The sequence below is a fragment of the Sphaeramia orbicularis genome, chromosome 14, assembly GCF_902148855.1.
Source record: "Sphaeramia orbicularis chromosome 14, fSphaOr1.1, whole genome shotgun sequence".
Lineage (NCBI taxonomy): Eukaryota > Metazoa > Chordata > Actinopteri > Kurtiformes > Apogonidae > Sphaeramia > Sphaeramia orbicularis.
In genome coordinates, this window is record NC_043970.1 from 22,851,808 (window position 1) to 23,132,494 (window position 280,687).

The 280,687-nt window shown below is 37.6% G+C and overlaps 4 protein-coding genes across 10 annotated transcripts; 1 reads left to right on the forward strand and 3 right to left on the reverse strand.

Moving 5' to 3' along the window:
• Nucleotides 1–1,049: 1,049 nt before the first annotated feature.
• Nucleotides 1,050–16,421, reverse strand: kif4 (kinesin family member 4). 3 transcript variants are annotated; one of them, XM_030155102.1, is made up of 31 exons: nt 16,376–16,421; nt 14,989–15,126; nt 14,739–14,853; nt 13,762–13,952; nt 13,574–13,663; nt 13,307–13,473; nt 12,166–12,260; nt 11,880–11,999; nt 11,392–11,567; nt 10,956–11,017; nt 10,733–10,865; nt 10,480–10,538; nt 10,291–10,396; nt 10,017–10,124; nt 8,948–9,130; nt 8,659–8,762; nt 8,373–8,517; nt 8,076–8,186; nt 7,871–7,954; nt 7,518–7,631; nt 7,100–7,255; nt 6,889–6,986; nt 6,428–6,557; nt 6,131–6,301; nt 5,907–6,026; nt 5,759–5,827; nt 5,407–5,508; nt 4,374–4,541; nt 4,166–4,291; nt 3,578–3,688; nt 1,050–1,785 (listed from the first exon to the last, which is right to left on the reverse strand). In XM_030155102.1, exons 2-31 carry the CDS (start codon nt 15,109–15,111, stop codon nt 1,600–1,602), a joined length of 3,723 nt encoding a protein of 1,240 aa, XP_030010962.1. In that variant the 5' UTR covers nt 15,112–15,126; nt 16,376–16,421; the 3' UTR covers nt 1,050–1,599. The 3 variants fall into 3 exon arrangements, with proteins under 3 accessions (XP_030010962.1, XP_030010961.1, XP_030010963.1); XM_030155101.1 differs by having other exon boundaries at nt 16,245–16,391; XM_030155103.1 differs by lacking the exons at nt 14,739–14,853; nt 14,989–15,126; nt 16,376–16,421 and having other exon boundaries at nt 13,574–13,666; nt 13,762–13,876.
• Nucleotides 16,422–21,498: 5,077 nt separating this feature from the next.
• Nucleotides 21,499–35,043, forward strand: ammecr1 (AMMECR nuclear protein 1). Its single transcript, XM_030153818.1, has 6 exons — nt 21,499–23,006; nt 27,432–27,542; nt 27,861–27,975; nt 28,106–28,196; nt 28,307–28,403; nt 30,178–35,043. Exons 1-6 carry the CDS (start codon nt 22,531–22,533, stop codon nt 30,290–30,292), a joined length of 1,005 nt encoding a protein of 334 aa, XP_030009678.1. The 5' UTR covers nt 21,499–22,530; the 3' UTR covers nt 30,293–35,043.
• Nucleotides 35,044–47,475: 12,432 nt separating this feature from the next.
• Nucleotides 47,476–79,358, reverse strand: tmem164 (transmembrane protein 164). Its single transcript, XM_030154479.1, has 6 exons — nt 78,512–79,358; nt 66,504–66,553; nt 53,560–53,626; nt 52,623–52,701; nt 50,387–50,487; nt 47,476–48,983 (listed from the first exon to the last, which is right to left on the reverse strand). The coding sequence occupies exons 1-6, from the start codon at nt 78,947–78,949 to the stop codon at nt 48,777–48,779; spliced, it is 942 nt and encodes a 313-aa protein (XP_030010339.1). The 5' UTR covers nt 78,950–79,358; the 3' UTR covers nt 47,476–48,776.
• A 19,077-nt stretch (nt 79,359–98,435) lies between these two features.
• On the reverse strand, nt 98,436–235,765 carry gabra3 (gamma-aminobutyric acid type A receptor subunit alpha3). 5 transcript variants are annotated; one of them, XM_030154005.1, is made up of 12 exons: nt 235,178–235,765; nt 210,658–210,756; nt 193,295–193,401; nt 155,604–155,737; nt 150,721–150,788; nt 124,891–125,111; nt 121,313–121,395; nt 118,509–118,652; nt 114,242–114,394; nt 111,476–111,681; nt 104,815–104,853; nt 98,436–104,671 (listed from the first exon to the last, which is right to left on the reverse strand). In XM_030154005.1, exons 3-12 carry the CDS (start codon nt 193,378–193,380, stop codon nt 104,351–104,353), a joined length of 1,455 nt encoding a protein of 484 aa, XP_030009865.1. In that variant the 5' UTR covers nt 193,381–193,401; nt 210,658–210,756; nt 235,178–235,765; the 3' UTR covers nt 98,436–104,350. The 5 variants fall into 5 exon arrangements, with proteins under 5 accessions (XP_030009865.1, XP_030009864.1, XP_030009866.1 ...); XM_030154004.1 differs by lacking the exon at nt 210,658–210,756; XM_030154006.1 differs by lacking the exon at nt 210,658–210,756 and having other exon boundaries at nt 155,616–155,737; nt 235,178–235,763.
• Between the last annotated feature and the right edge of the window lie 44,922 nt (nt 235,766–280,687).

Below are 280,687 nucleotides of genomic sequence, written 5' to 3' on the forward strand. Positions count from 1 at the left end.
TTATTAGTAAGTTTTTTATTTTTTTTAATCAATTACTAGACATTTCAGGCAACCCCATGTGGGGTCCCAAACCCAAGGTTGAAAAAACACTGCATTAACCCATAAAGCCCCAGTCATACTTTTGTGGCAGTTCCCAAGCTTGTTTTTCACCCTTTTTAATTTTTACTTTAGTCATTTATCATTTATTTTAATATTACCCTCTGTATTTTGTATTTTCCACCTGTAAATCATGCATTTCCCTGTATTAAATTTCCTATACTTAATTTAGATGTCAGAGTAAATTGAAAGGTTATTACATTAAAACAGAGAAAAATGAAGAAAAAGGGACTTTTTCAGCAAAAATATCAATAACTTGAACATAAAACAAGTGTCTCCATCCACTGTCACCAATCAGACTCCATGGGTTTTACTGGTGAAACAATGTTGTAGAATATGATGGTGTTTCCACAGCTTCTTGAACTGATTTTGTGAACGTATCTACCAGGTTTTAGACTAGTTAAGGTAATGTAACACTATGGACTAGTCTGCCCAGCCTATTTTACTCCTGTTGGTCCTTTAGTTAATTTTTCTTTCTTGGATGTCGTCACTAAATGACCGTTAACATGATAAAGATCTTTCATTTAGATATAATTTGCCAATTGGATAGTTTTCAAGTGTCACCACTCTGTTACAAGTTATCCTGGGGTTTAAAGAAAGTAGAAAAACAGTTCCAGCCTTATGTTTGCTACAAAAGTTTGGGGGGAAAAAAAGGAGTTTGTCTTTAACTGCTCCTCCACAAATTAGAGCAAAATATTTTTTACATAATCCTGAGTGACAGACAGGTAAGTAGAGATGATAAACCAAGAGCAAAACTACAAATCACTAGTGATATAAGCTGTGGTTGTTGAATTTCTAATCAGCTCTGTTGTGGTTTAGTGTTTGTGCTTCTTGTTACTTTGGGATTTTATAAAATGAAAGAGCTGCACAAAAAAATTCCTCATATTTTAAACATTTGGCTCTGGTTTGGCTTGTAAGAGAAATTTAACAGGATAGAAGCATGTTTTTCAGATTTCTTTTAATGTCATGTCCTTTAATCTTCTGCTACACATTAACAGCTGTAAACACGAGCACAAATTAAAATGTTAATCAGAACAGACTAATGAATAAAATAAATATGGAGATATGCTTTTGACTGGTTCTGCATCAGAAAAACAACTCATCAATTCCCTTAGCATTTGACTAAGACTTTATTAAACTCTAATGTTAAAAGCAGTGAAAACCCTAAAGGCTGCTCCTTTAAGCGTTACAGGTAATGATGTGTTTAAAAGTACTTTGTACTGTCATTTGTGAGTTCATTTGTAAGTAAATTTAGTCTTACCCTACCAGGAATAGTAACACATTAAACTAATACATTACATATAGACTTGTTGATCATCTCATTGTGGATTCCAGTCAACGATTCGATGCTATCAACAGGTCCTCGTTTCACTCTACAGGAAATCATCAGCTACATTCAGATTACAGTAGACAACAGTTTAGTCACATTTAAAGAAGACATGGACAAAACATGAGGGAAACGAGGACAGATGATGGAAAAGGCTCTGCTGTTCACTGTCCTGGTTATGATTCTTCCCTAACAGGAGTGCATCCGGAGAAAAAACTGTTCTGAAAACTCGTCAGGATCCTTTTCTTCTTTTTGAGGAAGCTGACAGTTGCCCTCTCGCCCTCCTCTTCATCATCGTCCTCTTCCTCTGGCATGTTCACGTCTGCTGTGACGTGTCCCATGTCGCCGATTTCTTTGAGCACCTGAAATAACACATTAGTTTCAACTTCAGAAGGCAGTGTTTTCAGTATTACAGGTGAAATGAGGTCGTCTTCTATGTTTGCAAACCCCACAATTGCAGCACAAATCCTGTCCAGAGTAAATTTAGGTGTATTACTCTCATCAGGCACCGAACCACGTCCGAGTATGGAACAGCCCATTAGGTGTACAGTGTTGTAATGAATTAACTCCATTAATTCTGGCGCTAACTAGTAATGCAATTGATAACGTTTTCAAATTAGCAGCTATAATTACTAATGTTAAAAATGGGCTCATTAACTGGTGAAAATAGGCTATTAGTGGCTTTGTTGCAGAGAACAGCAGAGAAAAGTAGACAAAGAGTTTGTTTCAATGACTTCCTGTTTGGGGCGCAAGTGAAACAAGAATTAATCAGTCTTGGCTGAAAGCGCAGAGGATAAGACTGACTACTGAAAGGAAATATGGACATGAAATGAACTTCTACTGTGCTACTTCCATTGACAGAGAAAGAACTGGCAGAACTAACCGCACTGATGACAGGAATGTTGAAGACATGAAAGAACTGTCAACAAGTGAGTCTGTTACATTCGGACAGAAGAGGATTACGGCCGCTGGAAATATATATTTAAAAAAAAAAAAATTAAGGTCCAATATATTTCTTTTACTATTATTCTGAGATTAAAGTCAGAATTCTGAGAGGAAAAAAAATTCAGACTTTAATGTCAGAATTCAGACTTTTTCCTCGGAATAATAATCCAAAAATATATACTGAACTTTAACTTTAATTTTTTTCCACTGGCTCTAATCCTCTTCTGTACCTTCATAATGCTAATTAGACTAAACAACAAAAAGTAGTGACGGTTCACCAACATGCAAGATGTTTTCCAGCTACATGTACCACTATTTGCTTTTCATCACAAAATGGTTAAGAATTGTGGTACCAGTTCCTCACTACGCTATTGAAACGCTGAAATAACATAACCATATGTTAATTAGTAAATGAAAGTGGAGTTGGGCCTATTTCCGGTGATACCAGTCTGGTATAGAAGCTTATATTGATTTGATTTTGTTTGTCATAACATGTGGCAACTTAAAATGTCAACAAAAGCAACACAAAATACGATGAACAGTTTTATTATAAATGTATTATTTCTCTGTGAACAGAAACAGAGCCACAAGTGAACAGTAAATGATATACTGACTTCAGAATTCTAACACACAGCATCACATTTCAGCAAAGGGAGAGGGAAGATCTACATGGAGCACACTGCTTTTGTTCACTAGAAAGTTCATGTGCTTTTCAGGTCGACATAAAAGTAGACACCAGAGACAACTTTCACTCCACTCAGGCTTTGGTAGTCTCATTTCTTCCCTTCGGACTGGTAAAGCAACAACTAATAGTTAAATCCACCATTTGTCTGCCCTGCTGTTCAGCTTCATATCAACCCATTCTGAAATATTTTACATCTAAAATCCTTACAGGAGTAGTTTTTTATTTATTGCATACTTTTACAATAAAGCAATCCTTAACTACTTTTGTGACACATGACTAGTAAAGGTAACTACAAACACAACAATGGGATGTCAGAGGGCTGTGTTTTAGTGGAGCCAAATACTTAATAAAGTGATGATGTAAACATGTTCAGGTCTAGAAAATAAAGCAGTGTGAATGCAGACACGCAAAAAGAAGAGGCAACTGTACCGCCCAACAAGTGTGAGTAAAGTCTAAAAGTTGATGAATCACTCAAATGTCAAATGTTTTGAGTTCTAAGGCTTAGTTTTAGAGGCTTAGTTTACCTTCTTGGTGGGTGTACAGGTCGGCGGCTTGAAAAAAGTGGCATTTTCAGGGCTTGCAGATGGAGGATCCTGTAGGGAGTCCCTTGACACATCATCTGTTTGACTTAAATCCTGAAACCAAAAGAAAAAGGTCACACTAGAACCAATGCTATTTGTCTTAGTGATAATGTACAGAAATCACTGACAAATGCTGTTATTACAGAAGTGTTTCTAAACTAATGCGTAATAAATTGTCTTTGTCTTGTAATATCTGTACTGTTGAGTGTAAGGTGCAGAGTTATCATAACAGAAATTCATTTTGGAATCATTCATAGTGTACAGCAGATATTGCTTTATTTGTTATTAAATAAATCGGATGCACAGAACTTGTTTTATTTTATCTCAAGTGGTTCAGAGTGAGACTTTTTATTATTTCCCTTTGGATTCTATAAAAATCTCAGCCCCAGTTGGTGAGTTTGCCCAATTAAGTATCAAGTATGTAGGAACAGAGCACTTCTTAAAAAAAAATTTGAGGAACCAGATATTTTCTGTTGTCAAGTATGAGAGGGTTTCTTTTCCCCAGGATGCCTGTGCACAGATGATACTCACCTTAGCAGACACTTTGTCGTCCATATTTCGACATTTCTCGTGATCACACTGGCAGTTCTCCCCGCATGTCAACTTTCCTTTGCGGCATCTGCACAGCTTGTTGCTGCAGCGACCTTTACATGCGCACTAAGGGAAAAGATGCTACATGTCATGCCTCTGACAGGGTTTGACAAGTACTGGATCAAAACATCACTGGTCCTAGTCTTACCCCGTTTGTTTTAGTTTTCCTTGAAGCTCTGCGTCCCCTCTCGGGCTTCTGAGGACACCACTCATCCCCCTCCTCCTCGATCTCATCCTCACTGGGAGACATCAGCTCGTCGACATTGATGGTCATGTTCAGCGGTGCTTTAGCTGTGGTAAAGCGCTTTCCTTTAGGCTTTTAATGGTAGAGAACAAACGTTAGAGAATATCCCTGAAGCATTTATTCAGCAGAGAACAGCCGACTGGTTTCAGTGCAAGAAATGATGGCGGGAATATAAATCTGCTTTTCATTTCATGTAAAATGTGACTTTCACTTTACCTTAGATAAAGTTACTTTAATGCACTGACTAATTCTGAAAACAGGGTTCCTACACATTTAAAACTTCAAAATTCCATACTTTTTCCAGACCCTAATTTCTAGGTGTCTTGGTAAAAAAATTCCAACCAGTCTTTATATTTGAGATTTATGAGCCAGTCATCAGAGAATTTACATCTACCCATTATGAGTTCTGCCAACAATCATACAAGGCATGTTGAATAGCTCATTCACAAACAGTGTGTGGACATCACCTGTTTGTCAAAGCAGCAGTGAAACGGGACAACACCTGGGCGGGCCTTAAAATGGGTTGAAAGAGGATAAGAGCAGAAGGATGGGCATTCAACTTGTCAATCTGCCCAAATGAATTCTGGGACGGTAGCGTACTGTATGTGCTCTCACAAACATTTTAGCTGCACTAGCAAGCACCTTAAAAAAACAGATTAATCCATTTCTTTTTTTAGATATTCATAATTTTATGTTTTAGAAAATAGAACAGTGGTAACAGTCTTGGAAACATGAATATTTTGCCATACATTTGTTTCCATTTTCCATACTTAGCCAGACCTGGAAATTTATAAAATCTAATTCCATACTTTTCCATACTTGCATAGGAACCCTGTGAAAACTATTCTGTAAGATTTTATTCATTGCTACTGGGTGACACAAGAGATCCACAGTGGAGTCCCTGAACAGAGAATGTAAACCATCTACAGTAATGTACCTTTGGGGGGACATAATCAAAAGAGTCGTCTGGAGTCTGTTCTTTACTCAGTGTAGGCGCAAGGATTTTCTTTCCGCTAGCCAGATGGAGAAGTGCAAATTTCTGTGAAAGAAAAAGTGAGATACAGGATTTTAAGCTTTCATATTATAAATGCAACATTCATGTTAAGCCATATAGACCCTTGAGTCATTCTAAAAGATTTACCTGGAAAGTGTGCTGTGACAAAATATTCACATATCCCCTTTCAACAAAAAGCATTCCTTTCAGAAGCTTGTTAGACCCCTTTATATCTCCCAAATTCAACTAAATGGAAGCCAATACTGTTATATGAACAGGTAAGCTGTGGAGTTACCTGTTTGTATTGTTCATTCTGCTCCATCAATGTCTGGTTCCGTTCATGAAGCTTTTCAATTTCTTCTTCCTAAAATTACATGCAAAATGCAGGTCTGCACACTTCTTCTGAGAACACGGTTAAATGTGGAGAATATTCTGAGACAAACCTGTACTTGGAGGCGCTGCAGAAGCTCCTTCTCTTTCGAAGTCTCTTCATTTGTTGAACTTGTTTCATCTGAATCAAGACATATGGTTTTGTTCTGTAGCTGCTTAAGGAGATAAAGCACCTGTACAAAACAAAAAACAAACATTAAATACATGGAACAAAGCATCAAATGAACATAAGCCTTTCACTGACAAGAAGTTAAACTTATAAACTATTAAAAAGTACCTTCTCCTGATGCCTCTCCTCTAGCTCAACTAACTGCTGCTGGTGCTCCATGTCCATGGTGGACATCACATTTCTCTCATCAGCCAGCGTCTTCTTTAAATCTTGTATATTTGCTTTCTCCTGTTTGACTTCACTGTCCAGCTTTGCGCTCACTATTTTAGCATCTACCAGCTAAAAGAGAGCAATTTAATGTTTTTTTAGTAGTGAAAATTAACACCACAATTTACCACAAATAACACAGAATGTCAACCAAACATTTTTGCAGGAGTGGATTTCTAAATAGAACAGTGTGTTCACCTCAGATATGAGGACCTTCAGGGCACACTTTGCCTCTACAATGCTTGTGATGCCATCTATGCGCTGCTTCCAACGTCTATCACTGTCTGCGACAAGAACCTTCTGCTGGAGGTCAGCGATCTGAGCATTCCTGTTAAAATACAAGTCACTTAGCAAATCTTAATGGGAAACACTTAGTCAGTGTTTCCTTTGTTTAGATGATTACATGCTTTTAGAATCTGCAGGTGGACTGAAATAAGGGTGAGCAAAAACCTGTTTTATGAGGTGGTGTTGATACGACTGACAAAACAGGAAGAAGCTAATTAACATCAATGATATGTTAAAAACATAGTCATTTGTTGTAGAGGAGAAAAATAAACTGAGAGCTTAGAAATTCCAGGAAGGTCAGTGCACTGACAGGGAATTAAAGTATGATACATGCAGAGTAGTATGATCAAAGACCAAAATCATGTCGGGCTCACCTGAGGCCCATTTCCCCCTCCAGGTTCTCCACCTGTTTGGTCAGAGGGGTTTCCAGAGCCCCCTGCGTCTCCAGCTCAGAGATGAGCAATGTCCGACGCTGAACAACAAACAAAAATAATTCATTTACTTCTACTTTGCCAGTTCTCTGGCTCTTTTACTTTATTCTATGCATATTTTCCTGTAACTGCACAAGCAGCTAAAACTTCTCACCCGTATTTTAGCAGCGGGGCGGTCCCCAGCCTCAATCTGCTGTTTGAGATGGTTGATCTCCTGAGCCAAGACCTTCCTGTCATCCAGCAGATCATTCAAATGGCGCCGGGCCTCCTCTGTGCTCACCATTAACTCGACTTCATTCAAAAGCCAAGCCTATAAAAATCCACACAAGGGAGTCAGCCGAACAGAAACAGAAAAACTAGCAACTTTGTGAAAGGAGCCAATTGCTTATTTTTGACTGGTTCACCTGCATTTAAAACAAAACCCAAATATGCGTGCAAACATTTGGTGTAAAAGGCTCAGAAATAAATTGTATTTTGTCTGTTAATACTCAAAACATTCAGTAGTTTCAACATTAAGGATTTGCACCTGTCAGTTTTAAAGGGCAGAAAAGCCCTAAATCAGTTTTTTCTACCTTTGTTCTTGCAGCAGCTCCCTCTGTTCCTCTATTCTGAAAATCTTTGCGTTTCTCTGCCACCTCACTTCTCTTCTGGAGGGCATCTTTCAACCGCTTATTTGCAGCTGCAGCCTGTAGGAAAAAAGAGAGATCCTGATAAACTACCAGGGCCATGTTTGTCTCATGAAAATTCACACTTTGAGCACCTCAAGACTGTGCAACAGTATTCCGATATTAGGGCTGAATTGGCAACATAATGCAAGTTACATTAGTGACACTTTGGAATATACACGATTTCTTCAATCTGTAGTAAGAAAAAGTGGGTTAACAAACAAATTTTCCTGAACAAACAATAGGTAAAGATGTTTTACCTCCTCAGTTTTCCGACGCAAGACATTGGCCTGTTTCTGGAAATCCCTCTCAAGTTTCAGCAGCTCATACTGACGTTTGCGATCCTGTCAAGAACAGGTAAAATAAATAAATAAAACGACTTGACTTTCAATAAGAAAAAATGCTGGTGAATAAAACATTAAGCAATATTGGGAATAATAATAATAAAAAAAAATCTATACATGCCTTCTCCTTAAGCTGAATCACTTCTCTGTCTTTCTTGCTCTTCCAGAGTCTGAATTTCTCAGAGTCGTCTCTCATCTGCCTCATCAGCTGTGTACGCTGTGTCTTCATAGCCTGGAAGGACAGATCATTACTGCGACTTGAGATGACAATGGAGACAAATATCACCAAGACTCAAAGAAAAGATAACAGATATGACATGACAATGACAGTATTAAAAAAAAAAAAAAAAAAAAAAAAGGCATTCTTTTGAGAAATGAACATTTCAACTTGGAAGAGATAATCAAAAGCACTCTGTACCTGTATCTCCTGCATGAGCTTGCTCACTTTCTGAACAGAGGATTCTTTTAGTTTCAGAAGTTTAGACTGATCAAGAAGCTTCTTCTTCATGTCACCAAGCTGACCCTCAAGCTCCTGTAACCTCTTCCTCCGCTGCTCACTGAGTCTACACAAAGATCAGGTGAAGAGGAAAGCCAAGGTAAGAGAAGAAATGACATGATTGCCTCAAGATGAAAGGTCAAAAACCAATTAACTTTTAAAAGACCAAAGGCACGGTCTAGCCATGAATCATAAAAGGTCATCTTACTTTGCCTGGTTGGTGTCTTTCTTGGCAGATTGGAGTGCCAAAACGAGCTCCACTTTCTCCTTTTGCAAAGAATCCACTGCTGCCTGTAGATCCTGGATGTTTTTCTGTAAATATTACACAGAAAGCTACAAAGATGTACTCCATTTTATTTTACTGAAAATAATAAATCTCATAATTGAAAACATCATCCAGATGAGTTCCAGATCCTCCCTTTATATTATGATTAAAAACCGTAACTTGAGGGGCAGAAAAAAAAAAAAAAAAACAGAATCATGGGAGTAATAAAAACCTGGTGTTCAGACTGCATGGGCTCCAGCTGGCTGTCATTCTGGCACATTTTCTTCACAAAAGCTTCCTTTAAACTCAACACTTTGTTGAGCTCAATCAGTTCCTTAGAGAGTTGGGCCTGACGCAGTGCATGATGGGCTGTAAAGGCCTCTGGTGAGTGCTTACCAGCTAAGGCAGTGGAATCCTGTTTAATGAGAGGTGGGAAACATCTGTTGTCAAAAACACAATAAAACCTCAGCACAAAAAGGACAAAACATGAAATATGTGGTCAGAAGGGTTGAGAACGTCATACATTTATACTATACAAGTGGGTTAAAAAAGTCTGAATATAACAATAATAAACTAATGTTCTTTATTATTACGTTATCATGAGCATGGACAATTTCACGTTACTGCTTTAAGTTCAACTCCAGCCGAGCTTTGTGTTGTAAGATCTTGCAGGAGTTCATTGCTTGTTCAGAAAATACGTAGCCTAAAGAAAAGGGATCTAATATTTACTTGTGCAAAAAGGGTCAAAATCTGTAAATTATATTCACTTATACTGCAGTGAATGACATGGGATCTGCCCCAAGTTTTTAAAGGGGTGGAACCGGGGAACGCATGTTCTAAAACACTACTACACTATTGTCTGTCATAACAATCTGGAAATGTTCTACAGAGCATCCAGCAAAGAAAACGCTTCCTTCTTTATGTCATGTCAGAAATCCAAAGTAAGAATGTCTGCAGATTAATACACCACAATGTATTTTTTAATTTGATAATAATAATAATAATAATAATAATAATAATGATAATAATAATAATAATGGATTAGATTTCTATAGTGCATTTCAAGGCACTGAAAGCACTTTACATTATTGATCCATTATTCATTCGCTCTCACATTCACACACTGGTTAGGGTTAGGCCCTTGACTTTTCCTTTAACGAAGCTGGCAACATCCTCCTTGTTCTCAAACACAGACAGAGTGAAGCAGGTTGTGGACCAGCCAGACACAGTGCTTCTTCACTTTAGGAAAACATTACATATTTTGGCTTTTATGGAACAAAGACAAAAATTGGCCAACGTACTGATGTCGACTCATCTGCTTCATTCTTGCTGCCATTCCCAGACTCATCCTGTACGTCCTCTTCTCCAGTCATAGAATCAATGGATGCAGCAATGCCTGCGCTTTCATTCTTGGAAAAGAACCAACAAACCACTGTTATAGAATAATAAATACAGAATATATAAAATTTCTATTTCATATTCTCTGTAATACAGAAATCTTTATTTAGTGCAGGGACTCACAACTATTTACACCTTTATTAACCTACATTTAATGACAATAATGCATGTATGTACCTTGAGCTCCAAAATGAGGTCTTGCAGGTTTTTCATCACCTCTATGTTATCCTTCAACTCCTGGTCCTCCAGAGCCACCAGCAGCTTCTCAAGATCCACAGTGCATCTGAAACAAAGAAAGAGGCCATTAAAATGGATGAAATGCTCTTTTTAAGACTTCTCTTGCTCATTCTGCTTTTATAAACTTACGCTTGATGGTGTCGCAGTTGCTCCAGTTTGCTTTGCAGCCTCTCATTTGTTTGTTCTGACTAAAAGAAGTAAATACAATAAACCGTGATGGTGGAAATACAATGAGAAAAAAAGAGACAAATCACACAGTGAACCCTATTCATACCCTCTACTTTCATTATTATTCGAGTTATTACTTTTTATCTTCATCTGCGGCTACAAACTGGAACCGGTTTAATTTTGGAGGCAGATTTGTAACGGTTGCTAAGGTTACCATAATGATCTTCTCAAACATGAGGGCGGTTTGTCCAGCTGCTTCACTCAGCTCTCTGCTCAGCTTATTGTTCTCGTCCTGCAGAGCGCGATTCCTATCCAAGAGCTTCGTCACATTCTCAGCTGACTCTGCCCTGTGAAGGAGGAACAGAGTAACGGACGTGACCTTTTGTTACAGTGCTATGTAGGGGAAAATTGGATTGCAGGGAAGTTGAGAGTTTTACCCGGAAAGAACTGGCGCCACTCCTCCACGGGCATGAAGTAGCATCACTTGCAGCTCTTGAACCTGGACATACATATGCACGAATCCACTTATTGGATATTAAAGGGAGGCAATGACATTTATCGAATTGAATTCTATAATTTTTCTCTTAACATATCCTGATCTTTTATCAACATTAAAAAGATTTTTTTTCCTTTTTTGTCAGACAGATTAAAAAAAGTTGTTTTTTTTACCTTTACATGTTTCTTCTGAGGAGGGCTACAGGTGTAGCCAAAACATGTAAGGAAAAAAAAAAAAAAAAAAAAAAATCAACTTTTTTTTTTAATCTGCCTGACAAAAAAGAAAATTAATCCTTATATTTTCAGTAGACAGTATGAACCTGATCGGATTTTTATCAACATTGCCTACAGGAAGAAACATTTTTTCTCCCTTTGTACCTGTTTCTTCAGACGGCTCATTTCTGCCACTCTGGGGTCAATGTTGACAATAGGTTTGTTTTTAATCTTGCGAGCTCTGTCGGCGTATCGCAGTGTATTAATGGTCTCCTCCATGTTTGAGTCTGCAGGACTGACGCAAGCAATCATCAAAGTGTGACTATTTCCTCCCAGAGAATCTGAAGCAACACAAAAAAGGGAAACTAATGAGACATGCACAATATATTAACAAACCACAGCAGTACTTAGTGTTCTTTGATTAACCCTGGCAATTATATGTCTAATGTTAATTAAATTGAGCCATTTTTTTCCACATATAACAATTCAGTGTGTGCATATATCCCAGTAGAAATAATACTTAAAAAGACAAATACAGACTTTTAAAGGTAAATATGGATTTCTAGTACACTTAAGAGTCATTAAAGTTAAAATATTATCCGACACAGACCCAACGACCTATGTAACTTTCGAGCTCTTAAAACAAAGCTTACCTTGAAGTAGGCGAGTGAGCTTCGAATCCCTGTAAGGAACAAAGGTATTTTTCTTGCTTTCATCACCCAAGGCACTGATCACATTACCCAAAGCCAAAAGGCCTCGATTGATGTTGATGCCTGCAGATGAAAATGAGTAGCATCAAAACAAAAAGGCTTTTATTACAGACATCGTTATGGGACAAAGATAGAACAAAGGAAACTGAGCATATCATGGTGTGCGGATCCTGAAATTAGGGGTGACAGCTTTCAACTATGTTTTTCTAAACAAAAATATACAAGTTACCTTCCTTTAAGCGATCTCCTTCTGCTTTGGTTTTCTTTTGCCTCTCTGAACCAGCCAGATCCACAAGGTGCAATTTTGAAACAACTGAGTCAACTCTGCAACAAAAGATTAAAACAAAGCTTAAATGATAGTGCTCTGAAAAGGCTTACAGTGCACATTCAAACATGCTCATTTTCAGCAGTAATATTAAGTAGCATTTTAATAAAACAGAAATTCAGCTGAAATCAGGGTCCATCAGCAGACAATTTTTAAGACCTAGGAAATATTTAGAACCAAATGTCAGAAGTTTTAGACAAATCATCTTCTACATAAAGGTAAATATAAAGTGGTCCTGGGAAGAAACAGGTTTTGTGCCAGAATGTTTAATTATTGTGAGTTAGGTTGTCTACATTTTGCTCGACTAATAGTGCATTTCAATTCTGCATTTTATTTTATTTACACACAAAAAAAAAAACCATGAATGAAAAATGTTTTTACTCTTGAAAGAGATGACGTTATTACACTGATAAAATGGGAAATGCAAATAACTGAAATGGAAAGAAGCGTGTATGCATGCATGTGTGAACCAATAAGGAGACAAGAAGCAAATATAAATGCCATATTAGATGGAAATGAAAGTGAGACACCACCATGTTCAAAGCTGCAAAAACAAACAGTGGCTGATTCTGAGAAGCAGGAGGAAGCATATGAAACAATATAACAAATCAGGAGTAAAACACTGCATCCACAAACTCTTCAAAACACACCACAGGCAGTAAATAATGTACAATGTATGAAGCATTCCATCTAACTGTCAACATGTTGCGATGTTGAACCACCTCATAATAATGTAGTTGGAAACACATGCGCACGATTTTGCATTTTGTCTAATGATTTTCATAAAATTCTATTCAACTTTGCATTACATTTGGATGGAGGCCTTCCTACTGACAAAAAGAAATTAGAAAATGGACAAATGAAATTAGAGGAAATGTTTTTGGCAATTAAGACCACACAAATTACAATTTAAGACTTTTTAATGACATTTTAGAGCATTTTAAAGACACCCTGAATATACTGAAGAATATCCAAACATTACAAACAGATAATAATTGAATCTGTCATTCTATTATGTTGTGGTACACCGTAAGTGGAAACTCACCTATCTGCCCCCCTGCGCTGCTCCAGTGTGATGGTAAAGATAGCATGTGAGCGTGATGAAGCAGCATTCATAGCTGTAGAGCCCACAGTACGAGCAGAGTTTCCCAGTTCAAGACAGCCCACCATCTCCTGAGCAGAGGACACGTGTCGCTCAGTTAAACCCACAATCTGCAAAACAGATATAAAGCACACAGTGAATTACATGTGTACTGTAATTAGAAATAACAGACAAAGAGGCAGTTAAGGGAAGAAATGTTGTCTCACTGACCTTAATCCCCTCTTTGGGGTCTTCACGAATGCTGATGGCTGGTTTGTCTTTAGACGTACACAACAAGTCCAATATCTCTTCATTGTAGATCTACTGTCAGAAAACACAAGGACTTAATAGCTTGTTAGAAGCAAACATCAATACAAGTTATGCGAAAGGAATAATATTCATAAAGTAATGTTTCAGACCTCCAGATAAGACACTGCCATGCAGAATTCACAGTCTGTCTTCTTCTCCCTCTCCTCAAAGATTCTTCTGATAACCCGTGGAATAACTCCAACAGAAGGGTCATCTTCTTGAGCTGAAGTGTATGCTCCCCCCATGGAGAAGGTCTTACCCGATCCTGTCTGACCATAGGCAAGAACTGTGGCATGGTATCCTACAAAGAAGCAGTGTTGGGACATGAATTGACATAATATCCTCAGGGTTTGTACAAATTTTTCAAGGTCAAATTCAAGCACTTCTAAGGATCATTTTCAAATTTTTCCAACACACCACCTTATCACTGGGGTAAAATATATATCTAAAGGAAAGCATATACTCATGATTATGGTTTTCACTTCTTACCACAATGATGTGCATTGTATTATGTTATAACTAGCTAAAATAATGTTTCATAAGAGCAAAAAGTTTACAAATTAAAGAAGAACACTAAGTTTTATCCAAAAAAAGGGAAGTCACTTGGCGTCCTTCAGGCACGCTCGCACCAAGCCAAAGATCAAGATAAAAATTTACTTTGAGTCGACCTAAGAGCACCCACTAATTTCTGTTTTTTGACATAAAGTTTTATTTTTCAAAATGTATCACCTCTCTGTAAGTAGCTTTGGCTTGCCATCTAACCTGGTAGAGTTAAAATTAGAAATAAATAAATCGCATCTCAGAGTTAGAATTGCAAGCACTTTCAAGCACTTAAACTAAAATGCAAGCACTTTTCAGACCTTGAAAACACATTGATATTCAAGAATTTTCAAGGATTTCAAGCACCCATACGAACCCTGTATCCTTAAAGTAGATAATAAAAAAATAAAAACCCATTATTACTATAAGCAAAGGCTCCTTTTAAGTGATTTAAAATAAAGCAATTAACTCAACTTGTTTCAAACTGTGCACTGCCACAACCATGACACTCAGAGATTTCAACCAGACATACATCCATATTCCATACCTTTAAAAATGCCACACAGTAAAGAGGACACTGCAGTACTGAAGACTTCCTCTTGTTCAGCAGTGGGATCGAATACATAATCATAGGTGAAGGCCTTCTCTGTACCAACAATTACCTAAAACAAAATCCTTCATCAGTATATGGTATAATTGCTTAAGGAACATACAGCATCCACTTAGGCAGGCTTAAAATAATGCAGTATTTTAAGACTGCATGAAAAGCCCATTGTCAGCTATATTAAAGCACAGACCTGTGGTTCCCCAGGTACAAAGGTGAGGCAGCACTGACATCCCTCGTTGACTTCTTTTGCTACTAAAGGGCGACAGCGCAAGGCAACCCGCACAGGGATGACCTTATCATCCTCACCAGTCATGATCTTTGTGAACACCTGTTAATAAAGGAATAAGGGGAATATGAAAATTAACTGATATCACTCCTGTGCTGTGCACAACAGAGATAAATAATCAGGCTTATTGAGGGCGAGTAAAATGCCAATTTGAGTCAGTAAGTCTAGAAACTAACTTTTCTGATAGGCCACATGGTTAATGAATCAAATAATTTGTTTTTTCCTAGAGCTGATACTTGGAAAAGCTGAAGAATTAGCTATTTCACTTCTTTCTGATCTCCATCAAACAAGCAGATTAAGAATGACAATTTAAGTCTTTGATGTTACTGATGTACAGGAAAACAACGTGATGTGGCTGACTATTAACAAAAACCTAATTCAAATACACTTTAATAATGATGGACTCTTCTGTACACATTGTGGCATGTGCACCACTAAGAACATTGCATCAAAAGACAAACTGCCCCAAGCCCACGCTTAATGAGGGATGGTCCAATGTTTTGTGTCTGTGGTTATGGAAAAAAAATACACAGTTCGAACAGACCTGAAGAACAGCCTCGAAATGAAAGACAACTACCAGTGAGTTTATAAAATCATTTAAGTAAAGTAAGTATGCGCACATGTAGGCACCTTTCTCGACATGTATAAACATTAGAAGGCTGACACATTACCTCTGAACACTAGTTTTTCATTTTAGTACGAGTTTTCCAGAAAACATCCCCGTGTATCAGTAAAGTCACCAGGGGTATTGCGTTATATCCATTATTCATTCACCATCCACTGGGCTGCTTTGGATCAGACTATAGATGGCAAAATGAACGTGTTGGGAACTAAACTGAAGTGTGCGATCAAAAGTTAGCACTGAAATCTAAAAATAGCACAGTATTTAGTACAAGTATGTCATTTAAACGTGCTCAGACGACTTTTCTCCTGCTTGAGACTAGATTTACCAACGTAACTTCACATTTATTTCGATGACAACGCACTTGCACAAAGCAAACTTTAGCTTTAAAATGTAAATTTCACTTGCATCTATCTAGATACTAATAAATACTTTATAACCGAGCTGACATGGTAGCAGTGGGGTCCGCACAACTTGCCACTAACGTTAATACAAAATGTTAGCTACAGCTCTAAACTTAGCGAGACGTTAACGTTACCTCTCTCCGTTTTTTCCGGTCCCGACGTTAATTAATTTGTAGTCAGCGATTGGGAATGTTCGTTGGGACTACTATAACCGAAAACAATTTATATTATATTGTAACTTTAAATAACTTGACCGTTTACTTACGTTTACAAAACTACAACAAAACCCTTCCTGCCCGCCAGTTTCAAACACAAGCTCCGCCTCCTTTTTTCTTCTTCGGTGAGTCACATTTAGCACGGTTTTATTCTTCTTCGTTGGTAGTTCATATCCACGGTGGTGCACTACTGCCACCCTCAGGTTTACTCCTCCACCAGCATCCAGTCCTCTGCCATGTCCAACCCTTGTTACAGACGTAACAGTTCACCCCATCGAGCCCTTTCTCTACGTTCTAATATACTTTAACCCATAAAGACCCAGTGCTACTTTTGTGTCAGTTCCCAAATAATTTTTTTTCTCCGTTTATTGCTTCTTAAGTGATTTACCACCATTTATTGTAATATTATATTCTTTATTTTGTGTTTTTTCATGAAAATCATTTAGTTTCCTACATTTAATTTGCTGATCATGTAGATGTTCATAAAAGCTCAGATTAAAGTTGAAGGTTGTTATATCAGAAATAGAGAAAACTGAAGAAAAAGTGACTTTTTCAGTTAAATCTGTCATTAACTGAACATAAACCCAGTGTGTCCATCCACTGTCATCCATCCACCACCATGGGTTTTACTGGTGAATCAGCGTTGTAGAAGATGGTCACCGGGGGATGTTTGGGTCTCTATGGGTTAAATGCAGTCAGCTATTTTCCCATGATTACCCTCACTCAACACAAAACCTTGTTTTGAATGTGCATAAAGTTTTGAACATGATCTTGCCTAAGACTTATATTCTCTTTCTTTCTTTCTTTCTTTCTTTCTTTCTTTCTTTCTTTCTTTCTTTCTTTCTTTCTTTCTTTCTTTCTTTCTTTTATCACATTTACCTCATGTTGTTGCCGCCCATACTCCTAAAGGATAAAGAAAAAAAAGGGAGTTGAAAAGACAGCTAACTCTTCAGCTTCCTTGTCCTGAGTAGTTTTAACCAAAATGACTGTAGTGATGAAATTAAAACATCTTCATGAGATGCCTTAATGATTATTACATGTATAATTTACCAGCTCTTTGAAAGACCACCATATTTTTATTAACCATGCCTAAAATGAGACTGAAACATGTCAGTTTTGTGTGCCAATCTCTAGCTTGTATTTAACTAAATTCATCACAGTGCTTGGATGCTTAGTAAGCTGTGTCCTCCAATTAAACAAATAACAACAAAATTAACTTGGTTAAGGTTTTTATTACCAATTCCTTACCTACCAGTGATGGAAACTTAATTTCCAACTACAGTATGCATTTCTTCTTTGTGAGGTAAACATGACAACAGAAATGAAAAGCACAGGAAAATATAATGTATTCTTCATTTCAAGATAAGGAAGAAGGAAAAGAAACATGACAAGAGCATCTGAGAGATGAACCTTCAGTCTACAATAGCAGATGTGGAGTGAGTGGCTGTTCTGTTTTGTCTGTAGAAAGGTCATCACACTGGGAGCCAGAAGGGAAAACAGCTGAGTCCAGATAAAGTGATGACAAGGTTTCTGCAGGGGAGAGAGAGCTAAGCTGGCAGAAGTGTCAGAAGTCAGAGCATGGACTGGCTTCTAATAGGCTGAATTAAAAATTTCCAGAAACTCATCCAAAAGATAATTTCCACAAGGCTTGGGATTAGCATCATCAAAATGGTTTTCCTGCATCCGATCTTTGTCTTTCCAATGTGTCATAGACAGAGAATTTATTGAATATAAAAGCCAAACAAGCTCCTCCTTGCACTGTAATTTGCTCTATGTAATCAGTGACCTTTATCTGCCTTGTGACTAGTGGAAACTGCAACAACACTGATGGAGTTTATCCCAATGATGCAGATGTCTGCAGCCAACTCCCCTCCTGTGGCAGTTTACATTTTCACAGTTTGAAAACATAAGCTAAAGGGAACGTAAAACAAATAATACATGGATCATAATGAATATTGACAATAATAGCCATTGTTTATCTTAACTGGGCTTTTTTAGTATTATATTTGGATATTATACAGCTCTGACAGACTCCAGAATCATCACACTGATGATTTAAGATCCTGTACGGAGCACTTTTTATAGATGATGTAATACACTAAAACTGTAAACTTCACTAAGGCAAGGAACTTGTTGCAAATCATTTAATTGGCCAGTAAATGATGTTGAAATTCAAACATCTCAGCGGGAGCCTGGAGAAGCATTAAGTCACTGATATTGATTGACAATCCAAACAACCCCCTGCTGATACATATTGGCCATTTTCTACTACGGGAGGGTAAATACTTGTTTTTCTCAGCCCTGTACATTCACACATTTCGCACATTTCACACTGCAGCACGTGCCGTGTTTGTGTGGCTTCCTCCCTGTATTTTTTCTCAGAGGTGAGAGAGTTCTGCTCCTGCGGGAAATTCCACCACAGGGCCTTATAACAACATGCCAGATTGTCTCTGCCTCCAAGAATAGAACTGCCTGTAGATGAATGGAACAAGCCAGTTAATTCTATCCATGTTCATCAACTGGTAATGGAACATGTCAAAATTGTTATACATAAAACATCTGTAGCCTACATTGCATTTCAAACCACCTTGACCTTGAACAACAGCCCACACTTTTATACTGTAGCTGGACTGGGAGGAAATTCAGCCCGCTTCCCCCCTTCCTGTGTAGTTTGAAAAGATAATCTGGATGGGGTGGATTGCATTGCAATGACATCACCCATGCCTAAAATCCACTGGTTGCATGAATGGGGTTTTGACAAGAATACTGTCTGTTCAACTGCACTAAGCCATGTGTTTGGCAGCTTCATGCTCTGCTAACCTTATAGTTCTATTGTGGAGTTCTCCCTTTTACTGTGAAATTTACTATCTGAAATATCTCAGATGTAATGAAAACTAAATAAAGTTGCTAAAAATTACATAATAAAACAGGAGATAACCCTAACACTCCAGAATTTGCTCACCCATTGTTCAAATATCACATCAGCCCTGACCTCAGAACATGCAGTGACATGTGTATTAGTATTTTGTCTGTTTCATCAGTCGCCTTCTTGATGTACTGCACATTATATTATTGTCAGTGATTGACTGTGATTCACTCATACAAAATAATGCAGACCTACACAAGTGTTGTAAATTTGAGTCATAATTCTAAACTAGTGTCTTTATTTTCACATTACTGTATATAAATAAATGGATGCTCACTTGAGTGGAATGTGATTTTGTGATGTTTTGACTACACAGTGGTTGTCTGATTAACTGTACAGCATATAGTGCTTGCAACCACATTAAGTCAACATCTGCAAAGGTCAAAGTCATTCAAGCCTGTCAGGAATATGATGGAATTATGTCACATGACACACACTTCATGCTGCCTGAGGGTACACTTTACAGCACTGTTATAAGGCAAATGCAGTGTTGTAGCTCAAACTACAGTCACAGAAAAAATTATTAGACCATCGAAAGTCATCAAAAACAATGGTTATGCAATCAAATACTAACTCCAGTGTGTATCATGTAACTAAAACAGACAGGAAAGAAAACATGGAATGCCTAAAAGCACTGTTTATGTCAATACCATGCCATATTGATGTAAGAACGTAAGTGATTTTGGTTATTATCAAGAAAACATGGTTAGATATCAGCTCTTAAATTAAACTCTTATGAGCTATTTTTGTTGATATCATTATATTTGTCCAAACAAATGTACCTTTTGTTGTACCAGGCATTAAAATGACCAAGAAATCGAAGAAAACAAGGGGTGGTCTAATAATTTTTTTTCCCACGACTGTATATGTGAAATCAACAGGAGCCTAACTATTTTGCTGTAAACTTGCAATAAAATCAGCACTCACTACCCCCATGCCACCCATCAAAGCAATCCCCCACTGGAGCTGGTGTACAGTGTATTCATTTTGCAGCAGCCTCAGCCTAGCATCATGAGTCAGGGGATGGTCATCATCAGCTGGTCCTATGACAAGTATTATTAACAGTGGCATTCAAACAAATACTTTGAACTTCTTCCAGACTGATGTCCATTAAGAGAGCATGGATGGAGACCGTGGATGGAAGGAGAGAGTAGGGGGACTGTTGACAATACAGTGTTCAGTGTTTGGGGGTCACAGAGGAGTTATTATTGTCAAGAAGTGTAGACTTTGTACCATGCACAGTATGTACAAAACTTCATTAGTGTATTATAATAAATCAGGGGTGTCAAACTGATTTTAGTTCAAGGGCCACACTCAGCTGAATTTGATCTGAAGTGGGCCAAACCAGTAAAATAATAACATAATAATATATAAATAATGTCAACTCCAAATTTTTCTCTATGTTTTAGAGCAAAAAAGTAAAATTACATTATGAAAAGGTTTACAAACTATCCTTTCAAAAGATGTAAATAACATGAACAAACTGAAAAAATAAGTGTAATTTTGACAATATTCTGCCTCAGTTTATCATTTACACATGTACATTATAACTTACAGATCACAGTGGATCTACAAACACACAAAACATTTAATAACAGGCAGAATATTGTTAAAATTGTACTTATTTCTCTTAAGACATTTCAGGTTTGTTCATATTTGTTCAGGTAATTCACTTTTTTTTTTTTTTTTTTTTTTTTACAAAATTATGCTTTGTTTAAGTGTAATTACATGAAAATATTTACGTTTACAAAAAGAACAGTTTAGAGTTGTCATTATTTTTATGTTATTATGATAGTATTTTACTGAATCCTGCCCACTTTACACTGAATTGGTCTGAATGTGGAACCTGAACTAAAAGGATTGTTAATATCTTAGTGTAATTTTTTGCATTTCACAAATTCATCCCAAGGGCCAGACTGGACCCTTTGGCGAGCCGGATTTGGCCCCCGGGCCACATGTTTGACACCTGTGTAATAAATGGTTCAGTACTTTACCAGGAACTCATCTGGTGTTGATTTAGTCATAAATGAGTCTAAAAGTAGCAGACGGTTCTGAATGACCGGTGTAAGGCCATGATCCCCTGTGCCTTTTATAACTTATTGGGATACTTTTTTATAAATGCACGTACACACGCGTATGAACGTCATGGGCGCGCATGCTTCCAGAGCAGCGTACATTTATTCTGATTGCAAATTTGATACCCCGAGAAGCTACGTATTATGTGCAAAAACTGGGCGCAACCCATTTTCTGAATCCGGATCGGCGTGCCGACGACACCGATGCCTGTGCCCACAGACTGATCACAGGGCTTTTACCCGAACAGCACTGAATGGTAGCAGCTGAGACACGGGTGCGGAACGAGGGTTGCCAAAACCCGGAGGATTTCTCACGGCTCACGGACTAGAATGCTCTTCTTTCCGTATCCCCCATACACGGATGACGAGCTCCAAACAGACCTACAGTGAAAACTTTCAGCTCTACATCTGACGTGGGGGTGTTATTGAGATTTTCTGACCAAGTCCAAGAACAGACATCATGCAGGTGCAAACTGTGGGCTAACGTTACTGAAATGACTTGGTCGGCGCTGACGCGTTTCATTGTGCCATGCCAACCCCGCATTGTCAGATGCCATTTTACTCTGCGTTATCCCAGCGTCTGGAATTCCAACATACTGGGCCTGTCGTGTAATTAGAAGTTCGCAAGGCAGTAGCAAACAAGCTGGTGCAATGAGAGGCTACGCTGTCCAAGTAATTGTGCGCAATTTGTGCTGAAGCTTATGGGTCCTGCGTACTCAAGCTCCCGGCTTCCACTTGGAGAGGTGTGCTGCGGGGCTACGGCGCACTGGCTGTCGGCTTCACATCTGGACCGCCTGCCTACTGTCATCTGCGGCCTGTTCGGACTGTGCGCTCCCTGAACTTGTGTGTTTAAGGGGAACTGGTCGAGCTCGCCTCGGATGGTGTCGTGTTAGGGAGAAGGGCTGCATATTTGGCTAGGGCTTGACGTTATCGGTGATCCACTGGAACACCGTGGTCCAAAGCTGGACTGGCTGACTACTATAGGAAAAAACGGTTGACAAGCTATGGATTTTGCGTAGCGAAGTCACGCATTTTTAAAGGCAACGCTAGGGTGACATTGCAGTCTTCTCACCACATCGGTTATTTCGTCGTCCGACAAAAAAATAAAAGAGTGAAAGTGGAGTATTGTCCGTCATACGTATCAACGCAGTGGGATTTCTACGTCTGGTCGGCGTCCCCCCCCACCCTTCCCGCGGTGACGGTTATGGGTCGGAAGCGGTGTGTCGGTGCAGATTGTTCCAAGATGGCGGCCGGGTGCTGCGGGGTGAAGAAGCAGAAACTGTCGGGCTCGCCCGGGTCGGGGGGTCCCGGCGGGGTGGGGGCGGGAAGCGGGGTGGCAGGAACCGGACATTGTGGATCAGATTTGGGGATTGGCTCCTCCGCGACCGTTGCAGCAGCGGCGAACGTGAGCAGAGCCAACGGCCTGGGGGGACCCGGGGGTAACGTTAGCGGCAGCAGTAGTAGTAGTGGTAGCAGCAGCACAAACGCTCTGTCCCCAGCCCCGGCCGGTTACTCTTCATCCGGTCTCTCCCCGAATCTCAGCCCGGGACCTGGTTCGGGAAGTGGAGGCAGAAAAATGGTTGTCTCAGCGGAGATGTGCTGCTTCTGTTTTGACGTGCTTTATTGCCATCTGTACGGATACCAACCTCCGAGAACACCCAGGTTTACAAATGATCCCTAGTGAGTATTTTTGTCTTTTGTTGTGGCTGCATGTCAAAGCTGAATGGTATATTCTCTCAACAAATGTCTACTGCGGTCCATTCGATGGCTCTAGCTCCGGACTGGACCCCTGCGTTAAGGGCACGAACTGTCACACCGAAACAACATTTTACTTCAAATTAATTTAACACCAAAAACTCGCGATCACAGCTTAATATGACCAAGTTGAAATTCGGGCCTTGTAGAAAAGATTGACTGCATTGGCCTGCAGCTACACTAGCCGTAAGTCTGTCGCTATTGTTACAATGAATCGTTATCTTAGATGTCATTCTAATCAGCCTGTCATGCATCTCACTTAATAATGTACCTCCTTGCTTTAGGATTCAGTGCGGGACTTGGACGAAAAATAAATTACCACAGTGTTTTCAAACTCAAGTTAACATCGGCTAAGGTTAGCAAAAGCTGTTCGCTGCTAGCTAACACGAGCTAGCCCGAAGACTTGAAAGAAAGGGTGGAACGAGCAAGATAACATCGCTTAAAAATGTCAGTTTAACCGGCTTGACGCTGCTGTATTAGATAAACAAATCAAACGGTTAAGACATTTACCAGAATAGTTATCACTGACAGTTTGTAATCTTATTGCTAGTCTTCAATGAACTTTGGATTGCCACACACTAGTCTTAGCCTTGTTAGCGTTAGCTATAGGCTACATTAGCAAGGTACCGTAGCATTAGCACAAACGAGCTTTTAGTAATTAACTTATTTATAATTAATTGTACATGTATCAAAAACTGCATCTGATAGCACAGCCAGGTAGCCGGTCACACGGCATGTTGTACTATGGGATATAGGATGTTGTGCAGGATATAGGTGAGTATTATATCGAAATGTGTGAAAATACCAAATGGTTTTATCGTTAGCATCAATCAACAAAGAAAACGTTCTTGCTAAGACTTGACATAGGCTGTCTGAATAGGGACATTTAACTAAAACAGGGGAGTGACACTGATAAACAAGTACATGAACAGACACTTGGAACGTTTTGCTATTTGTAGTATCCAGGAAAACGTGTTTTATTTCCGAGTTTTTCGATATCATTGGCGATAATATGCGTTTTTGGCTATAGACACACGCCGCGATCACTGTAACATTATACCTTCTTTACGACCATTGTAATGTGATGCCATGTGACGAGTGGAAGTTTTACCAAGATTTTGATGTTGTAAAAGCACTGTTTACATTTTAACTGACTATTATCTTAAAATGAATGAATATACTTGTGGGTGACTGACTGACACGACTCCAGTATCAAAATAATTGTAGTGGTTACTTTATTGTGTTTTGACAGTTGTTTTTCTCCATAAATGTGAATAATTACTAATGTGTACAATTTAATGTTGAAGGTTTTGTGTACTCCATTGTACAGACACGAAAATATATATCAAACATTACACACATTAGCCTATGTCCTGTAGATGATCAAATACAGTTAATATGAAGTTGCATTCTAATCGGTTTGATTAAATTACCTAATTAGTGGATCAGTCCAGTTTGTTCCTTATAACTCAGGAAGATGATAATGTTGTTGAGGTCTTTAAATGCAATTAAAGCAGAACAAAATTGATGTTATACATATATGGAGCCCTGCATTATCTCACAAATCTCCTTGCAAATGTAGAAAAACTAAGCACACTAGTCTTATAAACAATTGATGTAACCTGTGTGATCGACACAACTGCCCAGTTGCAAGGAAGTCAAGTTATTTCTATTTTTTCTATGCTCGAGTGTCATATTTTGTGTAGAATAGTGTTACTCTCTATCTGAACAATTTTGAACCCAAGTGTTACCTGTGTTGTTTATGTGCATTTGATGTAAATGTCAACATAATCATTGCAGAAGTAAGCCATGCCAGCTATTCTCTGTATGTATGAATGTTTTATTTGATTTCCCTGACCATACCCCTTTTTAACACTACAGTATCATATTTCCTCCAGCTAAGACTGCACTTATAAAGGACTGCCCCACCATATGCTTTACGTACCAGTAGTATGCATCCCATTGAGAAATGATTAATATGTGCTTGTGATTACCCTTAAAAGACCAGAAACACTACCCCTTTCCCATTGGAATGAGGCAGAGGTCTGTCATTTTTAAATGTTAAACTGAGAAATGTATTTACCTGTTGAAAAATGCTTAATCCAACAAGCTAGCCCTGTTGTCTGTTGGAATGTAAGAGACTTTTGCCCAGAGGTGTGAAAACTCCCTAAAACAGGTTTCAGAAACCCGTACTTCAAACTGCACGGGTCTGTGGTGTCCTTTACATGTCCTTCTCTTGGAGGCATTGTCACAATGAATTATTGACACACTCAAAACAGCTACAACACTTGATGCACGTAAACAGTGTTTTTCTAAATTAGCCAGTAAACAGTACAAGTCTTTGACCATTGACCAATTTGACCAGTTTGAAGATGACAAAGACCTCAGAAAAATGTTGAAAAACAACCATCAGTGCTCCTTGGAAATGTACCATTATGATTGAAAATAATGGGGTACAATGGATGGAGTTACAGCAATAGTAGGTTTTCAAAGACTGATATATTAACAATTTGTAACAGGAAAAAGATGATCAGTTGGCCAATATCGTCCTGTCTCACCTTCAAACATTTTGATATTGAAAAAACATTGCAAGTCAATATTTCCAATTCAGAAGTGTTATGTTCAATGTCTGCTAGTTTCAGCCCCAACATCGGGTGATATGGATAGTTTGGGAAAATATAATAACATTTTTGCAGGCTACTTAACTAATTATCTACCTCTACACCCTAATTGCTTCTGTGTAATAAAGTGCATGGGGGACAACCGTGCTTAAAGGTTGTAGGAAGGGAGGTACAAGAAGTCCCAAGACTTATGAAGATCACAGCTAGTGAGTTTATGTGTGAGGCGCTAATGCAGCTTAAGTTAACTTGTCATGGGATGTAAACTAAAATGTACATTTGTTTAATGTTTCTGTAGAATTTTGAATCTACAAGTAAAAGCTGGAATTTATTCTAAGAGAAAACATCTCATGTACGTTTGATAAAATTAGATTTTAAAAAGCCTTTTTAAAGCACTTTTAGGCAATATAGCTCAAGGCTTTTTGCATTAAACATGAGTGTACCTAGAGAGTTCACACATCATGTGGGTGATCATAAAACAAGATTACGAGCCCACAGTCACGCTAACTCGGGCTGAAATTACATGTAGACACAAGAGCAGTTCTTTGACCTTAAAGCTATTATGTTAGCACGTTAGTTAAGCCTTTTAACTTGCTTGTGCTGTGTAGCCAAGGCTGGGATTGGCATTAGATTTGTAGGACTGTTGTCACAAATCTTTGTATTGAACAAAGTCAAATTAAAATGAATGAAAGCGAACAGCAGTAGATTAAAGCATGAAATTGCGATGCAGTTATGTAGGTGAAATCACACTTATTCAGAAGACGTTGTCACATTCGTGAAATGGATGACTGGGAGTCAACACTGAAATGTGACAGTTGTAGGAAGTGTGCGTCATCATGGCACTGATAGCCTTGTTTTGCATGCATTTGGATATATTCCACCATGATGCTTACCAACAAAGTCACAACAATACTGTTCTCTGAGGTGGTTGTTGTTGTAAACATTACATATGCAAGCCTAGAAAAGATGCCATATAACTGAACATGCACACAGTCTGAAGCTGGACAGTGTCAAAGTGGTTATTTCACTGTTCAAATAAGCCATTCATGCATCTCATACACCTCTGTCTCATGCCTCACTCCATTATAAGATGCAGTACCTAAATGTGTTTTAGTTTCCTAAAAGAAGTAAACCTTTTTTAAATGAAGTACTGTAAATAATGCAGTATTACAAATAATAATATCTTGGGCAAATGCAAAGTATCTTTTTCTAAATAACATCAACCTGTCCAGGGACTACAGGTGGAAATTAGCTCCAGCTATAACCTGGCACCAACATCTTCCTTTTGGCTCTGTGTATAGGTCAGTGTATTGTCATGCACTATCCCTGTTCAAACTAAATCATACCATACCAGTTCATTTGTTCTCAACTAGTTCCTAGACTAATGTTCTCTGTTTGATATGAACATCTGTCTAGTTAAAATGAATTGTTTCAAATGTATTGTGTCCTCACTTTTTACTAATAGCTGCTCCATTATTATGTAGAGGACAGCAGTTTTACCTAATGTGAAGAACAGCTGATGGATCTCATAGCAGAATTGAGTAGGTAACGGTTGCCAAATTTTATACACTGCGGAAACACTCCCTTCTGTGAATTATATAATAATCTAAAAGCCAAGAATTTTAACAGTATTATCCACATTGAGTCATCACCTGCACACTCATCTGGTTTGCACACTATTAAAGTTGAATTGCTTTAACATGGTCTCCTCTTGTCCTTTCTTGTCTTTCAGCCCGCTGTTTGTCACATGGAAAATAGGCAGAGACAAGCGGTTGAGGGGTTGTATAGGTACATTTTCTGCCATGAATCTGCACTCAGGACTCAGGGAGTACACCCTTACCAGGTAAACAACAAAACAGTGCTGTGATGGCTTTGTCAAAAGCTAAAATCAGTCAAATTAAGTGAGGAAAAATGGGATGACAGCAGGAAGAATCCCACTATGTATGATGTACAGAAATCGAAGCTGCCTCTAGAATTCTGTTGCTCTGTGCATGTTTAGTATTTCAGTTGCCACCTTTAGAATATGTATCTCTTGACTTAAGAGTTATGTGTTCAGTTTTTATTAAAACAAATGCACACTCTTAAGATCCTATAAACCCTAACTACTTTCTGCATCATCTTTTTGCAAGGATGTAATGATCCTCTGCTGTTCCATCCACAGTGCCCTTAAAGACAGCCGCTTTCCCCCAATGACAAGGGATGAGCTGCCTCGCCTCTTCTGCTCAGTGTCTCTTCTCACCAACTTTGAAGACGTCGGTGATTACCTTGACTGGGAGGTAAGTAAATTACCTGCTTCTGCCAGAATAACTGCTAGGTGTTGGCGTTTTTTTTCCCCTCCTGTTTTTATAACTTCACTAGACCGTATGCTCTAGGGGATTAAAATATTGTAACTGTTTTCACTTCTAGGTGGGTGTTCACGGTATTAGGATAGAGTTTTTCAATGAAAAAGGATCAAAGCGCACCGCCACCTACCTACCAGAGGTTGCAAAGGAGCAAGGTGAGATCTTTGTATACCGCAGTAGTTTTTTTTTTTCCACTTCTCATGGCATTGTTTTTACAAAGACTACATATAGTGCTCTGACTTTTATACCTCCTTTTTTTCTTTAGGTTGGGACCACATTCAAACCATAGATTCCTTACTACGAAAGGGAGGTTACAAAGCTCCCATCACAAATGAATTCAGGAAGACCATTAAGTTAACCAGGTAAGATTACATGTTCTTATTGTGTTTTTACCTGTACAGAGAAATGACCGTACATTGCTGCTACTGACTCATTTAAAGCTTAGTGCGCAAAGAAGCTACCCCTACTACATACTACATGGCCTCCTCTTGCAGCTTTCTCCACTCTGCTGTTACTGTTATATCTGCTGCTGTTTTGATCCATTATCCACCTCATAAGTTACTGTATTGCACTACTGCTCCCATTGTAAATAGATTTATATATACACTTTATACTCTATTATAGTTTATTTTTTATACCTCCTATTTATTCTTATTCTATTTTTACATCTTTTAAAAAATTGCATGGCTTTTAATAACAAAGTGAGAGCAAAACGGTATCTCAATCATCAGTATGTTGTGAGCATCTAATGAATTGATAATAAAAAATCAAGAATGTTTGAATCTTTAGCACAACCTTTCTACAAGATAACCAATGCAATACTGCTTCATGCCACACGGAAAAGTGAAGCTAAAATATTACAGGTCTGTCATGAGAGGTTTGGATTGGTCGTTACAGTTGTCAGTTATCTGCTTTCATCCTTTCTCTGGAAAGACCTGTGATTGGCCACAAGATCGCAAGATCCTCTAAAGCCTCAAAACGGAGCCAGTAGGTTTCTCACAGACAACTTGAATTACACTATGTTGAAAGGTTATTATGGAAGTTTCATTAAAAGATGCCAAAAAGCCCTTTTTACACAGAGAGCATGCTATGGTACCATTCAGAGGACCTCAGTGTGCTGCCATTGTTTGTTTGTACTGGCCTAAATGAAGCCAGGATAATGCCACTCTGGTATGTCATGTTTAGGCAACGTCCCCACTAATGTTTTCATTTCAAAATGAAAAGAATGCGCCACCACCACACCAGCATTTTGGCCATGTTTCAGAAGTAATTTTGGTGCACAATAATACACCTGAAATTTGTATGACATGACATGGGGTGCAGATAACACAGATGGACATGGGATTTATTGCAGATTGCTCATATAGAGGCTCACCTGCTGTGGAATTGGTCAGTATCGTGACTAAAAGCAGAATTCAGCCAGTCCTGTCTTCTGTTAGGATAGGTAGTGTCTGGTTAGAGCTAGTCAGGCAGTGGATGCATCTGTCCCATTGTTTTTTAAAGTCTTTTTTTTTTTTTTTTTTTTTTTTGCTGAACCAGCTGTCAACTGGAGTATGATCTATTACGTGCATGTTAGAAATACAGGCTTTCTGCTGTATTCAAAACAATAACAGCATGTAATTTAATCCTCTGTTGGGTCAGTCAGTCTCTAGTTCAGACATTTTCAACAGTATTATCCCGGTTGCTTTTATTTAGATGTTAACTCTGTGGGTGTGTGGGGTGGTGGGGATAAAACATTACAGTTGTGGATTGTATGCATGTATACATGCATAACCTGTCATCCGTCTTCTACAATGATGGGTCTCTTTAACACAGATGTCAATTCAGCTATGTGACTGCATCCACTGGTGTAGATGTGGAATGTCACCATTCTGTTCTTTTGTTTTTTTTGGTTTAATAGAGAACAGCAAGGCGTCAAATTGTCACCTTGAGAAGGCTGTGTAAAATGGACTTTAGGTACATGTGAAAAAAGCGACAAATATTGTTTTGTCAGAGAGAATCAGACTTGGTAGAAATGATCATTTATGTGTCACCTGATGTAACGTGCTGATTGCTGCTATTAATTGTAAGGTGAATTATCTCAAGTGGAATTACCTTTTCTGCCTCACATTCAACCCACTTTTATCTAATTCTTAGGTACCGTAGCGAGAAGATGACAATGGGTTATGCAGAGTACATCGCCCACCGCCAGCACCATCACTACCAGAACGGCATTGGGCACCCTCTACCACCCTACAACCATTATTCCTGACAGCGAGCCGCATGACCAATCATTGGACCTCTCCGCGGACCTTTTCCCAGGAGAGCCTGCCCCCTCCTGGTCTAGCTATTTTTACTACTGTACCATTTTATGATGATAGTTTCCGTTGCCATGCTGGCCGTCTTCTAGACGTTGACATGGCAACGGGTGGCAACAGAGCATCATTTGATCAGGCAAGAAAATCCACATTTTTCTTTTTATTTGCCTGTGGTTAATTTTTGCAGCATATGTATACCTATATCTATAACCCCCTTCATTCATATTTTTGAAAATTAAACAAATACTAGATTTTATTAATCTTAAGTCTTTTGAGCAAACCTAATCAGGTGTTTGATTCTGTGGATGGAAGGAAGTCTCTTTACGGTGGATTAGCACTTATATTGTTTAGGCTTTGCTACAATTTAACATTTACTAAGAAACATCTTTTTTTTTTTCTTTCTTATCTTCCTATCAGACATGTATACCATGTAGCAAGGCAACTGCAGTTCCCAAAGGCTGTGTCGTCTCTATTACGATTCCTCTCAAAAAAAAAAAAAAAATAGATTGTTAAGGTTGGTTTAGCCTTGTAAACTCTTGTAGTGTTGTAGTTGGATCTATATAATGGGATTGTATACTCCAAAGTTTAGATTGTAGGATTGTGATGCCACTTCATCAGCATATGCTGGTAACGTTTATTGTTTGAGCTCACAATTGTGTGTGTATTTCTGTGTGTGGATAAAGACATTGGTCTGCCAGAAGATGAAAACCAGTACAGTAAACTAGAAATTGGATATTACCAAAAAAAAAAAAATTCCTTAGGGAGATTTTTGGACCTCCCACCTGCCCACTCGGAGTAATTTTAGTGTTTTGTGGTGGAACCTGTAAACCTTGAACTGCGTAGGTTTGGCTATGTTCCTTTTTTTGTTGATCTTTTCATATATAAGGTGAACTGCGGAGAAAGCCATTTTGTCTGAGGATAATCATGTCTGCACAAGTGATTTAATTATCAATGTAAAAATGCTACAGGTGGGTCTGAACCCCCTCCGTTAAGGGATGCATACCCTTTGTTTAAAAAAGGGGGAGAAGGCGTAACTGCAGCTTCTGTAAGAAAAAAAAAATGCATGAACAATGCTTTCAATTAAATTTACTGCGTCTGTTGGTTTCTCAGTTTACTGGCAGGGAGTCACTTGACAGGGAGACGCTATAACTACTTAAAGCCATATTCTCTTCTTATTCCACACTTTATAAAAGTAGTCGGTTGTTTGGCTTGAAGTATTTGCATTCAGTGCCACGTAACTGGTAACCTCTGATGTATTAGGTATTCGATGTTTGAATGCAAACTGACACCAGCCAGCCTCATACTCGTCGAACCCAGTGTTTCGGTCATTCGTCAGACATCCTGTAACATTGCTTGTGTCATAGTGGAAACATTGTCTTGCCTTTTCAGACTCTAGCTAACCATCGTCACTAGTCCACAAAATATGATGTACTGAAATTGTCCTTTTTGAATGAAAACCCACCACCTGACGCACAAAGGAAGTGATCTAATTAACATGTTTGTGTCATTTAGTTGTGCATGTCATTGTGCTTGTTAGATTGAGAGACTGAAGCGGTCGCAGTATCGCGGCTGTGGATTTTGTTGTCGAAACTGCACTACTTCCCTCCCTATCTAAATGTTCTGCTGTTCAGTGAGACCCTGATGATGTGCGTGTCCACAGCACGGGGAAAATGTAGATCTGTGGTTTGTTTTGTCAGCTGTTTGGCAGTAGGTTAGAGCAAACACAATTCAATTAGTCTGAGCAGAATCTCTGCATGGAGCCCAGTGGCATGCAGTCGAGGTCTACAAATCAAAAGCCAGACTTAAGAAGCCATTTCCCATCCAGACGTTGCTTGTTGTGAGTCACATCCACACACACTAGGCTAGTGGGACTTACTGTCGAGGGTCATCATGTGACCCTCCCTCACTTCGGGTTTTGGTTTTAGTTCTGCTAACTGGAATTTTTGAGAGGTTCTTGTTACTTGACCAACATCTTCCTTTGTAACAGCCTTTACTAACTGACAGGTTATTTTTCTTTATGCAAAATGTCAAGGGCTTTTGGCACTCCATCCACAGTAACCCGAAATGACCCAGATTTAAGTTGTGTTGCCTTAAATGAATGATTTAATATGATGGACCAGTAGATGATACTGAGTGTTCCTCTGTCCCATGGTGGGCACTTTCCCTATCTTTACACCACAGGATAGCAAAGAGATGAAGTTTTCCTCACTTTGATGCTAGTGCTAATACTTCTCTAGGGCTCCTGAATGCCTGCAGTCTCCTGTTCGCTTCCATCTTACTCTACTGCTGGTCCTTCATACATTTAATTTTTGTAGAGCCACAGACAGACTTCAGAAACACACATTGTGTGAAGATTCTGTCGCACATTGTGTGTCATTGCCCTAAATGCCCAAACCATGGGACGAGGGTTTCATAGCTCCAGTAAAACGTACGCTCTATGACAAATACACTACATGAGTTTCCAAGAGGAACAGTCAGACATTCATCTCCCGGTCCATTTAATACAGCACAACCTGAATTTTTCTGCTGCAAAACCAAATTGACCATGCTCTTTTACATAAATGTCTTTGTATAAACATGCAATGTATTTTGTTGCATGTATGTATGAGTATGAGACCTATGGTTTTATCCATGATATGCTTGATCTATGGCTTAGACACTCTTATTAACCATTAAGAGATTTAAAAGACAAATATGGTGCTATCGGACCTCATATTGGGGTGGTCACAGCTCGTGACTGGTCATGCGGACTCATTGATCATATCATACTTAAAGATGCTACATGTAAGATTTTCTCTTTGGTATATTACTGTGAAATTAGCTATGACGGCGCATTTTTATTACCGAAGGACGTGACTGTCACCAATACAAACAGTAGCCCTGAGAATCTCTGCTTTCATTTCTGTGCACTGTGGGATTTGGGATCAGTTCCCTATGGGAAAAACAGACACGCCAAATGAAGAAGGAAAAGTCCCAGCAGCAAACAAGTCCAGGGGGCTATGGAATGTACTGTTAGCGGTCGTCATAATGATTTAACGGGGGTATATTAAGAGAAAATCCTACATGTGTTACCTTTAATATCCTTGATATATGCAGATCTGTTCAACAGGTGTTTTTTGTTTTCCTACCAGTGCAAGTCAACACCCCTGCAGGTTTGAAAGGACAAGAAGTCACATGTTAACCCTCTTCCCTGTTTACTCCCTACACTGTGGCCCAACTTTATGGCCTAGTATGTTAAGGTGTGACATGTGTTGTTCAGTAGATAGTGGCGGCCATCCTCCTCTGGAAGATTGGCTGCAGCCTGTGTTTTTCCTCTAGCTGCTGAATTGTTTGACCTCCTCTAAAAAGGTTTCTTATTCAGTGGATGGTCCTGTAATCACTGAAGGAAGCATCTCTTAAGATGGGACGCAGAGTTATTGTTTTACATAGAACATGCAGAAAACTAGTCCTACTTCTGTACTGATTAACTGTTTAAAGCATTGATACCTCATGGGATATTATGGAACGGCATTTGTAGTTTGTTGTAGCAGATTGTGTTTTGGTTCCATACCAGGGTTAGAGTTCAGCCTCAGCATTCCTTGTGTGGTCATTCTCATATGTCGTGGAATGCTCAAGCTCGTGTTACCTTCGTATGTTTGACTGAACCAAAGATGCCAGCGGCCATGCCCAAATGCTGCTCTTCAGGCCTGGCTTCCTGTCCTTCCAAAAAACACCCCTGCATATGACAAAATGTTCTTTATGTCTTTTTTTTTTTTTTTTTTGTGCGATTTCTCAACTGTCTAGACTTATGAAGCAACCTGATGTTTCAATGAATTTTCATTGAGTCTATCTCTGAAGCTGTTTATAAGCTTCACGGATGGTTAAAATGGTTGCAAATCGTTGTTACTTGTTTTGTTTATTATTATTATTATTATTATTATTATTATTTAGTATTATTGCTATAATTTACAAAAATGAAAATCCCATGGTGTGCCTCCTAGCTTTATGGGTTTATAAATGTTTTTTTCCCTAAAGACCAGCAGTTATACTTTGTATAAAAGATGGATTTTCCTTATTTTTTATGCCATTAAAGATGAAAAAGCCTGTTTTCTTTACTCTGGACCCAGTAGCTGCACTGGTATACAATCGCACTGATAGATGAATTAAAAAAAAAAAAAGGAATAAATGAATCAATAATAATAATGATAATGACAAATGAAATAAGAACTACAATAAACTTGTGTTTGAGACTTTTATTAAAAAACACTTTAAAACCCTAAAAAAAAGAAATGACTGTTTTTGTACATCAAAATAAATTCTTTTCAAAAGAATATTTTGGATCTAGTTTCAAAATTATTTTAGTGGTTTTCTATGTTCTGAATTTTTGAGACACTGACTTCTAAGATGTGTCACTGTACAAAATGAATTTTTTCTGTTGCAGTGGCCTGATGGGCTGGGAGGGTTACCTGGTGTAACTCCTCATACCAACTTTTTATTTCTTTTCCTTTTGACTTTTTTTTTTTTTTTGGGGGGGGGGGGGGGGGATCTTTGTTTCTCTGATTTAGTAACTTGAAAATGTTGACGGAATAATACGAACTGGGAATTTAAAACTCATCCCCTGTAGAGCTAGACCCTTCCTCCTTTCCTATTGAATTGCTGTTAGTGTGACAAGACTTGAAATGGGCATTTATTATGATAGTATGACTCCAAAAGAAAAACAAACACAAAAAAACACACAAAAAGACAAAAAATAATTTAGCAAAAAAATTGCAAAAGAAAAGAGTGGGGCGGGTGGAAAGAAAATATATATAGATGGGTTATCTGAGTATGTAAGCAATGGCTGTGAAGATATGTAGTTTTAAACATTGTTATTACCTTTTAAAATCATTTATTCAATAAAAAACACAAAATCAATTGAAAAGAGAGAATGTGTATGTCTATTTTCTTTCAGCGCATGCATTTGCAGATACAGTATCACATTTAATGACTGAGTATTTGTAGGTAAGAAAATGCTGTTAAGTGAGATTCACATCGATTTGCTCCACTATATTCACGCTGACTGTGTCTTAATATCTCATACAGGGAAATGGAGAGTAAACTGAAAGTGTAAAGGACACTGTGACATTAATTGTGAATAGCTGGCAAAAAGCGTTTTCTGTGTCTGCATTGCATCATATCATGATTCAGGAGAAGAATCGGGGTTTTCATTCATAAACCACCAAGTCCATGGTTTAACTCAGTCCTGTGTTGCATTTCTCTGCTCCCATGTTAAAGGCTTTCTTTTATTTTTAACAAAACTGTAAAGTCCTGCTTGGTTTATGAGAATCATCCCCTTGAATCACAGTCTTCATGTTTGGAGGGTTGGAGGCCATGTGCTGTGGTAGTTAATGACCTCAAACTAAAAGCAATATGTGAAATATTCCATATTTCCTCACACTTATAGACGTATACCAGCACAGTTCATTACACAGGGATTTCATCATTTGTGCTTAACATAGACAAACAAAAGTCCTTTTCAGTGTTCATTCCCTGTCTCTTCTATTTTTTTCTCTCTCTTCCTGTAGCCAGCGGGTATAAGTTGTCGCATACGATTGTCAATTCTCATAAAAAGGTCCACAGTAGGAGGTTTTATTAAGGCAGGATTTGATGACAGGAAAATGTTCAGCAGGTTTTGACACAATTTGAAGCTACTATAGAATAAAATGAACAGAAAAAGACCTAAAGGAATGTCTTATATCCTAAGGCAGGTGCTATTTATGTGTTACTTTTTAAAGACTGTGTCTGAAAAAATATTTGCTTGAGGTTAGATTCCACCCGCAGAAAATTAATGTTGTCAAAGGGACTCTTTTTTTTTTTTTTTTTTTTTTTTTTTTTTTTTAACACAAACCCTAATGTTTTTTTTTTTCTTCCAACTTTATTCAAAACATTTCTGTATACAGTACAAAAATATGAACAAACAAGAAGATGTAAAAAAGGAAAAAGCAATTGAACATATAAGTTTAAGAAAATAATGCATAGATTTAAAGATACAAAGCATAATATACACATAATAGTGTAAAAAAGTAAATAAATAAAAATAACAAATCTAACAAATATAAATAAATGCAACAGAGAGTTCAGTCAATATTAAATAATTGTTTATAAATAGCCAGGGTGTTTTTTTTTTTATTATAGACAAATTCTAAAGATTTAATATCATTTTCAAATTCCAATAGGAAGATTATAAAATTTGGGTGTGTTTTAGCATATTTATTTCTATGTATATGAAATTTTGAAAATAACATGAACAAATTTACAACAAATTCTAAATTGTGAATATTATGTTTAAAGCATGTAATTACATTTTGGGATGTTATAGTTATTACCTCCGCCAAGGAGGTTATGTTTTTGCCAGGGTTTGTTTGTCTGTCTGTTTGTCTGTCCGTTAGTGTGCAACATAACTCAAAAAGTTATGGACAGATTTTGATGAAATTTTCAGGGTTTGTTGGAAATGGGATAAGGAAGAAACGATTAAATTTTGGTGGTGATCGGGGGTGGGGGGGCCCATGGGGGGGGGGGGCGCAGACCAGAAAATTCCATCAAAATCTGTCCATAACTTTTTGAGTTATGTTGCACACTAACGGACAGACAAACAGACAGACAAACAGACAGACAAACAAACCCTGGCAAAAACATAACCTCCTTGGCGTGGGGGGGCCCACGGGGGGGGCCACTGATCAGCCTTGGCGGAGGTCTGCGCTCTCTGAGTGCTTCTAGTCTTATTATTACTTTAGTTATGATATATTTTTCAATTCTGGACCAGAAATTATAAAATGTTCACATAGAAAGAATAAGTGCAGAGTAGTTTCAGAGTAAGAATGACAAAAGCTACATATTTCTTCCACATCAGAGAAGCGAGACAAAATAGCGTTGGAGGTATATACGTTATGTGAAATTTTGAGATGTAAAATTCTGATTTTGTTATTAATACAATATTTATACAGTAATGTCCATGCTTTTGACCACTCAATTTTAGAGAAAGTTGAATTCCATAATGCTTTACCTCTGACAAACCCTAATGTTTTTCTAATCCTAGTAGTAGTTATTTACCTAAACCTAACAAAACTGACTGAAAAACAGACAATTTAGTATATGAGAATAAAACTATTGTGTCAGATTCTTGTGCCCACTCTGTCTGTTGCAGAGATTTACATTATATATTATTCCATACTGTGTGCATGTACTTTAAGGTTTAAATGAGCAAACTTAAAGGCTCTTCTACAGTTATGTGGGTTTGCCTCCGTTATAATATTCTCTGAATTTTGCATTTTTCAGTGAAAATCAAGTATTTTCCTGTATTTAATTTACTGGTCACATAGACATTCATAAAAGAGTAAATTCAAAGGTTACTACATGGAAAAGTTAGTTTTGCAGCTAAATATATCATTAACTGAACATAAAAAGTAACTATTGTTAATTTGTCAAACTACATGAGGAGAAGATGAGTGTTTTCACGTTAACTACAGTGCCATTGAACGTCCAAATGGGTCATATTTGATGCTGCTGAGAAGCTAAGGAACTGCATCTTGCCTGGATTATTTCAATATATTGATAGGGTTAGTGGTAAAAAAAAAAGTTTTGAACCTTTTCAGATCAGTTGATACTTTTGGTCACCAGTAGCTGTTTAGGTCTTTGAGGGTTAAAGGGCTAATATTAAGTAACATAAACAGGTAAACTTAAGTGATTCATAGGTAGAAATTCAGTTTTCCTAGCCTGAAGAAAAACACAGAAAGTTGGATGGCAGTGGGGATGAAGGATCCTCTGTCTCGATGATGATTCATTGTGTAATAGTGTAATGCAATGACTGTAGCATCAAAATCACTTGTAACATGAAAATGAAGATTAAGGGGGTCCCAACTGCAAAAGCTTTTAACATTAACCCATAAAGACCCAAACAGCATCTGGTGATCAAAACTGTCAACTGATGTAAACGTTTAATACCTGCTGATCCACTAATTTTATCAATACATGTAAATACTTGGTGTAAAATACAGTTTGTCATCTTTTCATGGTCATTAGATATGACCCATTTGGACGTTCAGAGGCTCCGTAGTGAACGTGGAAACACCGTCATCTTCTACAACATTGATTCACTAGTAAAACCCATGGAGTTGGATCAATGACAGCGGATGGACACACTTGATTTATCTTCACTTAATGATATATTTTACTAGAAAAGTCACTTTTGCAGTTTTCTCTGTTCTGATATGATATGAATTTACTCTGAGCTTTTATGAACATCTACATAATCATTAAATTGAATATAGGAAAATACCTGATTTTCACTGAAAAAAATATAAATTTTTGTATTTGTTTCTATTTCATTTATTTATCTAGACAGGGACAATGCACAATATACATTAACCTTAAACAGGACAGATGTAGTGTACCAGGTTTTAGCACTAGTGCCAATTTTCACCTGTTGTCCTTGGGCAGGCTGATGTTATCATTAAAAAAGCAGACATTAATACAAACTAAAACATACAAAGAGCAGTATAACTCCATCTATATATATATGTAAAAAATAAATAAATAAAATCATTCACATAAAGCACAGGTGTCAAACATGCGGCCTGGGGGCCAAATCCGGCCCGCCAAAGGGTCCAGTCTGGCCCTTGGGATGAATTTATGAAATGCAAAAATTATACTAAGATATTAACAATCCTTTTAGTTCAGGTTCCACATTCAGACCAATTCAATCTCAAGTGGGTCAGACCAGTAAAATACTATCATAATAACATAAAAATAATGACAACTCCAAATTTTTCTCTTTGTGAATGTAAATATTTTCATGTGTTTACACTAAAACAAAGTATAATTGTAAAAATGTAAATAATCTTAACAAATATGAACAACCTGAAATGTCTTAAGAGAAGTAAGTGTAATTTTAACAATATTCTGCCTGTTACTAAATGTTTTGTGTATTTTTTATATTATAATGTACATGTGTAAATGATAAACTGAGGCAGAATATTGTTAAAATTACACTTATTTTTTCAGTTTGTTCATGTTATTCACATTGTTTGAAAGGACAGTTTGTAGATGTAAACCTTTTAATAGTGTAAATCAGGGGTGTCAAACTCATTTTAGTTCAGGGGCCACATTCAGCCCAAATTGATCTCAAGTGGGCCGGACCAGTAAAACAATAGTATAATAGCCTGTAAATAATGATGACTCCACAATTTTCTCTTTTTTTTAGTGCAATCAAAATTAAATTATAAAAATATGTACATTTGCAAACTATCCAAACAAAAATGATGTGAACAACCTGGAAAAAAAAACTGAAATTTCTTGAGAAAAATAAGTGCAATTTTAACAATACTACACCTCAACTTACCATTTATACATGCATATTACGGATTGGATCTACAAAGGCACAAAATATTTAATAACAGGAAGAATAATTAAAATTTCACTTTCAAAATTTCAGGTTTTTTGCATTTTATTGTTAAAGGATATTTTGTAAATGTTAATATTTTCATCATTTAATGTAAGTTTTTACACTAAAACAAAGAGAAAAATTTGGAGTTGGAGAAAAATTTGGAGCTTTTTTACAGATGTAATGTAATATTATGTTTTCACATTAAACTAAGAAAATTTGGAGTCATTATTTCTAGGTTATTATACTATTATTTTAGTTGAAATCACATTGGTCTGTATGTGGAACCTAAACAAAAACAACTACGACATCCTTGATTGTTAATATCTTAAGTGTAATTTTTGCTGATTCATCCTGCGGGCCAGATTGGATCCTTTGGCGGGCCGGTTTTGGCCCCTGGGCCGCATGTTTGACACCCCTGGTGTAAATTAACTTTTTTCGCTCTTAAACATAGAGAAAAGTTTGGAGTTGACATTATTTCTATATTATTGTTATTATTTTACTGGTTCGGCCCATGTTAAATCTAATTTAGCTGAATGTGGCCCCTGAACTAAAATGAGTTTGACACCCCTGACATAAAGGATAATATTACAATAAATTGTGATAAATCACTTAAGAAAGGTTAAATATATACTGAAAAATCATTTGGGAACCACCACAGATTTAGCACTGGGTCTTTATGGGTTAAGACTGCAGCTAATGAGAACATTTCCAAAGTTTTTTATTTTAATTTTATCGTTCACTACTAATACAACCCCTGCATGCATAAACAGACTTTAATAATGAGAAAGGCCTGGATGTTTGCTGCAGCTCCTCATCTGAAACGACTCTGCACCGAGTCAGGAGAAGTCTGGGCAGGTGTGGCTGAAAATACTGCAGTGGTTACATGATATTCATGGCTAAGTGCTCAGAGAGAGTGGAGTGGTTAAGTCTGCTGGCTGCATGGAACCACACATGAATTCACGCTGGCCTCAGATCAAATCGAACCAGTGCTTCACTTTCTCCCTCTCTGTCTCTCTCTCTTTCTGTCGAGCCTCTGGCACTCCATCTGTCTGAATATTAATGGCAGTGAATGGGCTCCCCGCTCTAAAATAACACATTCACTGAGGATTCCCACACACTCCCAGGGCTGCTAATACTGTTTTGACTCACTCACAGTCAATCATTTTCAACCGTGTGTAGTGAATAGTAGGCAGTAATCAGTCTACGGTGACAAAATGACACATTTTGTTTTACGCTTCCTCTTCTCTCAAGTGATTAATTCAAGTTTAACCCATGGAGACCCAGAGTTACTTGTGCAGCAGTTCTCAAATTAGTTTTTCTCTACATTTAACTTTTCTTAAGTGATTTATGACTATTTATTATAATATTATCCTCTGTATTTTGTTTTTTTTTTTCCAGTGACAATCAGGTATTTTCCCGATTTAACCCTTTCATGCATAGTGGTCACTACAGTGGACAGTTATTCTACAGCTGTTTTCTTGTATATTCAGGTGTTTTGTTGTTTTAGTCCCATATCAGTCAACACAGTGGACGCTTATGCATCATCCCATACACTGACATTCATACCATTACTGTAACTTTCCTGTTCTTTTATCTAAATTAATTGTTAATTATTAGACTGTAATTAACTGTTTTTTGGGGTTTTTTTTTTAACAAAAATGTTTTTTTTTCTTTTTTTGCATATTATCTGAGTAAGTAATAACTAGTATTATAGTTTGTTAAAATGTGACAAAACATCAGATTAGCAGCATTAACCTTCTGAGACCCAGGAAAGTGAAATTTTTAGCTTTTTTTCCATTAAACAATTGTCGTGATTGGAAACTACATAATACAACAGTTGTTTTTTTGTTTTGTTTTGTTTTTTCTGAGACATTTTAAAAAAATTATTTGTATTTAGTTATTTTTTTTAATGGAATGTCCTTTACAATAGTCAGCATTTTTTAAGTAAAACTGTCAAACTTTTGTCCCCTACAGAGGACAAAAATGCATTGCTGGGTCTCAGGTGGCTAAAAATGCTTTTATTTAATAGCTTTCACACAGTATGTCAGTAAATGCATGTTTCTGAGCTTCAAAAATTAAACGCATGGTGTCCAGTGGATTGGACATTTTTGTAACTCCATGAAAAGTAGGTTCATAAAGAAAAAAAAAAAAAGAAACATCAGTCACAGTTTTTTTTTTTCATGCCTAAAGAGGAATAAAAACACTCAGGAAAAAAATCTTGATTAAGGTTCTCAAAATTCATGCATGAAAGGGTTAATCTACTAATTATGCAGATTTTCATAAAAGCTCAGTTTAAGGCTCATTTCATTTCATTCATTCATTTATTTGTTCCAGTCAGAAGAAAAAACTAAACTTTTACATGTGCAAAGAACTAATAGCAGAGCAAATACATTAATAAATAGAGGTGCTCAAGACCATATAGAAATTGCTATGTACAGTAGTAATAACAAAATAAATTCAATAAGTACTGCTCAAAAAGGAGTGGGAAGAAGAAAATGTATTAAATCCCACCCCCACCTCTCATTTATACAACATAACACATTACCTTTGCTTCCTTAATGATAAAGTTACATTTGTTTAAAGTCCTAATAATGTAAATAATAGATTAGGAAAACTGATGTATATTACACATAACAACTATCTAAATGAGTCTGCATGACATATAATACAAATAATTCAACAATAATTACATACTAACAATAGGAATGGAAGTGATACATACCAACGTGGGAAACAACGACAAGCACACACCAACAAAGGCAGGAAAAAGCCAAAGATGAAATGACCCAGCAATTAACAATAAGCCCCGCCCTCCCTGTACTGTGACCAGACCATCTGTTTGTTAAGTGCATTAAAACTGTAACTGTAAGACTGAGGGATATTATATCAAAACCCAATAAAACTGAAGAAAAAGTGACTATTTTAGTAAAGATATCAATAACTGAATATAAAAACAAGCATCTCTGTCTGCTGTCATTGATCCAACTCCATGGGTTTTACTGGTAAATCAATGTTGTAGAAGATGACGGTGTTTCCACGTTCACTACGGAGCCTCTGAACATTCAAATGGGTCATATCTGATGACCATAAAAGGATGAATAACAGCATTTCACACCAATTATTTCCATGTGTTGATGGGTTTTCTTGGTTCAGAAGTTGCTAAGCATTTTAGATCAATAGATGATTTTGGTTGCCAGTGGATGTTTGGGTCTTTATGGGTTAATAAAGTTACAACAGGGTTCGTACAGGTGCTTGAAATCCTTGAAAATGCTTGAATATCATTGTTGTGTTTTCAAGGTCTGAAAAGTGTTTGAAGTTTTGTTCAAGTGCTTGTAATTCTAACTCTATGATGTGATTTATCTATTTATTTTTAATGTTAACTCTACCAGGTTATGACAAGCCAAAGCTACTTACAGAGAGGTGGTACATTTTGAAAAATAAAACTTAATGTCAAAAAAGAACATTAGTGGGTGTTCTCAGGTCGATTCCAGGTACATTTTTATCTTAATCTTTGTCTTAGTATGAGTGTGTCTAAAGAACGCCAAGTGGCTTCCCTTTTTTTGGATAAAACTTTGTATTCTTATTTAATTTCTAAACTTTTTGCTATTTTGAAACACAATTACCCCACCCCCTAAAGACGAGGCAAGGAGTATTGTTTTTGGTTCGGTTTGTTTGTTAACACTCTAGCAGTAAAACTATTGGTTGAATTCATACCATATTGGGTTTATAGATTGCCAGTGACCCAGAATAGATGTCATTACATTTTGGGAAAACTAGGTCAAAGTTAAATTTTTTTAATGAATTAAAAAAAAAAAAAAAAAAATTCTGCCATTTACTTATAATGGGTGAAATTTCAAATGTCTATAAAAACAATGATTTTGTTTCAATTTACTTCAAACGTGACACAGAGCAACATCAGCACACGCATAGATATGATGACATCAGTTGGATTCATGTCAAAATAAGCTACAATACATGTGAGGGGCGGAGTTTGTTGTGCCTGGCACCACTTGTTTTGGCATAATACTATGTACATCATTGTGATAAAAAGAGAAAAATAATAATCATGAGTATATGTTTTCCTGTAGATATGTATTTTACCCCAGTGATAAGGTGCTGTGCTGGAAAAAAAAAATGAAAATGACCCTTAAAAGTGTTTAAAAAGTGCTTGAATTTGACCTTGAAAAATGTGTAGGAACCCTATACAATAATGTCCATCATGTGAAAAGGATGCAGTGTAGGCCTTAATGTTCTAATTTGGTTTCAATATTGGTAAAATTTGTTCCTAATAATTAAATCATAGAATAAATATAATCCAAGCTGTTATGAATGTAAATGCACACACACAGTCTGTAGATAATTCCAGAGTATAGTCAAATAAGACGTTTGTGTAGATTCTCAGTCGTCCAGGTCATGGTAATCATCAACTGGTTAAATCAAAAGCAACTGGCAGTTTGGCAGTTGAGGATCAAATAATATATTACAGGCATAATTTAGGAGAAAATGTAGCAAAAAAGGAATGGTTCAGAGGGAATTTCTTATTTTCAGCAGTTAACAGTCATTCTAAATTACTCCAAAACAAGTGGATAAGCAGATAATATGTTACTCCTGTTAAGCTGCATCATTATAATCTTGGTCTGGACAAGATGCATTAAATGTAACCACCAAAAGGGGTCACTGTTTCACTGTATATGCTTTTGGGAGAACGTGTTAAATTTGCAAAGTCATGTTATTGGAAAAGTAATCCTAAATGATGCATACTGACGTCGTATTATTATTTTTTTTTTTTTTTTATTTCTAAAGATATGTTTTTTTTTTTTGCTCAATAGCTACAAAATCCTGGAAGATGAATGAACAGCTTGTTCACAGAAAAAAAAAAAAAAAACAGTCTGGAGAAACGCAACGGATGAAAGGACTGAAAAAAAAAAAGCCTACATGACACCACGAGAAACTAACTTGACATGTTCTGGGAGCATTTTCTACAACTGGTTTCATAACTATGAAGAAATGCCAGTATTTCCACTTCTTCTTTCAGTTTATAGTTATTTTTTTGTAAAATGCAATAGAGAAATGAATAAAGTTGTTGGTGAATGTTGAAAATGTTGGTGATTAGAGGAGTCACAGCAAAATATACTAATTTCAGCAAAAAGTTTATATAAAGGCAATATTTTTTGTGCGTTTTGGTGTTTGTGTTGGAAATTAAACCATTATATTGTCAATTAGAAAAGCAGAAAAGAAATAATCAATGTTCAGAATCAATGTTGTGGTTGTATTTTAGCAACATTAAAATACAACCACCAGAAACACAACCCAGGAACTCTGAAACAAAAATAAAAATCCTTTATTACTCACAGGGCCTCCATTACCAACATGTTTTTTTCTTCAACCTTTAATGCTATTTTGATGATAGTCACTAAGCTTAAAATGTTTTTCATCTTTCTTGTTCCATTTAAAACATGCTTTAGATGTACTTAAGTAGTAACTAGTGAGATTACATATTATATTTTAACAGGATAACTAGACACATGTACCAATTACATTTCAAAAGTAACCCTAGTTTATTGTATATTTCTACTTTTAAAAACACTCATCACTTTATGACCTCTTTGTAGCTGCTGCAGATATTTCCAGTTCAATATGTGCCAGTAAAGCTTTTACTCTAATTTTCTGACAAACATTCAGGTTAGAGGTATCTGCAGTGATGCTGCAGAGAGCAAATTGGTATCTTTTTGCGACACTGAGGCTGCATTAAGAGGCTGAGGCTCCAAGTAACTTCCAATTTACTCTTGAGAAGTCAAGGCTATTAGAGATAGAAACTGGTGCAGACAGGACATTTTACCAACTATTGGTACCTGTAATCCATGGCTCTGATAGCAGCCAGTGTCAGGCTTCTCAACTGGAATTACTGACTTTGAGGGAACAGAATAGCTCATAGATAAAAATCTCTGCCACTTTGCGAAAGGATTTTTTAGGTTGATGCTTTTATTAATAGGTATTTATTAGTCTGACTTAGATGTTCAGTTATCCAGTTTGTAATTAATTCAAGGACTGTCTACTTCCAACACTGTTCAATATATACATCGGCTAAAATTTACTTAGGGGGTCAAATGAGTGTCCATTTTTGTCAAAAAAAAAAAAGTTGTAAGAAATGCATTGAACTGTGTTGAAATAATGCTAATACATTTGTGCACAGACTACTGATATTATTTGACAGTGGAAGCTGTATTTTCAGAAATATTGGATTTGGAATAGCACGTGTATGTGAAAACTTTTGCTGGTGGACGGACGTGACATTACCCATGATGATCTGGTCAGTACCAGTACTTTATTAGGAATAAACTTATATACTTACTATTGCTAATTCTCCTCTTATTCATAAATGTTAGTATTGTGGATCTAAAACAATAACAGCTGACACAAAAACACAAAATGTGGCAGTGGACGGATGTGACATGGTTGTTACAGATCCCATCATACTGATGCTCAGCAGCCATGTCACCGTTTCCAGAAATGATCCCTGTGCAAAAACCAGTATCAGAATTATTTATTGTATAGTTTATCATCATACTAAAGAGTAAATAACAATATAGAATTGTTATTTCTTTATAAAAATGCTTATTATTAGAAAACTGTTGATTTAAAAAGTGACATGTGACATTCTTAATGTATGTATTGGCGTAACATAAGCAGGATGGATCAGCACCATACTCCATATTGCAACCTGTAAAAATAAAACGTGATATGTAGTATATAATCTTGTAAGAAAAATTGGGGAATCTAAAAGAATAAAATGTTAGTTTTTCAGGTAAATTCAGTTAAAATATAACTTGGCCATTTGTGACATGAAAATATAGCATTAATTGTGATGAAATTGGACATTTTTGACCTGAAAACATAGTTCATATGACCATCAACATGTTGCAACAGAACTGAAATCCTGTAAATTTGCATAACTTGCATTTACCAACACAAAGTTCCTTTGGGGATTCACTTATATTGATTTCTTATGCACAAAGACATAAATAAGAACTCTAAGAAAATTTTAGCCGACATTTATTTATTTATTTAGTTATTAATTAATTAATTAATTAATTAATTAATTAATTACCAGCTCCACAATTTTAATATTGTATCAGGCTTTAACCTATAAAGACCCAAACAGCCATGGGCAACCAAATCACCTACTGATGTAAAATGTTTAATAACTTCTCAACCACTAAACCTGTAATAGTTGAGGTAAAATAGTCATTCATCTTTTCATGGTCATTAGATATTACATTTGGATGTTCAAAGGCTCCATAGTTACCATGGAAACACCATCATCTTCTACTATATTGATTCACCAGTAAAACCTATGGAGTTTGATCAATAACAGTGGATGGAGACACTTGGTTTTGTGTTGTTGATATTTTTGTAGAGAAAAAAAGAGCACTTTTTCTTCAGTTTTCTGTTTCTGATATAACCACCTTTGGATTTACTCTGAGCTTTAATGAACATCTACATAATCAGTACATTAAATATAGAAAAATGTGATTTATACTGAAAGATGTACAATACAGAAGATAATATGAGAATAAATGATGATAAATCACTTGAGAAAGGTTAAATAGAGAGAAAAAATCATTTGGGAACTAACATAAAAGTAGCCCTGGGTCTTAAATACATTTGTGAAGAAAAGTATTCAAAGTAAAAGGTCCAGAGTGATAAACAAAGGAAAAGAAGACACATCTGATTGAATGAATGTGTAAATGACAGAGACTTTATTTGAATGACCAACTGGAATCACTTTTATTGTCAACAGTACATACACACAAACTGGAATACAAAAGTTTGTCCCTTCTTTACAGTGCAGTACAGTAAATGCTACAGTAATACACACCTCCCATACTTGAAATGAAATATGACCAATTATAGAGTTATAATACTTTCTTTTGGGTACTTAATAAATGACCCAAAGTGACTTCATGCAAATCCTCTTTTTTACTTGACTTATTTTTTATGTATTTATTTATTTTTACAAAACTTAAACTCGTTACAGTTGTTGAAGGGGAGTGAATTCAGCATACCCTGTTAAGATTATTCTTTTCAAGTGTTACAATGGATGACTTCCAAACCTAAATACACATTTTTCCAAGATCTTGCTGATCTTGACAAACATCGCATTCATCCCAAAAGCACATTTATGACGCTTACAACTCACTGAACATGGTCCAAGATCACAACAGGTCTTAAAAAACACAGCGCAAAGACGAACACGCATCCTCCTCAGCGGAGGTAATAATAACATCCCAGTGTAAATTCATACATCTTCACAAACCAAAACCCTCACGTCCCCTGATTATCGTAACTGGAATGATCTGAATGGGTTGGAGAGGGAGGCTTTTCAATGACGCCTCCAAAACCTGCATGTGTTTGTGGTAAAGTGGGATACATACGTTTTCACTCATGACAACACTGAGAGGTGATCATACATGTTTAACAAAAACGCTACTTCACCTGCAGATCGCAACTCCTCCAGCAATAAGCAAGCAAGAACTTCTACGACAGCTCACGTCCACGATCTGGTTCAAAATGCTTTTGAGAAAAATAAAATGGCAGCTTCACCCACTAACATATAATCTAGCAAAACTACCACATAAAGAATTGAAAGTGTAACAAACGTGGATCAGTAGTGACGTTTGCCGACTCCCATTTCAGTCCTTAAACACTGCAGTTACAAAAAGGCAGCTTGAGAAGAAAACATAATCCCTCATAAACTCAGTAACTGCTTCCTGGAATCCCAAAAAAGCCTCACCGACTTCACATTACAAAACTATTAGCCTTAAAATTCCAACTACATTTGTGCATGCAAGCATGTATGCAAGCCAACTACAACACTAAACGAAAAAAAAAAAAGACACATACTGACCCTGAAATGCTCACTTGTTTCAGTGAAACAGATGGAAGTTTTAAAAGACGCATTAAAATGATGATATAGAAAAAAAAAATCCCCACAGTACAAGCAGGCATTTTGAGTGAAAGGCTGTGTTTGTGGGTTCTTAGTCAACTTTCTTGCCGCGCAGTCGCATGGCATCCAGCATGGATCTGCACACGGAGCCGGTGTGCTGTGACAGAAACGTAAGCACCTTCCCGTGGATGAGGGTCAGCAGGGTCTGGTGTCCCGTCGCCCAGACCCGGTACCAGGGCCCGTAAAAAGGATCGGACACGGCCGGGCAGAGCATGTTGTTCAGGTTGACCTCGGTCACCTGAAAATCAAAAACAAAGGGGTTGAGTGAGCACAAAATGATTATAAAACCAATCAGAATAACAAGCAGCTGGATAATGAGGTTTTAAACGAAGGGCACGGCGCTCTTCACCGTACGCATCTTCATTATCATTCATTTCTGCTCCAAAAACCAGCAACGCAACGACTGAAAGATCTGAGTCTGTAAATCCTTGAACCATTTGTTCTAACTCACTAATTCCATCATTTTCTCATCAATGTTTGTTTTTGTGGCTGTATGAATGTTATTTACAATTTTCAACATTTACAGATTTTTTTGTAACTGCTTCATCCACTTTACATGTACAAACTGTGAGAATAAAATGTCATAAATACATTTTACAATAAGAGTTTTATGCTTATTAAACTCAGTTTCATGATTGTTGTTTAATGAGAAGAACTGAACTGTAACTGTGACTGATTCTCTATAAAAGGTCTTTGTTACCTGTAATGCGGAACTGTGAAATGTTTTTAACTGAGCAGCAGTAGTTACAGTTTTTTTTTTGTTTTTTTTTTATCCCAGTTAGCCTTAAAAAGTCACTCAAAATCTCAGCCTGAAATCCAGTCCCTAATTTACAGCGACTGAACCAAATAAACGTGTTACATCACAAAAAGCACATTAAATTTGATGTAATCAGCCACAAAAGGACAAAAATAGCAAGCAAACCTTAAACTTAAATAAACCTGTATAACACAGTCTTGACAAAATAACAACCTTTACAACTCATAATCTATCAAAGTACAATCTGCACTGGATTATTTCATTCTCATTAATCTTCCTTTGAGTAAAATCTTTGGCACAAGTAAAAGTGACGGCAACAAATGACCAACGCAGTCCCAATGTCCACCATGAACACAAATTAGGACATTTTGAGCCCTTAATGGCCACTATCCCTCTGTGACTTTATTGGAGGAAATCAGACAGATTTCACAGTGAGGAAGTTAAACATGGGATTCACCGTAAACGGCATTTGCACAGGTACAACAAAACACTACATTAACTAGAATTTAAGATGATTCATAGAAGACAAGCAGGGGAATTATGTGATCTAATTAAACAACATTTTTATTTTCTAATACTGTTAGCACTAAAATAAGTAAACTGATTAATCTGGTTATGAAACACTACTATCTGACTATTTTTGTCATGGTGAGCCATACGTCAACTGATTTTATTGTTCATGTGACATGCAGTCGAGTACTTTCCGGTTTCTTTTACACCATTTCAAGCCTTCGCAGCCTCTCCCACTCAGCCACTTAGCGGCTGACATCAGTAAAGCCTGTGTGGGTTTCATGATCAGGGTTTAGGGTGGAGTTTGGGAGCGGGCCACTGTGTTGTGCATTTGTTGCAGTATCGCATGAGCCCAGCAGAGGGTAGTATCTTACCAGGCCCAGAACCTGCAAGAAGAGGAAATGATAGAGGAAGAGGATGCCAGTGGAGAGCAGCGCCCACCACATGTCCCCCAGGGGCTCGGGCTTGTACACACCTGCAAAAAACACACACTCATTAAAAAAATATGTAACCGTCAGTAGGTTCAAGTGAGATCAAGTACTGAAATGTGCAAACTAAGGCCACCTGCTTTTCTCAGACAGAGAAAAACACAACTATTTCAGTTGACTTCCCTTTTCATGTGATTGTCATTGTAACTGACTGTGAAGACACAGAGAGGAAAGAGTGATGGTGAACCGGCTCTTCCTGTTTCCTCACTGTGGGCATCGCATGTGTCCTGACTGTATCAGTTAAACAAGAACAATGCATATTTCCTTTTGTGAGGCTCCAGTGTAACATTACTAACCAACAATGAGGTACTGTGGGGAGACTTCTCACTATTGTGCTTTGACACAGTATTAACCACATTTAGCTAGTTTCTATAGAGGCAGGGCACACTATATGTTTTCTGAGCTATAAATGAAATTATATAAATTATTATATAAACTCCTGAAGTGAAATACAATAATACTGGTGTTAATATTTATAAGAATGCTTAAACATGGCTCAGCGCAGCACTTATACTTTTTAATGATAACTAAAGTTGAGCATTAACTGTTTGGGTCTTTTATGTCGTAAAATTCGGATTTAAAAAAAAAAAAAAAAGAATGTTATCATCCCCCAATCAGAAGAGTTTGGCTCACCTACCAATCTGAAACCAGTCTATTCTGGATGGGGAAATTAAGCTAATTTGTTATTGAATTAAACTGAAATGCTCTGTTCATTTTGTGTGCACAAATGACACAAATACACCTTTGGCCTGCATATATATACATTAAAAAAAATAAAAATAAAATTATATATATATATATATATATATATATATATATATATACATACATATACACACACACACACACACACACACACATATATATATATATATACACACACACACACACACACACACACATATATATATATATATATATATATATATATATATATATATACACACACTTTTTTTTTTTTTTTTTTAAGTGCAGTGTTTCATCTACAAATTGGTCTGAGTCCTAGGACTCAGTTCCCTACAAAAGACTGAGTCCTGATTTTTTGTTGAGTCCCACTGCTAAACTATTGAGTCTCGAAATAAAACTTTAATTTTAAAAAGTACGCTGTTTCATCATCTTCATTTTCCCTATCAAATCATTCACAATATCACACATATACACCATTTTACACACACATAAACAGAAAGTCAAACACAATCATATTTTCCTGAACTGTTTAATGAACTGATGTAAATATTCTGAAAGAATGACGATTTTAAAACATGTTAGGGTAATATGATACAGACTGGTCAGCCCTTACTGATTGACTGTTTTTTTTTTTTTCTAACAGATGTTTCTATTCATATTTTATCTTTTGACCCTGAGATGGTTGTGGTAATTTAGGATGTTGAACTGCAAAAGTAACTCAATGACAAAAACAACTAACCGACCAAGGCAGCAAGTCTATGAGGTAAAATAGCTGTTTTTATAAAGGGAATCTGGTGGCTTTGAGGACAACATTAGAAACCCTTTCAATTCCCTCTGAGAAAGGCCTGTCTGAAGGCAAGTCTACATCATATGGACATTTTCAACATGAAGGAAATGCTCAAATGTTCGGGGTTAACCTTGTCACTTCCAAATATATCTTTACAGGGCCTTCCCTATCATTACAAGGTTCAGGTGCAGCCACCTAAGCCAAATTCATATCAAATCTAAGTAGAGCACTTAGTAAAATGACTTTTTGTTGGTCTAATGATTATAGTTAGGCACCTATACACCACAGCAAATTTTATTTTTAAGCTTTTTGGATGTTATCAATGCTTTTCTACATTTTGATGGAAATATGACAATAAAAAATAGTTAAATTATGATAAGTTATATATATTTTTCTATTGAAAATGTTTAATTTTCTTGTCAAAGGACCTCCAACCTCAACCATGCTAGAAACAAAACCAGAACCCAAAAACACCTTCTGAAAATGACGTGGATATCCTGCTTAATGCCTGCAGGTTGGATTGCATGACAATATTCTAACAACGTGTATTGAATTGATGTCATTATGATTAGCATTATTCACTTGTTTGTCTTGTTTCATCTTGGTGAATGCAGGTAACATGTGCAGTTACTGACGGTGAACACGTACCTCCTTTCCTGAACAGGTAGAGGGGCACCAGGTACAACATGGAGTGTTGGATGTAGTAAATCTCTTTCTCAAATGGCAGCTGAGGAGAGAATGAAGCGTTTAAATTCTTCACAACCTGCTTCAATGAGCTGCCAAAGCATCACAACATGATACTGGGCGTTCATATTGTCTTAAACCTGTGGGAGTAAGGACAATGTAAACAGATGGACTGGCTGTTATCAGCTTAGTGTCAGCACGCCGCTCTGATCTATTGATCTCAGGCCAAAACTGACAAGCGGAGCCGAGTGTAGTCTGAGGAAAGTCGTCTTCAGTCATTTTTCTACAGCTTGCGAATGTGTGATGGGATGCTGTGACTGATCTGCAGCCTCTCTGACATTTCAGAGGAAACTGCAAACTGTGCATGTGTGCTGGTGTTTATACTTTATACCTCAACTGAACTGTGAAGGAACACATTCTTTTACTGTGTTTTTTATGACGAGGGGAAGCACATTTTATGATCATAAATGCTCAGTAACAGAATACATGATCACATTAGCATAAAACAAACAATGTGCATGGATGGATTTTTGTTTTGTAAAAACTACGACCATGCACTGCAGCTGCTTTTGGCTGGTGGCCCTCAGTAAAAGCCTCTCAAGCATGTGGGGTTACAGGATCTGAACTAGCATCTTCACATCTGCCTCACTCATACAGCACCGCACACACAGCACAAGTCAACAACTGGAGTTTCTTCAACATTTGACACGAAGACTATAAAGTGTCATAAAGAAGTAATGTCTCCTGTGTAAAAGCTAGAGTGCGACATTTTCTCCCTTGTTAAGTTGTCATAAAAATGTAATATATGGGATCAGACTAAGGGACATGACACTCTAGTGTGTTAATGTCAGATGAGGAACAAGAGGCTTGAGGATGTGAACAGAAGACTGCGGTTACTTACCAATCTGGTGTTGACTACAGGAAACATTAAAGCCAGCAACGCGCCATTCAGCATGTGGACCTGCAGCCTGAAACACATGCAGGGAAAACAAAACAGGTCACCACACAGGTTATAACAACACACGGTAATGTCGGCATTCAGGTTTGTCTGACATAAACTGACATTTCTGAGGTGCCATTGTAAAAGGTTGATTTTTAACCCACACCGTGATCATTTCTTAAACCTAACCATGTAATTAGTAACTATGGGTATTTTCACACTGATCTCAACTTTTGAATGTGACCTGAATTTTTTGTATGTGTTGAAAGTTCCACTAGACTGTGTTATGGACCAAACAGTGTGAAAACAGTTACCAGATAGTTTGGACTTTTGGACCTAATGCAAGAAATCCTACAAGGCTAACACCCCCCAAAAAATAAAGAAAGAAATGTCTGCCACACATCCATCTATTCTATATATAACACAGATGTCTATATAGCAGTGCACTCCCACAACTGCGGTCAGAAAACAAAAATGGACCAAATATAGTCGCAGAAAAAATTAATAGACCATCAAAAATCATCAAAAACACTGGTTATGCAATCAAGTACCAACTCCTGTGTGTACCATGTGACTACAACAGACAGAAAAGAAAACACGGAATGCCTAAAAGCACTGTTTTTGGCAGTACAATGCCATAGCAATTGATATAAGAACTTAAGTGATTTTGGTTATTATCAAGTGAACATGGAAAATGGCTAGATATCAGCTCTGAAATTAAACTCTTATGAGCTATTTTTGTTGTTATCATTATATTTGTCCAAACAAATATACCTTTAGTTGTACCAGGCATTAAAATGAACAAGAAATTGAAGAAAACAAGGGTGGTCTAATAATTTTTTCTGCATATATGTAAAAAGAGTATTTTCAGGTGTGACAATACACTTAAGATAAGCAAATTACAGCAGAAAACAGAAAATAATATCAAGAAAGGTAAATATAACAGAAGAGTAAAAATCTGTTTCCCTCTGGATGTAAGTCAGTCTGCTGTTCAGCTCATTCAACCATGGCAATCTGCTCCACTTGTGAATCTTTTCACTGCCTCACTTCACTTCTTTAAGTTTTTCTACCAGAAAACCCTGAAGGTTCAGTTCTTCTGGTTCTACTGAGCACGGCACAGGGCCCTTTAAACGTACAACTGCCCCCCCACCCCCAATCCCCACCAGAGCCAGACTGTGATAGGTAGTTGTAGCTTGTTAGTGTGGATTATTAACAAACTAACAAATGACTAACAAAACCAGCATTTCACCCCCCCACTGCTTTAGAAATGATGATGGCTTAAAGCAAGGGTGTCAAAGTCATTTTAATTCAGGGGCCACATTCAGCTAAATTTGATCTGAAGTGGGCCGAACCAGTAAAATAATAACATAATAATATATAAATAATGTCAACTCCAAACTTTTCTTTATGTTTTAGAGCAAAAAACATAAATTTACATGATGAAAATATTTATATTTACAAACTATCCTTTCAAAAGATGTGAATAACATGAACAAACTAAAAAAATAAGTGTAATTTTATCAGTTTATCATTTCCACATGCACATTATAACTTACAGATGACAGTGGATCTACAAACACACAAAACACTTAATAACAGGCAGAATCTTGTTAAAATCGTACTTCTCTTAAGATATTTAAGGTTGTTCATATTTGTTCAGGTGATTCACTTTTTTTTGCGAAATTATACTTTGTTTCAGTGTAAATACATGAAAATATTTACATTTACAAAGAGAAAAATGTGGAGTTATCATTATTTATATCTTATTACCTCCGCCAAGGAGGTTATGTTTTTGTCAGGGTTGGTTTGTTTGTCTGTCTGTTTGTTTGTTTGTCTGTCCGTTAGTGTGCAACATAACTCAAAAAGTTATGGACAGATTTGGATGAAATTTTCAGGGTTTGTTGGAAATGGGATAAGGAAGAAATGATTAAATTTTGGTGGTGATCGGGGGTGGGGGGGCCCACGGGGGGGGCCACTGATCGTTAGTGTGCAACATAACTCAAAAACTTATGGACAGATTTGGATGAAATTTTCAGGGTTTGTTGGAAATGGGATGAGGAAGAAATGATTAAATTTTGGTGGTGATCGGGGGTGGGGGGGGCACTGATCAGCCTTGGCGGAGGTCTGCGCTCTCCGAGTGCTTCTAGTTTGTTTGTTTGTTTGTCTGTCCGTTAGTGTGCAACATAACTCAAAAAGTTATGGACAGATTTTGATGAAATTTTCAGGGTTTGTTGGAAATGGGATAAGGAAGAAATGATTAAATTTTGGTGGTGATCGGGGGTGGGGGGGCCCACGGGGGGGGCCACTGATCAGCCTTGGCGGAGGTCTGCGCTCTCCGAGTGCTTCTAGTTATGATAGTATTTTACTGGTCCTACCCACTTGAGATTGAATTGGTCTGAATGTGGAACCTGAACTAAAAGGATTGTTAATATCTTAGTATATTTTTTGCATTTCACAAATTCATCCCAGTGGCCGGACTGAACCCGTTGGAGGGCCGGATTTGGCCCCCAGGCTGCATGTTTGACACCTTTGGCTTAAAGGTAGGATATGAGATCTTAGAAAAACGGGTTGAGCAAGCTACATTTTGAAAATACTCAATTCAAAAGTCCAAACCCCTTTCTTCAGACGTACCCCCAAAGCCACACCTCCAGAGTACTGACACGCACAATGCTTGTTCTTGAGGGTTCACAAGTGTTGCACAGCAACAATTCACCTAGCTCCGGCAGCCCCGGCAGCCCTGGCTCCGGTGGCCCCGATCCATGCATACCCCATTCAGTCTCCTCCAACACCTCTGCTCTTACAGAACAGCCCCAATTCATACCTATCTGACAAACATTACATTTCCTAGTGATTTATGTTGGTGACAAAACAGTTTACCGGTGAACTTTCCATCCTAATATAACTAATATAGCCAAGCTCTGGCTCTGGCCTCATTTCCTGAACAAGTGCTCCAAGCCTCTGAGAATGCACGATTCATGCACGAAGAGGGGTACGCGCAGAAGGGGGAGGGACAAATGGCAGTTGAGTTTGATAGACATATCACCATTCAATCATTTCGATTGGGCGCTTAAAATGATTGGATGGTGTTTTTTCAGTCCTGTCCGTTCCACAGGTGACAATATCGTTTAATTTTTGTGTTAGAGTATTTAATTAATTGGTTGTAATCAGGGTGTGAGGGGGATTTTAAGCAATATAGTAAAAAATGCTCCAGGAAAACATCTTGCACCCCACCTTTAAGTATTACCAGACTGTGCAGGCTGACATCTGCAGTGTATCTGAGTGATGTCATTTTTAAGACATGACGTAATGCTCTACAATGGAGGACAACTGCAGCCTCACTATTAAGAGTAGTTCTAAATCATCACACTTATTACTCTCTTATTATTACAGTTTTAGAAAAAAATCATTATGGATGCATTCATCATGCTTCTTTTATTCTTCCTTTAAGCAGTTTTTGGCTAAAGATTGTTATCCGCAGTCTCTGTATTACCCGGCAACAACCACACCCACACGTTTCTGTTCTCAGTGAAATAATGGCAGAAGTTACAGCAGGAGATTAGCAGCTAGCTGCTCATATGACAACAGTGCAGTGAGCTCCGGCTGTGAACGCTGGTCTGAGGTTGAGGCATTTCAGAACTCCTCTGGTTGAAGGAATTTCTCAGCCTTCACTACACACAAATGTGTATTTCCTATCAATGTGTAAATGCTGGCACCAATGTGACTGTCTTAACAACTTAATTAGCAGGTTTAGTGACAAGTTGTACGTTATTCATGAGGCCTGATGTGAGACAAATAGTGGACATGGAAAAATCACAAGCGTTTTTATTTCAACTTAACACTGTGTATTTTAGTCAAAGATAAAAGTAATTAATGATGAACAGGAATTATATCAAGTAGCCAAAGAAACTTGGGACAACTGGTATTTTATATTTTCTTTAAAAATGCCAAGTTTAATCCTGGAATTATGGTCCTATTTGAGTTACTGTTACACTGTTATGCATTACATTATTTAGTGGCATGTGGGCTGTACTAACCATTATTATTAAACTGGCAAATGTGGTTGATACAAAATGGAACCTAGGACATTTTTACTGGTTATACACACAAACTGGATTTAAGTAAATGTGTAAGATCCCATTGGATAATTACTGCAGTGATTAAGGCCCTGTCCATACGAAAACAATGTTGGTCACATCCACAAAACTTTTGTATCGGATAGGCCTTTCGTCCACAGGAAACTGGTGTTTTCGGTCACTGAAACCACAACTTTTTGAAACCAGGTCCCAGAGTGGATACATGTGAAATCTCCAGTTTTGCATCTTCATCTTTATGACTGAACCGCAACTCTTCTAAAAGGATGATGTCATAGTCCCACCTCTCTAACCTTTCACTACAGAAGCAAGACGCCACTTCACAACAACAACAACGATGGACAACAGAGTAGTGCCTGTGCTACAGCAGCTATTGAACTTATTGGAAACCATAGCTAACAATATTCACTACATATGCCCTTGGATCTACCGCAGAGAGGAGCAACCCGAAGGGCAACCAGGAGGAAGTATTGGATCAGACCCAGTAGAACTAAAGCTTTATGCGCATGCTCCACGTCTTCTCCGTTTTTTTTTTTTGCGTGGGCACTACAACGCCACATACAGGTCTGGCCTTTGTACTAGCCTGGGTGACCGTGGCTCAGGAGGTAGAGCGGGTCGAATCCCACTCTGCCCTAGTCATGTGCTGTTGTGTCCTTGGGCAAGACACTTCACCCTCCTTGCCTCCAGTGCTGCTACTCACACTGGTGTATGAATGCATACGAATGTTTGGTGGTGGTCGGAGGGGCCGTAGGCACGAATTGGCAGCCACGGTTCTGTCAGCCTGCCCCATATGTAGTTTATCACCACCAGAGTGTGAGTGAATGAATAATGGATCCACTGCTTACGGAGCACTTTTTTGAAAACGATAAAGAAAAAGATTGGATAGGAAAAGATGCGGTTTCGTGTGGACGTGACCTAATATGTTTCAGCTGCACCCACTTCTCTTACTCTACCTGATGCAATAGCTTCTCATTTCTTAAACAACCATCAGTTTGATAGAGAGTCTGAAGATTAGACTGTGTTTCAATGGAAAAAAGGTCAAGTAGTCTGATGAGTCCAGACTGACCCTGTTCCAGAGTGATGTGATGAAGTGATTACCCATCATGCATAGTGTCTACAGTGCAAGCCTGTGTCATGATCTGGGGTTGATTCACTTGGTCAGGTCTGCATTCAGCTACATTGTGACACTGTGTGAGCCATAATCCAACTAAAGGTGGTCCAACTAAATTTTACAGCATGGCACATTTTTTGGCCAGGCCGTGTACAGTAAGGACACTGATAAGTGTTTTGCTAAGTTGTTAGGTAATGTAGGAGACAACAAGCAAATAAGATTCATAACATCATCACAAATAGGATGATATTGAACACAAATCTCTTTTTTAGTCATATGAAATCATGATTTTGGCTGTTTTTTTGTCAAATAAGACCAATAACAACAACTACCCCAGCACCTAAGCTCTCCATAAAACCAACAGAAAAAACCCTGAGTTGTATTAGTTTACATGTGGCTTTGACTCGCCAAGTTATTTTGTTAGCTTGTATTTTTTGTTTAATCTCATTTTACTTTGTTTTAGTTAAAGTTCAGTGGTTCCATTTATACTATGACTCAATGACTACTTTTACTGCAATTTAAGTGTTTCATGTTAAAAACAAAGTACTTTTGAGTAGCCTATATTTTTGTCTGGTCTACCTTCATCTGTACCACCCTTCCCAGACTGCCACCACTCACCCAGTGTTTTCTAAACCTGCCTCTGGATACTGTCTCTCCTCCACAACATTCAGCCTCATAATCTTTCAGTTGTCAGGTTATTGACACCTCAGGCTGCATATTGAAAACCTGTCATTTCAATGATCTGCTGTGAACTCACACAAATGTTATGATACTAATTAAATCAATCCCTTCTGTGATTCATTTGTAGTCAGAATGTTTTTCCAGCCCAGATTCTTGGGCTGCTTCCATCTCAGTCACCCTTCAGTACAAATACAGCCTGTCTACTCCTGCAGACAGAGGGAGTGTGACGCTTTGTCCTGTAAAACTTGCAGAGCTGCACTGTCACAACATTAGGATAAATGTTTCTTCTAACCAGCTATTATTCTAAAAGTCGCCAAGTATAAAAACCCAAGTGTGGACCTACATCTATCTCGTCTGACTACGCTTTTTGTCAGACGAGCCAAAATAACTGTTGTGACAACCAAGGTCACTGGGAAAACAGCAGTGCTGTAGGAATGTCAGTTTAAATAAACCCAGCTGTCAGCCGAGGGGCCGCCAGACCCTTATTCAGAAAAGCAGAACAGTTCATTCAAATCTGTATTAAAATGATCCCAGTTATCATAAATTACTGATCAGCATTTCCAGCTCACTGAATATGTTGAAGAATCTTACGGTGATGCTTCAGTATAACTTTGAGCTACTTTCAGCTTTAAACTGTCAAATCAATACTGAATGATAATAATCAGTAAGGATACTGGATCTCAAATACGCAAAGTGGATTCATGCATCATTCAAGATCTCATTACAGATACTGACTGGGATTAAAGCTAAGATGCACATAATATTGTAACATTTCATCACAAACTGACAATAAATATAGATGGTATTCACTTCTTTATGTTTTGCTCTGACAGACCATCTAAAGCACTGTTTCTCAAGGGGGCATTGGGAAAACATTACTACTTTAAAACATTGGTGGTGTTTTAAATGAAAAAGCTGAGAGGGGGCACTCAGACAGAAATGGGGGGCGTTAGTCACTGTTATTCATCACAATGTATAAGTATCAACATCAGAACAGGCGGTGCTTGTGCTGCTGTTTTTGTACAACCAGCATGTTATCTCAATGGCGAATTTACACAGAATTTATATTTTTTCCAAATGAACAAATCATGGATTTTGTTTTACAGCACAATAGAAAATGTCCAGTCTTTTCTGGAAATGAGGTTTACACATTGCAGGTCAACAACAGTAAATTTTAAAATCTGTCATAATATCATTTTGTCTTTTGAGAAAGTGTTCCTCCTGACATTCTCTTTTAACTCACAGCATATGAGTGGTCACATTTACATAAAAAACAATTACTGGCCTGCAGATGAAGTGGATATCTGTTGTGCATGTACATAAAATAACAGTGCAATTACATTACCTTGAAATATCAGCTGATATGATATTGCATTATGTAAACACACTGTATCACATTCTATGCAGTTTACTTTTCTCTAAATTGCCTTGCTGAGGTCCACTGAGAAATGAGGACACACCTGTCTGAAAGGTTCATAAAACTTGTCAAAGTCACAGTTGTGCTTTGGTTTGTTACTTTGTGATTAATTCAGGTAAGACTCGACTGAGGGGTGACTTGATAATGCTGCATTCAGCCTCCGCAGCTGCTCACCGTGTGACTCCCACGGGCGATGGGAGGGGAAAGTGACCCTGCTTACATTTATTTCTGAGTAAATCCCAGAGGCAAAAAAACATAATCATTTGTCCTGAATAATTAACTCCCCAGACCGGAGCTGTTGTGGAAGAAAAAAAACAGGCCTAATCCTCGACAAATTCATTAGAACAAAACTCTGTGGACACTCATTTACTAAGCAACTGCAATCAATGGGACAATAGATTGTAGATGAAAACAAAACCTGCTTATTTTTGTCTGTTGCATTGCATTTCATTTAAGATGTAAATTCATTGCTAGTGCCTCCTATAGCGAATTCACGTACAGAATAGATGATGCAAGAGACTGTCAATGTGATGTACACGGCCCTCTACATAATGAGCTGTATGTAATTTAGGAAATGCTGAATCGATTCTCCCATCAGGTCTTTAACCCTTGAAGACCGAGAGCTATTTTTGTGGCGACCTCTAGGAGGTTTATCACCATTCATTATAATATTATCTTCTGGATTTAGCATTTTTCACTAAAAATTAGGTACTTTCCTATATTTAATTTCCTGATAATGTAGATGTTCATAAAGATCAGGGTATTTCAAGGTTCTTTGTATCAAAACAGAGAAAAATGAAGAAATACTGAGTTATTTCAGCAAAATACATCAGCAAGAATCCACAACCAGTGTCATTTGTCAAACTACATGGGTTTCACTGGTGAATTAATGTTGCAGAAAATGACTTAAGGAGCCTCTGAACATCCAACTGGCTCATATCTGATGTCTCTGAAAAGCTGATAAACTGCGCTTTATCTGAATTTTTAAAAATGTATTAATAGGATTAGGGGTTCAGAAGTTATTAAACACTTAAAATCAGTGGATACATTTGATCACAGGGACCTGTTTAGACTTTAGTGGGTTAACTGATAATATTGCCTTGTTTGAAAAAGAATCCGTTGGCATATAGGCTATGTGTTCAGGCATCATTGGCCTTCCTGCACTCATACGATGAACAATAACCATTCTAATACATAGAAAAGATCAAACCGGCTATACAGACTTGTCAATAAAGAGGTTACCATGGCGTCTCCACACACATCCTTGTAGTACATTACTAAACCATGGTCTAGTGGATCAATATTTAGGGTTCTATTCAAATATTCAGAAACTCTTAACTGCATTTTCAGAATATCAGCTAACTCAAAGGTACATTTATGTGTTTCTATACACTACTATTAACCCTTTCATGAATGAATTATGAGAACCTTAATCAAGATTTTTTTCCCTAAGTGTTTTTATTCCTCTTTAGGCATGAAAAAAAAAAAAAAAACAGTGATTGAATTTTTTTTTTTTTTTTTTTTTATGAACCGATTTTACATGGAGTTACAAATCATGCATTTAATGTTAGAAGCAAAGAAACAGGTATCTACTGATATTCTGTGTGAAAACTATGAGATACATTTTAATGCTGCTAATTTGATGTTTTCTCACATTTTAACAATACCTGCATGGAGATAATATGCAAAAAAAAAAAAAAACCTGTCAATTACAGTTTAATAACTTTTTTTTTTTTTTAACAATCAAACATGTTACTATAAATAAGGTTTATGTAGAACAGCAAATTTACAGTAATGGTATGAATTAGAGCCCGACCGATTAATCCCCCCCCCCCCCCCCCCCCCCCGCGCTCTGACAAGGATGGACTGCTTATTCCCCCCCCCCCCGAAAATCACAGACACCCCCCCCCCCCATCTTGTCAAGTATTCACCCCCCCACACATACCCATGTCCGTGCACTTCCTGTCTACCTCACAGTTTCATTCTGCCAGCAGGCCTGGGTGTTAATAGTATAGGGGAGACTGGGGACAGTTGTAACACAGGTCAGTTGTAACTCTTGCAATTGCTCCAATCAGGAACAACTTAGGACTCACCTAATTTACTCTGCACATGCTCAGTTTAGTCCTTAGTCCACATAAGAAGTTGTAGTGCCATGAGGCAGACACATCCAAATTTGTGAGTGAAAACATAATTTTGTGGTAAGTAATATTTTTTGCTCTAATTATTTTTGTGATTGCATTGTTTGCATTTGAAAGTTGTGTAAATTATATTTGTGAGTTAAACAAAGATTTATGCAACTGTTAATCCACCTGTCCACAATTATCTAATATAACATTATTATATCCTGTGTAGGTCAGTGTTCTTATTTCATATGTCGGCCAATATATTGGTTATCGGCAATTATCAGATATTGGCTGTATATTGGATATCGGCTTTTTTTAGCCCCCAACATCGGTATCGGCATCGGCCCCAAAAATCCCATATCAGTCGGGCTCTAGTATGAATTACAGTGTATGGGATGATACATAAGCGTCCACTGTGTTGGCTAATATGGAACTAAAACAACAAAATCCATGAATATACAAGAGAACAGCTGTAGAATAGCTGTCCACTGTAGTGACCACTATGCATGAAAGGGTTAATGTGAATATCATGAGTTTGTTCACTGAGATAGGAAACTGTAGAATTTAACCTAAAAAAAAATCAGTGTTAATAGTTATATCATGACCTTAATAGGATGTAAAATAAGTAAATAACTTTCAGTGTTCAATATGCAATATTCATTTCTGTGTTCTGCTAGTTAGTAGATGGTCATTTGCTAGCAGACACTGTTGTAGTCTCATATATCAGACATTAGGGATGCACCGATACCACTTTTTCCAGACGTCCAGATGAAGAACTTATATTTGATTATTTGCTGATACAGAGTACCGATATGAGTACTTAATAATACCATTACAGTTCTTAGTTACTTTTGAAAATGTGCTTTATTGTCATTGTCATTAGTCTGACTGTAAAAAAGTGCTGCTACTGACATTTAATGCATTAGAATGAGCGTTTCTCAATCCACCAGAGGATGCCGCTCTTAATTAACCATACTTGCCAAATACCACAAAGAAGAGTAAACTTTTTTGAGAAGAAGAAGAAGAAAGTAAATATTAACAAACATGGTGACGACAGAGTAGATAATACTATTGTGGATACTAATATTGATATTGATGAGGGTAGTTGTCATAAATGTCAGTAGTTTTTCTCTAACTCACACAGTCGCTCTTTGAAGATATCCGCGACCTCCACGGTTCCCAGCAGTATTGCTTCTCTGTCTGGGTACGCACAGAGCCTTATATATAAGATAGTATGATGAGCTTTATATGGCTCTGGGTACGCATCTGCTAGCTCCTGGAAAATGGACAGAATTACACGTGGAATGTACGCAGAGGATGGACAATACGCTCCATCTGTATCTGTCTGTGTCTTTAACACAACTTGCAGTCACTGTTACTTTTGTCACCCTCGTTTATTTTAAAAAATCTCCACAATGCTGACATTACTCCTCTGCCACGTACCTGCTGCACTATGGGGTGAACGTCACGCTGCCGTTAAGTGGTATCGGTGTGTTTGTATCGGAGCACTTTTACGAGTACTACTCCACACACCCAGTATCGGTATTGGTGCATCCCTATCAGACGTGTGAACAAATCATTAGCCTTTTGCCAATGCAGGAAAAATAAACTAGCCCATAGGTTCGGCTTTTGTATTTCATTAAACAAATCACAATCTTCTCGGGTGATGTTAATTGCAGAGCAAAGTGACAGCGCCTTTAAAACTACATAAGGGAGAAGTTGTTTTGGTGAAACATTTGCATCAAGGAAAGTGAGCTAAGTATTAAAATGACTAAATCCCTGAAAAACAAAACTTGGCATTTGCAATGTGTAGTCGCAGTTCAATGTACAGACACTGAAAACTGTGGACAGATAGTGGATCAGAGGAGAAGGAGGATTGGAAGAGTCACCCAAAGGCAGGATTACGCCAATGAAAGTCTATCCTGCATTTGCACTATTGCTTTTTATACAGCACAATCGTCTTGATACTATTGTCTTTATTCTGTACAGTTTTGTGGAAAAAACAAACTTTTTTTTACTTCTATTCTATAGTACCTGAGAAGTAAGGATAAACTGGAGGAAAATTTCTTGTTCATGGGCACGAAGTTGGCCAATAAAACTGACTGAATATGGCAATGGTAGAGGAACAGATGAAGCATTAAAGAAAAATAGAGCAGTTAGGATTTTAATACAAAGGAAAAAAGGTTCTGATACTGGGGTCTTTACATAGAAATCTGTGCACATGGCGTTATCATGGATCTGGGAAGCAGACTGTTATTAGCTTGGAAAGTGAGCATCAAACAGACTCCAACACAAACTTCATGTAAACACACAGGCACACATGGATTTTACTTATTCAACTTTTAAAGTGATTTTGCCAGACAGATGTAGTATTTAACATAATATGAATGTTGTTACTTGAGGAACTAACACATACATTTTGTCAGAAAACCTCAAGCTGTACTCGACATCGACTATTTCAAACTCTACCGTTTTGTTCGAGAGTTTGTCTAACATTTGCTTCTGCTGCTCATCTCACAGTGGCATTTTGTTTGCTGTTTCTGTTTTCCACTTACTATGGCATTTATGTTTGTTTTCTGTATCAACGTTGCGATCTGTCTCATTGCTCTACACCATCATTTATTTACTATCCATCTTCACTGCATTTTATATTTACTTTTATCCTCACAACAACTTTCCCACTTCTGCCGAGTGTGATATTCAGAGATCTTTGACGTTTCCACTTGGGAGTTTTACACCCAAACTGAAAATCTGCTTAAAACACCACCTATTTTTCATTGTGTTGAAAGAGACATGAAGGATTATCTGGGATGTGATTTCAGCAGCGTCTTGGATATAAATAACAAAAGACAGAGACAAGACACAAAGTTGTATTGGCTGTTTTTGTCTGAGTCAAACCCTCAGAGATTCAAGGGTATTGTCTCCATTTTTAAACACTTGCTTTACTTGTAAATAACACAATATCCAAGTGTTTCATATCAAAATGTTCATGACAATCTCACCTTTTAACCAGTTATGCTGCACATGTTGAGGAACAAAGGACTGATCCACCTCTGTACAATAAGAGGTGAAAAAATGTGTGTATTGATCTGTGATTGGTCCTCAACTCCAGATGTCAACTACATGGGACACCAATGGAGTGTGTAATACCAGATTATCCGCTTGTGGAAGCATTTGAACCGCTTTTCTAGTGTGAAATGACAAAAGTATTAATAAAACATAGCGAAACAGTCACGAAAACATGCCGGTGCATGCGCCGCCCAAAGAAGGATTTTAAAACAATCATATCTGGGGTTTGGAAAATAGAAAAAATGTGTTTTGTAAAACCTGAGGATGTAACCTATAAACACTGCCCCCGGATATTCACATAATGAGTGGTATATTATTCCCAAGGCTATTTACCAACCACGAAACGGTGCCGCATTGAGTGGCAAGGGTTATGATAAAATAAAGAGGATTGAGGTTTTAACCACAGCACTCACCTGAATACAACCATTGCTGTTTTACACGGCGGGCATGCCAGCAGGAAGATCTGTTGAGGGAAAAAAAAAAAAAAATCACATTAAAATGGTCATTACTGAAAAGCACTTGAAGAGATTACAGTAAAGTGCTATAAGTAACAATCTGCTTTAACAAGTTTTAATGGAAGTGATTGACCCACAAGCAACTGTAAAGTGCTTCTTAGCCGGCTTGCTGTTCAAAGAATTACACTGAGAAAACAAAATATAGCATTAAGACGGGGGTACTGTGAGAGCAGCCAAGGAAAGCATTAAACTGGATGGTAGGAGTTCATGTACATGCCTTTCACTGACTGGTTTTCAACAGGAGAACTGACTGTGACAAGCTAAAGCCGGCGCTCATGGGAAACAGCTTCATGACTGAGTGGAATTACAAATGTTTCACCAAACTGAATTTAGTTTAATAACCCCTTTAAGACTGCCATTATAACAGGCCGCCTAGGTGTCTTCATGTTTTCGTTGCACTAAAAGTGTCAGAAAATGTCTTTTTTTGTCAAATCTTTTGCACCTTTGCTTTCAGGAGGAACTTCACTTTCAATATCTGGCCATTTATTATTAATATTATTATAAACAATAAATGTTTAAAACGGTGTGTTTTAATAAAACAAAAAAAAATGACTTGAAGTTTTTAGCACATGTATTATCAGAAACAACTGTAAATATCAATAACAAAACTTTTTGAGATTGCAAAAATAAACTTTCAACTATTTTACAGCTGCTCAAACTTGCTTTTTGGTCTTGATCATCACCATATTATGGTTTCATACTTTTTGTTATTTCCAGGTGTTTTTTTAGACTGTGTGGAGGTCTCTGAAACAGTTCCTTTCTACTTCTAATGGAGTCCAACACTGCTGCCGTAAAATGTTACAAAGTACAGCTGCACAATATATTGTTTGAGCATCGACATCGCGATGTACATGTGCGCAATAGTCACATTGCAGGTCCTGCAATGTAGGAGACAAATAAACTCACCATGTTCTCATCTAATTTTACCTGACACACACTATGCGCAGCAATCCACCAAACACAATTGTTCTTAATCAGTTTGCCAAAGCCGACCACGCCCCTGTAAATGGAGTGGGTCTCTGGTAACAACATTGAAAAATGAGCAAGGGACAACAAACAAGAGAAAATCACCGAAAACGAAGACTTGATGCCAAAAAGCAAACCAACGTCAGTTATGTGAATATTTTCGGCTACGAGAAGGATGACACTGAAACACGTGTTCTGCGTCGACAGTGTCTTGCACCTGTTGCTAAAAACTAATTTGTTTGATCATTTACATTGGCACCACACAACTGCTATATCCTCCTAAGTATATTTTCATTTTGCAATATATATATCGCAGGGTAAAAAAAAATTGCAATATCAGTTTTTTCCAATATCATACAGCCCTATTATATAGTGTCGGAAAGCTCAGGATATCACCTTTCCGATGCCATTTGAATTTTGTGGATAGCACAAATAGTTCAGGAGTTAGAGTAATTTGAATGCCGTAAAGTGCAAAATGCAGCGCTGGAGAGACTGTAGCGATTAAAGGGTAAATCAGGTCATTTTCGAACAGAAATGGCAGCTTTAGTTGCTTTATTTTCTGTGTGTGGGGGTAAAAACAACAACATAGGGTATTAATAGCTAGCTTGGTTACATTTTTTAATGATAATATAAGCTTCCAGCTAGAGTTGAGGCTTGGAATGTTGCTTGTAATTTCGCTTTGCACAGCCCCTACCCTACTCAAATATTGGGGCCTGCAGGGCACTGCAAACATAGATTGCTTTAACACATCATCTGACACAGAAAAGAGTTGCTTTTACCCAGAAGGCAAAGGCTGCGACCAGAATTAAGCACGAAGCAATTTACTTGAGATATGTTGTACAACTACCCACCGGCCTTGGATCATGGGGAAAATTTTCACTGAAGGATGTGCTGCTGTTTATCTGTCAGCTCAAACGGACCCGGTTGAGTAAAATGTGCACGTCTTAAGTTTTGTGTTTGACACTTATTTTTTGGGGTTTTGAAGAAATATATTCAAACTTAAGATTTTCTTATCCCAGCTGCCAGGCTCTATTGTATGATGTGTCTGTGATTGTGCTGCCTGTGATGAAACTTTGTCAAAAATATCAATGGACAAAAATGGAAAATGAACATTCACTGTTACATAATTTCATGTCAGTTGTAGACATGAGTCATGACAGGTACGTTGCATTTTCACAGTCAACTTGGAGGAAATCAATAATCCATGTCCTACTTTTAACAAACACTGGTCTGACTGGTCCTGTGAGTTGTCTTTATGGCATTGGTGGAAAGAAACGCGCAGAATAGGGCATTTTAATTACGTTTCTTAGTTGCACAGTAATGACTTTACCATCAACGTTTCCTCCTGATGTGATCATCATAGTACCAAATAAAAAACCAGACCAACCAAAGTGTTATACTTGTGATTCAACTATATTTAACTTTTAGATTTTCAAACTTTACTTAACATACAAAGGGGCTGGACCTCAGCTCTAAGATAAAGCTAATGCAGGATTATCTAAAAGCTGTAAAATTCACTCATGGCCGCTGGAGTCGGCTGCAAAAAGTCCTGGATCCCATAGATTTACACTGGACTCTCTTTAAAAACACCGTCTTTTTTTTCCCTAGGACTCATTCTGGTCTCATCTGGTTTATTTGAAAGCCCTAATAAGTGATGTAGTGCGTCATCTTCAGATTTGTCCTCTCAGGTCGAATACAAAGCTTTAATGTCTACTGTTTATTTAAAAAAAAAAAAAAAAACTTTTTCTTCAGAGCTCGACTCTAGTTGTGGTTAGCAGGTTCCACTAGTAAGTTACCTATGTTCCACCCCTTTTGTCCAAATATAGTCACTTATGGCTCAAAAAAGTCAATTCTTGTTCAGATGCTTACGGGGGACGTCACAGTTCCTCCGAGAACTAACTCTATACAGTCGATGAAAACACTTGAGTTATACACCTCTATCATGTCCTCTAACAACAAATAAAAATGAGGCTTTCATTGTCAGGGGCCAACAGCAAGGGTATATCCCTGAAATCCCCCCAGTCCTCTGCTATATATAAATCTAGCCAAGATAATTGTTAGACAATCAATATGAACTCAATTTGAGCTGCGTTGACATGGTTGTAGCAGAATAATGGTCTGAGAACCAATTTTTCCCCACAAAACTCCACCTAGTGAATGAAAATGACACCATATGAACTCTGGATGGTAGTCAGAAAATGGACATTTGTAAGATGATCAATATGAGCTGAATTTTATCTCAACTGGTCTACTGGGGGGCAGCCATGGCTCAGGAGGTAGAGTGGGTTGTCCGATAACTGAAGGGTTGGCAGTTCGAGTCCCGCTCTCCTAGTCTTGTGTCCTTGGGCAAGACACTTCACGCTTCACCTCCAGTGTAACTCACACTGGTGTGTGGTCGGAGGAGCTTTTTGGCGTGAATTGGCAGCCACGCTTTTGTCAGTAGTTTACCACCACCAGAGTGTGAATGAATAATGGCTCAATAATGTAAAGTGCTTTGGGTGCCTTGAAAAGCGCTATAGAAATCTGATCCATTGTTATTATTATTATTATTATTTATTTATGTCCAAAAAACTGATTTTCAACTAAAGCGCCCCCATTAGGATGACTTATAATACTCATAGAGAAGCTGAAATTGATAGGGTTCTTCACTAGGGGTCCCTTATGTTGATTATCAAGTGATAGGAAATCCAACTAAATCTGTCCAAGTTATCACTATTCACGCGAGGGATATCCAGTGGTGGCCAGGATAAAACCATCATATCCCTGAAACTCGATTTTGGAGATATAATAAGTGGACTCTTGAAAAAAAGATGTTGACTATGCTTATTGTTTTGAGGAAGTGGTAATTCCTGCATATCCCAAACAAGTTTCCTCTTAAACATGAATGATTCAGCTTTCAGTGACTCCTGGATGAGTCAGTTTACAGTGAATCAACATTACGTTATGATCCATTGTAATAAGTGCTTAAAACAGAACATCCTGTTGTTCACTTGAAAAGAATGTTCCACCAAAAAGCACATCCTGGCCTCTCATTAGACCGATAACATTTATATATCAGCACCAATAAGCCACTAACCTCTTTGCTCATCAGATATGTAAAGTGGGCTCAATGTGATCCATCCCATTAATATGAAAAACCTGACAGTGTCACCGTTCTACACTGTGGGTGTGGTTTGTGTGACAGAACCTAAACTTGTCTGACAATGCTGCTCACTGCATTAAAGTTAACTTTCATTCATGAACTTAAATAGCTCCTCAGTGGACTGTGACATAATGCTGTCATATTTCCTGCTTCCTGATGCAATCACAATGACAGTTTACTACGGAGACAAAGAGTAATCTCTTAAAATAAAACAGCAATGAACAAAGACACCTTGTAACTTCTTGTCTGTTCTTGCATGTTAGAGAGTGGCAATAATAGTGACAAGTAGCAAATGAATAAGTCAAATCCTGAGTTACACCCACAAACCCGCCCCAGAAAAACACTGTAAGACAAAAAAGATTAATAACAATACAGATCAGGTTAATTAAATATTGTCAAATTGGCAGAAAAATTGTCATCATGCAGAAATATCACATGCACCAATGTGACTGTAGAGTAATGACTTCTTTATAGATTGACTTAAGTCATTACTGATAAGACAGACTCGCTTTTTCACAAGAGTTGCCATAAAGTAATCCAGTCTAGTGCCTTGAATGTAACCTGAATGACTGAGTCAACAATCTTTTTTGTTGACGCTCATACTTCAGCTGATAAAATGTCTACACTTGACGACAGTGCTGATACTGAATGTCTTTTGTGCAAAGTTTTTTTTTTGGCTTCAACTTCTAAGCGTAATTTTAATTTATACAGCAAAGTCATTGGATTTTTTTCTTCTGTCAGGCTCCAGACTGTGTTAATCAACACACATCCTTATAAACCCATAAAAATGTTCACATATCTATTATTACCGGATGACCCCTTACAATGACTTCACGGCAAAAAAACAATCACTTGATAAGATTTAGTGAAGATCATACTTTAAAAGGTAACTCTTATCTCCTGGGACAAGACTTGAACTTAAACATTTTGAAACTTTTACTTATATTCAACTCATATTTTCCACAGCCTGCGGTAATGTTTTTGCATTAAAATATCTAGATATGACTGTGACTATATTAAATATTTCAGTATGTACTTAAATTGTACCAAATGTTATCAAATATCTTGACTCACATTCACTTCTAAAATTACTTGTGGTTTTTTATTAGAGTGAATATAATGTGAATAAAGCTTTAATACATAACCTCTGAGTCATATCAGAGAGATATTAATTATCAACCGTCAATATCTACACTACTTCAAGACATCATCCGCTATTACATATTTAAGATCGGTATGACTGACAAATCTATTTTAGCAGAAATGATATAGTGTGCATTTAAGATATTTGCATTAAATATTACAATCTTGGCATCAACTTTGTTCATAAAACCTTGTAGAAATACTTTTAAGCTGACTGTCAAATCAAACAAATCAAAAAGTATCACATTGTATTGATAAGGGATTAGAAACTAAACAAATTACAGATCTTTTCTCGATCCAGTGTCAACAGGTTAACAATAGGCAGGACATTATTAGAGTAATAATAATAAAAAGTGGTGACAGAGTTGTTAAAGTTGCTTATGTCCAACTGATTTGATTAGACACTAAATAAAAAGTATAGATACCTGTAAATGAAGAAAAAAAAAAAAAAAAAAAAAAACATGAATACTGGCTCATCTATGTCAACTATAATTAAACTGAATAAGTGCAGAGATGTAAATGTAGGACACATTCTGAAACCCTGGAGATGGAAAAGCTGTGCAATATGACCAAAACCTTAAATCTTGATTTTTCTAGTGTGATGGATGATTCGTGATTTCAGTCGACGGTTTTCGGCCGATAAGAACTGAGCACAAAACATGATTCAACCAATCTCTTTCTTTACTGAAACTATATGTCATATAGTACATGACAATACAATTATTAGTATTACAAAATGTGTTTTACAGGATGTAAATAGGCTGAATTTTAACTTTTTGCCAAATAACCCAGGTCTCCATGAAACTAATCTCAATTTTGTTAAACCATATTGGCTGCTTGCCAGAAAACAAAACCATGATTAATCAAATGAATTCGATACCTTGTCTACCCCTTGGAGATAGGTCACTTATTTATTACATAGCATCTTTGGTGATCAACTCATCCTCCTCATTCAACATGTCCCACACTCACTGAAGTCTGAAACTCGGTTATGTCAAACTTATAACCAGCTAGGAAATTATAAACAAGTATGAAATATAAGGCACCTGAGCTCCAGAGACACCCCCCCCCCTCCACACACACACACACACACACACACACACTAAAAGACATGTTAATATTTTAATGTTTCTACCAACAGCAAGTACATTGTGCGTGTTATTTTATCAGTTTTTGGTTGTTGTTTTTTTTTCAAAATAAAACTTGGTTAAATTATTTCAGTGTGTGTATAAGTACTTTGTTTTTTACATTTTGAGCACATTTCAACAATACTCTGTGATAGGGATGTAACAATTACCGATGTAATGATAAACCGTGGTAAAATTTCCAACGGTTAGTATTACCATTTAAATTCTAATTATTATGATAACCGTGTTTGATTACAGCACCTAGAAAACTCACGGTACTGTTCATTTCCTGAAGAAGCAGTGGCACTCCAGGCGTGTGTGCGCAGTTTGTAATGTTTGGCCTCTGAAAACATGGCGGAAGGCACCTGCATAGACAGAGCTCAGAGATTCGGGGATAGTGGCTCCACACGGACCCAGTCCGTCCAACTGCGGGTCGGTCCGAACAAGCACGTGTACGGACTCAGTCCGTCCTAGCAAGAGCACACAGACCCGGTCTGCGCTAGTGTTAACCCCTACCCGGACCCCACTGATTCAGTTCCTCACCCAACATTGAAACCATCTGAATATAGATACTCAGGACAAACTCATGTCAGTTCAAATTGGCCCAAATGAGTGAGGTTCAACTGTACAAAGACACATGATGTGTGTAAAAACCAAAGGAGAGGAGGCTTTATGAACTGAAGGACATTCAACAGGAAATCCACTGACTGACCTCCAGAGGAACTGGACCATATGACACTGTTGTGGTTGGTCTGTCTCTCACCAGGAGTGAACCACTGACCAGTCTGGATCAGATCAGCCTAACATATTTTAAAATCCTCATTCTTTCAGAATATTTACATTTGTTCATTAAACAGTTCAGGAAAATATGACGGTGTTTCACTTTCTGTTTGTGTGTGTACAATAGTGTATATGTGTGACACTGGGAATGATTTGATCTGGAAAATGGTCAAACAAACTCCACTATGACCTGTCCAACTACTTTTTTTTCCACACTCAAAAACACCTCAGGAATCAATAGGGGAATTGATAAGGAATTGGACTGATAAGCAGAACTGATAATGGCATTGATATTGATAAAATCCTATCAGTTCCCATCCCTGGTGCAGATACCTCTTGTGTCCATAAGGTGCCAACATTAATGCACATTTATATGTTTGTTGTTTACATGTTATTACTTGAATGTTTCTGCAACAGAAAGTACATTGTGCATGTTACTTTATTAGTTTTTTTTTCAAAATACAACTTGGTTATATTATTTCAGTGTGTGTATAAGTACTTGTTGAACATTTTGGGCACATTTCAACGGTACCGCGATAATAATGATAACTAGAAGCACTCGGAGAGCGCAGACCTCCGCCAAGGCTGATCAGTGGCCCCCCCCGTGGGCCCCCCCACGCCAAGGAGGTTATGTTTTTGCCAGGGTTTGTTTGTTTGTTTGTCTGTCCGTTAGTGTGCAACATAACTCAAAAAGTTATGGACAGATTTTGATGAAATTTTGTGGTCTGCGCCCCCCCCCCCGTGGGCCCCCCCACCCCCGATCACCACCAAAATTTAATCATTTCTTCCTTATCCCATTTCCAACAAACCCTGAAAATTTCATCCAAATCTGTCCATAACTTTTTGAGTTATGTTGCACACTAACGGACAGACAAACAGACAGACAGACAAACAAACAAACAAACCCTGGCAAAAACATAACCTCCTTGGCGGAGGTAACCATGATAATTTTGGTCATAATAACCGTGATATGAAATTTTCATATCGTTACATCCCTACTCTGTGATAATAACGATAACTGTGATATATATGTATATATATATATCTATATATGTATATAGATATATATAGACATAGATAGATAGATAGATAGATAGATAGATAGATAGATAGATAGATAGATAGATAGATAGATAGATAGATAGATAGATAGATAGATAGATAGATAGATAGATAGATAGATAGATAGATAGATGTCAGGGTAGAGACTGCGATCTGGTAGGATCGGCGATTCTACCAGTAGAAACTCTGATCGTAGTCTCTACTGGTAGAAACTCCGAGCCAAACCCTAACCCTAACCCTTCTACTGGCAGGATCGGAGTTTCTACCAGTAGAGACTACGATCGGAGTCTCTACTGGTAGAATCGCCGATCCTACCAGATCGCAGTCTCTACCCTTACATATATATTCTTTTATTTTTTGCATATTTTTTATTATTTTAACTCTAGTATAAACAAAACACATGAGCATATGACCAAAAAACAGTATCACAGTTTTGATGCATAAACAAGACAATAAAGGAATGGGAAAGAAGATAAAAAAAAAAGAAGGAGGAAACTGACATTTATAATACAGAGACAGTATAAGTGTACTCAGCTGCAGGAGTGGATCAATCTTCGGTATTTATGAACACTAATAACTGTGAATTTTTGGTCACAAAAACCGTGATGTGAAATTTTCATATCGTTACATCTCTATGCACCATATACAAATTTGTGCTCACATCCACATTGCTGCTATTTGACTGAAAGAGATTTTAGGGTTCATTGTGACCCAGTAACCACAGGATGCAAATGAAGATGTAAAGTTAGGCAAAGCTAGTTGACCAGTCAGTCAGTGATCTGACTGACAGCAGCGCCACTGAGATGGCTCTTGTTCTGTGGAGAAGAAAATAATGCAAACATCTGTGGTGTCACACGTATGAGCAATAACTCACCAGAAATCACACACTGAACTCTTCACCCCCGGTGTAACTCACTCACCTCACACAGACAGATACAGAAATCTGGTGATTTTGATGACAAGTGAAGTTCTTTATCACATTGGGGAATTCAGTGGCTCCACCTCAATGCTTTAAGCCTATAAACATTGGACCATGATATTGGGTGATGGATGATGGAGGCAGCTCACATGTTGCAACTCTTTGGGCTGCCTACATACAGAACCTGAAGAAGGTTGTAAAGACAGAAATGTAATAAAATTTTAAAGAAGCGAGGTAGTGTGTTGGAGCTTTTCTTACTTTTGTCACTATACCCGCTGACTATTTGGTGTGCAGTGCAGACATTCTTTAAATGAAGCTTAAAATCACCCTCAGACTTATTTTCTAGACACTGTGTCTTGATCCACTGCTGCTAGCTGACAAGCTTAAAAAAGAAACAAAGGATGAGTCATTTGATATTCCTTAATTGATGTTTGGAGGATTATCGTCTGCTCTAATGGATCAAACTGGTACCACACCCATGCACAGTGCCACCCATCTGCAGCCAACCACTTGCTGGGTGCAGTAAAACAGAAGGCCAAGCTGCACAGTCACGTCGGTTAACACCCTCACAGAGAACGATTATGATTATTCATTAATGTAAAATGAGATTCAGGGCATCTAGGGAAGAAGCCTTACACATGCCTCACTAAGCACAGAGACAATAAACACCTTTAACACAACAAGAATGCACAACACACCTCAGGCACTTCTTGTTTTTCTAAAGTCAGAGTCAGGCTCCAACAGGGCTGTGCTCATATTCCCAGACATGAATAAATTCCTTGGAGTCATTCCCAAGAATCCTGTTACCCTGTTTTGATAGGTACACAACATTCATATCCTTTCAGTGTGTCTTCTGATGTCTATTCATCATACTGTTATACCCATTTAAAGTTCTTCTACAATGACATCCACAAACATAAATAATGTCTATTGCAGATCATTTTAACATTGGTTACATTTCAGCGGTGACCTTTTACAACATCACAGCAACTACTCCATCAGGTTACCCAACTATCTCCACAGAAGCTCAAATGCATCATAAACTGCTTTCCATCTTTCATGTTTATGCCAAACACATTAAAACACTGTTAACAGTGACCTCTTACCATGACCTGTGTGTGCAATCATGCACCATGAAGGTCAGGAAACTAGGAGGCATAAAGAAAATAAACAGTCCCATGGGTCCACATAGGATGACGACAAGATCCTGTTGCTCAAGAGCTGAATATGAGACAACAGGTCTTACTGCACAGCAACACTGAGCAAGCCAACCTCAAAACAGATTCATGTCCAACCTGACTGTATTTGCTGTATGGAATAATGATTATTCACTTACAGACAGAATAAGTAAACCTTTATATTGAATTAAATGTGTTTGCCTCTACTTCCTGGTTTTACCACTTAGAACAGCATAATTAAAAGTCAAGTTTTGTCACCAAGACACATATTTAACGACAAAAGCCAAGTGTGTTTACTGTAGAAGTACTAAGTACAACTTTACACGCTTCAAGGTTCACATAAATCAAATAGAAGGCATGCGGTCTGTGAAGGAAGCAACTTGAGCAACAACTGAGACTGAGTAGTTCAGGTTTCCTGCACTTTGGGCTGCAACTTTGGATCAAACGTGTAGACAAATATGGAAAATGCCTGCTGTTTATAGGTATATCACCTTTTTCCATCCTTTTCTAAGTTTGATGGAGTTACTAGTTTTACAACACAAGCTGTGTTATTAAAGTACAGTTTTATGTGATTCATATGAAACAAGTGCAAGGAAGAAACTGAAGTGAAAACTATTTTAAGAATCTGTTTGTTAAGAACTTTGAGCTGCAACTTTGCATGAAAACCTTCCATATATGAAAAACACATGCTGGTAATTTTTTAGGTGTTCAATGAAATGAAATTAAACAAAAGATATGTCTCCTTCTTCCATCCTTATCTCACTTTGATAGAGTTATTACTTCCGCCAAGGAGGTTATGTTTTTGCTGGCGTTGGTTTGTCTGTCTGTCTAACCGTGTGCAAGATAACTCAAAAAGTTATGGACGGATTTAGATGAAAATTTCAGGAAATGTTGATACTGGCACAAGGAACAAACGATTAAATTTTGGTGGTGATGTGGGGGGGGGGGCACTGATCTGCCTTGGCGGAGGTCTGCGCTCTACGAGTGCTTTTCTAGTTTAACTTAGGTTTTGACTACATGGGGTGTGTTACTACAATACAATTTTAAATGATTCATAAAAACAAGTGCAAGGGAGAAACTTAAGTGAAAACTATTTTAAAAACCTGTTTGTTAAGAGATTTGAGCTGCAACTTTGTATGAAAACCTTCCATATATGAAAAACACCTGCTGGTATTTTTTAGGTGTTCAATGAAATGAAATGAAACTTAAGATATGTCTCCTTCTACCATCCTTATCTCACTTTGATAGAGTTATTAAAGTTAGATTTTAACTACATGCACAATACAGTTTTAAGTGGCTCATAAGAAACAAGAGAAAGGAAGAAACTTGTTTTGTTGAAAACTTTGGGCCGCACCTTTGCATGAAAGGTGGTACACAGATACAGTTTCATATGATTGCATTTGTGTTAGTTTTAGAGTTGTGTTTCACAGCAGTGTAAATGGGTTCTTAGTGAATATTTATCTTCAGATACACAGACAGGTCCTGTATTGACTTTAGATCCCACACACAGGAGTAGACATACAGTAAGTACACAACAGTAAGTACACAACAGACATCAACTGGCCACAGCCCTTGTGTGTCATCCTTACCTGAACCATGGTCACGACATGGCACGGATTCAACAGATATATCACAGTCTTAGTCGCAAATTTGAACCCAACTTCCACCCCAAAAGTCATGCAAAGGGCGACAAGCAACAGGTTCTTGCCCAGACTGTCCTCCTTTGCTCTGATGCAGTCTTTTCCGACCACTTTCAGATCTTTGGAGATGTTTATTTTCTTCAATGCCACACCAATCTCCAGGAGGGAGATGAGGACTATGATCAGACTCTCACTGATGCGCTGCTGGGGCGCGATGAAAGCGGCACACTCGGGGCCCCCGTTGCCCTCAAACTTCGGGTCCACCCCGCCATAGACCCAGTCCAACAGGCTGTATATATTATATCTGGACATATTCCTCTTCTCGTGTTGGAAAAGATACGAACAAGATGGAATAAAAGACGTCACACTGACTTCTTGGCGAAACATGAACTGCAAGATTTCCCTTTCGTAACTCGTCCTGTGGCAGAGAGGTAGACATGAAGGCTATCCACCGCCTTGGTGTGTTCAGCTAGCTAAAACTAAGCTACAACTAAGAGAGCTCCTCCACAGGCGGATGAGGAACTTCAGCTAGCAGCGGGAGGCGGCTATAGTCGGGACGACCCGTGGCTGCTGCTGCTGATGGAGGATTAGAATGCCAAGCCTCCCTTCTTTTAAACGTTTACACATGCATAAAGAGGGCTAACGTGTACAGTCGGCTCAGCATCAGGATTCTGCGCACTTGGTCACACCAGAAAGCACAACAGTTTGCGTGGGGTTAGCGTGTGTTAGCACAGCGAAGACACCGGATAGGTAGCTAGCTGTGTAACCCAGCCCACCTAGCTGAAGCACATTGGGTTATTTCACCCTGCGCGTGTCCCGTAAGGCCGAGTACGGGGATCGTCCTCGAATCAAGTGATATGATTGGTTTGTCATCACGGGGGGGCGGTACAAACACATGGTGCTGCTTTCACAACCCCTCGTAAAACCACGTGTTAAATAACCCAAATGAATTATTACAAGGAATTAAAATAAAACGGGGACCAGTTTGTGATTAACAAGTCTCATAATCTAGCGAGTACTTATTCACACACTCATCACAACATATATACGCATGAATAAAATGTGGTCTCATTTTCAGTATGCAGTGCAGTGTAGCCACTGTTCAAGTGCAATTTAACCTTTTCATGCATGAATTATGAGAACATTCATCAAGATTTTTTTTCTTTATTCCTCTTTGGGCATTAACCCTTTCATGCATACTGGTCACTACAGTGGACAGTTATTCTCCTGCTGTTCTCTTGTATATTCATGGATTTTGTTGTTTTAGTTCCAAATCAGCCAACACAGTGGACACTTAAGCACCATCTGATACACTGTAATTCAGACCATTACTGTAACTTTGTTGTTCTTCGTAAACCTGATCTGCACTAACATGTTTGAGTGTAAATCAATTGCTAATTGTTATTAGAGTGTAATTAACAGTTTTGTTTAGTTTTTTACAAAATGTCTTTTTTTTTTTTTTTTTTTTTGCACATTATCTTCATGAAGTGAGTAATAACTAATATTAGTGTATGTTAAAATATGGGAAAACATCAGATTAGCGGCATTAAAAATTTATTTCATAGTTTTCACACAGTATGTCAGTAAATACACATTTCTTTGCTTCAAAAATTAAATGCATGGTGTCCATCTGAGTGGACATTTTTGCAACTCCATGAAAAGTAGGTTCATAAAAAAAAAAATTTCAAACGCATTATTTTGTTCACGTCAAAAGAGGAATAAAAACAGGACAAAAAAAATCTTAAGGTTGTCATAATTCATGCATGAAAGGGTAAAAAAAAACAATGCGATTCATTTATTTATTTTTCTATTAAGCTATTTTTCATGGAGTTGCAAAAATGTCCACTGAGCTGGACACCATGTGTTTAATTTTTGAAGCAAAGACACATGTATTTACTGATATACTGTGTGAAAACTATGAAATAAAAACATTAAATGCTGCTAATTTGATGTTTTCTCACATTTTAACATACACTACAAACAAAAAGTTATGGATATTTTTAATTTTTGGGAATTTTTTTTTTCAGTTGGGATTCTTGCACAACACGTTTTACTTTTTTGTGTGTGAATTGAATTGAAACACTTTTTTTTTAATGACCAGACAGTTTTATTTACAAATGGCAAAAATGACAACAAAAAAAAAGACAAAAAAAAAAAAAAGAAATATCCTTAACTTTTTGTTTGTAGTGTACTCTAATACTAGTCATTACTCACTTCATGGACATAATATGCCAAAAAAAAAAAACCTTTTGTTGTTAATTACAGTCTAATAACAATAACAAGGACTTGATTTACTCTTGAACGTTAGATTGGGTTTATCAAGAACAGCAAAGCTATAGTAATGTTATCAATTGCAGTGTATGGGATGATGCATAAGCATCCAATGTGTTGGCTGATATGAAACTAAAACAACAAAATCCATGAATATACAAGAGAACAGCTGTAGAATAGCTGTCCACTGTAGTGACAACTATGCATGAAATGGTTAATAGTAACTTTAAAATTCATGTGTTCACAAAGACTGTTTAGCTTTATTTACACTGCCTGACAAACAAAATCTGTTAAAAGTACAGTGAAAGCGAGGCCCATCACACATGTTTAAACCAGTGATGCATTCTGGTACAACACGGATATCCTGTTTGCTAATCCAATGATTTGAATACCCTGCAAATCTACAAACAGAGAGTCATTCAAACTTAAATCTCAGGATGTTTACAGCCTTTACAGTGTAGCAGAGAAACAACAAGAAGCTATGGTAATATAATAATAGTGATAGGTGTAGTAGGAGTAAGTAATTGTCAGAACAATAGAAGTAAAAATCAAATGTGTTTAAAATACAGGAAAATGTTCAGCAAAAAGTAATACAACAAAAAATAAGAAAGAATTAAAAAATTACAACATAAGCATAAAATGAAAGCAATTTAAGCTTTTCTGTGTCTGAGGTTTCTAAACCTTCTGTAGTTCTTCACAGTATAGTTTACAAATTTACATTTTACATCATAGCACATTTTGCATACCAGTTCACATATTTAAATGCTAGTTTTAATAACTCAAGATGTTGTTATGTTGGTGGTAAACACCCAATCTTAACAATATAATGCATGCTTCGTCTCAAATAACCATGAGGATGATCTAGAGGTTTAGCAGATTGTGATTCCAGTCAAATATGTCCAGAAAAAGGCATCAAATCTTGACTGATGTGAATGACGGAACACACTAACATGACAGTTTCAAAGTCCACAGAGAACTCATTTGTAAGATGGTTTTCTGTGTTGTTGTTTGGCACCACGTTTCCATCGTAGTGGGGGGTAATGACGTACACATGATCCGCACTAATTGGTCTGGGATGAACTCAGTGAACACATTCTACAAACACATGATGGAAGCTGCTGTGTAATGAATGACAGAACATTTTACATACTGACATGCAATATATAGAGCATTATGTTGCTGCAGACTGTGCTATATAAATGACTGTTTGTTTTGTTTCTTTAAATATAATACTTTTTATAATGCTGCACTTTCCCCTCACCTTGTTTGCTTAATTTGTGATGGATAGTGATTGACTGGATATAGATTTTTATGATACATTTGTCTGTTTTGCTTGTGAGTTCTTAAGCACCACATGGAGAGCATCTGTAATTTCACTGAACTGAAAATAGAATGACAATAAAGTATAACAGGGAAAATGAAAAATGTGTTTTCTGATCTCCTAATCCTTTGGTTGTCAATGCTCATGTGTTAAAATAACTGCACAGTAACATATTTCTATTAGTGTGGTGGAGTGGGTAGCTTTCTGTCTACAGTTCAGGGCCTGAATGTAAATGGTTCCACCTTGAAATGATGCCATTGTGGCCAAAATCACTTTACCAGACACACTAGAGCAGAGTAAAGAGACTAAGCTGGAATTTATTAACAGCTTTTAGTCTTGTGCATAAGCAATTAATTTAATTACAAGAGATAATTTTTTAATGACATATTTCACTGGCAAGCTTTTGCTCCGCTTTGGATTAAGTGTTCACTGTAAAAGAAGCGATCATCAGTTACTTAACAATGAAGTTGTCATATACCTAAAATGGCCACACAGGTCAAATTTCCCCTTGTGCCATTAGTCTACAAAAGTGTCACATAGTTAAAGTATTCATTCCCTTGTATTTTGGGAAATTTTAGAGTTTATTTAACCATCTCCTGTGTTTTTGATTCCTGCCCAGATGGCAAATATTTTGGCAGTATTATGGCATATATTTGGCATTTTTGGCTTTCTTTTGGCATTATGAAAACCTTTAGGCTTAACTGTGGTATGATTAAGGTTATCTATAATAGATATGGAGGAATCAGCAATATATGACTGAGTTCTGGCATATGTCTGGTTAACCAAAAGGCTGGGCAAAGAGCGGGGTCAAGTATAGGGATGGTATGGCATGTTTTGGCTACTTTTTGGCTGGATTATGGTGATTTGGGGCTTTTCTGGGACAATTATGGCTATATTTTGGTTCTGGTTTGATTTTGGCTTGCCCATTTTGGGCCATTCAGGATCCATACATCCACCCAGAACTTGGCCAAATGGCACGCCAGTTTTGGGCCAGATTTAAGCCATAATGATTTTGCTATCTGGGTGGTATCCTTAACCCACAAAGACCCAAATATCTACCAGTGACCAAAAGCATCTTCTGATCTAAAGTGTTTAATACCTGTTGATCCATTAATCCTATCAATCCATGTAAATAATTGGTGTAAAATACAGTTTGTCATCTTTTCATGGTCATCAGATATGGCCCATCAGAAGCTCTGTAGTTACCGTGGAAACACCGTCATCTTCTACAACATTGATTCACCAGTAAAACCCATGGAGTTGGATCAATGACAGTGGATGGAGACACTTGGTTTATGTTCAGTTAATGATAGATTTAACTGAAAAAGTCACTTACTCTTCAGCTTTCTCTGTTTTTGGTATAATAACCCTCAAATGTAATCTCAGTGTAATGATTAAACGACATGATCTGTAAATTAAATATAGGAAAATACATAATTTTCGGTGAAAATAAAACGCAAAAGACAAAGGAAAATATAATAAATAGTGATAAATCATTTAAGAAAGGTTAAATATAGAGAAAACTAGAAAAACACTTGGAGAGCGCAGACCTATACCAACACAGATCAGTGCCCCCAGCCCCCCGATCGCCACCAAAATTTAATCATTTGTACCTTGTGCCAGTATCTACATTTCCTGAAAATTTCATCCAAATCCATCCATAACTTTTTGAGTTATCCTGTACATGGACTGACAGACAGACAGACAAACCAACGCCGGCAAAAACATAACCTCCTTGGCGGAGGTAATTAATTTGGGAACTGCCATAAAAGTAGCGCTGGGTCTGTATGGGTTAAAAAACTAATCACTTTGCATAAACAAATAGTCAATTGAATTCAGTCAAAAATGAGAGTGAAAATGGATTTAAGAACAAAGATATCTGTGTATTTGTTTTGGTCATAATTTTCTCTCTTTTTCATTGTAAACCGCATGAATGACTTGGCATGTCCTTCAGATCACACAAATAAATGCTGTTCTCTAAAAACGTAGAATAGTGCAAAAATCTATGCATTTCAAGATAAACATGACCCGTTGGCTGTTATAGGTATAAATATCCATGTTTTTAATCTGGAGCTTTCTGGACTACAGTTAAGAACAGGGGATGTAACAAAATACAATTTTAGGGGAAGTCAAAATTGAGGAGCTTCAACATTTTATTCTAACATAGTAATGTACGACTGAAAATCAGGGTAAAATTTCACCTGTTGGCAGTTCCAGTGTGAAAAAATATTGGCAACAAACAGGCATGTAATATTATTAGGCCACCATACAACTGTGCACTGTCAGTTATTATTAATTTATTTGGATTTTAGGTCTACTTTTTTTTTTTTTTTTTTAGTACTTTTTTTTATCCTTTATTTAACCAGGTAAAAAAAAAAAAAGCCTCACTGAGATTGCAAATCTCTTTTTCAAGAGTGACCTGGCCAAGAAAAGCAGCAGAACAGACAGTTTCTGACAAGACAAGACATAATCTACACATACTACAAAACCTTACAATAGATAGTTACAAAACAATCAATCTACTAATGCTCTATGTAACATTTATTTAAAATTTTGTAATAGTCTTGGAATATATTGATAATTGTTTTAAAGAAATGCATATGCATTCACTAATAATAAATGTATCTTTGTTTCCAAGGCATTTTTATTTTATTTTCAACTCAATGTGTGTTATTGGTCACAGTATTTACATAAACCATACAAAATGATCATAGCAAATGAACAATATTTATTAAATATTGTAGTAAAAAGTCAGGGAGAAATCCAAAAGTGACTTTAAAATGGTTTAATAAATCAGTTTCCTTTTATTATCAAAGTGTACTTGGTAGTCATAGATTTTTTTCCACTGGAATAGTTCAAATATATTTAATAAATCATTTGAAATATCTCTGAATCAACTTAAAATATCTTTGTTTGTACCTTTACTTTGTTATGAATTATTATTACAGTGTGTATTATATTATGTTTTTACTGTGCACAGATGCTACTCAGAAGAAGAACATTACATATGAAGCTGTTCAATCAGAAATGCCAAATTTGGTTGTTGATATTTGATAATTGATTGATGATTGATAACATGATGAGTATTTAAATCTTATATTTTCAAAGTTAGAGTGACTCATGTTTAGCGTTTTTCTTTTACATGCACATCATAATTGATTGATCTGATCAATCAGAATGAGGTTCTTCAATCACATTACAGTATATTTGTTGAAAATTAATATTAAAGCTATTAAAGATTACCTGCTTTGAGTTTAAGACTCAGAGAACACTATGTCACTAAGTCCAGTCTTCCTTATTTCTTGCTGCTAGAAAATAAAAGGGAGCTCATTTTCAGCAGTCTTATAAGGCCAAATACATTCCCTCAGTCCCATCAGGAGAAGAAGCTCAGCCTCAGTTTACAATCTAACGTTCGCAAAGTCCAGGCCTCGCTTCAGGATGTGGAGAAGAGCAGGATGGAGGCTAAAGATCAACCGGCCTCCCAGCTCTTGATCCTCAGGGATGAAATGCGAGCTGGTCTCTTGGCTCAAGATGCCGGACTCCTCAAGAAGAGCCGGTCAGACAGGGGGCAACTCTGTAAAATCAAGTCCCTTCAGGTCTGGTGGAGAGAGGCCAATTAGTTGAAGTTTGAAGAAAAGTGAGAGAGAACAGCTGGATGGGGAGAAAAAAGCAGCAGCACAGCTTTAGTAACAGACACAGAAGACATTTTCATGCTTACAGATATCATACTTCAAATATATATGAGTATTACTATGTCTATTTGTTCTTTGCCTTAATAAAGTCAAATATTTCCGCTGTTCTCCGTTCCTCCTCTGCTTCTATCAACAAAAATCAAGCAATGCTTTACCCTTTTCTCCACCAGGGAATGCATATATACATATTTTTTCTGTTTAACATGCAACTGACCTAAATATATCCCCAGGAAAGCATCAAAATATATTTAAAAAATACACATCAAAACTCTTCATAGTAACTGCTCTGGTAAAAATGACTGGAATCAACATGTACTTGTGTACTTCTGACATGTCTTTACATGTATTTATGTAGAAAGTAACATGACATCTTCCCCCCACAAGCCAGCCCCTATACACTCATGTTCTCATGCCATATTAATGCTGCTTTTGATAGGATTTTATATAAATAAAAATAACTAAATATTCCAGCAAAAAGGGTTTCACTGAGCTGCATGTCACTTTGAGCTCACAGAGAGCTGCATGTTGGGTTTTAAGCTCACAGTCAATCCAAAAGCATTAGGATTCGCAGCTGACTCTCCAGCTCTGCATCCTGAAAAAATTATGAGCCAAGTGTTGTCACAACTGAATCAACTCCTTGTTCAAATACAAAATGGATTATATTTGACCCAAACATACACAGAGAGATGCACAAAATCGTGTATCACACTTGTCAGGGTTGTTTGTAATGTCTGTACTTTTCTGTTTTGAACACTGGAAGCTCATGAGTGGATAAAACCCAACAACAAGCGACAATATCAGTCTCCATACAAAATGTGTTTTCATTTGGAAATGATACTGTAGCACATTTTTTATTCTTTTTTCTTTTTATAGAGAGGACAAGCCTTTTCTAATTGTTGTGTGAGTCACCAGGGGGCGATATTACCATTTTCCCTTCTTTTCAGCAGTCAAGTCACACAAGGTTTTTTCCTTTTTTTTCTGATGACTATTAAAAAAAGCCCAAATTCTAAGCTTTGTTAACACAAAATACAGGTCATTTCCTAACTTTTTAGTGTGTGATGAAAACACTGCAAGCAGCCCTTCAGTGTCAGTGTCAGCAGTATTTAACAGATGTGGAAAAAGGAATCAAATCAACAGTGTACGGCTGCAGGACCACATGTGAAAATCACTTTATGCATTAATCGATTCAAGTCACTATAGTCTTTGTTTATGATTTTTATAGTTTCACTTAATTTCATTATTATTGCTTCCATTGCTTTGATTACCTTTCTTCAGTTCTGGCGAGTTATAAATTGCTATAGCAAATATTGATTTAATCATTTTAAAGTGTGTAAAATGTAAGGTAGTAGCTGTTAAAAGTTATCTACTGCAGTGCCAAAGAAAAAAAAATCTGGAGCAGTCAGATTTACATTTGATTGAATCTTTGTTAAAAAATACACAAATGTTAAGAGCAGATCTAATTAACATATCTTGCAGCAAACTCATTTTTGCACAGACAGGAAAACAAAAGCAGCTGATTTCTGTAGACTGGTGCAGACTATCTGGTTTTAGGAATTGGCATCTAAATGAATCATTTTCTGAGTCTATAAGGTTGCTGTTTGTCGGAATGGTGTGAAAATCAATGGACTCCTAAGAGGGTAGCAAGGCTGTGATAGACCTACTCCTCTTCACCGCAAAGCAGGAATCAGTCAAGGATATTAATCTAAACATCAGTCATGCATGGGGAACACCCCACAAGGAGAATAAGCCTGCTCATCCATGCATCTCCTGGGGGACGTAAGGGGGCGGGGAGGGTTTGAGGGAGGGAGTTGAATGGGTAAGTATGTCAGAGTATCTTCTCCGGAGATGTAATGTGGGCTGACTTTAGGCACACAGACGATAAAACCCAAACTGAAGACGCTGGCACTATCAAAAGTGAAATTTCATGCATAGTTCACTGAACCACATTTTGATCTTTATTACAAAAAGATCCGATAGGTCTGAGAGAGCCTGAGTCCAGACAATTACCAGCAAGGAACAATATGTGTCTGTGTGTGTGCAGGGAAAGAGTAGAGCTATATTTCTGAGTAATATGTTAATGTGCTTCATCTTATTGCGATCTAATCCTCCAGCAATAATAGTAAGCCACACAAGTAGTATTGAAATTCAGGGCCACTCCATTTTCTTATTATTACAATATGGTGCATTTCATTTTCTCTCTCTCTCATCACCTTTGTAAAATGTCTGCTCTCCCTCTGTTTTTCTACTGCTCCTGCTTTATCTTCCCAAGGACAAGTACAGCTGTCGAGTTGCTTCCTCCGTGAGGATACCCCATAGTGACTGCAGGGCATCTGAGCTTTCCACTCCACAGCTAATCTAATGTACCACGACTGTCTGCGTGCTAACTGCCACGGAAACCTGTCAGCATAGTCAATTTCAACTTACTAATCAATGGAACAACCTAGGCTGAATTTTAGATTTGACTGCTGCTGTTATAGTCAGGCAGATTAGGAGGGGATCTTTAAAAATGCATAAACGCACACTATTGGGATGCAATTCAGCTTCTGTTATCTGCTAACAGAAAAGAAACCCCAGTACATGCAAATGCTAAATAACTGCGGTGGTTTCAGTGGAGTCTAATCCTCTTTCTGTCTTATATCTGTGCTTCACCGACAGGAAGTAAAACAGTGAGTAAACTTTCAAAGGTTTCTTCAGGTCATAGCATATTTATTTACAGATCCATTTGGTCATCATAGTCTGACGTCTGGGGCTCTTTGCTTGTCCCAGCGGCAGAGTGCAGCGTCAAAATCCAAAGGCATCTGAACTGCCTCGTCACAATGTTTGGACTAGTTTTACTCGTGCATGCTTGAGAAATCATCGGTGGTCACGGGGCAGCCTTCTCTCAGGCTTATAAAATGATACACCATCATACTAGTGATAATTAACATCTAAAGCAATTGTGTTTGGTATGGATTCCTTTTGGCGTTTTCCTTCTCACACGGAAACAAGAGCAACGACAAGCAGCTAAATCTCAGTTGAAGTTCCATTCCTTAATGCACCTGTTACAAAACTGCCACTTCGAGCCACTGTAACGCCCATGAACCTCAGCAGCTCAAGATCATCTATCAGTCAAGGTTGTACAGAACTAAATAATTACTCTCTGTGTAATAATGACAGGTATAATTATACATTTTTCTTACAAGGCTGTAACCCTGAAAGAAGCTACTGGAGTCATTAAAGGAGCAAATGATAAAATATGATCCTTAGTTAAACCAGAGGATTGCAATGTGCTTTTCTGTTTGTTGATTTGATTTTCATATTTTAAGGTTACCAAATAGAATGATCTCAATGTCAAACCATAAATGACACTATGTTTTTAAGTGTAAGAGGCTTATGTTGTATAATATTTCAACCTAAGAGAAAACTGTTCAAGTACATGTATTGGTTTGTTTTCCACATCCTGAACCCCAGCTGCATCTTGTTCTGCCATGATTTAGGCATTAAACTTTTAGACCAGACAGCACATTTGTTAGAGGTAGTGAAAGGTTCTGCTTATTGATTTAATACAGAAAAACTCCGCACAGACATATACAATGACTCACATTGTATTCATTTAGAGTTAAACAGAGACACACTCTTGTCCTAAACCTAGTCAATGTACATTTGTTTGCATAAGAAACTACCAATAGGATGTAAACTACAGCCTCCGACGTCAAAGTTCTGCATTTTAATGACCAAATTCTAACAACCTGATGCCTTGAATCAGAATCCAAACATTTTATCAAACCCAGAGGGACATTTGGAACATTGCTAATTCTTTAAGAACAGTAAAACTGAAATATACAATTATTGATACAAGAGCGATAGAGTGGTGCCCTAACAGCTCAGTCACATGTAAACTTATGTTGTTGGAAACCTTGACTGTAGTGATGTGATCTTCAAATACTTAATTATAAGTTACAGGGATAATCCATAACTTGTACTAAAATAACACATAAATGTACAAATGGTTGTGCTGTGTCTCGGCTGTTTCTACATATTTGCATATGGGTGCTTCTATGAAACTGGTCCCTAAAAACAGGACTTGGGGGCTAAAAATTCAAACCAGATGTAGACGAATGTTATGAAGGAGGTTTGGAAGGACTTTGGGTCTATTTTAAAAATAAATACTTACTGAGATAAAAGAGAAACAATTTTTCAGATAAAACACATTTTTATATTATTTCTATGTTATTTTTATACAAAAATCCACATGTAACACGGTAAAAAGGACACGAAAATTACACGCTACTATTTTTTCAAATATCTTTTTAATTCTCTCACAGGTACATTTTGTGAATCAAACTAATTCTGCAAGTCAGAACGTTTCACAAAAATGATCGCTGTTGAAAAATCACTTGTAATTTATTTGTGAATAAATGGGCAGGTTCCACGTGTAACGCAAGTGGACACAATGGCTTACACACAAAACCTAGAATGAGACTGCAGATTCTTGAAAAACCTACATGTCTGGATTAGAAAAACCACTAGGATCAACACATTTAACAAAGTGTCTTTATTTATAGAGATATATAAGACCATTTCAAGCCGTGTTTTCCAGATAAAATGCACTGACACCTAGGTTATGGTCCTATTTTTGGCCACAATATTTTATCAAAAATTCATTAATTTTGGGATGGTTCAGAGCAAGAGGATAATTTTTGTGCATTTATCTGAGGTCATCATTAGGTACATCCTGGGGGAAAATATGTCTAAATTTCTCTTTTATTATTGGGTCTAAAACACTGGCAAAGTGCCAGATACCAAAATAAACCCAGTTTCATAGAAGCACCCATATGCATAGTATGCATACTATTTTATGTGCATTTTTCTTGTCTTTAATGAAAGATGATAACTAAATAAAAAGAAACATATGTAAAGAGTAGAAAATGTCATATAACAGATGTCTCCAAAGCCCAGTGAGACTATAGATGGTGCTGTTTGTTTTTTTCTATTAAACACTCTCCTCTTTCTCCACTGAATTCACAATTTCTCTGCGTGTTGTAGTGTGTGAGTTTAAAAAAATAGAAATAATGGACACCCTACAAGTTGTATTTTCACAAAACAATCAACAAAGCTACACACACACACACACACACACACACACACACACACACTACTCACAACAAGCCTTCAGGCAGACCTGCAGGGATGCAGTACCTGAACTTCATACTGAACAGCAGCTCAAAATGAGTTCATAGTTTCTCTATGTTCTCTGCTATGAAAGTAATGCCACTCGTCCCAATGTCAAGTGGATGATTGAATAATGTCAAGTTGTGCTGGATATCATGGATGTAGTGACTGCTGAGCCAAGAACCCATGGTAAGTCCTCTTTGGTGTTTCATCTGTGCTCTGCTGGAACATTTGAGAAGTAGACTCCACAATTTAGTGAAACATTCTGGAGGACAATATTGGGATTATCTTGCATTGAGAGAAATGGTATTATGAGTTTTCTTGCTTGGTTACTGACATCACTCTCTCTGAATATTGCCATACAATAGAGGTTGTGTTTACTTTTTTGGCCACAGCTTTATCCTTGTAATCCATTTTACCTGCTTTAAATACTGGATCATACACTGCACGAGCTTCACTACCGTTACAGAAACTCTACATAACAAGCAGACTGTACTCAGGAAACAGGTTGTCATACTAACATATGCACATTTTTTATTCAAGACTTTTGTGATTGTATAATTGCAGGGGATGACATCAGGGTTGCAATTTGATTAATTGTGCAGCTCTACTAATAAGACAGTAAAGCATGAAGCATGAAGCACTGAGATGTAATGAACAGTCAGAAAACTGAGGAGAAAGACGTGAGGATGGCAAGTCGATGTGCTTCAACTAAAGATAATAATACTGTATCACTTGTGGATGTCAGAGACAACAGTGGCCATAAAGGTCAGGCTTTCAGATGAAACTGAGAGATGACTGACTCGGTGAATGTCAGTCCATTTGCATTGACTTCAAATCCATTAAGAAGACCATTCCTCCTACTCAAAAAGAAGTGCATTTACAGCCAATACTATCATTATAAAGAGGCAGAACACTGTACAGTTCATTTGGTTTGTTATATACAATTTTTGTTAAGTTTTGCTGAATGTGTCCCTGGTGTCTGCTATAATGAGATTCTCCATCTTGTCTGATGTTTGCGAATTCTAAATCTGCTTTTCCAAAACTTAAGATCAGGATCAATATGGGTCATGGAGCTGTTTTTTTTATCAAGTCACTAATTGTCGGAATATAAGACAGACCAATTGTATAACTTGTAAAATTAAAAATAGAAACCAAGCATTTATGAATTTAAGCCACTGCAAAGGTGTGGAAATAAAAGAAAGACATAAAAAACATAACAGATTAGAAAGATCTGTAAGATGTAAAATTTTGTTTACATTTGGAAGAAGATAACAATGCTGTAAAAATATAATGTGATAACAACGACCTCAAAGATGCAATGATGCAAACGATATAAGAGGCGTTGGAAGATAAAAATGTACAAATGAAACAAGACAAAAATAATCTAAAATACATGAAGGAAAGAAAAGGTTGTAAAAATTATAACTAAACAAAATAAAAAACAAACAAAAAAGACTAAACAGGCGTAAAAGATGTTACAAGACAAAAATGAGACGAAAACAGACATTGTAAAGGATGTAATAAGATAAAAAAAAAATTATGTAAGAGATGTAATAAGATGAAAACGATGACCTAATGATGCAAAAAATGTTGCAAAAGATTTAGCCAGATGAAAATAAGTGGCGCTGGAGATCACAGTGGTGAGAAGGAAGACGTGTGCGCATGATGGAATCATCTGGTGAACGGTGTTGCCAACTCCTGAGTAAGGAAAGTAGCTATTGGCTGTCCTGAAAGTCATTAGCATTTGCTAAATGATGTCATCACCTCATTTGCATAATTGAAACATCCATGTAATTGTAATGAACAATGTAAGAGAGAGGAATATCATTGTGACAGAGACAAAAAGTGAGTATAAAAACACCCTGAATATGTTTAGAATGACAAAAGAACTATACTATGTCAATTCTTGTGTCTTTAAATGTCACAGTTCTAACCCTCCTCCTTTACCTGGGCTTGGGAACCGGCTAAAGTGACCCAAAAAATGTTTGTTTGTTTAGTTGTTAGCTTCACTTTCCCAAGTTTGGTTTGGTGTTTAACCCTATGGTCCATGTAGGAGGCTACAGCAAGTTACGGCAAAACATGAACATTTCTAACCCTAATAATTCATAGGTTGTTCCACATTGGTGGAATGATCTACCAAGCACTACCAGAAAAGGGGCGTCCCTGCCTATCTTCAAGAAGCTCCTGAAGACCCAGCTCTTCTGAGAGCACCTCCTGTCCTAGCACTTTCAAACATTCCATTTTAAATGTATTATTATGGTTATTCTGTTGTTTTACTTGGTATTTTTATTTCACTGTTTTAATTGTACAGCTGTTTTTATGTCTTCTTAATCTATTTTATTATTTTTAGTCTATAATTTTGCTTTTTAGTCTTCTGTACGACACTGTTTTTAATTGTACAGCTGCTTTATGTCTTTAATCTATTCTTGTATTTTATTTTATCTTTATTATTTTAAATTTTGGTTTTCCCCTGTTAGTCGCTTTGGAAAAAAGCATCTGCCAAATGGATAAATGTATATGTAAATGTGTCGACGGCAATGGGAGTGATTTATATTCAGTACAGTGATTTGTTTTAGATAAAGAAAGACACGTGTTTTCACTTCAGAGTCTCCATAAGTCTCCTGTGACACTAGAAAAAGTTGCTAGATGTGTTGCTTGTCACTATTTTGATAAAGAGGGGTTTGAAAAATCGGTAAATATAGCTACAAAGCAAAGCTACAAAACATAGACACGCAGACAGAACGTATCATTTTGTGTGATTTAAAGAAAAAAATGTGTATGTTTTAGCATTTGAGTCACTTTTCAAAAGTTGCTTAAAGTTTCCAAACAAATTCTTAAAGAAGCTAAATTTGTTGTTGGGTGCTTCAAAAAAGTTGCTAGGGTAGTCTGAAAAGTTGCTAAATCTAGCAACAAAAGTGCTAACTTGGCATCAATGCTGGTGAAGTCGTCCTGGCAGAGGATGAAGATAATTGGATGCAGGTGTTGCTCGTTAGCCTTAGCCACGCCTCCTCACACACACCTGCAAGGGAGAGAAAACAGCCGACACAGAAAACAGCACACAGGCTTAAGTCCTGAAATGGAGGAGACAGTAAAATAGAAATATGATGATTCAGGATGTATTTTTGTAAATCTAACCCAAGACATGAAAAGACAAGTTTCTTAAGGGTCTCCAACTACAGCTGTAAGTGCCTGGGCTAAATTATTTTCAGCCACATTTTTGTTGAATTTTTAATTCAGTATTTATGGAAGTAAATCTGTCTCATCAGATATTGAATTATAAAAGCTATTGAGTTTGTAGCACTGGATTCTTTTTTTGGCACTGAAATTAAGTGTCTGAATTTTTTTTTTTTTTTTGGCACTGAAATTAAGTATCTGAATTTTTTGTCCCTGAATTCAACTATGTTCATAAATTTTGAATTAAAAAAATTCAGATACAAAAAATTCAGATGCAAAAAATTCAGATCACACATCCACGCTGACCTATCTTCCTGCATTGGTGTCACATGACCAACCTAACATAACTCGACTGGCTGTCAGCATGACTTGAAATAGAATCAGTTGCTTGTCCTTGGTGTCCCGGACATGTGATCTGAATTTTTTTGCATCTGAATTTTATTTATTTATTGTTTATTTTTATATATATTATGAACATAGTAAAATTGAAAGACTAAAAATTCAGATATTTAATTTCAGTGCAAAAAAAAATTCAGCACTAGAAATTCAATGGCTTTTATAATTCAAAATCTGATGAGACAAATTTACTTCCCTAAGTATTTAAATTAAAAGATTAAGAAGAAGAAGCAAAGTACACTAGTTTAGGATTAGAATGACAGAAACACATAGAAACATGGAAATTTCAGCTCTGACCTGGCATTTTTCTTATCTTCCTTTGCATTAACTCCCCCGTGGGCCTTGCTGGCCGTGTCTCCAGGATTCCTCCCCTTTGGATTTGACACATATTGTGAGTCAGTTAGCGTCATCCACTGTGAACCTTAAACACGCAAGGCTTGAATTCTGAGTGAAGATGACAGCAGGGTAAGTTAACTCTAAGCCACCTCTGTTCAGTGTACATTATTTTACTGGAACATGCTGTGGCTGAAGGCTTTTGCTGGTCTATTTTGACTACTTTCAATGTTTAGTGCACAATATTGGTTAGCATTGGTGTAACTACTCTTTCTCATGGCTGAGGTTGTTGTCTCTAAGTTTTTAAGCCTATGAAACATTTGGCTTTTCTCCATTATTGTTTGGGTTTTGTAGTTACTTTTAGTCATTGTTCATACTAAGTGAACTATATTAGTACTGTATTTGAAGTCTGTTTCCTTGTCTGAACAAAAGAAAAAGAAGTATAATGGATTCCAGTTATTTCTTTGAGTTGCAGCAATCCATCTGCTTCTTCTGTCTTTGGCTTTAGGTAGCCGCTAAAACGATAGCTCCGAGTGCTTTTTAAGTCTATTTGTGTAATCAGTGGCACAACAGCTCTTCCCCATTTTTTAGATTGTTCTGAAGTTTTCGCAGTATTCAAGCCAAAGCTGCTACTCATCTCCTCTTTCTGCCACTCAGTGGACGTAACCGCAGTGACTTCCGCTAGTGGTGACGTCATGTGCATACCCTCTATCCCATGTGCTTTTGTTGGTAAACATATGAAAAAAAATGTCCACAGCACATATTTCATACAATCCTGTCCCCAAGAACATGTTTTCTAAATGTACAGATTTAGGAAATTGATTAAACAACAATCTACTTGAAAAATATAAGTGATGATTATTCTATACTTCTGTGAATATCTCTATACATGAAGAGATTTATATATAAATTACAATGGTGGATTTACATACCGGCACCCCCCCATTTGAAAATGTATGAAAAAAATTAGCGCTTCAGCCGTGTCTTCTGCCTTGGAGTCCGATGCATTACCTACTGAGCTATACACCCACTGAGCTGCCAGGTGACCAATTAGCTATCTGGCTGTCATCATTCTTTTCGGGATGTGACATTTACTCCTGTATGTATGTATGTGTGTGTGTGTGTATATATATATATATATATATATATATATATATATATATATATATATATATATATATATATATATATATATATATGTATATATGTGTGTGTGTGTAGGTGTGTGTAACACCCCCCCCTACCATTTTTTTTCGGAATCTGCCACTGAATTCTATTAAGTTATGAACTTGTATATCAGAAACATCCAACAATATGGACTCGTGTTTGCTTCTTATGCAACTAAATTCATGTCCATACGGTTCCGTCCGTCTTCGGGTATTTCTGTACAGTTCCATACTCACTGGCCTCGGTTATTGTCCCTATGGTTCTGTACGCCTAGCTCGCTTTAAAATTTTATATGTAGCTTCCTTGGGACAGTGTCTACAAAGTTTCTCGACAGTTTTGAGAAATTTAGATTTTTGGATTTTAATGAATTTTTTAAATATTAAAAATGTGCCTTTACTCATAATGGACCATAATTTGATGGCTTATAACATGGGAATGGTTAGAGATATCAATATCGTTTCTATTGAGCACTGACAAGAAGTCATATATGGACTTTCATTTAATTAGATGAGTTCTCCTCCAGTCAAAGCACCATCCACTTCTGTTGGGAGATTGATCTCCTGCATCAAGACCACAGGACTCTAACATAGCGGCAGAACCAGACAATCTGGCAAATTCAAGTTGTTATTGATTCTTGATAGAACATGCCCTTTGAGCTACAGGGCTATTGGTCCTATATAGTTTTTATTTGGCATGTCTATGTTTGTTTGTTTTTATTTTATCTGATCTGATATGGAAATGTAAGTGTGTGTTTGAGCTCTATAAGGTGATATATCATTATCACATACATATGATGCACCCACTGGTTAGATTAATGTACATGTTTATAAGACATTTTTTTCCTTTAGAAGGGCTTAGATGATGTAGTTTTTATTACATTATTAGTTATTTGACTTAAAACTGAAGTATTTTTACATATTTTTGTACATTTAGTGGAACATAAGGCGATCCAATTACAGAAATGGAAATTAAAAATGTGATACAAAATGAAGGTCGAAACTTGTATATTTTTCAATAATAATAATAACGATAATAATGGATTAGTTTTCTACAGTGCTTTTCAAGGCACCCAAAGCACTTTACATTATTAATCCATTATTCATTTGCTCACACATTCTCACTCTGGTGGTGGTGAACTACATATGTATCCACAGCTGCCCTGGGGCAGCCTGACAGAAGTGTGGCTGCCAGTTCACACCAAACGGCCCCCCCAACCACCACCAAACATTCACACACATTCATACACCAGTGTGAGTGGCACTGGAGGCAAGAAGGGTGAAGTGTCTTGCCCAAGGACACAACGGCACATGACTGGGACAGAGAGGGATTCGAACCACCAACCCTTCGGTTATTGGATGACCCGCTCTACCTCCTGAGTCATTATGGTAAATTGAATTTGTTTTGACCTTTACAAGTTAATATTTTGTGTGATTTCTTAAGTAACTGTGTAGATTCTATTCACAGTCTTGCCCAAAATACTCACAATCTCCTTTTTCCCACAACCATGCAGCATTAGTTTCATACAATAACATACAGAATACCTACCTGCATGTCTTCACTTATGTACGTATATTTCTTGTAAAGAAGTGTGATGAAGGCACATGAACAAATATACCATTTGCATATTGTCATGTTCACATTTAACAAACCTGCTACATTTTAGATTTGATTGTCACATTGTCACATTATAATTCCAAAGAACAGCTGAACTCCCTTTTGCAGTCTGGTATGAGTTTATATTCATGTGAAGTACAGACTGTCACCTGCTGCTACTTGTCTTACCAAAGGATTTATTATTTATGATCATTATCTACTCCCTAAATGATGTCAAAGTTTCTGCCTGTAGATCGATGGGTTCAGACATTATTCGTCTTAGGTTGCTGTTTGATATATATTCCCACCATGGCCACATGTCCTCCTAATCTAATAGATTAGACATAATCCTGCGTTGACCTTTTCTAATGGAAATATGAGCTGTGGTTTATACGGTCACCTGTCAGTCTGTTCTGGAATGTACCTGGCACTTGTCAGGACTGCTACAGCTGGGTTCGACACGCAAACTTGGGGTCCTGTATTCTGTATTCATGACAGTCCCCTCCACAAGTTACTGGAATGTGAAGAAGTGTTTCTCCACCTTTAACTGCATTAGAAGTGCTCAGCAGCTGGCTGCAGTATCATAACGGTAATGGTGTCGTCCTCTGTGCACAACTGCATGTCTTTGAGATTGAAGGCTCCCCTGAGTGGTTTTTGGTCGACCAGTCTATTACGCAGACGTCTGTGGACCGCAGAATCTACTGTGATGTTTTTCTATTAACTGAAACCTACAGTGTATTTGACCAAACACTCAATCACACTAACAGACACATGAAAGCACTTTATCTTTATTCACTGTAAAGAACAGCAACTCCTGGATAAAAGGATGGAAACAATTTATCAGTAGCCCCACAAATAACCCGTAATAAAAGAAAGGTGGACACTTTGAACAGAGGTTAAAAACAAAGGGGGAACATCTTTTATGTCTGACAGGATTTTCCCTCATACCTTCACAAGAAGAGAGACGGTGGAGATAAGACATCAGCATTCTCCTCTCACACAGCGTCCTGGCTTTCAATCAATGGGGGGGGGGGTCACAGAGCTAAATTCGGGTCACATAGAGATGCGCATTAGCCCTGTTTGCATGTTTTGTCTTTGCATCTATTGGCTTACTGTAATCACTGAGGTCACCAGGTTTTACAATGGCTCTAACTTGGCATTTGAAGTAAAACAAAAGTGTGCATCATCATTTTAAGTAGGTGCTTAACCATTAACCCTTTTTGTGTAACTTTGGTGAATTACATCCTCTGCATCCTGTATGCACTTTTTTTGTATAAATTTACATACTTGCTCCTTTGGTGGTGCTTCCCATATTAGTCTTTACCTTTAATATCATGTGTGTTCCTGGTATTGCTTCAATTACATGATTTTCGCTGTAGATTGTAGCAGGTATACTCTCTCAATCTTATTAAATTGCCTCTATAGACCTATTGTCCCAGAAGACGGCTTTCACAATGGCTATTTATGACTCTACAGATCTTATTTTCACGTTTATTAACTTTTCAAATGTCTTTTCTATGTTTCAGATCAGGGAAATAAGCACAGCACTGGTGCAGCACACAAACACAAAGCGCTGTATACTATCCTAGAAAAAGTATGAACAATAGCCACTAAATTTATAATAGATTGTTTCATTTATCATAGCAAGCACAAGCAAGCAAACAACCTTATGCGTCCATGTGGGGGCTTTTTAGAGAGCTCATTTTCCCCCGGTGTGCTGAGAAAAATGGGGTGTTTTAGCTTTAAACATAATAGCGTTCCTGTGCAGTCGAAGGCACCTACAGGGCAGTTGGGATTGGACTGGAGCCAGACAGCAACAGTAACCTTTGGAGTCAGTAGACAACTGTGCAGCCTTACAGCCTTCTGTAATGTGCAGATTTTATGTCTTCTGCTTCTGTTTTCAGCCTGCTTTCATCCAGTTTGTAATTTGTAAGTTTAGACTGTGATACTTTTACATAAAACCACAGCTTCAAGGGTTTTCTTGGCAGTGTTAGAGAGTGTTTTTAAGATTTTTCTCATGACTGTAAATCATTTATTGGATCAGAAATGGCTGAATTTTTGCAGCACCCTCAGGCTGGAGTTCACCTGTGCAGCCATAAAGCATGTTAACATGTCAGCTTCCACAGTAATGACAAGGTTCTCTCTTTGTCAATGCATTACTTCAGATTTACACTATGTTTCTACCAGAGGAAAACTGAAGACTTGTGGTGTAATGTGACACCTGTTTTGGCAATGACTTTACTGATGGGCAGAATAAACTGTTGAATAGCACTGAAACCTATTAGTTACATAAATGATGAGCTTCTGACATAGTGTACATTTTAAGAAAGATGTTGTGTTTTAGCTATGGCACCAGTTTTGTTTCACTATGAGTGCACAAAAAATAGTGTATACGCCATAAAGAAAATGACTTGCATGCACAGTGCAGAGAACAAAAGCTAAAACAGAAGAAATAGCATATAAATGAGCCTCAAAAAGACCACCGTCAGATGATTCCGCCGGACTGAATAATTAAACTTTTGAGGCTTAAATGTGACCAAGAAGGGCCTTATAACTCCAAGACAAATACAACGTCCTTTTAATCCCCATTTCCATTTGCTACATCTCATACAGTAAGCACACAAACGAGAGAGGGCAACGTACAAAGTCCAGTCACTGAGCATGTAGAGAGCAACTTCCCAACAAAAACACAAAGTCCACAATGTTCCCGGAGCTGTGTTTGTGGAAGTCTTTGATCTCTCAATGCGTATGGACATGCAGTGAAATTGCTGGAGAGAGAAAACAGTGTGTACAACTCTGCTTGCAGACAGCTGCTAATTCACAGTTAGGTTTGAATAGTGCACAATGTACTGATCTTGTAAATAGCTTGATGTATATTATCTCTACTTTACGTTTAAAAATACCATAACACAAAGTGTTACAGAGCTTAATGTAAGACAGCAGTACTTATCTGATGTAAAAATAAATGACGTGACATATCAATATTCACAAAAACTATCGGAATTGATTTCACAATATCTACAAATTCACAACTTAGTTACACTATTCTGAGCAGTTTTTGCCATTTAGTTTAATAATTTGTTCATTTTATCTATTTGTCTACGGCTTTCTACCCATCAAGAGATTTGCATCGATGCTGTAGAGGTTATGTCGTAAAAAACATATAATATTTAATGCTGTACTAAATAGCATAAATATACTTATAGTAATATACTCTCAATATACTGTATCTTATAGGATGACATGTTTCTGCTGAAGCTAACTCTGGCCCCATGAGGAGAAAATGACTCGATGAATAACACCAACATAACCAGGGTAATTTGTAAAATACAGTGAAGTCGTGTTCATCTAAACTTCTTAGAAATTAAACTGTTATAATGGCTTCTAACCTACTCCAGTATGCCAACTGTGCATGGAAAATCCTTGGGACTGTTCCATGTCCATTCTCCTTTGCAAGTTCTGAATCTGCATTATTCTTTTTTGCATGACTTTGCTTGTTTTTATGACTGTTCAGTTGTCAGTCTGAGCAGTTTTGACGCCACAGACTCCACTGTATTTCCATTGCAGTGTGCAGAGGTGATGGTTGTGTGGCTCTGAAAGTGTTTTTCCCCCTCGTCTTGCTATCCACAGACGCACAAGATATGTTCATTAAAAAGGCAAACCTGCATATTGTGCTCTGCAAAAAAAGTTTAAATCATTTAGGCAATGTATTGAAGTTGTCATCTGATCGACTATGTTGTAGAATGTACAAATCATACAATTATATAGTTTGAATATTAGGTAAAGTCAGCGGGATCTTCTTGAGCCTAGATGAACCTCTGGGTAAACCATGTTAGATACTTTCCCACTGATGTGAAAGTAAAGAACTCATTCTGCTTTCAGCAGCTTTTGATACCTTCAGCAGACTTTTATTATGTATTATGTATTATGATTCACTTTGATACAAAATGATAAAAACAAGTCTACCAAAGAGATTACATCAAGTGCTCACATCAAAGTATTATTTTACTCTTACATTTTGGAGGATAATGAAAAATTCTCATGCAGCGTTCACAGTGCCCTGGTTAAATGTCATTTTAGCATTTATAAGTCAGATATGTGATTTACCAGGCTACAATCCCGCTGTTCTATTGTGTAGTAAGTCTCTGGATAGTTCAGCTTTTTCCTTATAATGTATAATTAACTGAGATGTCCAACACATTGAAACCAAAGTTAAGCGAGTGATACACTGGTCATTAGATTGGTTTCCTTTCAGGCTTTGTAGGATCATTAATTAAAACAGAGAACAATAATTGCGCTATTAATCATAACTTGTGGCATAAATCTCTAAAATTCTTTGCACACTAATTTCCCATGAAAATTCACTGTATGTGAATGTTTGAAACCAGGATATGGATGTAGAATCAGCTCAGTGTTTGTGTTAATACACTGGACAAAACCTTTGGTAAAAAAGTCTGTGCACAGCCAAAAGAGGGTAAAACACTTTCAGATCTTTGTGCCAGCCCTAAATTAGTAGCATCACATCAATATGCACAAATCATTGGAGTTTAGGTGTGTTTATGCAGATGTTGCTGACGTTAAGATCGAGTACTTGGTGAATAACAGGGGTGATCTACAGAAACATTGATACTAAGCCCTATTTCAGTGTGACAAACACCACTATTGGAGGTTGCAGACATACATGTGTACAGATTGTCATGCATTAACCTATGACTGATACATTGTACATGGTCTGGTTATTAATACACCATTAGAGAGGCCACAGCACAGTCCATTCATTCGTCTATGCTTACCATGGAACATACAGTTGAAGAGATCGATGGCATGTTGAGGGTCGAAAACATACACTGGTCTTCAAAGAGTCTACACTTAAACTGATGCAAAATATGTCTGACTGCATCCGTCAAAAAAAGCAACACAAATTGCTTCATAATCATAAAACGTGTAAACGCATACTGAAGTCAACACACAAAACATAACACAAGAAAAACACAGATGTCACTCAACAAAACAGAGACCGGAGACAGCGGCCACAGCTGGAGACATTCATTCATTTAAACCATCACATATTAGAAAATGCCCAATTTGACTAAAGGACAAATTTGACTCTTCTGTTTGACAGTGAGATTCTGCGTGTAGTCTCCAGCGATGGAACGTCTCCAGTATTTGATAAGACATGTGGAACGATGGGCTTATTGGCTTTTGCAGTCTACTTCAAAACACAAAAAAACAATACATTATATGTAGACAATAAACATCAAAATACTTTACACAATCAAGTATAAAATGGTAAAAGTACAACATGAATAGCAAGGCAGAAATGCAATAAATAGTAAAACAACCAATACCAGCTGCAGATACAGTGAAAACAAAGCAGTAAAGACACCAGGGTGCCTAACTAAAATATGCATGAAGAAAAAACACTTAATATATAAAACATCTGATGTTGCTGCTGTTTGCATTTCCACGGAAAACAAATTTCTTGCAATTCATTATTTGACTTTAGTCTGAGGTAACGGTGGTAGTTTGTTATGTTTGCTCATTTCAGAGATACCATGAGCCAAAACATAAACGCACATGTTAATTGTTCATGACTATGCTGGACCCTTTAATCTCATCGCTTCATCTTTTCACAGGCAGAGGTCTGTTAACCTTCCACACTAATGGGCAATTTTACTCTTGGTGCCCATGCCACATACTGTTGTAGAGCCTGTGGACACCAGTATATGTTTGCATGTAATTTACACACCGACCTTTGTGCATATGTGTACTGTAAAAATGCAAGTGTGAGTGTGTCAAAGCCATTCATTCTAATGTGTGTATTCACCAAGGCACATGGCTTCTCTGTCATTGAACATACTCAGCCTGTTAAAACAATAAGAGCCAGCGAACTAGAAAATGTACAGGCAGGCCCATGGGATGTGAAAGCAATTCCAGATGATACTGCGTTTGGTCTGTCGAGATTCAGCGCAAGCTGAAGGCCAGACACTGACGATTATTAATAATGTTCCTATGGAACCATACAGGCTGCCCCTGGCTATCAGTGCACAGTAACGTGACCAACAAATGGATGGCTCTGTTGGCATTTTCTGCTGCGTCGACGTGTGTTTTTTGTGTGCGTACGTGCATGCATGTTGTTAACTCGGTGGATGCGTCAACACCTTATCACTGGTAATGAGCTACAATGAAAACTCTGAATGCATGCTTGCTCAAACTTATAAACAAAGTGCAAACATGTCAAAACATAGTGAAAACACAATTTAACTACTCTACGAAACAGCAAGCAATCAAGATACAGCAAAGGAACACTTGGTTACTCACAACAGGGGACAGGGCCAGAGCTAAGGGCGGTGGTAGTGGGGTTGGGGTAGGGGGATGGGGGTGGGGTGAAAAGAAATGCTACACAAACACAGTCTGATGTGAGAATGTGCTCCCTTCGAGGTCCACAACTACATGTGAATCTACTGTATGTTAAAATTTGCCTTCCATCTACACGGACGTGCAAAATATCAAACTCTTAAGAAAAAAGACATATCAAACACACTCTCACACACATACACACTCAAACATACATACATACATACATACACACACATTTCCACACAATAAGATGTAATGGACTTGGCCTCCTGCAAAACTCGTCTACCCTCCAAACCAAACCAGATCTAGACTAGCATTTGGTCAAATTCAGTTTAGGTTGTTTGCTTTCATGATGGCGGGCTTTCTGTTGACGTATGTGGCCCAGTAGCCTAAGTTGAAGATGAAAAAGAGAACTGGGAAAATGATGCGTGAAATCTTGTCCACTTTGCTGACACGGTTGTAGGACTTCTTGGCCTCTGTGTAAGGATCATCCATTTTATGAAGATAGTGATGTTTGGACGATGCTCCGGTGCCGCTCTTGGAAATGGTTGTCAAACCTTGGTCTTTAGCTACGTTGATTGCGTAGGTCGTTCCCACAATGTTGAAGGTGTTGTTTGCCTTTTTGGACAAAGTGGCAGATTCTCTTCTCTGGAAAGAAACAACGCAGTACAGTAAAAAGGTGTCAGGAGAGAAGCACCAGACTCAACAATACTTCCATTTGAACTCATAAAGAGGAAATAGAAGCAACACCACGAGACACGACACACACAAGAACAAAACAAAAGCCTAACCATATCTTTAATCCTGGCCATGTTAGCCTGAAACGGTTCCTGAAAAGAAAAGTAGAAAAGAAAAAAAGTTTACCAATTATATTAAAATTACCCAAGTTACATACTCTATTCTGAACATTTTACACTGTCAATTCAAGTCTGCATCATACAAATATGGACTGCAGAAAAACGGTCATGACAAAAACTCATGACAAAAGTAAAATTTGTGGAAATAGAAGCAAGTATATTTTGCAGAACCAGGCTGGATTGGCATCTGATACCGCTAACAGTAGCAGTAGCAGAACAGAGCAGGATTAGAAACCAAGCAAAACAACACTGCCTGCAAACATGTCTGACAAACTGTATCACTGAGAGCAGCCAGGCTATTTAGACACACAGCGTGCGATTGATGAAACAAAACAAAGGCTGGGTGTGATAAAACTGGCTGGAGAAGCTGCCTTCCCCTTACTACTAGGGGGAAATAATTATACTGTCTTTCATATTGAAATCATACTGGCAGACAGTCATATTTGCTAAATTAGTAGACTCAGCTAAACTTGCTTCACCAGGGGAACCTGTCACCCTAAAACTGTGCAGGGCAGTGCACACGGTGTATGTGAGAGAACAAGTAGGGCACCAAGATTGATCACCAAGAAGAGTTTTAGTTTCCTGTGTGGCACGTAGCCTGTATTGGGGTAATTTTCTCCACACCATTTATCCCCTCTGTGGCCACTTTAAGATCTTCAGCAAAACTAAAATGCTGTGTGTCATGTTACAGAGTGTTTCACTTTCACTGCTCCCTGTTTCACTTTTGTTCTGAGCCCAGCTTTAATTTTTGCTCTACTTTTTCAGCTTCATTTAATTTTCCTTCCTTTTCCGTTCGCTCCATCTTTTTAATTAGCATAACTAATGTCCTCTATTCTCCTCCTCCAAATGCTTCATAGTGGATTTCTTATCGCACACAGCTCATCACCAAATGTTTAGTGTGGTTGACATCCTTAACACTTACATGCACTCACACAAAATATCACAAAAAAGAGGTGACAGTGCATGTGATCAGATCCTTTACTTAAGTAAAGCAGCATTCAGTAAAAACACTCCATTGCAACTTGAGCTTGAAAAATCCTAATTAAGTAGATGCACATGAAGTTCAGGAGTATGAATAATAAAATGTGGTCGAAGTTTGTTTTTGTTTTTGTTTGTTTTTTTTTTAAGAAAAAAAAAGAAACAGTACCAAATTGGTTGCTCCGGCTGATGTACAAAGTCTAGCCAGTTTCAGCATCAGTTGCAACAAGTTCTTTAACTGATGCAGTGAGTAGCTTTTCGTTTCATAATCTCTTAATCAGTTTGCTAGAGAACATAAAGACTGGACTGTTTCAATGGAAAAAGGTCACGTGGTCTGATGAGTCCAGATTGACCCTGTTCCAGAGTGATGGCAATGAAGTGATTACCCATCATGCCTAGTGCCCACAGTACAAGCCTGTGGGGGCAGTGTTATGATCTAGGGTTGGTTCAGTTGGTCAGGTCTAGGTTCAGCAATGTTATGTGTCCAAAACATGACAGAAATAAATGTGACATTTCCTTCGCTTATCGAAGCGATGCCACAGTGCATGTATTGTTAAAGCTGCTGGAGCTACTTTATGTCCAGTTTTAGAATCCAGATGACACCAGATGAAGCTGAGAACTTACCAAATGAGTAATGAGAAAAGTTATTTGACTTTATTCTTTAATCCTTGATTTTTAGTGAGACATTGGATGTCTTGAATATTTATTGAAATTAAATCATGTGAGAAGAAGAGAATTGGAGCTGTTACTGACTCAGACCACTGAAATGTGAGGTGAATACACAGGAAATAAGATGTGAGAAGACAAAAACGCTGGAAACCACTGGTTTGATCTTTAACAATGCATTGTGTTTCAATCTTTATCTGAAAATACAAGAAAGGGAGTATTAAGCATCCTAAAATGGAAATCTCAGTACTCAAGTAAAAGCAAGTACCTCAAATTTATACCTGAATATAGTACTTGAATACATGTACTTTGTTTCCACTGCTACATGTGGTTTTTGTTTCAAATAAAACCAGTGTTTCTTATACATAAAACACATGTAATCTGTAGTAGATATTGTTAGAAGCAGGCAACACAATGATGTTAGTAAGCTGTTCTTTAAGCTTTAAGGTGACAAAGCCTCCATAAGAGATGAGGAAAAATGATAATTTCACCCTAAGACAGGAGGTTACCAGGAGGAAGATGATCATTCATGCTTTTCTGCAAAAACACCAAGCTTGGGGTGAGCTAACAAAGCTCTTTTTTATATGATTATTATTAGAATTATTATTAAACAGAGGAATAAGGAGCCTCAGCCTGCCTGAAGGGGTCTATCTCCAGTCAATCAGTGTAGTGAGAGTCATACTGATAGCCCTCGGATAACCAGATACTTTCCCAGGATATCGATTCCTCCGCATCTCACACCATCACAAGCCTTCTCTGTCACACCAATGGCTTATGTCAGCAGGAACAGCGAATGACTATGATAATGTTTCATGTGACCTTAATTATAGCAACCTAAACTCTTCAGTCCCATGCATAAGTGATGCTCTTTGGCCACTAACCTGACAAACGAGCTGCTGAAAGTTATTTCCTGGTGCTATTTAGCCAGCCTGTCCTTTGCAGTCATTTGTAAAGTGTAATTATTAAGGAAACTGCATGTGGTGTGGGGCTGTGTGCATGTTTTTATGATGCGACACAGCACATAATTTACTTCCAGCCAAAGATTCCTGTGCAATATTCAAAGTCATTTGGCTAGCTAGAGGCACAAATACGGCTGATTACAATGCATCTATTGACCTTGTCTTTGGAACTTCTGCACATTGTTGCATCAGAATTTTGTTATGAGTGTGATTAACCATCCTGAGGGTATATGTGTATGGCTTTGTCCTACTGTTTAGAGCCTGTGTCGTGTGAATGTGTGTGTGTGTGTGTGTGTGTGTGACCGAACCTTGTGACAGTCTGTCCCTGTCCGAGCCTGACGATGAGGTGTTGGCATATTTAATAGCCTCAAGTGAGTGCACGTGTAGCTGTATGAGCACACAGTCAATCTCTGCTTGTGTCTTTGTGTTTTTTTTTTTTTTGTTTTTTTTTGTTTTTTTTTTGTTCTTTTGTTGAACCACGCACCTTTAGGGAAATCTTGTAGCTATAAAGGGTAGTGTGTACTGTGATCTCATCACGGCAGGTTGTGTGACAGGTTACCCTTCAGACAGTGTTAATTAAACAAGCTTTGTAATCTAAAATCTTCAGCTACTCTCTGACTTGCTCCTGTGTTTATCTCCTTTGTTTCCTCACACATAGCTCATGGCAAAAACAGCACACTAATGACAAAGCTGTTTTTCAGAAGTAGGAGAAAAAAATAAAAGTCAGATACGGTAACTGAACTGGTGAATCACTGCATGCAGCTATGATGGTGGTAATACTCTGATAAAAACACGGTTTAAGATGATTTGTCAGATAAGACCATATCATATCTCCTAATTATAAAGCTTATTTTTGGTAACAGCAGCCAGATGAACCTTTCCATTAGGACAGTGATTGTGTGTAACAACCCTGGTTTATAAAACAAAGGGTTGGAAAATTTCTCATCAGGAAAATAATAAGGTGTGACGCCCTTAGAAATAACAGCTCTGTTCTTTTCTGTCTGTAGAAACTTTGCTGTTCAAATAAAACTGAAGTTATGAAACATCGTTCAGACAAATGATAGCCCTGCCTTTATGCGTCTACCATTTTCACCACTGTGCAAAAAAAAAAGAAAAAAAGTCTCGGTACATGCAGTTGTTTGTGCTGCAGGTGTGTGGGTACATAAGATTATACATCTGAAACCCTGACGTTTTCTTGTTGGCTCCAGCGCAAATGCCCCCTGCACAATGAGCGAGGGCTGCTGCTGCTGAAACCAGCACATAATATCGAACACAGTAGTATCAAATCATGTGTCACGTAGTGCCAGAATGCACAGGCTTTCATTCCAACCAAACTCCCCACTGGCTAATTTCTGTAATAAGCACACCTTCAGTTGGAGAGGGGAGAGCTAATTAGGTAGATCACTTGTCAAACACAATGTTACGTGACCAAAAAGGAAAAAAAATGGCTCAGTCGCTCCATAACCACCAAAGTAGATGAGTGCACGTTGACTTTTCTGCTGCTCACCACTTTAGACCTAAAAAAGACAGAGCCTGGGGGCGCTGAAGTCATCGTTTGGTTTCGGTCAGACTGGCGGCTGAAACCCTGTCTCTGACGACTCTGGATGGCACTTGCAAAAGGATTTACTAGAAACTGCCGTGAAATGACTATGAATGTCTATTCTCCTTATAGATTTCTTTCTTATATGGTCCTTTTTCATTTTTAATATATTAAAGAAAAAGATGCTGCAGGTATAGTCTGATCCCTTTGCTTTCCAGTAGCTCACTCTGGCGGGGAGTATGATGGGAATGCCACGTCTCCCCCTGTGACCCCATTCTTTTTTATCTATCATGACAACTGCATGCTCAGCACAGCCCCCGAGAACGCAGCCCAGGCTGTTGCCATTAAGACGAGGCATCAAAAGGAAAAGAAAAAAGGAAAAAGGAAAAAAAAAATCCCTTCACTGTGGTGCTGTGTATCTCTGCAAATTATCCCCACCGACTGAAAAGTTTTGTGGCACCAGTATGCATTTCTGCCAATCACTCAGAGGACCAAATGTCAAACTATAGAAAAAAAAAAAAAAAAAACTGGAATGGCTGTACTGATTGTGTCAAGCTGTTTGTACATTAGTAGCAGAAAATAGATTTGTGGCATGGTCTGTCGCACTGAAAGGAATACGTTTCTCCTTATGTTGTGTATCTGGCTGATAGAAGTGTTCCACTGTTTTTATTTGTCGGCAGCAAAGTAACAGTAGCCGTCACTGAACCACCTTTCACATAAAAATGACTGGAGTTTAAAAGGTTATGAAGGAAAAATATGATTTTTCTACTTTTTCATAATACCAAACCCAGAGCCCTTTAAATCTGTTTAATCTATCAGAATTCACCACAAGGAAAAGTTCTACCAGTGTTTGCAGGATTAATAGTTCTCTTTTGCATGTCTTATATTGCTTGTGTTGCATTTATTATCCAAGTCAGATCTTGTCTGATTAAAGGGTGATTCCCATTAGACTTCTGTGTGGTTAAATGAAAGAAAATAAATTAAGGCTCATTCACTGTGCACAAAAGTAATCAAGGTATAACTCATTTTCTTGCCTGTATGGCTTAGTTTTAAGCAGCTGAAATGTGAATGCTATATGGTGTGCTTTCCAGCTGTCAGTAATCAGTGTGACTTTGGAGAACCCATAGGTGGTCCTGTAAATTGCACAGTTAGTCAAATGTGAAGCTGTTCTTCACCATATTTTCCAACACTTGCGTTGGATTTGTATCAAGAGCATTTGCAGATGAAAATGTTCTCAACGCATTAGATAAAATGATTAAATATAAATTAGTACATCCATATTAAAATACATTTTTCACGGAAAAAACGTGTTTTGTAGAGAGCATGTTAGTTCCGTCAGAGGGTTGTCAACTCCAGATGCTGTTTTCCATGAACCCACAAACAAATGGGAAAACTGTGTCTTTATTTCATTACAGGAATAACTGGTCCTCTTTAAAACATAAGCTACAGCTACATACCAGACCAACAGATTTAGTGATCCTTATTGAGTTTCTGTGTCTCCTTAGATGCCATCTCATCCCTGTAATCTGTTTCATTTGATGTGATTTGTCATAAAACATCATAGAAATCATGGCAAATTTAAGCGCTGAGACTTTCACAAGAACTTATCAGGTTTTATTTATGTGACTTCATCATAGCTTCAGTTTGAGGGACCAGAGACTTGTTTAGACCCCAAAATCCACATTTGGCAGTTCCGTCAAAACAAAAACACCGCCCTAATTTGGAGTTGAGCTAAAAACATGTACTCTGTGCTAAAATGCTCAGTACTCATTTCCATTTTTACGTCCTATGATAAACAACGCACAAATAGCACAGATGCCAGATATTTAAGAGACAACGTGACTGAGCATAGTTCTACATAAGTCAGAGTGAGGTGAGAGGTTTTCAATAATTTATGGACACTTCTTTAATCAGAGTGTCGATGTTTTTAGAAGAAAACACGCCTCCACACCTACGCCCCGAGATGAGATTTGAACATATACTGCCATCATAAATCAGGGCCAGTGTCTCTGGGAGTCTACCTCTGTTTCTGCTTGTACTGTTCCGCCTCACTGTCCCTGCTCCATTTGGCTGTTAATGAATAAATAAAAGCTCTCTTTATAGTCTTTATAGAGTACTCCAGTCTGCTTTAAGGAAGGAACGCTCTCTCTTCATTTCAAAACTTGAGTTGGCCTTCATCACTCCTCAAAAGAATGAGGACTTTCGGAACTTTTTTTCATAAGGTTATGAAAGCAAACATGAACGGTTAAACTCGGATTGCATTAGCAGGAAATAACTAACTTGAGTGATAACCCCCACCTCGAAAAAACATTCCCCTTTGAAGTATGTTGCATTTGGTTTGCCAATATTTCACTATTCATTTTTGATTCTTTATAATGAAATGAAAGCGCAACTGTGTGTGTCATATCCACGATTTTCTTAATTTTGAAAATTTCAGAACAGAATGACTTACCCTTATCTCCATGCCCTCTTTTTTCCCATCCCATGCCCAGCTGCGTTTGGTGAAGTAGTTGACTGTTGCAAACTCAATCAAGGCAGAGAAGACAAAGGCATAGCACACAGCCATGAACCAGTCCATGGCGGTGGCATAGGCCACCTTAGGGAGGGAGTTTCTAGCACTGATGCTCAGGGTGGTCATGGTTAGGACAGTGGTGACCCCTGAGGATAAAATCAAAACATCAGTACAGAGAACCTCTATGTGACAAATATGCAAAAGACAATGTTTGTGTTTCTCCTCTAAGCACTGTGCTTCATTGCAGAGATTTCAGACACTACTTTTTTTTGGTTTTTTAACTTAACTGCCTCTTTAGCTTCACAAATGAAAACTAACTTTTTAACTACTGCTTGCTGCATTGCAGAGCTTCACATTTGAAACTAATGATTAAAACAGGAAGGTAGGCCCCATACTGCTAACAAAATTGACTATTCCTGCACATTCACACAGATCGCTTCCCATAGCTACTGAGCATTGTAATGGATGTTAGTTTTGACTACTTCTGCATAAGTAATGACACTATGTTGTCCATGTAAAGCTACGCAGTGTTTAAACTCTCTGCAATGAAAAAAAAATGAACAGAAGAAAAGAAAATACAATTTGCTTTCAATTAATCTACAGACAGAGACAAAAAGACAAGTTGACAAGTTTCATGCAAAGGTTGGCTCGTGTGAACATCTTGAATTACAACACAGATGAAAGTGACAAGGCCCCAGTTGACTAAAATTAATTAATCTGGAAATGACTCCACTGGCAAATGAGAGAAACTTTCCTAGCTCATTATGCACCCTGGCTTTCATATTCAGTGTCATCAGGAATGAAACGTGGAGAGGACTGTGGCTACCCATCTGTCCAACCTGTCTCCTCTGGTGTAGACAGACTACAATAGGTTCCTAAAATGACTGTTCTGGTTGCAAAACAGGGAGGTCAACCCAGTACAGAAAGTCATAGATGAATAACTACAATTTGTGACAAAAAGATTGATGGGTATCAGTTTACTTTCTTTGAGACTGCTTTATTTTTAGGTGCTACATTTTGCATAATAAGGCCAAAATAAAGTTATTCACTCTTCACAGAAGAAAGAGCTTTGTGTATATTTTAAGGCTGGTGATAAATTGGTGTCAGACAATTTGAAAACTCAGAGCAGCTTGTAATTTCAATAAGGATATTCTGCTATAAATACACTTAAATCAGGCACTGAACTTAATTATGTGGGACTATAAACCCTTGAAGCCATATCTGTAAAATACAACCTAAAAGCCATTGTGAGGGAACCAAAAATAGACAAAATAATTAGTAGTACAGTTCTCATGGGCCAATAGAAAAAAAAACTGTTAAGATTTCACTAAAATATCTTTATTACAAATTTTTCTTCATTTCTGTGAGAACAAATGGTCAAAGGTGTGAAGGCTGCGGTGAACTGCACTGTTCAGGGAGTGTCTAAATCGTTCCACAGAGAAAATTATATTGATTACAGTCACTGTGCTCATGTGGAGGAAATTGTTTTCTAAAAATGGAGTTTCATGTGTGATAGAAACGATTGAGGGCGTTCAGTGTTTCTGTGCTGAAAGAACATGTGAATTCAGAGTGGACTGATAGGTTGCCGTCATTATTCCAGAACAATGTGATTAAAATGACCCCTAATCTAGCATTTCACTCAATGTCCTTTGTACTACGTATGGTACTCCATGTGCTGGATGCTTCATTTCCATTCTACATGTTAATTATTCCACAAACACAACTACACAGGGGTGAAGGGGTCCTTTTTGTACCTTGTGCAGCAAAACAATAACTAAAAGATGAACAGAAAGGGCACATCGTGTCTCATCTTTGGCTATTCTAAACAGACGCAATGTTCTTAACATGAAGTGTGCTGGGTGATTAAATCAAATGTGTATAATAATACTAATAATAATGTGTTTCCACATTATTATTCGCGGTACACAAGGAGACTAACACGGCTGAGTACAACAAGCGAACGCAACAAACAGTAAAATGGATATTGTACAGCCTTACCTGCATCTAAATATTATCCATTAGGATTTAGTTTTTGAAGTCAGAGTCTGGATAGGTTAAACTGTCTGCTGTAGTATTCACTGACTGGTGACAATAAGTGACGAGGATTAAACCTTGGAATGTTTCAAAACCTAGCTTAAAATATTAACATTAAAGGTGGAATGATTAGCTGATTCATCAAAGAAAAAAAACAAACAAAATGGAGCAAATATTTAGTGTAGAGTGATCTCTTTGGTTAGGATATCTTCTGTACCAAATGATGAATTGATTATGGAAGAAAAAGTTCTTGAAATTCCTTTACAGGGGGAAAAAAAGCAAAACAAAAAGCACTAATTGTGAACCTCAAACAACCAGAGACGCTGCAAGTTAAAGAGTTGAACACTTTGATATTCATCCACTCTGTTTCTACTTCAGTTTGAGAACTAAGTAGTTCACAGAAGCTGTAATTACATATGTACTCCTTTAGGATCTGTGTACAGCTTTTTGTTTCGACCTCATTATGATAATCGGAACATTTCACTTTTAAGCCTCTTCTCTTTATGTCATTTTCACATATGATAATACAAACAAATACACTTCTGAACATTTGTTTTTCCTATAACCACATACTCAGCAAGGTCTGTTTTGCTAGTCACCCAATTTGCCAGCCCTTCTCAATGAATTATTAAGTGGATTTTGGGTTGAATGAGAACATAATATGGCACTCACCGAATACAGTGCGCGCAGGAACCGATTCTCTGTTTAGCCAGAAGGAGACCTGAGACAGTATGACAGTCATGATGCAGGGGAGGTAGGTCTGAATCACAAAATAGCCAATTTTCCTTTTCAAATGGAAATATGTTGTCATCACTACATATTCTCCTGAGAGAGGGAGAGTGGAGAGATACATAGAAAGAAATGGAGAAACACACAGGATCATAATTATTAATAGAGGAATGGCCAGTTGGGAACAACATGAACTGAAATATTCAAAGTCATAATTATTAAAGCTACGACATTAGCATTAGTTGGTGCTCGGTGCGTCATCAGAGCTCTGTGGCTCACAGGATTGTTACCCTTAAATAAACCATGAAACCATCTGACATCAATGTGAGACCATATGACCATACAATATAAACATACCGAGCTACCATTCATTATGGTTGAGAGAGCTGTTTTTTGCCACGTTAATTGGAATAAAGGTCTTTAGACACCGGAGGCATGATGAATAAATGATTTTGCCTCCAAAAGTCTAGACTAGCTTTGTTTTTGTAGGGTTGAAATGAGCTTATGTAATTGTTCCGCATTCTCTTTTCTTCAAATACAACAAGAAAACACAAGAAATATGTACATGTTCTTAAAGCACACACACACAAAAACTGAAATAAATTAACTTGTAAAGGTTAAAGTAACTAATGTGATCCCTGACCCCATGACATGAAGCAGCACAAACAATTGGAAACATCTGACATGTGTTGAATGAAATCTGGGATAAAACATTAGAACATTAATGCAATACATCTATTTTCTGAGGAAATGGGTTAAAGACATGTTAAGTGCAGAGGGAGCTCACACTAAACACTAAAACTTTGGTTTATTGAAGCTGTTTTTCCCTGAAACTTGTTTTTAATGAGAAATACAAATGTGATCATTAAAATTTTACTAAACCAGCAGACCTAATGTTGGCCTAAGTACTGTATATTACATACACATTAATACAAAAGAATCACATAGACAACATACCACCAGTCTGTAAAGAGCTTTAGTCTCATTGAACTAGGGCTACCAGTCCATGTATCTGTAATGCTAATTATTGCAACATGATTACATCAAATGATTAATAGAATTAGCTTTGATAGGACCTGGAAGCCTCATTTGTTGCACATGTATGTCATAAGCCTGTAAAGGAGTAGTCTAGTTTGCTTGACTCCAACAATTTGTATGGTGACAATTGGCTTGTTCTATGGTGTATATATGAAATGTTCTGCTGGCTGGTAAGTGTTTGTGATAAATAAGAACACTTTAAAACCACAGCTAACCAACTTTCACAACATTTGTAGGAATTTCTTCAACATACATCGTGATCTGGATGTATTAAATGACAAGTGTAGTGAACACTCAGGAATCCTGTAATTTATGTTCGAATCTCAATTTAATCAAATTAAGAGGCGACTTTCACTCAGAAACACAAATCTGTAACTTAAAATAAATAGTGACTTTAGTATAGTTATATTTTTGGTAATATTGCTTTGCCCTAACTAAAATCAAATGTAGTTATAACTGCCACAGTCAAGTGCAACATACTGCCTCTACATTATGTGCATCTCTTTGCTGCTAATGTGAAAAATCTCTGCCTGCATCATTCCACCCCCTTCATATTGAATACTTCCTCCAGCACAGATTTGGTCACTGATGGCAGCAGAAAGACCAAATTCGCAGTTCCCTTAAGCACCAGCTCTCATTGCCATGCCTGTAATCTGTGTTGCAAAGATATGAGAAAAACAGCCCATCATTCCCTGAGGTATTTTTTCCAGAGCAGATTCTAACTAGAGCTGAACTGGCCCAAATCCTCCCGTTCCCTCTGCTCACTCTCTACACCATCAAGTTTTAAAGTCTTGGTAGAAATGAGATTTTCTAGCATTTGGAAGTTAAAGCATTTGATGAAAAGTAACATCTCGACTCCACCTTGAATTTTGGTACTTTTAGCCAGACTTTGAGTCGGTCTTGTTCTTCTGGAATACCTGAGTACTTCACTTAACTTTAGGAATTTATCCCACTGAGCACCACAACAATAAAAATGAGCTCAAGCAAAATGTTCTCTCTTGAGTTATACAAGTGCAATTATTTCAACAGCTGTTTTTGTCAGTTTTTGCTTCCTGAGGAAAAAAGGTAGAGGGCAGTCCAACAATGCTTGATGTCAGCTTGGTCTCCAAACACAGTCGACGCTTGACAGATCTCAGTGACTTTGTACCTCACCTCATGTGAGCAGCGTGAGCATAGAGCTTCACCGCAGAGGTTAATTCTCTCAAAATGGAAAGCAGTATTTCACTTATAAGCTATGCTCTCCTCCAGTAATTACCTACTGACCCTCTGAAGCAACCTCTTAGCTAGAGGTTTTCTGTAATCTCTACCTCAGCATTTTTTCCAGTCTTAAACTGTTACCTAATGCTTAGTGGGGCTATACAGAGTACCTCTGCTTTCAGATTTAAAAAAAAAAAAAGATCTAAAATTATCATTAATGAGCTCCAAAGCTGTGCCAAAGAAGTCAGTGTACTGGATTGTACAAAAATGAAATGATTTTTTTTTTTTTTTTACACTGATTGGCAGTTGAATTTATATGGCCACTAGAGGGAGTAGTGAGTCTGCCAGTTTCCCATAGCAAGAAAAACTAATGCCACAGGGCCTTTGACCAAAGCTTCAGAAAGTAATCAGATGGGACAAGAACCACTAAGAAACAAGTTTTAGATTCAAAGAGTGCAACAAAGTGATAAAAACTAGAAGTACTGTTGTTGTTTTCCCCATTGGATACAGCTATAAATGAAAAGGATAGAATTTGAGGATGAAATCACAGCATTTCTCTACAAATGAGTTTGATTATGAAGCTTATGAATGCATAAAGTTATTATGTGATGTTATTATCTTTGCTGTGTTGGCCATATGTTGGACGACTCCAAACAGATCTTTAATGTAGTTACTTACAACAAAAACCATAAAGAACACAGAGGTGATAAGTGGTTTTACTGTGGCTGTTTTCTGCAAAAAATCAGAGCTAATCTAACAGAGCTATAATGTAAACTATCAGCTTACATGGCATAGGAAGATTATAAGACAGTGTTATTTTGATTTTTGGTCTTTGAGTTTTAGTTTGAAGAAGACAACTTGATGATCCCATAATACAGATGTGTGTAAACAATGAGCTTTATACTTTATTCCATGACTGATACAGTCTGTGGATACATAGGGTTGATTCATTGGTGGTTTTTATCCTCAGTGTCTTCTGGTATGTGACTTCCCTCTGCCGCAGAGATATAATATCAATACTACATATAACCCCTTTAATGTAATTCACATCGGAAATGTTTTTTTTTTCCCGATGCATCTATGAAAATACCATGGTGTTTTATAAATCTTTTTAGTAATCCTAGTGACTTAATGTTTTATCAGTTGCAGCAGAACCATAAATTACCTTATTATTACTGGTTTGTTTTCAGTATCCAACCTTCATGTTTAAGTGCTACCTCAAGATGTAAGGCTCATGGGGGAAAAGTAAGACTAAAGCAAAGGCTTGACTGAATGTGACAGATAAAAGGTTGCTGCAGCAGTTTCACAGTGGAGTATTTAGGATCAAATACATTTCGAATCAAAAGTGTGGGCTGGCAGAATTTCCTGTAATTCAGTGTTTATTAAAGTTGACTGGACTATAGACCTAAACAAAACGGAGATAGTTTCACCTCTGGCACAACTCTTCGTATTGTCTTTGTAAACATGCTGAGTAGTTTCCCCAAAACTGTTAGCAGTCATCATTCTTGTGACAGACCTAAATAATGGAAGCTGACTCCAAATGACAGAAACTGCAAAACGTGCAGACTGTTTTGCAAAAAAAAGAGCAGGTACTGTATATGCCAAGAAAAAACAAAGGAGCAAGTTTAATTTAATACAAATTATGCAGAAAAACTACAGTAGAGGGAGTTGATATTTAAAAGACAGGTTTTTCATCTCACCAAACACTAATTTTGTTTTACTGTGCACCGATAAAATGGACTCAAGCTGGCAGGAAAAACATTTGGTGTGTCTGCAAGAGCTGTCAAACTGCTGCAAAAATCTGATTGTCTGACCTGCTGGTGCACTGCAGCAAACAAATCCCTGTACTGTATCTTGTTTTGGTGTAGATATAACCTTTTCCTTGTCCAAACACACCAAATCTGATTGTGTTTTTAGTGTACTGCATATTACCGTCTGGTATAAAGCAATAGTTTTACTGTGTGGTCTGCTGTACCTGTGCTGGAACTGATGGTTTCTTTGCCAGTAACGTGGCCCAGTAGGTCATACTGGTTCAGCCGGGAGCCGTCCTCGGCCACAGCCACAGACCGCTCATCCCCCTGGGTCCAAAGGTAGATCACCTCATTATTAGTGTAGGCATCTGGGAAACAAAACAGACAGAAATACATTAAAAAAGTTATATACCCAGTGGAGTCCAGAATGTTGCTTTGGCGTGTTCCTGCAAATCATGGGTTCACCACTGAAAGATCTGTGTCTTTGTTGCCACTTTTCAGTAGATAAGGTGCAGTGCAGAGGTGTCAAACATATGACCCTTGGATCAAAACAGCCCTGTGGGATGAATTTGTGAAATGCAAAAATTACACTAAAGATATTAACAATCAAGGTTGTCAGACTCACTTTAGTTCAGGGTCCACATACAGAACAAAATTATCTCAGGTGGGTCATACCATTAAAATAATAACAATAATGACCTATAAATAATGAGAATTTTCTTTTTGTTTTAATGGAAATAAGTAAAATTCAATCACTATGTTTAAATTTACAAACTATCTTTTAACAAAATGAACAATGAACAATCTGAAATGCCTTAAGAGAAGTAAGTCCAATTTTACCAATATTATGCCTGCTAGTGAGTGTTTTGTGCTTTTGTAAATCTACTGTGATCTTTAAGTGATTAGCTGAGACGTAATATTGTTAAACTGTACTTATTTGTCTTAAGAAAGTTCAGGTTGTTTGTGGTTGTTCATATTATTCAAATTTTTAAAGGATACTTTGTAGCTTTTCAGAATGTAATCTTGTATTTTTTTTTTTTTTTTCCTTTTTGAATATCATTTTACTAGTCTGGCCCCCTTGAGATCGTGTTGGGCTGTAAGTGGCCCCTGAACTAAAATAAGTTTGAGACCCCTGATGTAGTGGGTTTAAAAGTTTTTACATTTAGGCAATAAAAATGCTTCGCTCAGAGTTAGGACACCATCATGGTTTTGGTTTATATCAAATATTCTGTGAGGTCACATTTTTGCAGACTTTTTTTTGTATTAAATCAAGTGCAGGCATTTTCCTATCTTGAAACCAAGTGCTCCAGTGCTTAAACCTAACCGTAAACAGTTTATTTATGCTGCCATTAGCAACTACCTGGTACTGTAAATTAACTGCTGGTTCTTTTGACTTAAAACAAAGAACATGAGCAATTTACGGACATTTTTGCCACTAGGAATATATGTTAATATCATGAACATTAAAGTAAGTGGCTTTATCTCTATAACAAACCCTACTGTATTTGCAGCTGCAGTTTAGTTCCATATGGGGCTGTGTGAACATGTTTCAGTCAGCTCCTAACTGTGTGGCATCTTTCTATACTAAAGTTCTGCAAAGTGTACGAAAACTGTCATTTTGCGGCTGCTGAAGGAATATTGACAAAATGACACATTCAACCAGCTCTGAACTATAATATATGATGTGTTTCTGATTCACACAGAGGATTTAGAGTTATTTTAGTGCAAAACGTTTTTCATCTGGCCTGACAAATTATGCCACAGTAACCTAGGTAATTAAAACTATAGCTGTACAGTTCAGAAAATGTGGATGAATGTTTAGTTCAGGAGCTCATGTCAAAATATTGTAACAATAAGGTCCAAATGTTTCATCATGCACAGCCTAAGCCTCCAGAAACAAGGTAAAATTTGTTATAGTTTGGTTACAATTTGTAGTGAGTAACTTGTGATTCAGCTCATGGATTGTGAATCGACCTCAAAAAGTAGTCATAACATCTTTTGGTTTGATCACCCAGCCTAGCTTCTATACAAACATGATTTGTGTGAGACATGATTGTTGTTATTATGGCCTCAAAGCACCACCATGGGTTAACCCATAAAGACCCAGTGCTACTTATGTGGCAGTTCCAAAATAATTTTTTCTCTGTATTTAACTTTTCTTAAGTGATTTTTCACCATTTACTACAACAGTATCCTCTGTATTTTGTGTTTTTACTGTAAAAATCTGGTATTTTCCTCTATTTAATTGACTGATCATACAGATGTTCATAAAAGCTCAGATTAAAGGTGAGGGTTATTATATCAGAAACAGAGAAAACTGAAGAAATAGTGTCTTTTTCAGCTAAATATATCACTAACTTAACATATACCAAGTGTCTCCATCCACTGTCATTGAACAAACTCCATGTGTTTTACTGGTGAATCAATGTTGCAGAAAATGACAGCGTTTCCATGGTAACTACGGAGCCTCTGAACGTCCAAATAGGTCATATCTGATGACCATGAAAAAATGACAAACTGCATTTTACACCAATTATTTACATGTATTGATAGAATTAATGGATCAACAAGTAATAAACTTTTTAGATCAGTGGATAGTTTTGGTCGTCAACAGCTGTTTTGGTTTTTATGGGTTATACACTAAAATATATTGAAAATGTGTTCAGAAATATTAAGATTATACACATTAGTGCTTTGCAGAATAAAATAATGCCAGTTTATTTTGTTGACTGGGTTAGAATCCTTAAAAATGAATGCAGTCTTTTACAGGATATTCTACCCTAAACTTTCAACCCAGTTTGTTCTTCACGCTGACATCTAACTGATTTCAGAAACTTTTGAGCACGACAGGTATCCTTTAGTACCAAGTCTCTAGTGTGTAGTGCAGTTTGAGTTCTCTGAAGTTCTTCCATAACACAGGACAGGTGCCCGACACCTGCAGAGAACAATCGCCGCTCTCTTTCTGTGGTGGGACTTGTGTTAAAGTCTTTTTTTTTTTTTTTTTTTTTAACCATCTGGACTGACTTACAACTTCCAAACTTCAGAGGACAGGCGTGTGCATCCATCGGGAAATCCTCCAGGTGCATGGGGCACTCGGCATGGATGGTCAATCTGATATGGGGGGGTTAGACGAAGAGAGACAAGGAGAGAAAATATCTAATCAGTCAGGCTGCGGCATAGCGGAGGTGTACGTTATGAACTCATCATGACACATGTCAGGAATGAAAATATCCAGCGTGTGTTTTCATGAGGCCTGAGAAGATGTCTATTCTGCTCAGACTCAGTCATAACTCATATAAACATGGTATGAATTATAAATTTGATATATGTTCAAATAAAGCAGGAAAACATCAGAAGAAATAAGTCAGGTATCTGCAAGTGAGTTGTGTTCACGTGAAAGACTTCATACTTTAGAAAACGAGGGGATGCGTATTAAGTATAGCCCCTGGATGGTATGCAAATTTAAATAAAGAGTATGAAGAAAAATATTACTTTGTCTCCTCTTTCCAAAGTAAAAAAACAAAGAAAATCTACTGCACCAGATTTTATTTCATGGGGTCAGATGGCCCAGCAGTGAAACGCATTCAGTAAGTAAACAGAGAAATGGTGCATATTATCTCACTCATACATGTTTAATCGACATGGGGATTACATTTGCTGAGTTCAAACAAAGCAGCATCCCATAAAACCATTCTGCAGAGGACTAAGTGGACAACAAACTGGGTTACTGTGACTCACTGAAGACATTTGTAGTACATGCTTTAGTTCCAGAACTGGGTAATTTGACCAAAAGGAATGAGTAAATAAATAAATGTCCTCAATTCCTTGTCCTCTCATTTCTCAAACTATCCACTACGGGCAATGAAGCTGAACTGAAACTTTAATAACTATAATATACAGTGTTTATTTTATGCACCAGTACAAATTTTACAAGGCTTATAAACCTGTATAACCCTGTTAAAGTCATTACGAAATAACCACATTAAATTGTTCAGTTTTGAAACCCAATTTCAGGTTGCAGAATTTTTCACACGTTACTGTTCAATATGAACCAGACTCATAGTTGATAATTAACACCTTGTGAATGCCTGTATACACTGGGTTCATTTTTTCACTGTTTTGCCTCCTCTCTGCTGCTGCCTAATTACCGATAAAGAGCTCATATAAAGTATGAGTATTGCATGTCATAAATCAAATGTGTGCAAATGCATTGCCGCGTATCATACAGCGCTTAACTGCCAACTAATTGGCTAAATCCATCTCGTGTTTAAGCTGTGCTGACATTTTGACTGATACAAAGGCAAAATGTTAATAAATAGACATTAGAACAGTGAGATATGAAAATTAGACTAACTTTGATCATGATTACAGCAAAGGAAGCTGTTTTTGTACACTGACAGAAGATATCAAGGATAAAAGAATACCAATATCTGTAACATTATCCAATTTGATATTGCTACTTAAAAATAATTTGTTTAAAATACAACAGTATTTCTATTCAAGTAGAATACACAGCTTAAGAGGAGACTGTATTTTATATTTTACCTCTAAAGACCTAGAACTATTTTTGTGCCAACTTCTAAATTATTAATTTTTTCTATTTATTCATTTTTTATTTTAATATTGTCCTGCATTTTTTGTGAAAATAAAGTATTTTCCTATATTTAATTTACTGATAATGTAGATGTTAATTACAAACTCTGTAAATTCAAAGGTTATTGTATCAAAAAAGAGAAAATTGCTGAATAAGTGACTTTTTCAGCAAAATATATCAATAACTTAATGTAAATACAACTAGGCCTAACTACAACCATCAATCAAAAATCATTTGTAGTGAATCTTATAGAAAATGACTGTTTTCATGTTCCTTACTGAGTCTCTAAATGTTCAAATGGGTCATTTCTGATGCAAATGAAAAGCTTAGAAACTGAATTTTCCTGAATTATTTAAACGTATTGATAGGATTATGGCTTCAAAAGTTATTGAACATTTTAATGCTCTGAATCCCCAGCAGCTTCTTAGGTCTTTAAGGTTAATGCATCCCAAGGCTGTTGCTAATGTCACAATGAACATTATGCTTTTAAGGGTTTGTTCATAACAGCAATGAGTATGAATATGTGAACCTGAATTCATCTACTTGATACTACTTTGTGTCCTAATTAAGAAGAAATATCACTGCCTTTTATTTATTTAACCAGGAAGTCCCTTGAGATAAAATCTCTTTTTCGAGGGAGACCTGACCAAGACAAATGAACAAACAGAATATAAAACTTACATACAATCGATGATACAACAGACCTTGGATGAGGACGTTTCTGTTTTTAACTTTTCATAAATGGATAGTCTATAACTTGAGGCAAAGTGAGGGTGAATAATAAAAGAGCAGGTCTGCATCAGCTCTGTTAGTCAGTACCAGCTCCCTCATATCAAAAATAATGATGCAGTTCTGCAGAATGAAGGCCCTCGGAGCATTTGTCAGTTCAGATGCTGCAGACGTCCTGATTAAACGGATTTACATGTGTTCAGTGAGGACTGTCAGTCAAACTATGATACTAAGGAGACGCACCTCACACATCTTTAAAGTGGGGTGGATGTACTTTTTAAAGCCTAATACCTGCGCAGTGGGCTCAGGCAAAATGTAAAAGTTACCCATCTTATATTTTACAGAGCTAAGGCCTTAAATGAACACTTAAATATTCATTTTAGTAATCATCATTAAGTGTATTATTATATACTAGCTTTTACATTTCACAGAGCTTATTTAAATAAGAATATTAGTAGTTTTAATTCTTAATAAACCCCAGAATCTGAATCGAGCCCAGTACACAACAACTTCTGAAACTTTAATAAAAAATTGTACTTCCATGACTAATAAGCTGGTTCCACAATGCCTATTTGCCTCTATTTAAATGAGACTTTTCAGATTTTGCATTACCAAACTATCATTCATCCTCTGGTTACACATTTACTTGGTAATATAAACAAGACGATCCTTGTGATACTCCCATTCGAGCACAGATGCCTTTCTTGGCCTTGGTAGAATTGCCACTGCGTCGGATCTACTCATGTGGGACCACGAAATTGCATTCTTTCACCATTTCATGTTCACCCTTGAAAATCAATACTGACCTTGGGGATGAGCATCATATGAATTATTATTTTTTCTATTTCTAGGCGGCTTCAAGGCTGTGAAACAAAGCTGCAGAAAAGGGTTGTTTAACTTAAATGATGTATGTCTACATGGGCTTAAGCCATTACTTATTCCTGCTTAAAGTATCATTCCTTGTCAGTGATTGCTATCCTGAAGATAATTATACTTTCTGAGTGTGACTGCCTTGGCAGTCGACACTATTACCAGTGTTTTTAAGGCACAACAATAGCGATGCTTTAATCAAGTGACTGTGTGGCTGATTAAAAGTGGCTGCTTGTCAGTTCTGTGACACTCAGCGACAAAATGATTTACATAACTGCCATATCTGCTCACCAAACCTTCATGCTTAACTTCTTTCAACACTTAATGATCTGTTTGCTTCCCTTTGGTTGACTACCGTTGTGTGATACCAGTCTTTAAGTGAAAACATCCGCATAAGAGAAACATCAGCTAACCTCATTGTGTACAGAAGAGTGCCGTTGTCAACTAGCCGTAGCAGTTTGTTAGGAGTTGTCATGTTATGAGCCACGGATTTCTTTCCGTTGTGGAAAAATGTATCAGGAGTCCAGATCTTGCTGGCGAGCAGGTTGTTGAGCGGTAAAATCTGCATTGGCCCATCAAACTTCAGCCTCTCGTCCCTCCAACTCTGACGGAAGAAGACATCGATGGTGTATTCCTGAGGGAGACAGAAGGATTGGAGTGATAATGATAATGACACTGAACAGTTGTAAATATGAACCCTTATAGTGCACTACTTTGCACATACTATCAGTGTAAATCATTTCATTTGGACACCTTTTACGTATTCTTTGTGTTTTTCTTTTTTTCCCCCACACCTACAGTTTGTTTGTTCTGGTGTGAATTAGTTGAGTGTTGAGTGTTTTTCCCCTTGGTTTCATTTCTTTACACTTAGAGCTGCAGCTATTGATTATTTTCTTTGATTCAATTAAATGACTGTTTGTACGGGCGAAAAAAAAATTAACACGTGGAACCAGGTACAACAAACCCCGCCTTTCACACGTATTGTAGCGTATTTTGGCATCAATCCAGCTGATGTCATCATGTCTATGTGTGTGCTGATGTCAGCATATCAATTGCCTCTACATATGTGCCAGGTTTGAAGTAAATTGAAACAAAATTGATGTTTTTATAGACATTTGAAAAGTTGTCATTTATAAGTAAAATGGACAAAAAAGATTTTAAAAAATCATAAAAAATATTAACTTTGACCTACTTTTCCCAAAATATAATAACATCTATTCTGGGTCACTGACAATCTATAAACCCAATTTGGTATGAAGTCAACCAATAGTTTTGCTGCTAGAGTGCTAACAAACAAACAAAGAAACAAACTGAAACAAAAACAATACCCCTTACCTCCCCTTTGGGGGGCAGGGTAAAAATGTGAAACTGACATGTTTGCAGATGACAAACAACTTTTTTTTTTTTTTTTTTCAGAACCAGCTGAAACAGTAACCACAAAAAGTATAAAAGTAAAAGGAGATTGGAAACAAAATATCAATCTACAAATAATAATGGTACATATTGTATAGATCCTGGCCTCATGCGCCTCAGAATAAAGGTCTGTGTGAAGCACAACAGCGGAACCAATGTTTAGCGGCAGTGAAATTAAGGAAACAAAGCTTCGATTCAGGAAAATTGTAATCAAATTACTGTTTCAGCTCCAGTTTATGTACACTAATGACTAAATCGGAGTTAACCAAAATACATCACTGGAAATTTTGTTGCCTTGACTTCAAGTACTGCAAAAATAAAATGGCAGGAGTGTTGAACATAAAAGATTTTAAAAGAATGGACATACAAAAATAGAAAACACTATTTAGGGATACAAATCTAAATGAATTGCACATGTATGTTTCACATACTGTAGTATAGAGGCATCCCATAGTATTTCTGGTTATTTCCACGATGCAGTTCACTGAATATGCAGGATAGTCTTCCACAGACTCCACGTTATTAAAGTTTGACTTAACAGAGGACCTTTTTTCAGTTGTAGGGGTTCTGTTGGTTTTACAGACTCTTTGGTCACTGTGATTTAATAGTTAAATGATTTATGGGGCACTGCATTCCCACAAGTGGCCACTAGATGAACAGGCAGCAAAGATGAATTGGAGCACCATATTTATCTTTCTTATTACATCCATGATTAGTGCATAATTCTGTGAGAGAAACATGGATGTGAAATTGAACACAGAGCAGAAACCACACCTTGTTACTGGGCTGCAAAACTAATTGCCCCTCGAGGATAATAAAGATTTCCTTGTCCTTGTCCATTTAGCTCAAACTTATGAAGTACACTCTGTAGTTGGGTGTTTGTGTGGGTCAGAGATGACTTATTGTTTTGCTGTGATTACTGTGTCCACAGCTGCCAATAGGAAATATGCACTATAGTTTGATTCCAAGTGTGAAGACATTCATAAACCCTCTGCACATGGGACTAGCATAACCTGGTGCCTTGATTTAGTTTATTTTATTTAACAGCGACCTCATACAAAAAAAACACAAATCTCAGAGAAAAAAGGTGTGGTCCTCCAGATTTAGCTGCAAGCTAATTTCCATCTGTGGAAATCACCCATGTCTGTATTTTGTGTGGATAAGTGATGTGTGAGTTTACTGACATTGTCCTCCAGATACGAAGTCAAGGCTCACTGTTGATAAGATACCACATAATAACTGTTGAGCCTGTCAAAAGAGAGAATAATGTTCCTTACTGCATGCTGCCATGCATGTCATCCATCTGCAGGATTTGAGCTTGGTCTTTCTGTGAATTGTAGGTGTGTGAATTCTTAACAGGGACATAGGCAGAATAAATGTGTGGATGCATCTAAAAATGTTGCAACACACTCCAAGTCACAACTTGGACAGGACAAATATCATCCCTGGACATCTGTGTTTGTTCAATGTATTGTAGGTGGAATTTTTCCTTCATAAATTAGGGATATTGCAGATTGGCATCGGATTAAGATCACAGACGTCCTTTGCAATTATCACAGTATCAGAGGTCTGAAAGTAATACTAGCCATGTGTGAATAGGGCTTTCGATTCGCTCTGTTTTTGGCCAGTTCACACTATGCAAATGAGTATTTAATAATAACTGAGCAAAGTTGTTATCTAAATGATTACTTTTGGCAGCTGTAGAGATGTGACGCATGTTTTGCCTTTTGTTTTCTTAAAAAAAAAAAATCTCAGCAGCTAAAACACAAGAAGTGCCAGTCATCCTCTTTGTACCGGGTACAAATGACACACACATTAAGTATGTATTGCTTGCTTTGTAAAATATATTGTTTTTATATAAGAGGATCATTACAGCTATGTTCACAATATAGTATTAAAGCATAACAATCGTCTGAGACACAGATTAGCTTCAGTAAAGCTTGAATATATCTGTGTCATGTTGAATTACTAAGCTGCAGTGTCATTCTTGTGTTTTTACCAACGCATAAAAAAACAAAATTAAAGCTGCAAGCAGCATCGGTCGGGACCTAGCACTCTGGCCCGGTTCCACCTCCCATCCATGCTTTTTTTTAGCAGTTATAAATATACAGTTATTAATACACATTATTTAGCATTTTTAATGAGACTTTTATTTTGAAAAACCCTACTGTGTGCATGTGTGTGTGTGTGTGTGTGTGTGCATGTGCATGCACAGTGGGGGAAGTTAATAATACTCATTATTTAGCATTTTTAATAAGGCTTTTATTTTGAAAAAGCCTTCTGTGTGTGTGTGTGTGTGTGTGTGTGTGTGTGTGTGTCTGTGAGAGAGAGTCAGTTTGAATGAATTGAAATTGTACAAACACTTGAGTGTCATAAAAGTGGGGGAAAACTATTAATACTCATTATTTAGCCATTTTAATAAGGCTTTTATTTTGGAAAAACCGTAGTGTGTGTGTGTGTGTGAGAGAGAGAGAGAGAGAGAGAGAGAGAGAGAGAGAGAGAGAGTTTTTTCTATTGTGCAGGTTGGATTAGTAATAGTAGTAGTTGTGTCACACACACACACACACACAGTTGCTATGGGCTCTACAGGGTTGCTAGGGACTCTGTAGAATTGGAGAGAGGTCAATCACCCACTGAGTCTATCAGTATTTAAAATGGGAGTCAGTGGTCAGGATGGGGGGTGGGGCAAACTGAGGGGGGAGGGACAATCTCCTTTTAAAGACTTCAGCTGAGAAATTACAGCCAGGTGAGGAGAAACATGGCAGGTGCACCTGATAAGCACTAACGACCTGTGGACAAGATCCAATTAAGAATAGTGATGTGCAGAACAATAATGACATGTCGATGTCTCCAATACAGATCTTTACACTCTAGAGATTCACAAATCAAAATATTGATACTTTTGATACTTCGGTCATTTGAGGTAATGTATATCAGGAACGCAGTGGAAAGTAGCTCAACTATTGGGATTTTGCCCAAATTATATGTGAGTGGTGGGAACTACTTCTTCTGCCTGGGTATGTGTGTACTGCGTCACACTTCAGTCAGTCCTTCCCAGCCCTAAGATACCTGGGAATGACTGCCACTTCTGTACCAGCAGAGAGAGCCTTCTCAAAGGCAGGAGAGGTTCTGAGCAAAAGATGGAACAGACTAAAGGGGAATACAGTAAATATGCTGTTGTTCCTTAACAAAAACTTGTGAATAAGGGAAAGTGTCTTTGTTGGATCCTTTTGTTGAAGTGTTGCATGTTCAGTATTTTCATATTTTATGTTAACACGTTAATGTAACGTGGATTTACGGAAGCGTATTGCATTCACACACAAAAAAAATTGGCTATTTTTTTCCGAATTAATGAGATAATTATCTTGTTAATTCAGAAAAACTCAGTTTTCTTGTCTCTTATTTTTTTGTGTGAATGCAATCTGCTTCCGTATGGATTAACATGTAAGTTTTCATTTTTATAATCGTTCTGAATAATTAAACAATACTTACTCCCATGTCTTATATTCTTTATGAAACTATGATTTGAAACACACTTTTTTTTTTTTTTTTTTAAGATTTTCCAGACATTAAGTGTATTTGTACAAAGTATCAGATCAGTATCGCCAATACCAGCCTGAATTTCACTCTGGATCAGAAAGGAAATCCCTGGTATTGAACATCACTAGCAAGAAAGAAAAGAACTGTGGTTTCTGTGTCTGGAACAAATGACGCTGACAAGATGGGATTTCACTAAATCCATATATATATAAACTAGAAAAGCACTCGGAGAGCGCAGACCTCTGCCAAGGCAGATCAATCCCCCCCAACACCACCAAAATTTAATCATTTGTTCCTTGTGCCAGTATCAACATTTCCTGAAAATTTCATCAAAATCCGTCCTCAACTTTTTGAGTTATCTAGCTACCAGACAGACAAACAGACAGACAAACCCAGATGAAAACATAACCTCTGCTGTTACACTTGGAGGAGGTAATAATAATAGACAGTAAGCCTATCTCTTGTCCACCCCTCTACCATGTGTTGTTGTGGAATTTTCTGGAAAAGACAAAACACACAGTCAATGAAAACTTGACATTCCTACTTATGGAGGAGACATCGGAGTCCATGTTAAGTTAACTATGAAACCACCTCAAACAAACTGCTGTTAATCCATAACTGTACATCCTATCTCCAAATCTTGCATGTGAGACTTGTGGTGAGTCGTGTGAACATATCAATGTATAATATGTGGAAAAAAGTCAGAACTGAATAAGCAGTGATTGTGGGAATGTGGAGTTTGTCAAATATGTTAGTGAGAGAAATTTAACATGGGAGTGAATGAGAGGGGTGACATAGGCTTGGCAACTTTTAGGGCTCATAAAAAAAACAAAAAAAAAACAAACTAAGGCAGCAATGACAAAATTGCGAGGTCATTTTTTTTGACAAGGGTTTACTCTATCTTCGTTGCTATTTAGAAGGTGTTACAACAAAAGGCATCAGAGAAGATGTGTTTTTTTTTTTTGAAGAATGGGAGTTTTTGGGCAAGCATTTTACTTTGAAAGGCAAATTGCCAACTTCCTGTTGGAGTTAGCTCATGGGTGTCTGCATATGATTTGTAGGGCTTGATGAGACAAAACGCTTGGTGTTCGTTTCATGTCTCTACAACATTCCTACTGGCCACTAGGGCTGTTTTCATGTACCTAGGTGGCGCTAGAGAGCACATTACTCTTCTCTCTGTGAGTTAGTGGAAAGGGCCTCTCCCTTCAGGCTCAGTCTCTAATAATAAAAACTGAATGCAGGAAGTAAACAGTCAAAAGGAGTTTATTTGACATTATTCATTCATTAGGAGTCGGTGTCGTAGCAACAGTCTTCGTGCATCAGCTGCATATGGCGGCTGTGCAGAATGAGAGCGGCCTTCATCAGAGTGAGATGGAAGTGAGCTGTCTGTATCTCATGCAACAGTACACATTATTGGTAATCAATAAAAGGCTGCCAGACGTGTCTTCTGGCTTTGGCTTGCATAGTGACTTCTTTGCTGTACCTCACCAGTGAGCTGGAACTGACTGTTCTTAAGTGAACCCCCTCATCCCAACACAGAAAAATGATAAAGTAATTTCTCAGTGGCTTTAACAACAGGAAGCCAGGGGAGGTGTAAAGCTTCTGTTCAGCTCATCAGCAGGATGTCTGCTGATTGATGCCATTGACCTACTGATGGCCCACAAACATACATTACTGGAAAACAATTACACTGCATCTGTCCTTTTAATAAAGCCCACAGAGAGGTAGATGGACAGATAACAGCATAAATATGAGAAAAGTATTTCACTTCAAACACTGTCTGATTTTGTTTTTTAGTTAAGAGTGTATGTTCAGTATTCTGAGTTGTTGTCTAACCTCTCTTTGTGTCTTAGAAAAGACATGTTTCAAAGAATAATACTGTGTTCCCTTTTTAACTAAGATTGGCTGAATTACACGCTCAGAACAAGCAACAAACAATTCAAGGTCAGAAGAATGACGAATGAACACAGCAACGTGGACACTTGGACACACACCATATGGTGATTTATTGTTGTGTGTCCTGTGTGTCTTTGACTAAGTTTCTAGTTTGTTTCATCTTGGCCTAGAATGGCTCTGGAGCATTTAAAATTCATTTCCTCAATTGTGCCTATGTAATGTTTTTTTTTTTTTTTTTTTTTTCACAGTGCCTTTTCTTTATGTGATCCATTGCCAACATCTCAACCCAAGTCCACTAATGAATAAAACGACAACTGGATGTTTGGCTCAGCTGAGTGAGGCCATCATTTGTTTCTTTTGGACAGGAAGTCCTACAAAAACAGGGATTAATTTGAAGACTGAAAGACATGAATGCAGAAAAGTATAGTCAATCTCTCCACAAGGCCAAATGGCACAATCAGATCCAGTGCCAGCTGGTGTTCCTCCAGGGCTGACTGGGTGATTGATTTCTCCTTGACAGAGGGGATGGAGAGGAGCGTCTACCCACCAGTACTGTTTCAAATGACTTTTTTATAATGCTGAGGGTGATGAGTAGATTCACTGTACCAACTACTGTAATTAGCAGCAGCTGGGTTATAGGGGAAAAAAGTCGTTTTCCTTCACCACTTCTTCTAATCATATTATTTTTACATAATAGCAGTAAGGTATAGAAGAGCCCATGAGACAAATGAGACTTGATGGTTATTGAGCATATGCTTAAGATTAACTAGGCCACCAAGAAAATGTACAAGTACACCATGTTTATAATTGATCGTTTAAAGAAACAATATGCAATATTTATGCACGCTTGTGGGCTTCGGTGATGTTTGTGTGTTCAGCCGGTCATTTATTTCTAAGCTAATGGTAGCTCGTGTTGTCACTAGAGGAGCAGAAATGAGGCATTGAGGCACTCAGGAGAAAGCATAAGGATTTTCACATAAATCTGACTGGAGTCTTCTACATAGAAATCAATATACAGGCTGAGACAAATGCATCCACACATAAGAGGGTTTATTTCAGGAATAGTGTGACAGACTGTTTTAAAATTTGGTGCAAATGTTCTCTTGGACTCGAGAGATGAAGCGAGTGGAGTTACGTCGCCAAAAGTCACTGTTAGGTCCCAAACATGAGAGAACTGCATGTTTAGGATGCAGAGACAGTGGAGACATCTGATTGCAGCCCACTGACTCTTTAGAAAGAACAAAGGGATTAGTATATCTGTAATTCTTTGCATACATTATATATCACATCGTTATCTATTCAAAAGGTTTTAATGTAATAAACCTACATCAGACAAGCAGATGAAAACCATAAGAGCATGTCGTTTACTGGAGTTACAAGCATGATTTTCCATCACACTCATTCATTATCACTCATTACCGTTTGACCTGATCCACCCCTACACCCCCTGTCGTACTCTCAGTTGCAGCTTGTGGTCCCAAAAAACTAAAAAGAAGCTCCGTGGGGACTAGGGATGGGAATTGTTAAGAATTTAACGATTCCGAGTCAATTATCAGTATTGCTTATCGATCCGATTCCTTATCGATTGTCCTATCGATTCTCATTGGGTGAGGGAAATAAACAGTACAAACGGGTGTCTTTGGATTAACTGTCTTTTATATTTCCATCTCTGCACAGAAAATATAAGATATACAATGTGTACAAATAATAATAACAGATGATGCCGGGCCCGGTTTGGGGGGGTGGGGGGGCGTACAGTGAAAGTGAAACTAAAGACGTTTTACTAATTCGTCTATTGTCGCATTTCTACTACGTGGAACCAGTTCGACTCGGCTCGTCTCCCGTTGTTGTGTACCTCATTTCCTTTCCCTTCTTACCTTCGGAAACTTGTATTTGAGGAGTTATGACCTTTGTTGTCCACACTGGAACCAGCCCGGCGTTCACTCTGCCGCTACATTCACAAGCGCCGCTAAGTAGCTTATCAAATATGTGACATTCCTGTAAATGATTCACATGCTGTGGACAAATGTTTGAGGATGTTGGAGGGATTCCACCCTTTTGAAGACATGGAAGCTTTGACAGTGTTCCAAGTAAGTGGACCTGGTGTCGTCTTTTTAGACCGTTTCTGCCTCAACGCCATGTTGGCTACGTTCTGACCAAAACAATGCAGCGTATGTGTGACGTCATCGCGCATGCACAACGAAGGTGGAATCAATAAGCAGAATCGTTAAGCAGGCAGGCAAACGATTCCAAGGAATCGAGCTACTAGGAACCGGTTCTCAAAAAGAACCAGTTCTCGATTCCCATCCCTAGTGGGGACCGTGCCTTTTCTGCTTCTACCCCTAAGCTGTGGAACCAGTTGCCTTTAGAAGTTAGATATGTTCAGTCTCTGCCTCTATTTAAATCACATCTAAATATGCACTTTTTCTTCTTGGCTTTTAATCAGTGAGTGAGAGAGGGTTTTTTTTTTTTTGTAATTTTTAGATTTCCTGTTGTTTTTAGCAGATTTGACTTTGTCTTTGTTTTTATGATGGTTGTATTTTGTTGTACTTAGCCCACTTTGCATCTTGCATTATCACTGTTTTACTTATTTATTCCCTTGTTTTATGATTCATGTACCACAGTTTGGCCAACTGTAAAGTTTTTAAAGTGCTTTTTAAATAAAGTTGGTATGGTATTCAAATCAGGTTTGGTAACAGGGTCAGTGCAAGATTTACTTACATTACAAATCTATTCATATTTTTTTTTAATTAATGCTTTATTCAAACATGACAGTGTAGATCAGAATATAGGTGCATCTTAAATTATAATAGCAAAAATTCTGTACATGAGTGCTTCAACAAAATGTCTTCAATCTTTAAACACTGTTTATCATTGTACTTACAATTTACCAGTGGTTGTAGACCCCTCACTCACCTGTGTAATGTATCCTTGGCCTTCATTGAGCTCCCAAAGATATACTCATTGGTTGCCACTGATCTACAAGGCTCTTCTTGGGTTGTTTCCATACCTATCTTTTTTTCTTTAAAGAACCAGTAACCATTAATCCACACGGACTTGTGACATTTATTATCTGAATGTTCGCAGGGTTTGAACTGAAACGGGGGAAGTGAGACCTCGGTTTTGTTGTCCCCTCTGTCTGGAATCCTCTTCAGTCGGAGCTAAAAATACCAGAACTCAGTCCACTTCAAGTTTTTCGCTTTGTCTTATAGACGGAGAGAATCCTTTGGACGTTGCCTGTGTTTTTAATTGTCAGCTGATTGTAACCAAATCTGTAAAATTTTGCTGGGGACCTAAACTACATTGCACTTTAAAAATGTTATTGCTTTGGGTTATTACTATTTTAAATATATTGTTATCACCGATCTTTTAACCTGTATTTCATCTTGGTGTGTGCTTCTGACCTCTTGGCCAGGGCACCCTTGCAAAAAAAATCTCAATCTCAATTATTGTTTTTGTTTTTTTTTTTTTTAATCTGGTTAAACAAAGGTTAAAGAATGAAAATAAAATGATCATCTGGACAACTGTCAAGTCTGCAGTCTTGATTGTGTAGCCTACTGATCCAGACAGACAGACCATTTAAAGGAGTGATATTTTGCTTTTTTAAATGGAATTATGCATTTTAAAACATTTCCCTGTGGTTTACATATACTGTAAATGCTATGCATGGGTCTGAATTCTTTATTAATTCAACTCCACAGGTCCATCTTCAACCCTATTCCTGAGTAATGACACCAGAAAGGTTGTTTTGAGCGCTGGCCCTTTAAATGCAAATGAATCACTTCCCGCCCCACCCCCTCCAGGTTGTTGACTGTGCTGCTCTGTCCTGTTCAACCAACAACTGAACATTTTAGGTCATCGGCTCGAAATTTGGACACATTTTCAGTATGGACTACAACCGCTGCTGCTGACAAACAATTATGGCAAACTCGGAGAAATATTCGTTAGAAGTCTTAACTTGATTTTTGCCTAAAAGATAATAAAGGTAACTTTGCAGCGCCTGGAGGGTTCAAATTCAAACTATTAGGGTCCCCAAATACACAAATAAATGAACCAAAGACTAATGAAAGTGGGTTTAGTAAAATGTAACCCCTTTAAAGGACCAGGAAATCTTTACAGGTATTTTGAGCTAATTATCTGATTAGAATGTGACACCGTGAGTTTCTAATACTGAATTTCTTTACAATATTCAAATTTTCTGAGATACTGAATTTGGGGTTTTCATTTGTTCTAAGTTATAATCATCAAAATGAAAAGAAATGCACACTTGAAATATATCAGTGTGTGCGAATCTATATATAACGATGTTTCATTCTTTGAAATGAGTTACTGAAAAAAAATCTACTTTTTGATACATTCTAATTTATTGAGATGCACCTCTATGCACGAGAGATTAAAAAAAAAATCTGAAAGAAATTAGACTAAATTAATCCAATATTTCTAATCGGGGTAAACTGAGCACTTTAAATAAACCCTCTAATATTGTTACACCAGTGCTTCGCTGGATGAAGAATGCATTGATAAAAATAGGAATCCTAAAGCAAGAAAAAAAGAACAAGCATGTCAGGAAATGTCTGCTTTTGCTAATGTGAAAGTGCCTCAGTGGACAGAGCTGACTAGGAGAGGATATGAGCAGATGGTGGAGAGAATAAAACAATAGTGGGGCTGATGTCCTGAGACACTGATGAGATAAAATGGACAGCAATGCTGATAAAGTGGCAGTTAAGGTAGGATGTACAGTAGACCGGGCTAAATGAGTCTAGATGTTAAAAAACGAGACTGTGTCTGCTTCCTTGGTAATGGCAGGAAGGTTATGTCTAATATACGATAGAATATTAATGCAGCCTTTATCTGGAATTAATGGGTTCATTAAATTCTAAACATTTAGTTATTACATCATATTTTAATAATGCCATCACATTTTAGTTTTAATTTGGTTTTACTCTACAGTTCTGGGTGCACTCTACAGTGTATTTCAGCTATCTTATCTTATACTATGCAGACCTTTTGCTTTGCATTTCAGTGAATTATCTGGTTAATCAGATCAGATGAGATCACTGTAATGGTCTTATCTGATCAAATCATTGAAAATTAATTAATATTATGAAAAGATACAGAAAATGGTGCAGTTTGCCTAGTTCTAATAGATATCCACAAGTATTTTCACTCTGTAATTGGTTGTCCAGTGTTTATTTTTGTATCTAATCTACAGCATTTGTTTTTCATCTGCACAAATTGACTATTTAATTTGTTTTATTTATGCTTATGTTGTACGAGAAAGCTGTTCCCGCAGTTTATTGTGCAGCCTTGTTATGTGTGATAATAGCTATGGCGGTCTTGTTTTTGTCAACACGCAGCAGCACGCAGTTGACATACTGATTAGTTGGTGTAGCCACGACACTGGCCGCTTCCTGGAGACGGCGTATCCATTAGTCTCGGTCCTTGTGAACTTCTGCATAGAATGGGCATTGTAATGATTAGTCAAAGATTTGATTAATGCCTTAATTACTAGTCCTCCTTACTCTCCTGTTGTCAATTATTCTCTCTCGCTTTGCTTCTTGTGTGCGGTTCACCTTTCCCTGCTGGGGATTGTAACCTGTGTGAGACTTGCAATGAGCTGTGAATCCCATACCAACTCCAATTATCTTCGGTGTTCACCAGCCTCTGCAGCTCTGAGGCATAAACATATCTTAGCCCTTCATTGTGACTTCAGAGCCTTAACATTGTGTTCCAGAAATATCAAGCTGGAATCAGACTTTGGCAAACAAGCATGTCTACAAGTGAAGATGTTTATGCATTCATTTAAGTCTGTAAAAACATAATGCATTTTTAAAAACCCCTACGCACAGACATGGACGCCACAGAAATAAACAAATGATTCCCACAGAAGTTGGATCTGAGACAGAAAATAATTTATCGTTGTAACAGTAAAGGCTGTTTTCCATTGTGTGGGTGATCATAATGTATGATTAAAAACCTACAGCTATGGTAATTTCTGCCTGAAGCTGCATCTAGGTGCATGCGTTTTTTGAGTATAATGCAAATGTGGGCATCACAGAGACAAAGCTGTCTGATGTTTGGTAATTTACAGCTGTCATAAAGCAGGGATAGGCATTTTTGGGGGAAAAAAAAAAAGAAACTGAAGAATCACAGATGTGGGGACCATGAATGTCTGTGCAAAACTATATTTATTTATAGGAGAAACGAACAAATTGATATTCACATCCATATATCCAAGAAAGAAGAAAGAAAAAATGATCTGACCAAAGTTAAAACTGTCTTTTAGAGAATGAATCTAGTATAACATTAATATTATAGATAATGTCTTTGGGACCAAGGGCTCCAGAAGAATCCAGAGCTGAGGATAGTTTCAAAAATCTCTGGCTCCCACAGATATCTTGTGAACTTCTTTATAAAAATATCAAGTAAATTTTATTTCAGGACTCATTCTAGTCTCTCATATGTTTTTAGACCCTCTAATAAGTAATCTGGAATCCATTTAGAATTCTTCCCTTAACCCATAAAGACCCACTACTACTTTTGAGCCAGTCCCCAAATGAATTTTTCTCTTTACTTGAACCTTCCTCAAGTGATTTATCACCATTTATAGTAATATTATGCTCTGTATTTGTTGCTTTTTTGTGACAATCATGTATTTTCCTGTAATTGTCTGATCATGTAGAGGTTCATAAAAGCTCAGAGTAAAGTTGAAGGTTATTGTATCAAAACAAAGACAACTGAAGAAAAAGTGACTTTTTCAGCAAAACCTCTCATTAACTGAACATAAACCCAGTGTCTCCATCCACTGTCATTGATCCAACTCCATGAGTTTTACTGGTAAATCAATGTTGTAGAAGGTGATGGTGTCCCTACATGCATTACGAAGCCTTTGAACATCCAAATAGGTCATATCTAATGACCATGAAAAGACGACAAACTACATTTTACATCAATTATTTACATGTATTGGTAGGATTAGTGGCTCAACAGGTATTAAACAGTTTAGATCAATAGATGATTTGTGTCACCGGTGGCTTTTTGGGTTTTTATGGGTTAATCAAATCTCAGGGTGAAGAGACAGCTCTGTTGTATTTATTGACTGGTTTGTATGACGAGTCAGAGTTTTGCACTTGTAATTCATTTCATAAAACACATTTTTTCCCCTGACAGCCTGCCCACTATATACTGTAGGAGGTTAATAGGTCAGAGTAACAAGATGATCCACTTACTTTGTGGCTCCATGTTTGATGAAGTTTCATTAAGTCAGCAAGCTAATAGTTACCATTAGTTCACCTCTAATCCATTGACCCCCAGAGATCTGCGTGCCTGTTGTGTCCAAATATGATCACTTCTGGCTCCAGAAATCCAAAATGGCAATGACTAAATCACTAACTACTAGATTCAAAATGGCAGTTCAGACACCAATCGATGACATCAGGGTTCACTCTATGTTAAAATCATCACTGAAATAGACTGTTAGGTATTATGTCAATTCTGAATAGTGTAATGAGTCTGAAGGATTTTTAGATCTGTTTTTGTTTTGAAGATTTCTTTCTGTCCTTGGCACAAAATAGAGAATAAATAACAAAAAAAAAAAAAAAACCTGACAGAGTACTGCTATTTCAGTGGAAAAAGGCTGTTTATGTAATGATGGCAATATTTTAATAGGAATGCATTTTCATGGGTGCACAACGTATGCTTTTACCTATTAGTGCTGATGTATTGGGAAGTTGGGATGACTGAACACAATGAAAGCTTCAGGGTGTTGCTGCTAATCAAGAAAAGGTCAGTTCTCTCCCCAGTACAAAGATTGCTACATGATTGAATGACGCCAAAGCAAAACTCCTGTTATCAGTGGCTGCCATTTTTTGAGTGCAGCCAAAGTCCAGGGTGGCTCCAAGAAGGACTCCATTTTTTATTTTTTTAAGTTATTTGCTCCCTTCACATGAATCATATTGTGACGCTTGGGAACATGAAGACCTGCACAGTAAGAAAAAGACCGAGTCCCATTTTTTCTTCAAGGCATTGGAATCCAATTTAAAGCATTTCTTATTCCTCCTGAAAATGGCCTTATTTGGGCTTGTTGTCCCTAAACAAGGGCAACATGATTGATGCTGAATTCAAAGGTTCACCTCCAAATTCCCGTAACACAATCCATCTGTTCTGCTGAAGACCTTGAACTGCTAAGGCATTTGGGGGATTTGAGTTTCCTGAATGTTAAGCATAACACTGTGTGCAAAAATTTTCCATATTTCACATACATTTAACCCCAGAGATGATAAAAGGCAGAGAGAGCAGGCCATCGTTGACGTCTTTGTCAAGGAAAGCTTCAGCACAGTACCTGTCACAGCTGAAATCACTTTGCATTTCTTCTGCACAGACCTGTCAAACGCCAACATGAAAGGAGTAAATGTGCCGTGACAATGCATACATGCGAATAAGTCCCGAGATTGAGTCTACAGAGAGCGTGGTGAAAAAAGAAGAGAAGGGGAGGTATGACATGAGAGGGTGGGGACTGAGAATCACACCCACCTACTTACCCGAGATCAGCGTCAAGTTTGTAACCCACATTCTGCGTTGTAGTGTGACACACTGCGGAAACCTGATGTGGACAGGCACTCCAAGCGGATTCTGAACAGCAATGCGTAGGTATTGACCTAATATTTGACTTACAGTCGGATGATACAGTTAACTTCCCTCCTGTTGCTATAGTGGGACAGTAAAGGCAGATGTAGCGTATTGAGGTCCAACTAAAGGCAGAATGACTGGCCCTCAGGGTGAACGAGAAGCAGGCATTTCTGGGACACTTGATGTTGCAGAGATGGGTAATTGGCCCAGTGGAAGTTCACGACATAAAGTATGAGATGCCTTGGGTATAAAATGCACCCTGTCTAGGAACATTTCAGTTATAACAGTTTCTCCAAGCATTTAATGTCCCACATTTCTGTAACAGTTCACAACATTATTAACTTTATTCAAACAGATGATGAATTCAGGGGCACTGGCAGCAAGTGTAAGGAACGGACTCCAAATACTTCACAAAACATCACTTTTCCAAAGTTTAAGAGCCTTTTTATGGTGTGCTGTACTGCAGTTAGATGGGATTTTTATTTATTTGACCCAAATGTACAGTAAAACTAGAGCTGACACATACTGCAAAGTAGCAGACGCTGTGTATTTTGTGCCTGTAAAGAAACTAATTTACAACACCTGTCCGCTAAAAGTTCAAGTCAAACCGAAACACAGTAGAAGTACAAATATAATAAAATGAATTAAAACATAAGTATTAGTTGTGAGAACAGTGTAGTTTCTTTCAGACATAATTTACCACTTCTGTTAATGGAGCAAAATTGCTGACGAGCTGAGCAGAAAATGCAAAAACACTTATTGTTTTTAATAGAGAAGGTTGTTTTCTCAGATGAGGTTGTGTGACACTTGCCATTTATTGAGGTCTGTGTACACCACTTCACCAGAGTGCTGTTGTCTTCAAACAGATTCATTAAGTTAAGAGGGAGCATGGCCACGTAGGCTGTAGATTGGAACAGCTCATGACCCTCGAGATTGTGGGATTTCCACTCATGGTATTGGCTCAACCCGCCTCGCAGGTACAAGACTCCCTCAACATGTCTAGTCTGCTGTTACACTGTCTACTGCTACGAATGCGGCTATAATGGGGTAGGATGAAACAGGAATTATAAAACCTGAACTAAAACATTATATTATGATGTTTTTCAGGTTAGAATATAGTTGTTTTCTGGAATTTCTTTCTATTTCTGGAGGTTCCCAATCAGCTTGGCTTGGTGTCCCATGATGCAATATGACGACACACATACACATTAACATAGCAATGCACTATGTCTGCAAGCTTCTCAAAGCATTAAAACAATAAATTGACCAAATGTGATTTAAAAAAAGTGTATTATAGCCTTCCTTTCCGCTATATCTTAGTGGCAAATAAGGAAAACTTAATAGTATTGGAATATGGAATTTTAGAGTTGGCAATTTCTGAGCCAATTTATTGCCGTCCCCATGCAGAAATGGTTCTTAAAGTTAAACCATTAGGAAAGAGGCCGTAGATATAATTTTTCACCTATACATTTAACCTTATATAACCCAAAATATCATTAACTGACCACAAAAACAAGTGTACAACCATTGTTATTTGTGAAACTGCAGGGGTTTCACTGGTGCTTCAATGTTGCAGAACATGTAAGAATCTCCATGTTCACTACAGATCATCTGAATGTCCAAAGGGGTCATATCTGATGCTGCTGAGAAACTGCATTCCACCTGAATTATTTGAACATATTGTCAGGATTAATGGGTCAAAACTAAACGTGTTAGATCAGTAGATATTTTTGGTCGCTGGTGATTCTTTACAGGGGTTGGACAAAATAATGGAAACACCTTCACCTCAAGATGATAATGCCCCAATCCATACAGGTAGAATTGTTAAAGAATGGCATGAGGAACATTCTAATGAAGTTGAGCATCTCGTATGGCCGGCACAGTCCCCAGACCTCAACATTATTGAGCATTTATGGTCAGTTTTAGAGATTCAAGTAAGACGTCGATTTCCACTGCCATCGTCTCTAAAAGAGTTGGAGGGTATTCTAACTGAAGAATGGCTTAAAATTCCTTTGGAAACAATTCACAAGTTGTATGAATCAATACCTCGGAGAATTGAGGCTGTAATTGCCGCAAAAGGCGGACCTACACCATATTAAATTATATTTTGTTGATTTTTTAAGGTGTTTCCATTATTTTGTCCAACCCCTGTAGGTCTTCGAGGGTTCAGAATTACATAGATTTGTCTTGTCTGGATGCTGGTTTTTGCTCCTGTCATGCATTAAAAACACTTGGGTAATGTGTTGATTGGAGCTGAAACGATTAATCGATTAGGTGCTTGAAGCGAATGCAAAAATTCACGATTCGATACATCGACTCGAATTGATTGAAGGGAAATATTCTATTGCAGTTTTCCTGAATTGAAACTTCTTTGTGTGTCACAATAAGCGTCCGTGTGAAACACAACAGTGGAACCAATGTTTAACAGCAGAGAAATGAAGGAAACAAAGCTTTGATTCAGGAGAATTGTGGTTGAACGATTTTTTTGGATCACTTTGAGTCAGTTAATTGTTTCAGCTCTAGTGTTGATACAGGGCATGATACAACAGTTAAGTGTTTTTTGTCAATCTTTTGTTGAATCCACTTGCATGTATGAAGACTCTCATGTACTCTCCGCTCATGCTACCACACAAAGAACTCTTTCCTCCCAACACAACATTTCCCTTGGGGCTGGCCAAGCAGTAATGAATGACTACATACTACATTTTTGTTTGCCCTTTCACAACTATTTATGGTAGAAAGATGAATGATACCTCATTTTGCAAGGAATAATGAGCACTTTTAGATGTGATTAAAAAAAATGTTTTAACCTAAATTTCAGGCTTAAAAATAGTAAAAATCCCTTGGTAATAGATGGACAGAAAATTAGAATCTGTTTTTGACCACTTTGTAAAACCTGCCTTAAAGTGCAGTTCCAATTTTTATAAAACTGCAAAATCTTTACTGTTGGTCCTCTAGGGTGTCTATTTTGCAAAATGGTAAACAGTTTGTATTTTGTCAACATACAAGGGCATAAAATAGCAAGAGATTTGCTAAGTGTTTCGGTATCAGATGGTAACAGATGGACAAGGGAGAAGAACAAGTTTCAATTGTTTATTAAACATAATTATTAGTATATACACTGCATATATAATATCTACATAGTCAAACACCTTAATAAACTAATTTAATACATTTGAACATATATTTATCTCAGTTTATTAGATAGTTGTTACCACTGTAAAAAGAGTAGCAAAAGGTTTTTAAATTGACCTCAAATTGAAGTTACAGCTAAGTATAATATTGGTCCAATAGAGGCGGATCGAAGTTATGCTTTGAATTGCACTGATGGTGAAAGAAATGCAAAAATAAATTTATTGTGAATATAATGCCATTTAAGTATTTTTAAAATATTTTTCTAAAAAACACAACTTGTGCTGGACCCTAGAAGTAATGTACTTTAAAAATATGTCTTCAAAAGGTAATTACCTCCACCAAGGAGGTTATGTTTTTGTTGGTGTTGGTTTGTCTGTTTGTGTGCAAGATAACTCAAAAAGTTATGGACAGATATGGATGAAAATTTCAGGAAATGTTGACACTGGCATAAGGAACAAATGATTAAATTTTGGAGGTGATCGGGGGTGGGGGGTGGTGGTGGTGGTGGCACTGGTCTGCGCTCTACGAGTGCTTTTCTAGAGAAGACAGCGCAGACCTCTGCCAAGGCAGATCAGTGCCCCCACCCCCCCACCCCTGATCACCACCAAAATTTAATCACTTGTTCCTTGTGCCAGTATCAACATTTCCTGAAATTTTCATCCAAATCCGGGGTACTGATCTGCCTTGGCGGAGGTCTGCGCTCTCCAAGTGCTTCTAATTTATATTTATTTTTTGATCTAGATGTGAACCTTCCCTTGGCCAGCCTCTATTATGCTCTTGCACAATAAAAATGGTAAAAAGGCTTTGTCAAATCATGACAAGTCAAGCTGATGCTGTCAGGGAAAAAGCAGCATATATGCATTTCACCAATCAGTGATTGCATTTTTTTTTTCTTTTTGTACAACATTTTTATTGTCTAATTATACAATGGTATGGCATGAGAACACCATGGAGCGCACCTTGAGATGGAATGGACTGAATGACAAATGCCTCAAGATTTGACTTGATGTTTTTTGTAAACGTTATTCAGCTGTTTTTTTAAATTTCAGAAGCGAGTCTAAAGACTTCTCCCTGTTGCCCTCAGTCATGACCTAATTCTTTATTTTAACCATGTATTTTTCATTTCTGTTTTTTTCATTTGAAGAAATACACATTCATAAGTGTTACAGAAATGTGTAATTGGCCCACGAGAAACTCATGACAAAGTGTGAGACGCCTCAGGTGTGAAATGTGCTCTGTCAAGAAACACTTCAGTTAGTACAGTTTCTGCAAGCGTTTAATGGCCTATATTTTTGTAACTCAATCCAGTTTGTGATATTATTAACTGAACATTTAGACACATATTCACCCAGATGGTGAGTTCAAGGGTACCTGTGGCTAATAAGACATATTGGTTTTTAAGTAATTCAGATAATACCACTTTTCTAAAGACTCAATGTATATTACAGTTTTGTAAAGGATACACATAATGGGATGAAGAACATAATTAGGTATACAGAGATATACAATCACAACTTTGAGTAAACTAATCCATGCAAAAAATCTGCCAAGGTTTATATTTTATATGAAGATGTTTGAGTTACATTTAATCACCCAACTGTGCCAAGTTTGGGCTCAGTTTCCTACGCTGCATCAAAGGCAATGATAACATTATATATAGTGGATTCAGGTTAAATTAAAATGCTTCATTATTTTTTTTTTAAGACTGGGGAACAGGGGAACAGCTTCTATAAAACAGTGATGCAGTAACAAAATTGGATAGGTTCCCCTGACTGATGTGTTAAACTCTTGTGTAGATTGTCTCTGAACAGAACTTTCTTTGGTATACACATAAAAAGTAATATCCAAAAAAAGGTTCTTTTTCACCTCTGAAATACCTCCAGGATTACTCATTTCCTCTCTTTTAACTGACCTAGAAAACTGGTCCCGGTCTTTGTTTCCCAGAACTGTTTACTGCAACACTCTGCACTCCGAGGCTGTCCAGCTCTACACTCAAATTACACATCCAAACCATTCTGAACTTGGTAGCCTGGATACTCATGAACCAGAAAACACAATTGCGTGACCCTGACCCACTGCCTCCATCGAGTAAGCTACAGTTTGCATTATAATGATTGTGAAAATAACTTGCCACAGAGTACGTCATAGATAAACCTCATCTGCTCCTGTTCTCCAAAAACTGAATGGTACAATCTGTTATTTCCTAAACTCAAAAGGAAAACGAAGCCACCCGAACACCCACGCACCTTCATCAGATGCCTTCCATTTTACAAACAGCCACCACTTTCAGCAATTCATAGCATTCATCAAGTCAGTCCAAGGTCAGGACCTCGTGATTTGGTGCAGTCTACTCTCCACATTTGCTCACTGTACTGTGTAATTGTTGTTCTTCGCCTGTCATTTCATCCTCTTATTGCTGACCTGTAACAAACTTTTAGTTCCTGTGGACGATACAAGGGTCACAACAGTCCTCTGAGTGTCTCCATGTACTGTAAGAAGGGAGGTCTCTCAGCAGCAGAAAAACCTAAAAATATCATGCAATCTGAAATAATAGGCTTGTGAAAACTGGTCTTATGACTACTTAATTGTACCTCCACAAGGAAATCATTCAAGCGCAGCAAAAATGAGTGGTTTATCTCTATAGTTTTTATTCTGAAAGTAACTTTTTTTTTTCTACCTATACAGTGTGAAAAAAAAAAACAAGAATGAGCCAAACTACACAAAAGGACTAAATGATCTGGCCGCATCTCTTTTCACTGTATCCACAGTAGTTTATCTCAATGGTTGTGAATAACAAGAGGACTGTATTAATATACAGTAAATATAGAACAGAATGTATTACTCTGTAATTATGTTGTACAAGATGATTTCCACTCAGCTATTCCGTAGGATAAAGCTCCAGAGGGCTGAAGCCTGATCGTCGTCTCAGTCTAGACTGTGGAAGATCTTAAAAGGCAGCCCTGGAAGGTCTTCTGCAGCGTTCATATGCATATGGAGCTAGAAAACACGCCATAGCCTGGGGCCAGAGTGAGCCTCGCCTCGATTATGATCTATGAAATCCTGACATCAAAACAAAAACTGACAAAGCACAGCAGAAATAAAAGAAGATCTATGGTATGTTGATGGTATGCCTCCCATATGGGAACAGTCAAAACCTTCACATATAATAGTCTCAACAGCATAGAGGCGTTTGCATTTTCTGAGCCATATGTTATGGGTAAATGCAGTTACCTACCACCAATTTTGTTTTTAGAAGCATTTTTATGATGATTTAAGCATGAAAGACCATGAGCCGCACTCATTTTTTGTCATAAAATTACTGAACAGGTGCACTTGAGCATACAGAAAAAGACAGTAAGTAGCAGCTTTACACTAGCCTGAATTACAGGCCTATATGGAATACAACACTTGTGAGCTGTACTTATGGTGACATTCCCGTCAGTAAGGTCATATCAAGCATTTTCTAATTTGCAGCAGATGTGCTATGCCATGAACAGGAACAAAAGAGACGTGTTGGAGTGCTGAGGGAGAGAGAGCTACAGTTATACAACATGTGGCTGCGTACAAAAAAATTATCTCAATGGCTTTCGGTATCCTTTGGACCCCTCATGTGTGCCACTGACTGTGCTCTGTGCTGTTGATTCATGGTGTTGCCAAGTGGAGCATGTGAAGAGAATAAAAGATAGGAGCTAGAATTGAGCCCTGAGAGACCCCAAAGGTGATATCTGCTGAAAAAGATAAAGTACTGCCTATTGTGATAAAGTGAGAGAACTAACAGTGTTTCACAAAGCAAGTTCAATATACTGTGGTCAGTGTACTGTGTCTTCACAGTGGCTGGACAGATACCATGAAGGTGGAGGCCAGACATGGGACTTTTCATTTGGTGTTTGTAACATGTGGCCAAGCTCATGCAGAAGGACAGATAAAACATGGTAAACAAGTGACAATAATGGCAAAAAAGAGAAAAATACTGAAAAGTGACTAAAAACTGCAACTTTATCAAAGGACAAAAAAGACTTCTACAAGAATTGCTGTTTTGTGTTAAATCCTCAGTCTAGAACTCCTTTAAGGCATGTGTCCTCACTTGTGATAAAAAAAAAAAGCTACAAATCAACACAGGAATATAAGCACTACATCAGCTCCTGCACATTAAGGTTATGAAAGTATTTTCTCTTTGGAGTCGGTCTCCAGTCACCAGCGCTGCAGTGATGGAAAATGTTTGCAGGGTACTAAATCAATTGCTTTCAAGAATTTTATAGAAGAATTTCAGCACACTTAATATTTAACAGTACAGCTGAGAGGTAGTAGAAACTATATGAGTGTCAGTGGCTGAGGAACAGTACAGACACAGTCAAAGTATTGCAGTAAAATGTTTTACTAAAAAAATGAAGTAGAGAAATGTAGGTTTGTTATGAGTTTTGTTAATAGGCGCCTCTTTGCTCACACCATAGTCTGTTGTTTATTTCAATTATAGTTCAGCCCAGACGGGATTGGCATTCTCTTTAAATGTGTTCGTCTTTTGCTCAGTCAGTGTTTTATCTGGGGTGCAAGATCCTCATGGACTTATGTAAAGTTTATATCTGACAGGCTGAGTGTAACAGAGAAGAGAAAAGAAGCCTTGTTACAATTTGATGAAGTCGTGTGTGCGTGTTAGAGAGACAGAGAGAGAGAGGAAAAACTCAACCCAAAGTTCTTCAAAACCCAGTAATCTTGCTAACGTCATATAGGCTGTCAAGCTCACTCAGTGCTGAGCCAGAGAAACCACCCAGAGCTCAAGGCGGTCAATTAGAGCTGCATGATCAAATATGTCAAATGCTACATAAGGTCCTTAGACAAAGCGTGACCCATCTCCAGCATCTGCTGCTTAAAAGAGGTCATCCGAGACTCTGTGATAAGTAAACGAATAGGGCTGTTCAATATAAAGCAGACTTACAAATGGCATGTTCTGTAAAATGTTTTGGCTTTTCTAACAACCTGTAGGCTGACACCAGCTCCCAACAGAGCAGACAGTTAAAATGAATTCCAGTCTAAGACACTGGAAACTAAACTCAATATTTGAGAGGGCTCACTGAGCTAAAATAGTTTCCTGAGCAGTAGTACTTGTGTTTGTTTAAAAGATTTCATACAGACAAATTGTTGGTTTTTAATTATCAGATTTAGTGTGCATGTCTGTAATCTGTCTAATTAGCAGGAAATCAGGATTGCATAATGGGTTGTTGATGAAACAATTTAACCAGTTCAGAAAAAGCAGCAGATCTTGGTTTTATTTTCACCTAACATTACACTGGTCTACAATTTTTTTAGAAATGATTTGCTTCAGACATTAAATGTGCTAAATGTTACGTATTTTAATAAGATTAATTGGAAAATAAATGACAAAAGTGCCGGTTTGCGGATGTTTTCAAGGTATATGATTAAGTGTTATTACACATATATATTGGTTTATGTACATTTATATAATAGTTTTATAAATCTTCCACTAAATAGAACCTGTAAAGTGAATGTATTCTAATGTGCAGACAGTGTTTTGAAGCAGATCTTGTAGCTCTGAGACAAATATTCCTTTTGAGTCAAACCCATTCTCTCGTTAATTCTTGAATTTCACATTTTGACCCAAGGCTGTATCTTGGAAAGTTCAGCCAACCAGCATTTTTGACTTGATTTTTCTTTATCTTGTAGACCAGTGTTATCATTTTCCATATCTTGGGACCAGTGATGTGCAAGTTACTTCCAAACTGTAATACATTACAGATTACTTGTTACTGTTATTTAAAAGTAATTCCTTACCTTACAGTATTACTGTCTCAGAATTGTAATGTGTTACATGACTCCTGTATTACTGTTGAGTTATATACAAACTCTCATCATGAGTGGCGCATCGTCCCCCTCAATACAAGACATAGGAGAGCCTTGGGACGCATTCATGTGTGCCCTGAAGTACATGTGGACGGATAGCTCAGTAAGTAACTCTACGGTCTACGATGTTTGAACCCCAGCAGGAACGCTTGCATTTTTTCCAACATTTTACATGTTCAAACAAGGGGCGAGGCACTGAGGACGCCGGTTGATAAATCTGGAATTGATAAAGAATTCTAGCTAGTCATAAAAACGTTAACTTACCTTGTCATTGCTGATCACAGGGATCATGCTAACTAGCTTCTGTAAAGCAGTGTTAGGGTTAGTGATGAGCATACGTCCATGTGGCCAATGTACTGTCTCCTGCCATCTTCACTTTCCTGTTCTATTTCCAACAGGAAATAGAACTTTCCTGCCACATTTTTGATTCCTTAAGGTCTCACGGTCTTGCTGTTTTTTTTTGTTTGTTTTGTTTTGTTTTGTTTGAGCTATTAAATTATGGGCGAAAAGTGTATTGTACCGCAAGCGCTATTGAACATGTACAGAGTAAAATATTACTGAAAATTGATTATACTACCACATTACAGCAAATGTAATGCGTTACTTTTGTAACTCCCAACACTGTTTGGCACATACAGTATATGTCTTGTAATTAGAGAGCCCTTCTGGTTCTTGGTACAGGTTTTGTAAGTTACCACACATCTACTGGTGAAATTTCTCACTACATCAACCTAAACATCACTGGTAGCCCCCTAACCCTAACCCTAATCCTAACCCTTACCCTAACCCTCCTTACAGTCATATTAAATGAAAATAATATGGAAATAAATGTACTGTGCATTCTGGTTAAACAAACAATGGCACAAAAAATGATCAATACAGCTACATCATCTAAATCACATCTCTTATTGTTGTACAAGCGCCACAAAAGTTGGCACAACTGAATGGATTGTAGAAGAAAACTGCAATACTGCTGCCAAGGTCCCAAAATACTGTTATTCACTGAGATGCCCAATGTTGCAGTGGTAGAAAAAGTGCAAAAAATGAATAACATCTGCTCTTTTTTTCTGATCTGCTCCAAACTCTAGTGTGTTCATCCTTTGCTGATGCCCTTCCCTTGCACTGAGTTTCATGGAAATCAGTGAAGTAGTTTTTGTGTAATGCTGCTGACACACAAATGGACAGACAGTCTCAATGGTGAAGGCGCGCAACTGTGAAGTGGTAATTTTAGCTGCATAAACAGGATTCTTTTTTATTTTTTAAATGATGTAATGCTGCAATGTTTTTGGACATCTAGGCTTTTCAGAAGAAGAAAACATGTTGCATGTTTAAAAGCAGAGGAAGCTATGCCAGTAGCCAGACAAGTGTGTAAAAGAAGGCAAATTAGTGCGACAAACACTGTCAGAACCGTCTGTAAAGAACTTTGTTGCTACAACATCGAGTGGACATGTTGAACGCCTCATGCGGAAAGAGGCTCCCACTGAGTCCAACATGAAATATATTTAAAATAGCTGCAGTCTGTAACACTGTGGCTAAGGAGAGCATGAAAACATACAAATGAAACAAACAGGCAACAGTTTCTCTGGGTTGATTGAGATGGCCTGAAATCTGGGTTAAATTAAGAACATTACAGGACACCGTATGCTTTCATTGAACTGAAACAGTTTGAAGAAGCAGGAGACCAAAGCAGAATTCAGGTTGGTTAACCTGTTTATAGTTGATGATTCACAATTGTTATTCCATGTCAAAGGAGAAACGAAAGGATTTATTCTCACCATGTCTGTATCCGACACTGGCCCAAAACTCGTCACATAGATGTTTGTCCTCACTTCTGTCACACTCTCTGGAGGGAAAGAAAAGGAGCAGAAAATATTACAATGCAGTTGACATTCACAGATCTTCACTGCAGCTCTCATTGTTAAGCTGATTGTTTGTGTTTGTGATGGTGAAGTCTGCCTGTTGGCATTTCAGTAAGCCGCTTCACACAAAAACTCCATACTAATCAAGGGTTAGAGGAAGGCTTCAAACTGAGGAAAAACTGTAACCGCTCACTGAAGAACTTCTGGATGGCTTAACTTACTGTCTTTGTACATCGGTTTGTCAACATTGTTATGTCAAGGATTTCAGGTTTAATAACATAATGTGGCAAAAATATGTAAAGATGTGACCTAAAATGTAGAACACAGTGTTACTGGATTGCATTGGATCCATCAGTTTCAGAACTTCTTGACACAATAAGACTTTTGCAACCTCAATTCCAGAGTCAGATGCAAATCCACGGATGCCCCTGAATGCCTTCACTCCAGTAAAACGATAACGTATTTTTGTTCACACTGGTTATGTCCACTCAGCATAAAATCTGCTACAGGCCAGCCCCCTTTGGAGAGAAGCCATCCCTTTTGACCCCAAATAATTTTAGGTTAGCCTGCCTCAAAAACATTTAACAGCCCCTAAGGGACTGGCTTTGGAATGAAGAAAAACAGCAGCTCGGCAGGGAGCATGCAGATCTACTGCATGTGGTTTTTAATGACCAAATAATGGGCCACTTTTTACTTCACACCGTTGTAATCACATTAGAGGTAATGTCGTAAGAATGTAGCATGACTGTTACAAGGCTGTTCTTCACTGTGTTTTACAGGGCCAATATAGTTCTCTACTTATATTTGTATGTATCACTGCACATTATGTGCACATTACAAGCTCCATAATTGCTTATGTTCTGTCATAATGACTTATAATTATTTCTTGATAGTGTAACAAAGATCACAGTGGGTTAGTCAAGATTTGAAAATGATACAAATCACAAACTGTGATAAGTGTTTCCAAATACTTCACAAATGATTTTAATAAAGCATTAAGTAGGGCATGACATAAAAGTCGTGACAGATCAAAGTTTGCCCTCTTTGGCGTAGGCTGAATCATCTCCTCTGGGGGAAATATGTACAGCAGGCTTTTGGGCCACTAGTGAGACAAATAGCTGCTCCCAGTGGTGCAACAACTAGAGAGTGATGAGGGTTTTCTCCAAAAGTGAATAGATCCTCGACTCTTACTGTGTCCCAGATCTAAGAGACCACCCACAGGTGAAGTCTCCAGTCCTCTGGTAAAGGGCCCCCTTGAGAGAGGAGATCCACTCCCACATTAATCACTCCTGCGACACAAATAGCTCTCACAAAATACGTGATTATCACAACAGCAAGTCAGCAGTTTGCATGGCAGCAATAGGTAGGGAAGAGAATGAGTTGCCCCTTTTCTGTTTACAATGCACCAGAGCATAGGGCAGAGCTAATAGATGCCACCGAGAAGAAAATTAAACGCTCTTTAGGGTTTTCCATTCAGTTTGTGTATATGAGACTGTCACTGACAGTTTCTAAGTAGGACTCTGGGTGGTGGGGGTTGATTTGTTCTCGTAAAGGCAGGAGACCTTGACTTTGACTGAGCCGGACAGGACCCACAACTGGTTCAATCAGCCTTTTGATTCTCACACAGGGTTTCCCTTCGGTGCTGTGAGTGCTTTATATATATGTATATATATATATGTATGTGTATATATATATATATATATATATATATATATATATATATATATATATATATATATATATATAATTTTTTGTCAAGACACAATTCCAGTTTTGTGAATCATGCGTTCATGGCTGTAGTGTTGTACACGAATGCTTAGGTGTAGAGGTAGACCAATATATTGGCTGGCTGATATATCAGGCTGATAAATTGATTTTTTTTTTATATTAGCCATCAGCCTTTTTTTTTTTTTGAAAGCCGATATTTGATCAGTAGTAAAAATGTTATAAGATATTTGATCAGGCACCTGTGTGGGCAGCACTTAGAGTTCAATAAATGTTAATAGAGTACTATGTGTACCTGTATTAATAATTTCATTTGTATTACTGAGAATAGAATAGAATAGAATAGAATAGAATAGAATACACTTTATTGTCGTTACATCAGTTGTGCAACAAAGTTGCAGGTGGTCTCTGCTAGCAACAGTGCACTTACCTCTAAATAACAACACAAAAGATACAGACATGTATTAAAAAATATAAAATAGTGTACAATCAAAATTCGAGATATACTGTATGAAAGGGTAAAATAAAAAAATAAAAAAATAGAAAAGTAGTATAAAAATGTGCAAATGTAACAGTGTAAACAATATAAACATACATGTGCCAGACACGAGGCACATGTTCCGTGATTGGTTATTGTATGTTACAGTGAGGTATAGTGTGTGTTTACAGTCGGCATGGCCCAGGAGAAGAAAAATATGTCATTTATTAGTTTTAATTTTTAGACCTGTAGCTAAAATATCAAACCCAGCTTATTGAAATAACTGTCATACATTAAATAAAATACACTTTGTGTGTATCCATACAATTAGTTGAAATTATTAGTCTGCTCTGATGCCTCTTTCAGCTTCTACCTCCTAGAAATACCGAGGTAAAGGCTTCACCGTCTTCTCGCCATTGGAGATGCGAACATCTTCACAGGGGCTGAATATGACATTAACAGCTTGAGTCTGGCTCCTTTCTCTGGTTGCTAACTCACAGTCCAGGTCACCCAGCCTGTAGCCTGGTAACCACACTCAGCAGAAAGCAGTAGAGCAGAAATGACCATTCCAGCTGGCTGACAGAGAAATGGCAAACACCGCTTGAGCATGTGGGCTCGCTGTTGAGCTGTTAGTTGGTCCTTGGGGGGGCAAATGTTTGGATGACAAGGCATCAATTACAGAGATTTCCAGTGACATATGCGATTATTTGCCATTTGGGCATGATTGAACAAAGACATCCACCCAAGGGAAGGCACATTACCATAACAGTACTGCACAAAGTGACCTGTCTTCATTATGATGCAGGTCCTACTGGCTGTACCATGGCTCCTAATGACCACTAGGGGCAGATATATTTACAGCCTCATTGACTACATTTCATTTCCATGCATAAAATATTCAGAAAAGGACAAACTTCCTAATAAGCTGTGTACATGGCTAACAAAAATGAATATTCCACTATAATTCTGTTTACAAGCGGCCGTGTATACCCGGTAGGGATTTATTTGGTCAGAATTTCAATGTTCATTCCTTCAAATACCTTCAACAAAGTAGGGCAGCTTTGCAATATTTGTACATATCCAAAAAAAAAACAAAAAACAAACTGTTTATGTGGACTTTTTGGATAGCTGTGGCCGAGAAGGTTGGAGAAGCGGGTTGTGATTAAGGGGATGCTGGTTCAATTCCCTGGACCAGCAGAGCAATTCCTGGCCGATGTGCCCTTAAGCAAGGCACTTAACCCCCCCATTTGCTGCCTGCTCCTCGTCTGCAGTGTGTGGTGTGTTCCTGCATGTTTTAGTTAGTGATGAGTTAAAAGCAGAGGTTCAGTTTTAGTGTGTTGCTTAGGTGTCAAACATGTGGCCCGGGGGCCAAATCCGGCCAGCCAAAGGGTCCAATCCATCCCCTGGGATGAATTTGTGAAATACAAAAATTATACTGACGATATTAACAATCAAGGATGTTGAAATCATTTTAGGTCAATTCAATCTATAGTGGATCAGACTAGTAAAATACTATCATAATAACCTATAAATAATGAAAACTGCAACTTTTCCTCTTTGTTTTAGTGTAAAAAAGTAAAATTAGAAAAAAAAGCTACATGTACAGACTATCCTTTTACAAAAAATATTAATAACCTGAACAAATATGAACAATCTGATATGTCTTAAGAGAAGTATGTGGAATTTTACACAATATTCTACCTGTTACTAAATCTGTAAGTTGTGATGCACATGTATAAATGATAAACTGAGGTGTAATATTGTTATAATTGCACTTTTTTTCTTAAGAATGTTCAGGTTGTTCATATTTGTTCATGTTATGTTAAAGTACGGTTCATAGGTGTAAACATTTTCATAATGGAATTTTACTTTTTTCACTCAAAAACATAGAGAAAACTTTGGAGTTGACATTATTTATATGTTCTTATCTTATTATTTATATTATTTTACTGGTCCGGCCCACTTTAGATAATATTAGGCTGAATGTGGCCCCTGAACTGAAATGAGTTTGACACCCCTGCTGTAAAAAGACGTCACAACCTGTGATAAAAAACTTAAATGTGTATTGAAAATGTGCAACCTTCTTAAAAACAGAATAATATTGTCATAGTTGGAAAATCTCTATTTGGCATAATTCAGAATGTCCACATGCATATTATTCACATGGAACCTGACATCTTTAGAATTTGTCTGAATAATAATGTTAGTGAATTTTTTTCTCTCAAAATAAAGCACTGTAAATCAAAAGCCCAGTCTGACCTTTGGCATTAATGGTTCATTTTATGACAATAACTGCCACACCACATATAAAACCACTTCATATCAAGAGTTTTTAACAGTTCTTGTCTGTCCATCAATAGAATCAGCTGATGAAGGTCAGTCCACTTGTATTGCTCTTATAAAAAAATATATGAAAGGTTAGGAAATTTTACACAGTCACTGAAAAATTTGAAAGTAGTGATCAGTTTAGTCAACCAAAAATCTAAGGATAAAAATATTATGCCTTTAGGACCAGAATAATAATCTCCTTATTAATATAGCTAAGTTAAAATCATGACAAGTTAAGAATTTTGCTGTAGTGCTTTTTTTTTTGTACCTTGTGACTTACCTCCAAGCCCGGGGCGTAGCCTGTTGTCGTATCCGTCCAACAGCCTGTCTAGGATTCGGGTAAAAATGGTGATGTTGTCTTTACTGTCATCAGGTATCGGCTCTTTGTGCCCGACTACTGCCCTGCAGACAACGACAGAAGATAATACAGTCAAAAGATGAACATCATAAAAAACTAACAAGTCTCTAAACAGAAACATTGAATCAGAGAAGTTTCGAGCACAGAACAAATCACCAAAAAACTTGTGTTTTCATGGAGAGTTTGTAAATGGAGCTTTTTTTTCACTGCTGAAATCATTTGAAACCATTTAAAGCATGCCTTTTCTTACTTCTTATTCAGACTTCATTTTTTGTTTTTATGAGGGAGAACATCATAGTGAAAAGTTGTATGGTAACAGTCCCAGTTTCTCCTACCTGTTTATATTTCTCTCACGATCAGACTGTGATCTGCCTCTGGCTTTAACCATTATGTGAAAAGTATTGTCTGCTTGTGTTTGCTTTGTTACTGTATATTTAAAAGATACTAGTCTACATTAAAAGAATTTATGGTAATGAATTCTTTTCCAAAACGCATACACTCAGCAGCATTTTATTAGAGGATTCATCATATGCTATCAGCCACTGGTTATTAATTTACATGGCCCCCAATTCCCTGCAGAACAATATTGTGTCAAGATGAAAAGGCCACTATACTGTAGGTGGAACAGTGATGAGTTAATGAGTACTGTCTTTAATTAAACTAAAATCCCCTGAGGAGCTGACCTATAATATCCAAGTAATCCCCATCAACAACCACTTCATGCACTGATGAACTATCCTAGGCACGGCATTGTACTCATCTGTAAGCACAGAGCTTTAAGGAATTTAGGGCTTGAAGAGTAACCCGAATTTTCCCTCAGTGTTGCTTAAATGGAAGCCTGCGCTCTCAACAGTAAATCTGTCTTTGCTACGCCTCTTAGAAAGGCTTTCTGTAACTTAATCTGTTCCATAATAACAACTCGACGCCAGAGTTCATCTCAGCTACAACCTCATGCATTAAAACAGCACTTACTGAGTGAAGGTCACAACTAAAAATGATTGCAATGCTAATTATTACCATTTGGGGGTTTAAAATGATATCACCACATGCTCAGAACAGGCATTTTGGCAAATGGCTTCAGCCTGGCTAAGTGGCTATTATGTGGGCATATGTGGGCAATAAATAAATATCAATTAAGCATGAGGGCTCCTTTACGTTCCAGTGAGCATTTCCCTCCATTATGCCCCTCATGTGGACAGTGCAGTAAACCATGACTCAAGGGTTTGTGAATGCCAGAAAAGAAGTATGTGTGCAGTAATGTGGAGTTTGTGGCATTTATTTTAGGGAGGAACAGTATTACAGTTTTGAAGTTTCAGTGTTTGGTGTTTTTTTAGCGTCACTGGGCAAAAATTGCACATTGACCTTTCAGCATATTGTAAATCAAGTAAAGGACATGAGACTTCTGCATCTTCTACTTGCTTATGTTTTCAGGTTGCAGAAAATGTAGTGTGGGATGTATATTATAATCACAGGTGAAATATGTGATTGACAGTTGTAATTACCAGATTCCATTAGACACAACCTGATGCTTTTCTAACATGAAATGACATCATCTGCCTTTTATATTTAATCTTTTGTCTTGGACTGAGAAGAGAGAGATACAGAGGGAAGGTGTGCATTTTCCTGTAGCTTTAATTGCAGTTTAAATCCCCAAATTACAATATTTTTTTAAAAGAAAAAAAAGGCAAAATTCCACATTTCCAGCATCTCAAAAGTGCTGGTTTTCTTGGCCTCTATATGATCTGTTCTGTTAACTAAAGACGACTTCTGTTAACTAAAGACGATCAGTCCATTACACCTTCTTCCAGTCTTCAGTAGTCCACTGGCGGTGTTTCATGGTTCAGGCAAGCCTCTCTTTCTTATTCTGAAGTCTCAGCAATGGCTTTCTTGCTGCAACTCGACCCATCAAACCTGCAACTGTTCAGTGTTCTCTTCACAGTTGAAACTCAGACTTGCTTACTACGACCACTATTGAACTGTGCTTGAAGCTGTTGTCCTGTGAGTCTCCTCTCACTCCAGCTGTTGACTGTCATAAACTTGTCTTCTGATTCTGTTGTGGCTTTGGGTCTGCCAGACCTCTTCCTGTCAGCATTTCCCTGAGTTTCTGAGTGCCTTTGGATGGTGAAGGAAACTGGACTTACTGACACCTGGACTTTCTTGGCAATTTCTCTGTAGACCTCCATTTTTAAGCGTTATGATGGTCTGTCTCTCTTCTATCGTTAATTGCCTTTTCCTCTTTTCCATTTTTATAGTAACACTACTTTCTGCAGTACAATACTGTTCAAATAATGCTAACAACAGTATGGTACCAAAGTGTGTTCCAACACTACTTTTATGCAGACAGAGGGGGTTGGAAGGAATTCAGAAACGTTGGGACACCTGTAGGAATTGGTCGCACCAATTTTCGAGGCCTTACCAACCTCCATTGCTGCAGAACCGCTTTAAGTTGTTAACCCATTTCTTGTTCGCCTTTTTGTATAATTCTAAAATGTACATTATTTTTCAGTTTTGTTTAACCTTACCTTTTTTTTTTTTACCTCTGGCAGTTCACCGCTTACCTTTGTACCATTTCAAGCTGTTCATTGGACTTGAACTGCTTGAATTTCATTACAAAACTGGAAAAATCAGGGTGTTCTAAAACTTTTGACTGGTAGTGTATATTGTATATGTGGAAATGCAACACACAGCAAAATTGACCCTCAGCCTTCAACCCATCATTAGTTGAACATGCAGGAACACACACACTGCAGACTAAGATCAGTGGGCTGCCATGTCAGGCACCTGAGGAGAAAAATACAGGGTTAAGTGCCTGGCTCAAGGGCACATCAGCCAACCTACTTTGTTTGGTCCGTTTAAACTGAACAGTATCCCCGGAGAGTCCAGACTCTTTTTTTGGTGTGAATACAAACATGCAAACTCTGATTTGAACCAAATAAGATAGCCACCTCTTCTAGGTCGTCTTGATCCGTTACCAAATAAACTCTGGGCCGGTTCACTTCTGGTGTGAACATGACTGGCCTCGAGCTTAAACAAACCAAGGAACCATGCGTCTTTTTGTGCTTGATGAGCCACTGTAGCCGTGTGGCATTGTGGATAATCAACGAAACTGGAAGTAGCCGAGGTGCATGGGTAGCCAGAGCTAATAGCAGCAGCCATGAGCCGTGGACAGACATGGAGCAATTTTGGGGCAATGGAGTTTTATTACGAAAACGATTTCTGCACGTAGGACCTCCATGTTTGTTTTCATCAACACCCGCTGTCTCTCATTCACCCTGCCTTTGACTTTTCTGTCCAGTGCCAGTGCAGTTCATCACATGCGTACTTCTGTTTTACAATTTTTGGTCCACTAGCAAAAAGTGCGATGAGAATGTGATCTGACCCAAATGAAAATAATAATGTCTGCATATAATCCCACTCAAATACACCCTTTGACTGTCCAGGGAATCAAACCAGTGACCCTTCAGTACAAGCCACTTCTCCAACCATGGGAGCCCCTTGTTGAGGTTAGGGTTAGGGTCCCCACTGGGGTCTAACCAAGGTAATATAATGTAATCTAATACACTATAGGTACACACACAAAATATGTCTATCCCATATCTGGACCTAGATCAGGTTTGAGATTCTTTACCTTTGGGAGATGGGATACTATTGGGTATTTAAGGGATTCTCTTGGAAATGAATGCAGTTTTTGCTCTGAATAAAATCACACATACTGTATGCAGAATAACCATATCTGTCAGCTTGATGAATGTTTTCCCATTCGAGAACTGAGAGGAAAATTTAATTTAATTTCTAAATCCGAGGGGTGTGTCTGACCTCAGAACATGGCATTTGTACCCATTGTTCATGCATTCCCATTTCATATAACCTGGTCATACTCTGATATAGATAATATTAATGTATTGACGCTGACATTAGATCTCTTCCACCCAAAGTAATTAAAAGAATTAATGATAGTGACCAGTGTTTCCTGTGAAATTGATCTCTTGGTGCGGTCGTGTGTCATCCAGGGGTGACCGGGTTTCTGTTCTTCATTCTTGAGGAAAGAAAATAACAACATTGTAACTACGGCTGCACGAATAATCAATTATAAATTGAAATCTTGTGTCTCTGGGCTGCATGCCTCTGGGCTACTGTAGGCTCCACTTCCTCCTAATTGTGAGAGCATTTTCCAGTCTTTGGTCTCCACACACCAGTACAAAAATGTCATTTGCTAAAGAGAGTGAGAAGTTTGTGGCTAAAAATAGCCAGAGCAAGTCTGCTGTGTGGAATTGGTACGGCTTCGAAGTTTCCGATGAAAATCAAACCATTCCTTGTTGCAAACTCAGCCTGAAGGTGGTATCAGTGAAAGACAGCAGCACAACCAGCTTATTTCTGCACCTAACACTTCATCACATGCCCAATAGGGAGCATTGCAATGCATTGCAGGCTGCACACGAAAACAATATGCCAGCTAAAAAGCCACCACCAGCCCAATTTAAAAAAAAAAAAAAAAAAAAAAAATCCAAAAAAATTGGGATTTTATTTTTCTCGTGCAGCCCTAATTGCAACAGTATTTAATAATTCGATAACATTTAATAACAGAAATAGTATTAATCATTGAGTCATAACACACTCAATGACAGTCATCTGCACCGCAGAATGACTCTGAACGTCTCTGCCAATGCATTTCTTGCAGTTTGTCCTTGTATAGTTACCATCGTGCATGCGTAAATGGGCAGTTGATCCAGTAGTGACAGGCAGCAGAACCAACTGACAAAGATGGAAGACGCTACCACTGCAAATACTGTTCTGTGTTGTAAAACCTACAAATCTTAAATTCAAGACTTTAATATGCATAGCCTAATGTTTTGGCTATTATTGAGTTTTTGTATCAAATATATGGTGTGGCGGCAAGGATTTTGCTGTGGCGCAGCGCCACAGCAAAACCTTACCAGCAGCAAGACTGATAGTGACCTGATTCCAAGTTCTTGGAGTCTGTTCTAAGTGCTTATTTTGGATTGAGCTTTTTATGGAAACAGTAAAAGGGGGTGAGGGTGTGCTATCTATCACTTTTTTTTTAACTTAGAAAAGACACAAACAACTGAATTGTTAGCTGATGACTCAGTCTTATCCACATATTTTAACTTTCAAGTCATAATTTTCACCTTACTGAGCAAAGTACTGCTTAATATCTTCCTTATGATGCATATCATTTCAGCTGCAGGTGTGAGCTGTATAAGTAATCCCTGCATACTCAACATATAATTGTGTAATATTTGAAAGAAATTTCTGGCTTTTTATTCAAATGTTATCAAAAAATAGCAGGCATGCATGTTTCAGCAGCCCAAGACACACCAAAAAAAAAAAAAAAAAAAAACCCAAACACAAAAAGCTTCAGAAATGACTGGGACTAGTTTAACTTCAATAGGTAATATCTCACTTAACATGAATCATATATTAAACAAAAAGCCTTTGTGGCCTCTCTGACAGCAGGAGTGGAAAGTCAAAAATTAATGAGAAACCTTTAGTCCCTGAGAACTCATTCTAATGCCTGCTCCACACTAAAATATCCACTTCAGAAAAACAAAGTACTTGTGTGGTGTGTAGCATCTGTTCAACTGAAGCACACTTTCTCTGACGCATGCACGCACGCACACATGCACGCGCGCGCGCACACACACACACACACACACACACACACACACACACACAGAATAACCTTATTTCACTATCCGCCAGCTGTTAAAATTCACTGACGAGGGCAAAGAAATGTGCCATCCATCTGCATTTTAAAACCATTTCTGTTTCAAAACACTGCTTGCTGCTTGTTTTACTACTTCAATATCTGTTGTTATTCACACTGTCTCTATAAAGGGACATAAATATTAAATCAGAGAAAAAGGAGGACAGAAGCACTGTATTAAAAACTGACTTTGTTAAATTGTTGCATGAATCTTGCCTGAAGGTGAATAAGTTGCATAAGCTGCAGAAAAGGTACAGATATTGTAGGTGGTAACATTAAAGTACCTCGCAGGTGTGAAGCGCCTTAGATGTTTCACAAAGCCCAGTGCTGAATTTCGGACACAGATATGAAATATTTATATCTGTCATGCATTACGTTTATAAATAATGTTCACTTTTAATAATTTGTATGACTTCTGATTGCACTGTGCTGTGTTGTCACTATGAAGTTTTTCTGGTTAAAAGTGAATATTTGATCATTAGATAGTGGCATTAACAAATGCTGTGTGAACTTTTGCTTTTCAAGCTGAGGCAAGCCTAGAAAATGATGTTAGTACAAGACCGAAGTACATTCCAGACTAAATAAAAAGAGGAAAAAAGCCAACTACTGCTTTTAATGCAACGGCAATTACGTGGGGTCGCTAGAACACCATACGTTTGGCATTACTGTGAAAACTTAGAGTGGAAGCTTATCTTTTTCAGTGCTGGTTGTTTGTACAAGTCTGACATTTAAGTACCAAGTAAATGTTAGACAATGGCTGAATCCCAATTCACCCCTTGGCCCTCCCCCTTACCCCTACCCCTCCCATCTCCCATAATTCTGTTTGAATCACTGGCAAGATGGAGATAAACAGCAAAAAAAGTGCAGCAGTGTGATGAAAGAAACACATGACTGTACGTATTTTCTTCATAAACAACTTAATCATTTGACCATTTAATGCTGTTTCAATGTGTTATAGACCACATGTCTGTGGTTTATAGTTGATAGCTGTAAAAAGATGACCAAAGCCCATGGAAGAGAAATGGTTACAGCTGATGATGGCATGGTGAATACTTTCGGAAGCAAAGTTGTTGCATCTGTTAATAGCAGCATCAATGACTGCTGATGACATAACAGGTCGTGAAGGGTTGTCCCATTTCATAAGGGAACATTTTAACCCCTACCCTCTGTAGCTCTGTTTCAAGGGGTAGTGCCAAGTGCAAGGGGTAGGGGTAAGGGGGAGGGCCAAGGGGTGAATTGGGATTGGGCTAATATCACACCTAAATTTTAAGGCCACTTCACTTTTGTACAGATATTTACCTCTGCCAAGTGTAACGGTGGAGGTTATGTTTTCATCGGGGTTTGTCTGTCTGTTAGCAAGATAACTCCAAAAGTTATAGACAGATTTGGATGACATTTTCAGGAAATGCTGATACTGGCACGAGGAACAAATGATTAAATTTTGGTGGTGATCGGAGGGAGGACTGATCTGCCTTGGTGGAGGTCTGCACTCTGAGTGCTTTTCTAGTTTCACTTATTTTTGTCAGTCACTGGACACTGTGTGATTGACATGTCCGACCCTCCACTTCTGTTGTACTAACACCTCTGGTGCACCGTGCAACATATTTAACATGAAGGAAATGGAAAATCCCGGCAGATTAATGCTGTGCTGTAGCTCATCTTGGAGCCTTCTGAAGCATCCACAGATCCAGGTTAAACCGGACTGTTCTTTCAATCTTTGCTCATCTCACACTGACAGAATGATGTCGGCACTATCAGCTGCCGGTTTGATTTATGTATCAGGTGCCAGGGTTTGTTGCAATACTTTGATTTATAGTACTACGCCTCTGGCACATAACCCCATCGACTGCCATAGCCACTGCAGATTGGCAGAGTCACTAGTTGCTGACAGACAGAAAACAAACACCTCCACACCTCTTCTTTCCTATCAAGTACAGAGTGTCCCAGACACTGACCAAGAGTCACGCTTCAGTAAATCTGACAACTGCCTTTTGACAAGTGAATCACCAAAAACACCCTAAATTGAATGGAATAGTAATAGTGCACATTGTTAACCTCAGGCAGGATTGACTGCAAAGTAAACACATCTTTTAGTTTAACACTGCTGTACTTTATTACATAAGAAGGATTCAAGTACAGAAAGTTGCCTTTATTCAGATTAATACTGAAACTAGAATTTAACAGATAATTCAGAAGTCTAAGCATGCTGTTGGAAGGCATCTTAGTCAAATTCTAGTCCATCAGCAGCTCCACAGTCAGAAGCTTATTTTCTGACGATAACATTAGAGGCAGTGAGCTAAATGCTAAATCAAGGATAATACTGTATGTGTCCTGAATCCATTAAGCTACTTTTCCTGCACTGAAAAATAATTTATCCTGCAAAAACCAAGTTTCTTAATTGGCCACATTCTCTTAATTATTACTAAGTCCTATATCTGAAAAACATCAGATTTGCAGCTGAAGTGAAGATGTTTCTTTTCCTTCTCAGACATAAGAGAGCATAATGTCTATACGCGGAAATAATAAATGGTTCAGATACGGTGGAAACTGCTAATGGTGATCATGGATACAGTGATCAACAGCATATAGAAATCAAAGAGCCAGGGAGAGAATCGTTCCTAATCAGATGCTGTTTGTTACGCATATTTATCCTGTATATTATTTCCAAGACACTGAGTCCTCCAGAAGGTCATGTGGGTTCTGGAGCCTATCCCAGATACCAATGGGTGAAGGTGGGGTAAACCTGGCATGTGTTACTGTCTATTATTCTTTCTTAAATGGGGTGACAGAAAATGAATGCACATCTGGGATTAAGCCATCTTTACTTAAGTGGATCAACACGTAACCCGGTGCTGTGGGGAAAAGGCAGAAAAGACGGCAGCAAACCTTGAAATCTTAGCATTTCTATAAGCTTTTATGTTTAAGAAACTGCACAAGTAAGCTACTGGAGGAAACATCTATTCACATCATACTGTTTGAACCATATCTACCAGCAGCTGTGTGACTACACCTGTAATACTTGAGTCTGAGATATCACAAGTCAGATAGTTCTCACAGCTTACATGTAATATTTAGCAAGGACTAACAGAGCTACAGAGCCAGGTCTGAATGACCTCACAGTGGCAGGTTGAGACTGAGCTTATTTTGGTATATGATCATCTTTTCAGAGGGGATCAACAGTTTATATCTTAAAAAAAATCAATAAATAAAATAAGAGCGCTGTCAGGACTTTCCTTCCTATCTACCCTTGGTTTTAAATGGCCCAAGTGCTGCTGTAATTAGAGTATTTTACCCAAAGTGTTGTACTAATCTATAGGTTTTTTTCATTAACGTTGCTAGTACAGGATTAGGAAGTTTCATTAAATCTGTTTATAGTGATACTCTAGTGTCTGATCGCACTAAAATGTTTAGATTTAGCAGAATTTGAAGAAATTGCTGATGAAGTAGTAATGATGAAAACTTACTGTAAGTCAGTGAGCTTTGAGTCTGGGTTCTGAACTCTGATGTGTATTGACTCTGATTTATACATATGCTTTAGAGTTATCCTAGTGCAAATACATCATAAAAGTATAAACTCTAGCGTGACAAATTAAGAAACAAAACAAAGAAAAATATGGAAATTTCTTTTGTTTATGTACACTGTTGCCATAAAGTTGGAATATATTTGTTTTCAGACAAAGTCCTCTTTTTATGCACATCAGTAACCACATTCACAATTGCATAAATCACATTGTCATAGTCATTTCATGAGAGGGGGTAAAAATATTTTATTTCAACTTCATGGGAAACAAAATATGGTAATAATTTCAGTTCAAAATGAGGGAAATATGCAGTGTTTCTAGTAAGACAACAACAAAAACACTCCAGAAACCAGAGAAAACTAGACGAACACTCTGTTTACTGGTTATAATTCACCTACATTTTATAACAGTTGAAAAAATGGTGATTCTGTTTGATTCAACCTCAAAACACTGATGCATCCCCTTGATCTTCAACCTCAGTATCACCAATATTAGGTATTAGACCTACAGATGGCAAACAAATTTAAGCTTGGTTAAAATAATCACCTGCTTATAATGATAGTTAGCCTTGGACAAGCATGATCATTCACAGCTTCCTCTGTTTGCACCATTTACTAGCTCAAGCATAAGATGTTTTTACTGTTGAGTCACTGGCGACGTGGGAAGGAGAAATAGGTACAGACTTTTTAGGCTGGTGGGAACAAATGTGTGTGTGGGCTCAGCCAGCTGAGTTAGTGGAATGGGCAGGTACTGAGTGAGTGGACTGGCTCTTATCCAAGGCTAGTGCACTGAACCAGTCTGACAGGTGAAGGATTGCAGACTTGGCTGGGGTAGAGATGTAGTGGTGGTCTCCTAGGGCACGCAGGTACCCGCTGCCAGGCAGGAAGCTCAGGTCTGGAATGAGTGGGCATGCTGGAAGGAAGTGAGAGGTAATGAGAGCTGCTTTGGTACCATGGTGAGATGAAGGTGCCTTACGGTGACATGGTGATGGCAAACAGATGTTGAGTGATGAGGAGTAATTAAACAGAATAGATTTCAGGGCGGCTCTGGTGTATGTGATTTTGATCTGTTTCTTGAGGTCAGTTATGACCCTGTAGCTTATGCATGTCTGAAAGGGAGCGATTTAATCTTCTCTGCACACATTTTATTAAAATCTAAAGAAAGGAGCTCGGTCGGGGTACCAGTAGGGGTTTGATTGTTTTTTCTTTTGGACGCTCATTTCCACCCGCCTCATTTTTACATGGCAAAGATTGTGTTTTTCATCCCAGCAGCTTATATCCAAAGCTAGTTGTTGATTCAGTGATAAGTGTGATGTGCTGCCTATTTAATGGTATTTATAGTCATGTCACAAGATGATGATGAAAACAAAAATACCAGATACATACCTCTGAGGGAAGTGATTAGTTTAGGCAACAAGAAAAAAATAATTACAGGAGCTACAAATTTACATGCTGATGTTGCAGAGTACAGAAAAGCAGCTCCTGTTTCTTATGTTAGTCACTTGGAAATGATGCTGATAGAGGGAAAGAACAAACGGTCTCTGTGTTTAACTTTCATGCCAGCAAACTTTTAATCCCGTACACAGTTGGGTGCTCTTGAATACAAAGTGGGCACCCGAGGAAATGCCCCAACATCCTCACCTTACTATGTGGTATCAGTAAGTGTACGTCATCCCCAGCAGATTGATGTTGGAGCCACAGGTGATTGATAAGGATCCAATCCATCCGACACTAAAGAGCCCAGACAGCACACTCACTGAACTGTCTCGTTGTGACTGAGGGCGACGAAAATCAAACGGCGAGGATTAGTAAGGCTGTTTGGAGCTTTGTAGAGAAGATATATTGGAGGCTGATGACCTTTCTTGACAGGATGTTATGTTTCTCCAATTTTGAAGAAGCCACTGGTTGGAAAAGGAGACAAGATGGCAGCTAATCTTCAACTGATGTTATTGTTTTTTGTGTTATGTGTCACTGGTATTTGTGGCCTTATTCTGCTACATGTAACACATCCATCCACTTGCTGTAATATCTAAGAAATTGAGCTTCAACTAGTGTTTTTGACCAAGTCTTGTCTGCTGGTTCCACAGATAAGCTCTCTGCCTGTTTGTCACCAAACAGGACTGGAATGCAAAAAGTTGCTTCAGATTCTCCCTTATATATCCATTTATTTTTTCTCCACTACAAGAGCTAAATTGCCTCATCTCTAAAATGACATTTCTTTCAAAAATAATGTATGAAATCTGTTTCCACAACTGCAACCATTACTGAATACAAATCCCAAATCAATCCATTTTAGAGTTCAAAGCCCTCACCAACACTGCAACAGCTCTGTTAAATGTGACAAGCAATCGGTTATACTCTCTGTTGACTCTGGGCATAATGCCATCCTTGTGCTATGTTGGACACTTCATCTTTCTGAAATATGAAAAGTGGCCACTAAAACGGTGTAAATCTTAAACATAGAATGTTCCTAGTGACTTTAGGTCAGATTTCCTCTTACTCTGTCCCTGTCACCCATAGCATCCCTCAGGGATCCACCCTGAGGCCAAATATGTTCTGTACATGCTCCCTCTTGAAAAAATTATTATGTAGCATAACATCACCTGTCACTTCTATGTGGATGATTCACAGCTGTAGCTCTTACTAAAATCTATTCACACCCTAAAACCTCCCCTGGAATGTTTTGAGGACATTAAAGGCTGGATGGCAAATGATTTCCTTTGGCTAAATGGAAAACTGAACTAATTATCTTTAGTCCCTTTAAGTGTAGGACAGGGGTCTGCAACCCATGGCTCCTGGGCCGAATGTGGCTCTTAAGCCTCTCTCTATGGCTCCCCTGGTCAAAATACATAGGAACATTTTGAAATGAACTGAATGAGTCATTATTTTTAAACATTGTTATAGGCCTAAAATTATTCTAACTGTGTCTGTCTGCAAAATGTGCAGGCTATACACAGAATAAAATAATTTTTTTGGCAGCATATAAACCAAAATGTATTATTTTCTTGCCAACTTCAATACAAGATGCTCAATTTGCATTTGTTTGTAGTTTGTAAGTAAGCCACTATACATAAAAGTTGAGCTTTTCCCTATTACACAACACAATTATGTTTTGGAAATAGTGTCCATCATTAAAAAAAATGTACAAGTCATAAATGTTTTCTTTCATGTAGTTGTATAATTTCATAAATGCACCAGACTTTTTATTATTGTAATGGAAATTCAAAGTTAAATAGCGAACTAATCACAAACAGGCTGAAGAGAGCAGCCACCTCATGGTAAAATGTAGATGGGTTTAAATATTTTTTTTCATGGCTCCAGTCAGATTTGTTCTTTTTCCACACAAAAAGGACTCTTTAGATTTGTAAAGCTTGCTGACCACTGGAAGCTAGAATCTCACCAGTGAGCTAGGCCATCTCATATTTTCACAACCTTTATTGAAAATTCTCAGGAAAAAAATGATTGAGGATGACCTTCAGAGCCAATGCTCAGATTGCACCATGGAACAGGTGAAAAATATAGCAGGCCAGAGAAAATGAACAACAAATCCAGTTAAAACAATGAAAGGCACACGATGGACGGTTATTAAATAAAGAAGGCAAACAAATGACTCTCACTGTTGAAAAAAAATGATCAAGACCCATTCCCAAACTCCAGACTATTAAGCTATTTAGACCTTCCTTTGACTGCAAATGGTTTGAAATGCTGCTGCAATGATTTTGACTAGCATTAAAAAGTATGATCACACCATTCCAATCTTAGCCTCTCGTCAATGGCTCCCTGTTCAATTTCTAACTCAATTTAAGACCTTGCTGATTGCTCCCTATACGCTTAATGATCAGGCCCATCTTAAATTACAGAGCTTATTCACTGGCACTCAGCTCAGAGGTCTGTTAGAGCTGACAACAAATCTCTCACAAATGTCCCACAGTCATGAATAAAACTAAAAGGTGACACAGAGCACCATCACTGTGGATTTACTCGTTATTAGATATTAGCTGTGCTCCTTCCATCCCTGTTTTTAAATCTAGGATAAAAAAATATATATATCTGTACTGGCCTTTTCATCCTCCTATCTCTGAATCTAGTCTTGTTGTTACTTTTTTCTGGTTGTTGATATTTGTATGCTTCTGTCTAGTGATAGGGACGAGACCACCTATGCCGAGGCTGAGTCAAGATTGAGTCTTTGAAGGGTTCAGACCAAGTAACGCCCGACTCTTTCAGGAGTCGAGACCGAGTCGAGACCAAGACCATAAAAACAAGTCAGTTTTCATAACCATGATTTAATGTCACCCCAGTTAATAATCAACAGTTAGGCCTACAGACTAAGCTAGACTGGGAATTATTTATAGGAACATTCTTTGTTTTTTAAAAAATATATATCTATATCTGTATATGTCTATAGCTATAGATAGATAGAGCACTACAAATACTGAATATTAATTTAAATCATTCAACAAAACAATATGTTACAAATCAACAATATTTAGTTTAAAAATGAGCAAAAATATATACATTTACAACACATCAACAGTGATATACTCTCTCAACCTAGTACTGAGGTTCTAACCTTTGCTCATACTACAGTATATTCCAGACAGATTTGCTTTTTGCAGATTTCACACTGCACTGTCTAGAACACACAAAAGAGGCAGCACCATGGCTCTGCAACCATGTCCTTGTAGACTTTCTAGGATTAAACTTGGAAGTAGGTGGGCCGTTGATGTTAATCATCATCAAGTTGAAAGACATTTATTCTGCCTTTCTCGTTCACTTTTCCAATAATCGCGCATCTTTCAATGAGATGTGCAGTGACCTGTCAATCAACTGGGGTAGCATTAGCACCTGAGGTGTCCAATCAGGTTCCAGAGGGGGTCAGTGTCAAGGGACAATTTGAGTCTCCGGACGATGTGAATCGCACATGCGTACACATTGTCTGGAGACTCAAATCTTCCCTTGACACATGGCTCACATCCTCACCTGGCGCACACATGGTCGTGGTTAGCATGGCACAGCTCGGCTCTGAAGTAAAGTTAGCTCAGCACAGTCAGACCGCTCCTCTCTGTCAGTCTGGGTATGAACACTCACTAAATGGTGCGCATCAGGGGGATTTAGAAGCGGTTATACACAATGCTGACTGCAAAATAAGTAGGTATACCCTGGACTACACCAGAGGCTGAAATGGAATGGAATGGAAATATGTTGGTCTTGAGGAGTCACTTTTCAATTACAAGTCCTTCTCCTTCCACTGTGGTCCGAGATCGAGTCAAGACCGAGTCCTTGAAAGGCCAAGTCCGAGACGAGGCCGAGACAGCAGAAAATGGTCTCGAGATGGACTCGAGTACTACAACACTACTTCTGTCATTCCTTCTGTTTTTATTTTTCCTTTATATTTTAATGATACTTTCTACAGCAGCTTAAGCTGTGTTTAAATGTTCCTTAGAAATAAACTTTACTTACTTTCCTATATGCCAACAAATAATTAATTCTATCATTCTGTTTCCTCAATCCATCAATGAGGGGAAAAAATTAAGGAGGGCATCTCTAATTAGCACATTTTTGATTAACGAATACAAAATTCCTAGCAGGAATTTATGCACGAGTTAACCTTTACAGAATTACTAATCTTCCTCGCCAGATCCTCCCACTCTCTTTCTCTCCAAACCTACTAACAATAAATTGATGATGTTATGCGGCAGAACATTATGCAGCATATTGTCTCCTAATAGTGGATGCATTGTATCATTCAAAGCCTATACAATACAACTGATTTTTCTTTGTTTGTTTCTTTCTTTCGTCTGTCACTACCTGTTTTGTGTAGATAATAAGCACAGGGGAAACTGAAGGGGGTTGTAAAAGCTACTAGCATGCGGTATGGCTTATTCCAGGGACATCTGCCACATTTGCAGTTAATTCAGAATTTCTTATGTTTGTTCTGCCTTCCACTATGGTTTACATTTTTAGGAAGAGCTGCTCTCAGGTGGTGGAAACTAGAGCTCACACATTGAAATGTGAAACACTTTAAAATTTTAAGTTTGTTTGAAGCTGGATAAATAGAGTTGTTGAAAAACATCTTAATTACACGAGACTGTGATTTCTGAAAACACTATAGCTAAGCCTTACACCGAGCAATACCCACTGCCATCCATCTGTCCATCAATCTAACACCCCCTCCTCTCCTCAACTCCTCTTTTGGGCTCCCCAGGCACCTCCTTCCCAGCTGTGTTACGGTCCCTCCAGTGTGTTCTGGGTCGGCCCTTGGGCCTCTTCCCAGTTGGCCATGCCTGGTACACTTCCTGAGGCAGGCACCTCAGGGACATTTTTAGCAAATGCTCAAACTGCTAGACACACTTTGTAATGTGTGTTTGCAGTAGAAGCTGTGGTAGGTTACGAGTCCAATGGGAACGTCTCCTCATGGTGCTCACTACTTTTGCCCATTGTATTGACTCGACAGAACAAAGCACTACAAATTCCAGATGGTGCCCAGAGATCAGCATTTGCTTTCTAGTGAGGACCACAGAGTTGCAGAAACAATTTCAACTTGGGAAAACATTATCAATAGTTGCTCAGAATTAATGACAACTGTGGCCAAAACTCCAGCCCCAACATCTGTTTAACACTTACAGTTAAAGCAAGAGGTGGAGGCCAATTTGAAGACTCTTTGCTCCATTGATCACCATTAGGAGCCCAAAGTATAGAGACTGAGCTTAACAAAACAATCTGTTCAACCACTGGAAGGAAAAGAAGGGAAACAAAATCAATGGGCAAATGTTAATTTCCATCTTAACAGCCAACAAACCATCCAACACTGCTGGTCTGTACTCGTTTCTTCTTTGTGCTTAGAAAAACAAAGCTATTTGCCACTGTTTGTTGAGTAATCCCTTAAAGTATTTGTAGCTCTCAGACAAAATGTTCCGTTTCCTGTGAAGTTCTCCCAAATTTCTTTGGGATTATTATATTGTCTGACATTTCAAATATAAACTCTTAATTGATCAGCTGATAATAAAATGACTATTTTGATAACCAACTGTTTATTTTTCAGCAAAGCATTGATTCCTCAAGCGAAACAATTTATTATTCACTGTCACGACTGGAGCCTTGGCAAGCTGTGACTGCCAGCTAAGGGAATACCCAAATGTAGGATGCACAGGCAGCAACAGTTTAATGAATTTATTAATTATGAGCTGAGCTTACAAGCGTTATGCACGCAGGCAGTTGGGTAAGACAGATGAAGACAGGTTCTTGGACAGCCATAGCTTGTAACCAGGTAGGCCAAAAATCTAACAAACATGGAGGGAGTAGGCTGAGGCAAAATCCGAGGAAACACAAGGGAACAAGAGGGAAATGTGCAAGGAAAATGGCAACAAATAAAAGAATAGGGTATGGTGACATGTTGTCTTGCATTGTCAGACCTGTATACTTCGTTAGCACTGTGCCTGTGCTGTAGATCAGTCTGGAACACTGGGTTGTGTGGCTATTTCTTAGGCGGTGCTGCAACAGTGCATTTGCAAAATAGTGTCAGGAGAGAAGTTGTTTTTGGTGGAATATGTGCATGAGGGAGCACACTGGTATTAAAAGGACTGAATCCCTACAAAAGACAACAGCTTTTGAAAAGTTGTTGCCTTTTTCAGAGTATAGTAACAGCTCCTAGCTGGTTGTTCTTTCACATAATGAGGGGGGCGTTCAAAGTGATGCACAGACAGCAGGAGGATGGAGAAATAAAATCCACCCACTGTGTGATATTCACCAGAAATTCAGTTCTCAAGAATGGTTGTGATTAGGTGACTTATATACACATTGGGACTGATAAAGAAATATAGCGTCAAGTCAGAACTGGCAAAAATACTAAATGCAATTTGATGTGTTCGTAACAATGGAATAGTACTGATCAGAGGAATGGGCATGGCAATTCCATGACAGTCAATTATTCAAAGCAATTGTTTTATACTCCTCAGTTGATTGAGATTTGCCAGGTTGGGCATTATTTTGTTGTTTTTTTCACCCATGTGAAAAAGCCTACTAGTCCGACTTCTAGATAAGGAATAAGTTTGAGATTTCAGCAGTCTTATATGTTTTTTCTGTTGGGGTGGGGGGGGGGAGGGGTTGCCAGTTTTTGCAGTGACAATGACGCAAAGTCACAGTGGAAGAATTCATCAGTGAACATCGTCTATTTGTCACTAATGATTGATGTGTTACAAAGTGATATTTATACATGAGGAAATAGTCTGAAAAGAAACGGTTAAGGTCTCATTATATTGATTTTAGGTTTCTGTATTTTACCCATCCTAATACACACTACACCTAGCATTAGCATTAGCATTAGCAATGGGCATTACATGTGCTCGAGGACCAACTCTGTACTAGTACCTGTCAAGGGCACTAACCTAGTAGCCTGACCTTTAGATGACCTTTAGACCTCTAGCTGCAAGGTGTAAGTGCTAACATCTACACCACCCCGCTTCCTATGAGAGAGGAGGAGAATGTGGATGTGGTCAGAACTTGAAAGTATGATGCCAGTAGGGATGTAATGATTACCGGTATAACGATAAACCGCGGTAAAATTGCAGACGGTTAGTATTACCGTTTAAATTCTAATTATCATGATAACCGTGTTTGATTACTGCACTTTTAGGGGAAAAAACCCTATGTAAAGATGTGCTTTTATGTCAAATATTTGAGTATAGTTTTAATTTATTATAATTTTAATTTTCTATACCTAATATTTGGAACCAATATTCACTTTTAAAGTCTTTGAAAAGGTTCGTTAAGCATCTTTGTGTCATTAATGCAATAAATTATATACATTTTTAAAATCGGATTTTATATTTTTTTTGTGTTTTCTGTCCTTTTATGTTTTTATAGTAGGTTAAAGTGAAAAAAATAATAGGCAGATGATATAAATGAAGTTGTGCTGAAAAAACAGATCCCAAACATGGGTAGAGTAAACATTTGTTTATATAGTATATAAAGGCAAAATCAAAAGTACTGAAAAACGGATAAAATAGACTCAGACCACTAAAGATTAATACTTGAATGTTTCTGCCAACAGAAAGTACATTGTACCAATTATTTTATTTTGTTTTTTTGTTTTGTTTTGTTTTTTTCAAAATAAATCTTGGTTAAATTATTTCAGTGTGTGTATAAGTTCTTTTTGAACATTTTGAGCACAATTTCAACAATACCGCGATAAAAATGATAACTGTGATAATTCTGGTCACAGTAACCGTGATATGATGCTAGTGTTTTCAAGTACAAAAACTTATGGGGGTGATATGGTGGTACAGTGGTTTTCATCACCTGTCCCGGATTTAATTCCAGCGCCAACCTGCTTAGGCCTTTCTGTATGGAGTTTGCATGTTCTCCTTGTGTCTGTGTGGGTTCTTTCTGGGTACACTGGTTTCCTCCCACTATCCACAGACAAACACTTAATAGGTTAATTGGTCGATCTAAATCACCCGTGGGTGTGAATGTGAGTGGGTAGGTTGTTTGTCTAGATGTTCCAGTCCTGCGATGAACTGGAGACATGTCCAGGGTCTACCTGCCCTCGCCCATAAGTAGTTAGGATAAGCTCTGACTGCGACCTGCACAAGGAATAAGTGAATCAGAAAATGGATGGATGATGCTGATGAATCATGTCTTGCTGAATTCCTATTAGAGACCATTTGTTACGTTTAATTACATATATTGCGGCACTTTGTCATTTCCCTCTGGAAAGTATAAAATTGCCTAATGTATTCTCACCACTTGAACACAGCAGAAGACGCTTGGTAGTAATAGGAACCTGTCTACTATAGCAATGTTTAAGACTCACTGAGAGACGATAATTTAGAGTCTTTACATCCCCTGATATCATATAAGTTATGACCGTTATGTTCTGAAAAGACATATTGGCTTTTTTCTTTACTCTTTTTCTAAATCGTGCATGCATACATGCAGCCTTGCCCTTGCTGCAGTTAAGGTAATTGTTAGTGAACTGTCTGGGGATAGACAGCTTTAATTGCGACAGGGCTGAATGCATTACACAACATGATTTTTAAATGCACAAAAATCTGTTGAAATGACTCGAATGTATTTAATATGGTAGAAATCATCCCTGAAAATGCCAGCGGATTTTCTGCATGCCAGATATGAAAAGATAAATTTAAAAAAAGGAATGAATAGCTGAAGATTTATATTGAAAGGCCATATCTGATACCACTGATAAAATTCTGAGTATTTGCCTCATAAGCACAAGGATTTACAGAGTCATGTGTTGCATATTTCTGCCTTTGGTTAAGCAGCAGCCGATCTTTTGTACTCCCCTTTCAATTCAATGCACACAGACTTCTCCCACACACAGTCTCAATTCCCCAGTCCGATGCTGTAAAAGCCTCTGCCATACTTGATCTTGGATTTTAACAGTTTTGGCCTCTCTTGTTGTCCTTGATCTTAAACAAGCTTTTATTCACCGCCTTGACAACCAAGGGCAGAGGGAGGGCAGAGAAACGTCGTTCAGACTGCAAGGAGAGAGATGACCTGTCATCTTGATGTACAAAGAAAACAACTGGACACTGGACAAATGTTATCTCATAAACGAAAGCTACATCAATAACACTCAGTGCTCCCATTACTGAATTATATCTATTTATTTCAGACTGATCCATCGTGAAAATACAGTCTCCAAGGCTTACTCAAACATATTCTTAAAAAAGACCAAGAAACAGACATTTTAGCTAAATTACAGTCTACTGAAAGAAACATTGTCCTTTCTAACCATGTTAAGTGTGTATATATACGACTATGTGTGTTTTTAAGATATACAGTGGGCATGCAGCATCGCACAGAACAGTATTTGTGACAGCACACACCCTACAGCAACAGGAAATTATTTTACATAAAGATACGATCTGAAATGTCTGATCTCAACATTCGTGACACCAACCTACTTTCGGAGGCGTTTTTAGAAGAATGTCATGGCCCTCTGTTACATGCAGCGCTGATATCTACAGGGATTAGGAGAGTGCAATCACCAGCATCAGCAGCAATGAAGAGATCATTTATAACTGTAAGCGTCCTCCATATCACGCTATGCTATGGAGAGCTGTAAAGCCTGACTCCTTAAAAGAAGTGCTCATTTTTCATAGAAGAGGGCAGCAGTAGATGATTTCATATGGTAAATAATTTCCCATACAGCCTAGAGAAGGCTAGATTAAAAGCAAGTCGAGTGCTGATGGGCAGGGGGGGATGTTGAGGCTGACAGTCACCCCCTTTTTAATTCAAAATCTCATTACAATTTTCCAGGAGTAAAGAGTTATTACAGCTACAGGAGGAGGGACGCGCACAATCCAATACATCAAAAAGGACCATGTTTAACGGTTATAAAAAGGACATTGCATGTGCACATTTCCTTTTATATTGCATTGACTTAAAAAGCTAAAGCTACAGGTAAAGGTCACACAACAGTGCAGATTTTCTATCTAACATATGCATCCTGACCTGACCGGCTGGGTATGTCTGTCCGACTCTCTGAAAGATGGACCCCAGATACTAAAGCACCCAGTCTCTCTCCCCCTTTCCCATTACTCACATCTTTGACAGCAGTGTTATCCTTTCATCATTTTCCATCTCAGTAACACATGTTCTCGCTTCTCATCTCAGATCGCTATGCTCCTTTTAACTTGATTTCTCACACTTTATTTTGCTGACTCTAGCAGGAATGTCTGTATCTCCGACCTATAAAGCAATGTAAATACATGCTCTGTTGAGGTGCATATTAATCATAGGAATTGGAGTCGATTTCTCTGTAGATGTGTAAAAAGCAAGATGAATAAACATCTTTGCATGATAAACACTTCCAGTTAATATCAATATCATCCAGAAAATATGATTTGTCATTCAGTCAGGGGATAGGCTCTGCAGTATAGGAGTATAAATGGAAACCTATGCCAGTCAGCAATCTGTTGATTATGCCTTGGCGTGATATTAAAGCAGTGTATGACTTTCATCAAACATTTTTCTTCAAATTTGTAAAACCTGAGTGATAGCCTAATTATCACTAATTCATTAGTCCTTACGCACCTAAATCAGTTCCCTCATGGTGAACGACTTTGAAGATGACTCCATTACAAGCAGTCTAGTTGTTTACATACCAAACCGACACGTCACTCGGACCTTTTCGGAAATTTAGTTGTGAAGTGTATTGTGGGAATGGGAATTCCACACAGCCACAACAGCAAAAAACATGGAGACAATGGAATATGTCTTTGTGTAGGCTTATCATACAAGAACTGTAAGGAGCGAATGAGCAGTGAGGGCCCGGCCATACCCTGTATACTTGCGAGATGTGTATTATAAGCCTACACAATGACATATTCCCAAAATGCCATGAAACTGATGTCTAAGTATTGTTTATCACATTCACACATCCCATATTATAAGATGACAGTTGACTTAAAGTGATTCCCTCCATTTCTTCTGACCCGGCAGCAGACACGGTTTCATTGCTTGTTGTCTCCATGTTTGTTGCTGCTGCGGCTGCGTGGAACTCCCATTCCCACAATGCACTTTGTGACAAAATTTCTGAAAAGGCCCGAGTGACGTATCAGTTTGGTATGCAAACAAACAGACTGCTTGTGATGGAGTCATTTTTGAGGTTGTTCATCATGAGGGAAGTGATTCAGGTGCACGGAAAGACTAATGATTAGTGATAATTAGGATATCACTGGGGTTTTAACACATTTGAAGAAAACTTAGTAATGAAAGTCATATGCTGCTTTAAGGACATTTAGATGACCTTGGAGATATAAGTGAACTTTATTTTAATTCTCTGAAGAAAAAAACATTAGGAGCATTACTCTTCCAGAGTGCAAATATGCATATCAGAAGTGGTGAAGTAGATAATGGGAAAAGAGGCTGTATGTGTGGTCTGTCCCACAGGAAATAGTCTGGTGGCCACTGTTGGCATTCTCCTCCCCTTACACAGTTTTTCACTTTTATTTTTTTTAATCCTTGATTCTGTTCTACAATTTATAATCTAGCAAGTCTTGATGAAGATTTTGTGCAATTAGTTTTGTCACATTGTCATGTTATTATAACTGAGGCCAAATGTTTTGGCAGTGACACAAATTTTGTTTCTGCAAATGTTTGATTTCCTTCAGATTTTTTCCACATTTGTTATGTTCACAGCGAATAATTACAAGTATTTTAAAGGTTTCAAAGACTTTGCTGCTAAAACATTTGCCTGTAACTATACAGCGCATGCTGTTTTCCATCACTGTCCATATCATTAATTTCTTTGTATGCTTTAGAAATAGGTTTTACATCATATATTTATGTTAGTTTGGTTAAATCTGTCCTGTGCAGTTTTTGTGCACAAACAAAAATTAGCTTCTTTTTTGGATTCCAGTGTTCAATAAATTGCACCTCTTCTTCTTCATTAGGTGTATTCTGTGTGTACACATAACTTTATTGGCTTACCCTATACTAGGGCTTAAAATGAAAAGAAAATGACTTGTTTTGTTAAATACATTGTTATCATACAGAACATGTGGCTCTGGTGTTCCAGACATTAGTAATCGTGAGTTACAACCAACCACCTTTTTTTTTTTTTCCTGGAAAAATGTACATAAACTGAAAAAAGAAATGAAGGTTTAACTCATTTTTGCAACAGCCCTGAGTGCATTAAAGCAGGTTGTCTCAGTTCTTTGTGCGGTTTTCTGTTGCAGTGATTTGGTTGTTATAATGCCAGGTCTCGCCTCCCAAAAGCAAATTTTTCCTCATAACAAGTTCCTCCCACACACTTTTTCCAAAGCTAATGGGCAATGTGTCCTTGGTTTAGCATCGCCAAAGGTGACTGTGATTGGTTCAAAGGCATACCAACAAGCAAGAGTTTTTTTTTTCTTTTCACCTATTTCAGAAAGATAATAGTTTCAGCCAGACTTTTCTCCAGTGCTGGCACGCCATTAAAGTATGGAGATCTGTGGAGGTCTGGCTATGTGAGACCAGGCTGGGTGGTCAATAAGTTTAACTCGCTGTGTATTGAGGAGCTGCTGAAACAGTGGGGGTGGGACACAAACACAACACGGTGCTGTTTGAACTTGTAGATAACAACTCAGAGGTGCATGTCACACCAGCACCTGTGAACCTGACAAAAAAACACGGTACATCTGCAGGTACAATAAAACTGTGAAGTTAGCAGCACATAACACCAACTGCATCACAGTACATAACAGTGTGTCGTAGTTTTTTCCATTAGTAAGAACATTCTAGTCCACAACTTGAACAGAGCAATCAATACATTCAATTAAACTGTATATAAATATGCAGGCTAATGTGTATTTCACAGTAGAAAAGTGGCGATATGTGCCTTAATGTAGACAGAAAAATGTCAGTCTTGCCAATTTATACAGTTGTAAGTCATTTCAAAATGACTCCATATATGACCTGCACTCACCCGAATCTAATTACTGGACTGAACCCAGCATTAGAATTAAAATGACACAAGCTCACAGATTTTATCCCTGCTGTATCATATTGATGGTTCTGGTCGATAAGCCTCGGCGCTGGGTCCAAATGTTACAGAATGAGTATTAAAAATGTCTCCTTCTTGTATTTTATTTTGACTTGATTTAGTGTTAACTATAGCTGAACACACGGGGCAATAAAATGAGATAACATAAATCTAAAATAAAGTTTAACCTTCAAATTTGATTAACACTCAGTCTTATCAGATCAATTTAAATAGCCATTCATCTGCAGGGTTTTTTTTTTTTTTTTGGTCAGATATACATTTTCAGTGCAGTCTGCTCTGTTGGAAGAAGACGACAAAGATAACGTTTGATTGCTCTTTTACTCTAAGACCCTGCTGGTGTGATGAAAATGAATCCATTAGTGTGTCCATTCATGATACTCTGCATTTCAATTAGTGCTAATACTTTGCTTTTAATCAAAGGTTTGCTGAGAGAAAAAATAATGTTAATTATGATCTAAGTTATTATCAAACGACAGTTAAATGTGCTCACAAATCTCTACTCTTCACACAAGATAAAACACATTGAACAGTTCTTATCTCTTCTGTCTGAACTTTTTCTTTGACAAAGACAAAACGGAAAAATGTAGTTTGTATTAAAGGACCAGGGCTTTGTATGTTTAATCTAGAGTAGTCATACCATCTGCCGAAACATAACTAAATCACATTGTTCTTTAAAGACTGTAATTGTTTGCAAAATCTAAGATGCCATCTGGCTACTTGTAGCCTGGAGTTACTTGCTGTTTGCCGTTTTACAGTTAAAAGTGTGAATGTCACAGTCTGAATGAAATAAGTAACTGATGGAGAAACTAGAGGTAGATCGATAAATCCGCCGGCGGATATATCGGGCCGATATATATATATATATATATATATATATATATATATATATATATATATATATATATTTTTTTTTTTTTAATATCAGTCGTCGGCCTTAAATTTTTTATTGAAACCCGATATTTGATCAGTAGTTAAATGTTATAAGATATTTGATCAGGCACCTGTGTGGGCAGCACTTGAAGTTCAAAAAATGTTACAAGAGCACTATGTGTTTGTGTAGTAATAATTTCATTTATATTGCAACATAAAAATCTTAATTATTTTAGTGTTTCAGTTGTATTGTTCAATCAGTGTTCTTAAATAATATCGGCCTCAAAAATCGGCTGCAGATATCTGCCATTGGCAACGGCCTTAGAAAAACCCATATCAGCTGACCTCTAGGAGAAACCATAGGCTTGTGTTTACCAGCTTAGAACACAGTATTTCTACATTAAAATACACAAATTTAACCTAAAATATCATTAAAATGAGGAAAAAAGAGTCTTGAAGTTATCATAAAAATGCCATTGTACTGGATTATAGAGATATGACCTGAATTTATTCATACTCATGGTCGGACAGATTTATTTATGACCACTAGAAAGTGTCAAGATAGGATGAGAACTGCTAAGAAACAACTTTTAGAGTCAGAAAATGATGAATTGATAAAAGCTGGAAACACTGTTGCTGTTTTCACCACTGGACACAGCTCTAAATGAAAAGAATGGATTATGTCTTCTGAGATTGAGGCTTATGAAGGTATAAGGTTAAGTGTTATTATCTTTGCTAAGTTGCTTTTTGTTGATCTATGGTTCAGACTAAATTGTGACAGTTCTGACTTTGTTTGGATGATTCCAAACAGACCTTTAGTGCAGCTATTGCCAACACAAACTGTACAAAAAATGGAAGTGATTTGTAGTTTTATTGTGGCTGTTTTCTGCTAAGCTAACAGAGCTATACAGCTGGGCGATATGGAAAAAATCATATTACAATTTTTTTTTTTCATATCAGACGATATTGACATGTATCACGATATAAATCAAATCCCTATTTTTGTCAAACTTAAATTTTCTGTTACTCATAAGTCAGATGTGAAGACATCAGAAGGTTATTTTTGATTTAAATACGATTTATTTTCTGTCAGAGGTTCAACATGACAGATGTGCTGAAGAACATTATACAGCTGTTTCAGATAAATAAAACAGGTACATATATTTAAAATTAAACTAAAAGTCTGACCAGCAGGCCAAAGCTTTCACGTTTTAAGGAACAACACAAACAAAACAGACCATCTTCACTAAACAATGCCGTCATTCTGGGTTCATTTTATAAACTCTCATAAATAAACTAAATTTATTCCAAATACATTAATATTTGACTATTATATTATTTTTTGTCATATTCTAAACACTGTTTAAAATTAATAAATACATAGATCTATGCAAAATACATTTGAATATAATATTAACATTATTTGTATGTTGTAAATACTGTAAAAAAGAAAAAAAAAAAAGGATGATATTGATAATTGAAATAAAAAAGTTTAATTTGTTGTCCATCTGTCATGCTGCCATTTTTCAAATCTCTTGCTATTCAGGTATGATCAAATATTTTTTTTCTCTAACCAAATATTAGGTTGTAAAATTTAGCGTTTAAGGTATACACTGAATAAATCTTAGGATGAAAATGTCAGAGGAACTTCACTTTTGAGAACTTTGTAATTCTTGCAAAAAATAGACATTGATATCTTGTCCATCCGTGACGCAGCAGTTTTTGATATTTTTCATTTAAAAATATTTGAAACTAAATTTTGCGCTTTGAGTCTGTTTAAGATGGCATTTAGACCTTTCCAATTATGTGTAATATTTGTCTTAAACTTGTTTGGTTCAAAAGTTAAGAATCAAAAAGTAGTGGGCTGTCCATCTGTGACGCCCTTGACCTCACCCTTGTGTCCTCTGTCCTTTTACTTGTGTTCAAATGCCGACTGTTTTACCTTTCCTCCTTGCTGCTAATATGTCACTAAGTACACTGCAGTACAGTATTAATCCTTCAGATTATGATCCCAAAACCAAACATTCAGAAACAGTCAGTAAAAGGAGGCTCTGTGATTACAACAAGAATTAATAGTCAACAAAGGATAATTAGTTGTCGCTGGTTATCGCTAATAGAATGGAAACTTTCAGGCCTTATCCTCTAATTAGGGCCATAGCTATAATCTGTAAACCATTAACAGCACTGAAACAGAAAAAAAGATGATAAGCCTAAACACTGACAGATAAAGAGATCATCAGCTTGGAATGGACAGATATTCTGATTAATTGTCTTGATCCTGACTATCTTTGTGGAAGTGCATTTGCAAAGCCTTGGGCTGCTCACATGGCTTTAGGTTTCAGCAGCAGGAGAGAAGTGAAGGATAAGCGGTCATTTATACTTACATACACATCTTTCTTTGGTTTATTTTTGTACATTTGCATTTTTGAGACAGTCATTAAAAAATCTTATGTTCAGTGAGACGTCTGCATGACAGGTTCAAAGCCAGACCAACAGGTTCAGGGAGTTTAATCCATATTGACTGTTTATCCATAGCAATACACTGCAGCTCCAACTTCATAAAGAGTTGGTTTATATTGCTTTTGCTAGAGAATATAAGATATCCTGGAAAAATTGTGTTTCAGAGCCAAGGCAATATGTAATCTGAGGAGGAACCTCCAGCATTTTCTTTGTAAGAGAAACATATACAAACATTTGAATCCAGCATTCAATAGATGGAAGACAGGTATTGAAATGTAAATCAGATTTAATTTAATAGATGGTTAATTTTCAAAGGGTTAATTCTGTTGGTGTTTTCTGGACTGAGTGGTCTGTGTTCAGAGCACAGCTGTGCAGACACCTTCAGGGAAATCTATTTCAGCTCCAGTTTGATTCCTGCTTGCTGGGGATGTTCACTAATTGGTTACTTTGAAGATCATTGACCAGGTGCATACTGTATCAATAGAAAATTGATTGAAAAGTAATGAAGACACGGATCAATGAAATACAAAATTGAAAGGAGACTGGTTTCACATGAAAAAAACGACTTTTTCCAGTAGCTTATGGCAGAAACACTCAAGGAAATGCAGACCTATCTTGACCATATAAATAAAATATTGACAGAAATCCCACGTAATGCTTACTCACAGTGAGTATTATGGCTGCACAATATTGGAAAAAGTGTGATGGCAATATATTATTAAAAATAACAATCCCCATTTGTAATATTTCATTGGACTGCCTTAAGCTTTTATTACAGCATGCATTGGCTGTGGCAAGTGTATACAATGTCACACCATTTATTTTCATCATTTTTTGGACCCAGAATGTTGCTGAACCTAAACCTGACCAACTCAGTTGACCATAGGCTGATACTGTAGGCACTAGGCATGATGGGTACTTACTTCATCCACTTCTCTTCGCACCCTGGTGTGCCCATCAGTCTGGAAAAAGGTCAGTCTGGACTCATCAGACCACATGACACTTTTCCATTGAAAAACATTCCAGTCTTCATGCTCTCTACTAAACTGATGGTGCAAGGAAGGAGAAGATACTCACTGCATCAGCTTGGGTTCAAGAAATTATTTAAAGCTGAAACATGTTGCAGTACTGATCGTATTAAATGGAAGATGAATGTGTGACTTTGACTAGCTCTAAAATGTTGGATGGACATCATAAATCATCATGAACCAAAATGGAAAAGAAGAGGAGGAAATGTAATGTTATAAGTTGTTTGCTTAATCTATACATTACAAGGTGTTTTGCTTGAAGAGTCTTTTTATTTTTGCAAGTCTAAGTTATATTCTGAGTTATATATTCCAACTGTATCTTGTATTTTTATTTTAGAGGTACTGAACAGTCAGGTTTGATTCGTGTGCGTGTGTGGTTTTGATGAACTCACACCTGTCTGTGTTGAACTTGGAGAAAAAGTTAGAATCTACTTAAAAGATCTAATTTTACAGCTTTAGAAAGTAGTTGTGGTAAAGAGTTGAGCAGTGAAACCAGATTATGAACTAAGGGATTTTTTGTGGTCAAGAAATGCTAGCCTAATTGTGCAGGTGTTAAACAAGGACGCGCTTTCTGACAACTCTTTGTGGTTCAGCTATGCAGTTGGTTTGATTGACAGGTGTCCAAGGCTCTTGTTAAACTCAAATGAACTTTCAGCATGTGCTTTTCTTAGAATTAGCTTATGGAGTGTCTGACGTGTTCTGCCCAGTAACTATCATTAACCGATAATAAGTGTATGACGAACGATGTCATTGAATAATGGGAGTCTCCAGAGTCACTAAAGACTATAAAAAGGTAATAAAGGAAACTCTTTTTTTGGCTTTCTTTTTTTCTCTTGGATGAGATGAATATTGTTTTTGATGCTAGACTAATTGATAACTGACTTCTTTCTTTTTTTGTAACTTTTTCTATTTTTTCCTGAAGCAATAAATCAAGCTATTGTTTTCACTTTTTAAAACCTCAAACCTTCTTTTTGGTGAATTCTTCATTTTTCCTGGTTTGGTCCCTCCATCCGAAACATAACTGGTGAGTTAATTTAAATTACGCAACCCCCCTCTGGTAAGCAGCCTAAATAGAGTAGTCCGGAGCCACCGTTGGTCCAAAAATCTCTAGAACACACAGTTTTTTGTCCAAGATAACCGGAGATTTTTAGTACCAAGGTGGTTTAAAGATAAAGAAACTGGGGCAGTAGTTCATTAACTGAAATAAATTGTGGTTTTTGAGATTTATTGCTTGCTGCGTGTTTACAGTGTTAAAGGTGGGGTAGGAGATGTTTTCCTAGAGCATTTTTTACTATATTGCTTAAAATCCCCTTCACACCCCAATTACAACCAATTAATTAAATGCTCTAACACAAAAATTTAAAAAAAATTAGTCACCTATGGAACCCCCGCCCCCCTGCACGTACCCCTCTTCGTGCATGAATTGTGCGCTCTCAGAGGCTTGGAGCATTTGTTCAGGAAACGAAGTCAGAGCTTGGCTATATTAGCTATATTAGGATGGAAAGTTCACCGGCAAACTGTTTTGTCACTAGCATAAATCACTAGGGAATGTAACGTTTGTCAGATAGATATGAATTGAGGCTGTTCAGTAAGAGCGGGGGGTGTTGGAGGAGACTGAATGAGGTATGCATGGATCCGCGAGCTGGAGCTGGAGCTGGGCGAATTGTTGCTGTGCAGCACCCATGAACCCTCAGGAACAAGCATTGCGTGTGCCAGTACTCTGGAGGCGTGGCTTTGGGGGGGTGTCTGAAAAAAAGTGTTTGGACTTTTGAATTGTGTATTTTCAATATGTAACTTGCTGGAACTGTTTTTCCAAGATCTCCTACCCCACCTTTAATCACAGCAAAAATTATTCATTGGGAAGCTACGAGCTATTAACTTAGTTAAATCCTGACAAAGATCCTGACAGCATTTATATGTAGAATAAAATGTAAGAAAAAAATAAAATAAAGTGAGAAGTATTTGGTATATCAGAAAAATGTATACATTTACTGACAATTTTTGCCATTGCTGGCTTAATATTGTCACATGAATCTCAAGCGTAAACATGAGTCAGATAAGATTAACCATTTGACTTGACCCCATTTCCACAGCCCACTTGCTTGTAGGTGAAAGTGAAGGTGAATTGTAAACATATTAACTCTACTGTCCTCTACGATCATACATGAGATTTCACAGGTCCACTCTGACCTTCTGGACATGATTGTGTGTGCATGGGTTCTGCTAACTCCTCCTTGATGGATATTCATTCATTCATTATCTGAACCCGCTTTATCCTCACTAGGGTTGCGGGGGTCGCTGGAGCCTTGATGGATATTCATTGATGTATTTTTAATATGTGCATATTTCAGTACACATCACACCGATTGCAAATTGCAAGTGTTTGTCTTGAAGGAATGATGTCTCTTCTCTGGGTCTTACAGAGGTTTCTTCCACTTTGAAACACTGAACATTGTTTGTTTGTTTTTGTTTTTTTTTACATTTTTATTTTTCTACTCATAGGTAGAAAAAAATGGGGGCAAATGTGTGTTAAGGCTGCACAATACTGAAAAAAGTGACACTGCAGTATGTGGGTTTTTTTTCACATAAAAAAATACAGTAATTTTCACTAGATCTGAAAACCTATACCAATATGAAAACAATTAATAATCCTGAAATGCAACACGGTGGTGCAGTGGATAGTACTCGTGCCTCACAGCAAGAAGGCTGTGGGTTCGATTCCAACACCAGTCAATGGGGGTGGGACCTTTCTGTGTGGAGTTTACATGCTCTCCATGCATGGGTTCTCTCCGGGTGCTCTGGCTTCCTCTCACCATCCAAAGACATGCACTGATAGGTTAATTGGTTAATCTAAAATTGCCCATAGATATGAATGTGAGAGTGATTGTTTGTCTCTATATGTCAGCCCTGTGATGAACTGGAAACATGTCCAGGGAGTAGCTGGGATAGGCTCCAGCGACCCCTGCGACCCAAGTGAGATTAAAGCAGGTTCAGATAATGAATCAATCAATCAATCCTAAAATGCTTGTGCTGATTTTATAGTGGAAATTGCATTGGAAATAATAATAATAATAATAATAATAATGACAGATTACTTACTCTGCAGCCATTTTTCAGTGCAAATGTATTTTGAACTTGACAGCTGTACAATTGGTTCAGATGAATAAACATAAAAACAGGTGATTGTGGAATGACTGTGAAGTAAATATGGAGTGAAATTAGGTAGTTTAATACACCGCTTGACTCTTCAGGAAGGCGCTGTTGATGAAGTACCTGTTTTGGGTCAACATCATCCTTCCTGTCGCTGAAATAATTACACGTGATTGATGTTGCTCTTCGTTTTGCAAATCATTTCAAAAACCTGTTTCCTGCTCTTTCTCTCTGCACCTTTTACCTGTTCTTACCTCATTATCTGTTTGTGGTTGAGCTAATTTACCTAACTTGACATTGTGCACCACTATAATGTGAACTGCAATAACAATGCTGACAATGATTCCCATAGAATTAAATTGCTTATCAACAAATTGTCAAGAAAATTGCACATTTTTTGAATAACTGTTCTGTGATGTTAATTATTTTTGCAATGGCTTCTCTTCCCTGACTCAGATTTTTAGTTGAAACTGATTTTGCAGTTTATCTTCCTTTTTGTTACTTTTCTTACTTGCACTCAGATTCAATGGGATGTTTCATTTCTACAACATTAACATGGTCAGTTACCCTACAACAGAATGACGGGACAATGTTTCCCCTACCATTATTTTCGGTGCAATGAAAGTTCATTAATTGGAACGTCAGTACAACAGAATTCAGTCAGTAGGAAAAATGATGGAACCCAATTATACCGACGCAATGATACACCCCCCCGCCCCCTACTTTTGACGAGTGGATGCGATGAGTAGTCCATACAGATATAGAGCTGCATGCATCACATGCAGTGTTGCCTCAAATGACTCCTCAGATGTAGCATTTCATTATCACTGAGTGTTTGGCTGCACGTGCCTATCCTTCTTGAGCTCATCAGGACACATGCATTACAGTTTGACAGATAACCCATAACCACATGTCATACTCAGTGTACACAGGGCTTGCTGTCTCTTCTCTGCCTGAGCTTGAACAACTATGAAAAGCCTAGACTGTCTGAAGAGGAAGCCACTAAATGTGGCCAACACTGAGCTCATGCACATTGGCAATGTCCCCTACCCTGCGTTTTGTTTCCTCAACAATGCCACCTTGAAATTTGTTACCACCCTCACATATCTTGGCTCAACAATCTCCAAGATGATCATTTTCTGTATTTTTCTTGAGAATAGTAATATACCAATATTGATGGTTGGATGGATGACACAAATGGATTTTGGTTCGGTTTCTTTGTTTATTTCTTTGTTTATTTACACTCTAGCAGCAAAACTATTGCTAACAATTCAGACCAGATTTGGTTTATAGCTTGCCAGTGACCCAGAATAGATCTCATTACATTTTGGGAAAAATAGGTCAAAGTTTCAATTTTTTATGAACTTCTTAACACTTTTTATTTTCCCATTTACTTATAATGGGCAAAAATTCACATGTCTGCAGGACCAAAACTATTTGTTGAATTCTTACCAAATTGGGTTTATACATTGCCAGTGACCCAGAATACACGTGGTTACATTTTGGGTAAAGTAGGTCAAAGTTCACATTGTTTATGAATTTTTAAAATCTTTTTTCTTCTCCCATTGACTTATAATGGGCGAAATTTCATATGTCTAGAAAAACATCAATTTTGTCTCAATTTACTTCAAACTTGGCACATATAGAGGCAATTGATATACTGACATCATCACACGCATAGACAGGATGACATCAGCTGGATCGATGCCAAAATAAGCTACAATATGTGCGAGGGGCGGGGTTTGTTGTGCCTGGCACCACTTGTTTGTGTTTTTTTTTTCCCAGTAATTTTATTAGTCATTTTTTTGCATGTGTATTTTGCATTTATATATATATATATATATATATATATATATATATATATATATATATATATATATATATATATATATATATATATATATATACTCTATGTCCCTTGTTTGTTTGTAACTTGTTACCTTGGTTTATAGAAGAAAAACTCAACAAAAAGAAAAAAAAAACACAATCTCAGACAGGCAGCCAAGATTGATGACCTTGACAGTAAAGCCCTCAGGACTATTGTAGAAATCTACTGCTTCGACCACATGATCAACGCAGATGTTAAATAGTAGACCCAACAGTCACCTGCCTCCTGCTTTGTAGTGATGGGACAAGTCCATTGGTTTGGTCACATCCTGCTTCTCCCTCCTGAACACCCTTGGACTTCAGTCATCAGTGACCATGGGGGGGTCATTTACACTTGCCGGACTGTATAGCTCTTCCATTTACCAGGCCCAGCAACTGGCCCAGAGCTGGTCAGGATAGAGCAACCTGGTGAAACTGGTTGGCTTGATGCACCCCATGCAAAAGGACTGAATGAATGAATGTAGGCACATGTCTGTTCATAGTTTGTATACTGAACATGCACCTGAAATATATCAAATATAAGTCATATATGTGTAAGTCAGTGTATTACTTTCAGCAGATCATGGTCAGCGAGGACACTTTTGGAGACAGACACATGTACTGGTGTTGTGGAGAAGTCCAAATAATGTAAAGAATACCTGAAAGAACACTTTTAAGCTGCTGCTCAACTTCATGACAGTTCAACATAGTCTGACATCCACCAGAAACAATGGTTTGTGTGAGCGCTTGCCCTGGTTTTCATTGTTTTTGTGTTCTTGTGTGTATGCAGGTAATTTGTAAAATGAAGGTCATGAGGAAAACCATCCATTAGGGGTACAGGGCACAAGTCTGTCTACTACAATATGTTTGGTTTCTCATGAGACTATGGCAGGTCAAATTAGACTAAGAGCAGACTGCACTGTATAACCTCCTTGATGGAAAGACTCATGTTAAAATTATTCTCTCTATATACTTGAGTGCCCATTAATATGCCTGAGTTGCTTGTCAAGGTAAAGTCTATGTGTGGGTAACACACAAATGACATATAGCTTATTCTGCAGATTGTAAAGACCCTGGGGGAATGTGTGTAATACTGAGCTATAAATATAAAATTCCCCTGACCTGCATATGAAGGGTTTGTAGGTGTTTATGTTATTTTGTATTTGTGCATCAGTTTAGCTGGTTTGGAAAATGTTAAGTCATGACAGGTCAACTAATCATTGATGCTTTAAAAGAAATGATATTTCCACCACATGAAATTTTTTTGTATAAGCAGGAGCATAGATGTTTTTTTCATAGTAATGCATTAGTCATGTACTATGAACCTTTGTCTTTGTTTTCTGACCAGATAGAAAGTCTTTGCTTGGTCACCCAATCAGCAAAGTGGCTCGGCCATGAATACATTACCCTTCTTTGGACCTGTGACACATTAACCTTGACAACACTACCGAAACAGACCGTTATCTGTTGACCAGGTCACATCTCAAAGTGATGCCCCTCTCTGCCATCCTGTGAATAATTCATGTAAGATGGGGTGAGAAAGCAAGCAGAGACTGGACATCTTCAAACCTGATCCATAGGCAAAGTGTACACATAGCACTCCCATCCTTATAGCTATTGATTATATGCCATGCTAGTCTGCAACTTGGCAACAGATTACAAACAAAATAGACAACAAGACCGTCTGACTGTCCACACTTGTTAAGTGTTGACTCTGGAGGAGAAGGAGAGGATTGATATCAAGGCGAGTGAAAGACGTTCACTGAATGGAAATAAACACCGCCGTCTCATTCATATGTAATACATGGATTGCAGGTAATAATAGCTTAATCAGGCCCTGCTTTTTAGTCTGTGGGAAATGACAAAATTTAGTGATGCGCAGAATGACAGACCCTTATATAGAGGATTTGTCTGTTACACCTTAATCCATTAGGAAAGTCTCCTGCCTCAACTGTAGAAAAGCCGATTTAGAGCCCACCGATAGCATCAGTGGGCATCAGGAAGGTGGCAGCTCTCACAGAGAAACGACTGCTGATACTTAGATATTACGGGAGTATGCGCATGCTGAACATTCTGAGGATTATTCTACAAGCTTTAACAACTAAAACTTTGATTGACAATTAATATGTACGTTCACTTTTCCATGCAAATTTCAAGAGCTGCTCCGAATTTGGTTCAGGTTTGGATTTCTGAAGAGGAAGCGCATAAAAACACCTTACCTTAAATGAACTATGAGGAAAAAAACATTTATATAGGTTTAACTGAACAGAATGTTCTAAGTCAGTGTTGCTGCGCAAGGATTTGGCAGAAGTGCACCACATGATAATTGCAGGAAAATTACCATTTGTGAAAATCCTTGTCACGTTAGCTTGATGCATAATGAATTTCCTTGTCTGGCTGGGTCCCGCTGGAAAAGGAGGCTTGACAATTTTCTGTCATTGAATGTGCCAACACTTCATTCTTTCCCATCATGAAATCTTCTTCTCTCATTGCACTTAATGGCTTTCCATATTTTTACTCATGTATTCTGACAATATTTAATATTCCAAAAAGTAATGCCAATTTTCTCTCTTTTCAGGATCTTATATTGAATAACAGCAGCCACTAAGGTTAGGCTTTTAAAATGTATGCCGTTTTCTACCTAAAGCATCAAAGAAAGGTCTGATTACTGTTAGTTATGCAATTTGGTGTGAATTAGTTTTTTTGCAATGTTTCCTTCAACTTATAGCTCCCATCCTCTCTGTCATTTTGCAGACCTAATTCTTCCATTTTTAAATATTATTTCTCTAAAGAAATTTTTATCTAAAAATTATTTGTCTAAAAATTACATGTCCAAAAGCGTGTAGGTGGGAGTCACAGCTTCTTTGTAATGATGGTAATCATGGACATGGGAGTTATAGTGAATGTGTGGTAAAGAGGAACAAAGCTGATATCACAATGCAGTGCATAAATACATAGTTCCTGCTCTTTGTCCCTTTATGGGTACTTTTCTCTTTCACAGACATCATGATGTACCATACATGATTCCCTTGCCTTTCATGACACAGAACCAACATACCATAGCCACCATGAGTAACATACTCTGACAGTATTGAGTAGTGAGTTGATCTGTGATGCTGATAGTATTATGTGCTGATGTTACATCCTTTGTTCTCCTTGTTTGAAAAATATGAGAGAACCTGGAGAGCTCTACTCCCATTCAGCCACAAACCATTAGGTTTGCTAATGATGATGACTGCCAACTCATTCTGATCCTGTCACCTGATTAAAGGTTGTCTTCATTCTCAGTATTGACTCCCAGCCAAGAAACAGGCCTTTAAATATTGGGATTCTGTTCAGCTTGGGAGATTTTTAACTACACTAGTTGACATTTGTCCAAATCCTTGAACAGATACATAGGGTAAGGCATGTTTTGTAGTCAGAGGTTTCTCTCCAGGTCTATCCAATGCCTTCTCCTGGCCACACATTTCTATTTAATGTATGTAATTACAGTATGTAATTAATTGTAATAAGCACAGCGTGCTACTAATAAGCAGGAAGAGCCAAGTGGCACAATGACAAAGCAAACTGGGCTAATCCCTGTCACACCGTTCTGATTCCTTCCCCCTGCTTGCTTTCTTCCAGGTTTGGTGAGCTTTTCCTAGCGTGCAAAATCTTAAAGTGATTTACACTCAGCCGCGTCGCCCTGCCACAACATCCTACCTTATCAACAATGCTAACATGGCAACCTGTGCAATCTCTCCGTTTGAAATTAGAAGTGCGATTAACCTGACTTCGAGACACGCTGGAGCTTCTTTTTTTGCTGACACCAACACACAGACTGAAAAATGTGCACAGGATGCAGGAGTGAAAATGCTGTGAATGGACAATCATAGTTGTGGTGTGCTGCACAATGCAAATTAATTCACCAGTCAGTGAAATTTAGACCAGTGCAGAGGAGAGCCACATTTAGATGGAAGGAGAAGTTCACTTTATTTTTGTTCTTTTGTAGCCTGATTTGGGACAAGGTGGCATAGGATCTATTTTAATCCTGTTCTGTCAATTGTGAAAGTCACAGAGTTGTCCATAAGTCCTTGAGTTCAGAAACTATATATCTGCAGAGGGTGCATGAGGGAAGAGGAAAAATCTCCTTTATTGATTGTTCAGCTGGCTAAAGGTTTTCCCGGGCGCTCTGACAGACTGTTTTTGTCAACACCCTTATAAAGATTGGGTTATTTCATTTAGCAAACTGACAGTCACAGCTGAGACTGTTTCACATTGTAATAACAATTGCTTCTGTGCTCACAATACGAATGAACTTTTGCTTCTAACGGCATTGGTTAGATTAAAATGTCTACGCAGCAGTGAGGCTGATTAATACAAGTATTATACAAAACAAATCTTGAATATATTCCTGGAAGGTAGGGAGAAAAACAAATTGTAAACAGCAAACAGAGGTAGAAGGAGACTGTAGGGTGGGAGTTGATGTTCTACCTGGCTTCAGGAAGGAGGTGGAGGAGCAGAAGGGAGATCCACAAAACCAGGTCCAGAGGTTTTAGCCTCCGAAGTTCAGCAGCCATATTGGTTCAAACAGAAGATGCCTGAAATTAGACAAGGATAACAGTAAATAACAGCAAATGTGTACAAGTGATAACAATGAAATGCTTAATTTCTTGAACAAAATAATTTTATTTTTCTACTTAAATGTTCAAGATTCACATATGCCCTTGAAGAGTCATTTGTTGACATTAGGCAGCTCTATTTCTAAGCCAACAGTAACTAATATTGTACACTGTTTTAACTATAGAAGAGCAGAAAAGAAACAATGACCAATACTGGAGGAAGCAGGGTTAGGCCAGTGAAAAACATTCTCAAACCAGTTAGACACCACAGTGGAATACCAAATTTGAGTCATAACTTGACTCAGCAAATGCGTCCAAATGGAACATAATGAACCTGTTATCATCCATGAGTCTTTAGTGTGGCTTGAATCTAAAATGTTGTCGTTTTGTATGTTTGTGTGATTAAGTTTGCCCTGTTGATGTCTCCTCCTGGATGCACTGTGAGCATTTTTCCCTTTTCCCTTTTACTTAAATTTGATTTCCTTCATGTTACCTCAACTTGGTGGTAAATTATTCAAGGTTTGTCAGATGCTAGTGGCTCCATTAGTTGGCTAATAAACAAAATTATATATTACTCATGTTGTCATACTGCTCATTACGAATACAAAATAAGCTGGATTTCATGCTATACTAATGGCACAGGCTGGTGATGTAGGACAGTTTTGACAATGCCAGAATTTTCCACATTGAAAAATGCTGGTTCAGCTATTTATGTTTAAGTTCTTACACTGGACAGAGTGGACAGTATTATTACACATAACAGTTTTTTTTTCCTGCTTCCACAGTGAGATTATTGTCAAAATGTGACCAGTATGTGCATTAACCCCTCACTACCTTACTCCACCTGTAGTGCAATATTAAGTGCTATAGTCACTGTATTTTTTTGGACAAGCGCAATATCCTCCCATAATTTTCTCTTACTACTCAAAATATTTACAATGTGTAAATTTTCATCAATGAAACAGTTTTTGTTTTTTATTTTTGGTAACAGTATGTCACTATTTCCTCATTTACAGTTTTCACACCTTAGTTGCTGCATTTGTGATTTATTATTCTTGTACAGAGTTTTAAGTGCTTTTCTATTTAAGACTAGGTGTTTTTTCTTTGGCTTTTAACTTCTTTACTTGACTAAAAGAAAGCCCCGCACAAGAATTCATATCTGCCTGGATTGTTTGTGCACAAATGAATAAAATCTTGAATCTTGGACTGAACCGACAAAACTTGGAAACTGACCCAACTCTAACAGCAAGCATGACAAATTAATCTACACTATCATGATGTTGGCGACAAAGATAGTCATTTGCTTTGAATTAATTAGGTGATGTTAATGTCTCTCGTGAGGTAAAAATAAATAAAAAATGGTATTAATAGACCCGTATTGCAGACGTTAGTTGGACAAACTATTTTTTTTTTTTTTTTTACAAAGTCCTGAAAATGAAGTCTTGAATATGTGATTAGATTCTCTGGGGACTGAGTGTAAGGACATGTTTTGACTGTGTATGAGAATTTTATATGATTGTAGAAGGGGTTTAGGAGCATGTTTTTTTAGACTACATGTGTATGTTTGATCAAAAAATGTATAGTTAATATATTGCTATGCATCTATTTTATATCTATACGCACCTGCCCAGGGACTGCAAATAGAAATTAGCTAATATCTACATCTTTCCAGAAAATCCTGTAAAATAAACTAAATTAACCCTTTAAGACCCAAACAGCTGCTGGCAACCAAAACTGATGTAAAATGTTTAATAACTTCTGAACCATTAAACTGTGATGCTGTTAGTACGGACCCAGAACCCAAATGCAGAACTAGGAGGCGGATGTAAAAGTTTACAGAGTTTATTTTGTACAGGTAGTAAAGATAGGTAGATAATGATAATAAACAGGATCTTGAGGACAGCGGCCAAGGAAGTCCTCAAAGGATTCGTCCTCTGGTCTATGGACACGAACCCTCGGTTCGGCTCCGGGTTAAGAGTCGGCACCCCGACTAGGGAAAAGCAGAGGGAGGTCAGGGACGGAAACCGGTCATGGACGGGAAAGCAAACAGCCTGGCAACAGGACATAAGGGTAAGACAAACTCACGTACCAAAAAAACAGGCGATGAAGTCAAAAACCAGGAAGGCAGATGGAGGCAGACAAAACCGACAGGGAGTAGGCAAAAACAGGCAAAAACGGGATGACAAAACGGGTCAAAGAACAGGTAGGCAAATGAACAGACAGGATCAGAACGCTGGTAAGTAAACTACAAGAGATTACGAACTGGCGTCTGAACAGGGGAAAAGACAGGACTTAAATACACAAAAGGGAGGGAAGACAACGAGACACAGGTGGCACACATCAGGGCGGAGTCAGGTAATCAGGGAAAAGGTGAACACGATCAAGGAAGGGAAGTAAAGACAACAGACAAGACACGAGGAAAAATTAACAAAATAAAACAGGAAGTGACAGACAAACATGAAAGACAGACAAAACCAGACAAACGTCTGGTGGCAGGCTTGACATAAACCTGTTAATAATTGGTGTAAAATGCAGTTTTTTATCTTTTCATAGTCATCAGATATGACCTATTTGGACATTCAGAGGCTCTGTAGTGAACATGGAAACACTGTCATCTTCGACAACATTGATCCACTAGTAAAACCCATGGAGTTGGATCAATGGCAGTGAATGGAGATTCTTAGTTTACATTCTGTTATTGATATCTTCATGGAAAAAGTCATGGTTTTACAGTTTTCTCTGTTTCTAATATAAAAACCCTCGACTTTTATCAGAACTTTTATGAACATCTACATGATCAATAAGTTAAATATAGGGAAATATCTCATTTACACTGAAAAACCACAAACTGCAGAGGATAATATTAGAATAAATAGTGATCAATCACTTAAGAAAAGTTAAATATAGAGAAAAAACGATCTTGGAACTGCCACAAAAGCAGCAGTGGGTCTTTATGGGTTAAATACCGGCTCCTAACAGAAACAAGTCAGCAAATCCTGATAATATTAAACCTTTAAATTGTGTAAAACTAAGTCTAAATGTATGCAATTATTGATGAAGTTTATTCTCAGATTGAAAATATGATTAAAATACTTGTGATAATCAAGTCAACATAAAAATTCTACTTAATTGTCCCCATACTCTCTCAGACAGACACCTACCTGTATATACGGATTACATTTCTCATTTAGGTTTAGTTCTTATACATCTTGAGCAAGCAGAAAGTTTAATTCTTAAAATGCTAAGACAATAATAAGCAGGTTAACGTACATAACATACATGTAAACACATTATAGAGCAGCATACTTCCTTATCACTACTCTCTACATATTCTACTGCAGTTCCACCATGTTATTTTTTCATAATAATTACATGGAAGTTGCAATCCAGTAATTTGCACCAAGATTAAATGACCACTCATTAAATATTCATTGGTGACAAAATTGGTGTGCCTGGTACTTAAGGCAACCTCAAACCATCAGGAAGATGAGGGAAAGGAAGCCAAATGTTTGCAAATGACGGGGGTACAGCACTTACACAGCCACTTGAGCATGCACACATGTAGCAGCTGTGTTGTACTTAAAAGGCTTTCACTGTGCTTTTATAAGATTCAGCCCCGCTTTTATTGCAACCATACAAAGAAAAGATCAAACGCTTCCCTCTGGAGAATCAGTGTCTCTGTTTTTCTCTGGAGCACCAATCATTACGGGGGGAGTAAACAAATGAATGGATGCAAAGATACACTTGAGGTTATGTTCAAATAGGAGGCGACACTAACACCGCTGCAGCTTGTGACCATGCATCTGTTCCCTGTTTGTGATGGATTCGAGGTGAATCCACTTTGAAGGCGCTGTTTTCATATTGATTGCAGCTGAATATCCATTCCTTTCCATTAATGGATTTTGTCAAAGAAACGTAAATTAAAAGCACTGAAGGTAAAAAAGATAAAATATGTTCCTGTAATTGTGATAGATCTAGGCTAATAAACCTGTAATCCTTTGATATTCTATAGGCTTTGTCAAAATCATGTACAGTATAGTACATGCAACAATTTTAATTGATGCATCTATAGGGGATTTGGAAAGAATCAATATGAGGTCATTGTGAATAATAAATGTAGACTTTCAGTGACATCAAGATGGTTGTAGTCATCATTATTAACCTGTGAGGGAGGATCCTTTTTGCCATAAATAAAACATCCATCAGTTCGATGCATTCACCCGCTCCACATTCCTTCTTTAGCAACGAAATACTATTGTTTATTTTAACACAAAACCAAATTAATGATGCCCCCAGTCAGTAAATTAGTATAGTTCCTTTTTAATGAGAACAGAATAGTATATAAAGCCAATTAAAACAGAACACAAATTAGTTGAAAATTTATCTTTCATAGGATCACCCCTTATCTAAGCAGATGCCGAGCTCGGGGCCAGGCCAAGTCCCAGATTGCGTCAGATAAAACCAATGTTGCGTTATAGTTGACAAATGTTAGTAAATATCAAACTGCACTCAGCTGGGATCCTAGATTTCTTATTCTCTACCTGTCTTTTTTCTCACTCTGTACATTTTGCAAAGTGGGTTTTTGTTAAAACTAATTCTGGATCGTTACGCATTAAAGATTTTATGTTCGTCATAAAAACGACAGGATGCCCTCTGGAGCCAGAGGTATCATTTTCTTGTCTTCTAATGTCTGCCTGAAAATTGCATTGCTAATTTCATGACATATATTGCCACCTCTCAAGTCACTTCCCCTCGCATGGGGATCATCACTGCGTATTCGTCATCTTTAAAGCTCTGGATGAATAAATCGTTTAAAAATACTTCAGGTACGTCGCTGCCTGAAGGTTTTGTATCAAAGTGAAGCTTCACGGCTAACAGTCATTATAGTTTGTAGCGGTTAAAAGGAAGGACGACTTCTCATTATCAAGACACAGTCACAGCCAATTGCTGTTAGATTCTAACGATGTCCTCAGTAAACACAGACCTTAAAAGAAAGTTTCAAAGGACTTAAAAAAAGTGGGGAAAAAAACCTACATCTCATTATTCCGTCTCTCAAATGCATCATCCATAAAATTTCATTGCGTGTTGTATTTTATTCTCCATTCTGTTGATTCTCTTCATGTCTGTTCAACCAGAACCAATTAAAGGCGCAATAAAAAAAATCAACTAGAAAGCTTTGTTGACGGTACTCTAACAAAGTGTCGACAAATCCTTCAATAAAAAGAAGACAAACAAGCATTAAAAGACCGCTGCTGGCCGCTGTCTATAATTCTGCACCCGATTTACCAATACCTGTCATGCAAATCGGGGCTCAGCAGTCCCTGGGGCTCAGATTGTGCCTGAAACAGAAAACACGAAAGACGAGAAAAAAAAGACATGGTGCTTTTGTTGGCAAATTAAAAATAGCTTGCCTAAGGTGACAGTAGACCAAAAGCGCTCTCTTTTTTTACCCCCTCTTCTAACATTTGTTTTCAGTTCTACTGTCAGTTTATTTTTCACTGCACAAAAAAGCATATGCATTGAGTAAAGTAATTATATTTGACAGAATTAAAAAGCTGTAGAAGCCTTTGATGCAAATTAGCTGAATAATATGACTGGTCGACTACGCTGAATGATTTGTTCAGCAGTAAAAAATACTAAGCCCTAAAATAAGAACTGGCAGGCCCTAGTTTCTTGCTATCAAGATGTCAAGTAAATGTCACTTGAGGACAATTCTGTGCTTGTTATTTCTTAGTGGCAGTGTCACTTATGACCTAAAGGAAAATTAAATCCAATAGTAGTATTCTACATGCAATGATATATTCTCTATGCACATAAATCACACTAATGCACATGATGCTCAGGCAGAGATGACAAGGGAATTTTGGCACCAAAGAAACACTGGACCTCATCAGCCTGTAAACACTGTCTGCTGCAGTAATTGTTGAATTTAGGACACCGCTCTATAGGCATGTAATCCAAATGGCTGTTAACTATAAATAGCCCTAAATCCTCTCACATTTGGTTTGATGTAACGGCCATGTACTGAGCGTCTACCAGATCTTTTGGGTCCATTATTTATTAAAGAAGAATTCAGACTGCACCCATTGACGTCTAGACATGCAGTGTTTATTGCCAGCTGATAAGTTCAAAGTCTGGAACATATTGGAACATATTGTTTTTAAGTCTATTGGTCTTCCATTCTGGTCCAGTCTTGAGAATGTTTTCAATGGACTGTTTACAGACATACAAGGAGCCAGGATGAGTCATACCTTGGTCATTCATCATGTTTTCGTCTATAGCAACAAGAGGGATACAAGGATGCATGAAAACACCAGTGAAGGTTACATTTCAGCTAAAATAGCTTTCCTGTTCAACTGAATCAGGTGCAGCGATCAGAGTACTGTAATGAGCAAAAGCAGTTTACTCTCAGCGGACCTGACAATAGTAGATTTAATATAGAACCTAATGGAATCTGGCAGGAATGACCTCCCATATGGCTCCTTTGACCTATCAGAAGCAGCCCTGGAAACACAGGTCATGCGTTCACACCATTTGACCAATCAGATGAAGCCCCAGCCAACCATCACCTATACAGAGATTAATTGGTGTCAGTTCAGTGGTGACCTCATGTTTGGTTTGTTTATTGCACGTCATCATAGCCACAATATTGAGCAACACGTCATAGATTTTCGATATACTGTCTGGCCAGATATATTTCTTGGTGCAGATATTCATTGTCCTCTGAGGAAAATTTCTGGCACCTGCAAAACACATGCAGGAAATGTTGGTGTTATTTTATGGCTCTTCTTTGAAAATAGATTTGCAGATTAAAGCACTTGCAAAAGGCAGCTTTTGTCAGTTAAAGGGCTCATTTATGCTCTACATTAAAGACACAGATGGATATGGGTGGAGCATTCTGTCTATACATCACATACGTAATTATGTTTTTTTTCCAGTAGCTTGCAGATATGTACCCAGATATGGAGCAGTACCACTGGGAACCATGGAGGCAGTGTTGAGATTTGAACAGAATAATTTCCATAAATAGCAGCACTTTTCTATTACACTTTTCAATATTAACATTAGTATCCACTTTAGTAAAACCTCCTCTGTCATCGCCATGCTTGTTATTATTGACTTTATTCGTCTTCTTCTCAAAAAACTTTACTCCTCTTCATGGTATTCGGCCACTATGGTAATTAAGAGTGGTGTCCACTGAGAAACGCTCATTCCGACGCACAGGAGTATGAAAGCAGTGACGTATGACAACGTTACAAACGGACATACAGATTATGTATGTAAAGTGAGCATAAATGAGCCTAAAGGGGTTCTATGTAGTATTGATATTCCAAACTCAACAGCAGGGGGTTGTCATCTACCAGTACACACTTATGACTACCAAACCCACCAAAGAATCAGTGCTATGGAACAACTCTGACCAAACGATTTCCTCTGGGATTATTTAAGTATTCTGAATCTGATTAAAGTATGAAGCTTATTCTTTAAACACATGTGTATTATGGTATCATCAAGTTTTCTTCTTCAAACTACAACTCATAGCTAGTTATGGTGACAGTCTGTAAAAATAGCACTGTATCTTATAATCTTAACATGCTGAAGATCAGCAGATAGTTTACATTATAGCACTGTTAGCTTAGCTCTGTTTAGAAACACTCACAGTAAAACCACAATCCATTGCCTCCATCTTCTGTATGGTTTGAGTTGTCACTAGCTGCATTAAAGGTCAGTTTGAAATCGTCCAAACAAGGTCAAAATGATTACAGTTTAGTCTGAACTGTGGGTCAACCACCAAAGATAAAGATAATAATGTCACAGAATAACTTTACACCTTCATGAGATTAAAACATCAACTCACCCATGTAGAAGAAACTCTGCAATTTCAGCATCAAACTTCATTATTTTCTTTTAGAGCTGTGTCCAGTGGTGAAAATCCACCACTGTCCATTTCTTTGACTCTAAAACTTGTTTCTTAACAGCTCTCCTTCCATCTTGCCACTTTCTTACGCTTTAGTCAAAGGTCATATGACAGTCACCATGGGAAACCAATAGAGTGACTACATACTTCCTCTAGTGGTCACATAAATCCAAGGGACTGGTGGTTTCAATAGACTCCGTGCATATCTCTGCAAACCAATACACTGGCATCTTTAGCACTACTTTTAACCTTTCAAACTAGAAGCACTCAGAGAGCACAGACCTCCGCCAAGGCAGATCAGTGCCCCCGCCCCCCGATGTTTGTCTGTCTGTTTGTGTGCAAGATAACTCAAAAAGTTTTGGATGGATTTGGATGAAAATTTCAGGAAATGTTGATACTGGCACAAGGAACAAATTATTAGATTTTGGTGGTGATGTTTTTTTCATTTTTTTTTCATGAAAAAAATGAAATAAAGAAAAGAAAAAAAAAGAAAAGAAATTTTGGTGGTGATCGGGGGTGGGGGGGCCACTGATCTGCCTTGGCGGAGGTCTGCGCTCTCTTTTCTAGAAAAGCACTCATAGAGTGCAGACCTTCGCCAAGGCAGATCAGTGCCCCCCCCCACCCCCGATCACCACCAAAATGTAATCATTTGTTCCTTGTGCCAGTATCAACATTTCCTGAAATTTTCATCCAAATCCGTCCACAACTTTTTGAGGTATCTTGCACACGGACAGACAAACAAACAAACAGACAGACAAACCAACACCGACAAAAACATAACCTCCTTGGCGGAGGTAATAAAAACGAACTCACTTCTATCACTTCAAGGATGAATGATTGTAATTGTTGAATAGATCTTGCAGTTATTTCAAGGTTGTAACAAGCACAAAAACATTCCCCTTATTCAAGCATTGTTGCACTTGCTACCAGTTCAATACTGCAGTGATTTTAAAGATGCATTGTTTGTGTACAAGTGCCTCAGTGGTGTAGCTCCGGCCTATCTATATCTGACCTTGTGCAGACATAAAGTATATCCAACCTGAGGCAGTTGACCAGTAGCTCCTTGTTCCAAGAACTAGACTGGCTCTCAAGGCTTCCACTTTTGCTTTGCTGTTCTGTGTTTATTTTATAATCCTCCCTGTAGATTATCATACGTTGCTTTGAACTCGCTTTTACTTTTTTTAAATGTATAAACGCTTAACTGAATTTTTAGCCCGTTTAACAGTTTTATTTGTTTTGATCTGCTCTAATATATTGTTTTTAGCCTGTTCCGAGTGTGTTTCGATTGTGTTAAATTATTCAGACGTTCAGTGCTTTGGGCGACGATGTGTTAAATGCGCAACATAAACAAAGATGTCTTGTCATAATACGTGTTTTTGTTTTCTTCAGTTCGTCTGAAAAGCTGTTATTATCCTCAGCATTCTTTTGTTGTAGAGGGATAAGGGAGGCCGTCAAATCTGACACACATAACATTGTAAGATTTTTATGGTTTAGGCAAGATCGATCAGCGGTAGCATCAGAAACTAAACCGTCATATTCAGAATTGCAGCAGGTGCGCGCCATACAGGTGGAATCTAACGAGTGAGGAACATCCTTCTCTCTGTTTGGGACTGTGGGCATATGCAGCATTATGATCATTACCCTGCCAAATGATCAATGTATTGGGCTGGAGGGCGAAACTGCTTCCACCGGGACCCTTCACTATTATGTTACAGCAACGATAATTTGTCACGATTTGGGTTTGTCCCTCACAGACATGTAATGAGAATACAGGGGATCCATTATACACACAGCACCACATGACAACAAGCCTCTGTCACTGTTTTGAGGGCAGAAGAGAGATAAATTTCATGCTGTCATTTCTGTCTTTCTGTGCCAAGGCTTGGCTGACTAATGTGCAGCTTAAATATACTGTTCACAGGTGCTGAAAGGGACAATAAAACTATACTATGAACGTGGCCAAAACGTCCAGTTTCATCGGAGCTTAACATATTTAATCCCCTCTGAATTCAAGTTGAAGTGACCTGATAAATGTTTTCATTAGTGTGAAACTTGGCAGGAGGCTAACACTTGCTGGTTTAGCCAAGATCTGTAGTAAAAAAGAAAAAGGCTTACTCTCTTTTGATACAGGGGCAAGAAACAGCATGACATCTGTGCAGTGCAAACACGTTTATTAGCATAAGCAAATTCATTAAAAAAATATAGCAGATGGAGTTACTTTTACAGAGACAGATTTGGACTTTTCAAGCGGTGTGCTTAAATTTACATGACAGTAGAGAGGGAATCTGGTTTACCAAAATGAGGCCAAAGTGGTTAAAAGCAAAACACTGTCACAGCCCTTAAACATTTGTATTTTGATGTTCAGATGGAGCTCAAACCACTTTTGAAAGTAAAAAATGTAAACTGCAAACGCGAGAATGTGTCCTGGGTGTGGTGACAATACAGCGCATGTGACAGTGAAAAGAACTGGGTATTTGACAAGACGAGGCTTTTAGGGGTTTCAGCTTTTTCACAGCTTAGCAACAGCACACCGCAGACAAATGATAAAACAACAGAAACAGCAGAAAAGTGCAAATTCCTGTAAGTGCCTGCAGGTACTGTAATGTTGGGTGTCACCTTGACTTCCATAAAATCATGACGACTTGCTGCAAAGGGAATGGCCTCGTCTCATTCGGCTTCCTGGACTGTGTGATACATTTCAACCCATTTATACACCCTCTTTTACAGAGGGATGTAACAGTATGCCCAGTGTGTGAATAAAGCCGATTTGGCCAACACTTTGATCCAATTTTTTTGTAAGCCATCAACAGTTCTCACCTGTCAAATTGAAAATGGCGGCGATCTATAATGCTTACCTCAGTGCGCACGACTGCATGCACACGGTAAAGCTGTGTAATTCTCTATGGATATTGCTGAATATGCAGTATGTGATATTCATTTATCAAAATTTGACAAGCGTACATAGAAATGACTCCAGTATATTCCCAGACACTAAACTCCACACAGTCTAATGAGCGATATTGACACAATAGCCCTGTAGATTAAAAAAGCCCCATATTTTACATGGAGCGTACTCTTATTTAAAGTTTTTTCAATAGAAACTGACAGGTCACAGTTAGTTCTTACAGTTTGCATGAATTAACCTGTAGTGTGCTGTAACTGTTCTTACATACTGAAATCTCACATGTAATCAGACCCAAAAATGCATTAATGAAACTGCTGGGAGGAAAAAACACTTAATCAGATAAATATAATCATTGAAATTAGTGTGACTGTTGCAATTACACATGGAGAACACCAGCTACTCCAGATCTGCATACAACTCACTGCAGCCCGACAAAAAAAAAAAAAAAAAGAAAAACTAGAAGGCAGCTGTTAAACGAGGGACAGGGGGGGCATGCCTTCTAGGTGAAATCTGTCAGAGTTCATCAACGATTATTGGTGAAGCAATACCTCCTCTTGCTCTCACCACCTGTGCACATGTATTACCTCAGGCCTTATTACAATGTGTGCAGCTCAACACCTGAAGTGAAGCATCTTACTGTTTGAACTTCACATTCTACAAATCCTTTCAAGTTTATAGAGCTTTGTATTTATAACTGAGAAAGGACTGTTTTACATTGAAAAGACTAAAAAGTAATAAAACAGAAATAAGCTAGGCCTTTTTAATGGGAAACCTGGAGTTTTATGTCATTATAGTTGAGAGAAGTGGAACTATGATTAGAGTTAAACTGTGTCAAGATCAAGTAATTCTCTGCTAATATAAAAGCTAAATTGTTACTTGAATAATACATTATTATAATCTTCTTTACGCCTACATTGAGTAAGAATATTAAAGGTTTTTCTTCATGATCAGATGAGAAAAAAGAATAGTCAGGTACCAGCCACACTAATGCAGATATGGAAGGGGAGGGGAGGCCAGGGGTATTGTTTTTGGTACAGTTTCTTTCTTTCTTTCTTTCTCCCTTTCTTTCTCTCTTTCTTTCTTTCTTAACACTGTAGCAGCAAAAACTATTGGTTGAATTCATACCAAATTGGGTTTATAGATTGCCAGTTACACAGAATAGATGTCATTACACTTTGGGAAAAGTTCAAATTTTTTATGAATTTTTTAAAATCTTTTTTCTTCTTCCATTTACTTATAATGGACAAAATTTCAAATGTCTATAAAATCAATTTCATTTCAATTTACTTCAAACTTAGCACTTATATAGTGGCAATTGATATGTTGACATCAGCACACACATAGACATAATGACAACAGCTGGATCGATGCCAAAATAAGCTATAATACATGTTAGGGGTGGGGTTTGTTGTGATTGGCACCACTTGTTCTCTATACATTCGGGTGTCTGTCCTCATCAGCTAACTTTTTAGTTCATCCACAATGTCGACATGTTGTAGATATAGTATAAAAAAGAGAATTCTCAAATGAAACAGTACGTTTGTGATGTTCTGCAGGGAACAGTAACTAGTGCACCAGCCACACCAATGTAGATATTCAGATAAATAGATATTTCTCTCTACATTTGTGTGTTTCGAGTTTTAAGTCACAAAAAATTTGAGATGACAGAAGATTTTTCAAAAAGTTGGAGAGATTTAAAATCTCATCAATCTCATTTTGTGTAATGAAGCTGCATCTGAAACATGACCTGCAGTAAATCAAGGTTAGCATGGATACCTTTAGGACACAGCAAGATTCTAATAGTTTTGGATTTTTCATTATAGTTTAGATTTATTTAGTTTTGACTTTTCTTTCTCTTATTCAGATAGTTTTAATTAGTTTTTAGAGCAGGTTTGCTAGTTTTTATTAGTTTTCATTTTTTTTGTAAATGCTTAGTTTAGTTTCATTTTAGTTTTGTCATATCTTTTCTCTTCTTCGCCATCGTATTCAAATTTCCAGGTAGAGTGGAGACTAGAAGACAACTATAAACGACAAGTGACCACAAGTGTTGGACTGTCAAGTGTCGTATGGTGCCGCTAGCTAAAACTGCTAGAGCAAAATAAATCGCTTTCGTATCAATCCGACGTTGACAAAGACAAAAACGAAGGGAATTTTATCCATAATTTTTATACGTTTTAGTTAATTTTGTAAACACACGATACAGTTTCAGTTGGTTATCATTTTTTTCTATTAATTATAGTTTTTATTTATTTCAGTTAACGAAAATGTTTTTACAATTCTAGTTTTCGTCATTTCGTCAGTTTTCATTAATGATAATAACCTTGGAACAGGGCACACTGATGTCATGGACAAATCCACATCATGTAAAGAATACACTTCAACAACCTGAACCAACACTTAACATAAGAGTTCACTCTTGTTTATAACTGAACTTGTTGCTGCTGCTCAGCTCCATGTAGATTTAATTCTCTTTGTCTACTATGTCCAGTATTATCTGCTTTGTCCGAGCATTTGCACCAGCTTGTAGACATTTTTGTGGTGTTCTGTAGGGAGAGACATTTTGCCAAATTAAGGTCATATGAACATTTTTTTTTTTAAAGCACAGAGGTTGAGTATCTAGTTAGAAGAATATCTGTAATAGGTTGGATAAGGCGTTAATGTATCTATATTTATTCTTTCTTGAATCCAACTGTTCTGCAGTATTTCCCATGTTTCTTATTTATTTACGTAACAGTATTTATTCTAAATCTTCCTTATTGTGCCGTTGACACACATTACAAAAATTGTAAGCAAGAAAATTGATGTCAAACATAACATTTATTAAAGGCTTAACCAGACAAGAGTCCCTCAAAGCTGATAGTATTACATGGCCGGCAGAGCGGGACCCCACACGGAGAGGAAATTAATATCTCTGTTCAGACAGTGACAACTTCTGCAGCTCCTCAATGGATTAGGACTACAGCTGGAACAAAGTCTTTATCCATTAGGCGGGGTAAAAACCAAACCAGCTTTCTAATGTGTAGAACTGGGCTCAAAAGTGGGAAGCTATTCAGAAATGGGGTTTTAATTAACTGTACTGCCATCTACAGACTGACCTGTTACTCTAGACGAGCAGTCATGGCACATTTCCATTTGGCTGCAGTCCTTGTTGTGAAAACATATGGCTTGAAAAGAATAATTTAGGGCAGTGCCCATAAGAGAGTTGAGGTCTGAACAAACAGCAGCAGCTCTCTGACCTGCATCTCTCTAAGCAACCAATTTACAAGCAGGTATTTTTTTCCCCACACTCCCTTCTTTAAAGAAAAAAAACAAAACAAAAAAGTGTTCGAATGTTGCTGGAAAACAGTGTTTATGGAGGTACCAGTTAGCAGGTTAACCTCAGTGAGTCAACACTGCTGCAGATGTTGTGAAAAACACCTACCACCAAGTTTTACCAGGTGCCAGAGGTATTGAGCCGGCATAAACAGGAGATAAGAACTCGGTCAGTGCAGAAAAGCAGAGTGAGTCATGAAAAAGTGCAGTTCCTAAGTGTTAAATCAATGTAAGAATAGGAATATCTACTTTGTGTACAATACAATAACATAACTAAAGATCTGACATGAAAAAAAAAAACCCTCAGGGAGGTTCATACAGGTCTTCTGCTTACAGGAACTGATGTTAGTGCTGGGTTTATATGGAGATAAATTAAACGAACCAGTTTTAATTTCCTGTACTCAATGAATTGTTCATTTGTGATGACACCATAGATGCAACAACAGTTATAACTCTTTGTTTGACAGCAAACCATACCATTTAACATTCCTGTTATTGTTAAAATAATATCAGATATTACCTTCAGGTGAGTTGATTTTATAAAACTACCTTAAAATATGTAGTTGTAGAGCAGTTTGCACAGAAAAAAATATCCGGCAGCTGTTTCATGCATATGGATTACCTCATCCATTTCAGCATTTTGCATCAAGACTTCATTATTACAATGATTGTAATAATATTTTTAATGTTCTATGCACTCCTAACATAAAAACAGCATTAAAAAATATATATATATATATCCGGGCCCAGTCCTGCCAAAAAACTTACTGAATTGAATTCAGTTGGATTACATTGAATATAAATGAATGAATAAATAACTAAATAAAATCTATATACCATGAGACCAGCCAGATTCACTGATGGAATCCAGTGATTCAATTTTTTAGTCGTAGTGCCCAGCACTAACTGGAATAGTATGTCAGCAAAGTAACCGGCTGCTGAGCAGATGGTATGGGAATACACACTGAGTGGCATGGCACAACATGCTCTGCATAAAGCATGCAACACCGTGCTAAAAACAAAGAAGAGGAAAACCTGCAGTGCCTGTAAAATGCTGTGTGACCCAATAAGAACCTCAAAGAAGAAATGACTAATGAACAGTGGTCATGTCGTCCTTAATGTTTATGGAGCCCAGTGCAAAACTGCATTATTCCATCAGATTCCCTAAAAATCAGGCCAGGCAAGTTATCACCTGAGAAATCACACTTGAAGTGATGATGCACCCACACTAATTGGCCCTGGGGATGTCTACATTATTCATGGGAAGCAGCATGTTGCACTTGTTTGCATGGCAGTAATTGTTTCGTGATTAACTTTCAGATTGCTCATTTGATTAATTTCCTAAACCCTTCTTAGCCACCCGGCAGGTGCCTAATTGTTGGAACAATCCAGTTTGTATTATAGTTGTAGGGCCGGTTTAGTCCACAGTGGGTCAGGTGGCATCATATTCATGGCTGAGCTTGTGTTAGATTGGTTTTACTGGTAACAGTCTGTTACAAATGTAAATATGATGTACACCTAGGATGGTGAAGGAATGATGATCACCACACTTGCATTTCTACTCAACTGTTCAGGTATATGAAGTTCAATTCACCATGAAATTTCTCTTTCATACAGCCTGTGAGTCCAACATTAACTGTCAGAGGTTTATTTATATCTACATTCTTGTGCTCCCAGAATGAAAATTGTAGAGCACGAGCTGCAAGTTTCTACCATTTTGCCAGTGCACCTGTCGATCAGCACTAGATGCTAGTATAGATTTTCTAGATTTTAATAAACACGATAAAACAAAGCCTGTAGCCTGAATTCTAAAGCTGTTTCCACTGACATGTTTTTCTGTTTCTTTTATTTCTGTCTGGCATAAATGAGAGGTGCGGATGTACCGATGTAATGACCCGCATGTTTCCACTGTTTTTAATCAACTTTACCAGGACAGAACTTGAATTATTCCAAAATATACAACTGCTACTAAAAATCCTTATCCACAGATCCCTCCTTGTTGTTGAGGAGAAAAGTGTTTAACTCTACATTCAGGCTTGGTCACATGTTTTTAATCAAAATGTGAAGTGTGAGGACATACAGTAATAACAAGAAATAAATCATTTTATGTCAACTGTCCTTTTTCACAGAAGTCATTCTGACACTTGGGGAAACTAAATTAACGAAGGCTGAATGTCATTTAGCAGCTCAGCGTTAAGGTCGTGGTCGCTCACTGTCACATCTTTCTTAATAGAAAAAAGGCCTCATTATTAGTGATACCTGTGCCTCTCTGTTCTATATGACAATGGTGTGAAAATGTCTATCTGTTCAGTTTATGGTGAGAAAAAAGTCCAGGACTACAGTGATCTTGCACATTTACATGGAAAATAAAAAAACACTGCATTTAAAAGAAATATGCTAATGAGGATAAAAAGAAAACAAGTCAATTAAACCTTATGATGACATTAAGTACTCAAACAAACTGTCTGAAGAAGCAGAGCGGACACATCCATCACTGTTCTCTGCCATGTTAGACGCTGAGTCACTGCTTTATCAAATATTTCTATCAAAGGAGCACTGGATTCAAGCCAGGACACTGTAAATTATGAACAGGGAATCACTTAGCGCAGACAGACAGGTTATGTATTTGTTCATTCAACTTTAGTGTCTAATAAAGTATATTGCTAATGAAACTCACCGGAGATGGGATGCAAACCCTGCCTGGGGAAAACAATACCCTCCTCTAATAATGGATGGAACGCTTCATGAGGTGTATTTTTTATTCTTTAGATAAATACACCAAAATCTAATAAATTCTACATAGGGCTGAGCAATATGGCAAACATAGGATTACAATATATATATATTTTTTTGATTGGATCAATATTTATCACAATATATAATATAATTTGATAATACGAGCAGTTTGAAGATTCTCCTGATAATGCCTGGAAGTAAACAAAGAACTGACTAAACAGATGCCAAGCTCCAAAGTTTAGATGGAAAATAAGAAACAAACACAAACCTTTCTGTTTTTATGCAATGTTTGTGGCCATCTGAGTATAGATTTCTGAATTTACATAGTATACATGAATGCAGCATTTTGTCTATACACGCCTACCTGCTTTCCTGCTCAAAACAATGGAGATATCAGAGTTTACGAGGTGCCCTGAATGCATCTGTGTTCCTGTCTACACCAGCAGGAACAGAAGCAGCTTGTCTGTAAATGACACAAAAACATATTTTTTTTTTTTTTTTTACATAACTACTTTGGCACCAACATTTACCTGCCAGTGCACTGTTAAACTGCCTGTGATTTACTCGTCAAGCAGAAAATCTACCCACATGTGGCACCTGGCCTATTTCTTCCGTGTGACAGACTCTTAGATCTATCCGTATTGAGTGGAAATGTCAAAAGCTGTCACCATTAATTGAATGCGATCCTGTTTTATCACCAAGCCTTACTCACTGGTCCAGTTTACCTACTAGATTTAGATGTTTACGTTTGTTTGCTGGTTTGTTATGCTGGTTATATGCAAACACAGACACACATGAGCTAGATTTCAACACAAATCCTCAAGCAACAGCAACTCCACTCTTTAGACACTTCATCTCCCACAATGTCTAGTTTTGTTAATGAGCTGCTCCCTTTTTTTTCACATTGAGATTTTCATGCACAGTGCAAAATATTTTTTTCCAACGCTCCACCAAACTAGTCTGACATCTACACCTTACGCTAATGAGCCATTAATATACTCTACTGTACGAGACGTCTGATAAACAGCAGAGGACTTGCAGCAGATTGTTAATACTAAAAGCAGATAGGTGGGTTTCACTAATTTGGTGCAGAAATAACCCGCACCCATTGTCTACTTGATCTCCAGTTCGGATCAGGAGGTCTGACCAAAGGTACAAAGAAGAAAATGATCAGTTGCAGGTTTGAGTTACAGTGTCCCATATGGGAAAAATGAGCGAGCCATTTAATTACAGGGCCATTAACCTAGTACACCCCGACTTAAATCAAAGCTTTTCTAGGTGCAGTAGGCCTGAAAAATGTAACTGCATTAATATTTTAATAGTGTAGTCCATTCACAAGGCTATAGCAGCTATAACTGTCAGACAGCGCTCCAAAGTAGCCGGTGAAATGGGGTAAAGGAAGAGATCGGGCCAAAGAGCAAACATCTGTCAGTCTTCATTTCATCCTAAGTCTTGTGGTTTCACTGAAAGTTGAGATGCACCAGTGAAAGAACATGAGATGGGCTGTTTATTCTCTGATGGGATTTCAATGTCACTGCCATCAATCTAATGCTCCATGAATCACTGTGTGAGAACATGGGAGTTGTTCCTTAGACTTTTAACCATGTGTCTCTACTCCATCTCATTAGTATTTAAAGTGTATTGATATCACCAGACGGTGCATGTGAAATGATTAACACCGAGTTAAGAAATTAAAAAAAGAAACCACTGGAGCCGTGGCTATTAAGCAATACTGCTGTAATGACACATCCGCCATTTAGTGTGTAATTTCAGAACTCTAGCTCTTATTGCAGTTCAAGTAAAACTAGAGTATCTAAAAGAGTCATGGTTCCATCACATACTGTTCTTGTATATATAACCTTAACCCATAAAGACCCAGACAGCCTCCAACAGCCTACACCATCTACTGATGGAAACTGTTTAATGCCTGTTAATCCACTAATCCTATAATTACATGTAAATAATTGATGTAAAGTGCAGTTTTTTATCTTTTCATGGTCATCAGGTATGACCCATTTGGAGGTTCAGAGGCTCAGTAGTGAATGTGAAAACACCATCACCTTCTGCAACATTGATTCATCGGTAAAACCCATACAGGGTGTATCAAAAAAAAATCTATACATTTTGAAAAATTACCCCCAGTTCCGCATTAGATAATTTTTGGATTTTTTTTATTATGGACGTCGGTAGGTAGGGGATTGGTGGATGTTTGTCCAAATTTACAGACCCAGGTTTTCATGCATGAGTGAGCAGGGGCAAATTGCGCAATCCAAGTTAAAACCGGTTTGCGGGAAGTAGCGGTGGGATTTAAATCCAATCAAAGGTCATGGGAGGGGACAATGGACATCCATCTCATTTTCCACAAAATTGTCAGGTTACAGCATTAACACTTTGGCCACCATGTTAATGTCATTTCTTTACCCATGGCAGCTGCCTTTCAAAGTTAATTCATCTTGTTTAGGCCTGAAAATATCACTGAGGACAGGCCAAGTTAGGGTTAGGGTTCATGTGGTAAGTTTTCAAAATGTACAGTTTTTTTTTTTTTTGATACTCCCTGTAGAGTTTGACAGATGACAGTGGATGGACACACTTGGTTAATGATGTCTTGATGACAAAGTAATTTTTTCTTCACTTTTCTCTGTTTTGTTTTAATGACCTTTGAATTTACTATGAAATTTAATCAACTTCTACATAAATGTGAATTAAATATAGGAAAATGCATGATTTACATTGATAGAACCTTAAAATACAGAAGATAATATTCCAAAAATCATGATAAATCCCTTAAGAAGGGTTAAATAGAGAGAAAAATCCATTTGGGAACTGCCACAGAAGTAGTACTGGGTCTTTATGGGTTAATAAACACCAATCATTTCAAAGTTCTCCAGGTTCTTAACCCCTGAAGACCTAAACAGCCACCTGTGACCAAAAGCATCTGCTGATCAACCACTAATCCTATCAATACATTGAAATAATTCTGGTAAAATGCAGTTTCTCAGCTTTTCAGCAGCATCAGATATGACACATTGGGAAGTTCAAAGGCTCCATAGTGAACGTGGAAACACCATCATCTTCTGCCAATAAAATCCATGTAGTTTTCCAAATGACAGTGGTTGTAGATGTTTGTTTTTAATTCAGTTAATGATGTATTTTGTTGAAAAAGTCACTCATCTAAAAACCTTTGAATTTACCCTGAGCTTTTTGAACATCCACATGATCAGTGAATTAAATGCAGGGAAGTACCTGCTTTTCACAGGAAAATGCAGAAGATGAAATAATAATAATGATGACTTACTTATGAGAGGTTACATGTAGAAAAAAATGTTCTAGGTGTTTAAGTGTTCACTATTAGTTTGAGAAATTAAGTTATTTTCAGTTAAGCTGAAAAATGCAAGAGATCTTATATTACATTGCTCAAAGCCATTTTATTGTCATGATGGCAAAGCAGTTAACCATAGTGCAAATCAAGGTGGAAAAACAAAAATATGCATTTAACCCATAAAGATCCAAACATCCTCAGGTGACCAAAATCAGTTACTGGTATAAACAGTTAAATAACTATTGGTCCACTAATCCTATCAATATATATAAATGTAAAGCTGTAAAATACAGTTTGTCGTCTTTTCCTGGTCATCAGATATGACCCATTTGGACTTCCAGAGGCTCCGTAGTGAACATGGAAACACCATGATCTTCTACAACACTGATTCACCAGTAAAATCCATGGAGTTTCATCAGTGACAATGGAGGGAGAAACCTGGTTTAAGTTCAGTTATTGATATATTTTGTTGAAAAAAATCACAATTTCCTGATTTTTTTTTTTTTTTCCTGATTTGATCTAATAACCTTTGAATTTACTATGGACTTTTATGAACATCTATCCATCCATCCATCCATCCATCCATTTTCTTCCACTTATCCGGGGCCGGGTCGTGGGGGTAACAGTCTAAGCAGGGATGCCCAGACTTCCCTCTCCCTAGACACCTCCTCCAGCTCTTCCGAGGGGACCCCGAGTCGTTCCCAGGCCAGCCGAGAGACACAGTCTCTCCAACGTGTCCTGGGTCTTCCCCGAGGTCTCCTCCTGGCGGGACATGCCCGGAACACCTCCCCAGGGAGGCGTCCAGGAGGCATCCGAAACAGATGCCCGAGCCACCTCAGCTGGCCCCTCTCGACGCGGAGGAGCAGCAGCTCTACTCCGAGCTCCTCCCTGGTGACTGAGCTCCTCACCCTATCCCTAAGGGTGCGCCCAGCCACCCTGCGGAGGAAACTCATTTCGACCGCTTGTATCCAGGATCTTGTCCTTTCGGTCATGACCCAAAGCTCATGACCATAGGTGAGGGTAGGAACGTAGATTGACCGGTAAATCGAGAGCTTCGCCTCTCGGCTCAGCTCCTTCTTCACCACAACCGACCGGTACGTCTGCAGTGATGCAGTCGCTGCACATCTATATGATCAGTAAATTAAATACAGGAAAATACCTGATTTTCACTAATGAATGCAAAATACTGATCATAATATTAGAATATATGGTGATAAATCGCTTAAAAAAAATCATTTGGGAGCTGCCACATCAATAGCACTGGGTCTTTATGGGTTCACTTTATGCAATTTGTGTTATATTGTTTATCATAGTTTTTATTTTGTTTTTGACTGTTGTGCATCTGTGTTTCAGTTAAAGACATTTTTAACTGACAGTTTTAGTAGTTTTAGCAGTGGTGCTAAACAAGACTGGAATGTGCAGAGAATATAAATCGGTTATGAATTAGTGTGCAGAGCCAAATATTTGATGTTTCAGTCAGCAGTAATGTAGGCCCAACACTGCCTCTGTAGCCAAGTGGTGTTTGGCCTCATACTCTTAAAATAAAGTCCCTGTGCAGGATACAGAGATGGATGAGAATAAACAGATGTACCAGGCTGAACAGGACTAAACTTTTGTTAGCTGCACTGGTTAATCAACTAGTTTGTGTCTATTTTGTAGTCCTGAAAGCATCTGTATCACATTCACTCATTTATACATTTTCTGAATGTCTTAATCCCAACTACCAACGGACGAAGGCGACGTACATCCTGGACGTGTCGTTAGTTCATTGCAGGGCTGACATATAGAAACAAACAACCATTCACTATCATATTCACTCCTATGGGCAGATGGACCACTTAACATATTATATTTCACTAAAGGCAAAATGGCAGCCCAGCAGCAATTATCCAATCACACAGGGACAAGAAATAAACAATTCTCACTGGCTATAGGTTGTAAAAATGATCACTACGCTGTGATTCTTTAATCCACTAATAAGAGCACAGCCTCATGTTCTCTGTTCTCTAACAGTGTTAAGAGCCACATGCATAGTTATTTGTCCAGCCACTGTGACCAGGAAGTTTACCCCCGTTGTTTACCTCATAGCCGTAGATACTAACCCTCCAAAATGGCAGAGGGGGCATGTCAATCATGTGTCTGGCAAAGACTGATTCACATACAAATAAACTGTTGAAAACAAGTCAAATAAATGTTGGCCTTAACTAGAGGACACAGGATGAGTATGTCATCTTTTCATTCCCTATATAATTATAAATCAGTTTTTTCATCGAAATTTTTGCTTCAGTTAATGTGTTTAAACAGCTCTTCTTCTCCAGGTAATTTTCAGTGTGGTGCCCCCTATGGACCAGACACCTCTGAGTTTTAGTCTTTGTTAACTATGAGCCTGGGAATCAGATACATTTGTTCTGGCAGGTCCATTCGGCCCTGCTTCTGTTCACACTGATCTCCAGACTGCCTAGACTGGACCAGGCATCCTGTCTGTTTTTCTAATCTGGAGTTGGACTGGAATCCAACTGCACTGAGTAAATCCATTTCATATCATCACTGAGTAGAACCACTGAGGTGGTATTCTAAATAACCAAGATGTGGAAAGTGTTTTGGACACTACACTTTCTGTAAAAGAAGACCAGCTGCATTACAAGCCTTTGTTGATAAGAAATATGTATTTGCTGTACTTCTGACAGGATTAGTGAGTTTAATTTACCAGATGGCTCATCACTTGTATCTTTGCTTTGACTGGTTGTAGATGGTCTATGCAGCTGCATCCACAAGCACTGCTGTGTCGCCGCTTGGAAATCGAAAAGGAAGTGAAAGGTTTCTCTAACTCCCATTTCAGAATTGGTACCTATAATAACTATTATGTACATGTCAAGAGAAGAAGATCAATTCTGAATATGCATTCCTCAATTCTTGTACCCATTATGCCCCATTTATTTACCATGTAAATGTCAAACTGTTCTTTCTGTAACAACACCACTGTCTGCTCCTCTAATTAAATTTCTTCCACTTAGCAGTGTGTTTATCAAGCGGTTTGATCAGTAGATATTGATTACACTAACCAGCAGAGTATTCATGGACAGGGAGGAGAATCTGTGAGTAGAAGCCAGTCATTACTAATGTGAATGACAGCTATACAGCCCAACTGTAATTGGAATGCAGGATTTCGCCCTGTGGTAATAGCCATACAAAGAAAAGGAGAGTTCAGCTTATACAGTAGACCAGCCCAGCAGAATAATTTAAACCATAAATCAAACATTCATGAAGTGCTTCACCTTGAAGCTCTATACGCGTGTCTTTGCCTCTGAGCTTCAAATTGTGTTAAATATGTTTTCTTGTTTCCCTATCCTATCCAAACAAGGATATAGAGGAAGGATTTCAGGATATTTAATATCACAGCAGGAGCCATAAGGCAGCTTTATGATGAATCCAAACCAATAAGCCGGTTTCATCTCAGGAAATAAATTTCATCTGATCTGTTGGGTTTAAGAGGAAAAATGCTGGACTATAATACACAAATAAAGTGTTACACAAAAACCCAACAGTATTTAAAAAATGATTTTTTCATCCTTTCTCTTTATTGTGCTTATTAAATATCTGCACACCTGAGCCTTTGGCAGTTGTGTTGGAAGGCAATGCAGCCTAAATAAAAATGAAATCATGAACTAAATAAAGTTAAAGGAAACTAGCAATAAGGAAGGCAATGTGCAGGGTCTTCACTTTCTCAAGTTTTAAATGACACTTGTTATATATTTTATGTACTTGCAGATGTGCTTTTTAACTTAAAAATTCAAAAGACTGAGTTGAAAACATGTGGATCAGCATTTTCTGACACAGTTCACCCAACTGAAATCTGATTTGGTGTCATATGGTTGTATTATTAATGTCCATATATTGAACAAATACTATAATTTAACTGAATTTCAAAAAGGCAATTTCTATTTTAATTTATCGTTATTGAGCCAAATAGGCGTGTGGGCCTTAGGCGTAGGCCACCCATTTCCCAAGTGACAGAAGAATATTACTGATGGTGCTCTTCTCTGAAATACATGAGAATTGCAAGAAATGTTTAATCTTATCTTAAGAGCAGATACTGTACATCAAAAAAGACCTTACACTGCAAATGTGAATCCCATGGATATAGGGACACATATCAACTTTCATTACCTTCTTATTATACCACACGGATGGATGGGACATGTATTTAAATTTGATCCATGAATGTGAATACTGCACATACAGATAAATAAATTCATAGGTTTTCCACCATGTGAGTTACGTCCCTGAACCCGAGATAATAATCAGCTTTGCCTCTTGTGTGATGAGGTGAGTCTGTCTCTGAACAGGTCTGTGATCAGCTTGAGCTCCTGCTGAGAGTCTCTGAGGAGAAGATGTTTACTGAGTTTTTTTGTGTGGCCAGTAGGATCCCACTTAGTGTGAATGATGGCAGCTGTGAGGATGCCTCTGGCAAATGTGACTCCAACTATGGCTGCTTGGTCTCATGTAGCAAACAGCGCCAGCTGCTCAGGCTGTGTAGCACTCCAGTGAGCATGACTGATTGTGGCTGAGGTAAGCACATCTCTGGCTAGAATGATGCTGAACGCAGCAGGGGTGAGTGCAACTCTGGCTACAACTATGGCACATCTCAGAAAACAGCAGCTCGGTGCAGCTGGCTACTTGGACTTTGGCTACGTTGGGCCAGCTGTGGCAAGTGTGGCTGAGTATCTGCGATGAGCATCATTCTGTGTGGGCGGCTGCTGCACGCACAGACTCACTATAGTGAGAGTGACTCTGGTGATCAAAGCAGCTTAAGCTGCTGGTGCAGCTTGTATCACACTGGTGGAGTTTGCTGGTTGGCAGAGGCTGTGATGAACACAACTAACCAGTGCGACTGCATGTTGGGTGAGTCAAAGTCAGTGAAGCTCTGTTTATAGCAGGACAGGAGACCAGAGCAGATAAGGTCCAGATGGACAAAGCCAAGTACTTCTCTGGTTTTAAAATGTCAGGCATTTTTGTTTTTGTTCAGTTTATTTATTTATTTTTTAGATAAGCTCGACTTCAGTCTAGACTTGGATGGCAGACAGTTTTGTGGTGATAGAAGTTTTGCATTGTCCAAAGAAAAAACACCTGTGAAGTCAAGGATAATCCTACTGTTTGTGCCATTTGAAATAAATGTTCATATTGAATAATCAATCCAAAAAATGGTAGGTAAATATTAGGAAATGTTGAGGAATAAATATTTTCAATACAAAAAGAAAATATGTAAATGATAAAATGCAGTAAATGATAAAACAGCCTTTTAAGTATCACAGTTACAGCTAAAACTCTTAAACATGCTTTGTATTAAAGCCTCCCTAACTATTTCAGAAATTATGGAGTGCGGTTTGTTTCCTGAAAGAAAAGGAGAAAAAAAAACTTCTATAAGGTGCCTTTCATTTATTTCGGTACCACTGATATAGAGTAAACGGGTGAGATCACAGTCTGGTCTCAAAATAAACAGCAGAAGAGAGCTTTCAATTCCCAGGGCACAGCTCACGGTGAATTTAAAGCTAGTCTCAGTCTCTTGTATCAGTTCTCGTATCACTGTTGTAGTTCTCTTCAGAACAACACAGTGCATCTGGGATCTGAATGATAAAACATTTTGGAAACGTTATGGAATATAATGCAGTAAATTTTTATCTTTGGCAGTGCAGCATAATCCCTAGACAGCACATTAAGGCTCCTTAATTTACAATTAAAACATCTTTAGGGCTCAGTGAAACACACAAATCACTTGTAACAGAACTGTTGCTCTGATCCTGTATTGAATGAATGGTTCAGGTGACACACTTCAGTCTAGTCAGATCATCACAAGCATAAAAAGCACAAGTTGAAGAAATTACACATGACTCATTCATACAGCCCTCATCAACACCCAAGAGAAAACTGATGAAACAACAGAACAAAACTGACTTTAATGGTCAATACATATTCACTAACCTCAGACGTGAATCAATGAATCACTTTGCTACAAATTATTTATTTTTCATGCACTCAGTTTTCATATGTATTCAAGGCCAGTAAAAACTCCCAACAAAAGCATCCATGATGTTTGTATTCACTAAGGGTGTCTTGTCTTTTTTCTGTCTTACATCATCCATAATTGAAACCTGGAAAACTTACTTTTTGAAAACCCTGACCGTTCCTCGACACAGAACACTAAACACAGACCGCTGAATCGTGACTCGTAGCCCTGGTTCACGTCGACTAAAATGAAAATAGGAGCAATCACTTGAAGATGGCCAGCAGGAATGAGTGTCATTAAGCCAGAAAATAGAGTAACTAGACATTTTCACTTTCTTTGTATCCCACTTGGTCGTGACTTTTTATAAGGCCATCAGAATTTTAATAGAAATATGAAATATATGACTGTAAACAAACTATTCACATCATCCAAATACTTATGGCAGCAAGGATATGATTCATAGGTTTTATAATGCAATGAAAGAAACCTGAAATTTAAAAGGAAATAGTAAAAGCACTGGATAGTACTGAAACCTACTGAAGCTCTATGATCATCCTCCTATTAAGTGGCAGCACAGTATATTAATATAAAGATGTCTGTATGTTACAATAGTAATCTAAAGGAGCGTCTGTCTCAGCTTATCCAAACGTCTCCCCATTATCTCTTTATCATTCCACTGAGATCGTTCATGATATTATGCTGTTGCTGCCTGTGCCCTTACATGTGCATAATTGTGTAAGTGGAACAGGCTGTGTTCTCCATGGTAACCTGTGGCAGCTTTTACTGTACAAGAGGACAGAGTCTTTGCTGCACATCAACCTGTCCTCACCGAGAACTCTGTTCACATTCTTGGCAGCGAGTCAAACTCTTTCAAGGTGGGTGTCAGAGTCCGACAAAGTTGTCCTCTGTTCTGTTTGTGATGTTCATGGATATGCATTGAGGCAAAGCCAAGGTCTAACTGTTCAGCTCAGTGACATCAGAATTGGATCTATCCTGATCACAAAGTCGTGTTTTTCACCTGGTTTTCTGACTGAGATTCAAAACTGTAGTGGTTTTTACGATGGAACATATGATAATACTGATGTTGCATACTCTGTTATCTATTAGCCACCAGTACCGCTCACTTAAAATGCACTATTGAGCAGCCAGAGGGCAATTAAACAGACATTTCATTAACGTCAGTGATAGACTGTATAGACCAAGCGGATTTAGGCACACAGATGTCATCCATTATTTTCCAAACTATCAAGAGTTTACATTTTGGGCATCACCGTGTTGACAAGACACGTCACACTAACATCACATGACCCTTCTGAGAAAGGCTACAGGTGTGGGCTGAAACATGTAAAGGTAAAAAAAACTTCTACTTTTTAAAAAAATCTGTCTTTATATCACCATGTTGACTTTCAGAGCTATAAGTGACCATATTTGGTCACTATAAAGGGTGGAGCCATCTGAAAAGGGTCATGGGTGAGCTAATGCTAAATGTTAATATATGGATGGGGAAAAACAGGTAAACTTCATCCAAAATTTAAGCAACAAAGTAATTTGATGGTTGAAACGTATTAATCATGATAGTGGAGCAGTCTGTAAGGAAAATGTGTTTTATGAAATAAACAGAAGCCAAGAAAGTCTGATTTAGTAGTGAGCAAACTGTCAATCACATCTGTCAATCAAAAACCTCAAAGCATCAAAGATTCACATCATTTACAGGGTGGGGAAGCAAAATTTACAATGAACATTTAGTTGTTTTTTCTCAGCAGGCACTACGTCAATTGTTTTGAAACCAAACATATATTGATGTCATAATCATACCTAACACTATTATCCATACCTTTTCAGAAACTTTTGCCCATATGAGTAATCAGGAAAGCAAACGTCAAAGAGTGTGTGATTTGCTGAATGCACTCGTCACACCAAAGGAGATTTCAAAAATAGTTGGAGTGTCCATAAAGACTGTTTATAATGTAAAGAAGAGAATGACTATGAGCAAAACTATTACGAGAAAGTCTGGAAGATACTATTAAAGAAGAATGGGAGAAGTTGTCACCCGAATATTTGAGGAACACTTGCACAAGTTTCAGGAAGCGTGTGAAGGCAGTTATTGAGAAAGAAGGAGGACACATAGAATTAAAACATTTTCTATTATGTAAATTTTCTTGTGGCAAATAAATTCTCATGACTTTCAATAAGCTAATTGGTCATACGCTGTCTTTCAATCCCTGCCTCAAAATATTGTAAATTTTGCTTCCCCACCCTGTACACTATGAGATTTTATTAATGTAGCAATAATTTAAAGATGCATCACTTATTAGATGGTCAGAATAAAATGAATGAGGCCAGAATAACTCCTGGAGGAAGTTAGTTCAAGGTGTACTTTTTGAGAGATATTCATTATAAGTCTAAGGCAGCCTGGGCTTTTTGGAGTCACCTTCTAGTGGCCATCAGTAGTATTACACAAGATGCTTCCTTGGCTTCATTTTGGAGCTGAGGTCCTTGCCCTTTTGCACCAGTCTTTATTTAGGGCTGATTTATTTCCACTGAGATACTCTTTGTGATTAAGTGAACGACTTTTAAAACAGAAGAAAGAAAATAACAATTATAAAAACAAATACACTGGTTTTATTAACTTATTTATATTTAAAGATGAGATGATGAGATCTGTGCAAGAAAACAGTGGAGTGGGGAGGAGAAGGAGAAGGAGGATTATTCTTTGGAAGGAGAATCTCCTTCCATTAAAACATGTAGTTGTCATTAAAAACCTGTCAAGACAAATCTGCTTTGTTCTGCTTTTCAAAATGTGAACACCTGAAGTGACTCTGTGGAGGCTCCACTTGTATGGAGAAGCACCTGCTCGTACTGTGGATTTCCACTTGTATTTTGAGACAAAAATTCTCAAGAGCTGCGGATTGTAAATCAAATTCTTGTACTACAGTGCACTTGTACTATGATGTTTACTGTAGGTGTGTGACAACATAACATCTCAAAAACTCCCATATGTATTCAGCTCATGCAATAAGGACAGATGACCACCAGATGACCATCTCTCTGTACAGGGGTAGATAGTGAACAGGTTAAAGAAGCCAAACACTGAGCCCCTTTACATGTACACTAAAACACATCATTATCTGATTTCTGGAGTTATCAAATTATTCAAGTGATCAAATAAACAGTATAATCTGATGTTCTTTATTAGATTACAGCTGTAATCTGTTTATGAGAAATTGGATTAACACACCTGGATTCCTCTCCAATTCTCTAATGTATTCATGCATGTATACCTGTAAATACGATTTATGCTGGTTTTTTTTTTGTTTTTTTTTTTTACATCTGTGCATGTTTAAAAAAAAAACAAAAAAAAAACAAGCAGATGTGGGTGGAAGACAATAATAGAAACTTTCAGTTTACCATTACTATGTATGTACAAACTCCAAAAGAAATCCAATAATGGACTGAAATGTCCAAACTAGTGTTTTTCAATTGTTTTTTAAGTGCATGTAAATGCATCATATTCAATTATTACAATTATTTCTCCCATTTTTTTGGATTTTTATGGTCATGTAAATGCACCCACTGTCACACTCAATTCATATCATAATATATTTACCCAAACTGACTAGAGATATCTCTTTTATTAAAAAGTGTGATATTTTTCTTGTACCAGATACAAAAGTTAAAGCAGTAACACAAATATTTTGTCTTATTTGACCTTGATTACTGTCTAGCTAGAGCTTAATAAGATCCAGCTCACTTGGAACAGAGTTGCTATTGTCTGTCTTCACTGTTCGATGAGGGACACTGAGGAAGGGATGCATGTCAGACCGTCATGGATGAGGGTAGAAGAGAGACTGACAACCAGTCAGGCTCAGTTTATGAGAAAAATATGTCTTAACAGTAGATTTCATACTGAGGCACAAATGATAGGCGTCTATGCCTTTCATGTTACCTTTACTTCAAACTGTATTTGTATTAAGCCACATTGACCATAAACAGTGAATCATCACATTTAAGTTCTTTTCAGTACTCAGAGTTTTTGTTTTTTTTTTTACTTACATAGTCAGCTAAAATACTTCCAAAGATTCAAGTGTGTAATTGTTTAACTTGTGTATCTTTTGATGTAACATTACAAAAATGAATCTGAGCTCTTCAATATTCAATCAACCTATAAACTGGAATGGCATGATTTGACATTTATTGTGATGATTATAGATACTGACAGATATGAAAATGTTATATATGTGATTTAACTCTAAGCTAAATACATAAGGGACATACACTAAAATCATCAGACAGTTACACCACTTATATTATTTAACCACATATGGCTGAAGAAATTATTTAGGAATGGACTAAATGTATCTCTCTATTTATATTGATGTTATTGCCAAAGATACAAAGATATCTGCTCTGCTTGTCTCGTTTTGTTTTTGGTACAATAGTTGGTACCACTGTAAGAACTAATGGGGAAAACATATTAGAAAATAAAATACAAGCATAATATGATTATTTTGACAGGTCTTGTGATTACAATACAAGTCACAGTCATAGTGGAGATGACTAATTCTGTACTTCATTTTAACTGAAATAAATTCTAAAAATGTTGAAATGATTTTTAGGTTTGAAGGCTGATGTATCTCTGCAGCACCACACATTTTATCTTTATCAAAAGATTGCACTTGGCATATTGTGATTTGGAATATGTCGATTAACTGTTCAGCCCTAGTTCATCTACAGGCTGTATATATTTGGCGCAGTGTGGGGAAGATCTTTGAAAGCTTTTTATAAGCCCTTACCAGCTAGTGCTGGTACAGTAAAACATTACAAGAGCTGTATAGTGTCTTGCAGTGCATTTTCTGAGTCTATCAAATGCAATAACGTGGCCTTGTCTCTTGATAAAAGTGCTTGCAGGGTCCAAAAATGTCATAAAAATAGAATTAGTCTTATTATTGCTTTTGAATTAGTTGGTGATAATCATATTTCATGGCTGAGATGGAAAAGATAGTTCAGTTATAAATAATTTGTCTTTCGAGTGCTTACATGCTTACTTTATCCGCATATAGAGTGAAAGCTGGTTGAAAATGTTGCACCAAAGCTTTTAACTGAAGCAGAGACAGGCCGTCATCCCTTCTGTTTTAGCATCCTCTCAGTGGTTGCCTGGTTTTAGTATTGATTTTTTTAGAACTGCTAATGTTTTTTAATCTTTGACTGACCTGGCCCCAATTTGTCTCTGAACTGAAGGTTACTTGTGACCCTGTGTGCAGCTTGAAATCCTCAGACAGGCGCTCCAGACAGCTGCTGTGTCAAGGTTGAAGACTTAAGGTGGCCATGCTGTTGCTGTCAGGTCTCGTAAGCTCAGGAATGAGATTCCAGCATCGTGACACGGCAATTAAGGCCTCTTTATTATCTTTGATGTTTGTTTTCATTGCATCCCTGTTGTCTGATCTTGGCATTTTCCCTTTGTTACCCCCACTGCTCCATCTGTTTACTGTGGCATTTAGGTTCGTCAGTCATTACAACCTTGACTAACGGCGTTCCTATAGCGAATGCTGAAAATCTAATCGTCATTGTTCTTTTCAGGAACAATTTATGCTATAATTTGAAACTGTAAAATCCCCTTGTGCATTTCAAAGATATGTTTCAACCGACATCATCACACCTACACCGTGTTTGAGCATGGAAACGCACTAGTGATGTAAAATAATCTCTGGAAAATACGTTGCCTTTGCACTACCTTGAGAAACAGACAGTAGGCTGAGACAGCACGAGGGGGCCGAAGCTCCAGACATTAAAATGTCAGTCTAAAGGGATTCAGCCCGGCGGTCTGTGCAGATCCTTGTAGAAATGAGCAAACAAGGACACTTACTCACAATGAATGCAAAAAGTACAACGTCCTTTAAAAGTGTCTGGTGCTATGTCAGTGTTCCCCACAGTGTCTCAAAGCAGTGACATCCTCAGGACAGTAAGGACACACTCCATTTCCTCAGGTCCATTAAAACGAACCCTAAGACAATTAAAACTTCTCCCTCCAAAGGACATCGCCGAAGCCCCTCAGGGTCATCAGTCTCTATGTCTTTAACCAACACTGGGTTACCAGGGCAACAGCTGGGTGCATCATCATCTTCCTGACTTGTCTGGCGTAGATACCGCCTGAAGCACCACGTTTATAATTGCAACACAGAGCACCTGTGACTGTGATGGTTCAATGTGATGTGTCACGGCAGAATAATGGCTTTTTATCTCATTTACATTTTATAGAGACAAAACAAGAATCGGCTGCAGTGATGAATCTGCAAGTATTTCTCGATAATTAGAATGCATTTTTAATTAGGCAAGAGGAAGGATGTGTGTGTGAGTCTAAGAACTCGCCAAAGGATATATCAGTTTTTATGAAACTTGGTGCATAAATTGAAGGAATCGAAATTAATTTTTGGAACTTGTTAATTATTCTTGCATTTTGGTTAAAAATAAACAAAATAGCACCCAAAAGTCACCTGTAGTACAAACAACATTTATTGTAATCATTTACAGTTAATTGCTCTCTAGTGCATCAGTGAACAGAATGTTTTTTTTCATTCAGAACATGGCTTTTATTTTGAAGCTTATGAAAGGAACATGTTGAAAAGTCACTGAGTGCATTTACTCTTCATATATCAAAAGTCTCCTCACTGGATATTTAAGATAAATGTTAAATATTCATTCATTCATTTTACCGGATTTTACTCTTGAACTCACTGGACCTAAACTTATATCACTTTATGCTCACATCATGGATTTTCTTATCATTTTGAAGCTTGCCAAATAAATGTAGAGAGCATCAGAGGTACCTAAAATGACTTTTTTTTCCCAGATGTGCTTGCTGATAGACTCCAACAAGTTTTGTTTTTTCAGCTTTTTGGATGTTTTTGGTGCTTTTGATTTTTTTTTTCTAATGGTCCAAACGCTAAACTGAAGAATTTTTACTGAAAAATATAATATTTTTTCTGGAAGGACTTCCAGACTCCCCAACTACTAACTATTGTCACTATCCACTAATGTGTCTACTCGACTTGCCTTGGCTCTGCACAGCTTTTTTTTCTTTTTCCTTTTTTTTGCCATTTCCACTGTGTGAGAGCAGGAACCACCAGGTACTATCAGGTGCTATTTCTAGTATCACCTCTGCCAAGGTTCCAAACGAGCCAAAACAACAGTAAACATGATGTTAAAAAGTCATGGAGATCACAGACTAGCTGATCTGGAATCACTGCAGCATCAGTACATACTGGTGTTTTTGTGTAAGAAGGAAATCTCCCAAAACACTGGAGCAAATTTTTAATTCAGCTCATAAGCAGATTTGAAGTCTAAATCAGTGGTCATTTGGTGCTGAAAGTATAAATAATTTCTTTCCTTTTTTCTGCCAATCACACTCTGAAAGATGTTTTTTCCTCATGATGTGCTTGACATACCTATTTCAGTCATGTGAAGCCAAAATTAAACCCACAAATTAGCTTTGTTCTGTGTCTCACCAAAAACGACATCTCAAATATTAGCAGAGATTTAGGAAGAGACCGAGCCTGGGTCACCTAAGATCACTGATCTCTGCTTTTAATAGTGTTTGAGTGTTACTTCTCAAGCACATATTAAACATGAAATGTGAAGAATTGGATCAACAACATCCCCCGGTGCATCGACCATGTCTGTGCTGGATGAGGATCAACTGCTGGAGACTGCAAATGATGGTGGTATTTGACTGTTTGAGTCAAACCTGCCAGTAGAAATCACCACAGAAGCAATGAAAACACTGCTTCCATTTCCAATATCCCCCACCCCCACCCGTCCATGAAATTATGTCTTACATGAAACTGGTCTGTGGTGCACAAAAGGTTGGAGAATGCTCGTCTATGCTGGGTCTTTATCACCCTGCCTCTTTGTTTCTTTACACTCTAGCAGGAAAACTGTTGGTTGAATTCATACCAAATTAGGTTTATAAATTACCAGTGACCCAGTAAAGATGTCATTACTTTTTTGGAAAAGTTGGCCAAAGTTTAAATTTTTTATGAATTTAAAAAAAAAAAAATTTCCCCCCATTTATTTATAATGGGCATAATTTCACGTGTCTGTAGCAGCAAAACTGTTGGTTGAATTCACATCAAATTGGGTTTATACATTGCTAGTGACCCAGAATAAATGTGGTTACATTTTGGGAAACATAGGTTAAAGTAAATTTTTTTAATGAATTTTTAAAATCTTTTTTCTTCTCCCATTTACTTATCATGGGCGAAATTTCATATGTCTATAAAAACATCGATTTTGTCTCAATTTACTTCAAACTGGGCACATATATAGAGGCAATTGATATGCTGACATCACCACACACATAGACATGATGATATCAGCTGGATCGATGCCAAAATAAGTGACTATAGAGGCGAGGGGCGGGGTTTGTTGTACCTGGCACCACTTGTATAAAGTTTTATTTCACATGATCATTTAAAGATAGAAATATCTGTACTCCATTGTCGTCTCGCTCGTAGCTGCAGTCACACGCAAGATAACGTGACAATTGTTTAAGCTTCATCGCTATGACAACCACCACACCGAAGGAGTACTAGTCTGTCAGTAGGAATACAACATGCAGGTGCATAAATGAGATGAGCTGACACCATGAGTGGAAAAACAGCATAAGTCATCCAGAAAATGCTGGAATAGTACCTAAGTTGTCTGAAAACCAAGGGAAAAACCTCCAAGTACTTTAACGAATGAACAGCTGAACATGCATCATTTCCTCACAGTGTGAATTTGTGCTCTCCTCTCGTACGGGTCATCCTAAGGTTTTCACTGTTTATTGCAGAAGTCTGTTAAAACAGTGGGGCAGGTGAAGGTGTGCATTTGCGCGCGAGTGACTTTGGAGCTTTAACATTGATTAGAAATGGGTGTTCTGTCCATGTGCAGGGTTTGTATCTCCTCTACATTTCTTTTTCCATTCTTCAGCTTTAAAAATGCCACTGCCTCAACACACAGCAATTAGTACGGTTCACCTTGAGTCACAAAATTTGCCCCCACGTCTTTGCCAAGAACCATCAAACGGTGTCTCTCAACTTGTCTGAGCCCAGAACAAAATCTGACCTCACATTTTATTTATCTTGAAACCCCCTAAAATGCTTCCAAGTGTCTGTGCCAACTTCAATCAAAAGCCCTATATTTTACACTTTAATGCCTTTTCAGAGCCTACTGATCAAATGAATGCACAACCAGGTGAGTCTGCGATGGACAAACAGCATTTTAAAAGGTTTCGAATACTCACACGCTGCATTTATATTTATTTCAGTTGAATGTGTGTAATACAATATTTGACATTTCAGGAGTTTCCCAGGAGCTAAAGACATTCTGCCTATCCCGATATATCAAGTCCTTATATGAGACTTTGGGACCTTAAAGAGTCTGACATTTTAGAGATTTAATTTGTCAACCTTGAAGGTCACAGTAAACCCCAAAGGACCACGTGCACGTCAAAATATATTCATCCAGTTAATTAAAGATTCATCTTGTGAAAAAGAACACCTATAATCAGAATCAGAACCAAAGTTTTATATAATAATATGGAATATACTATGAACATTCAAGCTTCAAAATCTGTAAGAAACTAATTAAGATGCATTTTGGAATCAGTGTAAATGTATAAACCACCATGAAACAAGCTCAGAGTTACATATGGTGGAGCCAGACTGAGAAACGTTATGTTATAACATGATTTTGTGTGTACGGTTTCCTTTTATAGTACAGAGATTACAGGAAACAAAAGGTAAACCTCTGTAGGATACTGTATAGGCATTGTCAGAGGATAAACATAATCCTTCCAGTTACAATCCACCAGTAAACATATGGTAAACCACTAAACATATGGGAGAATATGTACATTTTTGGTAGTTAGTTACACTCTGCAGACAAGTTACCAGAGCTGTGTTTCAAAGCTCTTTTAACTCATGACCTTCCCAGTGCTGAGAACTTTAAATTTTCTTCAGAATTCCACAAAACACAACACTTTTCATTTTCTGTGCAGCTAGATATGGGTTAATCAATATTCACTGAAATATCAAGGGTTAATTTTTAGAACGATCTATGTCCCTATTTCAGTCAATATTAACATTATCCTTATTTTAACATCTAAAACTGTATGAGGTCTTGTATATTTTCCAAACTCATACCTAATATCTGTGACACCTGCATTGTTTTGTTTTTATTTCGTATATTATAGGCTACTGTGCTCCAGTGCTGCCACTCACACTGGTGTATGAATGCGTATGAATGTTTGGTGGTGGTCGGAGGGGCTGTAGGCGTGGATTAACAGCCACGCTTCCGTCAGCCTGCCCCAGGGCAGCTGTGGATACAGATGTAGTTTACCACCCCCAGAGTGTGAATGTGAGAGCGAATGAATAATGGATCCACTGTACGCACTTTGAGTATGCGCTCATAGAAAAGCGCTATATAAATCTAATCCATTATTATTATTATTATTATTATTATTATTATTATTATTATTATTATTATTATTATTATTATTACTGATGCCAGTTTTTTGTATTAAATTCTATGATTTTCCTGGGTTTTTTTTATTTTTTAAGGGGAGGTATTTGCATAAGCCATTTTTGGCTATCAACCTCTCCTCACAGAGTAAATTTTTTTATCATCTTAATGTATGTGATGTGCAGATAAACTAACTTAGTAGGTGAATATAGAGGAGATGTGGATGCAATACTCAGAAAATCTTTCATTATCACCTATAAATCTTTGATCATAACAGTTGTAACTTTGTTGGTGGCATTTTAAAGAAATGGCTACCTACTTTCCTGAAAACTACATATTTATATCACAATTACTCTTAGTTGCTTTTTTCAGTGTTTCAGCTGAGTTGACCTGCTTCATAACTACTGGTATTTACCTAATGATATTTACTGGGTAATTATTTAAAGGAGACATATTTTGCAAAAACCCACTTTTATTAGTCTTTGGTTCATTTATTTGTGTATTTGGGGACCCTAATATTTTTTTTTTTTTTTAATTTTGAATTTGAACCCTCCCAGTGCTGCAAAGCTATCTTTATATTCATTTTGGCAAAAATCCAGTGGATTTCTACAACCTGTTTTAATTCCTGCTTAATTTGTTACGTCTATAACTAGTTACATCACTATATTTGCACATATAAGGTCAAGACTTCTGACGAACTTTTCTCCAAGTACGACAGAATTGCTTGTTAGCAGCAGCGGCTGTAGTCCATACTGAAAATATGTCCAAACTTCGAGCCGATTACCTGTAACACTGTTTTTCAACCTTGGAGTCGGGACCCCATGTGGGGTCGCCTGGAATTAAAATGGGGTGGCCCGAAATTTTTAGTAATTGATAAAAATAAAAATAAAAACTTACTAATAAAGAATATATGGTGAGTTGAGAGAGACAATCACAACCCATAAAAGACAAACTGTGAAGCTGAAACTGAAACACTGTGGTACTGTTTACCTTTCAAATGTTCATTGTGGTCAGTTTCAGATGCTGCAGCTCTTTCATAATTCATAGTTTGAGTTATTGTTTGTTCAATATTAATTGTCAGCCTTGTAAATACAAGCTGGACTGACTGTACATATCCTGACCTGTCATCTAAAATTAACATTTATTTATAACATAGTATCGCAAACTATGACATGATCAAAAATAAATTCATTTTAGCAAAAAAAAAAAAAAAAAAGCATCTGTTTTGAATGTCTGGGGTCGCCAGAAATTTGTGATGTTAAAATGGGGTCACGAGCCAAAAAAGGTTGGGAACCACTGAGCTAAAAATGTTCAGTTGTTGGTTGAACAGGACAGAGCAGCACAGTCAACAACCTGGAGGGGGTGGGGCGTGAAGTGGCTCATTTGCATTTAAAGGGCCAGCGCTCAAAACGACCTTACTGGTGTCATTAATCAGAAATAGGAATGAAGATGGACCTGTGGAGTTGAATTAATGAAGAATTCAGACCCAAGCATAGCATTTACAGTTTATGTAGACCACAGGGAAATGTTTTTAAATGTATAATTCCATTTTTAAAAAAAGCAAAATATCACTCCTTTAATGTAAGTAATTGTGGGGGACTGTAAAAAGAACCGTTACTGACAAATGCTCATTGCTTCATTTGCAAAACTTCTCATTTCTCTTTTCAAACACCAAAAATGCTCTTTTGATCATCTAAAAGATCATCTGAAAGAACTTGCTTAAAATAACAAATCCCTACAGCGCAACAATGTAACATGAAATACTGAACCAGGTTATTGCACAGCTTTGGTGCAAGCTCCAGCAGTCTTTCATGTAACAATAGTCAGTGATTTGCTCTACTTATAATGTACTTGTTGAAAATGTTTTATGTAGTTTTGGCAAGCTGTTTTAGTCCCTAAATTACAAAGATGTGCATTCACATGAGATCTTTCTTGTCAGGAGTTCTCTGCTGCTGCCAAAGTACAGTAATGTGGGTCATTTGTGAGTATTTTTTTCTATACAAATTATCAACATGGCAGGTTTGAACAGGAATGGTCTCACTAACAAGATCGAAATATCAGTGGGCGTCTCAAGGTAACCATGTTCCTATGTGAACAGCAGGAGATTAATCTAACTTCTAGGCTGGAAATGAGGAAATGATGGAAGCCCACGAAGAAAAAAATGAAGTATCTAAAATTCTTGGAAGTGCTGAGCATGGAATGTAGAGCAAAGTAGCCCAGACACACAAGTACTCTACAACCTTAAAATATTCAATTTCTACACTTCATCCCACAAATTATGTTTGCCTGTGCTGGATAAGTGGAGTAAATGTGTCTGAATTTCCCCTTGTCTGCATTAACCAGGCATGGCCTTCTTATTGACCTGCTTTGTTCCACTTCTCATCAGTTTTTTTCCCCCAGCAGAACCAAGCTTTAAATTTTCCCTCAAAGCTTTTCGGTCATGACTGACATGATCATACCTGAGGCCACACTGTACTTATAGGGCTCTTGTGATTACCTCCTGTCAACTATTATCATAATCATCATCGTACAGTGGTGTTATGCCTTTGTCGCCCGTCCACTTGCGCTGCGTGGTGGACCCAGGGTACATACTGACATCTCCAAAATAAGCTTCTCTGTACAAAGAGGGCAGTGTACGCTCACCGCCTTTTAAGCTGCAAACATGAAACATCAGTGGAGAGTAATCCTATTATTTAGCATATTGAGTCATTTCCAAAACATGTTGTAAGCATTAACATTAATTTATGGGCAGACTATTTGCTTCCTGCAAAAAAAAAAAAAAAAAACGGAAAAAAAAAAACAGTGCTTCTCCTTCACACTCTAGAAGACATTACCCTCATTTATTTTGTAATCACTTGAGATACTGTGCATTTTACTGCATCATGCCTTACTGTGCCTCGAGGAATAATATAGAAATGCTAATCCCTGCAACAATCTGCCTGTATCTTCTCTACACGGGTTATTTGACTGCATGCAAAACCCCAAAAAAAGGCAATTACAGACAGATCTCCTAATCGTGCCACTTCAGAAGTAGCTGGTTCACAAACAAACAGCACATCCATCTGTAACCCAGAGGAAGAGATAACACCTTCTCACTCAAAATCTGCTCTTCCAGACACATTCCCTGCTGGACAATAAATCTGAGTTTGCTTTCCTTCCACCACCCAGGCATTCATTGTGAAAAGCAGCTCTCTGCTCCTCCGTATGTCTCAACAGATGAAGAAACTGGCTGAGAAAAGTCATTTACTTGTGGTCACACTCATGAGTCCAGGGAGCCATCGCGTTATGAGCCGTGTAGCGTGCACCTCGAGATGGCAGGGAAAAAAGGCTGCGAAGAGCTACAGATGACTGTGCATTGCATCAAATGAGAGGTGTGGTAAAACATGAATATCTGATGTGTAGAGGTGGGACTATGTTGAAATGTACATGCAAAAGACAGGGAGGAGAGGAGGAAACTTGGCCTAAGGGTGAATAACTGTCTGCTAACCTTGCTCTGGATGAAGTCCCATAATTAAGTGCAGGCCGTGGCCTCTGACTTTGCTGCTTAAAAGTCTGAACAGATGAAGCAAAAATTAATGTAATACCACAAGAGTGTGATGTTAGTTTTTTCTTGTTTTTTTTAACATGCACAGAACCACCTGTTTTAATAACTAATGTAGGCTATAACCATTAATTACACTATGCTCTAAAATCCCTATAGATGCATTAAAATTATATCCAGTCCCTCATTTATTTTGCCTGTGCATAACCTGGGCTGCAACACACAAACAATGCAATGGTGATTTTCACAAAGTGAGTGCGTGTGTATAATGCTGACCCAATTTCTGATGATTTTTTTAAGGGGTGTTGCATGTACTTCTGCAAAGGGTGGGCTGTTTCAGGAAGATTTCAATCATTTAAGCATCAGTGAGTGATTGTATAGGAACCCAGAAATATCATTTCAGCTGGACGTTGCTTTACATGCAGCATGTGCCCAATGACATATAGCCTCATATAATGCATGTTAACCGACAAAGGGGGAGGAGGAGGAGGTAATGAGGGGGAGAGGAAGAGAGGAGGGGGGTGGACTCACAAGAGGCACAAACAGAATAAGAGACAATATTTAGTCATTTCAAACAACTATTTTGCATTTCTTTTTTCTATGATAATCTTGATTATTGATTTTTACGCAGCACAGTGCGTTATGGTTAAGGCTTTGTCAGTCAGAATAAACGCTTTCAATCACATGCATTTTCTGTGAATATTTATGTTTGATTTGATTTGATTTGTTTGCATGTGAAACTTATCAGTTCGGAGACGAGATAAAAAACAAACACTGCACTTATGCATGGATTTTATTGCCAGTGTGTGTGTGTGTGTGTGTGTGTGTGTGTGTGTGCGCGTACAGGGAGACGCAGACAGCCGCCAGACCCTCCACTGTAACGGGCTTTTCTTCCAAGGTTAAGTTAGCTCCTGCTCAACAGTCGTGTCACTGGTTGCGGTTGCTTGTTTCTGTCAGGATTTCCAACATGCGGGGTCAAAACGCGCGGCTGGAGTTCCAGTGCGGGTGCGGATTTTCTTAACAGGAACGTCATTGCGCGCCGTCGTTTAATTGCCCATTAACGGAAAGTAACAATTGTCGCCACAGCCGTAGTGTCGCATTGTGTTGCAATTCGACGAGAACTGTCCTGAGAAGTCGAGTCAAGCTGGAGAACACCTTTTAAACATCGCTATTGCATGAACTGCATTCCCTCATAGAACACATTTGTTGCTTACAGAACCCAAACAACACTTAATTCCCAGGCGCAAAAGCTTAGATCATGGCAGGCTTTACGCCATGCAGCACCGCATCCTCTGATCAACACCGTTCCCTACTTCAGCATGCGAAGGGAAACCTGTTAAACCATCAATTATACTGCGGTACATCCACAAACAGCAGTTGTTGCATGTGAATGAAACATTGCAGCTGGGCGCATTTGCAGTCATTTCCAGCTATTCCACTGACAGTCATGTGCGTAACCTAACAAATCCCGTTCCATTCACACACTATAGGTAATGACCAGAATTAAAGAATAATCTCACCGGCAGGAATGTGCGCTGTCTTCTTGCTGTTTTTTCTCCCCCTCTCTCTCCACTCGGTTTCTGTTGCGTTAATGAGGTTTCTGACGTTTGGTCCGGCTGATTTCTCCCTCAGCTGTTACTGTCCACTGGGTTAGATTTTTTTTTTTCTTTTTTCTTTCTTTCTTTTCTTTCTTTTTTTTTTTTTTTTTTTTTTCCAGCGGTGAAATAATAGGGAAATCGGCGTCCTCTTGCAAAGCTCTGCCCTCTTCAAACTAACCTTCCCGCCCCCTCCTTCTGCCCATCTCAGATTGGTGCTGGACCAGGAGGGGCAAACCCTGTAACCCGAGGGCTGGTTCAGAGGCGGTGATCTGTCATGCGGATCAATGCCCACATGGACTTGCAGTGGACGGTTTTTGCGGAGGGCGCACAGTTAACCGACCAGCTTGTCAGTGATGCTCTCGGCAGCTGGAAAAGGGCTCTTTTCCCCTCCTTGTGCGTTATTGCACAACAACCTCTCAGGCGAGAAACAGCAGTGAGTGGGCCCACTTATTCAGAGGGCTCCGCGGTTTGAGCGCTGACGCAGGTGCCCAAGGTCCAACCACGACTGACAGAGATGCCAAAGCCTGTGAGCTGCTGCTGACAGTGATATAGCAATCTCATGTGAGTCATTGCAGTAGTAGGAAAACCGGAGCAGATCATCCCCACTCTGTGACCTTGGGGTGGTGTGTGGTCCAATCACACTGATGACCTAGGAAAAAATCTTGGCAGGAGAAAATTGAGACATGTCTAACCTTCCTGTCGAACTTTGGTCAAGGTGCCCTTGTGCAAGGCTTCTAATGTCACCCCTAACCCCTGCTCATGCAGCAGCAAATAATACAAGACTGTGCTTGCACTGTGCCAATTCCCAGGTGTGTTTGTGTGAGGGCTTGCAAAGCAGCCCAGCAGTCTCTGACCTGATTTTATTTTCTGCTATTTAATGAGCAAAATCAAATATGTGACAACTGGCAAAAATAAGATTACTCACAAAACTATATATAAATAGCCCGTCAAAGACATTTCACTTTACATTTTGATCTTCCGAGACAATACAAACACCAGCTTCATGTATTTGGAAACTTAGTGAAGCTTAATTCTGGAGCAGTGCTGAATCATTGTTTGTTACCTCTGCACTGAATAAAAGATACTCAATGGAAAGAGTGCAATCTGTTTAACTGAGTGTGTTTATTTTCCTGTTAGGCATAAAGGTGCACATCAGCCTCTATTTGCTAAAAGAATAAAGCGTTGTCACCTGACAGAGGCATGCTGAAAAGTCTACAGCAAAATGTTAGTGTCTTCTGTCTTTTTAAAATAAAATCTGGAAACAAACTTTAGACTTCAGTCCTCTATAACTTTAGAAGACTCTGGCGCAGTAGTAGGTAACTGTAGTGCTGCGGATGAAGCCGTGCAATCAATAAACACATTATTATTAATAATAAATGAGCCGCTTTCACTGCCAAAGCCACAGAGATTTCAGATCAAGTCAACTCAGTCAAAACTTGAACCCTTAGGCCACATCTTATTAAAAAGTTGTTTATAGTTATAGATTTTTGATAGACTATTTTCTCACAAGCTCACCAAGATCTTTAATTCAATGATGCTTTTCTGCAGCAGCTTCTCCCAGAGCTTTAGTAAAGGTCAACTGGACTGTTGTTTAGGCTATCAGAGATGCATTAAATATCATCTCTGAAAAGCAGAACAGGGGCACAGCTGATTTTATTTCACCAGTTATCTGCCAAAGATTGGACTTTATGCAAATGTGATAAGATTTCTTAAGTTCAGATTATTTAATCAACTCATAAACAGCGTCAGAATCACAGTTTTTTTTAAAAATATGGATTTCCTGGAAAGAGGATTCCTCTCCGTCCTGTGGTTTCTCACCTCTCATCCCTAATTAAGTTTCCATGTGAGGGGTTCCATTGGCTCTTGCTGAGGGTCTAAGGTTGGGGCTACCGTTTCCATTCATCATTTTCATTTATTATTTCACTGTGAAACCCTTTGAGACAGTAATTGTAATTAGAGGCTGTAATAAACTTGATTTGCTGTGAGCTCCTGTGGGCGAGTTGAGTGTGAGGCACTGGCCATTTCTGCCAAAGATTCTGCAAGCCAACAATCCACTGCAAAGATGTGTTTTACTGGTTTGTTTTAGAGGGAAATCTCTCATTAGCTGCAAAGAGTTGGCTGCCTTATATCATCAGTGCCACATCGTACTTTTTGGAATTTATCTCTTTGATGATCTTCTTCCAAGCGGAACTTAACATTTTCTGAAAATATACTGTAGTCTTTGTTCTGGCAAACGTGGTCAACTGAAAGTAGACTCTACATTTTTTCCCACATTTTTCTTACCTTGAAAACATGACATAACTGAGCAAGAGTAGTAACATAAATGAAAGACAATGTGCCGTTTCCATGCTCTCTGCAGTTACCAAGTGCCTTAGTTAGCTTGTTTTCAATAAATTCTTAAGCCGGCATAATCATGTCCTACGGCTAATAATTATAAACTCTGGCAAAACCAACACTGAGATATGTGTATGTCTGGGCTGCTTTTGTTAATTAGTCCCAGCTTGTGGACAGGGATACGCTGTCTCCTTGAGCCATGTAAGTCGGAATATTGTCAGCAGAAAAAGTGCAATTCTTTAAAATGGACTTGGAAAATAATGTGTATTGGAGAAAAAAAGAGGAAAATGACACAGCACAAAAAAGTATGGTTAAAAAAAATCTATTTTCAAGATAGGACAGGTTGATGTTTCTTTGTCTTTTTCGCTAGTTAACACACATACTTTTGGTGGCAGAGCTGCCATGCGAGGCTTCATCCTGCCCACCAGGAGCAACTTTTAGTTCAGTGTGTGGCCCAAGGACACTTCGACATATGGACAGGAGGAGCCAATTGCTTTGCCTTCTGAGCCACAGTCATCCCCCAAGTGATATGAGAGCTGACTCCATGATTGGTGACAAATCTAAACACTATTACACCTCTCATTCCATCACTTTCTGCACTGTCTAGGTTTCAGTGGTGTAAATCCCTCCCATGGAGATGAAAGACGGTTAGCGTTACAGTAAAAATGAAGTTGAGTCTGGATATGGGTGAGACATTTTTATTGCGTATTAAATGAGTGTTCACCTCTTGAGAAAGACTGCAGGACTAAAGATTCCGGTGGGCAGCTCTGGGGTGTGAACACATGTCTTTGAATGTCACATCGGTATCATCTCATTACACCTACCCTCTAGCTCTTTGTTTTCTACTGTCTCCATCTTTTCTCTGCACCTAATGAGTATGACCTTTCTGACATCATGTATTCCTGATGCCGAGTCTCTAGGTGGATGTTTCCCTCCTACATTCATTCTTGTATATTGAAAATTCTCTCTCTCGTTACTGAATGTGTGTCCAAAGCCGGAGCCACAGGTGCAAGGGTTGACGGGGCTGATAAATAAATGCAGCGTGATTTGAAGCTTGGCCTTTTCGATCATGAAGACAAAGCAACATGCTAGATTTTTCCAGATGCGAGCAAGGTCTTGTCAGATGAAATTAATCATCGGAACAATAACCAACTGTCAAGTCCTCTTGTGGCAGCTCCAAGTCCCCACTGTAGGTTCTTGGTTTGAGCAAACACTGCATCTCTGTGCATTAACAGTGTGGATTAATGGCGTGAAGAGTAGTATAGCTTTCAGGAGAGTTAACTTTTTCTTCACAGAAATGACAGATACAACATTTATAACTCACTTGATATGTTTTATTTATTGTCTTTATTACTAAGAATATGAATAACAGCATTCCAGTCTGCATGTTTCAGTACCGCCGGGGTGTGGACTGTTCATTTCAGAAATAACAGCCTAATAGTTCACTTTACTGCTTATAGAAAATGCCTGCAATAAAAATCTATTTTGTGGTTTCTAGAGGCGAGACGGAAAACTGAGTCTTTTTGTAAAGATTTTCTCAAATCATAATTCCATTTTAATTTCTTTAATTTCTGTCTCTGAAACCATAAAGCACTAGAGTGGTTGTATTCATGCGGTTATATCGTTAATATTTTAGAAACCCTTTCCTCAAAATTTTACAATTCATTTTTTTCAGGGCAGCTCATGTCTTGCAAATATGTACCAGGCTCCTTTCACACCTTGTATGGATCAGACGTTAAATGTGGTGCATGTACAGAAAATATTAATTAATTTGCAGCTGAAGCTTTGCTCATGAGCAGGCAGGAAACACCGGTTAGGCGTGCCACATCAACTAGCCATCATCTAATCCTAATTATCGCTAATTACTTTCAGCATTTAATGCCAGCAGTTCACTGAAGCTGTCAACCCTCCATTTAAGCAGGCAGTTTCTTCCCCATTCAGCAGTTCTGCTTTTCTGGTTCCATAGTAATCAAACACACTTGGAGTAGCATGTTAAATACATGACCTCCACATCTCACTGATATGTTGTTGTTGTTGTTGTTGTGGCCTGCATACTACTAAAGTAATGTGAGCCCGAGCTGCGTGAGTTCTGACAGTGATCGAATATATTTGCAGCCAAATACAACTGCGTAAACATTTTTATGATCGTAGTTTTAAGTTCATGGCAGGGGTGTTTTGACAGAAGTGTGCACATTAAGCTGAGAGCCAAACTCTCCATTTAAATGTTTTAGGAGGAGTTATAGCGTATAAAGAAAGTGCTGTGATCATCACACAAAAATCAAGCAACACAAATCACTGTCAACCGTATAATTAATCACCGACTACTTTGGGAGCCAGCACGTAAACATTGTTTATCACACTCCAAAAAAGAAGCTTGATTTGTTGCTAATTGCTTTTAAAAATAGTGTTGCTACTGAACAAGTCCTCACACCATCAATCAATCCATCTGTTTTCTGTAACTGCCTACCTTGTGCAGGCAGGGTTGCAGTTCACATCCCAAACAATAAACAGCATTAGTTTACTTCAAAATAAGCCAAGGTGATTCAGATAAAACCAGTGGTGGTTAATCACTTGTGTGTTTAAAAGAAGCCAGGAAGGACTGTTGCTCCATTTTATTACATTTTTCTCCCTAATATTCTGCTAATATCCTGTATTTTGTGCTTTTTTTGCCACCTCAGATTAATTATTTTAATTTGAATGGACACTGCAACTACCTCTTGGTTTCATGGTGTACAAATGGAAAAACCCTCAATGACTGCAGCAATCTGAATTCAGACCATTTAGCTCAAAATAATCCCAGAAGGGACTATGGCATTTTTCACGCAAGATGTGTAGCTTCTCTGAGGACAAGAGGTGTTAACAGCCAATCGCATAGCTCTACAGCAGTGCTTGTCAATCCGTGTTCTTGGCACGGACAGTTTTCAGTTCTATCACAAATTTAATTGCATTTTTTAGCTTTCAGGACTGAATCACCTCTGAATTAGACCGTTGAAATGAAGCCCAACAGCATATTTAATCTGAAACCTTCCACATTTGTCCCCAGAAATATATATGCAGCGAGCCCCATGAGATGAGGTGAACACGGCTAGTCCCAGAAGTGCATTGTAACCTATTTGGCAGTTGAACGCAGCACTGAAGTTTACATTTGTTTTCAAAAAATGTTTCTCTGGAGAATGGTCAGGTTTGCAGTCTGGGATCTGACTGATTTAGCTTTCCAGTTGTGTATTTGTGCTGTTTACCTCACAAAGGACTTTATTAATGTAGCATAGTACCATGAGGATTTATATGACCTCACATTCGCTTAACAAAAATACTTAGCATTTAAATAGATCTAAATAGGTGTTTTAGAATAAGGTATGGAAATTGGTTAAAATCTATCATTGTATAACTGTGTATTGTGTAACACGTGGGCACATTTCATGTTCAACAGTCTCTGTCATGTAAGCGGAGTAATTTATACACATGAATTATACATATTTGAGTAGGTATTTATAAGCACTTTAACATTATGTATAACAAAATTTGGGGAGATAAAATTTGTAGGTGAAAAATGTCAAATTACTGCTTGGTAACACGTGGACTTGAAACGGATATCAATTTTTTTAAGCTTTACGTAAACATTCAAAACATGGTTCTCAACAGAAATTGATATCAAGTAGAACAACACCCTTTAGATATTATGTTCAACTATGCTGAAAATAAATTTTGGAATAAGATATTGAAAAGTCTGTTTTATTGACATGAGAAGGTGGTAACACATGGATAGGTTGCCATATTAGCACGTGGATGATTCTTTACCATTGTATGCATCACCCAAAATATATCAAAAGATCATTACTTTCTGAAAGTTTCACTCAAATATCTGAATTATAAGTAACTTTAAAATTCAAAATTGGTATTTTTGTGGTAACACTTGGACAGGGCCTTTTAAGCAACTCACAAATGTTCAAACTCATAAATATCAATAATATTCACAAAATAATGAAAATCTAATACTTGAAATTTAACAATCATCTATATAATCAACAGACTGAATACATTTTCAAATTTTTAGACATAATTTTTAGCTTCAAATTAGAGCTATGGCTATGGTGTAAAAAGTACCATTGTTAAAATGGGTTGTAACTTTTTTTCTACAAGTGGTACTTTAAAAAGGATAACGGTCTTTAGCTAAAAAATGAGCCCACTTGATAAATGATGTATGCAAAGTTACTTTTCATGCTGATGTTCACTTTCGCTTGATCGGACCCATATGGGACTTGAAGGACCAGACTAATGCTGATTACCAGCCCAATCCCCATGTATGACCCACCATGATGGTCTTCGGTCATGTTTCCTCTCTAATTTTGTGGCTGCCTCCATCCAAGCTACACTTTACAATCAACGAAGACAGTTTGAAGATGGCCTACAGATACAAACCGGGGGATAAAAAGATGTGCCCCAAGCTTAAAACAAATCTTGTGAAACGTCAAGAGTGGATTAAGCTGTGCTGAAGAATTCACAGTGGAATGAGGCGTCATGAATGGTTGTTATCTTTGCTACGAGGATGCAATGTTATACAGAGCCGTTCTTAGAAAGCTTCATAGCTCTAAGAGTTTGCTTTCACTTCAAGCGCAAACTGTTAGTACTATGGAGCTTTGTGAATCTGGCCCCAGGAGGTAAAACTGTATAATTCTGTGTTCTCAGCCCAGAACTCTGTGCAGTTACATCAATCTCAGCTGCTAACTCACAGTTGCCCTGAGTATTTAAACTGCTGAAGCTAAATAGAATAAGAAGGTAATGAATAATGCACATTCATAATACTAATATTAAAGGACAGAAATCTGGCAAAAGTGACTAAAAACTGCAGTGACTGTAGTATGATAATGAATACTATTGACACCCCTCATAAAATTCTAATAATGTTGGAAGATGAGCTTCATTGCAGTATAAGAGAATTGGAAGGGAACTTTTACCCACTGTCTATTGTTATATGACTGTGATAACAGATTCAGTGGCATTTCTGTCAGTGACGCACAAACAAAAGCGAGAATTCAAATAAAAATAAAAGCCCTGACATAATATGGCATATGCAGCGAGTACACATCATTAAACCACCGTCTGTTTTACTCTCCAATCCTGTACAACGTGTTCATCGATTATATTCTACCATGGTCAAATCACATACATGAGTTTGCTAGTTGAAGGTAGAGAATCAGGTCTTTTTATTTGTAACTTTAACATAAAATCTCATCTTTCATCAAGTAGAAAAAGGTCACGTATCTATTTCTTAGATATACATCTCCAGACATGCCCTGGTGGTTTGAGCTTCATGCAGCATCAATGAAAAAGAACCTGCTGCCAGTCAGGTCTATAGGCTTCAAACGCTTCTCCTTTGTGATGTGGATTTTATGAAGCAGAAACTATACTTTCAAGATTTTTTGGATGGAGAATACCCAAAAGGCCAGATAACATTTCCTACAGCAGTAATCCAGACATAACCTTAGATCCCAGTCTTTGAATGCCAGCCCTTTAATTTGTACAAATAAATACATAATATTAAACAAATCAAACCTAATACTTCTAGGTAGAAACGGGCACATAAACCTCCATTCTTCTTTTTTTTTTTGACAGATGAATATTTTATCAGTATGTCTTGCTTCAGGAAAAACATATCAAAATGTATGAATCCAGCATGGTTTTCAGACCATTAAGACCAGTATTATGTAAATACAGGCCTGCAGATCTATTGTTCAGAATAATCTCTTGGAATTATCTATGTTATGGTGGTAAATCTTATATGAGAAAGGGAGAAATCTTGTAATACTGGAATAACATCCATAGCAAATGCAATGGTAGCCTTTCCTCAGATGCAGTTGGCACTGGCACTGTGGCCATTCACTGAAAGTAAACCAACAAAAATTAATTATTGATGTGTTATCAGAGACAACCATACATCACTGTGGCATTCAGGTGTAGAAAAATGAGAAAGAAATATTGAGAAGGGGCAAGTTAGGTCAGAACAAGTACACAAAGGAAGCATTTTGCAAGCATACAAAAATGAACTTATTGTATTACCAAAGAAAACAAACATGAGCTGAAGACCTGACCTTGTATGAAGAGCCATCATTCAGTTTTGTTTACTTTGGAGAGCTTATTGTGCCACAGGAAGATGCAGTAAATGCTTTAGATCAGTATGGAAGCAAAAAGCAGGAGGAACTCTCTGAGCTTGCAGCCAAGGCTGAACACTGAACAGTTTACAGCTTTAAAAAAATGTGGCCAAGCCTTTCATCAGCAGCCAAAGGCATCCTCAGAGGCAGATAAAAAAGAGGAGCTCATGGTGGAAGAGAAACAACTTTACTGTATCTGGGACCAAAACTATGAAAATCCATCTCAAGGGAGACGTGCGTTACAGTAATAATGTTACTGTAGATTGTGCTTATTAAAATACATTCAGTTGAAGTCAAAGCAGCTATTTTATTCTAATGTTTACGGAGGACAAGGTCGTCAGATGCAGCTGTTCAGTGTTTTCTGAGAAATGTATGATTGGAATTGATCAACAATGTACCAAGGTGAAGCTGACAAAAAGGGTCATGACCTTTAAAAACACAGGAGTAATGCTAATGAAACAATTAACACATGTCACCTTTAGGATTCTCTCTATGATCAATGAATCATTACGCCCTCGTGTGTACAATCACCTTAAGTCTCCAGCAACCCTGTGAATGTGTTGGAACTGTCAAATCAGACTGTATACTAATCAAACACCAAGCAGTTTGTGTGACTTTAAGCTCCAATTCAAATGTCACTTCTCAAAGCACATCAGCACAGCCCCAGCACATCCTAAAGGACAGGCTCTGTATAACACCGGCAACCAATTCCAGCATCTGAGCGTTTTTCAGCACACACACACACACACACACACACACACACACACACACACAGCGGCACACACAGAAAAGCGTTGGTTCGAATAAATGTGTCACAGAGGTATGCGTAGGGTTGACGGTAGCTAGTGTGTCCATGTGCAGTCAAGACAGAAGCACAGCTTCCAGTGAAGCATGTCAAATCGACAAAGCAACAATGTGGTCAGTCTTAGTCATCCTGTGGTTTATATCAGAACAGAAAGCAGAAACTACTTACAAACAGCGGTTGTTGTCACTCAGAGTACTCCTCCTCTACACCCTGTTGTTCTCAATCTGTGTCCTCCTTCAGCATAATTAAGAAATCAGTCTGAATGTGTCTGTAAAATGTACTTAAAATGAAACTTGAGGTATCACTTCCAACACATTAAAGATCAACGCAAAAACAGCTGTGAAGGCATCATCAGTGGAATCTTTTGCAACAAGGACTAAATATTTGGCAACATAATATAATTAACTAGAGAAAATAATTATGTTTGATTAAAATAAACATTTTAGTTTATTGGCTTATTCAAAAAAAGTACCCATTAAGAATTTCCCACAAATTGTTATGATGACAATTATTAGGATGATGATGGTAGTGATGATGATTAATAACTTATTTTGCCATATTAATGTATCATTATGTAACAAGCCACTTTAACACTTTGAATTATGTTAAAATGTTTTTTAAAAAAAGTGACATATTTCACATTTTCACAAGCTACATATATGGTTCAGATGTGACTAAATCTTCATATAAGATAAAAATACAATGTTACAATATTAAAATCATGTCTGAGCATTAAAAAAAAAAAAAAAAAAAAAAAATATATATATATATATATATATATATATATATATATATATATATATATATATATATATATATTTGCATGCATATATACATGCTTCACTGGAAGTTGTATATGTATATATATATATATATATATATATATATATATATATATATATATATATATATATATATGTATATATATATGTATATATATATAGTTGTAACAATAAACCTTTGACATTATAATATGATACTAATTTGTTTTCTATTTGGGGCTTGGCAGCCAAACGCTTTCTTTCAAAATGACAAAACCTTTGGGTTTTCAGACCGCTGATATACAAAGAAACAAGCCCAAATTCATTATTAAACAGCTCAGTATTTCTGTTTTCAATTGGGTAGAGTTCAGAAATCAATACTTGGTGGAATAACCGTGATTTTTAGTCACTGCTTTCATGTGTCTTGGCTTTCTCTGCACCAGTCTTTCACATTGCTTTTGGCTGCTTTATGCAACTCCTGGCACGAAAATGCAAGCAGCTTGGCTTTGTTTGATGGATTGTGACCATCCATCACGTCTTGATCACATTCCAGAGGTTTTCAATAGGGCTCAGGTCTCAGAATTTGGAGTGGTCTCTTAATTTTTTCCAGCCCTATATTTATTCATTCACTCTGTATAATGAAAAAATAAGGTGGGATAATAGGAATGTATGTAGTTGAAGGATTAAACAAAGTTATAAAAGAAATCATAAAACTTCATTACATTCATGCACAGATTTAGATTACTCCCTCAAATATTTTAAAACATCAACAAATATTAAAGGTTCATTGTGTAATATTTAGTGTTAACTAGCAAGAGGTTGAAGATGGTGCCAGTCTTTCCCACAGCAGCAGCTAAAAACACAAAAAACGAAAATCCCTCATTAGAGCCAGTGTTTGTTTTGTTGATTCTGGGATTTTTGGTTAATTAAGGGATAAGAACTGTGGTCCATATTCCAACACAGAAGGTGACAGTTATATGTTAACACTTTTCTTTAGCAATAGATCCCCTTAAATGTGACACACTGAACCTTAACAAAGGGTGACCTATAGATTATAAAACTAACCCATTGATGGTATGCATTTTAGATTGTGTATTTATTTTCATCATTGATGTACTCATTGATTTTTTTTTTTGTTTGACTGAATTTACTTCATTAAATAGGAATGACATTAGCTATAGCAAGGTCGCAGCTGTTTATCCTGGGGTGTAACAGGATAACTCATTACAGCACATTACAGTAAAAGACAAAAACACAGCATATAAAGTAAAGAAAACAGTGTAGCTCGTATTTTTTTTTTTTTTATCTGAAAGGTTATAATCTTGCAAGCAAAAAGTCCAGGTCCCTTTCTCTTATATTCCTAAAGCTAGAGCTGCAACTATGCAAATTAATGTAAAACAGATGCATGCAACAATTAAACCTAGTGTTCACAACCTGCAAGACCTTCATATTCCCTGCACATCAAACAAATAATCACTGCCAGCTGTTATTTTAGCATTCTATCATTTACTATTTTCATAGTATTCACCATTATAAAACTATTTAAGATTCCAAAGGTTAACTCAGTTTGTTAACCCTATAAGGAAATTCAGTCTCTACATTTCACTCATCCTAATACTCAAAGCACCTAGCATTAGCACTAGCAATTAGTGCATTATGAGCTGTGAGCTTCTACTGAAGGTGCTCTGGGACTAACTCCAGATCTACAGTAAAGTAGATCAGTACCTTGGTCAAAGGCACTGACATGAGCATTAACCTAATGGGGGGGGGGGGGGGGGGGGGCAGGAGGACCTGGAGGAATCCAAGCAGTAAAAGTAAACTCAACCTTTTAGCTCACAGGTCTCAAACATGCAGCCTGAGGGCCAAATCCGGCCCGCCAAAGGGTCCAGGGATGAATGTTTGAAATGCAAAAATTACTCGAAGATATTAATAATCCTTTTAGTTCAGGTTCCACATTCAGACTAATTCAATCTCAAGTGGGCAGGACCAGTAAAAATACTATCATAATAACAACTCCAAATTTTTCTCTTTGTAAGTGTAAATATTTTCATGTATTTACACTAAAACAAAGTATAATTTCATTAAAAAAAAAAAATAATGTGAATAACCTGAACAAATATGAACAACCTGAATGTAATGGTCTGAGTACAGAAACTGAACCCAATTGCAAGACCTGGAGACAGACGTAAAAGTTCAGTGTTTATTAAACGCAATAATAACTGAAAAATCACTGACAATATAAATAAGCAGATCCTTGAAGGCAATGAGTCCTGGACTCTTCACAGGATCCAGACACAGGACCGGAGATTGGACTTCACAGCCCGGACCGGTAACACACGTCGGTAACCCGACTAGGGGAAAACAGAGAACAGTCAGAGTCCAAACCAGGTCATACACGGGGAAGCAACCGGAAAGGCAACAGGACATCAGGAACAGGGCAGAAATACAGGTGAAAGGTCGAACACACTTGGAATCAGTTGGAGGCAGAGGCACAGACAAGGGTCGGGCAAAAAGGCAGGAGTCAAAAAGGCAATCCAGGTCAAAAACAGGCAGACAGGATCCAAAAACACTGGTAAGTATCACACAGAAGAGAATACAAACTGGCACAGCACAAAGGGAAACACAGGGCTTAAATACACAAGAGGGAGGGGAGAAAACGAGACACAGGTGTAGCAAATCAGGGCGGGGAAAGGTAATCATACAGGTGGGAGTAATGGGGAACAGGAAGCAAAGACAGCAGACATGACACATGAGGAGGACTAAACAAAATAAAACAGGAAATGACAGACAAGACAGACAAAACCAGACTAATGTCTGGAGGCTGATGTGACACTGAAATGTCTTAAGAAAAGTAAGTACAATTTTAACAATATTCCACCTGTTACTAAATGTTTGTGTGTTTGTAGATCCACTGTGATCTGTAAGTTATAATGTACATGTGTAAATGATAAACTGAGGCATAAATATTGTTAAAATTACACTTATTTTTTTCAGTTTGTTAATTTTATTTGCATCTTTTGAAAGGATAGTTTGTAGAAGTAAACCTTTTCAAAATGTAAATGTACTTTTTTCGCTCTAAAACAGAGAAAAGTTTGGAGTTGACATTATTTCTATGTTATTATGTTATTATTTTACTGGTCCGGTCCACTGCAGATCAAATTTAACTGAATGTGGCCCCTGAACTAAAATGAGTTTGACATACCTGTTCTAGCTGATGCAGAAGTGCTAACCGCTACACCACCATGCCACCCATTTATTTCAAAGAAATTGTTTGACTTATTATTCAGATCAAACAATGTTAATGAGTATTTTGTTGTTATATAGTTTTATTTCCACTGCAATGTATATGTTTAGCTCCCTTGAAGTTTTGTAGCAACTTCCAAATTATTACCTCCGCCAAGGAGGTTATGTTTTTGCCAGGGTTTGTCTGTCTGTTTGTTTGTCTGTCCGTTAGTGTGCAACATAACTCAAAAAGTTATGGACAGATTTGGATGAAATTTTCAGGGTTTGTTGGAAATGGGATAAGGAAGAAATGATTAAATTTTGGTGGTATTCGGGGGCGGGGGGGCCCACGGGGGGGCCCACTGATCAGCCTTGGCGGAGGTCTGCGCTCTCCGAGTGCTTCTAGTTATTATTATTATTATTATTATTATTATTATTATTATTATTAAATATCAGGTATCTTCCTACATTTAATTTACTGACCATGCAGATGTTCATGAAAGCTCAGAGGAAATTCAAGGGTCATTATAACAGAGAACACTGAATAAATAAGTGACTTCTTCAACAAAATATATCATTATCTGAACATTAAGCACCTGCAACCACTGTTGATCTGGTGAATCAGTGTTACAGAAAATGACAGTGTTTTCAAGTTCACTACAGAGCCTCTTTACGTCCAAATGGGTCATTTTTGATGACAATGAAAAGCTGTGAAACTGAATTTAAAAGCATTGATAGGATTAGTGGTTCAAAAGTTATGAAATACATCAGATCTTTGAAGGTTAATATACTTAGTTTTATTCATATCCATAATATACTATGCACTTTATATTATTTAATATGGTATATTAAATTCACTCCCATTCAAAATATTCTGTATCTTTTAATATTCTCTATGCTTTAAGTGGATTTTATATCCATTAAGAGGCTGTTTGTTAATGTTTTGGGGAGAGTTCCATTAAAACATGGCTCTGTATGTAATTTGTTTTTATCTTTGCCAGTGGAAAAGTGTATTACAAAGTTCAGACAATAATAACCACATTATTAGACATGCTGCTGTGGGTAAGTGCTCACAAGAATTACTTTCATACTCGACTCCCTTTAACTCCTTCAAATGTCTTGTTTTGTCCAATAAAGAGTCACAAAATAAAGAAACTGGAAAAGTAGTAAATAATATCACAGATGCAGGGATCAAAGGATAGTTTTGCTTGAAAGTTAACAACAACAACAACAACAACAACAACAACAAAAAGCATTTTCTTTGCATTTGGAGCTACTTATATACTGTCTTTACTATACATTTGAATGAGCACTCTGTATAACACAACAAAAAAAAACCTATGAGTTTCAAGAAGGAAGGATTGTAGGATTGTACAGTAAGCCTCTTGGCTAGATTATACAATGTGGATGAACTGACAGTTTAGTATACATTTACATTTTGCATGCAGCACTTCAGTGAGTTAACTATTACACATATTTGTTAGTTTTTGAGGGCTTGCAATAAACAAATTAACTACAAATGCTTCTAAATTATACAGAAACAGGACTGCTGGGCATTTCCAGATTGTGGTCTGATTTCAGTGCTTCTTTTGCTTAGTAGATCACAATGTTTTAATATCTCTGATTACAGGAGCCCACAGCATGAAGATATTTTTTTTTTTACTGAGTTTTTTGTAGCTGAAATCACTTTCTCAAAATGTGCTGGAACCATTATTCCTCTTTATAGGGTCCCACAAGGGACAATTACCAGAAAACAGAGTCAGTTTTTCTCAGTTACGCAGTTGAAACTGTCCACATGGCCAGGCATTTAAGGACTGTCTGTCCTCTGAATTTGATTAATGAATATTTTGATAATGAGGTGTCTGTGCCATCGCGCTACAGGACACTCCTTTGAATAACACATTTCAAATTGAACAAATAAATCCCATGTTTGCCCTGGGGACACAGTGGGAGAGGAGTACTGTAGCAAGCTCGTTTGCCATAAATTTGAGGCTTTTCCTTTGGATCCACAGAGCTGTATAATGTCAAGGTGAGAAATGCAGACCCGAACCTGGAAGACATCTACTACTAATGATCAGATTTTCTTGGAAAATATGTGTGGAGGAGGGGATGAGTAAGCCTTTGCTGCAGAGATATCACAGTGGGGAATTTTCCCTGTGGCACATAGTTCTGCAGTCAAGACTGGTTTCAGTAACCTTGCATCGGAAACACTATTATTGGGCAAACAAAAGGCAAAAAGTGAAAAGAGGGTGATTCTCTCCAATGATGTCACTCATATCCACCTCTCATTGGAGAGCTCTTGTGGTCTCATTAAGCTTCGACTTTGGATGGAAGACAGAAAGAATGAATTACAATCAATCTGTCTGTAGTCTGACACAAGCCTGGTTACTATCCAAATGTACTGCAAATCTGCAAATAAAAATGCCACTATTATTAATAAAATATTAAGAGTTGGTTGTACATCATCAAGGCTGTTTAAAACTTTGCCAGTAAATTGTCACACTTCATACAAATGTTCCTAATTGAAGAGCTGATAAAGTTAACAGGCATTTTATCAGAAACCCTACTGTTTTAGCTTAAGTCGGGATCATAGAACATCATTTCAAGCTCTTCCAGGATTTGTCAAAGTCTAATATTTGCTTTTGCAGCCTTTCATGCAAGTGGAATTTTACTTATTTAAGCCATTTCTGTTTGTTTTTTATTCAGTAAGCATTACAGTCCTCTCAATGGCCACTGACATTATTTGCTTAATATGTTTCCATTGCACTTACTTCCACTTACTTTCCACTTCTTCCAAAGACTAAAAAATGGCCACTTTTTTTTGGTACTCAAATTGAAAATGAGAATAAAAAAAATGGATGGGAATGCATTATCTTCTTTCCCCAACGTCTGTGCCATAATGTATGATTAGTTTTCTTTGACTCCATGTTTAAGTGCATAAATATGAAAACATGTTCTTAAAAATTAAACATAAAAATCATCACATGTCCACACATGTGACACAGGATCTTACACATTGCAGCTGTGAAACATAAAATATAAATCAGAAAATAACTAAAATGTGCCAACAGGATCTTGACTGTTCCGTATATGTATGTGCATATATGAATAAAAAATGACTCCTGCAACTCTCAACAGAGTTCGCAGTAAAAACGATAAATTCCCATATGCATAACATCTACAAACACAATGTTCCACAGTATTCCCTTATTTGCATTTTGAAGTTAATTTAGTCAAAACTCCTGGTGGAGAATTCCTTGTTCTAAATTCATCGCTCTAAATAAAACTGAACGTTGGAATGTAGCACTTCAATCTATTGTCGACTAATTGTGTAGTAAAATATATGTGACAGTAAGAGGCTGCATTTTAACTTTATTGATTTCAGTTGATTATAGGGCATGGCATGGTTTATTATTTCTTTGAACTTTGCCCTGTGCACTGCCTGCCTGTCCCTCATATGTTTCCATCACACTGCATGCAAGTGATTTACTGCTTTTCATGAAAAAATAAATAGAAAGCGGTAGATCTATCTCGCTGTGTCTGTATCTCAAAGCTGCAGTCAGACCAGTATTGACAAGTGAGGTTTCACTTTTCCTGTGGAGACACTGTATTTAGCTCACAACAATACATTGTTTCATAGTTCAAATACTTACTATTGATCTGCCTGTTCTAATTCTGTTTGATTACTGCCTGTCCATAGGAATAGGATAATTTTAATACAATAATACATCTTCTTTTGCATTACTTTCCTTTGTAATCTATAAAGAAAACAGACAAATCAAGGTATGTGTGTATGTTACACCTCCACTTGCACCCTGCAAGAAAAAAGTATAAAACGTGTTTATTGTTGCTTCTTTATGCATGTTCTTGTATTCGCTGCTGGGTCCACAGATTCCTTCTTCTTTTTCTTGTTATATACTTTATGAACACTGCAGGCTACACTGACAGGAGACACAGGGTTGCTTCCTAAAAGAGAAGATGGTTTTGCCCTTCTACACACTCCTACACACAATAATAAGTCTAACTGCTTTAATGTTGTTGTAACACAAGTGTCCTTGACCTGTGAGTGCTGTCGCTGTTCCAGTTGAGCTGCTTAGGGGCCACTAGTAAAACACAGAGGATATCACTCCGAAGAATCCCTCGTGTTGAAACAGGATACAATATGAAAGTCAAACTTATGACTGTGCAGAAATAATCTCTGCACCAGTAAATTCTTGACTGATGGGCAGATGGATAGGAGTTTTCAACATCATCTTTTATTCTGTTCAGGGTGAGAACTGACATGTTGCAGTGCATTTGATTTGACAACACAAGTGCACTATCCTTGTCAGAGATGCTTCCACAGCAGAGCAGATGGCGGAATAGACTGTAAATTGTGAAAGCTTGTCAGGAACCTCTCCGCAGACAGCAGCTCTAAATTCTGATATTGAATATGGATTGTTAGCGGTGAGCTTATTCCCATTGGCTGAGATACTCACAAGTCCTGAGAGAATGGCTGGGTTATTGACGATAATGTACATGGCAAGTCTCATTGGGATTATTATATATGCAAAAGCTAAGATGGAAACTAATGTTAAAATTAAAATAAAAGTGTCAGTTTTCAAATGAAATAATACCACAATGCAACTCAAAGCTAAAATGAATAGAATAGAATCAGTATTACTCTTTGTCTCAATTTGCATTGATTACTGTTAGAGCAATAAGCTCAGACAGGCCATGATTTACAGTGATTTTACAACAGCTATGGTGCCATGATGCAAAGCAGCTGTCGAAAACCCCCTTAGCTGTTGTAAAATCACAAATCATGGCCTCAATTGTCTTTTATCTTTTGTAAAATGGTTATTACACCAAACGTTCTTCCACTAAGCAATGCTACTCTTCATTGACATTAAGCACAATGGATACTAAGTAACATAAAGGTGTAGCGACACAAAAATGAAGTGGAAATGATGCTTATAGATTGTCACATTTAGCTGGAAAGCACCATTAACCTAATCGTGTAGTTGCTGAAGTAGTTTTCAGTGGTGTTTGCCCAAATGTGAGTGATTCAGCATTTTTATCTTGCGCTGCCAGAAGTAAGGATATTACTTCAGAAACTTTTCTCTTGACAGTAACATTGTACAGACATTTCACATTTCTGCCCCATCACTGATGTGATCTCTCTCCCTTTGGTTCAGCATCACAGTTCTCTCAAACTCACTCTGAAAAGTGAACAGACCACAGTGTCTGTTTGACAGTCACAGCTTTGGATATTGACTTATACATTTTCAGTCCTAGCCCTTGTTTTTTTTATTATTATTTTTTAACTAAACTTCCTCATCTAATCCATACATTTCTTTCATGAACTCATCCACACTCACCTTGAGGAAGTTTTTACTTGCTACTGTCACCAAGTGAGGATTCTGTTGGGTTCTGTAAATTGGCTTGAGAGTCTGGTTTCAACCAGCTCTATATGTAAAGTGTCATAAGATAACTTTTGTTATGATTTGGCACTAAATAAATACAATTTAATTGATTGAACTGGTAGATCAAATAATGCAGTAACAGGTGTGTGTTTATAGAGTGAAACAGAGATATCCAGTGTACCCTGTTGCTCGTAATGCTGTCTTCAGACACATTTCTCTTTTTATTCCTATTTATGTACATCAGTAATCACCACTGACCAGGAGCAGGGATGACATACTGAGTCCCAGTTACACTTTGGCCATGTATACATATAGCCAGGTATTTAAAACTCAATATTTCCCTGCTTCTGTTTTCAATAACAACATTGTACACACCATTTTGTTTTCAAAAAAGTTTTCATCTACATGAAACTGCATGAATCCACTTTGGAGCACTATGATGGGGTTAGGGTTGGGATAAACAAAGGTCGCACACATGACATTGACACATTTTTTGGTGCCGACTGTGATGTTTGACACTCTGACACTCAGTTTCCTCCTTTACATATCCAAGCACAAAAACAGGGTTTTCTAAAATCTCTACTTTGGCTGAAGTTTTCAGAAATAATCATCTTCAGTGACCTAAACTGGAGTTTTGTGGGGGTAATGCAAAAATGTATGAGAAAATATGAGTTTTTCCAGATACCTAGCTATGTGTATACAAGGCATAAATCTATCAAGAATAAATTGCATTGTCAAAATCATTTAATGAGAAGAGGTTCAAATATTTCATTCCAACTTTATGGTATATCTAATACAGTATCTTTTAATAAAATCGCACAGAATGGCACCTAAATTGACAATGTTTTTTGTAAATCATATACTATAATGTTGTAATACTTAAAAATCAAAATGTAAAAATAAAACACTTAAACGAAAATGACTGTAATCCAGTCACAAAAAAAATATAATTTTTTAGTGACTTGGAAAACTAAAACGAAAAACAAAAGACTAAATAGAAATAAAAAGTTAAAAAAAAAAAAAAAAAAATCCTGTAACAACTTGTAACTGTAGTTTTAGTGTAGGAGACTCATGTTTAACTCACTAACTTGTTGATAAAATAAGGATATCAATGTAATACTTAATCATTTTATATTAATTGAAATCAATAAATGACATCAGCCCAATATCTGATAATCATTAAAATCATTGTTACAAAACTAACAAATGAAAGTTACACTGATATATTTTGTATTATTTAGCTTTAGTTCACAGCTGAAAGTAAAAGACTCAATGGACTGTGATACAAAGTGAAAAGACATGAAACAACAATCTGGGTCTGGATGGGAACCTGAAGATGCTGCTTTCTTTGTAAATGATTTAGTGATCTGAGCTGCCAGTGCACCCATTCCAATCTCTACTTTAATGATCAAGTGAAGTGGGTGGTCCACTCTTCCACTTTCTCCTTTATTATCTCTCAGTGACCTCTAGAAAGCTATCCTTGCTTTCATCTCTTCTTGTCTAGATTACATGAACTCCCTCTACTCCACTCTCTGCCGGAATTCACTCCACCATCTTCAATTAGTGCAACATGCAGCCACACACTTCCAGCCAATCAACTGGGTCGAGATCATATCAAGACCAATGTAAGCCTCCGTACTTACTCCTAGTTTCACAAACTACACTTCACTACTTTTTAATTCCTTATGAGCCAGTGTGCTATCTCAGAAGTATTGTACAAAGAACAGAGGCTGAAGACAAAGGAGAGAACAGGCTTAAAGGATAAATTCACATTGTTTCAAGTTTGTCTTTACACAATAATAATAACGTATGAGTTTCTGGCTATTGTAATTTTTCATTGTTTTTCCAAAGTGCTGATCGAGCATAGCAGATGAGGTTATGAAGGAGAGTAGGATCATAAGAGTTTTCACCACTATGGCTGAGGAAAATCTAAGCAGAAATCATGTTTACAGACAAGGTTATATATGAAAGTTTTACTCCAATCGTACTAATGATGTCAAAGATGATGCAGTCAACATTTCCTGTCAAGACTCCAGTCTTTAGGTATAACAATGCCCGATGATAAATTGTTGAACTGGAGAAGTATTTTATGACTTCAAAGTATTTTAGAAAGTTGATTATTTGGTTACTGTTGTAAAGTGCTCTATATATAAAGTTGGTTTTGATTGGATTAAATACCTCTACTGGATTAACCTGACTGTAATTGAACTCAAGGTCTCCAGCTTTTTTTTTTTTTTTTTTTTTTTTTAAACATGCTTTTTATTATTGATTTCCGTGTAACTATGTCTGTGTTTTATAACATACTGTATATCCTTTTAACACAATGAATAACAAAGTTTAACTCAGCACAGACTAGCAAATTACTATGCCATCTTAGTCAAGACCGACTAGACCAGTGGTTCCCAACCTTTTTTTGGCTCGTGACCCCATTGTAACATCACAAATTTCTGGCGACCCCAGACATTCAAAGTGGAGACTTTATTTTTGCCAAAATTAATTTGTTTTTGATCACGTAATAGTTTGCTATACTGTGTTTCAAATAAATATTCATTTTAGATGACATTTAGTCTATATAATGTATATTATTATGGACAGAGGCAGAAAAGCCAGGTGTAGATTACTGTACAAAGTGAGAATTTTATTTTCCTTGGTCAGGATATGTACAGTCAGTCCAGCTTGGATTTACAAGGCTGACAATTAATACTGAACAAACAAGAACTCAAACTATGAATTATGAAAGAGCTGCAGCATCTGAAACCGACCACAATGAACATTTGAAAGATAAACAGTACCACAGTGCTTCAGTTTTAGCTTCACAGTTTGTCTTTTATGTATTGTGATTGTCTCTCTCAACTCACCATATATTTTTTATAAGTAATTTTTTTTTTTATCAATTACTAGAAATTTCAGGTGACCCCATTGGAATTCCAGGCGACACCACATGGGGTCTCGACCCCAAGGTTGAAAAACACTGGGCTAGACAGAGACCAAGACACTGCTGACTGGAGGGTATCAAGGCCAAGACCAAATGAGCTGAGTCCGTGACAAGACTGAGACCACAAAAAACTGGTCTTGAGAGCAAGACCGGTCTCGAGAACTACACCACTAGTGGACTGTGGAGGGCTGGCATTGTCCGTTGAGAAAATTTATACAGTGCAACATGTTTTTTAAAATAGATGCATCTGTCTGGTTGCATTTGAAGAGGACGTATAGTAAATAATGATACTATTCTGTGATGAGTCAGTTTTTGTACAAATCCCATCGAGACCACTATGTCCGAGACTAAGACAAGACTGAGACCAAATGAGTTGAGTCTCTGACAAGAACTAGACCACATAAAATTTGTCTCAAGACTGGTCTCAACACCAAGACCGGTCTCGAGAACTCCATCACTAGCCATCTTACAAGATCTAACATCAAAAAATGATATTTTTTGTGAGAGGTGTTGCTACAGGCAAAAACTATTGATGGCATTTCTTTAGTAAATCATGTAGCTGAACACATATCAATTTTTAATATCTCACAGTCAAAATTAAAGGTAAAAATCATCAAACTCACCAAAAATGTTACTAATATTTTCCATCACAGATAAGAAATCCACCCTGCTGTACCACGAGACCAGCCATTGTAAATTAAATTACTGTCGTAAACTAGATTACTAAAACATGCTGTGACATCAGGGATTGGCTCACAACGACCCATGTGATCATAACTTAAAATTATCCTGTTAAACCCTGGGCCACTCATAATCATTTACATGTAACACGAAACAGTGGATTAGCCAATAGCAGAAATTTCATTCATATAAAACAACGTTATGATCAGAAAACAGCAATGGCAAGACAAGTTTCATAATCATCATTTCACAATGGAACCTTTTTTGTTGGTCTTTTAGCTCATTCAGCTAGCTTTAGCTTAGTGGTGTAAAGTTTGTGTCTATGGTCTGTTGTTTTATGACATCATTCATGTCATACACTTGTCTCGGACTGTTGGTGTGTTTTAGATATTTGCCCATTTAAGTGTTTGTTGTGTGGGTTGTGTTCTGTTGTCAGATGTGTATAGAATGTGTTGCTACATGCATCGGATAGCATTAGCATTATATGTCCAGGTCATTAGTGAAAATGAGAATCAGTTCTCAACTAACTTACCAGGTTAAATAAAGGTTAAATAAAAAATACCATGAGAACACAAACAGAACTGCGTCTGCCCCTGCTACAGGGTATACCTGGGCTGAATATAATCATATTAGAATCTCTTTGTTCCTGTCTCTTAAGTGGGTATAGTCATAAGGGTTTAGAGCAGGGGTGTCAAACTCCTTTTAGTTCAGGGGCCAGATTCAGCTAAATTTGATCTGAAGTGGGCCAAACCAGTAAAATAATAACATAATAATATATAAATAATGTCAACTCCAAACATTTCTCTATGTTTTAGAGCGAAAAAAGTTAATTTACATTATGAAAAGGTTTACATCTACAAACTATTCTTTCAAATGATGTGAATGACATGAACAAACTGAAAAAAATAAGTGTAATTTTAACAATATTCTGCCTCAGGTTATCATTTACACATGTACATTATAACTTACAAATACACAAAACATTTAATAACAGGCAGAATATTGTTAAAATTGTACTTACTTCTCTTAAGACATTTCAGGTTAGTCACATTTTTTGCAAAATTATACTTAGTTTTAGTGTAAATACATGAAAATATTTACATTTACAAAGAGAAACATTTGAAGTTGTCATTATTTAAATGTTATTATGAGAGTATTTTACTGGTCCTGCCCACTTGAGATTGAATTGGTCTGAATGTGGAACCTGAACTAAAAGGATTCTTAATATCTTAGTGTAATTTTTTCATTTCACAAATTCATCCCCAGGGCCGGACTGGACCCTTTGGCGGGCCGGATTTGGCCCCTGGGCCGCATGTTTGACACCGGTGGTTTAGAGTGTTGGGTGAATACTTGAAACTAGATTAAAATAATAAACTAAAAAACAAATAAAATATAAGAAAATGATAAAACATGTATATCAAATTTATTTATATAGCGCCAAATCATAACAAAAGTAATCTCATGATGCTTTACATATCGAGTTGGTTGAAACCAGACTCTTAGCCAATTTACAGAAACCCAACAGAATCCTGTATATCATGTTTTACAAGTATGTAACACTGATTACCTCCACCAAGGAGGTTATGTTTTTGCCAGGGTTTGTTTGTTTGTTTGTCTGTTTGTTTGTTTGTCTGTCCGTTAGTGTGCAACATAACTCAAAAAGTTATGGACAGATTTGGATGAAATTTTCAGGGTTTGTTGGAAATGGGATAAGGAAGAAATGATTAAATTTTGGTGGTGATCGGGGGTGGGGGGGCCCACGGGGGGGGGCCACTGATCAGCCTTGGCGGAGGTCTGCGCTCTCCAAGTGCTTCTAGTTTATTATAATTATTAGTCATAGATTTGACAAGACCTATCACTAGTCTCCTAAAGGGGCGGGGCAGTGGAGAAACCATGTGATACAGAAACAGGAAGTCACTCTCTAGAGAAATATGTTTTTTGTTTGCATTTTTGTGTTATTTGTAGTCACAAGTAACATTAGCGCGGACAGGCAATTGTTTACTAAATTCAAGGTTTTTTTTTTCTGATTTGGGCAGTGTTGGAAACATTTAAGAAACGTTTAATATAAATTAAGCAAACAAGTCAACAGGTGTCTTTTTTTTTAGATATTTCAGTGTAGTGAAACAAAACAAGGCAAGTCTTTTGTGCAGCTTTTCAGTGACAGACCTTCAAGGCAAACACATTTGGATATTTTGATGCAGAAATGTTACATGCGATCACTGCAAATCAATTTTATTGTAAGTAACATGGGACAGTGTTCATTCTTTGTGCAGGAACACTCTGAAGTTGTACCAAAGCAAAAGACTTCAGCAGAATCAAATGTTTTTATGACCACATTTCCCAGCTGACTTAGTAAAAAAGGAGCGTCAGATGTAGAGTAACAAAAACTAAAGGAAGGAATGGAAACCTCCAGTTGTTATCAAGACCAGATTAGGCCCAGCTGTGACTCTCCCAGAAGCATTAAAGCAACACCTGCCAAATGTTTTATCACAGCTGACTCTAAGAATTCATGTGGTGCATTTTCTTTTTTATCTAACTGGAACAACCCCTCAGTATGCCGACAGCTCATTCTAACATATTGCTGAAAATAAACAAAGTCATGAAGAATATCCCTCCGCTCCCAGAAGATGTACTTTGAGCTTAATGGTTTTCTAAATCTTTGTTTATTTTTTAGTAGGTCACGGGAAATCAAGATGTTTTGCAATCACTTATACTGAAGTTTGGATGAGAAATATGCAGGTCAGAGTTAATTCCCCCAAAAACCAGAAGAAGGAGGAGAGCAAAATATACAAGGGAAAAACAAATAAAATTAATCACCCACAAAAGCTGTTTTAATCTGATCTGTTTCAAAGATCACTTAAGCTTCAGGCTTTACATTTAGAGAGCAAGAACAGAATGCAAGGTCAAATCAGAAAAATATTGTTTTTATGACTTAATTGCATTTTACTTGGTTACGCAATTACTCTAGCACCCCGTAATCATATGCTGAGCTGTAAAGTTGGGGATTAGCCTTGGCCTATTTTTCCGTCTCTATACACTATACTACAGAAGCTCCTCTACTTCTTCAAGTGTCTCCATTTTTCCACTTCCCCACATTCTGTTTTCCTTTTTTGCTTTTTATTGTGGTATCACAACCCTCGGTGATCTCGCAGACACCCAGAACATATGATAATTTAATCATGTGCTGGTGCAGCTTTAATGCTAAGCTGTGATGGGAAGCACCGCAAAGCAGCAAAGCTCAAGGTATTTTTGTGTGTGCCCTTCTTCCCCTGGGATATTTTTTCTTTCTTTTTTACTACAATTGTATGGTTTGCTCTTTTTCTTTTGTGTTGCTATATTCTGGTTACATGACCCCGTGTCATTTTGACTTTACACATTGAACTTGAGTGAGCGACTTTCTTTCACTACCTGTAAAGCTCTCACTCGTCATCAGTGTACCATGTCCACTCAGGTTGATTGGCCAGTCCTGTTCACTCAGGGGCTTTCTCATCTGTGTACGCTTTAATCTATGATGGCAGTCTTGGTCTGCTGCCTTATTATTTGGGCTCTTGTAACACTTGAACACTTGGTGAAATCGCTGCATGTTGCTGCGGTAATTGTTTTTGTTATCAGCGCCTAACATCCAAAATGAATTAGGGAAGCGGCTTTTGTGTAGTCTGCTCCTTCTTCCTCTGGACAGCTGATGTGACAGCAGCTTTTTGTACTGTGGTTCTCATAGTTTGGAAACGGCAGTATGATGGATATTCCTCCGTTCTTCTCTGTGCTATGATACATTCAGCAATACCTTGAGAACTGTGACTGTTAGCAATTCAAGCCCAAATAACTGCACATTACAAAGAGAATCATTTTTTCATCTGTTCTAAGAGTACACTGAAGGTCCAAACTTAGACCAGATATATTAATTGCACCTGGATTTGCGTGTTCATCGGTAATGTACTGTAAAACTAAGTGAAGCTAATTTTCTGTTACGGTTGTTTAGCCTGCTAACCACCTGCAAAATGACCATTCATTCTTGCTAAGCATTGCCCACAGGGGTTGAACATCTGCCTTGTGGGGCTGCAATGTGGTAAAATCTCATCTCCGTATTGTTAATTTGTTATTGTGATATGTTTTCACACCATGAAAGATTTCCACAGCGAAGACACAGCAAGAAGCAGACTGTTTTTACTATCTAGAAGGGCCCAAATGGCTTTTAACTTCATGTTCAGTCAAGGATGGAATGAGGAACATTTTGCAACACTCACATTCCATCTTGTCGCCAGAATGCAGTATAATCTGAATTGTAATTGCTTGGCCAAATGTGTAATTTAAGACTGTTTTAACTCTAAGAAACAAAAGCAGCACAGTCAGTAACAATAATTTCATCTGGGAATTATTATATGTTACATTAAAAATGGGAAACATGTCATCTCGCATCTTTATAGGATCAGGCTCTGAGAATATGAAGGAAAAAGCCAGTACAAGGGTTGCATTTTTACACCCCTAAAGGTTCAGTTTACTTTGATTTAGCCCATAAAGACCCCGTGTTACTTTTGCGGCAGGTCCCAAATGAAATTTTCTCTCTATTTCACCTTTAAGTGATTTTTCACCATTTATTGCAAAATTATCCTCTGTATGTAGCATTTTTCAGTGTAAATTATATATTTTTCCTACATTTAATTTGCTGATCATGCAGATGTTTATAAAAGCTCAGAGAAAATTCAAAGGATATTATATCAAAACAGAGAAAAATTAGGAGGAAGTGACTTTTTCAACAAAATATATCATTAATGGATGATGAAAAAAAACAGGTATGTCCATCCACTGTCATTTACCAATCTACATGGGTTTCAGTGGTGAATCAATGCTGCAGAACATAATAGTGTTTCCAAATTCATTATGGAGCCTCTGAACGTCCAAATGGGTCATATCTGATGACCCTGAAAAGATGACAAGCTGTATTTTACACCAATTATTTCCATGTATTAACAGGATTAGTGGGTCAACAGGTATCAAACAGTTTACATCAGTAGATGGTTTTGGTTGCCGGCGGCTGTTTGGGTCTTTAAGGGTTAAGAGCTCATTTTTCTTCAACTGAATTTATTTTCAGAGCCTTTCCAGATACATCCAAACAGTGAATGCAACTAAGTGTGATACATTTCAGATGTAAAATTCTCATTTTGAGTTTGTAGTATTACTTGGATTTCAGGTGTATTTCTCTATGAATTACAGAATTTGTGCACTTTGTAACTTCTTCCTGAAACCCAGTAACTTAAATGAAATCCATTTGGCTGCTTCAAGTGTTATCTTACATTGTTACTGCATGTAACTGCAATGGCTTTTCCAGTGGACATCTGTGCAAAACTTTACCGATATTTACTACATGTTGAAAAAACAGAAATGTGTAATGTCGTTTTTTCCATTAAATCACAAATGTGATGATTTGTTTATTATCACGAGATGACACGAGAGGTCATTCCATAAACATGGTGACGAACGTAAATATCACATTGATTTACAGATATATTCATTATTATTATTATATACTACCTCTCTATCCCATACTAAATTAAAAATGGATTGGGTTTCCTGGTGTTTCCACACATACTGCGCCATATTTCTTTTAACACTCTTCTTCTTCGCTTGTTGTAACGTCTGTCAACATCTGTTTTTTTTTTTATTTTTTTAAATTCACATGACTCTGGTTGTGGAAAAGGGTCTTTCCATAGCAGTTTTGCGTGATATAACAATTCCACTACGCCTGAAAAACCACCTCTTGCAGGGAAAAAACTTTTCATCAAAAAACGAGAGTTTTAACGAAATTGTTTTTTTTTTTCCCATTAGGCAAATTTTTATGCGCAAGTGATATTTGCACAATTTGAGGGTCAATGGAAAAGTGACTTGTGTGAATGAATGTGGTGTTCAAACAGTGCTGCTGCCCAGAGTCAAATGGATGTACTAGTGTAGTGAACTATACGTAAACAAAAGGTTTTTAGTGGCAAAAGGGATGAGGAACCATTTTTCCTTGACCTTTTATTTTCCACTGCATCAATTTAAAATGAAGGGAATCAGTGAACAAAGATGAAAATAATAGTCTTACTCCACAGTAGAACATATTTGACTTATGAAGTGCATTTTATTATCTTGTAGCAAGTCCTCGATGACCCTGAAAGACTTGCATCTACAGATCTAAAATGTTTAGTGACTCTGTTATCACTGTCAATACATCAGAAATACTTCAGGTAAAATGGCTTCCGATATGACCCATTTGGATGTTCAGAGGCTCCATAGTAAATGTGGAAACACTATTATGTTCTGCATCATTGAGTCACCAATGAAACCTATGTAGATTGACAAATGGCAGAGGGTGTAGATGCTCATTTTTGTGTTCAGTTAATGATACATTTAACTGAAAAATCACTCTGGTTTCAGTTTTCTTTTTTTGATATAATAAACATACAAACATTTTATGAATATCTACATGGTCAGCACATTAAATATATGACTATAATTTAATTTACGCTGAAAAATGCAGAATATAAAATAATAAATATTGATAATTCACTTAAAAAAGGTAAGATGCAGAGGAAAAAAAAAATCACTTTTTTGCACTAGAAGTCAGTGCAAAAATAATCTTTAAAACTCTTCCACAAATAAAAAATTACAATAAGTAACTAATATACAATAACTAACATGCAAGCTAGACATGCAACCTTATTCCTCTTCTTCATCCTCCTGTGTTATATGTGACCAGGTCTACAATGATGCAGCTTTTGTTATATTGGGTTATGGGAAATTAGTGAGAGTGAATGAGGCACATTTACACAGGTAACCCACTTTAGTACATTACATTAAGAACATTGTATGAATGTAATTGTAATCTGATTACCACCAGGGCTGTTTCAAGATATCTGGGGGCCCTAGGCAAGAAAGTAAAGTGAGGCCCCTAATACGCGAAGATGTGGTGGTCGAATCACCAAAGAAGAAAAATAAAATCCAGATGTGATTTCCTGTTTTCTGGTACATTTAATGAGTCATGAATTACTCTGTATTATGCAACACAGAGTATCCACCAGAGTGTAGTAAAGGACACAGTGTCTTCAACTAGGCATTTTTGATGGGAATGACATAAATTGCCACTATCAATTGGTGCTGACAGAAATTTAAAAAAAAAAAGGCATTTGGTGAGTAGGCTTACTTTTGTCCTTATTCTAGAAGTATATGATTAAAGTGCGGAGGATTTGATAGTAACTTTGCAGGAGAAGAACTTCACTTCCCATAATGCACCAAAATGTAACGTCAGACCTCATCGGCAAAACTACCTGAGCACATGGTGCAAAGTGTTGTGATGTGTTGATGGGCAAGTGTGGGAAAAATAGATAATTACAGAGTTTAAAATGTAGGATTGTGATTACATGGTTCACAGACATGGTTCACAGACACCGCCATTCATTTTTTTGATGTTGTATTTGAATATTCTGAATATTTGACGATTTTGAAAAGTGTTGTAATTTCCTAATTATTGTAATTGTTCCTGAACGCCTCATGTATTGTTTGTGCCTCCTTGAACGTGAAGAAAAAACTCAGTTCCGCAGTGAGGGCACAGAGCTGATGTGAGGGACTGAACAAATGTTGGACTGAAAATCCAAACTTTTGCTGCAGTCCTACTCTAGTCCTCTTCTGTGCCTAAACCAGCTGACACACAAGGAACAGACGTATGGATGAGACAGACAAACGCAATGGAAAAGGGACATTTTTCTCCTAATGGGATGGACAGATCACCAACGGAAATTGCTAGCTAACGGAAAATGTCCACTGAACTGGATGGATTATTTGTCCAAACTGGATGGGATTCATAGGACCAGACGGTTTTGTTTGGAATAAAGTTGTGTGGGTGACCGCAGCAGGAGCAGACAACCGTCCAGAGTAAGTGAAAACACTTCAGTAGGCTTAGCTTTGGCTTTTCATGACTAAATACTGTTAATGCTGTCGTACTTCGGTCCTCCACATCCAAATTATTTAACTCCAAAGAAGTTTTGGAACGCTGTACAACAGTAGAAAAGGGCGATGGAGAAGTTGTGTTTCTTCTCTCCTTAAATTCTTCCAACAGAACACAGTTGTGTTGTGTGTATATGATTAGTTCTTGAACTGAATCCTCTCCCCCTCATGCTAACATCTATCTGTGTGTTTGGTCACTGATGTGAGGGCTTTTGTTCGCACACTTTCAAACATATCACACAGTTGTAGCCTATTTGGAGAAGACAATGGTTTACTTAATACTTACCACTGTGTCGTTGGCGTTTTTCCTCTTCTTCTTTCTTTTTTTGACTTTTTGCAAACCCTGAAGGGTAGGAGCGCATCATCATCGCTGTTCTTTTAAAATGGCCGCCGCCGTGCTCAGTGTGGACAGACCGTTTGTTCCACTGACAGCAAGTGGGGGGTGTGATGGGGGGTGCGTGAGGGCAGATGTCACTTCTACATGACCCTCATAGTTTGTCATTGCATAGGGGGAATCCCTCAACTTTGGGGGGCCCCAGTCACAAAACAGTACAGGAGAGGGTTAGTGCTGCCTCACTGTGGTGGTTTGTTTACAGTGGATGGTTTTTAAGAAGTTGTACAGATCAATGACCATGCGGGGTCCTCTTCAGCGAGGGGGCCCTAGGCAGCTGCCTACCTTGCCTACGTCATCCCGATGGCTCTGGTAATTTACCACCTATTTGTCTTGTAAATTTTCTGTTCAAAATGTATGCGTTCTGCAAGAACTGTCACTTCACAATTTGGACAATCACTTTTCCCCATAGAGGGTAGTGAACTCTGGAACACATTACCAACTGAAATCAAATTAACTACACTTATAAAATCTTCTATAATGAAGGTGAAAGGCTGGATAAAAGCAAACCAGAACTGTAGCCATTTTTGTTAAGTGTACTATGTGTATACTTAACACATAGTACACTGTGTGTTAAATATAATGTGTTTCATTATACTTTTAGAGATGCACTATCGTTTTTATTACTGTAAGTGTTTATATGAAAGCTTAACCAAGGACAGAAATTGCAATAGCAAGAAACTCTATGTAAATGCTGACGGAACTGTCCCTCACAAATAAAAAATTAAATAGAATAACTCATACAGGCTGACCTTCTAGCTTAATGCATGCTTAATGTATGTATAATGTTTTTAGAGAACGTAAGCAATATGGAGGCTTTTTTCCTCTTGGGGCACAAGGGTAAAACAGAAGAGTCCTTAATGTTAACAGCCCGAGCCTCATAAGAAAGACTGGACAGAGTATCTGTCGGATTAAGGTGCAAAGTGACCTTGGCGATACAGGCAGAACTGACAGTGAATGTAAATCACGTAGCCCTTTAGCTGATTAGAGTGCCATATGCAGTCTAACAGGACAAAATATGGAGGACCACCCAAGTCCTAGGCTGCAAAATGTGCCACAAATAATACATCTGCCTACCAAGAGCGGGACTTGAGAAAGAATGACAGGTTTATGCACTGATTTTAAATGCCGCGTGTCCTTCGTAAAGAGAGCAAGCACAGAGAGCACCTCGAGTGACTCGCCATCATAACCAATATGACAAACCGAGGCTCGCAGCTGGGAATACCAAATGGTAGAAAAGGCCAGGCTTTTATCACAGACATTCTGAAGGAAGCCAATGATGGCAGTCTGCATAAGTGTTTGGATGGGTATAGTGTGTGTGAGTGTGTGTGTGTGGGGGTAGTTTGCATCCATCTCTAAAAACTTCCTCATACATAAAGGCCCCCGGGAAATTAGAGTGATGAGGGGAGTTACGAGGTTGCTTTTTGCAGTGTAAGCTGAGGGACGTGTGAATTGTTGCATTCTCCGCAATGAGTGGGGGCTCTTCTGAATCTGGCTACATTGAGGCAGTTATTTAGTCTGGCTCTTCACCGTGAAATGTAATTCTGAGTGGTAATGAGGCAGCTTTTCTTTGGATTCACAATCAATTGTAGAGACAGTAAGTCAGAGAATAGCAACAATATCTGGATCACTACCTCTGCTTTTTGTGTATTTGCCTAAAGATGAGTCAGAATTTAGCTCTGAAAATATGGCCTGACCTTATGAGCTCTTTGACTCTGACCCAGAAGGTCTCAGCAAAATGAAGAATAATTTACAACAGTAAACTCATATTTATTTCCCCTGAAGCTGGCTCAGTAAAGTCATGAATCACAATATCTCTTCAAACCAGAGCTTTCATTGTCTGCACTCACTATATAATATGACTTTGTGGAATGAATCATATCTTACAGACAATATTCTTCATTCTTCGACATTGCAGTAAAATGGCAGTAAAATGACATTCTCCCCTCAGGTTATGTTCTCTTTGCTTCAGCTTCATATTTGAGCTTTGTTGCTAGTTTTGCAAATGCATTTCAGATCCAGCACCTTAATATTATTATTTAGTATTTGTACAAAGTGACAAGTGACTATTAGAGCCTAGTTTATAGCTGTAATATGTAAGATTTAACATTTTCAGATAATGTTCTAATCCAGAGAAAACAGTCATTTGAATTTCAAGGTCATGTCCATGTCATTTGGACACTTACTAACACTACTTTTCAATGTTTCTTTGAATATTTCATTAGAATGAAAATGTGTCACTAAGCATGATATGAATAGTTTTAGTTCATGTCAGTTGTTGGCTTGTACAATAGTGTTGCAGAACTCAAGACTGGTCTTGGTCTCGAGACTACATTTTTTAACGTCTTGGTCTCGTCTCGGTCTCGGGTACACTTTTACCCGGTCTTGTCGGACTGTGCGGACTCGGGATTTTAAGATGAGACCGGTTGAGACTGCTACTGTTAAGTTATTTGCCACTGATTAGAGTGGAAAGGGATCTGAAGGAACCAGTTATTGGTTGCTTGATTTGTTTCCCATGGTTTCCCCAGCAACAGCTGCATACAGACCACCACATGAGTGGCAACACCCCCCACCCTCACACATGCAATGAGAGTGAAGGAAGACCAGGAGAAGGTGTTAACATGTCCGGCAGCAATGATGTCCGCAAACTCGTTAGTAATGAAGTTTGGTTTCCAAAACCACAAAGAATACATCTGTAAAACGACATGCAAAACCAAACTGGACCAAAAACTGTGACAAAAATAAGGCATATTTATATTCATGGATTTGTTTTGGATGGTGAAGTTGTCTGAGTGTTTTGTCATTGCATTTTATTCAGGCTGGGTATGTTCCCATCATGTTAATGCTGTAATTATGTGAAAGAAAACGCTGCTGTTCGGTTGATGGATGCTGGATTTTTGACACAGAAAAACAAACTAAGAATCGAGTTTTCCTGCATTGTTGTGCTTTAAAAAAGTGCAGAGACTGTTTATTGTAGTTGCTGTTACTGTAAATCAGTCTTAAAATAGAGAATTGTTACTTTGTTCACTCTTCTAATAATTTTTCATTGTATGTTCGGTCTTGGTCTTGGTCTTGTCTTGGTCTCGACCCTAAAAAGTCTTGATCTTGTCTTTGGTCTCAGAACCCTCTGGTCTCAGAAATGTCTGGGTCTCAGAAATGCGGTCTTGACTACAACATTATTGTAAAATACAATGACAGTGGTTGTAGATGCTTCACTTTACATTAGTTAATGAGATATTTTGTTGAAAAATCTCTGCTGCTTCAGTTTTTAATCTCTGGATTTACTTTTCTGAACATCTACATGGTTGGTACATTAAATTTAGGAATGTATTTTCTTCCCACTGAAAAAATGCACATGATAAAATAATGAATAGTGATAATTCAGTTTGGAGTGAATTGTTGCTTTCCAGTGGTTTGAAATTACTGTATATAGTAAAAATGTGAAATATGTCACATATTTCAGAACATTCAAGTTGAAACAAATTCTGAGGCATAAACAAAACTAACTCTAAATATGAATCAAAAATGTTTATTACAATATTTATTGCAATATAAAACATATTATGATGTATCTCTAGTATTTTATTATTCAGACCCTTGGTAACAGTCAAACACCTGAATCCAGTGTCCAAATACTTTTGTCCATGCAGTATTATTATATTCCCAGAGTCATGCCAGACAGATTTTTATAGTCAGTGGTGGCAAAAACAGCTCCCATGAGTCCATCCCTCTTTCCATCATTCATCTACATCCTGATATTAAGTATTGATTCAAAAACAAAAGTGTGAAAAATATCAACTTTTGCATTGAACTTGTTTCATCCACTTGAGTCAAAAAATATCAGCATGAAATACTTCCTTAAGTGCTCGAGCAGTACATCATGTCTCTAATTTCAGCTCTGACACATCCCAAATGTATTTACGATTCCAACTTTTTAGCTTTTAGGATTAAATTGTGACTAAGCTTCAGTGAGACAAGGTTTGTACCCTCACAGAGGTTCACCGTCGCACTGAGTCGCTTAATCATTTTTGGCATTTTTTCATGTGTCGTCTAAAAACAGGATAAAAGGTTTTCCAGTGAGTGTGTTTGCGTGAAGCAGTCTTGACCTCGACTCCTTTTATTTTTAGGGTTTCTTTGTGCTCTGTTTTACTGAACAATATAGTGTTTCTAATTTTATCTTTATGAAGGGAAAAATAAAAACAAACTGTTAAAAGAGCGTTACATGTCTGACATAATCAAAAAAAGGGCAAAGCTTTGACATACAGAACATCAGAGGAGGCATGCTGGGTTATTAGGTTAACAAAGAGGTACATCATCAAAATGTGTGTGTTTATATGATCTAATAATACCAGCTTTGTCATCACAATACTTATTATAATTATCATTTAAAGTCTTTTACTACGATGACAGATGAAACCTGTAAACATGACCCAAAACAAATACAACTAACAGTAGCATAGTCAAAATCCTGTGAAATTTTCAATTTGCATCAACACCAAATTCAGCCTCTAAATGTGCAACTTGCTATTGAATTTATGAGAACAGAAAAATAATAGAATAATACATTGTCTCACAAGCTATGAATGCAACTCTCTCAGTTAGGAAATAATAACACTTACGGTTTTATTGTTGTTGTCATGTGCAAGAAGAGTTTCACATTCTTATCTTAACTTTCTCACAAGTTTTCTCACAATTTTAGTCCGATGATCATGTGAATTAGGGATGTAACGATTACCGGTATAATGATAAACCGTGGTAAAATTGACAATGGTTAGTATTACCGTTTAAATTCTAATTATCATGATAACTGTGTTTGATTACTGCAGAAAACGCCTATTTAAAGCTATGCTTTTATGTCAAATATTTGAGTATAGTTTTAATTTATTACAATTTTAATCGTATATGCCTAATATTTGGAACCAACATTCATTTTTGAAGGGGCAGTTGCGGCTCAGTTGGTAGAGCAGGTCGTCCAATGACCAAAGGGTCGGTGGTTTGAATCCTGGCTCCATGTCGAAGTGTCCTAGGGCAAGACACTGAACCCTAAATTGCTCCCAGTAGGGCCAGGCAGCGCCTTGCATGGCAGCAGCTGCCCACTGGTGTGTGTGAGTGAATGGGTGAATGTGAGGAATTGTAAAACGCTTTGGGCACCATGAAGGTGTAGAAAATGCACTATATAATTTCAGTCCATTTACTTTTAAAGTCTTTGAAAAGGTTCGTTAAGCATCTTTGTGTCATTTATGCAATAAAGTACATTTTTCAAATCAGATTTTATATATTTTTTTGTGTTTTCTGGCCTTTTTTGTTGATATAGTAGGTTAAAGTGAAAAAAAAAAATAGACAGATGATATAAATAAAGTTGTGCTGAAAAAAAGATACCTAACATGGGTATAGTAAACATTTCTTTATATAGTATGTAAAGGACTGAAAAACGGCCAAAATAGGCTCAGACCCCTAAGGGTTAATACTTGAATGTTTCTGCCAAGAGAAAGTACATTGTGCCAATTATTTTATTTGTGTTTTTTGTGTTGTTTTTTTTTTTCCAAATGCAACTTGGTTAAATTATTTCAGTGTATTAGTACTTTTTGAACATTCTGAGCACAATTTCAACAATACTGTGATAATAATGATAACCGGGATAATTTTGGTCACAATACCCGTGATATGAAATTTTCATATCGTTACATCCCTAATGTGAATATATCACAAGGGAATCAGCAAATGTGTGTAACTTCAGGAAGCTGTGAAAATGACCTGCATAAATGTCATGAGTACCTTATGCACTGCCAATAATGTCAAAGAAATGAAGTGTAGAGCACTGTCATACTTAAAAGAACCTCTAAATACTTAAATACAATCATTTAGTGAAAACCTTGGGATAGAAAAGCTGTAAAGTAAATACTTGGACCTGGACCACTCATGACTTGTATTTGTAACTGAAAGAAAATTCCAAATAAAAAGAAATAAGGTGAATGAGGCAAGCTGTCCTAAACCACTGTGGCATTTAAGAACAGATTCATTAATATGAGCTGCTGTAACATGAAGCCCATTTTCTGTTATTAATAGCATGTGGCCAGAGTTCTATCACATGCCGCCATCAAAATTAATCTGAATGTGTTGATTAGTGATAATGAGTGATAATTACAATAAATCCAGCTCATATACGCCTCACTCAGAGAGGTCAGAGGTCAGGGTTGAATCAGTCAATCCTGAACAATGTAACTAGTTACATGTAACTGCATGTATGGAACTAAATGCAAAGAAAATATATTGCAATCTGTTACAACTACTAAAGAAGATATGCATTTATGTCATTTGGTATGTACACTGTTGCCCATTAAATGGGAATAATTTTCTTTTCAGACACATTCCTGTTTTTATTTGTATTTATACACATCAGTAATCATCTTTGACCAGGTTCAATGATTACATACTGAGTCCCAGGTAAATTTTATTTATATAGAATAAATCACATTGTTACAATCATTTCAGGAAAAGAGGTAAAAATATTTTATTCTAACTTTATGGGCAACAGTGTATATTTATATGCATTCATGTGATTGTATATTGTATACATACAATTATTATTGCCTATACTTATATGATTTAGTGTTTTTATTGGATTTTATGCTGTCATCTGTGTTTGGTATGCACTAATGTAGGGATCAGACTAGAGTGTTCTATTATAATTCTGTTAGTTTTGTTTACCATTGCATCTGCAACATGGTACCATTACCCAAGACAAATTTTCTCATTGGAACAATAAAGGATAATCTTAATGTTGACCATATGTAATGCAGTTGCAGGTGGTTAGGGGGTTTTAAATGCAAATATGCCAAAAAAAAAAAAAAAAATCAAGTTGTCTGATGCCTCTCAGTGCAAGAAATTCACCTGCATTTTACATTACTTTACAGAGTTGATTTAAATATACGTATATTGTAGGACTTTTAAACTGTTACAAAAGTAGAATAATGAAATGTTAAAAATCACATTATAAGTGAAGTAATGTAATAGTTGCATGTTTCAACCTATTGATCTGACATATTAAATATAATTTGTACTACTACAACCAGACAAATTTCCTCCAAGAAAAACATAAAAATAAACATCATTTTAATAGAAAAAAAGTATTTCTAAGTAATTTGCAATGTTGTCGAGTCCCAGTAAAACAAGTAACAATGCACACAGAAGACATAATACAGTTAATACAGTTTTAATAGAATAAATAGATACTATACAATTATAAATAGAGGAAGTGAGGTGTAAGATCATATTTTCAAAATGCCTAAAAAGTACAAGTATATTTATCTTAAGGAGATACTGTGTTGTTTTCCATGATGCAGATGCTCTAAAATTAAAAGCAGCTTTACCAAAGTCGAACATTAAGCAAGAGCAGATCATACCTACTTTTGGACTATATCTGCACATTTAATGAGTTATTTCTATATATAAAATATAATTTGTGAAAATCAAACAATAAAGAGTAAAGAACAGAAAATAAACAACTGATGATTAACACCTGATATATGCTATACACTTATTTTTGCCTGGCACTTTATATGTGTTTGTCCAGCTGTGAGAATATAAAAATAGAAACACATATATTTATAGAGACAGAGAAACCAGTAGAATGAATGTACTCAGCAGCTTTATGCAGAGCTGCAGCTGTAGGTGGTATCATGAAATTATAAAAGGCTATAAGTGTCAATACAATACATCTTAGAGTGTAGCTAAAAGAAAAAAAAAAACTATGCAAAAAAGAAGCAGTTAAATTAGAGAATTCTCAGTTGTCTGTGTGCTGGTTATAAAAAAAACTCAATGGAGGAAGGACACAGGACTGAGACACCATCCAGAGGATTAGAGTGGTATTACAGGACAGAAGTGAGAACATGAGTAGGAATTGAATTTCTTTCTCTCATTCATCTGTGAGAAGGCTCCCTGAATCACAGCGGTGGTCACCAGATGGTGCTGCAAAGGCAGGTTTGATCCATGCGTCGCCTGTCCAAGCAGGAGGACGGAGGAATGAGGAAGTGGAGGGCCACTCGCATCAAGATAATCATCATAACTCTTGCTTGCATGCAGACGAGTGACTGGTGGTGGTTATAAATCCAGCACAAAAGAAAAGAGGCTATTGGGGGAGACTGATGCCTTGCACTTTAGAAATTAGAGAGGCCTGGGGAGAGCACGTTCCTTTCTTCTAACTGAAAAAAAAACATCATCCATTCCTGGTATACTGGCCAATCTGGACTGCAAATAAAAGACCACTGTGAGGACGGACTATTGCTGTTTCTTGGAGTATTTATAAGGAAAATTAATATTGACATTCATGTATTTCAGACTCTGTATATCTCCTACTTTTTATTAAAACTGCTAAGGCTGCCTAACAGTATTAAGAAGGTTGTGAGTTAAAGAAAAGTACACTCTTGTCAGGACATTTACACACATATACTCTAGAGATGGAATTTTCTAATTAAAAAGAACACAAACATAGAACAAAAATATGTTTGATGAACCTAAAGGCATCAAATTAATGTTGTCATCTACTCAGCTTTCTGAAAAGCAACCTGCCCATGAGTTAAATTCTCAGGCTTATAATTAAAATTAAAATACTACGTAACAAATAGAAGGGTTTTTTTATGGATCTCTCGGTATTTGGTTCACAAATGTGATGTTTTGCTCTTCGGTTTCACCCACTAGAAGCTGCAGTGTCAAATTTGAGGGCATTTTTGGTTGTTGCTGAGAGTAATGTTATGAGGTGATGAGATGCCAAACAGCAGGGGATCTCAGGACGTTTTCCAAAAACCCAGAGGTTGGCAATGGGATGGGCGGTGGGCAGGAAAACAGGAGCAGCAGATGGGGTGTCCCATTAGCAGTTGTCCTGTTAGCTGGGGCCAGCTGCCACTCTCTCAGTCTCTCCCTGGGCCTGTTTTTTTCCTCCCCTGAGTTGACGGAATAAACCTACTTTTATTTTAAGGTTGTTGTGTTGATGGCTTACTAGAAGTATGGCCCTTAAACACACACACATAAAGCAGTTTATGGGAGCAGGAAAGGCAGTATATTCATGAGGACCAGAGACTGTATGTTGCTGTTTATTTACCATTTTAACAAGTTTAATCCACCATGAATATATACTATTTGTAATAACAAAGAAATACAGTGCATTCAGACCTGGTCTTCCTCTTGCTGGCATCCTTAAAATTTTACTGTTACTTTACTAATGTAATTACAGACTGTAACAAAGCACTCCAAACTATTATCTGTAAGCCAGGAGGGGAAATGAGTGTCCTATATTATATTTATGTGTCCAAAAGATAGTAGGAGGTAGATGCATGTAATGATGTAGTTAAATTACAAAATAAATGCAATTGTGATGTATTACAGAAAAAAAATGCAAATTCATTAAAGTTAAAACGTAGTTGACAATTGAAAATATCATTTTTGGTAATTGCCTACCTTGATTTCACCAAGCAAATTGCTAAAATACTTCCATTGGATAATTTCTACAGTGATTAATACAGTATGTTTCAGCTGCAATAAGGCAGATGGTGTGATATCCATCATGCAGAGTGCCTACAATGCAAGCCAGTGGGGGCAGTGTTATGATCTGGGGTAGCTTCCGTTGCTCAGGTCAAGGTCCAGTAATGTTATGTGTCCAAAAACATCATGAAAATAAACGTGACATTGCTAAAGCTTATCAAAATTATGCTGTATGTTGAATGTGCCGTAATGAAAATTGAGGCGGTCCAGCGAAATATTAGCATGTGGAGCTCTTTTTTTTTTTTTTTGTTTTCCAGGCTGTGTAATATTTATTCTATTGCTTTGCATCAATATGTGAATTATATGTATGTTTTTGGACAAGATGAGTCAGAAAAGCCAACAGTAATTTTTAGTTTTATTGCTTAGTTTTTAACACTTGGTAGAAAAGTGATTTAAAAAAAAAAAAGGTGACGAAATGTGATTTTTTTTTTTTTTTTTTTTTTACATTATTGTGATGAAGTATTTGTAATATATTCATTAATTGCATTTTATCCGTAATCGCTAACCTGTTGCATTACAAAAATCCCCTTTGTGACACTGATGGATAGATTTGAAAATAGATAGGGGTGGATTTAGACATTAAAATATAACATTAAATAAAGGTATAGTTTAAACAAATATGCAAAAGAAATTTAGGAATGGTATCACTTTGAATTTAGATGAGAGGGAGGAAAATATCAAGGTTTGAAGACTATTACACTTAGATTAGATGTTAAACAGCCCAGTGACTGATGCATATTACATTTTCTTAGAAGGAGACCAAACATTCAGTCATTTTGCGCAGCACTGCATTTTTAAAAGCAACGGTTAATTTTTGGAAAACAGTTGTTAATAAGATACTAAAGTTTGTATTTATGTAATTTCTCTAGTGAATGTTCTATTAGTAGAAAATATGTAAAGTGTGTTAGTATATACATTTTCATTCAAAGTCATTACATATTTTCTCTCATCAAGGAATCATACAATAACTGGACCAAATGTTGTACAAGTATGCAACATGAAAACTGATACTCTGTCAACAAAGATGAAAATATATGGTGAGTAAAGAACACAGTGTATTTTAGAGAAACATGTTCATAAATATTAGAATCAGAATGTAGATTTCATGATGATGAGGTGATGGTGAAAATAAGGATAAGAGCAATTATACTCTATACTAGAATTATACTGTCAAATACCAAAATTTATTGTAGCATAATATTTACCAGCATTACAGATAAAATAAATACAAGCCAAAGCCAGCGGCCGTTTGTGTTATTCTGCTGCTTTAAAAATGCCAAATGATAATGATGGGATTTCCTTTGCCAGACAAGCAGGCTGTTTCTGTCACTCACTCACTGTACACCACCATTTGACAGAGCGCCGTGGTCGACTCACACCATTTCAGCCAACACTCACCTTCACACATACACATGCACAAGTAAACACATGTCCCCATTTTTTCACAACCATTCTTCTTCACTCATCTTGTCGCTTTTTTTTTTTTCTTTTTTTTTTTTTTTTTAAATAGCTCTTTGTTCTCTGCCCATGCCTATTTTTATCCCAGCGTTCACGGGAGGAGTCAGAGAAATGACGAGGCTTGGGAGACTTGCTCATCTCCATGGCAACTATATTGCAAACCTTCATTGTTTATTATAGTCTTTCTTTCCTGGGTTATACACCTTCCGATCTCATTATCATTTTTGTCGAGCTCCATATTTAACAGCATCCCTCCTCCAGAAGCTCTGAGGAAGTCTTCACTGCTTACCCATGCATGCTTCCTCCCGTGGATCCTCATCTTTCCACGCTGTCCACCCCTCAGCAGCCCCCTCCCCCAGGAGTGGATTGAGCTGTCTTTTCCTCTCTGAACCAATGGGCGTGCTGTTGTAGAGTAATTCTGTACTAACCCACGCCTCACTCATGAGCCACAGTTTGGATGTCGTTCGTTTTGCCACCACTGTGAGGCCTATTTTCATCAAACCAAAAATCTCTGTGGGTTTTGTTTGGTTCAAGGGGGTTTCCCCATTTTTTCCCCCCTTTTACTGGATCCTGCTGAGAAATGCAAATTGACTGTCATTTTCCCAAGTCAATAACTGCGGTATGGCACCCTCTTTTGAAACACATGCTGTATTACTGGCCATGTTTATGATTAGATCAAATAAAGGACCTTTATACAAACTCTATGCACCTTGTAGTGGAGCTGCAGTGGCTGCATTTGTTAATTCTGCCTATTTAAACTCCTGTCACTCTCTATTAAATTAGGCAAACAAACCCAGCATCTGCAATATTCCATCACAGATTTCCCAGTCATTAGTCATCTCTTCATCAAAATATTTTCCATCGTTCGACTTGCTCGTGTGCAGCTGAAATCTTTGAAAAACAGGACGTGCATTCAATTCCTGATGTGGGATTCCTCCTAGTCACATGGCAGAGGCAGTGCAAACATATGCCTCTGTGTTCAGTGGCATTAGGTGCAGAAAAACACACACATAGAGAGAAGAGAGAGTCATAGGAGCTATAATGGTACCAACATGTAGGGGGTGGGGGCTTCTGAGGAGGCTCTCAGATGAAACATAAGCAAGAGACAGAAATATACCACTGAGGTGAACAGCAGACTGATGTACAGCCTCATATTTAATACAGCTTGCTCACTGTTGAAGAATAAAAGAGTATGCTAGCAGACTAACAATGGCAGGTGAGATATTGAAGTTAATTACGTGTTGCCATTTGTGCCAGTCCACAAGCGCTGACAGATGCCAGTAGCCCCGAGGAACTAAGTGCTCACCCATGGTCGTCCAGATTGCCCCTAAAAGAAAGCCCTTCACCGGTCCGCCCATTCCCTATGGCAACAGCCGGCCCCCTCGGTGTCACCTGCCAGCGAGGGAGCAGGTGGACCCAGCGGGCCCAGGTGGAGGCTTCACCTGTCACATTTCCAGACCTGTCCCACGCATGCCAATGCAAACATTAACCGAGGCACAAATAGTCCAAACCTGCCATATTTCAAGCCGTTTTCATTACTCAAAACACATGGAGCCTGCTGCGCACACACAGACACATGGAAACACACAAGAATTTATAAATAGCCATACTTAGATGTGATTACAGCAAATACAGGTGCAAGGTGTAACAGCAACTGTAGGTGAGGATTTTTTTTTATTACTGGTGAAGTAACGCAAACACAGACATGACAAAAAATACATACGTGTATACACAAATGAAGAGAAAACAGATGCACTAAAAGAAAGAAAAGGTAAGCAAAAATAATTGGATACAGATTAGCAGATAGCTTTTTCTTTTGCTTTACTGTTATAGCAGCAAGCTATCAACACGAACACTTAAATGCAATATCAGCTCACAGTTTTCATAAACCCAGCAAAAAATATTCATTTGCAAGATCAGCAACATAATTGTAAAAATGAAAACTAAAACAAATGATTTTTAGTTCCAGCACAAGCAGGTGGTGTGCTCACAGTTATAAGGAACACCAGTGATGTGTTTTCTTCCAGGATACACATTCTTTAAAAATGTTTGTTTGTCGTCAGAAAAAATCTTCTCCTAATATTATATTTCAGTTTTTCTACACCAGTGATTGTTCGATTTTATGCTTAAATACTATTTTTTCTAACTAACTATAGCTACAGATTAATAAAAAAAAAAAAAGTTTAATTCCATCATCCCAGTCCCCAAGAGAATATCTGACATCTCAAAGTTGTCCCATATGAAACTTATATTATTCTGATCATTTTATTTGTGAGATTATTGCTTAGTTTTACCGCAGTACCATCATGCATTTGATGTGGTATTTTCATCTGAAGATAATCTGTATACACGCTGTATGTATATAGGATTGTATTTGTTTTCTTTTTATTTTCTGCAATATATAATTCTGTGCAATCAGCTGAAAAGAAAGAATGCAAGCTTGATAATAATCAGTCAGAGTGCTGCTCGTGAGTGAAGACTACAAGGAGTGGTCTGATCCTGGTATTATGGATGAGGGCTGCGTGTGGCCCCTGACATGAAGTGAGTGACAGTCAGGCAATCCACAACAGTATCTGAGGTCACAGCCCCCCACCCGCCCTGAAATACAATGCAATCAATAATGGCAATAAGATGCGGTGTGACGAGTGGTCTATCAATACCTCCAGGCAGAAGGAGGTAGATTCATAAATCAATCCTGTCTTTCAGGTTCTGATTGTACAAGAGCACTTACAATAGTAGAGGGCATGTCAGCACTTTACTGCTTTTTCCACGCAAAAACAAATCTCCTGTGCAAAAATGATAATAAAACGTAATAAAAATGTATTTCTCAACCACTACATTATGTAGCACAGATCTATTTTAAACTGATTACTGTATGCAATTTTCCCTCTGCACATGGAGTATTTCAGGAACATACCAATATTGCTGAATGGAGAATATACACTACACTAAGCTTTTTGCAAACTTGACAAACAGATGGATGATTTTAAACAGAGAAATGACAATGATGGAATATACTACGATATTACACTACTGGTTCAGTGAACAACACTTGATGTTTTGGCATTGACACCTAAAATCAATTCCCAGAGCCATTAAAATTATAGTTTTGTTCTTTTTCTTTCCTTGGTTTTACTTGCTTTGCCTCTGTGTGATGGCATGATAAATGTGCAGGGAGACAGTTGCATGCCACTTCTGAGCTGACAGTGTGGGACGGATGATGTAGTGGCTTCTGATGCTCTTTACTAGAACAGAAACCAATAGCTTTACGGTACCACTACAAGGCTAACCAGAGTGTGTCAGGGGTTACTTATTGGAATTACATCTATCTATATATTTGTCCGTCTGGTTCTCAGATGTCCTTCTGTCTGCGTCTTAAGGTTGCTGTTCATTCACTTAGACGAGAGCCCAGCTGACACGAGTGTAACATGTGTGGACAATGTGATACTCCTACTCACTCTGTACATCTTATTCCCCTAAAAGGGTGAATATCAGTACAAGGGCACTGGGCTCTGACCTCCAGTTCCACAGTTACCCTTAGTTGGGAAATCAATGAAGCGCGTGCGCAAAGGAGTTCCCTTAGGACAGTCCACATCTGCACAAATCAGCACTGTTTTGTCACCACTATTTTTTCTCAACTCTGTCAGATGAGATCAGAAGGCACAAATGTGCCACATTTTATGCACCTACATTAGATCTTCACACACAAATAACCATGAGATACTCAAGGGACAGGTGATGCTGGCCATACTTTGCACACAACAAAAAATATATATA

What these genes read in the sequence shown, in the direction of transcription:
- kif4 (XM_030155102.1), bottom strand. Translation starts at nt 15,111, where the DNA reads ATGACTGGTGAGGATGATAAGGTCATCCCTGTGCGGGTTGCCTTGCGC. An exon ending in CCATGCAGTCTGAACACCAG is followed by an intron (nt 8,763 to 8,947) that starts GTTTTTATTACT and finishes TAATATTTACAG; the next exon opens with AAAAACATCCAGGATCTACA. An exon ending in GAGGGGGAAATGGGCCTCAG is followed by an intron (nt 6,558 to 6,888) that starts GTGAGCCCGACA and finishes GTATTTTAACAG; the next exon opens with GAATGCTCAGATCGCTGACC.
- ammecr1 (XM_030153818.1), top strand. Translation starts at nt 22,531, where the DNA reads ATGGGTCGGAAGCGGTGTGTCGGTGCAGATTGTTCCAAGATGGCGGCC. An exon ending in AGGTTTACAAATGATCCCTA is followed by an intron (nt 23,007 to 27,431) that starts GTGAGTATTTTT and finishes CTTGTCTTTCAG; the next exon opens with CCCGCTGTTTGTCACATGGA. An exon ending in AGAGGTTGCAAAGGAGCAAG is followed by an intron (nt 28,197 to 28,306) that starts GTGAGATCTTTG and finishes TTTTTTCTTTAG; the next exon opens with GTTGGGACCACATTCAAACC.
- tmem164 (XM_030154479.1), bottom strand. Translation starts at nt 78,949, where the DNA reads ATGTTTCGCCAAGAAGTCAGTGTGACGTCTTTTATTCCATCTTGTTCG. An exon ending in ATGTCGTGACCATGGTTCAG is followed by an intron (nt 66,554 to 78,511) that starts GTAAGGATGACA and finishes TTCCCTCAACAG; the next exon opens with ATCTTCCTGCTGGCATGCCC. An exon ending in CTACCTGTTCAGGAAAGGAG is followed by an intron (nt 50,488 to 52,622) that starts GTACGTGTTCAC and finishes TGTTTTTTGCAG; the next exon opens with GTGTGTACAAGCCCGAGCCC.
- gabra3 (XM_030154004.1), bottom strand. Translation starts at nt 193,380, where the DNA reads ATGGCTGCTGAACTTCGGAGGCTAAAACCTCTGGACCTGGTTTTGTGG. An exon ending in GCTTGGAGGTAAGTCACAAG is followed by an intron (nt 150,789 to 155,603) that starts GTACAAAAAAAA and finishes CTTTCCCTCCAG; the next exon opens with AGAGTGTGACAGAAGTGAGG. An exon ending in AAGAGGGCATGGAGATAAGG is followed by an intron (nt 104,854 to 111,475) that starts GTAAGTCATTCT and finishes TTTTCTTTTCAG; the next exon opens with GAACCGTTTCAGGCTAACAT.